The 288358-nt window shown below is 29.0% G+C and overlaps 3 protein-coding genes and 1 non-coding gene across 5 annotated transcripts; 3 read left to right on the forward strand and 1 right to left on the reverse strand.

The window, feature by feature from the left end:
• Positions 1-57745: 57745 nt before the first annotated feature.
• On the forward strand, positions 57746-58342 carry LOC129959217 (uncharacterized). Its single transcript, XM_056072040.1, has one exon. The coding sequence runs from the start codon at positions 57746-57748 to the stop codon at positions 58340-58342; it is 597 nt and encodes a 198-aa protein (XP_055928015.1).
• Positions 58343-61531: 3189 nt separating this feature from the next.
• LOC129958937 (exportin-7-like) lies at positions 61532-143181 on the reverse strand. The gene is made up of 26 exons (XM_056071687.1): positions 143146-143181; positions 131730-131876; positions 128809-128902; positions 126900-127066; positions 125229-125303; positions 124824-124973; positions 122799-122999; positions 112225-112344; positions 107304-107450; positions 103306-103478; positions 101180-101237; positions 99545-99680; positions 93431-93536; positions 93059-93268; positions 92829-92973; positions 92591-92738; positions 92202-92272; positions 92002-92090; positions 83180-83370; positions 79073-79129; positions 75467-75624; positions 74090-74228; positions 71451-71617; positions 65672-65770; positions 63811-63938; positions 61532-63221 (listed from the first exon to the last, which is right to left on the reverse strand). The coding sequence occupies exons 1-26, from the start codon at positions 143167-143169 to the stop codon at positions 63128-63130; spliced, it is 3294 nt and encodes a 1097-aa protein (XP_055927662.1). The 5' UTR covers positions 143170-143181; the 3' UTR covers positions 61532-63127.
• A 15342-nt stretch (positions 143182-158523) lies between these two features.
• Positions 158524-158596, forward strand: Trnak-cuu (transfer RNA lysine (anticodon CUU)). The gene has a single exon. It is a non-coding gene; the product is annotated as a tRNA-Lys (tRNA).
• A 37156-nt stretch (positions 158597-195752) lies between these two features.
• LOC129958180 (uncharacterized) lies at positions 195753-241497 on the forward strand. Of its 2 annotated transcripts, XM_056070445.1 has the most exons (10): positions 195753-195982; positions 208351-208416; positions 211670-211718; positions 211902-213570; positions 225641-225692; positions 226464-226512; positions 229623-229886; positions 235392-235441; positions 235994-236218; positions 241211-241497. In XM_056070445.1, the coding sequence occupies exons 1-10, from the start codon at positions 195968-195970 to the stop codon at positions 241361-241363; spliced, it is 2592 nt and encodes an 863-aa protein (XP_055926420.1). In that variant the 5' UTR covers positions 195753-195967; the 3' UTR covers positions 241364-241497. The 2 variants fall into 2 exon arrangements, with proteins under 2 accessions (XP_055926420.1, XP_055926421.1); XM_056070446.1 differs by lacking the exon at positions 208351-208416.
• The last annotated feature ends 46861 nt before the right edge of the window (positions 241498-288358 follow it).

Below are 288358 nucleotides of genomic sequence, written 5' to 3' on the forward strand. Positions count from 1 at the left end.
TTTTGCGTATGCTTTTAGTTATCTCCTGCCTCTCATAGCCTAATTACAACAATTTTAACAGTCCTAAAGAGGATTTGCCTTATCACGCGAAATCAAGTTGCCATATCAAGTCTCAAAGCTGGGTCAGATCATTTTCAGGAAAAGTAGAAAAATTTGTAGAATAAAAATAGAACGAGTTTTAAAGATCTCTTCATAGCTTTGATATCAGTGCTGTAAGCACGCTTTGCAGGTTATTTGGCATAGTTCTACAAAATATAACAATTGTCGCTAAGGTGAAAATTTAGCGAAGTTCCCTGGCAGAAAATAAAGGAAAGTATAATGTGACTGATGATTCGCCTTTTCATTCAACATTCCATTTCTTCCTGCTATATTATTCAATAACTACACAAGAAATCAAAGCAACTACAAAAAACATTTGCATTCAACGCTCTCAAAACTGCACAAAAAATACAGAAAATTTATTAAACCAAACTTTGAAAAAATTATTTTGCTGCAATACTCATTATAAAAAATTAATTCAAGTTTTATGCCAAACAAATGGAACAAACTTAAAAGTTCCTTACACTTAATTTTTAATGTTATTCATTCTCAAACATTTAAACAACGCGGCGAAAAATTTAGCTAAATGTTCTCCAATTTTTTTTTATTTCATTAAATCATATATAAGCAAATGCAGAAAAGTTTCTGCAAAAATGCATTATTACCATTAAAGTTTTAAGAAAGAGAGAGAAAATTAATTGGGCATTATTATTTTGTTTAAAGAAAACCTAAAATGAAAAATCGTATCGAGAAAAACTCGATATTTAACACAACTGCAAAAATAATATTTACTTTTGCGAAACGGAAAAGACCGAGAACTTTATTTAGAAGTTTAAAGGGAAAAGTACATTTAAATCACTGAGGAAAATTGATCTCAATGTTGCTAACGGCGTTTCACTAAATAGGATCATTTGAAATGTGTAAGATCTTTTTTTCTTCATCTCTAAATGAGTAAAGTTTGGGTTAATAGCCCAGCGAGTTTAAACCTTGAAAAATACTCGGTTTTTATGAGTTCTAGCTACCATAAAGACTGCACACATGCAGATCGCTTGGAAGTTCTTGCTTTTTAGTGATTAGCTATTCTCCTAGGAAAAAAGAATCACGGGAAATAAGATTCCTGTTAACAGTGCAACAGATTGTCACATTAAATGGCGAAATCATAAGTTAAAAGGAGATTACGAAAGCGTCAGAGAGTCTAGTCTTTAATAAAGATTTTGATTTCTTTGCTGTTAATTTAGGTTCTTTTAATCCTTCTAGAAAATGCAATAAGAAGCTTCAAAACACTGAACGTTTATTTTTAAATATCTGTACATTTCCCCAAGAAATGTATTTCATGTTGTACCTTCAAGAAAATATATATTTGTAATCAATAATGATTATTAGGGAATAACAATGGATGAAACATAATTTTTGTTGTCATTTAAAATTCTCTAAATTTAAGGATTCATTTTCAATGTAATCTTGACACTGTACAATAGTGTAGTATTTCCATCAACCTCATTTTTGTATTAATTTTGAATAATTTAATAATTGATTGACAAAATTATTTACTAAATCTATTACAATTTTGACTTGATGAAAACATTTTAGTGAAGAATTATTAATTAAATTATTAGTAATTTTGATGCATCAATTGTATAATTAATTTCAAAATGATTTTAAAAATTTTTCCGGGATTGCCTAGAATCATTTATATAGATTTGCATGAATTTAGTTGAAAAATAAAAATTTCGCATTTTATAAGGATAAACATTTCGTATGGCTTTCAAGAACACATCGTCCTAATAAAACATTTGAAATTTAGCTGCAATACAACAAACAGATAAATATGGAAAGAAAAACTTTTATACATATACAGATGCAGTAATGTATTTCGGAGTCGAGTACCATTTTTTAGAATAATTTCCTTATTTTAAGCTGCACATGAGTGTTCAGTTCGGTTTTAAATAACAGATTAAATTCACAAATCATAAAAAACTAGCTACAATGCAATAATTATCTTTTGCACTCGTAAAAGTAATTCGATGAATAATTATTCATCTAATACAAAGATTTGTTTATGTTTATTGCTCTGAAAAATAAATATACATAGTTGTTTTAAGTCGAATTTCTTGGAAAAATTAATCTATATCTTTTTACTATTCTGTAGGTGTTGTTTTTTTTTCTTTTTCAAAATTGAAAAGTGAATAAATAAAACGTCAAAATGATGCACCGTCTTTAATGGTAAGTGAGAGACACCATCCGAATGCAAAGGGTTTATTTTGGATAAAAGCAACATTTGTATTTTTCTTCTAAAGCTTCACGAAAATATTTGTATCTCAAGATTTTATTAGAATTAGTCCCTAATTAAATAACAGACCGTATAGTATTTGCATTTTAGTATCTGGAATCATTTATTTTTGGTTTAAATTTGCTAAAAAATACATAGTACATTTTCTTTCTTTACATTCACATTAATATCACATTTGTTATCAAAACACCCTTAAACAAGAGTTTCATTCAAAAAAATTTTTGATATTAATTTAACAAAAAACAATTTTCCGAAATTGTATAAAATATTTATTTATACGTTAAATGAACTCCAACGAAACGGACGAAATCACCAATTAATACTGAAATATATATTGGCTCCTTCAACACGTTGATCAATTTAAGAAAATCACTTAAAAGAAATCATTTTTATCAATGACCAATATTACAAGCAATATATCAATTACTTGTGTTTATATATATAAATACATTAATTATAGTCTCATATTCGCATTGATCCTCAAACATCTCTACAAAGACTACACAATACCTCAATCTCTTTATGCATGTTAATCAATGATTCCGATATCCATGTATTTTCCAAAGCATATATGCTCTCTTTTTACACATTTAATGTATTTTTCTAAATAAAATTTTGTCTTGTCTTTATTTATAAATTGCATTTAATCGATGTTTTTAGAAAAAGGTTTCATTGCTATTTATTTAAATTAGCATTATCCTCGTAATTTATTCCACACTTTCGATGCTATTTGGCATCACTGAAATAATTTGCTTTTATATACATTTCTGCGTTTAATTTGGATTGGATGACAGCATGATCTAGAAACAAATGAATAATGAATGGATAATTTTAGTTAATAGAGGTACAATTTAATAATCTGGATGTAATTAACTAATCATGAATAAAAAATATTTTTAATCATGAGGTATATTTAAGTAGTTAGTGTTGTTTCTGCCTCTTATTTCTTTTTCTAACAAACAATAGCTTGAGTAAGAATAGTAAGAAAGGTATAGAATTTTAAATGCAAGGTACTTTAATGCGAGGTAATGCTTTTAAAAGCCACAACAAAATGAGATCAAGAATTCTGTTCACTTTACAGATTATACTAGAGTTATATAACGAAACCTTTTTTTTTTTCAATTTTATAGTATAGTTTATTGATTCTGATAAATGGAAATTTATTTTTAATAAAATATATAGCCAATGTATTTTCATAAAAGATATCTTCGTATATTGTTACTAATGTACAGTTTTCAAAAATGCATATCAAGATGGTATCATTTTATCAACATAAAAAATTCCTGATAATGTTATCCCATGATTAAATTGTTCCACTACTTTTTAAAAATGTATGCATATGGTGTAGTACGCATATTCTAAAAACTTGAGAATAGAAAAGCAGATTATTAATAGGTACTAGATGTCAAGCTTTATTTTAATTTAGATATTGTCCTTCTTACTGAAACCATTGTTGCTGAAAAAGGAAGAATGTTATTAGTTTATCCAAATTTCCCTAATAACGAATCAATGCTTTTTCTTTCATTGTACGACAGGGAAAAATTGGGGATCCTTAGAAACCATCTTACAATTGTCGACAGTTTACTTCATTACAACTAGTAAAATATTTATGTATGTGATAGTGGATTTGAGAATATGAATTCTAAAAGAGTGTTATACTTTCAGTGAGCAAATTAAAACTGCTCGTGGCCTAAACATCTTCATACAATAAGAATATAAAGCTAGAGGTGCTAATTCAAGCTTTATCATTAGTAGCTATGTATAAAAAAATTATTGCAATTGGTTATAAAATTCCCAATTAGAATTTATTCGACTTTTAAAAGGTACTTTATTCTTTCTTTATAATAATATTCAGCTATAAATTATTCTTATCGTTTATTGAACTTGTAGAATTCTAGAGATGAATTCTATTGATTCAACAAATTGCAGAAATAACAGAATTAAAGCACTGTGTCAGCATACAAGCTGTCAGACTATGAGTTGGCCAAGGAAAAGATATGAAGTAAATAGGTCTTATTGCTTGTTTCGGGAAGTTTCTGCCCAAGAAATTATATTATCTTCTCTACAGTCCTTTTACATATTGGACTAAAAAAGACAAGAAAAATTAAAAACATTATAAGGTAACAAATCATTTATGCATTAGATGAGGGGTAATTATAGATTAAATAGTCGGTTTTAGATGCAAGAAATTTGGAATATTTGATATCATGCATCTTTCAAGACATAGTTATTTTAATTTTCATTTATTGAGACCCATTATTATTAGTCTTAAAGATGATTATTAGAACAGACATCAATAAAATATCATGCAAATCGAGTGATGAATTAATTTTTAAAGTCAGCATTTTTTTATTCAAAATTCTTCATCATTAAGCAGCTAATTCCGTGTAATTTTTATCAAGATAATCTGAGAAATCTTGGTTTGTCATTTAAAAAAGTTATTTCTATAAAAATTTATCTTTTTATTACAATTATTATTTATTTTATGCTATTTTTTCAGTGTAGTATGAATTTCTTATATGCACTATTATTTCATAGATATTTTATTGAAGTTTTGGAATTAAAATGAACAGGGAAGAAAATAAGCTGATTATGTTTCTTAAAAAATGAATTACTCACATTTCATGTAATCGAGGAGAAAACATTTTTTTTTTTTTTTTTTTTTTTTTACGTTGTAAATCGTTGCTTATCTCACACAAATAAATTCAAATACGCTGACATTTAATTCTCCAAAAGTATTTTATCCTCTACTTTCAATCTTTTTCCTTTCATAAGACCGTCTGCAAGGAAAAAAGGAAATAAGAAATTCAAAATGAAAAAAAAAAGGGTCGCTAGATTCGCTATTAGCTACTAAAGCCCCAGGAAGTGCTAGAGTAATGGATCATTTTCCGCTTTCAAATTCCAACACGCAAGAATAGAAATAGGAACTCTAATACTCTCGCTTCCAAATATTGCTCAAATAGGATACGAATGCGAGAATGATGGCGGATCCGAGTGTTGTTTTCTGTCACGGAATTTTTCCAAAACATCTGCCAATTGTCGCTGCAAATACGAAAACTCTCACATAACCGAAGTATCGAAAGCACATAAATAAAGAGACATTTAATATCACTAATAGCGCTAGTCGCAAATGGTGAGTATTGAATCTGTCACATTGACCATTTTTCTTCCTCCATCTCCTTCGCAGGAAAACTGAGTGATTCGAAAACAATAGTAACTTGGGACTTGGGCAGATGGTTCAAAACGCATGGCAGATGGTTCAAAACGCATGTACATTTCGTGTTCACATTTTCATTCTCTATAAAAAAAAATGGAAGAAATAGAAAGGGGGGAAGAATGATTACTGCTGTGCACTGTCTGGGAAATGACACAATAAATCACCTGGAACAAAATTTCGAGCAAGGATAATCTTAGCGTTCTCTTGTGTTTTCGTGCACTGGTACTTATACGCTTATTTCCTGTCAAACGCTCAGAAAAAGGGGGGCCTCAACGCTTTTTTCTGTGCATTTTATTTTTCTATCGTTTTATTCTACGTCCCCTCATCGTGGGGGAACTTTAGCATCTGTTTGTCTCCGTTTTATATGCTACATTTTCTTGGTATCTATGGAAGAATGGCTTGAGGTTTCGGAAACACTTTACGAACGTAATTTGTATCCCTTGTATCTTGTCGGAAGTGGATGGGGGGAAGAGATATATATAAATGATAAAAAAGGAAGTAAAAAAAAATTTAGTGAAGAAGTATCGGCGGATTTTCCTGAAATGTATATAAAAAAAAAAGAGAGCCAGCACAACGGGAATTCCATTCTACGTATTGGAACTCTCCCATTTTGGGCGAAGAGAATATCGGGAAATGCCATTTCAGTTTTAATCAATTGTTCTGGCTTGTGAATTTGAAATGACATTTTTTCCCAGTAAACGTAAAATGCGATTAAATTATTCAATATCTTTGTGTTTCGCGAAGTGAATGCATTATTATATGCATTCTTTCTTTCCGTAATGGGACTGGGAAAACTATGCAGATTCTTTTGAGTGATTGTGAGAGGTTTGCTGCCGTCCCGATTCGCAAAAAAAATAAATAAACGCATATCGATGAAAATATATTTTATTTGTTTTCTAGTAAAGAATATGATGGACATCACTTATTCCGAGTAAGCGTGTTGTATTTGTTTGCTTTACTTCTAATATTTTTTTGTAGCCTCACCATTTTTTTTTTTTTTTTTAACTTTTGAAAGGCATGTTTGACTTCGGTTATTCTATCAAAAATACACGAATGGAACAACTGTTATTTTCCGGTTCCATTCGCATAATCAATTTAGTTTCGTCCCCCAGCCTCCCCCCCCCTTCAGAAAACCCTTCGGACTCGGTTAGGGGTGCGCGGGGAGGGGATGGACTAGAGTTCGATGAAAGAGTTGCGCTCGGAAAAGTCAAAGTAAACAAGGTTTCTGGGGAGATTTTTTAAGATAAATTATTCGTCTCATCCTAAATGGCTGCATGGTATCGAAGCGTACTTTAGATAAAGGTTTTCTTCTTGAGGATTTAATTTTTCACTCGATTCATTAATCGTAAACGGATGGGAAATATACATTTTTTTCCGAGCCCGTTCGTTATATACGTCAAAGCTAAACCAAAGTTCAATAAAACTCATAAACAGAAAGGATACGAGAAAAAACAACAGAGCGAATTATAAACAAATTATGAATTCGATCGATACGAAGCTGTGGGAAAGTTCTGCACCACCCTTTATTGAATTCATAAAAACAAGAAAAAACAACAATGCTTGATTGAAAAAAATTGGCATGCATAATTTCATCTCGCTTGGAACATCTTCAAACTTTCTAAAAAATAGACCCATTTTTGTTATAGTAAACATTAATTACAAAACACGTTACCTCTTTTTATTGCTGCATACTCTTCTTCTCATTCATTTTAAACATAAAAAATAAAGCAGAACAGAACCTTTGTTGAGTATAATTACTGCTAAGTTTCTTCTGAAATTCATTTTTAGTTCGCTCTTAGATGTGGGTGGAAGGTCGGTCCTTTTCAATTCAGCTTCTCAGTAAATTTCCACTAATTACATCTAATGTGCAAAGAACAAAAAAAATCAAGCAAAGAAGCACAATAGATAGGAATAACTCAGCATTTTTTTAGGATGGAGGCTTCAATAATTTGCATATAAGAAATATTTTCTTTGTCAAACTTTTCTTTAAAGCGAGATTAGAATTGATTATTTGTATAGTAGTTTTATAATTTAGTACTTATTATAAACGTGGTTTAATTTATTTAGACTATTATATAGCAAGACAAAAAGAGCTGCTATGGTAGACTCGTTTCTTTTTTATGTGCAATATATTCTATTATAATTTCTAATAAAATATTTTGTGGTTTCTATTAAATATTAAGCAAAAAAATAAATTACTCCCAGTTTGCAATTGTATTTTACAAAATAACGAATTTTATTTATTTTTTTTAAATATATATTGAAACTTTGGTACGACTCGAATACTCAACATCTAAAAAATAAGAAACTCCTATAGGAGTAAGAAGCTCCTTGAATTCCTCATAAAACTAAAGACTAATAACAAATTTTGCACATTCCAACTACTTTATACTTTACAACTACTACACATTACATCTACTTTTCCATTCTACTTTATAAAATATTTTATCAGCCATTAATGAGTTATAATCGATAAATAGAATGTAATGCAAGTTGTACAATAATTTCCTTTAACTATTCCTGCAATTATTCTTCCATACTCCAGGAATTTTAAAATTTTTACTTAGTTTTATGTATCTGATAAAACTACATTCTTCTTTCCTAAAATTTAAGCCATTCGATGAAAAAATTACTTGTAGATTGATTTAATCATTCTAGACTATATCTTTTATACTTAAGAAATTATATATGTGTAATAAATTTTTTAAGTTACAACTTTTCGGTCTGAAATAGTTTATGTTCATATTACGTTACAATGCATAATAAGAATAGAGTCTATATCATTTAGTCTTTTTCTGTGATAATTCAAGTTCAATTCCCATACTTCTAAAGTTTCTTTTTAATTGAAAATGCAATTTTAGAAATTTAACACGAATTAAGGCATCTGATAAAACAATGTGTCTTCTTTCTAATAGTCAGGCCTTTTGGCACCAACTTTTTCATATATTACAACTATCAGTTCTGCAGATGTCCATTGTAGTTTAGAGACGAGCTGCAAAATCAAGAAACAGCTTTAACTAAAAAGAAGTAATAATATGCTCCAAATCCATAATAAGAGGAATGATATATGAAATAGATATTTAAATATCCTATTTCCCAGAAGCACTGATAGGCAATTCAGACAAAGATATTATTTATTTCTCTATAAAAATGCATCGGCTGACTATTAGAAGATAAAACTGAAAAAATGCTGATATAAATATACAACTATTTGAGAGTGATTCATCACTAAAGTCGATTATACAAATTTATAGAAGATACTCACTTGATAATAAGAATTATAATACATGATGAAAGCGCAACTTCTTCTGTTATTTTTATAGGGGTCTTCTTCTGGGTATTTTATAGGGACCATTAGTGAAAAAGATCAAAAGCAAATATCTTCAAAGAAAATTTGTATAAGCTTTGTTTTAATTGACAAATCGAAGCCATTTTGTGTAAAAATGCATTTCGGAACAATTTCTACTAATTATTTTGTGCATAAAGTTAAATGAAAATAGTTTTTGTTTAACATTTCATTAGGGTAAAATAATATTGACTATGTATAATAGCATGAGTGTTTTATTACAAAATAGGAATTGGAAATCCTAAAACCTACAATCGAGATGGCTGGTACAGTATAGAAGGTAATATTTCAGCTGAATTGTAACTGATTTCGTTCAGAGTTCTCGTAATTAAATAAAATGAGGACAAATAGTGAACATTCTAAATTTAACAATAAAGGCAATGACAAAGAGGCTGCGGTGGTTTGGAATTATAATCTCGACTTCGGGACAGGAATATGAAGATTCGAACCCGATTCCCCAAAGATGATCCAGGAGTGATCCAAACCCGGGAGTGACGTAGGTTAAATCAAAACGCAGTGAAACATTCTGAAATTGAATGGTAGGGCCATCTCAAGTGTCTTCCCCTTTATCTGACTACCGTTCCTTTCTAAAATAGATGCCGTGTCTTCGAAACGAGACGCTAATAAATCTAAACTGAACCAAGTATTGAAAAAGTATCAAGACATAGTTTTTCTTTTGGTAAATGTAAGAAAGGAAAGGTTTTCTTTTGGTAAAAGAATGCTATTACAAATAAAAGAAATGTAAAATCCTTCCATTTCATTTTATCTATTGATTATTTTTATAAAAATGATGATTTTTACTTTTTGAATCATGAGTTTTTTTATTGGCGTAAGTTAGCGAATAAATAATTTTATAATTTATTCGTTAACTTAAACTAAGCTTAATTAATTAGCAAATTCTTAGTTTGAAAATTTAAGTGTTTCTTTTAATTTCTAAATAAATACTTTATTGTCAGCTCAACAGTTATTTTAAAAACATGCACTTACATTTAAGTAGCAAAATGCAAGCGCATGATTTATATCCTGATCTTATTCGCAATGCAGAAATAAGGGGAACCTGGACTGAAATTTTACGGTAGCCCCTTTTTTGTAACCCTTTATACTGTGCAGAAAGTCACCGTTTTTTTCTGTGCAAATAATTTACTTTAAATACATAGCTGATATTTTCAGAATTTCGTTCCAGACTATCTTTCTCTTCTTTCGTTCTAGAGCTCCACAAAAAAATGATCAGAGAAAAACCTCGGATATGAATCTAATAAAAAGAATGGGAAAAAAGCTTAGCCGAAAATACAAAAGAAATTTTTTGAAACTTCGAATGCTGACATTAACGAAAAAAATATATGTGCAAAAAATGGAAAGATTACATAAAAAAAGTAAGGATAAAAAAGTGTGTAAAGAAAATTTATACAAAAATAGAATTTTGTTTCGAAGTTTCTACACAAATATTTTGAAATCGCATTTTTTATAAAGTCCATTGCATATTATATGTTAAAAGCTGTGGATATAAACAATTTGCAGCAAGTTATACTGTATTTACTTGAAGCCTAGAACTCCATTCAAATGAATCATCACAACAATTAAATACTAACCTTTTCATTCTATGGTAATTGTTATTTATTTATTTATTATATGATTGAAATAGTGAAGTATTCTATGTTAAATTTTAAAATGAATGATAATAGTATATTCTCCTTTGAATAGTAAACTTTTATGACTTTTTTAGTCATACTGATACAATTATTTTAAAATTCTGTTGATAAATAAAATTGCTGACTATTTTTTTTTCTCAATATTGAAAGTAGCTAAAGCTTGGAAAATTGCAGATAAATGTAGAACAATGCCAGATTTTGTCTTTAAAACGATTTATTCCGTATTCAGGTATTTGAGTTCGCTAGTTAAAGATAAAACATTTCTTAAAGCAAAGTTGACACAATGTTAAATGTCAACTTAACAAAGTTCCTTTGTTAAGTTGACATTTTACAATTGCGATTCGATAAAAAAAAATTAAAAAAGGATTGAATTTATTTCACCCTTACGTAATACCATCAAATGTACTCAGTCAATTTCATTTTTGAATTTATTGAGCGTCTTGTAAGAGGTAAATTTATCTAACGTTACTGCGCATTGTAAAACATAATCATAGATGATATGATCAACTGCATTAATCATGTCATTGTGCCATCAAGTGAATAACTTCAATCGAGAAATCACATTATGTTCAATAATCCTGTTTTATGGTATTTATGAATAAAAATTCCCTGACACAGGAGAGCTATTTTTTTTAAATACTGCTTCAAGCTGAATTAAATGTCGTTATTTAAAATTAATTAAATTGTTTTTAATGAGCATTGTTGAAATACAAATAAAATCATTTTTTCATTCATCCGCTCATGGTAGTAATCCTTTTTTCTTTTGTTGTTGAATTCCCAAAACTTTCTCGTATTTTTACTACAAATGTTTCATATGTAAAAATTGAAAGTATTTGGCAAATGAAGAGAAAAACTGAAATTTCAAATGACTAAAAAATTCAGAATTTATCTGTGTGCGACATTATTTCTTATTTTCATTGAGTTTTTACCTAATAATTTGCAGTACTCCAATTACCTCATCATATACACGTAAATGTTTGTTTGATGTTCGTAAGCCAATTAATCCAGAAAAATGAGACATTTTTCTTGAGGACGACGCTGGTTCATATATCATCCTTGTCATCTGATTATGGCTCAAAATTATTACCAGACCCTATCCAAAATAGGCCCATGTAGCTTCATAAAAACGAGATATTTTGCTCAGTAATTCGTAAATATAATAATATTTTTTAACCTGCTTCCATTAATGAAAATAATATCTGTGATCAAATGCAATTTACATTATGGGGCTCTTTTCTTGGACATAGAACTTTTTTTCTGAGTCTTGGGTGATGCAAATTGTTAAATAGTATTTCTATTCAAATAAATCATCACAATAACTAAATATACGTATGTTTAATACATTTGACTTGAGGAATAAATTTATCAATAAAATTCAGTTTATCGATTACAATATCTTTCAGACTATGTACCCATGCTACAACAGCCAGATTTTATTGATACTCGTCGCTTGACAAGCAGTACTCTATCTGAATTTCCTAAATGTTATCAGAAAAAAACTGCATTTTTCTCATACAACGACGAATATTCATTTATTTATTAAATCTGGTATTAACGCGAAAGCAAATGCTCTTAGCTAATGCAAAAAATAAAACCCAAACATATTTATTACTGTTACGAAAATTCTATTTTTAGTTCCTTTTATAAAATTTGGTGGGGTTATTTGCTAAGCGACAAAATACGATATAACATTACTCAAACGCCGGAATTCAAATAAATTCGTCACTTATATTAAATATTAAAAGATTATTTTCAAGAATGAACAAAATAAAATAACAATTGGGAACTAGGTTACAGAGTATTCATCTCAATATGTGTTTTGAATTTTCTTTTTTACACAATGACTATCAAAAGAATCTTTAATTTAAAACAATACTTCATGGTCTTCGAAATTCCTCATTCATTACACAGCAATTAAATTAAACTGCTTTTTTAATATAGAAATAGTTTTTTTAATAATACATTTTCAAAAATATGCATGCGATGGCTTGATTTCAGAGTCTCCTCGGCGCAGATTAGACGTCGTCCTCAAACACAGATTAGAGACTCAAATTTACCAAATATCTGTCTTGCATGGGATTCTTGCGCACGTTAAATCTGTAATCCAGAATCAAATGCCATCATGTGAATATGGTAAATCTTAGGAAAGCGGGATGCCGACTCATTTATTGCCCTCATCATCAGATTACGGTTCAAAATTTCCAGGCCCTTCATAATATAGCGACTTAATGAAAAGCTGTTTTATGTAAACTAAACAGGAAATATCGAAGACTGTATTTGTCTGCTATCCAACTTTTACTTTCTTTTACCCGCTTGTATTAATTCGTTTTCATAAACAGTTTGTTTTAGATTTTGAATTATTTTCTATTTTCTGCTTCAATCGGATTCAGAGCACTTCTATTTCAGTCTGACCAGTATTCTTGTCATTTTTTAAAAAAAGAAAAATTAAAAAAAAAAAAAAAATTGATGCAAAAAATTGTAAGGAATGTAAAAATTAACAGAATCTATAGTTCATTACTACTTCCAGAAATGCAAAGGGCTTGATAGTCTTTTATTAAATGCATGAAAGAAGCTTAGATGCTCGTATATATTTTGCTTTTGCTTTCAAATCCCGTTATATATTTCAAAAATGGGAATCAATATCTCTTAAAAAATTGAAGCAATTTACATGAACTGTTTCTAAATAATTTTCCGAAGTAATTTATCTCCCAGTAACTCTATGTAATGAGCACGATAAAGAGTAAAGGTGAGGTATTTTAATTAAAGTAATATAAAATGAAGTGAAAATAGAAAAAGGTGTAGAAATTATTACACCCATATACTTCAATGTTGACAAAATACTGATGATGATAATCTACATTTATGTGTATAAATATAAAACCGGAGGAAATGTTTTCTTTGAAATTCTTGCACACCCTCTAATAAAAATGTTATGCCCATTCCCTTCCTCTCCAGAAAAAAATTTTGAAAATTTAAATAAGAGGTGTTGCTTGTTAAGCAACGACATACTCCGCCGTAGATCAACCATTATTATGGAAGGCCTATTCGAAACTTTATAAGGTAGGGCGCCGTCTCAATCCTCGTCATCTGATCGTGGTTGAAAATTATAAGATTCATTCCAAAATAGTCCTTGCGCAGCTTGAAAATGAAGTATTAATCTAGAAAATTGAATCAGGCAATGTTTGATTTGTTATTTATTATTCTATAAGATAAGTAAACATTTGCTACCCATCAACTTTTTTTAAAAAGTCTATAAAAAAGTATTTCAGTGACCGATATAGCTAATCATAAAGAAGAATTCTTCATCAGAAAATTCCAAAAAATTTGTCACATATTGCTAAGTTGACTAGACCACAGACATCCATTTTGTGTCACGAAGTTAACACCTCTGTTATCTCATTTTTGGAATCACGTACCTTTTCTAAGTACTGTATCTAAGAAACACTAAAAGGTCAATGGATTTAATTTATAGTATTGTCTTGAACCAAAATTGCAGATTTCCGAAATTCGTCCAAAGGAATTTTGCCTTGGCGGATGAAGTCAAAATAACTCAAAAACTCAACAACTTAGATGAAATTTGGCATTTGGTGGGAGTTTTTTTCTTGTTTGTTTTTGTTAAAATTTAAAATTATGTCGTTTTATATGAAATTTGGGACCAACTTTAATAAAGGATAGAATATGTTTGCCGATTCATTAATTTTTGAACATCATAACTCCTGTTAATAAGGAGGCTATAGGAGCGTTTTAGCGAACCATGTTTACCTTAATATTACTGATCTCCCAATTGTGAACCATATCCGTTAATGGATACTGTCCATATGTACATAAACTTAATAATTTCAAATCACGATCAGTAAAATAAACGAATTTTGTTATGTGATATTGATACCAAAACCATGATTTCTGTAACCAGAATACAAATAGTAAGAGACTCAAAATTCATAACTTATTCTCAAAACCATAGTATGAAGTTACGCACAAAACATGCCGTATTGTATAACCATTTGGAAGATAATTCCCTTTGTTTGGACAGGGCTACTGAGAGAGAACGCCCTTGGGAAATATCTTTTGTAGAACTACTGGATTTTGAGTTGATGAGTCACTATTGATTATGGGTTAAATCGCACGCTGGAACCATGAGGCGGAGGATGTTATAAACACTAAACACTAATATCTCTCGGCATAACTTAAATTTAGATGTTTCCAATTAAAATTAATAAAAAATAAGGAAATTTTTAATTTAATACTGTTAAGATTTTGTGAAAAAATAGCTGAATAAATTTTCATAAAAATTTAAATAATTTTATTAAAATTATATATTATTTATAATTTACATTGTTTATTATTACATAATTTGTATTATTTATGATTTTAATAATTTTAAATAACTTTAATAAAAATAGCTTAATGTATAACTAAACATTAAATAATATTTTTTTTAAAAAATAGAACTAAAAAATGCGTTCGATTATTTTTCTTGCATTCTTTATTCTCGTTTATTTACTCATCCGCAGCTGAAGGAGAAAACATACTTTAAAATTAAAATAATATATATACATATTGGGATATAATTTGTGTATTTATTAATGGAAAAATTTAATAAAATAATATTTTAATTTTTTGTTTATCAATAATATCATTCATTTTTATTCAAATTACATAGTACAATGAGCAGAATGGTGAAAGTCTTCTAAAATTGTTCAAAATTTGAAGTTCAAAATTATTTTGCTGAGAAAACCATTAAAACTATGTTATAAAAAAGATATAATTGACGTTTTCAGCGATCATTAATTCCGACGAACAACTGGTAGCCAAAGGGGGATAGTAAATAATAACAAAGGATTTGCTTAGTGTCATAAAAGAGCCTGAAATGAAATTTAAGAGAAGTTATGAAACATATCATCTTCCATCTTATACTCATTTATCATTTGCGAATAAATTTTAAAACAGAATTAAAAGCATTTTCTTTCCATGTATATATGTGTTGCCATCACTTGTGCGAGAAATGTACCACTACTAACTTATTTCCTTCAAATTTGAGATCATTTGGGTATGATTTGGAGTTCTTAGAGTACCAGCTTTCTTCCCTACAGCTGTCTGTATGCCAGATATTCTAAATAAGAATCTTTAAATTCCAACTATCTAGTACCTCAAAAATAAAATGAAATTAATTATGAAGATATTTCAGTTAGCACCCAGAATAGCAAGCGATGAGAGCTATAAATATTTATAAAAAACAGTGATAAATACTTAATCAAGATTATTTAAATTTATTGCATTTATTATCAATATATTTATCAGCGTATGTTTCAATCGACCATTTATATTATTTCCTTAATCAGTGCTTATGAATTGATGAATTTCCACGTTTGGAGGAGTCTATATTTTTTAGAAAGTAACGACGAACATTCATTAAATTTAATCATAGTAATTTTTTCTGGAAAATTCTGTCGCTACTTTCAGCTTACACCCTGCTGGAAAACTAGTGAAAGAACTTCGGATGCATATCAACCAACCTCAGCGCAGACACGTAGCGCCATCTGATTTTCATTCGAGTAAAAATATTCTGTTTTGAAACTGATAAACTGAACTTCAAAATTTCGTCAAATAATAATCGTCGTTTATTTATTCCGTGTTGTAATTCAATTTCTTTTACTATTTTTTTGTTAGCGCTATTGTTTTTCTGAATAATTTGATTTCTTTGTATTTTACAGAATTCCGATGTTAAATCTTATTTCTTCATTTCGAAATTTTTATTGTTTGGTGGTGCAAAGCTTATTTTTGATGAATATTTATTATATTTAATAGTGTTATACAATATTAATTTTATGGATTTTTTTCTTCTTTGATTATATTTATGTGCTTTTATTGTTAATGCTTTGTATTTATTGTAATGCTTTTAATACTTGCAGTTCGTAGATTTTTAACTTTCTTATTTACTCATTAAAGTTATTTAGAGTTTTATTCCGATTTTTAGTTTCTTACTACTTATATGTTCTATGCTGTATGATTTATGATTTTATATTGATAGAAAGTTCGATAAATTAACCTCTTTTGCTGTTAAAACTTTGTTGCTGGATATGATTGAAAAATATGAATATAATGAAAACTGAAAGTGAGAAAATTAATTCTAAATTATTAATTATTAAAATGATTTCTAAGCATGCTCCTAAAAAAGCATTTTATTATTAAATATATTCATATAGGCCAGACTGAATAGAAAAAAAAATGAAGATATCAAAGTTTCAAAACACCTACGTCATTATATACAAAAAATGAAAGAATGATATAAAGCTTTGAAAAAAATGAAATAACTGAAAACGGAAAAAAATTTTCTGAAAATACTATCCTGAAAAATGTTAAAATATCCTAAAAAAAGCTAAATATCAGAATTTTCTAATTAACGAATTTTGTAATGGGAATAATTTTCTTTCCTAATCAAAACATTGTTAAATTAAAATGAAACTATTTACGTGTAATTGGAAAGCAAATATCCATTGTTCCATTAAAAAAGTATCACTATGAGCCTGATGTGAGAAAATATTTCACCATACAATATATATGAAATGAAATAAAAATCTGTTCGTTTAATGAAGTTGAATTGAAAAATATTTTTAAAAAAATGCATAACATCCAAACAGAAGGAAAGTGAAAGCCTAATTTGGAGTTTAATACATCTAAGAAGTCTAACTCATTTAACCATAGCTTAATGATGCAGATAATAATGCAATGTAAAATTCACTTAAACAATGAATTTAATTTGAATATTGTTGCAACAATGAAAAGCAGTTTTAAATTTTTTAATTAAAAAAATGTTTGACAATTAAATTATTGACTTAATTGTTAAAAAAATTATTAAAAAATTGTTAAAATTATTAAAAATTGACTTTAAAAAATTTCATTTATTTCAAAATCCCATAAGAATCGGTTTTCGTACAATAACATTTGTATAAGTAAAGGCGTAAATGGCGAAAGTCATAATTTTTAAGACATTATAATTCTTGTTAAAATGTTTGAAAAAATTGGTCCGAGCTGCCCATTTCATCATCCAAATTATATTTGTGCCAAATTTGGCAGTTTCAGGTCCAAAGGTCTGCCATGTACAGTGCCACAGACAAATGAGCACATATTTGCTTTTATCAGTAATAGACTTCAGTGAGAACAAAATCAAATTGACTATTTCAACATTTAATATTAAAATTTTGTTACGTATTTACACGATGGTACAACTTTATAAAATATCAGAGCATCTACTACAAAAGCGAGCGAAACACTCAATTTTTTTTTATTAATGTATATTTTTCAGTTGTACTAATCAAAAATGAAAAAACTGTACATTTTGAAACTGATAATAAGCGTATTAAAATTTTCAAATTATAAAGATTCTTTGCCGTATCTTATTTTTATTTAAAGTTTCCTTTTCTAAAGCTATTCCTAATAGACTTGCAGTAAGAATTTTTAAATATGTTTGAGAAAAGAGCTAGCCCTTCACAGAGAAAAAAAATTGTTCATTTGAAAGGAATCTAAAATCTAATTAACAAAAATAAGAAATGCGATTAGCTTTACGTTAGGGATGTCTCTAAATTGCTTCACTAAATTGAAGTTTAGCATAAACAAGAAGTGAAATATAAAACATGCATACTGTTTTTGAATCAACTGGCTAATGTATGCATATTGAAGTATTTTCACTAAAAACAATTGCATTATTATCTCTAACAAGAATTAAGAAGATTTTTTCAGCTTCTTAATATGACAATGATAAGACATAATTGTCTGAAAAATATATCTGGTGAAAGTAAAGAACAAGAAGTACTCTTACATAATCTTAAGATTGTTGGCATGTTTTGTCCGATTTCTTTAGGGAAATCGAAACAAAGATATTATTCCTATAACTTCTGCTCTAGTTCTGTTTTAATTAAATTTGAAAAACAGCGAATCATTAACGAATCATCAAAACTGTATTTTAAGTTTGGTAATCTCTAAAAAGCTAAAGAAAATTTCAATGGATGTGAAAAGTTATTATCTTGTGCAAGTTCCTTTATTTATTCAGCTTTCTAACATCCCGCTGGGCGTAAAAAAAGTTATTGCAACAAAAGCATCAAATTATTAACAAAAAAGCAAGAAATCTTTAAAAGACTATTTTAGCGAAGTAAATCATCCAAAATATTGAAATCAACTGTCAAGAGAAAAATTATAATCAATAAAAAAAATATTATTACCAGGAGAGGAGCAATATCAAAATCAGCTATATAATTTAAATTTATACACATAAAACTGTAAGAAAATGATTTTCAGGTAAGGAAAATCCAAAATAATAGTTATATTATTTCTATATCCGTAGTTTCTGCAGTCACTAACTAAGCATACACTAGACTCTCAACTATCAAGCAGATATCAGAACAGAGTATTGTCCAATTAACGAAGGCATCGGATTAGTAAAGCTTCGTTTTAGAAAAACGAACTTTAATAGAAAAACTTAAGTTTATTGCTCATAATATTACCAAATACACCAAATTATACAGAAAACTATACTATAAATAATAAATATTATAAAATATGATTTAAATTCATATTGTTTTAGTCTCACTAAGGACACTAAAAGCCAAAAACAGTAAATCGTTTTCTCCTTTAGTGTTCCTCTTTCACTCTTCTGATATAGGAGCAGCCGGATTGTCTAGAGTCTTTTGCATTTCACTTCAGTTCATTAAAAAAGGCATTAAAGAATCACCCATGGCCTAAAATAGGGTATGAGAAATAAGCTTTTTGATCTCTCTAAACCCAAAAGGAAAGAGCCTGAAACTGGATAAACGAAATTATAGCACTGATAAACTAGAAAAAAAGCATATATAGATTGAATTGTTGGTTGAGTGAATCGACACACCCTCGCAGAATTAAACCCTCAGAATATCCAAAGTAAACAGATATCACAGAGATTGACTCAATTTTAATTTAAGTTTAACAAATAGCTGAAAATATAAAAAAGATTTATCACTGTAGAAAATTCATTTGGAATGCAGCCATCTTAAATTCTTTTATTGATTTTGAAATATTTCTTAATTGTTGAAAGATTTTAAAATAATCTTTAGGATGTATTTTAAATGCTTCCAAGCCATGCCCCTTCGTGCAGAGCAACGCATTTCATCTGGACGTGACAAAAGTAGCTAAAAAAGCTAGGGGAGGAGTATATTTTCGAAGCAGAATCCCCGGGGAAAAAATGCTTTGAGAGGATTTGAAAAAATAAAGTAGCGCTTGATTCATCAGTTAAAATAGAAGTGCTTTTATCTTTAAGTGCTGTGAAAAAAAATTATCACATATAGATGGGCAGAAATGCATGTCTTTTTTAAATGATATGTATCGTTTAAAATATTTCATTCCATTTCTTCACTGTTATGTATTTGATAAAGACCATGCGTATGTAATAATGCATTGAAAATTGTGAAAAGAGTTGGTGTGAATTCATGGATTTAAATGTTTTCAAAAACATATGTTATGCATTTGAATAAAAATAAATATAAAATAACCTGAAGCAAATGATAAATTAAACAAGAAAATCTGAAGGCAAACTTTTAAATCTTTAGCCTCTTGCGCCATTAATTTATTTAACATCTTAATTAGACGACAGATCCCATTTGGAACATTTATTGTTATTTCAATCCTCATAATAACCGAAAAAATACTTGAGGTATTGAAGTTTTTCTAAAGTTATATTTGCGTTTTAAATTTCACAATATTTTAATTGTAGATTTAAATAATAAATTTCAATAATACGATGCATGTCTCGAACCCACCATTTTAGCGCAAGCGATTAAGAGTCTTTTTGAAAGATTTCATGAAGCTATAATATATCAAAACAAATCTCGAAATCATGATCAAATAATCTAGCGTTTCAATCAAGATTTTCTTCCTTGAATTTCCGATTAAGAATTTAACAATAGTAAAAGTAGTTCAATTAAACTGTTGCATAATTTTGGAAAAATTTTTTGCTATTACTCAAGACACTTTACCAAAACTGGAAGAATTGGGCTAGTTAGTCATATCCATCTTTATTTAGTGAAGCTTCATCATTTTGGATATCTTTGATTTAAACTTCGTGCATCTTCAAAAAGGGATGCTATTTAACAAATTAAATTTTGGAACCGGGACATTAATCCATGTAATATGTTGACACATTGAATATGTCACTCAAACATCTGAGTGTCATTTCATGCTGTTGCCGCTAGACAATAATTTAAAACTCTTCAGATCTACATAGAAGTTTAGATTAATATGTAGCTTCAAATGGAAACACTAATTCAACAAATCAAATCCCGTAATAAATCATTTAACTATTTTTTCAGAATTTTTTAACTAATATATTTTGTAAACGTATCTATTTCTCTCCATTCAATTCTTTAGGAAATATTTTATGTTTCTAAGCGCTCAACAATAAGCATGACTAATGTCTCGCACATTTCTATTACTGTTTCGAACCTCACTGAAGGTAACCTCACTGAACAAATAAACCTCACTGAAGGTAACCTCGCTGAACAAATAAAATGTAAGTAAGAATACACAATTATGTTTTAAAAAGTTGATAAAAAGCTTTTTTATTCAATATTTCTTTAATAAAATATTTCATGAAATGAAAAAAAAAAAAAAGAAAGACAACTGCTTTCTTTTGAATGTTTAAAATTGGGCAAATTTCTGGTCAGACTAATAGCTCCTTCGCCATGCATTTGTATTTGGAAAATAATATCATTTTGCATAGATTATTTTATTAACAAGGCGTTTTGAATTTGAATCAGAAGTTGCATCATAGTTTATGAAGAATGGAAGTCACGGTTTTGTACCGAGTTCATATAACAAAGAGAATCCTTTAATGAAACTTCAAATGCAGATTACGTCTTTGAACTGAAACATGCCAAGAATCATTACAGCTTTCAAAAGGGTAGCGGTTGCCTAGTAACAGAATCATGGATTCGCCAATGGAGAATTGGGATTTTAAGACCCAAATCAAACTTGGACACGGATTAGAGCTGCCACGTTACATTCGCCGGGGTCAAATGTTTATTCACGGATGCGGTTTGGAGGTGTTGAAAGGGGGTCTCTCTCCTTCTTCGTGTGTGTGTGGGGGGGGGAGAGACCCTGTGTGAAAAATACGAGAACCCTTTCCAAAAGTGTACTGATTTATTTCATAAACGGGGCTCTACTCAAACAATCATAACGACTATTAAGGTCATGAAAATGCAGACTCATCAGAAATATGGCACTTATTATATGGCATGAATATTCTACTAACATATTAATTTCCATAATCAGAGCAAAAATTTCATTTTCATGCACCGATTTCAATATACAAATGGTCTTAAAATGAAGTGAGATGTTTGGAACTTAATTGCAAAAGTTTTTTTAAGTAATATAAGCACAATTAAGTATTATAAGTAAATATAAGCAAATTTAGGCTAATAATCGTAAATTTAATCCAGTTTCCGCCACTAACTGCAATATGACACTCTACACGCAGTTGATTTAATCAGTAAAAAATAAAGTTTGAAAATTACAATTTCTACTATTAACTTTATTTGTGACGTTCACATATGTGATTTAATGAATTTATATCTCAACTGTTCGAAAAAAAAAGAATTTTTGGGGGTTGCATGTTCTACCACAGAAAGAAACAATTCAACGTTGATCTGTCGGACTTGTAGTTATGCGATCTTAGAAAGCAGCCAGATCACCAGCGTTCTCTTTTTTTAATGCTACTTTTCAGATGACGCCGCAGCTAAAAGCCACAAGGAGCTAGCTATATGCAAATAACGTGGTAACCACTTTTAAGAAAATAAATGGTTAATTATCCTTCCATCTCTAATATGTTGGCTTAGAACTTACTGATCACACAGAAGAAAGTACTATACCTTGCACGAATAAGGTGGATTCTAGACGCATATATTTTATTGTTTCAAGTGCAAGCAGCATAAACTCATTAAACCACATATATCAACGATGCCAAAATTGTTTAAATCATGATATCTACTTTTTAAGATGGGCGGGGGTTACTGACTTGGCGAACGGTGTGCACAGCGCTATATTGCAGTTTTTGGTGGTTGCATAAATTGAAATTATATAGTCGGTATAGGAGGTTGACAGAAATCGGTTGCATTTGACTGATCGGCGTTTTATAATCGAAGTCCAAAAGCTTCAACCTTGTATAATGAGGTGGTGAAGGAATATAACATGACTCACTGTGAATCCGTTATTTTTGAAAAAAATCATAAATAAAACATAAGCATGCAGGGTTCATTTATTCTATTTAATTTTCAGAATAATCAATACATTTTACAAAAAATTATTAACATAGGCAACTCAATCTAATCATGTGTTAGACATTACTGTTTAAGTCAATATTTATAAAATATATGTCTGCTACGGAAGAATTAGCTTACCAAAGAATGTTTTTAATGCATTTCTGACACTTTATTTTATGATAATGAAATCATGCCTTTATAAAGCCTTTTGACCAATTATCTTTATCTCGAAATTTCTCTTACGACAATTTCCTGTAAGCTTTAAATGTAATTAATTACGCTTTCTAAAACGGAGAAAAATTTTAAAATTGCTGTTAATTAAATAGGTAATAACATTTTGCATTTTATGACACTCGGTGGCTAAAAGATATATTTTTCTCGATCCGAAAACTGAATGCAAGATAAAATAAAAGATGAGATCACATCCTTTCTGCATGATGGATTTGTGTCTGGTTGTTTACGAAATAAGATATCCAGGTCTCCCGATACTTATACCTGACCAAATCATTACTTTAAGATATTGTTTTACTCTCTTTACGACATAGTTTAGGCGATATTAGTCACTTGGGAGGTGTTAAATGGAACTGCTTTTACCAGTCGAAATTTTTAAGCATGGGCTCATCAGAAAACATATCACACTCAATAAAACTTCAATTATAAGTATGAATAGTAAGTTTTAAATAGCTGAAATAAAAAATGTTATGCACGGTCAATCGTATAGGAACACTCAAGTATATACTGTGATAGTAGGTACTTTTGATTATAATTCTGGAAAATCATTGTTTTCTCAGTCAAGAATGATAAAACAATAATTCTTAATTATATATTATCTTGGTTAATACTATTCATAACGTTACATAACCAAGTTCAAATTCAAAGTTATCATCCATTCTTCTCTTGTCAATCATGTACACTATCAGGTCGGCTCTATTGGTCAAATAAACAGTCCCCTTTCATTATTACTTGCTCTTATTCAATGCACGCTGTTTTTTCTAAGAAACTCGACTGTGAATATTATTTTTCTGTTGAATATTTCGCTTTCCAGCGCACGGTAGTAGTTCAGGATAGCCAGATGAGAGCTACTCGTTGATGGTAATATTACTCTGTAAGGTTGATAGCTGGGGAAGTCGTAATGTGTGATCCTCAAGTTTTAGATATGAAAATTTGGAGAATGGAGGGTAGGCATAAATATTGTCTTCCATCATGTAACAATGATTCAAAATAATTAAGCCTTTTGAAATAATTCGCGTGTAATTTCAAAATGGATTATAAATCTAACAACTCAAATCAGCCAAAGGGTCAAGTAATAATGGTTGAATCGTTGAAGATGGTTTTTCTTTCTCTTGTTCTTCAAGCCATAAAAAAATACCGTGTCTTGTAAAAAATGATACTCGGCCAAGTATTTCAACATTAATCTTTTCGAAAATAGATATTAATTTGATGACAAATGTGACCCTTTTTATAAAAAGGTATCTCTTGTTTTTCTGATTCAAACCACACATATATAGTATAATAATTTCACTACTATTTCCATTTCTCAGCGGAGAAAGTCAGAATTAAAACCTTCATATTTATCATAACCTTCATATCTTCATATTAATTTTGTTAACAAATGAATTGTTTTAACAAATTTCTCTAGCAACGACTAGTAGGAAAGAAAATTCTTGTTTACTCTATGCTAAAAGGCTACATTTTTTGGCAAAGAAAATTAATAAACAAAACATGCAACAAACAAAATAATTCCTTAAAATGTTTTTCCCCTTCACTGGAGCGACAGCAAAGGATGGGCCCTGGTCTTCCACAAAATTCCATTCCATGTCGTTTTGTTCTTCGCTGAAGTTTTTCAATTTCCTTTTAAAGCTGTCTCTAAAACTTATTACTAATCGAGAAAAACTGATATTCACATGAACATTTTATTATTTCCAATAAAACAGATATTAACCTCTTTTTAAAAATACCTACCAATTGCATTAACAAAAATATTTCATTATAATAAGAATGCACAGGTTACTCTAACAAAAAGCTTTCAGTTTTGCTCCATCATTTAAAACTGCTCAAACGACATTAATTTCTTAGCAATTGCGCCCATGGAATTTGTTACCCAACCCACAGACCTTTCTTCGTATGAATTTGAATGAAAATGTTCACTTCCCAAGATAGTTTAGTTTTTAAATCTCATTACACTGAAGCAATCTCCTGCAGATTGCAGTTTTGAATGTGAAGAAGAAACCTCAAATAGCCTAAACAGCATGGGCTGATGCAATTAAATCTTTTAGTCATGGCTAAAAGTTTCTTTATAAAATGAGTGAATCCATTTTTAATAAGTTGGGTCTTAGAAATGGATGCGTTAAGTTTCATAAAAATGTAAGAACTTAATAGTAGTCTTATAAGAGAGGACATTTTTTTTAAACACAAATGAGATTGCTTTCTAGAATAAACTAAAATCAGAAAAGGAAAAAAAACTTATTTCAGCGAAGAACAAATACGTTCATTTTAAATAAATTCGGAACAATCTTAGCAGTGTATTCTATCAGAATCCACAGAACATAAAATATTACTTCGTTTGAAAACATTATATCATATACTATATTGTTATCTATACAAGGCACATATTGCTGCTGTTCCATCTGGTTAAATAGAAAAGAAAAGAAAAACGGGCCATTCTAATATGTTTAAGTCCATGATGCCTGTGGGTAAACAATATTTTTTGTTGTTCCATTATCTGTGCAAATACAGAGGTTGTCTGGTTTGCAGACTCTAAAACATGAAACAAATAATTGTCCATGTGAGAAGCAATCCGTGTCTTGGTATAAACTGCACAATTCTGAAGACTGGCCCTGAGGTTTGTTGATGGCGAACAACGAATTAGGAATTGCAATATTTTAAACTGAAATGGCATATCTGCTGGAATCGTGGGAATGCCAGGAATAATATCTTCACATTTGAAAGGCCCTGTCAAGAATGTTGCTTCTACGATGCTGTTCGCTATTTTTTTTTTTTTTTTCTGCAAGCCGCGTGTCGTTGCAAATCTTTGGCTGGTTGATATTTCGCAACATGATTATTGACACGTCGATTTTCAATTGCAGGTAGAATGAATTCAAAAATTCTGTTGGCTAACTAACCGCTTCATCTGATTTCACAACATTGTTGACAGACTTGCATGCGACTACCTCGCTTTGAATGTTAGACTATTAATAATATTTTTAATTCGTAGACGTCTTTGTTCTTGACAACAAGAATTGTTCGTTCACTCAGCCAATCGTTATTGTTATAATTGGTTTGAATATTGGGAAATGATTTTTCAATTAATTTTTTCTTTTAACGACCCTAAATTGCAGAAGTTATAGCACATGAAATTTCCTACAAACACTATTAATGCGTTCCCAAATGTTCCGATGTTTCTACAGAAATTGCAGTCTATTTTAGGTCAATCACAAATCTACAAAACCTCCAGCAGTATTTTATGAGCCATTGTGCAGTCTTCCCAAACAATAAGTTTGCATTTCTAAACTAATTTTTCCACGTCAAAGCAATATCAAGTGGAATGAGAAGTTCTTCCACTTGGTAGCAATATCGTAGCTATTCCGTACGACATAAGAACTAGAACAATGCCATTTTGGAATCGAATTCCTGCCAGAATCAATTAAGAACGTTTTACCTGCTCCTCTTGGCACTTCTAAGAAGATTTCTCCAACCCCGCTATTAACAGTTTGCATCATTTGAGCATAAATCGATTCGGTGATGACTTTCCAAATTGATTGAGAACTTCGTTCGCGATTTCTAAACACAAACTTTAAATCATTATCAACATTCATTGTAGACTTTTGCTGCGAAGTCCATATTCATATTTGAATTTTCCTAATATATTCGAGGGAAAATATTTCAGCCATGTGTAATTTATATTTCTCCTATAACTCTGTTGGAGATGAAGGAGAGCAAGCGGTAAATGTTATTTCAAACAATGCACGAATTTGATTTGGATGTAACGTGTTGCATGCGTCGTTAATGCAATCATCCCAATGTCGGTCGTTTCCCAATACAGAACTTAATATGCATTTTGGTAAAAGGCATGTCTAACGCCGTTGAAAGTTCTCGGTTATTGGAAAGATGTTGAACAGAGCAAATTTTCCAAAAGTATGCGAAGAAAGCAGCATTCATCTGGATTGGGATATGCACGGAGGTACAGTTTGATTATCGTAGTTTCTTTGAATATGCCAGGTTGCCCGTCAATTCGCTTTTCTCATTTGCATCGTTCAAATGGTTTTCTACTCGCATTCTGTGTATAATACGCAAGCACTTTCGAATGCAACAATGCTTTGCGATGGTTTAAATCATGACGAACGTTTATATTTTTATTTATATTGATTTTATTATTGCATTACCACTGCTGTTTTTTTAAAACTTATTTGTTAAAATTTGATTAATTAACTCAACACACAGATCAATTCACATAGCTCAATTCTACCTTCAATGATACTGAAAAATAAGAAAAACGATTTTAAAAAAACGAGATAAAAACAATGGAAAAAAGAAGAAAATAAACTGTACTCAAATGAACGCTATGGTAAACGACATAGCTCAGTTCCAACGTAATGTCACACGAAATAATTAAATAAAAATGAAAATAAATCGAGATCTGTGTTCAGTTTAGTTCAGTTAGGACGACACCTGAGCTGGCATTCGCCTCTCCACACCACACCACACCAGCGGGAGGACGTTTGGCCCTGACGGATTTAACGAGCAAAAGAGCCCCTTACACGATGGTTCTTCTGTGGAATCGGGTCTCTAACCTGAAACCCTGAGACTAACGAGCCGAGACCTTACCACCAAGCCACCGTGGCCCCATCGAGATTTGTGAAAATTCAGTTCAATAACCAGAAACATTGAAATGGAATCGTAAATAGTATAGCGTGTGTTGCTTTTACGTCCAACAGATGGCGCTGTTTTTAAAAACAGCATGCTTTTACCTGCTACAGGCGTGCTATCTGTGTAATAAGTATATAAAAATACGCGTGTATTGGAATGCAATATTCGAAATTTGAAGAACTTTTGAAGATTTAAAATTTTGAACAAACGAACATTTATATTTTTATTATATTATACAGGCGTCCACTCGAATCACAGCACAACAGCTCATTTCTAAGCCCCTAGAGCTAAGTAGATACTTCCGCCTGGAAAAATTCTTGAACTGACGTAAATAATTTATTTTATGTTGTTAGGGTCAATAAATATACAGAGACGTTATAATTGAAACTCACCTATTCAGAAAACTTTAGAGGCAGTTCGATGGCTCCAAACGAAACAAAATTTCACTAGCAGGGAGCCGTAGAACCGGCTCTAAATAGAGTCTTCTAAATAGGCGAACTGTACTGCTGAGAATGTTAATAAAATTTTATATAGTTCCCTAAGCCTATTGGTCATATTTAATAAAGTATCTTTGACGTACAAATAGTTTAAACAAAAAAAAATATGCTTCTCTGTGACTATATGTAACTGATTCATAAAGTTTTAAATTTAGTTAATTTAAGCAAATCTATGATCTTGTCGAGCAATAGCTAGTTGCCTGTTGATTGGTGGATCTTATTCGGCGGAACTTCTTTGAAGCGGTCAGTGAAGAAATATATACCCTCTAAAACAATGTTATTCAAAGCTTGGTTAGTTTTAGTTATTTCTTAAAACCATTTTTATTTTTGAGTAAAAATTGGATTTATTTTTGTTCTGGAAAATGTTAAAGATTTTAATAGATTAATTTATTTGTATGTGAAGTAGCCAAACCGAAAGTAATGCCAAAGAATTTAAAGATTCCTGCTCATCTTAAACACCAAACATTAAAAATAGAAAGGATAGAATATACAAAAATATGGTCAAAAAGCATAAACTGATGGAGTCGATATGCATCAGTCTGTGAAAAAAGTATAAAACGACAGGATTTACTGAAAAAATTGCAAGGAAAGATTTTACGTGTGTAAAATTGGAGCAGAAAAGGAACGCATCCTCAAGAGGGCATGGAAGCCTTACAATGGAATGAATCAGCTCTAACAGTTCGTCCTCAGATCAGAAATTCAGATTGATCAGCTATATCCAATGAAAAAACAAACAGACATCTCAAATCGAAAGCAAAAATGCATCTTTCAAAAGATTCATAGCTCTAGGAACAAATATTTATGGTCAAACAAAAGCAAATACGAGTTTCTTGGAATAATAAAAAAAAATGTTAAAATGTGTGACCGCGATCAAGTGAGTTAAAATACATAGACGAAAAACACCTCTAAAAGTTGCTATTAAAAATGCAACAATCGACGATAAAAATACTGGAAGTATACAAGTTCAAATCCTATTTTATATGGATCATATTTTATGGATCGACAGTATATCTTTCATCAGGATAAGGACCCAAATCACACGCCAAGCATTTCTCAAGATTATAACTCAAAAAACAAGATTAAGATAATTAAGTGACCTTCTCAAAACCCAGATTTTAATCCCATCGAAAATTATGATCAATTTTGAATAGAAATTGCCTTCTGAAGATTGAAATAATAAAAAAGCTTTATGAGATGATCAAAAATGAATGGCTCATTTGGCTCAAAGATGAATGATTAGCTATTCATCGCTGAATGGTTGATGGATTACGCAGAAAGAACTAACAGCATAAATCTAAGGTTGAAAGCATTCATTGCGTCCAAAAGAAGTCCAACTAAATATTAAATATTCATATTTGATTTTTAAAAATTATTTTGCTTTTTCGATGTCATTTTTTTAATGTTCGAATTATTTTTGAACAATACATAAATTACAGTTACATAAAAATGTTCCTGTTCTGAAATATGCTGTGACAGTATTTCAGTTATGTACAGCTTTTTCTAATATATTAAGATAGGGTTAATAATAAAATTAATACACCCGAGATATAAATAAATTTATTTTCTATTGTAAAAAGTGTAAAATTTTCTTTGTCATTCTAATAATGTTAAACGACACTGTGATATATATATATATATATATAATATGCAAGATAATATTAAAAATACAGGGTGATCAAGAAATAACAGCATTTGTTCGGCACCATGTACCGTGTTATGTGCTGTACGAAATATAACAAAATTTGGCCATCATACACATTAAAGTATGCGATTTCGATTTATCAAGGAAAAAAATTAGTACCAAAAAACACCGATAGGGTAAATCCTGGCACTGTGATCGAAATCTTTATTATGTCTATTGCTTATAAGGGTACTTTGCGACATGACATCGAAGATAAAAGGAAGAATTGCGGGAATTTAAGTCATTCTGCAAGAATTCGCCCGTCGATTGCGCTGCCACTACGTGAACGCGTCTTATTAGTCAATCTGTTTTATCAGCGGGATGAAAATGCCGTGCTGGTCTTCGTGAATACTGGCGGTTAAAACAGTTACGTAGAGGACTGATGACCATAACTGACTTATGAAGAATGGTTGAAAGATTTTAAACAACAGGAATTCTTGGTGTGCAACCAAGCCGAGGACGTAAAGTTATCAAGTAGGCACAATTTGAAGAAGCTGCAACTACCGTTATGGATCAGGCGATAGCTAATAAGCAGGTTATCGGCAGTGCACGTTCAATATCACGAAAAACAGATACCCCGTTCTCGACGATGCAGAAGATATTGCGTGAGATCCTGAAATTAATTTTATCCGTATAAGATAACACCCATTAACTGATGACTCTGATCTGAATCGTGGCAATTTCTGGTTGGTTCACTTGAAAGGCGTTGTGTATCAAGGACATGTTCTGGACATTCCTACTTTAAAATATCCAATAACGTTACATGTCAGACGAATAAATGCCGATATGCTGCAAGCCACCATCGAAAACCTCGTGCACCGCATATAATTCTTGGAACATCAAGTTGGTGGTCCCCTTGAGCCAAATTTGTAAGTTGCTATAATAAACATTTTTCATTGGCATTTGGTATGTTGCTATTTACTGTTTCCATTGACAGTTATGTATTCTTTTTCCACATATGCGTTTGCAGCTCCAGGATTTCCCCTATCGGCGTTTTTAATACTAATTTTTTTCCTTGATAAATCAAAACCGCATACTTTAATGTGCATGGTGGCCAAATTCTGTTATATTTCGACCAGTACATAACACGCTACAGGATTACGAACACCTCCTGTTATTTTTTGATCACCCTGTACATCTTATTTATATTTTATATATAATTGATTTCAAATGACGTAGCAGATATTTAAATAGCAGAAATCGCATTCAAAACTGTTTCCATAAATTAAAATATAATCTAAACAAAAGCATGAACGGCGATAAGGGGCTAACATATTTTATATTCCCCCCACGAACAAAAAAAAAATCTCTTCTCTTATTATCGTTTTTTGGGGGGTACTTAGAGTGCAAAATGACCGACAAACTCCCTCACCCATTTTTCGAAACATTGAGATGGAGAACTTCCCATAGAAAAAAAAACTGTAGTAGAAAAGAAATGTTAATATAAAATATGCAATTTCTGATTAGGGAATAACAATTTCGATTTTCCTGTAGTCCCACTTCACATAAACACAAGTATGTTTTTCTATTGCCCATAATATTAACATTGTAGACTTAGGTAGCCACCTTGAAGTAGAATTACCCCCCCCACACACACACACACGCTCGCGCGCGCGCGCGTTTTTCTGTCGTCCATAGAAATACCATTGTGATCTTCGGTAGCTATTTAGAACTAGAAATGTTTTTTTAAATATGCGTTCATGTTTTTTGTTTCCCTAGTTTAAAGGTTAAAGTGAAAATAAAAATCTGAGAGCATTTATTGAATATGTTTATCGGATTTCAAACAAACAAAAAATGAGCACAAATCAAAATTCCAAATGGAGAACACGAACGGCCTTTTCACATCTTGAGTGAAAAAGAACCTAAGAATGAGGTACCATGTCCTCTCTCCTCCAAGGACCAATAAAAACATTGAAGCAATTAAAACATGAACCGATTATAATATAGTAAAACTTCAGGTGGGTATGGAAGAAATACACAAAATCGATTTTATTGCTGATGATCGAAATTGTTCAGACTATTAGAGTAATTAATATATAAAAAAACATAAAACATAAACTTATGCAAATTGAAAATAAAAACTAAGAAGAATAGCTGACAGAGTTTGTCACAAGAATGCAGCGTACTGGATAGCGACAGATTAAAGTAAGCCATTAATATAGCTTATTTAAGGCTTTTGATTTATATAAAGTGTTCAAATATAATAAAAATAAGGTCTGCTATAAGACTACCAAAGAAGAATGATTCCGCATAGTAGTATATTTTAATTATTTTTCATCTGCTTCGTCATCCCTTCTCATCTAATTATTCAAATAGCTTATATGAGATTTTATTTCCTTAGTTTTTACTTTTCAGATAAATAATCAAAATTGTGAAGAGGGAAGGAATGGAGAAATCGAGTGGCTATGCTCTTTAACATTAAATAACAATAAAGAGTACTAAATAAGTTGTGATAAATAAATAGAAATGATTTTAATAGTCATTCCTTCTTTGACTGGTAAACCAAAAGTGATTTAGAAAGAGCAGATCCACACACACACACACCTTTTTTTTTTTTTTTTTCCTTTTGTCAGTCCCACGTTCCAATCAAAATTATCAAGCCCATTAAAAAAACAACCTTCAAAGTAAAAAAAATAAATAAATAAAAAAAATAGTATAGAAAGTGAAGACTGCGAAATCCATATTTTAAATAAAAAGTTAGTAAAAGCTCAAGCCTCCGCATTGTAGTATTCAGATAGAATTTCGAAAAACTTAAAAAATAAAATATCTGTGGAAAAAATTAAATCCAGTTAAATAAAATCAGTCAAAGTGATCATATAAAATATCTATTATAAATACAATTACATAAACTGTAAAGATCATACATAACCCCCACCCAAAAAATTAAAAAGATATTCACAGATCTAAAAGATCAGTGGGAGATAAATCAATAAAAGCTATGATAAATCAATATCTATAAACAACTTATGAAAGATGTAAAAATTTTAATTATATATCCCGAGAGGAGTCAGTTTTATAAGATGTAGCGTGTGGTTTGTATAAATCTTTAAGTTAAATAGCCTCGACTGTTTACTACAGGTTAACCATAGTCATAAAGTTTAAAGAGGTGATGCACGATAAAGTAAGAAAAAATTTAATAACATATAATCGAAATTAAAAATGATAACATAAATGAAGAAAAATAAAATGAAAGTTCTTAGTTTAAAACAAATTCTTTCAAAGAATATTCAGGTAAAAAAGTAGTAAAAAACTAAAATGTTATTTTTGGTTAAAAATTTAAAGAATTTGAAATTAAAAAATTATAAAATGCTTGGGCTTCTTAATCATAGAATTGAGCAATCAACATTTGGTTTTATTAATTGCCAACAACTTTTTAAACTTAATTTGTGTAATACTACTTACTTCTAATGTTAAGAAATTTCGCTTTTGGCGATTGTACGCTTTCATGTCATCCGTTTCTAAATTGTATTGTTTATTTCCTCATTTGTTTTAAATAACTGTAATATTATATATAAATCAATTCCTAATGAAGGAATCCATGTTTACAACTTGGAGGTCAAATGGTAGAGTATAAAATATAATTGTGATAAAAATGTCTTAAAAAGCTAGGTGGCCCCTTAATAGGTCAGAATGAATGAATTCTTGAATCATCCATTTTCTAGAATCCGAAAAACATGTTCAGGAATTAAAGCTGTGGTGTTTTCCGAGCCAGAAATAAAAGAAAACCATACTGAAAAATAGTTACAGTGTCAAAGTGAGATTCGTGGAGACCCTCTCTTACAAAAAGGAGAAATGTAACACATTGTAAAGTCTGGGAAGAATTATTTGGAGGATTCACAAATGTAATCTATTAGATTCATATTATGTACTTCTTCTTCTTGCGTACAGCCGACCACCCCGCCACCACTGAACGTAGCAGTATCGACAGGTCGTATTATGTACTGGATGGTTAGTCATAGACATTACTCGGAAATAATATGGAACAGAAAGATTTCCACCACAAATCCAGTTGATACAAATAAAAGACACTTTCAACTGGTGATATGCAGAAAGCTTTTCAACAGATTCACAGAACAATAATGGGTGGTATCTAATCCTCACAGAATATGGTATATATGTATAAATACAGCACTTCCGCAATCTACGTGATACAAGACATTGATAAAAAGGAATTTAGTCCTATTTGCTCTCCAAACCTTATTCGAGAAAACCTAAAATATATTTATATTCGGGCTGGATGTTTTATTCCAGAGATTTTAAGGAAGTGTTGGTTGTAAGAGGAAAGTAACCACTATTAAAGAAATCACATGCAACTGCAAACCTCACCAGGAATATGAAGGATGGAAAGAAAACTGAGATATAAAGATTGTGAAAGTTTCGGGTGGGGCAATGGAAATACGCTTTTTCCTAATTATTAAGCAGACAGACAGTTATTAAAAATAAGCTGCTCCGACAACTACGAGAATTCATGCTATCCTAACTCCAAAAAAATACTATGCTTATTGGAATCTGTAAGCAAGAGAAGATGCCGGAAGCTGATCTATGAGTTAATCGAGATTTTGTATATTGACTACATTATGTGGTGATAAATAAATAGAGCTAACTGTTGAAAGAGACTTAATACGAATTTTTATGACAGCCTCTAACGAAGTGCGTAAAGAAAGTGGTGAACTAGGATACAAATTAGACTACATGATACAGACACTTCCAGAACTAATTTTGTATTATTTACTAACACTGATATAGCATTTTAGTGGCCCATTTCACATTAAGGTTTCTTCAGGTGTAATGCAAATAGAAGGGAAAAAGTTGTAATAGATTTCAGGTCATCAAATTTTGACTTGTATCACTATAATTTCACTAAATGTAGGCATCCATTACGAGTGCAGGATTGTGTAATTATTATTGTCAGTAATGGAGACAATTTATGCTCACGTGACAGTAACCAAATGTCACGCATCATCCCAAATTCATGTCTTTGAGCATCCTCAAACGTCTTTTCATATCCATAAGAACACTGTTTTCTTGATTAGATTGTGAAGCAAACAAACTTCTTGCGTTAGATTCTGTTTAATATTCTGTTTCGGATTTTCAAATTAGTAAAATGGAAACTTGAGGACTGTTTTAGTTAAGATATATTGATTTCAACGATATATTGTGTAAATTTCTTTATGTATTATGTATTTAAGTTTTCTTTCTCAGTAACATCAAATTATACAATTATTTTCGTTCTTTTGTAATAAATTTCATTTAATTTATATCATATTAGCATTTTAAAAATTCATGATATATGAAAAATTAATGGCATTTGATGGGAAAAAAATTATGATACTTAAATTATAATTTTTTAAAGATTAGTTTCTTTTATTTTGTATTATTTATAAAATATTCTCGAATATATGCGCCAATGTTTTGAATAATATTTATTATCAGCTAATATTCTAATCATATCAGGAAAGGACTGGAAAAACATTGCATTTTTAATCCTAATAATACATTATTTAAAATAATTTCGCATATATGCAATTCTGCCTTGATGATATTGTAAGCAAAATTCCAAAATTCTTAAACCATAAATACTATCAAATGCAATGTTCAACCTAGAAATATTATTGTTGTTACAGTATGATATGGAAAACTTTATCAAAAAATTTTGTTATTTAGAATATTGTAAAACATTACTAATTTTTTTAAAAAAATCTTATTTAAATATATAAAAATTGTAAAGAAATAGTGTATAAAATTTTAGTAATCGATCAAATATATATTAAAATATTTTACTTTAAATAATTTTAGCTACTACTTCATGATATGTTCATATTTCATGATATGTAATATCTAAGACAGTCTCATTTCTTTAAGTCGTGCATTTTTCATTAACTCCTAGAATGACTTTTTTTTCACTAAACGCTTAGAAGAAGAGAGTGGGTGAAAGTATTCTTTGTTCAAGGAACAAGACTCATTTGTAAACAATGGTTAAAACAGATGATATAAATGACTTCATAAATCAACAGTTTTAATTAAATCTAAAATAATTTATACCTACATTATAAGTTTTAAAAATTTATATTAAAAAGAAAATATTAGTTAAAAAAATTTTTGAAGTATATTCTACTATTGTAATTTGGTCAACAGTTATAACAAATGTTTTATTTTTAATGCTTTTTATTTGATATGAAGGTAGAAATAATTTTTTCTATATCCATAAATGACTTATCTAGATATAATGTGACACAATGATAATTTAAATTGATCAGTTATTCTTAGATTATAATTTTACTTCTAGAAATTATTACAAAGAAAACAACATGTTGAAATTTATAATTTTTATTTATAATACTCAAACGTGGTGTACTAAAATTTATACAATTAATTCCAACTTATTATTAAATAAAATACATGTATAAATAAACATTTCTATACACCGCATTATCTTGGAAGTAGAAAAGTATTCTGAACATATGAAAAAAAGATTATTACACACCTACAGTATACTGTTATTTAAATTATCTTTATAAGTATCAAAAGAGTCTTATTTATCACTTTTTTAAATATTAGTCACTCATGTTCACTTTGTAAGTAATGCAAGTATCGAATGAATGATACCCAGTATATCGCAGAGTTGATTAAACAAACAAAAAAAAAATTATTCTTTGCTGAGCACTGAAAAATACAGGGCGATTACAAATGATAGACCCGATTTTAAAAAATCATATTTTCGAAACTTCTGCACATATTTCAATAAATGATACATGACTTTAAAGAGAAATATACAAAGTTTCTTTCAGTTACCAATGTTTGATGTGTGACCCTCTTGTTACACGGCATACGTCCAATCTGTAATCTAGTTCGTTCCAAACATTTTGTACTGTCTGTTATCTTTGACATGACCCCACAAAAAGAAATCATTGAGACAAGACATTGTTTATGTACCACCAATGCCGAAAACACTGCGAGAACTTAAAGAACGCATTTGAGCAGCATTCGGAACCATTGACAGAGTGATGTTACAAAATGTCAGGAACGAACTGGATTACAGATTGGACGATGTATGCTGTGTAACAAGAGGGTCACACATCGGGCATTTGTAACTGAAAAAAGACTTGGTATATTTCTCTTTAAATTCATGCATCATTTATTGTAATATGTGCAGTACCTTCGAAAATATGATTTTTTAAAATCCGGTCCATCAGTACTCACCCTGTACTATAGGTGTTGTGTATACAAACAGAAAATCGGACTTCGTTATTTACAGCTTAAACTAATAGTTTACAGAAAAAATGCCTATTAATTTATTTTATATTTAGAGAATTATCATTTAATGAAATTGAACTGTCTATAAATAGTGCCTTTAATTTGAAATATGGAAATTAAGGCATTATTATCGATGAACAATAATACAAGTAGAACCATATAATTCTCAGTCAAAACAAATGATAAAAAAAGGTATTAGGTAACCTTTTTAACGTATGTAATTTTGTTTCGAGTTTCCTCTGCGATCTTTCTCAAACTTCCAGGATAACCAAGAACCAAAGAATCTTTACAATAGACATGATTTCAGTAGAAATGTATTGCACGCTGTCATGACCTATTCCTACACAATGGACGCAGGTTAGTCTCACGACGATTAATTTACGAATGACGAAATCATTGGTATCCTGTACATCGCAGTGGATTGTATCGCATTTTATATACATTCTGCTTTAATAAGTTATAATATGGATTTATCAATCGTTAGAATAAGATGCTTGATAATAAGAGGTTGTCGAAAGGCATCTAATAGACATATCACATGCATGTGTTACTCTTTGAATTTTCTCAGCAGTTTTTTTTCACATTATCATTTAAAAATTCTTTTATGAATATTACTTCGTTACATCAGTAAATATTTTATAAATTTCCGCAATAATCAGTGTAGTTGTTGCAACTTTAAGATTTTCTTGTTCGACTTTTTAAAAGAGACTTCCTCAATTTACGACTTAGTTTAAGAATTGACTGTACTTCGCCAAAAATGCCAACTATGATCTTTTCAACTATGAAAGGAGTAACTTTTTCAAAAGATTTTTTATTAGAGGATACGCATTTCATGATATAAAATGCATCAAAATTATTAGAATTTGTGTTTCGATAACATGGTTCCTACTATAGGAAGCAGAGTTATTCGTGCTTCACTTAAAATTAGAAGTGATACAAACTAGACAACACCACCACCATGGAATCCAAAAAGAGATAGCAACCACAGACTGTGGACATTTCCAGCATCAGCACTTACCATGGTACTAGCTGGAATCCATACTCTGGATGTCAATTCCTTGGACGATGAACACATTTTACTTTAAGCCCAAGATAGCTTCATCTCTTGTTAAGCACTTAGATGTTTAATAACTAGACAATTTGATAAGTAGTGGACCACAACGACATTAGAAGTTTTAACTGATCATGTTACACTCCCGTTAACTTTCAAACTTAGCAGCAACGATCACCACTTGAATGGACATATTGAATTTTATTGTTTCTTAGCACAAAAACCAGCTTTGGCTATACTGGGTCATATCCTTTACCTGTACTGCTGTCAATATATGTATCAATATATATTATAAAATCGAAATATAAAATATATGCGAAGTCCAAAATGTGAAAATCATACTAAATGGTTTAACATTGAAATACGTTCTTCAGTGAAACATCGGAACAAACTCAGTTTATTTTCTTCACTGAATTGATACAAGTTCTCATTTGTTCCCTCTTTTGAAAAGACCTAATGTTTACTTCATCCAAAACAAATTTTAATAATATTTATACTTTGCATACTTACAGAAATACTTCTTTTATTCATTTTATTGTTTTAGTAAGTTTGAATTATTTTTAAACTTGTATTTGCACTTGGATTTTCCTTTTTATCTGCGTATTTCACATTAAGAAGTACTCCTCACATTACGCTATATTTTAGAGCTTTAATGATAGTTAATAATTTTATTGTAAGCTTTTTATTGTGGTTTTACAACTTTAAAGAATTCTATTGAATTTTATAATAAACTAATACATTTTATCACTATACCTTAATCTCCTTTGATGATCTTTAATCGCGAATTTAATTGCTCTTTATTCTATTTCATCATTTTTTATTACTCTGTTTATGAGCGTATACTTTTATTTGGAATTTCTTTGTGGTTTTACTTACTCATTAGATTTATCTGAGCTGAATCCTGTTCCCGTTTACTCATCCAGATTCAAAGTTATGCATTCATTTCAATTTTGTGTCTAATTTGAGCAATATTGCCTACATCTGAGATAATACATCCTCTTATCTATGTGTCTTTTCACATAATTTAAAGGCTGGAATTCTACGACTTACGAGAGCTGGTTACAATTAGCAAACAGTCATTGAAAATAAAGATAAAAGATCTGGAGAAAAATAATTTGACATTGGAAAATGCCATTCTAAATAATTTGGATGTGACAGATTATACAAGGCATATTTCAAGTTGTGATGAAAAATCAGAATTCACATCGCTAAAGTCGAGAATTAAACCAAAAGATCTTAGCAGAATGTCGCAAACAAAACATAAAAAATAACAGTGAAATAATTCCGGAGGAAATAAAGACTAACTCAGATGTTTGGTTTTTAAGAGATTATTTGAGAGCGGAATAGAAAGAGATCTGCCTGAAACACACTTTAAAGTTTCTTAAGAGCTAGATAGGGTCTTATCAATAAGGCAGAAGAGAAAAGAGAAAAACTTCAGAGGAAGGAGGCTTTAATAGTAGAGAAAAAATATCCAAATTTTTATCCAAGAACAACTCTTCTGTAAGTGTCAGGGCTTTAATTAATTGCAGGCTATAATTAAAGTCAGGAATACGATTATATGAGGCGTAATGGAGATCGTATCAGCTAAGGAAAGACAGTCTCAGGAACTGAAAGCAATCTGAATGGGGAAAGGAATAGCACAAGAGACTTTGGCGTATCTATGCCATCTAAAGAAAAACTTTAATTAATCCTATAATCTAATTGATAACAACTTAAGAGTAAGTGATCCAAGTGTAATTTTTAAAAATCTAAAATATTTACTATATAAGAATGTCCTCTTGTCGAGAGAGAATAATGAGCATCAATTTCAGATAAATTCTAAGATATTTGCAAAGGCTGATAAATATAATACATACACTGGATTCTCAACATCAACCCTTCAAAATGCACTGACGTTAGATGGAGATAAAAGGAGCACCTCGATTGGAGAATTAGAACAATTTAGTTTGTTGGGGTCTAGTAGTGTCCGGCCTGCATGGATTTCTGACATATTGTGAAAATTTGCAAATACGGTATAAAAGATGATGTGTAGTAAACTCAAAATAATGAAGGCACCAACATATGTATAAATTTGCGGCGCCACAATTGCTATTTCTCAAAATCTCGATTCAATATAAATAATGGAACACATCATTCATGCCACGACAAAAAATAGTTATTTACAGTAAAAAGTTCTAATAATTAAAAGAATCGAACACAATAGTTAATCTCAGAAGAGCTCAGATCAATTTGAACTACCGTGAGATGGCTTATTCTGATATTTTTAGAGCCACTGTTGAATATCAATTTCATCGGATTTTATAGCAGCCCAAGACTATACGATTAACTGGGGTTAAAATAGCCCCATCTAAAATTTTTTAAAAATATTATTATGCTTCTTACATTAAACACCCAACACAATTGTGACTGTAATCAATTTCAACGATTTAATTTGAAATATAAACAGTGTTTATCCCCCTCAAATAGTATAAAGATGCATGCTTGGAATATTAAAGAACGGCAGGAGAATTCCTCGTTCTTTGATACGAATTTTAATTTAATGCGACATTAACTGTAAATCTGAGATGTGAGGCTATGACTCCAATAATTGTGGAGGCCAAATCGTATTAAAAACTTTAGAGTTCTAGGCATACTATTCCTCAATTACCATAAATATGTTATCAATAATCGTTGACATACAAGTCCCAGAATAAAGCGCAACAAAGTTGGCATACAAATAGTCTGTTGTCCTCCCAGACAATAAACCATTTTAAAACCAAATATAGTCAGATGAAATTCTTATACAATTTAAAAAAAGTCATTTACATTCATTTCAATAAATTCTAAAGAAATCCTTAGTATGAAAAATATAAACATTTAATCAAACTAATTGAAGGCGGCAGGCACCAAAAGTGCTTTGAAATCTTTTTTAAAGGAAACAAAGAACTCGGAATAAGGAATAACAGGGATCGTAAAGTTTTCAACTTTCATGGGAAAAAAATCTTCCCTTAGCAAATGAGTCAGGTCATTAACAGCACAAAGAAAAGAAGGAGAAATAAACAATCACTTACCAAAGATGGAATAGACAACAATTCCAAATGGCCAACCAGTCAGTAGCTATGTTTTATCTTCTGAATCAATTGAAATAGATCAAAATTCATTTCTTTCACCAAATACATAGCCTTCGAGAAAATCAAAAACGAAACTCTAAATAAAAGTTGCAAATAATAGCACTTTTTATTTATCGAAATTATCAAATTTTTCGACATTAATTTGATCACATTAAAGACCTGGTCAACGATCTGGCTTGCGTTGTACTCCAAAGAATCAGATATACGATATTAGCTAAAATAAGGCGTTATTTTTCGATAAGAAAAAATAATAATACTTCCGCCAGAGTTTCGGGAGGTATCACTATACCTATTTCAGATGTCTATTCATCATCTATAATACCGCTACGTACTGATTCACACGGTGTGGCGATAAGACTTTAAACAAATTCTTTAGTAACCATCTGTAGCCTTCATTTCTTCCCAAATGTCTCCAAGAAAAAACTTGATACATTTACAAAAAAAATTACCATAGTTTTTTCACCATTTTAGGTGATTGTAATGATCACTGTCTTTTTTGCAGGAATAATTCTCTTGACATTCGCTGATAAAATATTCCTTATTAATCTGAATTCATTAATGGTTTCTTGCTCTCTCTGCTTCAAAAATATAGAAAGTGCATGGATTTTCAGAAAAAGTATATTTTCACTCAATAGATCTCGTAATCCATTCACCATCTTTACCACCACACCAGTCTTAAGCAGCGTTCACATGAGGCCAGCTATTGCGCGCAATGGAAGGTCAAGCCTACCTCAGGAATATCACGTGTCTCCAACAGGACAATGGCAATTAGTTGTCTCATCAGGACAACTATTTGCCATTGTCTCATTGCAGTCACATGATCTTCCTGAAATAGGCGTGACTTTCTATTGCGCGCAATAGTTGGCCTCATGTGAACCCTGCTTTAGAATGAGGAATTATTTCTTGAAAAGTGACTACTTTCCTATTTTCTTAGAATCCATTCATTTCTGTAGGTTTTTTCGCACCGGGACCTTCTTGCTATTTATTGTTAAAAGTCTATATTTTCTCGCTAGTCTATATTTTCTATTACACTTAATATTTTCGATCGCAAAAGAAATGATAAATTTAGAGAATATCGGTATTGTGATTGATTTTGTTACTATTACCCTGATAGATGCTGTCCTGGACTAAGTTATCTTCTTCACAGTATAGATTGAATAAAAGTGGACTCGTTTCAAATCTTGGTTCTGAGTGCCGATTACCTCTTTGAAACGAGCTGGTCGTGGACAGATCCTCACTACTGCTCATCTGATCTGTCCTTTTGTGATTTGAACCCACCTTTCCCTGGATTTTCTCATCAGTATCTATCACACTAAGCGGTCCAATACCGTGATTTTGAATCCGTTTTAGCTGTACATATATCATCAATGTTCGTTCTATCTATTCGTTGGATGATTTATTTATTTATTTATTTTTGAATCCGTATTGAAACTCTGGAGATTGTTTTGCTGTGTAATTTAATTTTGGACTTTGCATTTTTAGAGACTTTAAACTGTTTTAATTTTATATACGCTTTTATATATTTTATCTTGTATTTTATTACTTGTGGTTTACCTTGCTTATAATTGTGTATTTTTAATGACGTTTTTATTGAATGTTTGGTTTGGTGTATGGTCATTAAAAGAAAAAACAGGTGAATTAAATAAAACGAATATATTTTAATTAAGTTTGTGAGAAGATGATTTCTTCGACAACATCACAGAACAAGTAAAAGTTAAATTGATAGAAATTTATAGATATTGCAATAAGCTTGTTGAAGGTTGAAGCACCGCGGTAAAGTAGATGAAACCGCGGTATATTTTGAGTTTTCCATTCAGATAATTAAACTTGATAAACTAATACATTTTCAGATACCTGAAATATTGCCTTTAAAGTCTGCACTAAATAATCATTTGAATAGAACAATTTCATTTGTTTGAATAGAACAAATGAAATTGAATCCTGTTACATAATAAAAAATTCCAAATCTTTAGCCATTCCAATTAATAAATAACATGGCATTCTAATATATTTGGAATAATTAGAATAATTTATTAGTTTTATTCAATACAAAATTAGCTTTTCAGTTTTTGAAATACTCTGTTGAAATTGATGCTAAATAATAATGTTTAAAATTAGGCAACACTGATGCACAATGCGTCGAAGAAAAACTATTAGAAGTATTTTTAAACGAATTATAAATAAAATAAGAAACCAAAATAATTTTTTCTGGGATTTTTCTCTCGAAAACTCTTTAATTATTTTAGATATAAGAATGCTATTTAATTGTTCTTGTTTCACAGGCAGTAAAGTCATGCTATTTAATATGCCTCCTGACAGTGCATTTCTGCAAAAATATTTTACTCTTTTCAAGACAGAAAATTATCTTGAGATTCATTATGGGCAGAATTAACAAAATTTTCAAAATAATTAGAAATATTGATGATAATACTTTCGAGGTTTTATAATAAATTGCAATTAATAAATTTTTCTCTATTCGCCTTTTACAAGCAATAAGAACTGCTATAATTTATTACCAAATACTGTAGTATCTACATCACGTTGGTAAATAGATTTTGGTTTATCAAGACAAGTGTTCTTTACTTCTCAAAACGTATTAAAAAAATGTTTAAAATATTTTGAAATCATGCTCATAGTTTTTTGTTTGTTCTAAAAAGTTCTGCAATTAAATTGTCACAAATAACACAACGAATTTTCAATAAAAATTCTTTTTTATGTATGTCTTTGATGAATATGATTCTTGAAATATAATGTTCTTAGGGAATTGTTTTTTTTTTTTCCCTTCTAAATTTGAAAATTAATTTATCTAATATATAAAAATGAATTTTTGTTTGTTCGTATTTTATGCGCTGCCGTACTGTTCATCCGATGGTGATGAAACTTAGGTAACTCATTGCTTTGAACCTAGAAAATCCATGTTTTTCACATGGCCAATTGTATCTTAGATGTTCACGCGTCGGACAGCCACGGAATTTATTTGTTTTTGCTGAAGATGGAAAAACAAAAAAATATTATCTACCCTAAAGTATACTTGAATAATAAAGTTAAAAAAATAGAATAAATATTATTTATATTTCTCCTTTATCTATCTTTAAATTTCATTGAATGTATTCATTGTCGACAAGTATATAAATATCATTCCTTCTGCCATTCCTAATTAAACAATTAATTAGCTATTTCAAATTTCAAACGATATTTCCAAAATTATTTCTTCTGTGGCAGCAACGTCTAATACGAAGCTAGTGTCTAATAAAAGTTTCTGTTGACTTTAATAATGAGCCTCTTTGAAAATGAGTACTTTTAGCTGATTGCTTTTACTCATTGCAAAAAAAGTCTTCCAAATTATTGTCACGAATACCATTTCATACTTCAATATCTTTTAAAGTAAACCTATAGCTTCAGTTGTAGAGGGTTATTTTTTCAGATTCTGATGTTTTTATTTCTGATAAAACTTCTATTATTTTGTTGGAACCAACTTTTAAAGCAAGCACTGCATTAGCCGTCGTCGACCAACTTGTATTAGATAATTTCTTAAAAAGTAAATGAATTTTCACAATTCTCCAAACTTTTATTTAATATTTGCCGGCTATGAGTGGATGCAGACATAAATTATTGAACTGTTGTATTACAGCTGTCTACACTAAAGTTGCCAACTAAATTTAAAGAATGAGCAAGGCAAGAAATAAAAATTGCATTAGTGCTGTGTTTTTTTTTTAACTCGGACAATAACTTCTAAATATTGCCTTGCCATGTTTGATGCATTACCGTGATTTGGTTCCCTACAAAATCCCAGACTTAGGACTACTTCTTTTTTAAAAATATAAAATTTTGAAGAATATATTATATACTTCCAAATCTGATGATTCATGCTCTTGAATAAGAATCAAAAGAAATGTACTTCATAGATTTAGCACTTTATTTTTATTGCAATTATCAAACGATTTCCAATAAATGTATGGAAATCATTCAGCAATTTGATATAAACATTATTGCGAAGAAGAAAAAAACATTATGCATTTCTCTTTATCATAAACAATAAAGAAATTTTAGAGAATTTAAATGAATACAACGAAATTGTGTTTTTGGAATCTATTTAATAAAATAGTGAAAATTGTGCTAAATTTTTATATATAAATATATTTAGAATTTAACAAAATTTGTTCGTTTTTTCCCCTCCTTTTCTGGAGTTTAATGAGCATTGTATAAATACAGAAAAGTAATTCCATGAAATGTTTTCGATCAAATATTAACCAAATTTAGAATTTTGTATTAAATAAAACTTACCTTATTAATTCTATTCCGCAGTGGAAGAGAAATTTATTTTCAAACAATTATGTAAAATGCACCATACTTATGATCTTAGAATGATTGACATAAGTAACTGAAAGCCATTCAATGGATGCATGCTGCTCCTTGAAGTGGTACCAATATCATGTCGCATTATGCCACATCTCCAAGGAAGTTTTGTCAGTCAACAACCTCTTTAGAGAAACATTAGTAAAATTCTTCTCTGTCCCTAAATAAGTGCTTGTTGAAAGTCAAGGAGCAATATTTGTTTGCAAAAGACGTGTCGCAAAAGAGAGAAGCAAGCATATATATATTAAATACTGCTTTCTACATGATTTAATGAGCGGCAAAACCATAAGCTTTGAACATGTTCCATCTTGCAAAAATTTTGCAGCTTTATTGACAAAGCGTGTATTCAAGAAAGTGCTATGTGACTTATGGCTATGCCATACTCTAAGAATTAGACCTGATCAGAATTTGTGATTTTAAAATGAAGTCTCAAATTCAAACTGATGGATTGTTATACCTTTAGGAACTGTATCTGTGGATGTTAAAATATTATAATAAGTATATATTAATTGTTGTCTGAGAAATTGCCAGGATGATAAGTAAGGGGACATGTAAAATGGCTTGTCATTTCATTGAATATATTTTTATGATGTTATAAATGGAAACGCATTTTTCTCGCAGAATCTTATGTTATTGAATCTCGCAGTAAGTACAATTGCTATTTTTATCGCATCGGACGTTGAACTGCGACATAAGGTCCCATAAAGTGATTCCAAGCAGATTATACAGATGGCTAGCTATTATCCAACTGATGCATCAGGCTTTGAAGCCCGGCCAGCAAAAAATCGAGTTCCAATAAAAAATCTATTGAGATCTGACAAACTATCATGAAAAGTAGGTACAAGATTTTTTGAAATACCCTAGATCGCTGCGTACTAATAATATATAATAAACAATCATTGTCACCTCGAGTAATATCGGAGAGAGATTACACTGAAAGGAAAAAAATAATTAACCTTATCTTTAGAGAAAGTATTTTTCCAATTTATTTACTTACAAAATGTTTGTACAATTATCATTCATACCAATTAAAATTTGAATGGATCGAAAATGTTTCCTTTTTTCATCTTTTTCCTTTCATTTGGTTGGTGTTGGAAAAGCCAAAGCAATTTTTCTGTTATATGCAATGGCCTCAGGAAACAGCCTCAAAACCTATTGTCTCAGGGTTTTTATCCTAAAAAGCGCTTATGATTAAATCGAAATTTATTTATTTTGATTGTTTTGATCGTTTATTTACTTAATACGTAAACAATTTCTAAGATTGTGCATCAGAGTCATATAAATACATACACAAGTTGTACATTTGCCCTCTTAAATGAGATTGCTCACAGCGCCGCCTAAGATCCAAGAGATACAAGTACCTCAAAAACTGAAGGCGACAAAAGAAATTTGCTACTGAGGGTACAGCAGCAGGATCTAATACGAAAAGATTACATGCAAACACAACTTCAAAATATAAAACTAGCACAATATTCATTTGTTTATTCATGATTTCCAGAAAATTAAAAATAAGTAGTTGTCATTGTCGTGGCTGGTTCGCGAGTGCTTTGAATAAATAGGCTAATAGAAAACTTAACAAATTTATTGCAGATTCGTTCGAGTTACTCTGGTCAGTAACACCTTCTCCTCCAAGAGCAAACATTCGAATGACATCACTCTTTTAATTACACTCGAGCTAGTTGTCTAGCGCCATCTATGAACGTTTATTTCCTAACGCTTCAAAATCCAATCACTACAGTCATTAAATAAATTTCCCATAGGTAGTTAATTTGCTTTGTACCAGCTACAATAAGTTACTTGGATACCAAATTGAATTTTACTGTTGCAGTTTCAAGCAATAAACCAGCTATAGTGGTAGGGAAGAGTGACTTTCATGCTCACCCAACTGGACTTCATCCTGTGGAGCTATTTCAAAAAACACGAGCGCGAGATTTCTTTGACATCTTGCAAGACTTAAGATGCCGTAAATATGCTACAAAATGTAGAGCAAGATAAGTCTAGTATCCAGACAGATAGCAGGCTGGCATTAAAAATAAATGCGCCTTGTGAAAACAAGTTAGTCACTTCGGTTTATAAGTCTTAGAAATACTGTACAAGCCAGGACTGCACATGCTCTAGACTCTTAGCATTCGTTTGCACAAGATATAGTTTCATTTTAAATTGATGCTGTTCTATAAATTTATATATTGACAATTTCTCATATGTTGCAGTTTCCGACACTGACGGCGAACTTTGATTTAAGAAGATTTTGTTTTAATTGACGTTGGCATTTAGAAATGAAACTGCTCTTCAACATCAGTTCGGTAGAGGAACATGGGGGATGGAGAAAAAGGTAAGGAGAGGTGAATCCCTTAATTTTAGAAAATATAGATGCAATGGAAGAAAAAATTTATCTTAACTACATGAAGAGAAAACTGTTTACATGTATTATTGGAACATAATAAAGAAAATATTTTTTTTAAAACTTAAAAGAAATGGTATATACTTTAAACAATGAAACAACTAGTAAAAAATTACAGAAACGCACATTTATACAAAATTTATTTATTTATCTTCTTCCTAATGCTTATAAGTGACTGCAGTTTAAAACATACTGCTTCTTTTGTAAATATACAGTTTTTAAGAAAATTAATTATTATTATTTATATATGTTACGAAGTACTGTGTAAAAAAAGCCCAAAATTTGACACAAATTGTCTCATTCTGAGTATTCCTTCAAAACAACAGACATTCCTAACACAATTTATTCAATTCTCCATAGAATTATTGAAGTAAGCTTATGAATTCAAAGAACATGCTGACAATAAAATTTTATAAAACTACGGAAACAAGAGAATATTATACTTGATTAAACAACACATTAAAGACGCCAGGCAGAAAAATATTATATGGGTATATTTATATAAATATCTTTCTCAAAACAACTGCACAAACAATAAACAGTTTTGACATTTTTTATGAAAAATTGCATAGATAGATATTTATTGCTAGTATCATTCCACATAGAGTTTAGATTATCATTTATAAAAATTCATTGTTGTACATTATTCATTCATTGTTGTAAATTCATTGTCGTACCTAAAATTAAGAGATCTAATAATTGAAAAGCCTAAGCTATATAAAATAAAATTCAATAAAAACATAATGAATATAAATACAGGGTTATGCATAATTCTTTCGTACTATTAACATTTCAAGCTTTAATTACAGATTCAAACAAACAAATTTATTTACATGTTACACTAATTAATTTTCCTTTACAGACAAGGCAGAAATCTAGATGCTACTGCATTTTTAGATCCAATATGGGCTTGTTATGGATATTTAATGGTATATTATCATCAAGTATTCATTAGAAGACAGTTAAAAATAAGATTATGCTTCTTTTTTTGTTTGTTTGTTTATTGTTATTATTAACAGTGAGGCAAAGAATAATTATGCACTTCTAGCTTTATTTTTGGAACAAATGATAGCTTACTGCTATTTTACAGCTGTAAGATCGCACAGCAATAAAAAATTATGGTAAAGATTTACATAAAATTAAATGAAGCATCATTTAAGTGACTGCTGTATCTGTAAAGGATATAGGATTTTATAATGTGATGAGAAGAGGATAAAACTCAACTTCCTTTTACATCAATAATACATATTAATGGAAATTAATCAATATATTTTGTGGAATTGAAGACAACCCTGCATATATACATCGTGATTGCTGCAAGTTTTTAACATTGTACAAGACTAGTGCAAAAAGTGATTTAAAAACATTTACACTGCACATAACAGCTCATCTGCACAAACAAATTAATTTTTTTTGGTCAAAACTAATATTTAATTATTAATAATATTTCATTGAAGAATTTAAAAAATATTATTCATAACTCATAGAATAAAATTTAATTCTCAGAGAAAACAAATTTTGTTGCTCCTCTTGGGCTCATTTTTGGGGATTGGAAAGGATATATTTTTCCAAAAGTGAACACTTTTGAAAAAAAATTACACAACTTTTTTTTATGTTCTTCAGCCAGGTGAGCATTTCCGAAAATTAATACAAAAATTTTAAGATGCAATTTATTAGAACATTATCACTAGGGATTGCAATATCGGACCAAAATTTCAATACCGGTATTCGGTATTTTTTAGATCTTAAGACCGGGATACCGGTTTTAATATCGGTATTAGAAATTTTAGAAAAAGAAAGAAAACACAGGTGTTTCTTCGTTTTATTTGCCAGTTTTTATAGAGAGTGTAATTATCACAAAAAAATAATGTGTAACCCATAAATTATAACAGTATATAAAGAATCATAAAAAAGTAAAGGGACATCTTATTTATTTAAATCACAAAAAAGTGTAAATATCACTATTCAGTTTCACTCCATGTTTTGCTAATTTAGATTTAAGTAATTAATTAAGCCATTTATTAGCTAATTAATTTCACCCGTTAGGGAGACAAAAACAAAAGCGAATACTATTTTGCTATGTTGGACATCCCTGAACATATAGTGGAGACAATTTTTAAAATTTCTAGTAAATACCGAAAAATCGGTATTTAAACTTGTGAATACCGGTATTACAAAATTGTACAAATAGCTCAAAATACCGGTATTCGGTATCCCAGTATACCGGTATTGCAATCCCTAATTATCACAATTAGTCTTGATAAATGTCTACAATATTGACTAACAACAGAAGTGTTCTTATTGCAACAATTTAAATACAAGAAAAATGTTTTTTTTTCTCATTATTATTGGAAAAGCTATTTATTACATATATACAAAAAGGAAACACGACTAATACTACATGTATTTATCACAGCATGTCATTTGCATATGCACATTGAAAGTACTAAAATTGAAAACACTGTTCCATAAGAAAATTAATAAATTGCATAAATATTTATTATAGGAAAATTGAAACATGTCCTTAAGTCTACCATAGTTACATAATTCATACAAACAAAGAGATCAGAATAGTTTATATAACACAATAGTAATAAAAACCAAGTTAATAGGAAAAAATCAAAATTAAACCAAATAAAAAAAAAAGAATCCGGCCTGAAGACTTTCTCAAGGGTCACCCTCAGACAGGATTCAAAAAAGGGGATTTTTTTTCTGTGAAGAAATGCAAACTAAACAGTCTAATATCGATTTTTCGTGACAAGAAAATCCCCTGAAATTAGGCCTAAGAGATATACCATTTTAACAGAAAAGAAAAACACAAAACAATAAATTAGAATAATACATCCACTAAATAATTTTTAGTTGCGATTCCGAAATTATTTAGTTTTGTTTCCAAAATGTTTCTAATTTTAGATATGGTTATATATATACAGACTCTTACAAAACACAAGACAATTTCCTTTTTAAATTCAAAGCTGATTAAAAAAATGCAATTTAGAAGATTTGATGTTAACATTTTGCGCATACTTGTCATAAAATTCAGAAAATATATACCCCCCCCCCACACACACACATAAAAAACACCTGAACTACCTTAAAATCTGAGAAGCTGTTATTTACGAAATATATATTTAAAAAAATATATGTATGAAAGCATATTAATGCAGATAAACATAATCAGCTGATAAATAATATTTTTTTTAAGTCTTTTTATTTCCTCATGCACAAAATAAATAAAGAGAAAATATAGTCCTTTACAATTCGATTTTGAGTAATCTCTAAGTTTCAGAAATAATAATATAAAAATTTCAGTTGAATCAAAATTCAGAACTAGTTAGAATAACGTTAAGCCTTGCAGTATTAAAATTTAAAAAATAATGACTCACACCGTGTCTTTCATTTATGCAAACTTAAGCAATTCCTTTAAAAAAACAACGAAGATATAACCAAATTCTTAGCATTCCAATATTTCTTGGAATACAAATCCAACTATCAGAATCAGAGGCAAGCTTAAAATTTTCTTAAGTACTTACACATGAGACATAATTTGTGGGGGACAGTGTAGTTTCCTAAGGACAATTATACCTTAAACCACTTCAGAATGAGCTAGAAACTGGAGACAAAATTTGGAAAGGTATACTCAGTACAAAAATAATCCACTAACTGCTGTTTGAAAAAAAAAAAAAAATGCCCACTGTACAGAATAAAAGTATTTATCTGATTTCACCACTGAAAAGTAAATATTACAAAAATTACTTTTTATCCCATAATTTCTTTTGATACTATTATTAAGAAATTTTATTAGTATGTGCATATTGCAGATACGCTAATAATCTTATTTTGTGCAAATTATAGTTTTTCTATTCCTAACCAAAAATGAATTACAGAAATTCAAATGTGGAGCTGTTCTATGTTATATCTGTGACCACTGTGATGTGTTGTTCCTTTGACCGGATATAAAATATACTGCTTCTCATTTAAAGAAAACTAAGGATATTTTATCCAAAATAATTTTTTTTCAAATTATGAGGCAGTTGAAAATTTGTGAATGCCATCTCAATTTGAACTTTGATCATAGGGCCTAGTGCTAGGGATTTTTATTCCAATTTGGAAATCCATTGAAATAGTGAATAGGTAAATGTGTTTGGGCAGCCTGATGTAAATTTTCCTCTTTTCATTGCTGTGTGGATTAGGAATTTACTCTTGAAGGAATAATGAAATAAAGCATTTCTGAGTTTTAAGTGGACTTTAATCTATAATTTGATACAAAAAATTATGCGATATCTTAATTGTGAATGATTTAATTAATAGATTATTTTTTTTAAAAGTCAAGGACAAGTCACTCTATCAAAAAACATGATAAAACAAGTATTGATATAAGTAGGTAGATTTTGATATTTAATGCTACAGCTTGAACAATGCGTTTGGTTTATGATTTTGCTGTTGCCAATAAAAAATAATAGTAGGAATGGTGTTCCCGAAACGTTTCGCATACTCTATAATTAAAGTGCCACATTTCCATCCTCTCATACTAGAACTGTGAGCATTGGACAAGGCTGTAATTATCACAATGTAGAGATTTTTATTTTCAGTCTCCCATAGGAGCGTTTCGTGCTTTGTAGAATAACGAAGAAATCCAAGCTTACATTTAAGTCGTTTTCTTTGTCAACTGAAGGAAACCAAAATGCTACACAGTACTACAGTTTTAGCAACAAATTCAAATTTAATTCAACTAAGTCGTTGCGTTTTATCAAAATCGCGTTATATGTATGCGAATGTACAAACCGACAAATGATCAATCCCTTCATAGATTATTTGATTTAAAATTTAATATGGATCGATACTTTAGATGATGCTGAAAATGTGTACCAAATATAGCTTTTAATATTTTGAATTTATCTTGTTCATTCGAATTCGGAAAGAAAAAAACTTCATGTGAAAGAATTTTGCATACAATTTGATAGGAATTTACAAATTTTTTTTGCAAGGATCATGTAAGCGTCATACCAGTTGCAACTCAACTGCAGACCAGTGTAATTCCGATTTCGTTTTCTTGATGTAAATATGCATTCGAAACTTTCTATGTAAATAATCACAAATAAAGTGTTCTCTCATATCACATCCATAGTAATTATTGAAGATATTTTACAAATTGGCGTCCGTGACAGGACTATGGATTGTCTAAAACGGGAGAGAACACAACTCAGGCGATTATTTACCAAATCGTTGAAAGAAGTTGAAAATGCTGTGAAAACGGAACCGGTAAGTAAAATTGAATTGATACCGGTATTTAATATTTTATGTGATAAAGCTGAAAGGTTATTTGAATTAGATGAAAAAATTAGAGTAAAATGGTCCAAAATGGAAAATATTGAAGAATTTTCTAATGACCTTGACATAGCGGAAAATTATCGCGATCAGTGGATTGCTATGAAAACGAAAGTTAATTTTGTTTTGGCTACGAAAGAAAAAAATAGCGATATTTCCGGTGTATTAAATGAAACAAAACGAACTTTTTGTCTTCCCAAGTTGGAATTAAAACGTTTTGACGGCGGTATAAAGAACTGGCTCGGATTCTGGGGAAAATTTAAAAAAATTGAGGATGATGATAGTATTGATTCGCATGATAAATTTAAATATCTTTTGCAGGCGACGGAAATTGGTTCATCGGCAAGAGATTTAGTCGAAAGTTTTCCGCCGTCGGGTGAGAATTATAATAAAGCTATTGAACAATTGAAATTGCGTTTCGCTAAAGATGAGTTGTTGATCCAAGTTTATGTTCGTGAACTTTTGAATCTTGTTTTAATGCAAGCAAAGAATGGAGAAAATTTCACTTTACGTGCTCTTTATGATAAATTAGAAACCCAATTAAGAGCATTAGAGACATTAGGAGTGACATCTGAAAAGTACGAATCAATGCTGTATCCATTCGTAGAGTCAGCTCTTCCAGAAGATCTTATAAAAGAGTGGGAACGAACATGTAGCAGAGTTGAAAATAAAGTCAAGCCGAATATTTTGGGAAACTTGTTAGAATTTCTTCGATCTGAAGTCGAAAATGATGAGAGATTACAACTTGCTTGATCCGGTTTTGCGAAGGATCAAGAGTTGCAAAGAATTAAACCGAAAGATAAAATTCCTACGGCAGCTTGTAGTGTATCTAGTGAAAAGAAAAGAGCTGATAAAAATGACAAGCAATGCATATTTTGTAATAAGTCATTTCATAATACAACAGAATGCTTTACAGCTCCTGATATGTCACTGGAAGAGAAAAGAGAAATATTAAAGAAGAAAGGAGTGTGCTTTATTTGTTTGAAACCAGGTCATAATTCGAAGATTTGTAGGATCTATTTGGAGTGCATTATATGCAAGAAAAAACATCATAGCATTATGTGTCCGAATATAAATCAAACAAAACAGAATCCATCACCTGAATTAGATGCCAATATTCTCTGGTCACCAAAGAATTCATCTACATCATTGTTAAAGGTATTGGTGAAAATCATCAATAAAGATAGATCTTTAATTATCCGAGGATTATTCGATACCAGTGCTCAAAGATCTTTCATAAAAAAGGATATTGTGGATAAACTAGGATTGGAACCAGTAGATCAAGAAATGTTAAGTCATGGACTTTTGGGGGGCAGTGAAACTAAACAAAAGTCCCATAATGTGTATAATATTACATTGCAAAGCTTGTGTTCAAATTGCAGGCACAACATTTCCGTTTTAGATGAAAAGAAAATATGTGGTGCTATTCTTCGCGTAAGTAATCCTGAAATTTTCCCCATTTTGAAGAGAAAAAAATATAGAATTAAGTGATACAGGGGAAGACACTCCTGAAATAGATTTATTAATAGAAGCAGATTACCTTGGTGTATTGCTGACGGGATCAATTGAACACATTGATAAAAGTTTAGTAGCCATAAAAACAAAACTCGGATGGACACTTCAAGGTAAACAAACGAAACAGTCAAAATCTTTAGAGAATATTATTTATGTTGCCAATTTAGATTTGACGGAATTATGGAGTCTAGATGCCATCGGTATACGAGATCCTGTAGAAATTAAATCAAGGCAGGTAGCCGATGAAGAAATAGTTGAATTTTTCCGTAAAAATATTAAGAGAAATGAAGACAAGAGATGTGAAGTATGTTTGCCGTGGGAAAGTGGATATCCAGAGTTAGAAAGCAACAAAGAATTAGCCACTAAGCGCTTGATGTCAATTACAAAAAATCTTATTTGATTAGAACATTTAAGCGAATATGATGATGTGTTTAATGAGTGGATTCGAGAGGGAATTATCGAAACTGTAGCTGAAGATAAGAATAAAGGACACTATTTATCTCATCATCCTGTAATACAGACTGGAGATACAATTACAAAGATTCGCTTAGTTTTCAATGCTTCAGCAAAAGACTCTAAAGGAAATCGCTTGAATAATTGCTTAGAAAAAGGTTCAAATTTATTAGAATTAGTACCAAAATTGATAATGGAATTTCGCAAAAATGCTGTTGGAATAACATCAGAAGTTAAAAAGGCCTTTTTTGCAAATCAGCCTGAACCCAAAGGATAGAGACTAGTTTAAGTTTTTATGGTGGAAAGAGTTTTCAAGAAGAGAGAAATTGATCACCCTGAGACATTGTCGAGTGGTATTTGGTGCTTCTCCTAGTCCATTTTTACTTGAGGCAACGATAGCTCATCATCTAGAGAATGCTCCAGATGGAAGGAAGGAAACAGCTCGTCAACTTCAAAAATCCTTTTATGTAGATAACTGCATAACTAGTTTAGAAACTAGGGAAGAGGCGGCCAGATTTATTTATAAAGCTAAAAAACTTATGTCTGCAGCCAAATTTGATTTACGAGGTTGGATTACTTCTGAAAAATTGTAGAAGAAACAAAAAAGAGATATATTCCAAAACTAGGACTTTCCTGCGATACTGAAAACGATTAACTTTCTTGTAACAGTGCTATTAAAAATTCAGAAGAAAATATAACTATACGAGCATTATTATCTATTGCTCAACGAATTTACGACCCAATAGGATTTACGAGTCCAACTACTCTAATTCCAAACATCATTCTACAAAAAAAACACGGAAAAGAAAAATTAATTGCGATGATGTGCTTCCACCATATTATATATATATATATATATATATATATATATATATATATATATATATATATATATATATATATATATATATATATATATATATAATGAATTTATAGCCTGGTACAAACATGTAAATCTGCTAAAAGATTGCAAAATTCCATGAAGACTCATTTCAAATCCTTTTAAAGATGGTCAGATAAGTCTTCATTGTTTCAGTGACGCCAGTGAAGTCTCTTATGCCGCATGTATTTTTTTACGTGCTGAATATAATGGGAAAGTTTCAGTTCAATTAGTAGCAAGTAAATCAAGAGTGTCACCAACAAAGGAAATTACAATTCCTCGATTAGAACTGTTGGGAGCTCTTATATTATCCCGATTATATTGCCAAGTGACAGATGGACTTGAGGTAAAATTTAATAAAGTATACTTTTGGACAGACTCGACTGTTGTCTTGACTTGGATTAAACGGGATAGTTCTTGGAATACATTTGTAAGAAATAGGATAACTGAAATAAGAAAATATACCAATTCTGATAACTGGCATTTCGTGCAGGTCATATGAATCCAGCAGACCTTCCTTCAAGAGGTTGTGATGCAAAGATTTTATTGAAAAGCAAGTGGTGGGAAGGTCCAGAATGGTTATCAAAGTCACAAGAATTCTGGCCTTTGCATGAAAAACAAATTATTGATGAAAATTTAGTTGAATCATAGAAAAGGAAAATAATAGTAATGTGGAGCATGAATCAGTTAACTTTACTGACAATTTACTTTATTTCTCGAAATATACAAAGATTTTAAGAATGCTGGCTTGGATACTACGTTTTATTAAAAACTTAAAGAAAAATGTAAGGAAATGTGTAAGAAAAATGTTTTCCTTAAAGAAAAATGTAAGGAAACCGAACTAACCTATGAAGAAGTCCAATCAGCTGAAAACTGTTTGCAAAAGTTAATTCAAAAGGAAAGTTTTGCAGGAAGCAAGATGAAAGCATTGAAAAATGTGCAAACTTTCAAAGACGATTCCGACATTCTTAAAGTTAGAACTAAGCTCATACTGGGAGATGAAGAGAATTTTAAGTGCCCAATATTGATGCCGGGTAACCATGAAATAATTCGTCGATTGATACACCAGAAACATTGCGAGTTGCAGCATGCCGGACTTCGAACTCTCATTTCCAATTTGAGGAAAAATTACTTGATTATTTCTGTCAATAAAATAGTAAAATGAGTAAGCTCTCATTGTATTACTTGCTAAAGATTTAAAGCCAAACCTACGGAGCCACTTTTAGCCTCTTCCTAAAAATAGAATAAAAGTTGCTGCAGCATTTGAAGTCACAGGGATTGATTTGGCAGGCCCATTGTTTTTGCGTTCTGGAGAAAAGACATGGATTGTCCTTTTTACACCTGTGCTATTTATAGGGCTGTTCATCTTGAGTTAGTCAATTCCTTGTCTACGGAAGCCTTTAAGAATGGCTTTAAGAAGATTTTTTGCTAGGAGAGGCCGAGTTAACATAATCTACTCTGTTAACGGCACCAACTTCGTTGGTTTAAGTCAAGTAATGCCTTGAAAAATCTAGATTGGGAGAAGATCATGTCGTTTTCCACTATCAAGAAAATTAAATGGAATTTCAACCCTCCAACTGCTGCATGGTGGGAGCGGATGATTCGCATGCTAAAAGAAATGCTAAGGAAAATTTTGGGCCGAAAAAGTATGGATTATGAAGAATTGGAAATTCTTATATGTGACTGTGAAGCTACAATAAATCCCAGGCCTCTCACATATATTGAAGATAATTCAGAAGGTCGAAGGCCATTGACACCTGATTGTTTCTTGCAAGGCATTCCTAGTAGTGATAAAACTGATTTATACGAAATCGACAGTAAAAGCCTAAATAAAAGATTACGTTTTATTCAAAAACTACGGCATGATTTAAGAACGAGATTTCGCAACGTATGCTTAGCAATGTTAGTGCATAAAGGTCGTCACACCCGAAATGAATCTTTGAATGTTGGAGATATAATTCTCCTCGAAACTGATGGAAAACGCCTTCACTGGCCCTTAGGAATTGTAACTGAAGTCCTCCCTGGAGCAAATGGACATTCAAGAGTCGCCAGAATAAGAACAGCTCAAGGGAAAAAAATTAAGACCATTCCAGAGACTTTATTCCTTGGAAATCGGAAGTTCTGAAAAATTACCATTCATGGCTCAGCAAAAGGATAAAGACACAAACACTCAACTTCCTGCAACTCCAGTTGTTTCAGATCAAGATTCCAGTGAAAATGATGATTATATAACCAAAGTAGCTCCTGATGTTGTCACTAAAGCTGGCCGGCATATTAAAATTCCCAATCGACTCAATTTATAACCTTTGTTGCAATTTCAGGTACTCCAAAAAATTGCAAGGTGGGAGATTATGTAAGCGTCATACCAGTTGCAACTCCACTCCAGTGCAATTAATTCAGATTTCGTGTTCTCGATGTAAATATGCTTTCGAAACTTTCTATGTAAATAATCGCAAATAAAGTATTCTCTCATATCACATCCATAGTAATTGTTGAAGATATTTTACAGATCATGTGGGATCAATGAATTTTTGTGTTGACAGACAGACAATTCCAAAAATGTTCGAAATGTTCAAGTTCGAAAAATTGACGAATACATGAATTTTCTTCGTATAAGAAACTGTAAAGGTAGATTCATTATGAATTACCAATGCAAATTCACGGACACAATAGCTACGAGTTTGCTGCTGGCTTCATGGGCAAAAAATTTTTGAAACTGATGATGGATTCTGCCCAACTATGAGCTTGATTAAAAATTTTCTTCGTTCATTGAACATCAAAATAATTAATATATTTTAAAATTAACAAAGCTAATAAGAAACGAACTATATAATTATTGCTTTATACGATTAAAAACCATTTTCTTATTAGTTTGCTTAAATAAGTCAAACTCAAAGTTACACCTCTGGGTAAAGTAATGCTATACCATTAATCACCATTTAAGATTGTTAAAAAAATAATTAAAAATGTAAAAAATAAACATTTTGGTTTTTCAAAATTAGAAATAAATACAAAATTGAAAAGAACTAAGATTAACATTCGGAACATAATAGGAAAATTATAAATGAGGGCACCAAAATATTAATCATGAAAATCGGTCAAAGGTACAACACTCTCAACTGAAAAAATCCAAAATTTTCACTTCACAACAACAAACCAATTCTTGCATTGTTTCATTCAAAATTACTTATTATTATGCAAACATTTAATTTTTCTTAAATTTCCAAACATTAGTCATTAAATATTTCAATTTTATCAGTCAGTTAACTTTAATACTGTACTAAAAAATGACTCAAGATTTGAATTCAGGAAAATAATAAAATAATTTTACCCTTCTTATAAATAAAAATAGTGTAGCTCATGTAAACAAAATTTTAACAAAAAAACTTTCTTAATAATATAACAAATATGACATTCAGTAATATAAGCAAAGATTTCATTAACATTCTAAATAAAATAGATCTCTTTGTTTAGTACAAACACTCTCATATTCACATTCATACACCTATTAAATATAAAGACACACAAACAATCATATTTCAAAGACACTTTAAAGAATATCATTATATAAATTCAAAATGTAACTAAGTTTTGAAAATTTGCTCTTTATTAAAAACTTCCAGTTAAACGATCAATGATTTTCAAGGACTTATGAAGACAAAAAGTTTTACTATGATTAAAAATTTCACGAAAGACATATATGGAAGAATACTTTATTAAAATACTATTTTTCTTAACAACTGCACCACTATATAATTTAAGGTAAAATGAGTAATGAGCTAACATTAATATATAAACAGCTAGTCTCAAAACAAAAGGATAATCAATACATCAACAATAAAATAATTTTTATTAATCGTTCGGAGGTCGTTGACAATGTTGCACGCTGAGTTCTTGAATAAGGCAAAATAATTAAAATACTTTATAGCATTTGTTTTATATTCCATTTCTGGTATTTGTAACACCTTTTAACCCTATTAAATATCAATAAAAAGACAAAGGGAAGGCACGGAGGAGTTACTTCAACAGAAGTATGAATATAAAGCACTATCGGAACACTATCGTTCAGTAAGGCTATGAATATAAAGCACTATCGGAACACTATCGTTCAACAAGGCAATGAATGTAATGCACTATCGGAACACTATCGTTCAACAAGGCAATGAATATAATGCACTATCGGAACACTATTTAAACAGGACTTATTTTAATAGAAATATGAAATCCTGCATTATCGAAAGGCAATATTAACAGAAGTTACTTCACAAAAAAAAAAAAAAAAAAAAAAAAAAACTATAAATATAAAATACTAATGGAATACTATAAATATTTTAGCATAAGTTTGAGGCAACGTTATTAGAAAGAATAAAATTAGCCAATGGTTCAACCTATCTATTCTTATATTTTATTTTAAAGTTAACTTTTGTCAAAAGAAAAAGAAATTCCCAAATCCTTAATTCATAATTTAAAACTACATTTAAATGAAGTTTTGAAACGTCAATTTTTCAGCAAGGAAAAAGTTTATAAAGAAACTTTTCTTAGCAATTTTCAATTGCAAGAATAATCAAACCTTAAGATCGTTTTTATAAAAAAATTATTACTTTTTAATACGATACTCATAAAGTCGTATCCAGACTTTAAGATTTCAGAGACAAAGAGATATCATGCAATTCCTTCGCGCAAGAGAAAGATAAAACTTCTGAAATGAATTATAAACCATTTCAAATGACAAAAAAGATTAGTTTACCACTGACATTTTGAAACATGAACCATCTTATAAAACGCACATATTTTGTGCTTTGTCGAAATTAATCTGAAATACAATTCATATATAGTCAAATCACGGGGAAGTAAAAATCACACAAAAAAGAGATGCCGTTACTCGGTAGTCTTTAATTTTATATACAAAAATTATTAAATTAGTCAGAAAATTAAATTTATAAAGCAAAATCTACAAGTTTGCTTTAGCATGCATCTCAATAACTTCAAAAATAGAAGTACAATATTATTCAAGAAGAATAAAATATGACCTATGATAAATTATCCATATTAACAAAATTTACGAAATCACAGTCTCCAACATTTTAAAAATATTTAATAGCTTTAATCCCTTATTAGATCACCACAATTTTTAACATAAAGGTTTGCATAGTTTCCATGATCAACAAACATTCCATCACAGTAGTTTCTACGTTCAAAATTAAAGCTCTAAATACAATAAAACACACAACAGAGCTCAAAACCCACCATGTAACAAAATGAAAAACTTAATGAAACATGATCAAATAAATAAATGACACTCATGTACATAGATTTAAAAAAAAAAAAAAAAGAATTTCAAAAACGACACTTATTATAAAATACTCCTAAAAAAGAAGTTTAAAAATCCATAAATAAAAGGTGTTTAAAAACAGCCTATCTTTTCAAAAAGTATATTCAATTTTCTAAAAAAGTGTTTACAAAATTAAATCTACTGACGGGTCATATAGAAGGCAAAATAATTTTAATACACACAAAACAGGAACCGATAAATCATTGGGGAAAAGTAATTGCATCCAGGCATGACACACGATGGAAACAATAAAAAACTGAACTTCAAAAAATAATGAATTGTACAATTTGAAACACAAAATAAAATAAGCATGATTAACTGCACAATAAAATGGATAAATTTATGCAAAAAGTGCTTCAGATATTAAAGATATTGCAGAACTATTACATGAATAGCAACGATCTGAAGAATGATAAAAACAGATTCCAAAATCCGAGTTTCCATGTATGAAATGTGTCATGCCTGAATATCGTTTTAGAAATTCTTTTCTAATAAAGTTAAAATAAATCATCTGAAAATCTTTTCTTATTCAAACTTAATTAACTCATTAAGAAAATAAATTGTCATGATTTAACTGTTACAAACAAGACATTCACATGCAAATATTTAAAGACACTAAAAGACGTAGACAACTTCATTAAACAAGACTGTGATTGAATTTCATATCACTAATTAGTATATAATAAATGGCTAGTATTTAGTCATTCAAAAATTATTGCTTATTTTATTTTATACCTAAACAACAATAATAAAAAGTAGGACTTCAAAATACACACTATAGGCATGAAAATTTACACTTTGGGAAAGATTACTAACAAATATTCACTTCATAATTACAGTAACTTGGTAAAGAACTGCCGTGCAATTTGTTAAAGATTAACAAAAATTCATTTAAGCTCACAATATATACAAGACTAAAAATAAGAAAGGATTCATAAACAGTAACACAGAAGTAACAACAGATTGTTTTTTTTAATTTTTGCACGTCACACTTTTCATTTCTTTCATTCACAATGTTGAGCAATAAGTATAAAAATATATTATATTTTTCTTTGCATAGAAATAGAGATGCAACTATTATGAAACTCTTGGAACGATCCAAATCTTGGAATAATGATACAGTTTCATTTGCATAATAGAAGTTAATGTGATTGAATTCATATGTGACAGTGATTGATGGTATTCACAATGCCTTGATGAATGAAATTGGTAAGATTTTAACGCATATTTAGCAATAAAATATGTATGGCTCACACACATAATTCACAATCCTGATTTATCTGCATCAAAAAACGCATATAAACAAAACTTTCTTAAAAGTTGAAATCATTTTAATAATTCTGCTTCTTTGCAATGAAAAATAATTTTAAAACCTTACTTATTAAAACAGATGCATTAGCGATAAAACAGATCCGGATTAACAATTAAATTGCGCCAAATGTTTAAAGAAGTACATAACTTGCTATCATTTATCAAAACCAGAAATATTTTGGCATGGCAAACAATGTGAATTCACAAAACTAGTGAATGAACCATATACATATTTAAATATTCTTATGATGGGATTATAAATAAAGTTCAATTTACATCATAAATGGAGGAATTCAAAATGTTTGGACCTTTAAGCGAATCATTCACATCTCTACGAAAAACTGACAAATTTTGAGTGAACCTAAAAATAAAAAGCACACTTTAAATTAATGTGACAGATAAAGATAGAAGCGAAATTTATTTTATTAAAAATCACTTTTTGCTTAATTATGTGAAATAAAGATTAATGTAAGGAAATAGAAAATTTTATGTTTTAAGATTTATTTTAAAGTATTAAAAATTGTAAACACAAAAGAATTTTCTAGTTGATTCCTTTACTCATATTTGAAAGAGATATTAAAGTTAAATGCATAATTTTTAACCAAACTATTTTATCCACTTGTGAAAATAATGAAAACAAATAATAATTCAAACTTAATATTATTTCAAATGGTCAGTAGATTTTGCTCCATTAAGAACAATTTGTGTCCACAATGCTGTATTCCTTTAAAAATATATTTCAATTGAAAATATTTCTGTGAGCAGAATTAAAAGCTTAGTATTAGCTAATAATTTTGATTTCAATTTTTAAACAAGTAACATGGCAAGAAGATAAAAAAAAGATACTGGAGAAAATTAATTTGGCATCACTCATTTTACTTAATAATCAGAAAAACGAGCAAATTTCAGAAGTAAATGCTCAGAAATACAGAAGTAAAAAAAGCATATACCTTTCTCTATTTTTTGTTTGTAAATTTCTTTCAATTCCATCCATTAAACTATCAAACCATTGTGCCATTATAACTTGTTTCTCAGGAAGTTGATTATTAATTATACTTTGTCTAAGTTGATTGAAATACTAAAAAATAAATATCAATATAAGAAACGCATACAATAGATATATTTAAAAAAATCAATATACTGATTAATTAGAGAAATAAAATAACCTAATAATAAGTTTAAATAATTGTCTAAAAGATGTTTCAGAATGTGTGTGTGTGTGTGTGTGTGTGTGTGTGTGTGGTGTGTGTGTATGTGTGTGGTGTGTGTGTGTGTGGTGTGTGTGTGTGGTGTGTGTGTTTTAAACTCTAATTTAAATCCAAATTAATTCCCAAAGTTTTATCTTAATTTAGCCCATGGTAACTTCATTCTAAAACTTTCTCTTTTTTCCTGATCGCATTCCACTTTTTCTATTTAATTAATTCAAAAGAAGCTTTGTAAATTGCTTTGTCAGCGGTTCCCATGCTGCGCGAGAAGGATAGAAAAATGTCCAGTAAGCACATTCCTTTTTTAAGATCCCTGTGTTTCCCTTACTTGTGATTGACATGCGTCAGAAATCCCTGTCAGAATCTTAATAATATATTAGCGCTATGAAAAAATATTTTCCCTATCAATATCTCATGTTATATAAGACGAGGGATAATTTGTTTCTCTCTTCCCCACTTCTGCTTTTGTGCTGCACTGTGGCGGAAGTGCCTTGTCCGCGCCTTCTTGTAAATAAATTATCGGGGGAGAAAATAAAGCGAACTTTAAAACTTCAATGAGTCTTTCTGTCTTCGAAACTGCATTCTGCTTCAAACAAATAATGCCTATATTATATATATTCCATTTAGAGAAACGGGGAAGGAGCGCGGTGATAAGGTCCTAGTCTACAAGGTTCCACATTCAAAACCCAATTCCATTTAAGATCGGGTATATATAAGATGCTGGTGCATGTTAAATCTGATTTCGAGGTTCAAATATACTCCTTCAGATGTGGCATGAAATTCTTATAATGGTTTGCTGGCAAGCTTTCTTTCCTATCATCTACTCAAAGTTTAAAATATAACACAAGACAATATAACAAGAGAAATATAACACAATCCATTAAATGATTAAGTAATATTCCAATTCATTATAAAAAAAAATAATCATAATTTACTTTATGATTACATTTGTTTATTGTAGACACATATAAACGTATTTCATTAAATTTTATTTTTAAAAAAATCAGTTATCTAGCAAGTAATTAAATTTTTTCATTGAAAACCAGACTAAATGCTCCCTCATCGGAAATTCGTCATTATCTGTCTCATCAGTGCTTATACCAATAATTGCTATAAGTGAAAATCATGTGTCCAAAAAGATAAAAATGATCAGTTGCTTATTATATTCTGATAAATTTCTCATTTCCTAGAAAAAATAAATCCCCATTCAATACCCTCCAAATGCTACAGAGGAATTTTATTTACTTTTCAAGATTATTAACATGTCAATAATTTTATGGATTTGTCTTCCCACACTTTCCCATTAAAATGCAACACATCTATTGTTTCTATACATTTTTCGGTAAAATAAGAAACCTTGAAAAGAACTTTCAATAGAAAAGTTTGTTCAGTTTTTTCATAAAATTACTGTTTTAATTTTCTTTAATAGTTGTTTAACAATTTAATTCCTTGTTCTACTATAGAAACAATTTTATTTTATTGGTCATTCAAAAATACGCATGTTTGCTAGTATTACAAGTTAATAGTATAAAAAAAATGATACTCATTGCAAGTTATTTTATCATCAAAAAACACACAAAAGACACATAAAAAGTTAGAAACTTACCTCTTCATTTAATAAAATTAAGCCCAGCAATGGTCTTGACATAGACCATTGATTCCTACATTCTTCAAATATCACAATATTTAAATTCGTACTCAGCATCTATAGATTCAAGATATTTCACAAAATTAATAGTAAAAATACTTTGAAGAAGTAGTAAGAAAAATAGTTTTTTTTAAAAAAAATAATTAATCGTATTTATGCCACTAAATCTATATCTCAATGAACAAACTCTTAAATGAAAAATACATGAACATTCATCAAATTTTTATAACCAGCTGCTGCATTCGGGGCTCCACTCGTATTTCTTTGCTCTATTATGTATACAAGAAAAAACAAAATACAAATACTTTACACTGTACAGTTTTCAACTTGTTAATTTGTTAAGGGGTGCGGAATTCTATGAGGATCAAGCAAATAAACGATTTTATAGATATATTATTACAACAAATTAAATCATATATAAACGGTGATTGCAGACACGTAAATTAATGTTGGAAGGAGAGTGGAAATGTAAAAATTCTGAAACGATAATATTCGAAATTAAATTTGACTATTACACTAATAGTGAATTAAAAACTAAATGCATGAACAAATTGAACATGAGATTTAACAGCATAAAATATATTACCACGTTACCCCGGAAAGTCGAACTGAAGTATAATATAATCATACTTACTAAATAAAAAGCATGTAAATTTATAACACAGATGAATAAAAATTTATTTACCAAAGCAAATTAAGGCACAATTATAATATTAGCTTTTAAAAGAAATGTATTATATAACAAACAAAAAATATTTTCAAAAATTAAGGAATGGTAGCATTTTTTAATCATAATATTAATGATGAATGTTCTTAATATAAATAAAATTTAAAAACTGCAAAGTAAAGGCATCCGGCTCGTAATTTTATGATAAATGTAATTTAATTTTTTTCAGAGGATAAATTTAACATTAGAATAAAATATGCCAGTAAAGAAAATTTAAAAATGTCACTGCAATTATGACCTCCAAGCCCAAGAGTGTGCCATATTCTGATCATAATACCAAAAATTGCTTATTTTCTTATCTTGTTGTTTGATAAGTAGATGTTTTGTTTGAAACGATGTTTTGGTCACTAATGTGTGCATGGTTGAGTAAACAATGGTTAAGGTCTATAGAATAAGTAAGCAAACCATTCCATTATTAAAGTGTTTTTATATTATTTATCTAATATATTCATTGCAAGTAAAAAAAAATTCCATAATCCTATTCCAAAAGCAACATCTTACGAATTCCTATTAAAAAAATAAATAAAAAAAAAAAAAAAAAAAAACAAGGAGGAGCTAGATGAGCCATTTATCAAAGATATCGTGAAACTAAGTTATGAAACAGTATTTTTACATAACTCATAACCATAACATCTATTTCAAGCTTTACAAATAGTTAAATTGGCTTATGTTCATATTATATATGTAGAGATTTAATTAGTGGCCATTACCATTCCAGAGTTATACTGAACGCATCCAATTCAAATTAGTTTTATTTTATTGTAATAGATGGCACCATGGGTTCTACTAATCCAAAGTGCTAAGTCACATAACCATAAATTTTAATAAAAAAGCGAGCTGTTGGCATTCGCTCGAGAGAAGAAAAAGAGAGAGGGTTCTTCTTTTCGGTGATAACGATGAGTATTTAATACGTAACGGCATCATATAGTTTTGCTATGGGCAGACATCGTATTAGGCTTCGTCCTTGAAGCCATCTAAATATTTTACTTCTAACTTTAATGTAAATAACCTTTCCCGTCCTAAATGTTAATGTTCTTTTAATTTTGTTTACTGTAAATAAATTATCTGTTTTTCTTTAAACGTTACTCCTTTTTTAAATCAGTATCCTAGACACTAATCCAAATGGGATTGAATGGGCATTTTGTCCCACCCAGTCCTACATATACTTAGAAATGATGAAAAAATCGCTTTTGTGTAATACTTATTTCAGAATATATGAGTGAAAAATTTCGAGAAATATATGAAAATTATACTTAATTTACAAATAATCGAAATCTTCATTAAAATTTAGAGGCAAAAAAGTGAGGAAAACAGCTCCAAGGTAAGCTCCTCTCAGCTAAGAAAACAGTTGTTTTGTGAAGTACTTATTTCACAAGAATATCCAAAATATACTTGTGTCTAGAATTGGCAGTTTTAGATACGAAGACACGACTACAAAGAATTAAAAGAAACATTCATTGGTATGATTATTCGAGAGCAGATTTAAGATTAATGGACGAAGAATTTTTAGGGACTAGTTGCATTATAAATTATGGAGTTAAAAAATTATATATAGAGAGAGCGCTAACATACATGGTACAGAAGACACTATTATTACTTATTGTTGACAGGCAATAGTCAAATGTAAACAAACTATTGTAGAAATTTGACTATTTCATTGAATATATTTACAACTGCATTTGAATTGAGCGCTTCGCTTAGTTAACTGATGGAACTACAAAACATTATTAAATGTTTTGGGCATGATTCACCATATCAACAAAATAGTTTATTTAGTCAGAGGAAAGCCAAGAAATAAGCGAGCACAAAAAATGGCTTAACCACCACCAGATGGGTAGTCGCCGACTTGCCTCAGAAAATTGATGTTCATATTTTTTGAAACAGTTATCTTACAAAAATTGACTTGGTATTATATTCAGATTCAAAAAATTACGGAAATGAAACCTATTTCATTAAATAGGAATAATTTTTATCTCCTACTTTTAATAATACTGTTTAATCAATTTGATATACAATGTTTTAAAATGTTATACTGGAATTCAAATTCATCCACCAAAACATTCAACCGCGTGCGTTTGCCAATCATTAACTCCGTAAGAGGATTTTCACTTCCGCATTAATTTTATAACATATACGCTTTTTAATTAGCAGTAAATTTACTCAATTGAATTCATGTTTTTCAATTCGTAATATAACAAAGTGGATTTTAAAAAATACATTCTACATTAATCATTTACGGCCTAAAAAGTCAATAATCCAGGCAAGTAAATTGATGGCCAAAGGTGGCTGGCTAGTTTATGAATAAATAAATAGTAAACATACAATATCGAATTTACATCGCACAGAGCATTTAAACTATACTGTATTATTATCATTATAAATATGTCATTTAAAAATAATGCTTAAAATCAAGGCCAACATAATGAACTTTTAAGTTAGATATTCTAATATTATCTACAAACTATTTAGTTACATAGAAATTAGCAAAGGTGAAATGCAATACCTTAATTCATATTAAACCAACAGCTTCACTAAACAGCGAGCTTTCCTAAAATCATTTTTTATAATAAAGTATTTTTGAAGTATTTTGAAGTTCATTATAAAAATAGAACTTTAATTTCATTGTCCCTTATTAAAGTCACAATATTTTCTTAGCTAAGATTAGTATTTACAACCTCCATCACATTAATAGAAAAGAAAATATAGAGAAGGTATAGAATATCGATGTATGCCTGAAGAATCACAGCCAATTAAGATATATATATATATATATAATGAAATATGTTAAATAATGTAAATTTAACCAAGATACAAGAAAAATATGTTCTGTGATATTAAATGTCAATATACTACTATAATAAAATTCTATTATAATGTTTTAAAGAGCACAGTTTTAAAGAAAATTTACTTTTTAATTTAATATCAATTAATTAAAATTGTATACTGGGAAAACCATTTGGAAAGCCCAGCAGTTCTCATCTTCATGGCAAACAGCTCTTTTAGCTCTTTGAAATTGCATTTCTAGATTTCAGTTAAAGCTCTTTGACTTAAGAGAGTAATGACACCTACATAAAAAGAAAGAATCTTTAAAATAGTCTTCAAAAGAGAAACGAAATGATTATCAGATGCAGCCTCTGGTCTACAATAAGAGTCAAGTGTCACTAACTTAACTAATGACAAGCCAATACTCATGATTCTTGCAGGCAATAGTTATTTTTTTTAAAAAACTTGGATTGAAATAGTCGAAATATTTAAAAGATAAAAAATTTATAACATTCATTAAGGATCCAAAAAAATCAAAATTAAAATCGCCATTTTTCATTTAGTTTAAATTTTTAAACAATGTTTCTTTTCAGGATAAATTCTGAAATAATTACAAACTATTTTTATTTCAATTCTTGAAAGTAATTAATAAGGAAGCATAATAAAGATTTGAATGCAAAATACAAGCATTTTGCTGCTTTTCATTATAAAATTCTTAATGCATAGAGTTTACTTTAACAAAAATCTCATTTTAATTCATGACGTAAAAATAAGATAAACTAAACTAAAATAAATGTCATTAAAATAATTGCTAATAACCATAAAAATAAAAATAGAAAGGTAAATTCTGATATAATACAATTGTTTAACACATTTTGTATAGCATATTGATTTCATTTTCATGGTTCAATTATATTCATTCATGTGATAATTGTCATAAAATAGATGACAGAAGGGCTTAACTGAATTTTAATTCCAAGTACAAATGGAATGTGTTTTATAAGTAAACAGCATTTTCTAATTAATATTCCACTAAATTTTTAAGATTAATGAAAATTTTATAACAAAATGGGAAATAATGGATATAGCAGTTTCAGATGTTATATATTTTATTATAAATTTTTATACTAAGCACACAAACCATAATATCAGCTTTCAATATAACGTTTTGGGAGAAATAAAAGAAGGTCTGACTGAATTGGTATCGCATTCCCTATATTTGAAATAATTAGATGAATACAGGCATTATCTAAGCAAAACTGCTGAAGCAGCATTTATCATCAAAATATCCCCTCCCCCCTTCTCCCCGTAGATAAAATGTTTCGCTCCAATTGTCACGATATCTTTATTAAGCCGTGAATCTCCAAATATTTGGTCATGAAAAATAGATAAAGTCTGTATTAAGTCTTAATTTATACTAGTCTTCAACATATTTTTTTCTTTCTTTCATTTGAAATTAACCTTCGTAATATGCAAACATTAACCTTCGTAATGCCAATAATCAGTAGGAATTAGCAAGTTTAATTTAGAACAAACAACACAACAGTGAGGAAAATAGGCAATATCCCCGAGTGTGAAAAGAAATATTTATGTTTGCCAATACAATCTATCTCTTCCTCAAAAAAAAAAGTATGATTTGACTGGCAGTGAAGTTATTATAAAAGTTACTCTTGTTTTGAGATTGCCAGATTGGACAATTGATATCTCTGCCTTTGATGTTACTCATCATTAAAGATGTCATAATAAGTTTTTCATTCATGTGTATGTCTCTGCGATTTTGCTTACTAAAACACCTTTTCAAGAAGTAAAAATTCTTCAAAAGTTGGTAGTATATCAGCCTTTGCCAGCTATAATAACATTTCCAATAATATAACTTTTATTTGGTTATTATAATGCCTATTCATACAGAAATGCTATAAGTAAATCTAACTAAATGCAAGAGGTAAAAATTCTATAAATGGTATTCTTATTAATATTTGAAGTTTTTCTTTTAAAAAAAGAAAAAAAAAACCATATTAGCCATTTTTAAAAATCCCAATTTCGTTTTTTTTTTTTTTTTCATGTTATATATTTATTTATGAGAACTAATCCCCTGTAATTATTTTAATTGATGGCAGGATGAATGGAATTTCTTTATATTCTAGTTTTCAGCAAGCAGCAAGTACAAGCTGTATTTTTGTACACATGATAGCATTTATTTTGAATATAAATTTCTCTAACCTGTTGAAGTAAATTTTTTTCACTAACCTGTTGAAGTATTTCAGGATGCTGTTTCAAAACACGAAGACACGTTTCTTCTTCGGGCTGTTCTGTGCCACTAGTCCTTCTTTTCCTACCCGCTTTTGAAACTTTTTTGAATATGTAAGTAACTAAGTGATCCAATGCAGCACAACAGCCTGCACATACCATTGTATCTAAAATAACACGATAATGAAGAATTACAATCTATTAAATTCAACGAAAATTATTAATTATTTCTCCGAAAAATAATATTGCAGCTTAAAACGCTTTTAAAACTCCACTTTTAAAAGATTAATTCAAGCCCTCCTTACAGGAAATTTTTGGCAGAATCCATAATTAGCACCAATTACCCATATGTCCCGTCTTAAATTAATCCTGGAAAATGTTTTAGCATTGTAGCACCGGCCTCTCTAAATTATAGTAAAATGTATGATTTTCAAACATTTTATTCCTCTTCAAAGAAATGTCATCTTCATAATTCACCTTCACTTTTACAGCTATCTGGTTTCGATTGAGTTTATTTTCTAAATCTTTTAAAATTCTAACAAAAGCTCTATAAAACAAAGCAATATTCTTCATAGCAGTTTACTAACGTTTCCAATCTTACCCATATGATCTTAAAATTTCTAATCAATTACAAACTTCCCGGAATTTTAAATTTTCTGTATTTGTTAACTTGTAGAAATTTCAGAGAATAATACATTACTTAAATTTACAGGGGTGTTTGTGGGACCCCAAAAAATCCCCTGAAACTTTTACGGACTTACTACCGGCATTTTGGAATTTCGAGAAGGGGGGGGGGAGAGAAATGAAAAATTACAATTATGAAGTATTGAATGACCTAATTATAAAAGTTCAATGAATTACTTTTTTTGCAAAATTAATAACCATAAATTTTCAAACATATAAACTACTACATTTTATGCAAATATTTTAAATTACCTGAATTAATTCTTTTAAAAAAAATATCTAATTTCTGCTGCTTTTTTTTATTTTTTGATGTTTGTGGGCTTGTCTTTCTTTTGTGGTGAACTTCATAATTGCAGGAAGGTTGACTTTTATTTTCCTCATTTACAGTTGAAGAAATTTCCTCGAGAACTGCACATGCAGAGGTAGAAGCAGTTTGCTTTTCTGCTAATGTAGAAGGTTTTTCAGAGACTTTTATAGGTGACTCATCTGAAATACATGTTTCTAAGTCCTCTTGATATGTTTTCCAACTTCTGTTCATATTCAGTAAGAGATCTTTGTGAGTTGGATCAGTCATTGGATTTTTTTAGCCATATTTTTCACATGAGGTTTCTTTAGAAGCCATTAAATCATATTTAATAGTCTGCACTGCATCTAGGGAATCAATCTTAAGAGAGGTTCTATAGTCAGTGACAAGTGTATCCATTAAGTTGAATGCACTTTCCACTAATGGGCCATGGAAGCAGCTAAGGCAGGCTTTGACCAATTTAGCCAATGTAGGATACTTATAATCATTTGTGAAATCATCTTTTAAATTAAAAACTTTAGACCAATATTTATCAATTGTACACTTGACTTGATTTCCACTTTCATCAGATGTGTAGAGCATTTCTTTGGTGATATCAATATCACTCTGGTATAACCTTATTTCAGCTTCTACTTTTGACTTCTTATTATCACTAAAAATATGGGACATAAAAGATAATTTTTCAAAAGCTAATATTGTACTGGTTTTACCTCTTAGCTCTGGATCTAATGCTGTAAAACTAATTAGATATGAATTTTTAAGGGGTAATTTCTGTTTCATATGCTGAAATTTCAAAGTGAAATTCTCTTGCGTACATAAATAAAAAAAATATTTCAATAAGCGAAACGAAAAATTTACACGTGCATCAATAAATGAAACGAAAATTTTACACAGCGGAGAAAAAAAAGTTGCGAAGCGATCAATGACAAATAGGTAATACGGCGAAAAATCCCCCTTCTCTACTTATTGGCGCCACGCCAGGAGAGATAAGACCTTTGAACCCAGAGTCACGTTATCGCACATCTGGTCGAACGAAGTCTCTCCCTTTTTTTTCTGCCGCGCCCACTTGCCGAAAAGAATCCAGAAGAGAATGTCCGAGAACCGGGGGAATGAGTCATAACTCGCAATAAGGAAAGAAAAAAAAAGAAGTTTTTTCCCCCTTTTCACGCATTATCACTGCCTTTGGAGAAAGAAAGGAAAAGTTTTCACCACACACACTGACCTTGCGTTTTCTGCTTTCAAAGCAAACAAAATTACCCAGATCAAAATAAATAATTCATTATTATTCCTACTTCCTTTTGAACGACGATCCCCGGAATTTCCGGGTAGCGAAGTTCAAAATCCCCGGAATTCCGGGGTTTCCCCGGAGCACAAACACCCCTGAATTTATTTCACAGAAGTCAAGTAATAGAATAAGCGACTAACAATGTATTCTTTCTGAAAATTTAATGATAAAAAGTGAACAAGCATTATTGGATTATGTTAGTTATTTACAACTACGTAGATTTGCAACATAAAACACTTCAATTCTGACTTCAATTTCTGCTTCAAAAAGAAATAACTTACCCTTCAACCCCTTTTTCAATTCACCCTTGTTTTAAGTAATGAACCATAAGCTTAAGATAATTAAAATACAATTTTTTAAATTTACCTGAAGATGATAGGCCTTCAGAAATGGATGATAAAATATACAAAAAAAGGTGTGGTTCTAAACTGCTTAAAAAATTCATATGATCTTGTGCAAGACATTCCAGTAATACATAATAAGTTTGGCTTAACTTTGGATAATGCTGAAAAGAAGGAAATGTATATTAAGTTTAACAAGAAAAATAAAATAAAATAAATTTTAGACACTGCAAAAATAAAATAAATTAATAAACAAATGAAATATAGAGAAATTGTTTTTTACCACATAGGAAAAAAATTTTAATTTCAGGAATTCTCATTAAAAAAACTCGCATTATTACCATTTAAAATTTACTTTTTTTATTAAATATTTTTGTGTTGAATAGATTTTTTTTTTTTTTTTTTTTTCATACAGCAAAGCAAATTGCTATCAAAGCGTTTCCTTTCAACAAATATTAATCCTCTAATTAAAATTGTAAAAATGACAAATCACTGAAATAAAAAAAAAAAAGTGTTGTATGTCCCAATGACTCATTAAAGTGTATAATGCTTGCATTTAAACATACAAATAGAAACAATTTATACAAATGCAAATCGGAATCCGCCGATTTTATGAATGAAAGAAAGAAAAACAAAACACAGTCTGGCCAAAAAAAATTCTAAAAACATTTTATTTAATCAAGAAGAGATGTCTGATTTTACTGAACAATTAAATTGCTCTTAAAAAGCATTTTAAAAATATTTCAACAGATCAGAGATGAAAGAAATCAAAAATTAGTGTTGTCAATTTCAAATTAAAGTAAACTGATTTAGTTATTGAACAAGCATGAGATAATAATGCACCTAAAACATCTCTATGCTGCAGAAGGATTTGCCAATAAGCTACATTTGTTATTTCACAAGCAAGAACCGAATTTCAGTTTTACATTAGATCTACATGAGTCAAGAGAAAAATTAAGAATGAGATTGCACATAAGGAAGGAATGTGCAATGAGTATCAAAGTTAAATTGAAATAAATCTTGATACAATGCATAAGGGAAAATAATCAATTTTATAAATGAATAATATGCCACTGCTAGCTTCCTTTTCCAAAAAGTAAAACAGATTTTAATAAGTAGTAAGACAGCACATTTTATAAAAATATTTAATACAAAATATAATCACACAACTCAGTGGTATCTGAAATTAAGCATTAAATTTTTATTCAAATTGAAAATTGATTTTAAAAGTTATATTAGAAGCCCAAAATAGTGCTAAATAAAAGGTGTCTACAAATATGGTAATTAAGTAAATAAGGAAAGAAATTTCTTATAAGCAGAAACAAAACATAAGAAGAAAAGCATGTCAATTTATCATTAAAAGAAACTGCATGAATTTCAAAAATATAAAAATTACACTTACCAACATATCAGACTGGGGAACTGACAGTAACATCTTTACAAAAGTATTTAGAGCATCATCTAATGCAACATCACCATACCATCGAAAGACGCCAAAATTTACATATCCGCCACAAAGGGCAGATTTCAGCATTGAGAAGCAAATGGAAATCCCTTTTAATGTAATTATGTTAAGGAATAACCCTTCATAGAACACATAAATATAAAAAAGATATAACACGAAAGTCCAGGCAATAAAGGCAGTCAAATATTTGTGACAGAACTTGATAGTTAACATAATGCATTTTATTTTTAGTAATTACAATAAGTGAATAATATTTTTTAGAACAGCTGACTTTTTTTAAAAATTCCACATAAAGCTTTTCCAATAAATACTTATGATATTCAGTCACGTAGGTTTAAAAATAAGGAAACAATAAATCGTCTATGAACGAGTGGCATTTATTACTAAAGATTAAAAACGGATAAAAATCCCTTAAAGCAGAATTTAAAAGTCATTTAACAAAACATATCATTTTAGCGATTTGCTAACATTTATAAAAATAATTTAATGATTAGAAATCATAAAGCATATCATAATTACAAGAAAGAAATCATTAAAAGAAAGAATCCACCATAAGCCGATGAAATTTAGCGAATCAGGCAATATATCCGATTTGAAGCCACGCAAATTTTATTGGAAAGGAGGGGAAGTATTGCTATATTGATATGATTCAAACATTTAAAACCAAAATATAAATACTGAAAAGGAACAGTGTATTATTTACTTTTATCTCGGTGGTTAAGAATTTTCCTATCATCTTCATCTGTTTTCATAGAATCATGTTTCTTCCTCCAAAATTATCCGATTTTTAAACTATACTAATGCTAACGTACTTGCGACTTAATTTTTCTATTAATTATATTATTAACTTTGCACTCTGAACTGACATTAAATGCCATAAATATCAAGCTTTGTAAACATTTCTATAAAAAAGTTTCTATGAATTACTAATGAAATAAACATCCGAAATACGACATTCTCTCCCAAAAATGTATATTTCTTGAAAAATATACAGGGTGTTGCCGAATTCAACCGACAAATTCAGAAAGGTGATAGGAGGCATCAGGAGGATAAAGAATTACCATACAACATGAGGTCCCAAAGGACGTTTAGGGGGTAATAATCGCAAAACTATGAGGAGTCGGCAAACTTTTGGAAATTGTAAAAAATTAATAAAAGAATAACAAAAGGTGTTTCAACTATGAATTTTTTTAAAGTGAAAGCACACTCTTAAAGACTATTTTTCATGTAAGTAACATGCCGATTTGATGAACCAGGGGGGGTCGAAAACGGAAAAGTAGTTTAGAACCCTTATCTGCAAATATATTAAAACTTTAAGAAAAATAAAAGCTTGCAAATATAAGGAATTTTATACTCTTTAATTTGATATAAGTCTGTAGTGTGAAAATTGAGGAGATTTTAAGACATTCAAGAAAAACTAAAATGTTTGCCAGGAAACATCACTGCAACATCGGTACCGATGTTTACAGAGGGTGTTGCCAAATTCGAAAGGTAAATTTAGAGAAGTGATAGTAGGCATTAAGGAGATAAAAAATTTTCATAAAACATAGGGTCGCAGGAGACGTTTATTCTGTGAAAATCGCAAAAACAGACATCGAAGAGACAATTAGCCTGGCGAAGAGAAAGGCCCTAAGAATGCAAGGATTTGGAACAAGGTAGTCGAGAAGAAGCAACTTTCTCGTATCTAAATTTTCCATGCGTTCGAGGAATATAAAAGCAGCGAGCATTGTAGAATTGATGGTTCGAGGAATATAAAAACAGCTTGTATTCATTAAAGACCAGTGCAGAATTGATTGTCGATAAGTTTCATTCGCAAACAACATGTCAGATTTCACGAATAACGAATATGCGGATATGCATTTAATTTACGACCGAGCGGATGGTAATGGACGGCTAGCACAAAAAATATATTAATAGCAATATCCAGGTAGGCGTTGTCCACACCACAGCACCTTTGCAAATATTAATAGACGGTTGCTGGAGACAGGATCCTTCAAAATAACGAGGCCAAATGCAGGGCTCGAACGCCTCAGTGGCGCAAAGTACCTTGTTTTCTTGAGCACGTTCTTCCAGATTTACTGCAGGGAATACCGGCCATTGCACGCCAGAACATGTGGTTAATGCATGCTGGTGCACCAGCACATTTTTTGAATTCTATGCGTAACTACCTAGATGGTACATATCCTGGGACGTTGATAGAACGTGACGGACCTGTTGATTGGCCTCCACGTTCCCCGCACCGCAATCCCTTGGATTTCTTCTTCAGGGGCCATATGAAATCTCTTGTTTATCAGACACCTTTGAATACATTGAAAGATGTCGTAGCTGCTGGAGAATTCGCAAGCACATCTGGTATGTTTGAGCGCGTCCGGTGGTCTTTTAAACGTCGGTGTCGGTTGTGTAATGACCTTCGCGGCCGCAACACTGAGCAATTTTTATAAAAGTTTCTCATCGTCTCCTTTCTTATGTTAAAATGTCTGTGCTGTAAATGTATGCTGTATTTGTATTCCAGAAAATAAATTTCACCGTCGTTTGCGACTTTATATTTCTTTGAAAATTCCTATCTCCTTGATGCCTACTGTTACTCCTCAGAATTTTTCGATAGAATTTTGCAATACCTTCTGTAAACATTGGTGCCGATGTTGCAGCGATTTTTCCCGACAAACATTTTAGTTTTTCTTGAATATCTTAAAACCTCCCCAGTTTTCACACTGCAGACTTACATAAAATTAAAGAGTATAAAATTCCTTATATTTTCAAGCTTTTATTTTTCTTAAAGTTTTAATATTTTTGCAGATATGGGTTCTAAACTACTTTTTCGTTTTCAATAATTTACGACCCCCTGGTTCACCAAATCAGCATTTAATTATATGAAAAATTGCCTTTAAGAATGTGCTTTCACTTTAAAAAAAATTCATTGTTGAAACACCTTTTGTTATTTTTTTATTAATTTTTTTAGTTTCCAAACGTTTGCCGACTCCCTATATTTTTGCGATTTTCACCCACTAAACGACGTTTGGGACCCCATGTTGTATGGTGATTCTTATTCTTTATCCTATTGATGCCTACTATCACCCCTGTGAATTTGTCGGTCGAATTCGGCGCACCCTGTATTCTTCGTCCATTTCTCCAGAAAATATATATTTCTTGTTAAGATCATTAAATAATCTCAATAGTTCCAAAAAAATTATACAAATCGCTAAACACAATGGGGGGTTCGAATTTTTTTCTTTGCAATAAAAACTTGCATCGCCCCTTTAATTCCACTTTGTCCTTTACCATTTTTTGCAAAATTTAGCTTTCCTATAGAATTTGAAATTAATCGCATAAAATAAAAGGCATTTGGCCACAAAACAAAGCATATCTTTACAAAAATTTTCAAGTAGTTTCTCATCCCCCCCCCAAAAAAAAACCCCACGCGGGCAGAAAAGAGAGTCAGAAAAATTTTAATCTATTATTTCAAAACACCGTGATATTAAAAATTAAAATTCGGTAAAAAAAACAATAATGCAAGAGAAAAGGTTACAAAACAGAAAAAAGGATATTTCATCTTGTACATCTGATCCTTCGGTATACTGTTCATTGTCAGTAACCGTGTACCTGAAATTAATAAATGAATAATTACTTACTCTAAAATGACAATAATATGGCAATAATATAAAATGGTTATTATCATATAACCATTTTATATTTTTTCATAAAGTAAGGTAATTACAAAAAAGTCATTAGATTTCAACTCACTATATTTCAAAAGATATTGCAACTATGAAAATAAACAATACGTCATAATGAATAGGCGCATTTTATTTCTTAATGGCCATAAATATTTTCGTCCAAGATATAACAAAACTATACCATACTCAAGGATCTTCATTTGTAGTATTAACTGCAATGAATAGAATTCAGATATTATCCGAAGTTTAAATTTCACAATTTCTTTTTATCGGAAAATATGCAATTTTAGAGAAAAATAAGAACCAACATGAATGCGATAGTTTTTTTGACAGAACTATATGTTAGGATGAAATTCTGGTCACGAAAGTATTCAATTCCATATTATATAAACATAAAACATCATCAGTAATTGATGAGGGGAAAAAAAAAAATTCTTTTTCAAAACATCGAAGCAAAATTATTTAAAATATTTTTTCTAGAAATTTCTTATGAAAATTCTACTAAGACATTCGCATTGCAAACATAAAATTGTTTTATTATACTACAGTTATCTGCATTATAAAAAAAAATATTATACCGCTACTTTATTAACTATTTATTCAGTTTGCCATCTTCATCTTAACTGTCATTAATTTATCTCTATTTCTTTCTAACTTACATTTATTTAAATTTTATTTTGTTATGGCTATTTAAGATTTATTTTATTGATAAAAATAAATCCAGACCTTTGAAGTCAGTTCAATCTGAAACAAAAGCATTAGTTTTTTTTTTTTATCTGAATTGATTACAACCAAATAAAGAAGGTGTCAATTATAGCCCTTTATCATTCCTTTAATTTCTGAATGCTGACAGCTATAACAGCAAAAGTAGTTTCTGATAGATATGAAAATTAATTAGTAAGTCACTGAAACAAAATCTAATTGGTTCTTTTTCTCGGCTGCAAGTACAGCAAGTAGTATTGCAATTGGTTGTCATATCATATTTGTGAGCTTGATTTTGGCTTTGCTATCTGCAGGCTGGCTGCAAGGAATGTAGCACATTAATAAATAAGTTTTTTTTAAAAACATGATTAACAAAGTATTTCATATTTTAACTGTCTGGTGTTTAAATTACACTAGATGAAACTCATAGTATATACCAACAGTTTTTAGGTTCTCCCTCTACCACTGGATTTATTTTCATGGATTACACAGGATTTATTTTCATGCACCACAACAAATCATCTAGCTATTGTAGGACTCTTAACCTAAATGCTCTCAAATGTCAATAAATTTCTTCTAAAGGTGAGAGGGGGGAGGGGCTCTCAAAGAGCAAATATGTTATAATAAATTAATTATCCTGTTTTCTACAACTTCACACTTTCAACGCTGTAAATAATAATGGATATTTTGATTGTAGAAAGGACAAAAATCAGATGTTTCTGCCTTATACTCTGATATGAACAGCAATTACATATATTGAAACGTTTTCACAAAGAAAGTTCTCTGATTTAAGGAGATTTCTTCCAGCTAGTGAATGATTTCGAAAAATTAAACACTAGTATGCAAAAGCTATGAAAGCTATTATTTAATAGCTTAAGATATTAAACAATTTTTCATTGTACAGTTATGAAATTGTAGAAAAGTTTGGTTTGAAATCATTACATTGAAAAATCAACTCAACAGATAGGTGATGCATAAACAAATATCAGGATAAAGAGGTTATAGATAACGAGGGGGAAGGCGCAAATCGTGTAGCATCAGCGCGCACAATGTGAAGCAATTTACAAAAAAAAAGGAAAGTCGCCTTTCCAAACATTCGTTGAAAATGTTATCGTGCGTTCAAAAGGGCAACAAAAAACTATTAGAGTACTTTTCCATCGCGTAGAATGACCTAAAAAAACTGAAGGAACCATGTTGTTTAAATGTTGCTGAAGAGTTTTGAACTCATAAATATTCTTTCACACGCAAAGAAAGCGTTCGAAAGTACAGGTGCAGTTGTAAAAAAGGTTGATGATGAATGGTCAAAGAAAACTATGATAACAGATAGACAATATATCACTATGTTGGCATAGAGCTAGACAGAGAGCAAACTCGGCATTTGCATATGGCAAACACACAATCGGTTTTTCCGTTTACTGTGGATAGATGACAGCATAAAAGTGGCCTGTTTGCCTAGATGCGAAACATTTAAAACGGTGTAACGAACAAAATGATCGGACATATTTTTAGTGGAATAGTGTCCTCTTAAGCGATGAGAATCATTTTAGTACCACAGACTCTTCTCGACACCAGCTGACATGAAATATAGGTGGGATTGCATTTACATATCACTAACATTAGGGAAAGAAATTGTTGGAGCAGTATTGGTATGTTTGTATGGAGAGGCGTAACGATAAACAGAAAAACGGAGCTCCAATTATCGATAGAGTTTCAGTGACTGGGAAATCGTAACCGTGATGAAGTTAGTTTTCTTGTGTGTGTCTGTTACAGATTCCATAGATCCAGATTTTGGGGATTAAGTTTTAATCACAAAAGTGAAGATACCCGTCGAATTGATTGGTCAGCGTTTTCTTTTAATTTAAATCCGATTGAATATGTTTGGGATGTTTCAGACAGATGGTTTCATCCTCTGTGGACCAAACAGACAACAGGTACAGACGCTCATTTAGGAATGAACATTCTTTTCATCCGGAGACTGTTCAGTATTATCGCTATTTTATCAATAGTCTTTTTCTGTCTTTGTTCCCTGATATATCCGTTCTATTCAGCTTTTCCCGCATAAAACTTTTTTCGTCTTTTAAGTAATGTATCGTGCATCTGTAGTGCGAATTACATTTTTTTCCCAATTTACTTTTTGTAGAAATTCAATAAAATCAGAAAAGTTGATTAAATTTTGCATACCAGTGTATGTTAACATACTAGTAAAAACTCTGCATGAGATGATTCAACTAAATGCCGATTTGATCTAAATAATTAATTAGTCATATCCATGTTTAAATTATTAAAATATAACATGCCATTTGGCATAGATATCAAAACAACAAACAGTCAAAAACAGATGAGCAAGCTATTTTTGGAAGACTACTATAATTTCTCATATATTTCATTTGTTTGGAAAGGGTTCATTTTCATTTTCGACTCGTATCAAACTATCACAGTAGACTCTCCGAATGTCGAACTGTAGTCAGCAGGCTCATGCTATTAAAACTCCTCTGACAAGGGAACATTTTCACTAATTAAAATGAACTATACAGCATAATAGTAAACAATGTTAATACAATAATATAACACTCTACATTAATGAGGAGCGTCAAAGTCAACGCTTGCTGCAAACTTTCGTTAATTTTAAATAGTTGCGATGCATACAGAAATTATATACAATAAATGATTACATGAAAAATTATATCATGATTTTACTGATTTTCTAACCAAATAAAAAAAATGGCTCGCTTCATTATTTTAGGCAACAGAAATCTATACAAGCTTTAAATCTATGTACAGCATAAAAAATTTAGAAAACACAAACTATTTGAAATAAATTTTGATACTCCTTAAAAACACGGTTAAAAAAATCTATAAGAATTTATTTACTTACAGCTTTCTTATTTACTTACAATTTTATAGTTAAACAGTTCGGAATGTGATGAAAAACTTTTTTCACAAACTTTTAACCAAAACAAAAATTCCTTTACTCTTAAAATCGGAAAATGATGGTAAAGATTTTAAGTACTAATTATTTTAACATATTAATTTAAGTTAATTTTTAAGAAAATTGGACCAATGATCCACAATTCTTTATTTAAAAAAAGAATAAATAACCTCAAAAATGTAAAAAAAATGAAACTGAAGGTATACAGAATTACAGTTCGGTAAAATTATTTCACAACAGTCATAAACTAACAGAACTCAATTTATTACTATGCTGATTTAAAATACAAGTTATTCTTATAATTGCTAAAAAGTTAATAAAATATACTCCTGTAAATAAACATACCATAACTAACTATTACTTTACTCGCTTCTCGAAAAAGCAGGACACCATTTGGTGAAGATACATCAAATTGCAATCTTTGAGATCTATTAACCACCAATTCTGCAAAAAGCTTTAATACTGGAGTAGTCACAGTAGGATCATGATACCATAGTTCTATCGCTCGGTGAAGTATAGGTGTATAAGCTGGATAGCTAATAATTTGTTAAGGCATTTATATTAAGTTAAAGAAACACTACACAACTGTTTAAATGTCATTAATATTGTCTGTAAATCTCAAAATGTAAACATTTACATTTGAATTTATTTGTTGAAAACATTATAATACAAATACATATATAAAAAAAATTCATTTGTGCTATTGATATCATTTAAAAGGATTAACAATAGCAGATAATCCAAAATAAGATTTTGTTAAAAATCTTATTGTAAACTGAGATAATATTAGAAATATTTTTGGTTATCTAATTCATGACTGATTTTGAATAAAATGCAGAAAGCAAAATTCACTGGTAAAGTTTTTAAAGTGGAAAGAGGCAGTTGGCATTATGGTTTAGATTAGTTTTTATTAGTTGAGAAGGAAGGGAGTTCCCTTCATTGAAATAAAAGACTTGCTTGATCAATGGTTTTATTGAAACTCTCAATATGACATATCTAAGGATTAACTGAAAAGTCTATCTAAACAATTTAAAAGCTACAAATGTTAAGATTTTTAGATGCATGGATTAAAAAAAAATTATTTTTAAAGATATAGATAAATTGATTTTATACATAGCAGCAACCATGACTTAATTTCTAAGCTTGTATACAGCATTGCTAATATATGACAATATTTAACTTTGCAAAGGCAATTATATTTTGTTCATTAATTTTTCATAGCAATAATCATTATTATAATATTTGCTTGAGTTTTTTTCAATAGAATTAGATTATTTAAAATATACATATATCCACATGTTTTAAGCCTTTCAGTTAACAAAATAATAAAATTTGTATTCTTGACAGAGTCATAAACTGATGTTTTAATCCTTTCAGTAAAAATAACTTTACTTGTTTCATGAACTTGTTTTGAAACAATGCCTTCACATATTCCAAGTCATAAATTTACTGTACACAGTCTCACTAAATACTACTGCACTTTGTACACACCATTTACCTTGTTGCCTTAAGATTTCTAAAATGTTTCGAGAAAATTCTTTGGTGAACAAATCAACTTATTTGAATTAAAACAAAGTAGCAGACAATATTGTGTTATGATTCCATCTATTGCTAATATTAAATACATTTTAACTTTCTTGCATAAGACATTCACACCGACGTAGCTTTCAACAGTTGTTTAATAAGTCATAACTTTAATCCTTAAAAATTAATATTTTTTGTTATAAGTACTCCAAATTTTGCTCACAAATACTGAAGCATAAAATATGTTTCACTGAAGCTTTTGTGAAAATTACTTTAAAATTTTAATTTTTCCACAGAAAAGGAATGAAAATAATTTCATTCTTCTTCGGCACTACCGAGTATATCAACTAGTATAAAAGAAAACTGTATCCATAAATAATGTATAAATTATCAATTAAAATCTACAGATACTTCATCTATAGGATTTTCCATGTTGGCATTGGCAATGCTACAATTAGTTATGGGTCTTACATAACTGAAATTATTAGACCCATTATTGAGCACTTTTTTGGTGTTTTAATTGTAAACAGCCTTCACATTCCAATATATAGAAGATTCTATTTCCATATATTTTCCTTTATTCTTCCTTAGTTCACTTTTAGTTTTTTTTTATTATACTGAAGTCTTTTTCTAACATGTTATGCTAAGCAATTTTTTAAGTTATTGATTAATATTTTGATTTAAAAAAACATGTTAAAACGATCCAAATAAATATTCCTCTCTGTGGAGGTATTTATTACTTTAAACGACAATTTATTCACTGATTATGTAATTTCTATTTTTTATTCTAATTTCAGTTAATATATTCTCTTCTGCAATAATTCAGTTAATTTATTCTTTTGGCCCATTTCTTGTACAATTTCCATTTTATTCTTAAGGTGAAGCGCTTTTTTGTATTTATTTATTATTTTTTCATGCCTTATTTTCTGTTTACCAACTACAATGAGATTCGTGAATCTTTTCAAACTGCTAATCAGCAATTTCTTGTTTACTGATTTTTAACTAAGAGCTTCCCTCATTTCAACGATATAAAATATTTGTCTACTAATTTGAAATGATCTTTCTACAAATATATTAAAATGCAGCACACACAATTTTAAATGCAACATTCTTGAAATGGTAAGCTTGGAATCACCTAAAAGTTGAGTTAAAAATATTAATCTGATAGTCAAAATAATTGTTTATCTCTTTAATCAACCATCAACATATAAGAATTGAATATTGCATTTAACACACTAAAATGCATTACAAAATCATACAAAGCAAAATAATATATATATAGTTTCCGATTATAATACAAGATGATTAATTTAATTTTTGTATAAATATATACTTCTACCCAATGCAGCAAAATTTGTAGTGCTTTCATTCAAAAATTATATCATGTTTTGCTTTCAAAAATAAATTCGCTTGGTTAAAATACAAAAGAAAAATCTTATAAAAAAAGTAATGAGAGAAAATATCTTTTAATTTGCTTCACTATAAATGTCTAACAAAATATTTTTATTTTTTTGGAAAGGACAAGAAAGTTTTTGTTTTAAATTGAACTAAAAATAAGAACATCTGATAGCAGAATGTGTAATGAGAAATGGATCCAAAAATTACATTTTTAAGCATCTTACCGAGGAGGGGGAAAAAAAAAAGGACATTTGTATATGTAAGGTTACATAAACCCATGTATTTCCTAAGCACAAGATTTTTTGTTTTAAAATAAATTATAGTTTTTATAGAGAATTTTTTTAAAAAAATTCTTACTTTTAAAAATGCATATATTTTAATTTTTAACTTCAGCAACAACAAAAAAAAATCATATTTTAATCGAAATATTCTAATATATGATGAATTCTAAAAATAGTTATAACTTTGTTTATAGACTGAATCAGCCTTATCACTTTAGATTGGCAACATTATCTTTAAATAATAACTAATATTTAAAAAATTCTTTGAGTTATGAGCAAATTGAATAGAATTAATATAAGTCTCAAATACTGGAGATTTAAATAATGGATAAATTGGGTGAAAATAAGTTTAAAAATTATTTGCACAAGACATTGGGGAAGATGACTTCCACTATTCCCTAAAACAAACGTTTATGCTAATTGCACTAAACAACCGTAATCAATCAGTTAGCAATTACGTATTAGTTAAGAAGATTTATCAATACATATAATGATGACAGATTCTTATCACAATATTTTTAAATTTAGAATAAAAACAAAACCACAGAAAAATGTAATTAAATAAATTTAATGCCTTAGTAATTTTTATGTTCTACGTATACAATTTTTTTAAAAATTACACATAAAAAAGTGACTATCCCTTCCTCCAAATTTTAAAAATCCTCAATTCAAGTTTTAAAATTAAAATGACAAAAACCGAACCGCATTATCTGGTATTGATAAATCTAATTGAATGAACGAATACATATAGCTTATATTTTGCCTTTAATTTTAATAAACTAGATTATATAAATATTAAGCATGAAGTAAAATGAAGTGATGCACCAGAGTCAGTTAAGTGTTCGAGTTATAGTTTCAAAGCCAATTTCCCTCGAGTAGCTGTTTGGACTTTCAGCTTCAATTCACTCATCTCCTCTCTGGTTCAGCCTCAAGAAATTACGACAGTTACAGTTCCCGTGGTTTCTAAGGCCAACTTTTATTGCTGCATTTGTTAACTCCATTTTGTTTAACTTATCTTTTTTTAAATATTTTTTTTAAGGAGTTAATTATTTATCCTGCTGTTTTTATGCACAATATTTTTAGTGAAGTTTGGGTACTGGAGTTAGATACAGACATGATTCTCCAAGACGGCTTTCACATTGTGAGGGCTAGCCTACTCGCATTGTAGTATTACAAGTGGCATCTTGAAAACCAGTGAATCCCGCCGAAAAGAGTTGACTGGTTTTATCGCGACTGAGCAGTGGATTGCATCGTTTTCCTACCCGCCGATGGATCTTAGTCTTTTGCAGACAATAGGCTATTCAGAATTATTTATCTCTTGTAGTCTGACATGGGTCTTATAAGTTGGCTTTAACCTTTTTTCAAATATTATTATTATTCTGTAAATTTTCAAAGGTTTTTTTTTTTTTTTTTTTTTTTTTGCTTGTGGCATAATGATTGAAAAGGAAGTAGCCAGGAATAGCATTAAGCTACATTCATTATGAAGGGATAATATTAAAGTTTGGTTGGCGAATTTGGGATCTCAATTTGTGGTAACCGGTGTGAAGGCCTTCCAAAATATCGTTGCATCATTGAAAGAATTAGAAGCCATCGCAATTGTAGCACAAAATGATGCAATTGGCGCCTAATAAAATTTTTGATAATGTTTTGCTACTTTTGAGGTTACAAAGGTTGCCATTGCCAACTCAACAGATATTATATCTTCAGGTTTTCAGAATTTGAAAGATTTAGCCAATACTGTTGAGAAAATTTCGGAGGTTACTGGGGCAATGCCTTCTGTTGCTAAGGCAAATATTAATTCAGATGATAGAATTGGCGGACTTAAAGCTCGTATTGAGGAATTGTCGCAAACTGTCCGTAGGTTTTTATTTTCTGGCAAACAGAATCTTCGTCGACACATAAATCGAAGAAAATTTCCTTTTTCTCAAATCGAAGCAAAACGCATTTTCCCTCAAATCGAAATCCATCTCTTTTGTTGAAGAGAAAATCGTCGATGTGCCGGTAACATTTCAGATTTGGCGATGAAGCCTTGAAATAAAAGAAACCACGTGCTTTCAAGGAAAACTATGCAGCTTGCAGAACAAGTGCAACATTGTCTATAAGCGATGAATATGGTTGCTTATTTGTTGACGGTTTACATTTCAGATATAAATTCTGGGTCGATAGTGGTGCAACACTATCGATCCAGTATATTCGGTATTCCCAATTATTAGGAACGTGCGTGACAATATAGATAAAGAAACGGTGTTATTTACAGCGAAAGGATCCTACAATCACACTTAAAGGAAAACGGGAATTACTGCTTAACCTTGGTTTTCAGAAAACATTTCGCTAGACATTATAATTGCTGATGTGACGTAGCCCACTTTGGATACACAATTTTTTTTTATTTCCCCTGGAAATAGATATGAAGAATTGCAAATTAATTTATCTTGCAAATGAAAAGAGTATAAAAGGATTTCGCATATTCCAACTCAGTGCCGGAATTACTTCTGTGTCTAGAGGAAATGAGTATCACCCGTTATTGTCTGGGTTGCCTAGTCTTGTAACTCCTTTATATAAAATTAGGGACCCAAATCCTAGTATGTAGTCCCACTGTATAATGACCAAAGGACCTGCTGTTTTTTCACATGCAAGGCGACTATCGCCAAAAAAGTTAGTCGTAGTAAAACAGGAGTTTAAAAAAATGGTAGAAGAGGAAATCTGTATGTGGAGTATCATTTGATGCCAAAGCGACTTAATGAATGGCGCATTTGTGGCGATTAGCGAGGCTTAAACACAGTAACAGAGCATAACAAATATCTTTTGCCACACATACATGATTTTTCTGCAGGACTTCATGATAAAGTCATATTTAACAAGATTGAAATAAAACGTGCGGATTATCAAATTACTGTTGAGCAACGCGACATTCCAAAAACGGCAGTGATTGCTCCAATAGGGTTGTTTGATTATTTGTATATGCCTTTTGATTTGAGAAACGCAAGTCAGACGATTCCAAAGATTTATTGATGAGACACAGTGAGGGAAACTATGCTTTGCTTATTTGAATGATATTCTGAATGCCTCCTCTGAAGAACGGTCGCATTTTTTCGATTCGGAATTGATTTTTCAACATCTCAGTCAAAAAGGTCTTATTCTGAAAAGAACATCTTTGAAGTTTAATCGTTTATAATCGTTTAATCGCGAGTTATCGTTTATAGGTTGCTTAATAACCAATGAAGAGATCAAACCGGATCCAACTAAAGTTTCAGCACTAATGGCAAATTAGTTTCATTTGCTGTAGGTATTGGTGTGGTTCTGAAGCAGCAGTTTGCAAAGATATAAGGCTCTTACATTTTTTTTCTCGCAATTTAATGCCTACTGAAGCTAATACCTACGATATAGAACTGTTTATAGCGCTATAAAACATTCTGCATATACAATAGAGGTAGAGTATTCATGGTTTCCATGGATCATAAATCTTTGACATTTATTACATAAAAAACACTATAAAATATTTCCCTACCAACAAACGCATCATGATTTTATTAATCAACACTATAAAATATCTCCCTACCAACAAACGCATCATGATTTCATTAATCAATTCACAACAGATATTCGGTTTATCTCTGGAATAGATAATTTTGTCGATGTTGCTTTGACACATATTAGCGAAATTCAAATTCCTAGTAATATTGATTACGCTGCCATGGCGGAGGCACAGAAAACGGATAAAGAAACTTGATAAGCTAAGGGAAAGTCCTAATCTTTTTTTCAAGTCAACAGAGGTGCCTAACAATGACTCGCCCTTATATTATGATGTTTCAACAGGACAAGTTTGTCGGTAAGTTCCACACAAATTTCGTCTTGTAATATTTCATAGTATACATGCTCTAGCGCATCTTGGTCGTAAATGAACAATTGACGCAGTGAGGTGAAAATGTATTTGGAAGCCCTTACACGGAGATTGTGCTTATAGGTTTAAGTCTTACAATAAATAACTGTTATAAATTGTGCCCCAAATTAATTTTAAAAAATTATTAAAACTAGGAAAAAACCTTTGATTTAAACAAAACTGGTCTTATTAAAAAGCTTTTTTAAAAAACTTTTAAGATGGTGTAAAAATAATTTTAGATTCTATATTCTAAAGTAAAAATAATTTAGATTCGTTAAAATTATATTTTTATTTTTTAATTAAATTTTTAATTAAAATTTTCAAAAATCCGTTTTTAGTTCATTACTAAGAACTTTCCGCTAAATTCCACGTTCCTAACTTCAATGGTTTAGGCTGTATATCACTTTGTCAATCAGGCAAAACATTACATAGAGAGAAAGAGATTTCACTAGGAAACCCCACAAAAAATCATATAATAGTTACAAAAAGAGAAAAAAAAATTAAAAGCGATAAAGATAAAAAGTTTTTTTTTTTTTTTTTTAAATTTACATCTTTTAAATTTTAAACGTCAGACCCATGAGAATGTTTTTTAAATAAAAGCTAATATTTGGCTAGATTAGTTCAACAAACGATAATTTTCAAAGGAATGGGGGCATTTAAAAAGTACACTACAAATAAAATCGCTATTATTGAAAATTTACGGCTTCAATTAAAATTTCACCACAACGGAGTTAATGCAATCGATTAGCGTAATTACGAAGAGCAATAATTACCAATTTAACATCGTGCATAAAAATCCCTTAAGTAGGTTCAACAGATCGCCCCAAATCAACATAATGATGAGAAAGATAATCGAATGTGTAAAGTGTTAAAGATGTTTCCTGGTAATAAGATCAAAAAAGGTTAAATATCATATATATTTTTCATTATGCTTTTAGTCATAAAGTCAGCAAGCATAATAAAAATAAATTCTTCGCTATCTAGAACACTAAAGATGAAAACAAGTTCGAACGTTTTTCGAGTTGCAAAAAGTTTACTACATTTCGCATTTCGTCCCTTCGGAATAACCATTCCAATATAGGATGATGTCTATTGTTGAAAAAAGAGGGAGCGGAGAAAAGTTCATTAAGCGTTATCTTAACAAGTGTTGAAACTTTTGGATCAGTTCCCTGAATTCTTCCTTTTCGTCGGTTTTCTTTCCGGTAAACACACATTTATGACTATGCATTCGATTTACTGTATTCAACGTCAGCGGGTACAAAAAAAGAATACTTTCTTTAAACTTCTGAGAAAATTATGCATTCCAAAGGATTTTTTTAAAAAAAAGCACTTTTAAGATACTTAAAAATCATTCTATTATGCACCCGAATAAGAAAATACGAAGGAATAACTCTTTCAGGAGTAAATTTACTTACTGGAACTTCCTTAATGTATCAAATTTCTTTTCCAATTATATAAATATTACATTTCCCTCATCATTTTCATGAGAATGACTTTAATTCACCAGATTTAGGAAATAAGACTATTTTAATATATAATTTCGAATGTAGATATTTTCAATATTGCAATTCCATTTTATGAATGCTGTAATGGAGGACTAAGTATTAAGATAAGCAAACAGTGTTAAGGGTTAATAAGCCTATTATATGATGCATCTATAAGTATTTCAGCCAACTAGCTGACAATCCCAGTGAAATTCCAAATACATACTCGATTAAATGAAATTATATAATTATTAAATCATAACTCCAAATCAGTCAAGGGTAACATCTTGACTGAAAATATTACAGCAAAAAATAAACAGAGCCAAATGTGTGATTATTTGTAATAGAACTGAGGTTTGCAAATCGATTATATACACATAAAGTATATAAATACTTAACTCGGGTGTAGATTGATTCTTATTGAGAATCCACACATTTATAAAAAAAGAATCGAAATACACTGCAAATCTATAAAATCAGAAAAATTTAACACAGCAATAAGCATTATAAGAAAATAAATCACAATTTCAAAATTTAAGTAGAATAATAGCAATTAATACTCAATGATATAATTTTTCTCAGGGACAAAGAAAAGGATACATCCATTCAAACAGCATCATGTAGCTAATTTTTGTGTTGAAAGCAAAAGCCAATCCTCGCAAATCTCTTGCAAGACCTATTAATTGTTTCTGGAAAGAGATAAGCAAATTATTTTATCACATATATAGCAAGCACACAAACAGTACAAAACTACCTTTTTAATAAATAAACTTTAAAAAAAAAAAAAAAAGAGCCCTTACTTTTGTTTCATTTTCATTAAAAACCCCAGAATCTGCATTTGACAGAGCATTTCCGACTGCTTCAAAAGTAGCTGAAATTTTGAGATATCATTGCTATCATTAATTCAAACGATAATTACAGAATAAAACAAATACATATTGCAAGTAAAAACTGTATTTATACGCTGATTTCAGCAACTGACATTCCAAAATTGAGTGAGAATAACTACTAATTAATAAAGGCAGAGATTTTTTTTAATATTCATGTACAACCGAACAGAAATTTAACAAAATGCTGGAAACTTTTAAAAGAAATATAATTCACATAAAAAAATTTACTGAAAAAAAAACTTTAATATGAATACATAATTATCATTCTGAAAAGGGAAATAATTATATAAAAAACTTGCCTGTCAAAGGTAGCATAAATTGTTCAAATTTTTCTTCATCTTCTCCAAGATTAATGAGCAATAATCTTCCCAGAGCAGTATAAAACACAGATCGGCATCTCATGTCAGATACCTGCATAGCACTCCCCAAAAAAGGAAAATGCTCACTCTACCAAAAAAAAAAAAAAAAAAAAAAAAACCCTCAGTATTTTGCATCATTCCTCAATATCTTAAATTAACTAAACATCTAAAAACTTACAGTGTGATTATTAAGCATAAACTGAACTTCATCAAGTTTAACTAATTTTCTGACACTTGTATATCCTACAGATAAATCACTCAACAGCTGCAATGTCCTGTTTATGATTTGTTCACTTCTACTCCAGTATTTTAAATTAGTAAGTCTAGGGAATAAATAAAAATAAGTCCTAATGTTATAAATAAATTCATACAGAGAATTTTACATTTTAGAAAATACAAGTTACATACATTTTTCTCACAAACACACTCAAAACCATTGCTTCATCAGATACGCCCAAAACTTCAGACAAACGCTTGTAAACTTTAGAAGTTCTCTGAATTTGATCACCAACATAGATCTTTCTGAATTGCTGAAAAAAATATATCATAGCCAATTCCAATTTTTCACAGCCACCTTGTGATATGCGATTATCTGTCAAATTCATTAACTGAAGCACCCTGTAAAAAATGTATGTAATTAAAAAGTGAATCATATATTAAAAAAATCTAGACAGTTTTATGTGTATTATGATTCCATATATGGAAAATAATGAACTTTAGATTTATCTTGCTATAAATTAAATAGAAATAATGACTGCAAAACAGAAAAGGATGCCTTACCTGCAAATGAGTTCACCATCCATTGCATCATATTCATCTGCAGTATTAAAGGACACTCTACCTCCAATAGCAGCAGCAATTATATAAACAAGCCATGTTAGCTGCCCTGTAAAAAAGATAAGGAATATAAAATCTATAAATAATAAAAAAGAAATATATGCTAATCTCTTAAAAACTGATTAAGTATGAAATGTAATTTTCAAAAGAAGATTAAATAAAAGGAAAATACACAATAGTTCTGACGAAATTATAAAAAAATTGACAAATAAATAAAGTGAAGAGAAAAAAAGTTTATGCAATAGTGAAAAATAACTATCATCATAAATAAAAGCTAATAAGCCATTCTTTTTTTAAAGAAATTTAGCTGCTTAAAATAAACAAGAAATGTTAAAGAAGGTTCGACTATGCCAAATACAGAAAACTTTCAATAGGAAAAAAGATGCTTACATCTAAAACATTTGTTGTAGAAAAACTATAATGAAAATAATATAAAAATATCTTTTTCATCAAAAAGGAAAGCATTTTCTTCCACAAATGTATGTCAACTATTTTAAGAATACAATAAAATTATTATTTATTAAAATATAATTAATGCGTAAGACATAACATTCGTACGACATCAAAGACTGCACATATCTTCTGAAGCTTCATGAGGAATTACATTAAGGATTGGTTTGTCACTAATATATTACATAGATTGTATTGTTTACTTTTCTTTCATGGCTTGGGGTTATACAATTTCTTTTGCAGCAGATTGTTAAATTATTATACATTTATGAATATACCTCAACAACATTTTGTTCTATTTTTGTACATATTAAATATATATATTTGTATTTTCTGAGGTAAAAAGAATTTCTCTTGCTGAAGCAATTTGTTTATAATAACATGCTTGCGATTTTACTTCCCAGCAGGATTACATCATGAAAGTCTTTTTATTTATCCGAGATAATTATTTTAAATTTGAAAGTTTGATTTATTCTGGAGCTGACTTATGTTTAAAATAGTATAAATTAGCATTACATATATGGGATAGTATGGATCTATTAAAGATATTAATATTTTGGTAAATCCTCTAAATTTAAACATTCTTTGAGGGTATTAAATAGAAATTAAAATACAAGTTTTTATTTACGATTTGAAAATATTTTGAAAACATTACATTTAATGTTTTTATTTCTATAGTTATCAATATTTATTTAATTCGTAATTATTTGGTTACGATTTTAGCAAAGCAGTAGAATCAGTTACCAAGTTTCTTGTCAAGGTAGAAAAAAATTCTAAATAAACTTATTAAATTTTTAAAAAAAATTAACACATTTGGTAACTTATTGTCTTTAAAAAAGACGGAATTATGCCATTCTCCGCCTTGTACCTAATATTCCTGTATGGGCAAAATTTTAACTGAAAAGACTAATTCAATTAAAATCTTAACCAAACAAATAAGCTAAGTAAAATTGTTTCATTTGTAAACATGCACCTTGATTATTTTCAAAAAACCATTTTTTGATTCAGAATAGTATGGCTTTATGTTTAGAAAACATTTTAAACTTATATTCAACAAACAAAACATGGTTTGTTTAACAATAAATTAAGATCACATGAAAAAGCTTCATTGTATTAATGTGTTTTACAGCACATTATACTGTTTATATATACCATAAGTGTAAAAAGACAAGTATGCTTTAGAAATTATTTCAGTTTGAAAGCACCAAAATAGCACATGATTACATTCTCTACATATGATTTCATGAAAGAAACACCTGCTACTCTTTTGAATAAGGGATCATACTGAAATCACTAATTTTAAAGTATATAGTTATTTGTGTTTTATTATCTAGTTTTCAATGTAATCAAATTTGCCTTTAACATAAAATATACAGAAATAAAGTAATGAGCAATTAAATTTTAATTCTTAATCATAAATTAGTACATTTTGCAATGTTTTAAAATTCCAATTCCTGATCCAAATACCAATTTTCATTTAATTATTTCTAATACACGCTCTAAAAAATTCATAATGCAACTTGATTGCTTATGCCTATGGCATAAAGTCAAAGATGCCCAAGATTGCCTTTCCTAAGTTGACAAGAGTAAAAAAAATTCCTAAAAGAGTCTCATAGTAAAGTCATTGAAGGGAAAAATTTCTGTCACTTTAATCTTGTGTTCTAGTGTGAGCGCCTTTCGCCCTCTTGTACAATTACGGCTCCTGTCAGGCATAATATACAACTTAGGGTTCCAAATGACGTTTAGGAGGTGAAAATCGCAAAAATATAGGGAATCCAAGAACTGTTGGAAACTGCAAAAAATTAATAAAAAAATAACAAATGGTGTTTCAACTATGAGTTTTTTAAAAGTGAAAGCACATTCGTAATTTTTTTTTTTTTTTTTTTTTTCATTCTTGTAACATGCGCATTTGATGATCTAGGGGGTCGTACATTACTGAAAACGAAAAAGCAGTTTAGTACCCATATTTGCAAAAATATTAAAACTTGAAAAAAATTAAAAGCTTGAAAATGTATGGAATTTTATATTCTATAATTTTATACAAGCGTGTAGTGTGAGAACTGGGGAGTTTTAAAGATATTCAAGAAAAACTAAAATGAGAACCAGAAAACAAAGCAGCAACATCAGTACCGAAAATATGGGTTTTAAACTGCTTTTTCGTTTTCGGCAATTTATGACCCCCTAGATAATCAAATTCGCATATTACCAGCATGAAAAAAACGTTTAAGAATGTTCTTTCACTTTTAAAAAAATTCATAGCTGAAACAGCATTTGTTATTTTTTTAAATTAATTTTTTGGTTTCCAATAGTTCTCCGACCATCTATATTTTTGTGAATTAGGTGAAAATCTCTGAATTTGTCGGTCGAATTTGGAAAAACCATATTATATATATAAGCATTATATTTTTTGAATAAGAAAGCAAGGTCGACAAGCAGTGAAGAGACTTTTCACTTTTAAATTAGCTTTAATCCAACCAGGGAAGGCATAATATATTTACAAGAAGGCGCGGACAAAGCACGTCCGCTCAGAGCAACAGATTAGGCAAGTGGCGTAAAAAGAGGGAGAAACAAATTATCCCCGTCTTATATACTTTGATGTTTTAATAGGGATTTTCATGACATGTTTATCAAATAGCAAGGGGAACACAGGGATCTTTTAGAAGAATTTGTCAAGTCAGCGGTATTTTGTCCCTTCACTCGGAGTGTGGGAACGTTTAGGCTTTTAGCCGATTCAGCAATTTTATAAAGCTTCTCTTGAATTAATTAAGTAGAGAAAGTGGAATTGGATAAAGAAATAAGAGAATGAAATTACTATGGGCTAAATTAAGATAAAGCTTTGGAAATTAATTTGGATAAAACTAAGAGTTTAAAATATCATTACATATGTATATGTAAACATAACTTCTTAAGCAGAGTCCGGAGAGAGAGAAGAATCTTTGAATTTTTAACTTCGTTTTATTGCATCCCGGGAGGCATAATTTATGTATAAACAGCACGGACAAAACACGTCCGCTCACAGCGTGGCACAAGAGCAGAAGACACGAAAAAGGGGCAAGAAAGCGAAAATATATTTTCGAGTGCTTATATACTGTGAGATTTTGGTAGGGATTTCCTACACGTGTCGAATTTAGGGAAGATAATTATAGGGTTCTTTTAAAAGAATTTGTTTAGGTCAGAAATTTTTTATCCCTTCACTCGGAACATGGGAACCGCTGACGACAGCATTTTTACAAAGCTTTTTGTTGCATTAATTAAATAGAAAAAGTGGAATGGGAAATAAGAGAATATTTTGATAATGAAGTTAATATGGGCTACATTAAGACAAAACTTTGGAAATTAATTAGAATTGAAATTAGATTTTAAAATATCATTACATATATATATATATATATATATATAATTTTACAGTATGACTGTAAAGAAAACACCTTTGAAAAAAGCATCAATTTAATTTTCCATAGAAGACCATGATTCATACATGAAGAGAAGCGATAAGACGACGCGTCAATTTTCATCGCTACACAAGAGGAAAAGGAGAGATTTTCCCGTGGTGATTTTCATAAGAGATTAGATTCTTTTACGGATTTCTTTGACATGTGTAGATTTAGGAAATGGTATCTTTGAAGTTATGCCCTAGGTGTAAAGGATTTTTATTCCTTAGCTCGAAGCGTGAGGCACAAGAGCGTCAACATTTTTGTAGAGCGGGTATTAGATACAATGAAATAAAAAGTAGATTTGAATCATGAAATAACAGAACATTTTAGAATAAACCAACAAGGGTTAATTTAAGGAAATCAAAATTAAAATTAGATTACGAAATATTAATGTTTAAGATTCTTTTCAGTCAACGTGAAAATTTCACGTATAGTGTAAAAATATATAATGAGAGTTTTCACCAGCTGTAACAGTAGTTGTGGGCACTGGAATTTCACGTAAATAAAACTATAGCTATAAATTCATAAATATTTAGTATTCTGATTACTATGTACAAAAACAACATTCAATAACAGTTGAAATGCTGATTTAGGACTTTTCTGAATGCTGACTCTAGCATTTTGAGAAAGTATTATTTAGACTGAGACAAAGGAGCCTTCAAATTTTCTGATTGAAATAAGGTCATTTATCCCTTACTTTCTTTATCATGTAGAAAAATAAAAAACGATTAATCCTCAAAATAGCCCGTATTTGTTTAAATAAGTATCATTTAAATTATGAAAAACACTTTTTTTCAATATTTATGGCAAAATGCTAGCAAATTGTATGGCATTAAAAAATTAAATTGCATTATAAGTATTGCATTAAGAAATATTATTTACATGATTGAAATTAACTAAATTTTAATATTCAAAAATGTTCTCCGGTATTTAATTGTCATATTTCTATTTGAAAGCCCTATTAATAAATATACAAGCCCCTTTAATAAATATACAATTAAACAATAGGTAATTTTATTAAGAAATTTGAATTTTTTCTTTTCTTTTCAAAAAAACCCTTTTCTTTCCTTTCCATTTTTGCAATGCACAAGACACTTTTTAATGCTAAAATGGCATTTTTTTTTAAAGTAAAGATAATTTCAGCAACATGCTACAGGTATCAAATATAACTTTTCTTAAGATGCAAAATATTTTTTTAACCCTAAGATGTTTTTCTCACTGTCATCTTCAAATTATATTTAATTTTTTAAAATATCATAAAAGGCAATATTTTAGATTCTTTTTTCATTCAATTGTATCAATAATTCATTTTTAACAAATAAAAAAATGTCTTAACCAATTACGTTTTTGCTCAGTTAATCCAAGTCTACTATCTGTTGGTTTTTTTTTTTTTTTTTTTTTTTTTTAATGTAGCCACCAAATTATAAAAGTTTTCTTTTTTTAATTTCAAGGTGACAGTTATTTAGTATGATGCAAAAGCATAGGTTGATGAGAGGAATTGTAAATCAAACAAATTATATCGTTCCCCTTAGAACATACACTGTACAATACGTCACACCAATTATGCTCTTATATCGCCTTCGTGACCGGTAAATCATAACGCAGCTTATCTTACGAAATGATAATCGTGAATTGCGAATAACGGTTGTGAGCTGGTTGTTTGGTAACTGTCAAGTGAGCGTGAACTGACCCCATTATTTTTATAAACTGATCTGATTACAAATCATACTTATAATTTTTTTAATCACACACTTACTATTATTTCTTTATGCGACCTCAAAAAATAATAGTAAATTTAAATATTCTTGCCAAAAATCAACAATCTCCAACACTTTTGGGAATGGATATGAGCCTTGTTTTGGAAATTACCCTAAAGATGGACACACTTAAAATTTATATCAAAATTTATTTTAAACATATAGCTAATTAAAAATTTTCATTTCACAATAAATATCCAACAATCATCACAAATACATGACATTAAAATAGAAACATGTGATTACATTTAAATACATAAATCCATAAGATAAATTTTAATTTCAATTTCTACCATTCATATATGAAAATACTCACTCTTATAATTCGCTTTTAACTCTTTCAAAATAATGTAATGCAATTGATATTAAAGATATTAAAAGCAATAAACTCAAAATTTTGATAGTTGAATAGTTACCTTCTTGAATAGCAATATCAACTTGAGATGGAGGAACAATGTTAATTAGCTCCTGGTATCGCTGTGCACTCTGGTCAAATAACTGCACTAATAGAGCACATGTCTTTTCATACTCACATCTACCAATTATTGACATCTGCAAAGAGCATTTTGATTTTATTTCTTTAAAATGAAATATTTTTATTTTTTAATAAATGCAAAAGATTTGTTAAATAATTTAAGTTGAAAGTGCACTTTTATAGAAAGAATCTATTAATATGCTTAAATGTCTGAAATAATATTTTAAAGAGTTATTAATAAATTCGTAAAATAAAAAGAAAACTACATGCAACAACAATAACAGCATTAAACTTCAGGATATATTTTGTAATATGGTAATAATTATGGTGTAAAAAAATAAATGGATGGATAAATGGATCAAGAAGTGGATGATCAAACAAAACGAGCTACACATTACAATTATATCTATCTATTTTAGCAATGCATATATTTTTAAGAAAATATTATAGCAGATGGATTAAAATTGCAATTGAATTTGTAATTAAGTACTTTCTAATCAGAATTTTTTTTTTGAATACTGAAAACTAATATATAGATTTTTAAAAGCAAATTCTACATTATCCATTTACTAACTTACGTGATTGCAACATTTTTACAGCTGACATGCTTATGAAAAGTTCATGTGCCAAAGATAAATAAACATCTATTCCCTTAAAAATTAACAAATAATAAACACATCATATATTTTGGTTGTAGAAAACTTTCGTAAGAAGCAATAAACAATAAATACCATACGACACACTTCTGTTAATATATAATAAGTGGAGCTGTATTTTTTAAGCTTTACATTTTATTAATTCCAAGTCTACTTCTCAATATAACTTTAAGGTAATAAATGAATAACTTTATTACAGATATGACACAGCCCGATTCAGAAATAGCTTGGACTCCACACAACGCTGGCACTCCGCCGTTGCTTCGCTATTCTCTCGAAGACTCGTTACTTGTCTATGACTCCAACTCCGACTCCATTCCGGTTCCGATCTGGTTCATTGCAGCTTGAGACTGCCGCCCTTTTATACTTCTCGGGAGGCGGGCCGAGAACCTTCTGGGCCAATCAGGGCATATCTGAATTCCTATTGAACGGATCGTTAAAATTCTCAAAGTTTCCAGCATTATCTATTTTGTCGCCAAGCTCCGAGATTATTGGCTCGGTACCCGATCAGCATCCAATACAAATGATTGTAAATCGGTCTTTCCGGTGATAGAACTAACCATGCTCGGAAGCAGCATTACAGGTTTATAACAATATATTGAATCAAATTTGTTATGTACTAAAAACATTCCTATATCTATATCTTCCTATTCCTATAATAAAGGTAAAGTCACATCTTTACTTAGGAACAAAATCATAACTTTGGAAAATATTAATTTTAAAAATTATTCAATTTCTAAAATATTACTGATAAGAATTTACAAATGATCCCCCAAATAAGGAAGTTACCTATATACAGAAAATATTATCAGTTGCTAAGACAAAATTTCATGTGAAAAATTTTCTTGATTTTAGGAGATAAAGCATTTCAGCTCACACATGAATTACACAAGCATACTTTTAAAATACTGTGGAAGTACCTGATCTAATTGTTGCTGAACCATTCCTAAATCTTCTAATGGGTCTTCTAAGCAATCCCTGCACACAAAAATTATTTATTAAACAGATAATTTCATAATTTTCACAAGAATAATAATTATTAAATATATGAAAAATTAGCAATTATAGTGCATCCCATTAAACATGCTTCATAAATAGAAAAAGATTTGTAAATGAAAGAAAAATACCTGCAAAAATAACTAAGAAAGCGAGTAGGCTTAATTTTATTTATAAAACAAATCTGGTGAGCTTACAATACTTTCTTATTTTAAAAATACTAATATTTTAGGATTGTTCTAATCTCCTTTAATGCAATTAATAATCAATACTCAAACTTTGTATTTAAGAAGTCAAAATATCTTATTCAATAGTTTATCCAATCTAGTTAGAAATACAGATAATGTTTTTTTTTTGGGGGGGGGGGGAGGATGCTACAACTGACTACCATAGTTTCCCCTATAGAATACAGGAAAACTAATGCAAATTCAATACCCTAACAAAAGTTAACAACAGCATTTTATAAGAATTTTTCTTTTGCATGATTTATTGTCCAGATTACTGAAAGGTAACTGCAGCATAAAAATACAATCCAATCACTGATCCTTAACCAAGCTCACTTTCATAAACTAATAAATACCATGTGATCCTGATTGTTTCCATCCTGAAACTATGCAATGATTAAATTAGAAGATAAATTAAATCAGTTGAAATTTTACTAATCATTCAAATATAAATAACATTTTTTAACACAAACTATAATGCAAGAATTCTACAATTTAAAACAAACAGAAAGTTTAAATTTAATAGTTCATATATTTATATTGTAGCCATTGTCGAAAGATTACAAAAGCATGCTTGAATGAATTACAAGGAGGTATAAAAAAAGCTTTGAAAACAGTTTTATTATTAAAAAAAAATTATCTACATAGGTACATTGTCATCTTCAAAGTAGATTCCTTTTTTCACATTAGCATTTTCCTAATGTTCTTGCCATTCCTGGAATGACGTTTGAAGATCACTAAGATTTGAAAAGTTTTGCTATTCATGCTGAATCTGAAAGAAGAATCCCTAGTCACATTTCAACGATGTTATTCCACTATAAGACCGATTTGTCATTCAAATCACCTAGCATGAATCATGGCAACGTCGCTGTAAACTTGCTGTATTATGTGCAATATCTCAACGGCAGATTTATCGAGCTTCATACAAAATTCTATGTTTGCTCTTTGCTCATATTAGGAATACAGAGGTGGAAAGTTTTCCTGTTGAGATAAAAGTTGCACAACTGCCGATACAAATAGTATAATACCTTTTAGCACACTAATTTATAAATTTTAATAATCCATGTGACTTTTTGTGCATCTTTGTCTTGCTATTTGTTGATGTGTTGCACAACTAGTCTTGAAACCTTTCGATGCCATCTCATATATTTTTAAAAATTTAAATATCAGAATAACAATCAGAAAATCTTCAGTTCAAAATTGTTCTTCAGAAAACCTTCAGAAAGTTCATTTCAAATTAAGGCATTTAATTAAAATATCAGCTTTTACTCATTAAAACTCCAATTCATCTCATATCTTGTTATGCTTTAATTCAATAGTGAATCATAATATGTCCTGTACAGAGATTTAAATTTTTTAAATAAATGCTGTAGATCAACAATACGTTCTTAAATTTATTTATCTAATTAGAATAATGATCTGACAAAAGAATGCCTCATAAGTGGTTATTAAGAGTGTGCCATAACAGATAATGACAAAAAAAATTGGTGGATTTTGACATATGGCTATTCCTAAATCTCACTGAAAATACTAACTGATAATTTAAATAAATCTCCAAAATACATATAATACATTTACTGTTTCAATAATATGACACAAAAATATTCCTTTTAATTAACAGCATACAGGGATTCACTACATTTGTTTTAAAGTTAAGACAAGAAATTATTAATTTAAAAAATGTAGAATAGCAAGTTATAGCTAATCACAATTTGAAACAGTCTTCAAAACACAATTTGTAATGATTATACAACTGAGTTACACTTATGAAAATAATTTCGGTACTGTAACTTTTAAATATGCTATAGAAGAACGTTTTAGAGTACCTGAGTACAACTGCTACAGATTCTAATCTAGATGTTACAAATGCTTGAGTGACTTCAGGAGTATAAGTTTCTAATAGATGAGGTTCAGATGCTTTTACATATGGTACTGATGCCACCATTCGCTGCCATAAACTTAGGAGATAGTGAATACTATTGGGTGCAAATTGCCACATCTGTAAAAATGAATACAAAATATAAGAATTCCAAAACAAGCATAAGAAAGGAATTCATTATTTCTAAATTTTATCACTGTTCACGTTGTCTTTAAAATTTAAGAAACTAGTTAATAGAAACAAGTAACAATGCATTAACATTCATTGTCTTTCACACTGTAATAAAAAAAGTTACATTATAAATTAAAGAAAATTATACAATTTTGGCATACAAATGTCCAGCTGAGTCACATACAAATTCTTACTTAATCATTTTTAAATAACTTAACCTCATTCTGTAATGAATGTGAAAGAAAAATAAGATTTAATTTTTATAAGTTGACACCATTTTAGATATTACATTATTTTAACACTGTTTGATTTCAATATTATAATAATAAAACATGAAGGATTTTTCAACAATAAAAACATACTCATATAAATATAACAAAATTACAAGAAGATGCTCCTTAATTTTTTGAGAAAAAAATTAACCTGTATATTTGTGCTTTTCACATTATAAAGTTCGTAATCATGTGAATAATTATGCATCTAATTCCGAGTCATAATTATTTTCAAAATGCAAAAGATTAATCAAGGTTGGCACTCAAATCTGGAAAAAAAAAATTCAATGTGCTTTCCATGTACACATATGCAAAATAAGAGTAAATGCGCGAACAGCACTCATGTGCTAGTTATAACAGAATAACAATACATAATTTTAAAGAGTGGGAAAAGCAAGGTTCTTCAATAAATGTAAATTTAAACATGATGCAGTTTTTAAAACAATAAATTTTTGGACATGTGTTCAAATATTTTTTTATAGTATTCTTCACAAATATAAAACACTTTTCAAAAAAGCCTCTTTCTTTTCGGTTTCAATAGCTCCATTTATAATCAAATAACTTGAAATCATTATTCCAATATTGATACCTTTTCTAAGCCTTAGATTTTTAGAATAATCAAACTCTATCAAAAATAAGTGCCTAATGTTTTTGCTTCGGTTATGCTTCTTTTAACAATGTTTTTCAGAAACAGAAATGAAAAAAATTTACTGTAAGAAATGTACCATCGGTTCAGATGTCTACATTCTTTTAAGAAATATCTGAGGAATATTAACAAGATAAGAGAAGCTAATTTTAGTCAGAATGAATTTACCCTGACAAGCATTTATAATATTATCACTCGTAGAAGGTCCAGGAAACGTTATTATTATAACTGAAATGTATTTATTTCTTTATGTTGTCAAAAACTTTTGCAAACACTGATATTTTCCATCCAATGAAAAGAACAAAATGTCACTAAAAATGCAAAAGAACCAGTAATTTCCAAGTAACTTGAACGTCTCGCTGGACTATCTTTAAACATTCTATTCACTGCTCTTAGAGTAACATCGACTTTCCTTTCAGAAGATTTATGTTCATACTGAAAAGCTGAATGAATTATGTGTAGTCTGCAAATACCTAGATCTAAAATTTTAGTCATTTTCACACTGAAGTTCTTTTTTCACGTCTTAAAATTTTTTAATTTACATTTGGTCCATCCATACTAATTAGTAAAAGCAATTGTATTTTCAAGATTGATTTAACTTCGTTAAAATTCTCAGTCAATTCTTGTGCAGTAGTAACCTTAAAAATATTGAATTCGAATATCTTGTGAAGACTATTGGTTGATTCACACCAATATCTTAACAGTAAGATCCATTTGGTATTTTTGTGAAATGCGGTTCAAGGCTTCGTCGAAGCATATTACAAATCTTTTATTGTTTAAAGATTTCTTAAGATATTACTGAAAAAACGAAGCTTATCTGTAACAAATAATGCACGACTTTTCCATACGATTATTTCATTATCAGTGAACATATGTAAATATATTTTAGATATATCACTGAATGCATTAAAAGGCGAATGTGATGCGACAAGTTTTACTGCCCCCCCCCCAAAAGTTCAGCTTTAAATTATTGTTCTTGAACTAAAAAATTCAAGCTCGTATTGATATCTGATGTTAGCAGAAAAGTCATCTTTTCCTATATCCCTTTTAGTCCACTATCAATGATGGCCTTTTTGAGCTGGCATGTATTTTTGTATATGATTCATATTTTGACACTAATAAGTGCATTTTTTCCCATATTACTTTAATTTATTATTTTCTTACAAAGCGAGCATTAAGCAGCAAACGGATTTTGTGGAACTTTTCTAACCCATTCAGGAAAGTCAGGTTCAAATCCCCCCCCCCCCGTCCAATCTGTATTAAATACAGATCTTGAGGAACTCATTATTTAAAAAAAATCTCTAATCTACTCTGAATCTCACAATTTATCAAATAATAAACGAACAATTAAAAAAACTCACGTGCGAGTGACTAAATAACATCGCGATGATTCCGCAGATTGAATGTTGCAATCCACACCAAAGAAATTTATTCTATTCTCTTACATAGTTCTAGTTGTCTCGCGCATCCTAATTAGTTGTAATCTGGAAAGAGGACAAATGTCTCTAAAATCGAAGTTAGGTTGATCTATACAGAAAAACAGGGGCGAGTTTCCGTGATAAGTTGTTTCGTTTTTACTGCTATGGCTACAATCTTTTATTCTAGCAATGCTCAAATATCAGCATTTTTTAGATGGAAAAATGGGAATTAAAACTTAAAATCCCCTCTATTTTTCCGGCTTTTAAGATAATTTTCAAATTTCCCTGTTTCAACAGATGATTTTCAATTTCCTTGTTTTTATAGATGATTTTCAATTTTCCTGTATTTTTAGATGATTTTCAATTTCCTTGTATATCCCTGGTCCCCATGGCAAGCCTGATTAATATACAAAGAAGCGTACATTCATATAATCGATTGGTTATCTTAAGCTTATGAGTAATCAGATATCCTGCGTATACTACATACATATTAACTATGATAGGAAAAGTCTTTTAAATTCAAAATGGCGTCTTATATAACCAGGGAAGTAACATGTACCTATTCTAAAGTGATTATGCTGAATTTATTGAGAGGTTACACCGCCCCTAACGACGAAGTAAAAAAGTTACAAAAATAAGGGAGATCGACTAAAAAGTCCAATGATTAGGGTTCATTCTAAAAATGAATAATGCATCCACAGATACCCCCCCCCCCACACACACACACACTCACTTTTAAGAGCGGTTTTTTTTTTTTTTTTTTACTTTCTCCATTGCTTATATTTTGCTTCGCCGGCGCTTAACTCGGAAAAATTGTATAATAATATTCGAAAATATATCTTTCAACTTTATAACGAACCTTTTTTCAAATCAAGGTAAAATCACAGTGCTAACGCAAATATCTCCGCCAATTTTACAGATAACTAAATGAAACTTTTCGCTGTTTTTTTATTACAGTATAGCGTTCATATTTCTAATTGGAATTTTTGGCTGATCTTCTTAACTTTTTGCTATTTTTATAAGTTTTATATTTCACCGCTAGGGGCACTGTAACCTGTCTCAATAAAATCAGTATAGTCTCTTTACTATAGGTACACCTTACTGCTCTGGCTATATGAGACGCCATTTTGAATTTGATTAGGGCTTAAAAGGGCTGTATCACCATGAATATATATCATAATAAAAATACATAAAATATATCAGTCTAAAATTTTTCATAGTAACATGTAATTATAATCTAAAGATTTGTAATTGCAAAATAACATATACAAATAATAAAATTACATAATCCAAAATTCTTTAAAATGTTGCATCCCCAAAATAAACTGAAAAATATCTTAATTTAAGCATTTTATACAGAAAGTGCAAAATCATATGATATATATAATTATAGCAAACATAAACACATAAGATGAATCATTTTCTCTTTTTTACTTACCTGGAGACTCGTCACAGTAAATTTTGCAATGAGTCGAATAGTATCTGGATAGCTATCAACTCTAACCAATTCACCTAACTGATAATTTGTCTTCAATCTTGCAAGCAAACGACAAAATTCGTGATAATTATTGGTATCTGATAGTTTCTGTAAAACATTCATAGAACAATTAAATATAATTAAGAGAGAAAATATATTAATCATCAAAATGGCAAAAGTATGCAAATTTCAAAAGTTTATCAGTAATTTAGGTATTAGAAAATTGGCAAAGAATTATAAATACCAATCATATTTTATCAACTTTAAAATACAGCAAGAAGAAAAATTAAGCAAGATAATAACGTTTTCATTTCATGGATAAAAGATAATATCTGTGAATTAAAATTTAGAATGTTAAGATGAGAAGAAGGGGTAAAAAAAATTCCGAAAGGGTTTTCATGATGGGCAATAAATGATTTCAGAAAAAAGTCAGGAAACTGATACTCTAGAAAACCAATAATTAGATATTCTCATTATGGCCAATCATTCTAGAAAACCAATAGCAATGAAATGCATTTTTTTAAAGTACAGTATTAGAACATAATATTGAATAAGCTAAAAATAAACATTAAGAAATAAAATAAGTTTGATCAGTTGCACAATAAAGTAACATGCAACATGCAAGATTTAAAAAAAAAAAAAAAAAAAAAAAAAAAACGAATAATTATCTATGTTTTCCAAACAGCTTATGAGTAAGCAGCTGTTTAGAGTTAAACATGCACACATATTTCTTTAAAGGAGGTAAAGCTACAACATACAAATTCAGATTCGTGAGTTTTTCTCCTACAGTAAAACAACTTATGGATTATTCTATCTTTTCTCTGCTTTCCAACTGCAGTTATATTTTCTGATGATAGCTTCTTCAGTATATCGCTCATTCAGGAAATATCTTTTGAATCAACATCATGAATACAGCATACTTTAGAATGCAGAATTTTGTCACTGGTACAGAAGAACCAATAATACAATAGAGTCTGAGCCTCATTAGGTGTAATATGCTCATTGCAACATCGTAACAGGTTTGCAACGATGGGAAATGACATTTACTGGAATTTCAAATTTAATATGGAACATATTTCAATTTTGTAATGCTAGTTGATCATAAAAAATATCGCTTATTAAGTTTTAAACCAGTAGTGAGAAAACAAACAAAATGTTTCGCTGAGATAATGAACATGATGGCATGAATTACGCTCAAAATCCAATAAATGAGGTACTTTTTCTTTGCCGATTCTTGTTCCAAAGACACTCTTTATTTCTCTCATGGCTCCGTAAGGCTCTATTAAAAGAGACAAGATTTTTGCAGGGAATTCTGTTACTTTTCTATTTTTGAAATTTCTTTTAAAAGTTCCCCGAACTTACTTTTACAACATTTAAAGAACACTCCATTTACAGAAGAGGAAGAAAACATACCAATACTAAAAGCACTCCTGTATTATTATTGGATGAAGCTTCATCTAAAACCAATGAAAATTTTATACTTTTATAAATTTCTCAAAGCTTCTAATTTTTATAACACCAAACTTCACTTTGTAAGATGCACAATTTCTACTAAATGACAAATGATTTCAATCTTTTTTTAAAAAAATTTAACCTAAGACTTTAGATCCAATAAAACAGTAACTATTGAAAATAGCAAATTATCTTATGTAATACCGAAATTAGGGATTCAGGGTTTGAAATACTATCGCAGTGTGTCACATTAATTGGCATAGGGGTAAAACTTGTTGCTATTGCTGAAGATGGTGATAGGCGGGGGAAAAAATTGCTAGCTAAAAAATAGTTCGCAATCTTTAAAAAAAACCCTTTCCATGTGGTTCTTTATTTTTATATGGTCAACAATTGCATCAAATCCTCTTTTACTATAATAAGTAAAGTCATTCCAAAGGGTGCACAGCATCTTTCCAACACATTAGTTTTCCCCCTCATATGTTAATTTTTTTTAAATAGCTAATCCCACTAAATTTTTTACCCTTTCATTTTTTATCAAAATCTCGAAATTTTGAACCACCGGAAACGATAATCGCCATTTTCATATAAGGAAATAAAAATTAACAAAAGTAAAAACGGAATAAGTAACAAAAAATAAAGGGATGTTAAAAAGATTGCGAAAATAAAATAACTATCTTCACGATGAGTTGAAAATCTTTTTCTGTTACTCTCAATTTTGCGACTAGTTGTTTCCCTTCGTTCCAGATATTTCCCGATTGGGTGGGAGGCGAGAAAGGATTAAATCTTCAAGCATTCTCTCTGAATTTTGATCCCAAAACTTCACTAAACCCAAAACGGCTCTGAAAGGGTATTTTGCAGGAATGCGTAATATCTTAGGAATTCGAAATTCTCTCATCTCAAGGCCTTGCTTAAATCTGTTTTTGTTAACGCGCATCTCGAATCTTTTGCCTGTGCAGCCTCTCCCCCCCCCCCACCACCACCACCACCTTCCAACACATTAACAAAATTTTTAATCAGATTCGCATTGAACCTAAAAATAATAAAATTAAAATTCCGAAAACAAGGAAATTCAAGTTTAAGCGGAAAGGTGTTACGTTTCTAAGTAAATAAATGAAATACATACAAGAAAAGCTCTTGACAGAAAATAATTATGCAAATTAAATCAATAAATAAAAATGTTTATGGGTCGAGTAATTATTTCATAATTTGTTAAGCTTTTAAAGCATTTTTATCGTTGTGATATCATTATTGTTAACATGACTTTAGTCTTTAGTCAGCATCTAACTACATATATACATATACACCACACAAACACATATTATATATCTTAAAATTTCCAAAAAAATCGCAATCGATAGCTTAAAATTTCCTTGCCTGCTGCTGGTATGTCCTTTCCTTTTTGTTTTTTCTTTAGTGGTTTAAGTGTTTTAGTGTTTATTGTTATTGCATTTTTACTTATTAGTGGTTATTTTCTTCTAAAGTGTTGTTTCGTATTGTCGTTTCTGTTAAAATGGTACATCTCTTAGGCCTAATTTCAGGGGATTTTCGGGTCACGAGGAATCATTATTAGACTTTCTTGTCTGCATTTCCTCACAAAAAAAAATCCCTTCTTTGAATCCCTGCCTGAGGTTGACCCTTGAAAAAGTCTTCAAGCCGAATTCTTTTTTTATTTGGTTTATTTGATTTTCCTATTAACTTGATTTTAATACTTTTGTCTCAATTCATCTGTGTTTTAGAAGTAGCTGCATTTGCGCTCTCTAAATACTATGAAGTTTTTCCTGTTCCTTTATTGGTTTTATTTTGAATAAGAAATAATTTTTAGTTGCGATTTCGAAACTATTTCGTTTCGTTTTCATTTTAGTTTCGTTTTCAAAATATTTCTTACTTTAGATTGATTATATATATATATATATATATATATATATATATATTAATTTAAATCCTAATTAATTTCCTAATTTTAATCGTAATTTAGCCTTCATTCTAAAATGTTGTCTTATTACCAGATACAATTCGTACTTTTCCATTTAATTATTTCTATCACACGCTAAACAGAATTGCTGACTCCATGGTTCCACACCAGGAAAGAACGGATAAAAATCCTTAACACCTACATATCTTTTTAAAAAGATACCCAAGATTCCCTTGCCTAAATCGATTCGTGGCAAATGAATCCCTACGAGATTGTCTTAGTAAAATTGCTAAAGGGAAAAATTTGTAATTTTGCTCTTATATCGCGATGTAAACGGACGTCCTTTTATTATCGCTTCTTCTTCTATACAAAGTACTCCATGTAAAATAATTTCAAAATTTTCTGCTTTTCGGCCGGCATCTGCATGAATCGTTGTCACGCCACACTTTTCAGGATGTGACTTATCTTTTTTTTTATTATTATTATTATTATTTCAAATTCACCATATTTTACATCCCTTTTTTTTTTCATATAAAATAGTCGGTAATGACATAATTTGCTATGTCATTGCGTATTTATCATGACTAATAATTTTCAGTGTAAAGCACAAACAATTGTACACTATACAGAATTTATTATTTCCACGTTTTTTTAATTTTTAAAGTCGGAAATGAACACTGCTTCTATTCAACTCCATTTTATATTAAAACATGTTTTATTTTTCATAAATTCAATTAACAAATTATAATTAAAATAGCATTTATCATGGACTTAAATTCAACTGAGCTAATTCAAAAGAGCTAATGAATGATAATTGTATGAAACTTCTAACTACAAGATTCAAAACAACAACTTGATTCAAACTTGTAACACATTTGATTCATTACATATATTTTGCCAGAATTAATAGAAGGAAAGTATAAAGTATCGTCTTTCTTTTTAAAAATAGCCACAAAAGCAAGAATTTATTATCAATAATATATCACAAGTAAATAACGATAAATAAAATGCAACTTAACATCTAATTAATCAAAAACTTTAATTGCAATTATTTTAATTGTATTTTAGAAAAAAAATTTACTTTTTTAAAATTTGATAAAAGGTTTCTTACAAAAGTAAACGAATATTGGAAAAAGAAATGCAAAGGTGATCATGGGGGGGGGACATCAATTGCTCTGGGGCAGAAGCTGTGAGGCTCAGTCGGCACTAAGTTCAAGGGGTGTCTTTGTATCTTTTGATGTGCCACTTAGCTATGCAGTGAGCAAAATTTGATGTCTTATAATGTTAATCGATGTACAAATTTGTCATCTTTGTTTTTACTAAAGTATTATTTTTCTCTTCATTTTCATTGATTATCAAACATACAATATAAATGAGTAACCAAATATGATAAAGTTTTAAAAATATTTTCCGTTGAGTACTGCAACTCTGCATCCCTGATGAATGAGTCATTACATATTAGAAATATTTCAATTTGATGAGATGATTGAAATCTAATTGTGGCAGCAAAATACTTACCTGGGGATTTTCAAGAATTGACTTTATGCCATTTACAAGTTGGGATAAATATTTTCCACGTTCTTCATTGTTGAAAAGTGTTCTCCTAACAGATGCTACTTGAACTATGCAAAGTAGAGCCTGTTAAGGAAAAAAAAAAGAAAGGAAGTGGGTATTATTAGACAATTATTCTAATCAATACTGATACAGCAACAATTTGGCAAATTGTTTTCCAGACTACAAGCAAAATAAATCGACTTTATTCTTGATTCTATAAAAGCATTAAACACAAGAGCAGAAAAACAAAATACGCCAAGTTGCAAGAGGGAAAAAGTCAACTATTTTTTCAATAATTTGGGCTGTAATGCTAAAAAAAAACTTCAAAATTTGCAGTAAAATTCAAATTGTGATTCAAAACTATATTAAACTTATTTTTAAAAAAGAATATAATGCTTGCAAATGTCAATCACTGGATCATAAAAAAATTAATTTAAACTCCCTCATACTTCTCAACAATTTTTTAGCATACTGAGTGCAAAAGTCTTTAAATTTGCTGCTTTCTACAGAAAATTTGCTTCAAAATAAGGCATTTAAAATTATACATGCTGAAATATTCACTAATAAATATTATTAATTTAAATAAAATCTGAAACATGACAAAAATAATTTGAGATTGAGATTTTGTTAAGATGTAAAGTTTTATTTAGTAAAGTTTAAGGCATGTTAAAATTAACCTTAAACCTAAAAACATTATGTTTATTTTAATAGTCTTAAGAGGAAGATAATTTCCAGAAAAGAATTACTCAGGTTTGAAATTCTGAAGCAAATACTTGTTAAACTTAAAAAAAAAAAAAAAAAAAAAAAAAAACTCTTTACACAATTTCATGATTAATAGATAACTAGCATTTCTAGTAATTATAGCAATTGAATGGGGTTGATTATTCACAATCTGGAGCAAAAAAAAAAAAACTCTTTACACAATTTCATGATTAATAGATAACTAGCATTTCTAGTAATTATAGCAATTGAATGGGGTTGATTATTCACAATCTGGAGCAGTATTAACAAGGTAATGAGCTGATTTAGAAACTCTAGCTATTTCCTAAATCATGATTAGCACAGCAGGATTATCACTGAATGCATGGAAACTCTACATGGAAATAAAAATACATGGAAACTCTAATTAGTGCGACCTGAAAGAATTGGCCTTCCCTAAAAACATCTTTAACAGGGTTCACGAAGAGAAATTACTGTAAAATTAAGCAGTTTTTAAGAACCTTAGCCTAAAATATTAAGTATCTTTATATAGGCATACCTATGTAGATCCACATATTTTCAAAGAATACATAGGATGTTTTCTGTTTCATAATATTACATGGTCATAATTGAAAAAAATTTTAATTGCTTTTTAATTTTAAATATGTATTTTTTAGTTTTAATATTTCTGTATTCAGTTATAAATAAAGGATATTTTTTTTTATTTGACAAAAAATAGAAATGTGTAAATTATTATTAACAAAAACCTAAGTAAACTTTTATAAAAGTAACAACAAAAATGAGACTTTTTCTGACATTTCTTAAACTTAACAAATTACCATTTAAAATGGATGGACATATGATTTCTGAAAATGCTAATATCAATGTGGAAGCATAGCATGATCAAAACATTTTAGAAGGGGACAACAAAACTTTTTCATCAAGTTTATATCAAAATTGAAATAAAAATTAGAGAATGCAATAAAAAAAATAATACTTTGTCCAGTATAAAAAATACGTCAAGTAATTTAGTAATTTTTAAAACAATTTCATTATTATTATAATTTTTAAAAAAATTTCAATAAATGCAGCATATGGAAACTAATGGGTTCAAATCAAATGATCAAGGAAATAATCTTTGAAAATAAAATTTTAAACAAAAAAAATCATATTTTCATCACAATATTTTAATATGATATGGTGAATTCTAAAATTCATTATAATTTTCTTTAGAAGTTAATCAAGCCTGCTGAGAATATCTATGTTATTTTTGTGTAAGAGTTCATGTAAAAATTAAAAATTCCCAAAATCTTCCTTATGGTTTATTGATTATAATCCCATTCCCATAGGTATTTTACAAATATTTGAGATTTATAAAATCAATAAAATGGAAAAAAATCTTTAATAAAAATGGATTAAAAAATAATTCTTCAAGATGGCGAGGGCGGGGTACCATTTTTTGACAAACGCAATTATGTAAATTATATAAGTAAATTACAAACAATCATTTACCAATTATGCATTAGTTCAGAAAACTTAATTTATCCATACCAGGTAATGTTGACAGATTTTTATCACTATAATTTTACAATTTGAATTTAAAATTAAACAGAAAAAAAAATAAACTCATTTTTGAAAATTTTTACAAATAATGCTTAAAAAAAGTAACTGGCTATTTTTTTTTTTTCCTCCTATTTTTTAATCCTTGACTCAAATTAAAAAATATCAAAAGTCTTTGTGATGCATTTGTTATTTTTCTTTATGGCTAGAGAGTAATCAAGTGGTGAAAATTAACCACAGAATAGGAAGTTTACTGCACAAGGACAGATACTCTGACTTCAGGTTCATGCAAATCCCATTTAAATTGTAATCCTGATTTTGTAAATACATATTTTAGAACTATTATTTCATTCAGGACTCCGATTGTAACCAAGCTTAAATGATGGCGCTATTCTGTTAAGGATTTGATGAAATTTGCTTGGAACCCCATTAACAGAGCAGCATCATTTTAGTATTTAGAATAAGGACTTTAAAAATTATTTTTTTGTCCTAACTAAAAATTAACATGCATTGAAATCATTTGAATTAGAAGTGTGACGGTATCAATGGAATTCTCAGTATGGAAGCAGTGGTATATACATACGATTCCATAATTAATCCATTTAAGAATCAAGAATTTCTATTTTCTCAAATTAGCACTCTCCTAAAGCAATTATGTTTATATGGCGATGATTAAAATTAGGTATTTGAATAAGTCAACACAGAGTGTATATTTTAGAGCCACTATTTAAAACCCCAATCGTGGCTAAGTTTAAGTGTTGGCGCTACTCTATTAGAGAATTTTTGCTAGATTTGACAAACTTTGTTTGGGACCCCATTAACAGAAAAACATCATTTTAGTATTTAGAAAAAGGATTCTAAAAATTATTTTTTAGTAACCATCCTCCGCCGAATATATAACTGCTTACCAAACTTGAAATTCATACACATCATCATTGGAAGATTTCGTAATGAGCCAGTAAATGATTTGTATTTGACTTTTATATAGGCAGCAACAAGTAAGATTCGACATAGCCGGATGGAAAGTAAATTTTCTCCTGCACCAATTCACTGTATCCAAATATTTAGAAAATTTTATTACCAACCTTAAAAAGCTAAAGCATTCCTAGACGGCAGCCATCATAGGATTTGGTAAATCTACCACGAAATTGTCAACAGAATGAAGCTGTTCTGTCTAACAGAATTTTTCAGATAAAAATTTTTAATAGAAAAATTATTAGCATTAAAAAACGATCAGGCTACGAAAAAATTCGTTATTTCGGAAGATAAAAAGTGAGGTGTTTTATTCAGCACCTGACACCTCCAAATTTTACTAAAAATCTGGTTTTAAACCCATAACAAAAATTAAAATAAAAAATTTTCATTCTACAGCTTTTTTCAGAAAAATGTCATTGAATAATTTAGCAAGAAAAAATAAAAAAAATAAAATTAACAATTCTTGGTTTTAATAAATCATACAAACCAAATGATGAAGTTAAAAAAATGCCAAAGAAAAAAAAAAAAAAAAAAAGGAGATGCAAATAGAAAATAAAAAATGTCGATAGCTACATTTTTAGAAAATAAAGGGTGTCCCAAAATTAACGTAAGATTTCAATTTGCCATCATTCGCGCTGTAAAGAGTTGGCAACTCTATTAAAAACATTTGACAGCTGCTAATTTAGAGTTAGTAAAAATGGAGAGTTACATGATAGAACAACGTGTTAAAGTAGAGAGTTGAATTGAATAAAAAAGATGTCCCCCCCCTTTTAAATTGCTATATTTTTATTGAATCGTAAAGCGCACAGGATAGGGTTATGTATGGAATAACATATAGGGCAAATGGCCTCCGCGGCTTTGCTGGCACCTACACATTCTTTCGAAATTTTCCATGACCATTTTGCATACATGTGACTGAATTTCATTGATGCAGAATGAATTCTTCCTTCAATGCACACATGGTTGCGGGCATAGACCTTTGACTTCAAATAACCCCATAAAAAGAAATCCAATGGTGTTAAATCACACGATCTATGGGGCCATTTCACAAATTTTCCAATTGTGGCCGCCCCTTTCATTATTTTTGAAATACTGTTCAACAATGCAAATACGTTGTTCTATAGTGTAACTCTCCATTTTTACTAACCCTAAACTATCAGCTGCCAACACTTTACTGCACGAATGGTGGCAAATTCAAATCTTCCGTTAATTTTGGGACACCCTTTATTTTTGTAAGTCAGGGCGAAACAACAAACCGCCTTGCCTCAACACTTATCAAGTGAAAAATCTTACCCAATGAGCTGCTTTAAAATTCATAAGTTCAAAGAAAGTATTCTTTTAATTCAACATTAACAATGGTAAACTCATGTGATTCAAAGGTTTTATGAAGTAATGACATTGTTTTGAATTTCATGACAATAAAAATCTTTGTTACAAATTGTGCCCAAAACTAATTAAAAAACTATTAAAACCAAAGAAAAAAATGCTTTCAAACAAAATTGACCTCAATGAAAAACTCCCCCCTCCCCCTTTATGACGACTGCCAACGTTGAAAATGGCATTTTTCTTCTGTATACATCCTTTTTCTTTTTTTTTTAATCTTTTAATTTAAACATTTTTTTTTTTCTAAAACCGTTTTACTTTTCATTTTATTTCATTTAGAAACCGAGATACGCTAATATAAAAAACTAATCCAAAAAAAGTTTACAAGCAGCAGTATTTAGAAAGTAGAAATTGTGGATGAGAATACTGTTACCCAGAGTATAGACAGATGACGCTAGTTGTCTTAGACCGGTCGTTCGAGCAGATAGTGTTCATACTGAAACCTGAAACAGCAACAGTAATGGAAAGATGTCTAGAGAAGTGGTCCCGCACAGAGGTGCGAGCCGTGATACGATTTCTATGGGCAAAGAATGTGTCCCCATCGGACATTCACAGAGAAATCGCTGAAGTGTACGGGGGCGAAGCAATTTGTAGACAACAGATGGCGAAATAATGTTCTTTTGAAGCGGGTGAGAGCAAGTGGGAAACCGCAATATGGAAGAGAGCGGATGCCCAACTTCTGAAACACCCGAACTGAACACGGCACGTTTTGAAGAAATGATCCCTGGGGGTCGACGAGTAACCGAGAGTGAGATCGCCGTACAACATGGAATGAGCTATGGTACCGTTCAGCGTATCGTTACGGATGTGTTGTGGTATTCAAAGGTTTGTGCCCGTTGGGTTCCACGTGCGTTATCTGAGGAGCATAAAGTCACTCGATGTACAGCCTCACATTTCTTCAGCGATATCACGCACACGGCCAACAATTCCTTGATCACATCGTTACTGGGGAAGAAACATGGTTGCATCATTTCACCCCCACATCCAAAACAGCCACAATGGAGTAGAAGCACGCTAGATCACCGACGAGGAAGAAGTTTAAGGTGACACCCTCTGCTGGCAAAGTTATAGCAACCTTTTTCTGAGATACGAGTAGTGTTATCCTAGTCCGAGTGTGGCCATACCATTAATGCCAACCATTATTGTGGCAAAAATAATAAAATTGCGTTAAGCGATCGGATGCACACGCCCTAGATTGCTGACGGAAGGTGTCATTCTCCTGCATGATAATGTCCGGCCCCATACAGCTCGCCAGACTCAGCGATTGCTGGAAACGTTTAGGTGGGAGGTCTGGAACCATTCCCCATACAGTCCAGATTTGGCTCCCAGTGACTATGTCCTTTTCCCGACATTGAAGAAACACTTATCCGAAACAAGGTTCATATCAGACAGTAATGTTAGAAAAGGTGCCGAGAACTAGCTCAATAGCCAGGGACCTGATTATTACCAAGACAGGTTAAACAAATTGGTCCAGCGGTGTGATAAATGCCTCAACAGGTTTGGTCACTAAGTAGAGAAGTAACCGTCACTTATGTCTCTTGATTACCATTTGTATTCTGTGTCTATTGTTAAAAAAGCATTTTTCCTTAGACTTGTTAACTTTTTTTTGGATAACTCCTCGCATTATCGGATTCCAATTCGTAGCAATCATGATAATTTTAAAAGTATGCAATCAAGAGTCATTACAACCTTTTGCCATTAAGCATCAAATATTTTATGAAGGGCAATGTCCAGCAATAGACAAAAGCTAAAGCAACAATCAACATGCAAAGGTATAGAGGAAAACATTTCTTGGATAATCCTTTGGAATTTTCTCAAAATGTCATAAATATTATAAAGGTAACAGATTAATGATCCCAAATTCCTAAAATATCCCCTAATGGAAAGACGCAAGATGACAAGTGTTTAATTAGCATGACTTTTATAGCAATATTAGAGCTATTTCGATGGATATTCTGAACTGCGGTGTGATGACAAGGTTGATACTTGAGCAGGTACTCAACCTCTCAAACTGTTGAAACACATAGGCGGGAGGAATTTTGGCCCCAATGGATTAGGCGTGCATCAGACCTGCTTACAGAGCAGTTCTTCGGTGGAATTGGGTCTCGAATCTCGAACCCATCAATTATGCCGTGACCTTACCAATTCAATAATGCCATGACTCTACTAACAGCCTATCGCAACGTGCAAAATGTCGCTGAAATCTTAAGATTTTTGCTCTAAAATATGTCCCGAAACAACATTTCATTGAGCTATTTTTAAGATAATGAAGATGGGAATAGTATATTGAGTGTACTAAATAAATTGCAAATGAAAATTTTCAAATTTTCGATACTGCTCAAACGTTTGTACCGTCGAAGAATAAGTTCGATAATATCTTTCGACTGGATTCGGACACATCGCTTTGAAAGTACTCTGGGAAAGATTATTATGTTCATGGATTGATAGATTTTTATTATTTGGATGTTAATGAGATATTAATGATGTTACGTAAAAGCAATATTAATGAGAACAGGTAGTGGTAGAATGATAAATGTTTTTTCTTAGATTGATTTCAAATTATAAGACTGAATAATATGTTATATGTCTTTTACACATTTTCACAATTAAATATTTTTTTTTTCTCTTCAAATATTCAGTCTTTTGAGTTGTCTAAAAACTGTTCCCCCATTAAATAAATTAAGATATTTTCTTTTAAAATTATTTAAACCCCCATTCAATATATAATATATTTTACAATATTTTATTTTAACTTTGTAATAAAAATTATCTTAAGTGGTAGTTTTTCAATCCTAAATTGTCTTTTGTAGAACTCTATTTATAATTCTAATTTTCAATTTTATAACTCAACTTTTACGTTATGCTTAAATGTTGATAGTATAACTCGAAATGCTATTAACATTCATAAACTTAAGCATTTTATTTAGATGTGGCTATGATTTCGATGAGTTTATGTGAATGGTGTATATGGGATTTTTTTAAAATTTATCCTAATTACCTAAGAATTGAAAGTCTGATCTAAAACTTTTAACGCATTGCAATATTTTTTTCTAAATTCGCTTATATTCCTTGATATTTTATATTCATAAAATTAGGAATTACCATTTTAATTTCTGAAATTCTAAGTTATGTTCCTGTTCCTTTAGTTGCATCCCTTTTATCAACAAACTGAGTTAAAATTCTAGCTGCATAATTAAATTAAATCTGCCACTAGTACTTTTTAAATAAAAACTTATGTTATTCATACACAGAATTAATTTTAAATGACATGAGACTTTCGATTTCGATTCATCAAAATTATTCAATTTAGTGTTTGAGACAAAAAAAATTTATGTGTATTTGAAGAATGAAAAGGACTGCAAATTTCTAAATTGGTATTAAAGAAGGTAAGATTTAAAAATTACTTCATTATTTTAAAAATAGAATATTATGATATATTGGGAAATTTAGACAAAGTCAAAATGACATGTTACTGCCACACTCTCCATTGAAATGATTTCAGTATAATTATATTTTAATGAGAAAGAAAGAACGAAAATATTTTGAACATATAAAAGAAAATTAGCCAATTAATTGTAAATTCTTTTTGCGACAGTACTGTTAAGTCAATATATGTGTTAATAGAGGCTATTTATTATTCATTTTTGCATTAAATAAATTATAAAATCACGATATATCGATTTTTCTTGGACGATATATAGCGATGATAAAGTTCGGTCATCGTCTAGCTCTACCAATTAATTAGAAAATACCAAACGAAACTTAAAAAATAGCTTTTTCCAAAAAGGCCTCGAACGTAGGCAGTCACCCAAAGACGAGCGAAAATAGTGTTTGTACGATAATATGCTTTCATTTTATTGCAACAAGCCTGTTAAAATTTAGTTTACTTCTCAGTTAAAATTCTAATTAATATTTTGCACAATCCATTCTTAATGAGCCTCAAATACACAAAAAGCAACCTCCCACCAAATTTCCTCTTCTTAAATTTAGTGGATTAGTCTATGGATGGATCTGTCAGTCAGAACAAACAATTAGATATATACAAATAAAGAGAGTGTGTGTGAGATCTCACTGCGAAACAAAAAAAAATTGCGTAATTACAAAAAGAACGAAAGCAAAAACCGTTAAGAAATGATGAAATATCTGAACCTTGAAGAATATGTTTTATAAAACAATTTTTTTTTCTTTTAAAATTTAAATACCAGATCTAGCAGATTTTTAAACATAAAAACTTACATTTGGCAAGACTGGTTCCGCGGAAATGCGTCATGACTGTTTTTAATAACCTACAAAGGATTAAATATACACTTACCAGGTATAACTAACAAATTCTTAGCCATCAAAAACACTAAAAATTAATTAAAGATGTTCGAATGTTTTTAAATTAATTAAAGACGTTCAGACGCAAAAAGTTTGACATCGCACGTATTTCGCATTCCCTCTTCACGATTACCATTCCAGCATTTCAATAAATGGCCGCAAGCGTTGCGGCAATTTTAACAAGTGTTAACACTCATGGATCTATCGTACCTCGAATTACTTTTCCGAATTCTTCCTTGCATCAACTTTCTTGCATAGTACATTCTTTAAACAACAGATTATGACTATGAATTCAATTTATTGTGTTCAACGACGGAGGAGGGGATGGTTCTGTTTGCAGTTCTTGAGGAAAATTAAGGACGTTTTCTCCAAAATTGAACACTTTTAAAGTGCTTAAATAAGGTTTTCAAGTTTAAGCATATTCTAAACACTTCCATGACGTTACAAATTCTGCTAAAAATTATGAAAACTGTAGCATCTTGGATTCGGTGAAATTCTAACAGAATGTAGTAAATAATGGTAATAACTGTCGGATACAAATTTCGTTATTAGCACACTAAAGATATTTAATAACGTTTATATTAAAAACGAAAATATCAACAAAAAAGGTATAGTTGGCAATATTTGATTTCTGGTATTGACAAATACTTTAAGTATGCTTTTTCATATGATTTTGAAGATATTTAAAATATATAAGCTGAATATTTTTATTACATATTCTTCGACATACAGAACAGTTTTATTTAATGTCTATGGTTTCCTCCAGAAGAATGTGTATTTGTGAGTTCCAATTGTTTGCAATATTCTCAACCCTTATTTAAAAATATAGAATTTTCTATTTATTAACGCATTTGCACATAAAATAAAATTCAAACATCTCATAGTTACAACTGAAGGAATATTCTCAGCAGATATTAAGTCCAACATACATTTAAGGAATCAATAATCAAACTGAAAAACATAGTTAATCTGAAAACTGAAACTGAAAAATACATTAAAATGAAAAAAAAGTACTTTTGAAACAATATCAGAACTTCTAAACAAATAATCTATGTATATGTGTTTAAAAGATATCAGTAACACTAAAAAGAAAAACTTGTTCTAAAATATTGAAAGATTTTACTTAAAAATTTCCAAGTATAACATTTTCTTTAGTTCAATATCATTAATTCAGAGATAATTCCCAACAGAGAGGAGGAAGAAACTTAACGTTTGCAGTTTGTTTATTGACAACTTTATTGGGAAAATATTAGTTGCACAAGTTAAATATAAAGTTTTCAAAACACAACTATTTTTTCTGCTATTAGATCCTTATATTCATGAGAAATAAAGTAATAAACATCATGCATGATTTGACAATTTAAAAATGTGGGCTAATACAACAGTAAAATTAATAACAATATTTCAAATAGAGAATAGAATATGATACTGGTAATTATACATCAATAAAATAAGCAGCGCATAATTTACATCAACAAAATAAGCAGCAAAAGCAAAAATACGTACTTTTATATGCATAATAAAAGCTATAATTTTTAATACAATAAAATTATCAAAGCACAATATTGATAAAAAATAAAATAAGAAAAAAAAGTTCTTACCATTGAGGAAAGTCCTGGAGGTAAACTGTGATATAAATCAAAAAAAAGTTGAAGTGAATTGAAATCTAAAAATGCAGGTCTCCAACTTGTAGGTATTTGTACAGTAAATAAATCATCCGACGATTCATCTGGCGATGTTCCAATGAAGTCAAAGGATATACAATTGTAAGCCAGTCGAAGCAAACTGTTCATTAGATTATGCTAAAAAAATTTGCATAATTATATTCCAGCAAAAGTAATCAATTGTAATAACTAAACTGGGTCATACAGCCAAAGGTATAGTTGCAATAATGTAAAATTTTTATAGTTGCAATAATGCAAAGAATTATACATAAAAAAATATTTAAATATTTAATTAACAATCATCAACATAACACAAGAAAATTTCTACTCCTGTTTACAATGAATAGAAGTATTCATAAATTAAAGTAATACCCACAAAAATACATATAACAAAAAGGTTTACAAATTCGTTTTATTGAAACTGAAACAAAAAGACAAAGTGTAATAATGAAAGAAAACTAATTATCAACATTTTCTTTTTTCAAATTTGTGCATGTATAAAACTTGATAAATTGGATGAGCCAGTTTGATACAGAAAACATCTCTATCTGACAATATGGAACATGGGATGCATTAGATTAGCATTTCTCACACAACTATTCTATAAGTGCCTAAGACCTAAGTAAAAGTAGAAATAATCTCTTAAAATAGTAACATTCTAGCATACTGGGAGGGAATCAGAGTTGGAGATCAATTTTGCCATATGGTGCCCTGCATTATGAGAAACTGCAAATAATCTTTTATGATATCAAGCACTCCAGCATTTAGTCAAGAAGACGAAGATGAATTAAGCCTATAAAGGCCTTTCAGCAATAAAAGTTCCCTCCCAACTTCCAAATCTAGATATTTTTATTGATTTAGATATAATATAATAATTTATGATTTAAAACAAGTAGGTTTAAGCAACAATAAAAAGTATTACAATAAACTGAAATGCCAAAAGATTTCATTGTGTGGGACATCTTGAAAAGGATTGATTTCAATACCTTACATAAAAAAAAAGTTAAATTTATAAATTTTAAATGAAATGAAAAAAAAAATTGCAATATTTTTAACACAATTTAAATGCTCAAATACGAAGTTTGCCAGAGTTCTTGAACTTCCAAGTCAACCAAACAACTGTAAAACAATCTGAACCTCTTATTTTCATGCAAATTTGAAAGCACGAAAAATATTTCCATGAATGAAATTCTGAAATTTGAATTACATGAACTTGATTTTAATTTGAATAAGTTGAGTACATGTTATAAGTAAAATGAAGCAAAAAACTTAATTATCCTGAAAATATCACATAAAATTCACAATGCTTCTTGCTCTAAAGTTGCTGCAATATTAGAGCAAGAAGAACTTACTTTGGAAAGTGGACAAAATATATAAAAACCATTCACTTAAGAGCCAATTAATTAGAATAAAAAAGGATTAGATACTGATCTATAATCAAATATAATTCAAAGCATGAAACAAATCCTAAGAATAAAGTTCTGAAATTTGATTTTAATAATTAGACTAAGGCTATCATGTCAAGAAATATTTTACTGGCAATTCACATATTAGAAATTGCACAATTTTGCTCTGTGGCCTACAGTTGAAAATGCCTAATGTAGTGGTTAATCAGAAGTATTATTAGAACACTGTTAAGTTGCAAATTTATATAGAAAATCAATTTAATAACAAAAATGTGTAAAACTTTTAATTAAAATTCCAATGAACTTAACAACAGCATATAGAAATCGAGAGTTTTTTCATCTTGTTTAGTGGAAAAGAATAAGAATTCTTTCATTTAAAAATATTTCATACTGTTTTTAAGTATTTTTATTTCTATATATTGTTAATTTTACAAGTATCGTTCAAACAGCACCAGGAAAAAAAAATAACTTTTAGATATAAACAAGCATCTTCGAATCAATACCAGATTACAGAATGACTTCAAAAGAAAAATTCAGTTATTTAAAAAATATTTACCTCTGCTTCATCTTTAAAGGATGGTGTTTTCCAATTCTCTAATGCTCTTCTTAGCATATCACAAGCTAATTGGAATATTTCATACAGTTCTGTATCGCGGAAAGAGGTTGCTGTTTTGCGTTGTTTAGTTAATGATTTGTTGGCTTCAGCCTACAACCCAAATTTTATTAAAATAATGATTATTTTGGTAGAAACATTCAATTTAATTTATGATTAAACATTTTTATCATATTAATAAACAATTTAAGAAATAATTTTTAAAAACTGTAACAAAGGTGAATTTGAATCATAACTAATAATATTAACGTAACTCCACATATCAAATCTGAAGACTTCAATGTCTCAAAAAGTGCTACTTTCAAAATAAAATTCCTTGCCTAAATATAATGAAAAGTGTATAATTACTTCGCTGATTTGGTTGATTTCACAAGTAACTTGAGACAGTAATTGAACACCTATCACACAATACTCAACAGGACCCTATTATGAAAGGAAATGGCAAATTAAGTAATGCAAAAGCATAAAGAAACACAACTTCTTTCCAAACATGATATTTAATGATAAAAAAAAATCGGAATTATTTTTTTAACAACTTTACTTATCAGTATGCTAATATCACCTTTAAAAACTTCTAAGTAGCAAATTTGAGAACCATAGAGAATTATTTGAATTCAGCTTTGTTCATTTAAGTCAAAAGGAATAGAGATATTAAAGACAAAACAAAATAAGATAGCAAAAAGGTTTTACCAATTAAACCCCAAAAATGTTTTGAGATATGTGCATTAGCTATTTTCCTTTTTTTATAACATAAAAGAAATAAAAGTGACTTATTTGATACATTAAGATATTTTATATATATATATATATATATATATATATATATATATATATATATATATATATATATATATATATATATATATATATATATATATATTCAACGTTTACATTAAAATTTCAATTGTTACATGTTTTTAAACATTTTTGTTAATTCCATGACAAAAGAATAGTACACTTGGAATAGGACTGCAGAAAGAAGGAAAAAGCACATTCAGAGCTTATATAACTTCAAAAGGAATTTTTTCTTAATTTAGATGAGATAGCATTCATTTTAAAAGCGCAAGCAGACTCGGGTGCGTGGAAACCGAAAACGCTTGTAACTTAACTTTATATTCCGAACATCAGAAAATAATGAAATTATTTAAGAGGAAAAAATTAAACACTCTATAGTTGTTTGATTATCAAATGCATAATATTTAGTAAACCATTAGTCAATTAGCAAGAAATAACAACTATTTTATGTATCAATTTTAATAATCATTGCAGTACATATGAATTAAGGCCACTAGCTAATTATTAACATTCATCACCTAATTTGAAAATAAAATAAATCTTCAATTCTAAATCTTAGTTTCAACATATTTATATTCCATAAACTTTAATAGTGCTAATTACTATTATATTAAATGAAATATTAAGAAATATGGTGATGATTTGGTTCATTTTATTTTCTTCCAATTTTACAAAGATTCTTTCAAAAGTTTTCTAACTGCTGAAATTTTCCTACTCTTCCTAGTTACAATTTTTAAATTAAACACTTAACGGTTTTCAGCTAAGTTTGAAAATGTAAAAAAAATGGCAAAAATTTAGTCAGGTAATAATAAAAAACTAGAAATTTTTTTAAAAAATATTAATCAATAAATAAATTAAATCAGTATTAAAAAAAGCATATAAATTATAAAAAATCTCCTAAACACCAATTTCTGGTAATAACATACAAAGAGTATAAAAAAACATGCAAACTTTATGATAATTACTTTAATAACACATATAAAACAACTGCCATTGGGATTAATCCAATCACACAATTTAATGGTAATGAATTGATTTACAAAATTGTTACCATCTCAAAGTTTTTCATAATACATAGACCCACAAGAAATTTTTGCATATTGTGTGCATATGTGAGAATAGAATTTCTTTAAAGCATACACAAACTATGGCATAGTTTCAGAATAAAATTTATGTGAAAATAAAAACTTTTTTAGACTAGTTATTCAAATAAATCATACAAACCTGCAAAAACCCAGTCAGCTGGGTAATTATATTTCGAAATACGTGCTCTTTTTTGTAGGTTTCAAACCATCCAACTTTAGTAAGTCTGGCAAACAGTTGAACTAATGCTTGGGTAACAAATGTAGCTAGTTTAGGACAATTAGCGAGATATGAGAGTACATAATTTTCTGAAATTAAAAATTAATTAAATTCATTCAAAATTTCTTCAATGACAAACTCAAAACATCATATACATTAAGCTTAAAAAACATCAGCACAATAGGGTAACTTATCATAAAACTATTGTAATTATATAAAATAATGACATAAAACAATTAGAAACTGATTTATGGATTAACATAAAAACATTACATATTTATCAGAATAATATATGAAATAATATTTATTTATAAGCTGATAATGGAAAAAATAATCTATAAATAAAAATCTAGTTTCAAATGATAACACAATTAATATTTTTCATTCATGCATCATAGATACCCCACTGTTATCAATATTTTTCACTGCTTAACTTTTCTATATATTTTATGGAATGGATTAAAAACAATTAACCTCCCACTCTTAAGAATGATTAACACAAGTCTACATAATAATAACCTTAGTGACTACAGTAAATTCTAGTATGATCCTTAAATACACTCATACAAAAAAAGTTTTAAAAAATGAATATTTACAACCCAATTCTCCCCCAGTCGAAAACAATCAAATACTCTTAATATTTTATTTTATAGCTTTATTGTTCATATATCAAACGGTTATAAGGCATTAAATTCACTAATAGTTCCACTGTCACAAAATGATAATTCATACGATTTAAAACAGTAATGATTTTAGGTAAAATTAAACAATTAATAAAAATTATAGCAATCGTAATTAAAAAAGAATACAATATAAGCATAAATTAATGTTAAACAAAGAACAAGCTAGTGGTGGTTACCGTATGAGTTATGTAATAATACATTTCAAAAGAATTCCACCGTTCGTTTTTGCTTTTGGGTAATTTATTTGCAAAAAATTTAACTTAAATTATATATTATTACTTGATTTACATAAAAGTGTTGATTTAATTTCGAGTCAATCTACACAATCCTTTTGTTGTTGTAGTACACACAAGAGGCATAAATAAGATAAATTGAAAACATAGTATGATGTAATCTCAAAATTCTAATTCCAGCGCCAATCATAAACTTGAACTTACTCATGGTTTTAAAATAAAATGAAGCACGATTAAAACATTTATTTTGGTACATGTTCAGTTTTTATTTTTGTAAAATAAAGAATTATTTCAAACATCAATGCTAATTATTGATAAATGAATTTTAGTCCTTACAAAATTACAATATATTTTTCGGCGAAAAATTTTTGATATGTGCAGTGGCAATAAGACCAAAACACTCAAATCCTTTTAAAATTATAAATAAACTTCTTTTTGATATAAAAATTATAATCAATTGAATAACTTAAGAGCAAAATAAAGAACAAAGTCTCCTCTATAATAGAAAGGAAAAATTAGACTAATATAAAATAACATTAAAACCTGCAATTATAGTAAATTCATCATTTGTAGGCAGAGATGGCCAATAGAAAACTTCATAATCGACATTACTTTGAATATTGTTACAGAATATTCAAATCTGAAAATCAGGATCCAGTACAGTGGATGCAAGGTTAAAAATCCCAACAAACTCAATAACAAAACTTTATATTACGCAAAAAATCGAATATGCAGACAAAACATAGCCAAACAATACATAAGAAAAGCATTTACAGTAAACAGCTGCAGATATTTGTATTGAATATTTCCATATGCTAAATAATAGGGATAAAAATACTTTTATCAAAAAAAAAAATTAAGCAAAATAATAATAATAAAAAATAATGAATTTTATTGCTATAAGTATATGCTTACTTATTTCTATTCTTTGTTGCAATGTAAGAGTTTGAGGATTTCTAGAGACCAATTTTGTTAGCGTAGTTGCAGCTAACAGTTGAGCATAGGAAGACTATAATGCAATAAAAAATTTTATAATACAAGAAACTAAATTTCCACAAAAGTTAATAAACCCTAATGGCCACCTGTATCATTAGAACTTCATATTCAGAATTCAACAGGTGCTATTAAATTCAGAAAAGATCTCATGCATAACATAACACAAATATTTAAACTCTTTTTAATAATACATAAAATCTGTAGAAATTTTAAATACAAAAGTAAAAAAACTTATAAATATCACTTAAATTTCTGTGACCAAACAAACTTTAAACCAAATCTCAGTTATTTAAGCCACTCTTAGATCACAGATTATTACTGTTGAAATGAAATAATGAAATAAATTTTATTGTTATATAAAGGTGGTTATTAATAAAATAATTTTAAAATTTTAAATTATCAAATTCAATTGTTGTTGTTTTTCTCCATTCAGAGGAACAAATTTAATACTTAATCACCAAAATTACTCCAATTAAAACTTTCAAAAGATTATTTTTTACCAAAGACAAATAAAAAAAAGTTTTCTAGCTTAAAATTATTTAATTACAATAAGAAAAGTAATTAATCTTAACAGATGACAAAAAACAGACATAAGAGTAACAAATATTTCTTACACCATCAAGTTCCTTTCAGCAATACTAACAGTTTCTGTACTTTTATTCTTCAAATGTGAGCAATGAAATGCAGACAAAATAATTAAATGAGCAAACAGATTCTATTAAATTAAAAACATAAAAATTTATCTGTTTTCAAATTTAAAAATCATACACTTTTCAAAAGATTATTCTGAAAGTGACAGTTTATGATGGCATGCAATTGTATTTAGACATTCATAACTCAATGAAAAAATTTTTAGAGTTGAGTAAATTACAAGTAAAAAAAAGAAATTTAATAAAACATTAAAAAAACCTGAAAATTTTTAAGAAATGCAAAATATAATTACAGAAAATACATTGGATTGCACAAATATGTACAATAAAAACAAATTATATCGATCAGACGTCATAATCATAAAATTTGGCTATTATTTTGGTTTCCATTTTGGCAGTTTCATATTGTATTTATACTATAATACTGATATAGCACATATCACTCTACAACATGTTTTCTGAATTTATAGAAATTACAATGTATATTGCATAATTGTTCCATACCTTTTTAAAATAATAAAAATATTTATTATATAATATTATAAGCATTGAATTATAAACCATTAACTAAATTCCAAATTTGCAGTCTGAGTTTAAAGATACCAAAACTTAATATTTTTTTATATTATTGCTCTATGAATATATTAAATTTCTTTTCTGGAAGCAAAAGAATAAAAAGTAGATATTTCTTTACAATTTAATGCAAAATTAGATTCTAGATTTAGTAATCACGCATATGTTTCAGAATTTATAAATGAGATAATAACTAAAAGCACATATGCACAACTTAATACATTAAATTAGATAAAATAGAGAACAGGAACAAATTTTTATTGGCAGGTTTTGTATTTTCACTGTCTGGAAAAAATTGCTATTAAATGCTCAGATGTTTTCATACAGGTTGATATTGTATTTTTCAACAGTAAATTTCTTAAGGATTAAAAATAAAAATATACAAATATGGGAGAAAAAATATTAAAGACTGACACTAACTGAAAATTTTTCAATAACAATAATTTTCAGTTTCAAAATAATAAATAAATAGAGAACATGTCTGTAACATTACAATACATTGACACATAAATTCAAGAATAAAAACTGCTTACGGTATCTTAAACAATCAATGAATAAAATAAGAGAAATTAATCACCCTCTTTTTAACTTAATAAATCTGAAACTATTTTTATTATGGAAAAATTAAAAATTTGAAACAAATATTATTTAAACTCTGATTCCTAACATAGTAGTTCAGTACCTGTCCCTGCTAGGCTACAGTTATGCAATAATTTCAACAACAGGGAGAAGAATTTAAAACATTAGCGGGTAGACCAATATTATTTATTGTCACACAATTGAATAACTTAATTTAGAAAAAGCACATTATAGGTAACCTTGATTTCTGCTTTTTAAAAAATTAAGGATTCATTTAATGGTGAATTATACTTTGTTTATAGGCACAAGTCATTCTTGGTTATACTAACAATCCAATTTTGCACTTCTTTATGTACTAAAATGCAACCAATATACTTTATGAATGAGAAAGAACAGGCAAACATGAATTCTTTCAATAAAACAAATTTCAATATTTCATGCATACAGTACCTCTGTACTTTTAAACATACAAATATGCAAACAGTACCTCTGTACTTTTATAAACATACAAATATGAAAAAAACTACAGAATTTAAATAATATGTGATTACTCATTACAAATGTGGAGAGGGGGACAGCCAACAATTAAAACAGTAAATGTTAGTAAAAAAAAACTAGTGAAAATTTATCATAAATGAATATTTTAGCAAATGATATGTCAATAGTAAATGCAATGAAATTTAACGAAAAGCCTAACTTTAAGCCAGGCTAATTAAAAGCAAATGTCCTAAATGAGAAACAGATCATCTAGCAAAATACCATTAAATACAAATTATTGGTATTATTTAATTTTTATTATTAATTTCCATTTTTATTACCATTAATAAATACAAAACAAACTTCAAGAATAAAGTGTAGACAGTACAAGAAGTTATAATTCAATGGTTTTAACATAATTACAGATTACATTTCCTCAGCAAAACACAGTAACAGTAAATAACATCTTCATTTGCAAGTGCTTTTTTAGTGCTTATGAATAATCACATTCAAGGAATTTTTTTTAAGAGTTAGAATGTAAAAAAAGGGTTAAACACTTACATCTCCTCTTTCAAGTAGGAGGCGACATGTAGGTAAACAATCTGGCACATGAACAAAATTGACTAGAGCTTTCTCAGCAGTAGCTCGTTCTTCAGGATTGTTTGAATCGTAAAATTGCTTACAAAGAACTTCTAACTGAGCCAAATCCTAAAATCAACAGAAATAAATTATAGACATTGTAATATGAAATGCAAGTTAAATAATTCTTTTCTGCTGAAATAAACAATAAATAAGGAAAGGCACATTACTTTTATTAAAGACACTTCAACACTAATTATACATTAAGTAGTGCTATTAATTTTTAAAAAATGTGACACTTTCACTAGCATGAAAATATATAAACTTTTAACAATACAGGCAGAAGAGTAAATAAATCCCTAATTAAATGGAGAATAACAAAATAAAAATTGAAAGTTGCAGTATAAAAAACAAATTCTTTGAAATAAACTATAGCAGATATCAAGAAACTTTTTAAAATTTATTTCTAAATATTTGAAATACTTTACTAATAATAATTAAAAAACAATTTTGTAGCTAAAAAAAAAAAATCAGAAAAAACTTCGAAATTATTTAATTTGAATTTAAATAATTCTCAGTACAATCCTTCCCTGTCTTTGCCAATAAGACATTAAAAATACTTCTCACATAACATCTGGCCATTTTTCAAATGATCCTATGTTATATGAGATATACGATATTCACGGTATCAGTCATAAATGAGCACTACTGACACTGCAATAAACAAAAACAAGTATCAAAACCTGCAGCGATTTCATTTCCAGGTAATTTATATGCTAATTTCCATTTTCAATTTTATGAATTTGTCGCTATTTAATGTCAACATCTTATAATTAATACAAAGGAATTATGCTAATTTGAATTTTATTATTATAATTGAGGGATAGTTCTGAAATTTTTATCTGGTTCCTTGAATTGCCCATATAACATCTCAAAGCAATCCAGTTTTTGTTTAATTTGAAATTTAAAATAATTCTAATTTTAATTTGGTGCTATGAGTTTTATGTCCTGTTAACATAAGAGCAGCTAGTCACTTTTTCTCTGGTTAAATTACATTTTATGATACAACAGCCATAACTGACTAAGCTGCATCAAACACAGCTTGAATTGTAGATCTTATGGCTGCGATTGCTAAAATAATCATTCTTTATACAAAGAAGAACATTATAACAATGTTACTATAATTACATTTTAAAATAAATTTTATATCAATTTGCATGTATAGACTACAGATACATAGACTCCACCACAAAATATTGTTGCCTTCCCCATTACTACTAATAAATTTCTTGAATAACCCAAATAAAAAAAAATGATTAAGTTCCATATATGATTAGTGCTGTGCTTAGCAGTGAAAAAGCCAGATATGACTATATGATATGCCAAACAAAAAATAAATTCTACAAAATATTAAAATGTAACTCAGTGACAATAAAAATATACAAAGATTATAGCATTCCTATTTATTAGCACAACAAATTAATATAACACTAATAAAAAAAAATTCAAACTGGCAAAATCAATATATGAAACTTATGATTTCCTCTGACAATAATTCAATTTAATTTTTAATTTTTTAACTTAATTTTCTTTAATTTCATTTTTTCTCCTTAATATATGATACTGCAATGGAAAAAAGTCTGAATTCTGAAATAGACAAGTAAGCTATTTTAGAGAGTATATAGTTTTTAAAAAATTTATGGTATCAAATTACTTCTGAAGATACACAATTAAAGACATTTAAAAGATTCATTTCTTGATCAGTACAACAGTCAGAAGAGAACTAAATATATAGATTCTGGCCCACAATTTACAGAAGGTGGTTTTCATTTTTTTCGTGTTAACGAATTGTCTGTAGGGTAAGGTACATAGGAGTAATATTTAGTGGAAAGTAGTTAAAAATATCAAATACAACATTTTATTTCTTCAATTTTGTTTCAGTATTTTAAAATTTTGTTATCAGTTAAAGTGCTTAGAATATTTACTAATGGTTTTTTTTAAAAAATGATTCACTTGTTTCAGTTGTTCAATTTGAACTATTTCACAGTTTTATATTTGTTAGCAATGTGAAACTAGCTGAGAAGCTACAAGACAAGAAATACTTTTTCTTAGTTTTAAATCATTGAATCTTTTTCATTTTAATAGTATGGACAATATTTGGTCTGATGGATATAATAGTCTGCCATTTAAGGGAAGATTTTCATTAAGACATTCAACAGATGAATAGCAAAAAATAGATAGCTAGAATAAGTTAGTTATTGAAGCAGCTAATTCTCTGGCTGAAAGCTATGCAACATGCTGCATATTTGGTATATAAAACCTAACACTACAGCACAAAACATTTTAAGACAATATTAATTTTCCTTTCTCTATTATGACTTATTTAATATATGAGGCATCTTGATCCATAAGACTTTAAAATATATAGTTTGAAATATTTTAGCTGTTTCTCATATAATTTCAGGGAAAATATTTAATCTGTTATGAAGAGTTTAATAGAAATTTTACTTAAGCTCTGAGCAAGAAGAAATTATTTTGTTTGAGTTGTTGCTATAGTTTCAATAAGAAAATCATCCAATATCTATTTCTTCAGAGATTATAGATTGTCATTTATTCCAATAATGATTTTTTAACTTGCAAATGAGGATATATTTCATAAATGAGGGTATCAGCACTGGATTCAAATAAAAATTGGCAATATGAAGAAAGTAGCCATTTTTTTTTAAACTTTTTTTTTGTCAGATTACACCTGAAGATTTTAGGATTAACAACACCCTCAAACACACAAAAAAAAAAAAAAGTTATTGCAAGCAACTGTAAAAGTACTAACCTGAACCTATACAATCAGTGCCACTTTCAGGTACAGAGATAAGCCTCTGTAGTAAACAAAGGAAATTTATCTAATTACATGATTCATAAAAGATTGATAATTCATGTGACCAACCAACAAGACACAGGGAACCATAGTAGCTCCACTCATCGACTAGAAGAATAATCTAAAGATGTACAGTCACAGAAAAATAAAGGAGCCACCCAAATTTATTTTGTAATCGATCGTCTGATGTGAAAACTAATGGTACCATTTAAAAAGTAGTAATGAATACTAAAAGATGCTGTGCCTAAAATTTCCAAAGGAGGTTGTCTATATATTTAAAATTCTACAAACGTTGAAATTTGCTTTGGTAGCATCCTATTTTGACATCATGAATAGATTTCCCAAAGAAAAAATACCCTAAGTCAACTTTTGGTTAACATGCCATGATTACAAGCAGAGATATTTGACACTTTCTGTTAAGGGGTTGTTTTATATTTAGATGTGCAAGATTGAAATAATCTCTGTTATGTCGATAACAGCATTTTTTTATTTTTATGCACTTTAAAGACATCTGTAAAATTATAATCTATACGTTAAAATCAACTGTTATTCCATTCATGACAAAGTATTCATAGAGAACATTTTGGAAGAATTGTGATTATTTTCTGCAAAGAAATATTCAAGAGCACAGAAAGTTTTTTAAAAGTTACATCTGAGCCTGATTCTCCAAGATGCTGAAAGCACCAAAATAGAAAGTTTTGTTATAAGAGTAAAAGATATAAAATTAAATATATTTTTTATTATTCACAAGAAATGTCAATTTTAGTGTTAAAATTAATATCTTACCAATTTAGAGGGGAAAAATAACTTATTCTTATTCTGTTGTGTTTTATTTCCGCATTTCTTTATCAGTACATATTATTATAACATACTACTCACAGATGCACCATGAAATGATGCACTGCTTTATTTTAAAAGCATACAAAAAAAGGTGTGCATCTCATTCACTGATAAATGTAAATCCCCCTTTCTTCCTGGATTTATGGGCAATTTGGTGTTCTATGAAAATGCTTTCTGTTTGTCAATGATTCATAGCATGAAGTCATGTATACAGGATATACATGTTACAAATGTGAAAAGCAATTCGCAGAATATCATTCTAAATGTTCATTCATATCTTTAATTTCCATTACTGTAGCACTTTTTTAAGCTATAATTCATCACACATCTTTCTGCTTCTTATATGAATAGATATTTCAATGGCAGTAGTTACAAGAATAATTATATAGAATTATAAGTTAATAAGAATTATTACATATAAGAATAATTATTATACATAAATCATTATATAAATAATTATTCCTTTAGATGTCTTTAAGAAATAACCAGTTTAATAATCAAAAATTTATATTAGAACGTATTTGCTTAAACAGAACAAAGTTAATTAAATTAAACTGGCATTGAAAAATTCAGTATTTATCAATCAACTGTATTAAATGGATTAATATTTGTTATCTATAAATTACTAAGAGAAATAATTTTTCAAAATGTATGTAAAATTAAATAGTTATATTCTACAAAATATTTAATAAGAAGAAAAAAAAATTCCATTTTCTGATTTTTGTTATATTCTGTAACAGACATTATATGAACTGACAAATGAAAATTTTAGCTTATTACAATCCTCCACATTCAAAATTAGTGACTATTTTTAAAATTTTAAAGCAATGGAATATTTTTTTTCTTTTTTTTACGCTGATGAATTTTTTTTATACATATTTTGCAGTGCAGAAAACAATATTTGTTTAAAGGAATGCATGATCAGCAGCATTTCAATGTCAAATAAAAAACTGTCGATATTTTGAAATTGATGCATGTAGCCTTAAATGCATTGTTTTAGGAAAAATACAGGAAACTTAATGCAATGGAAAAACTACAAGTAGGAATGAGCTGGAAATTTTTATGTCCCCATAAAATGGCCGTCTTTTGATTTATAACAAAATTTAAGCATATTGCAAAAAAATTTTTAACTCTAATTTTGTAATTTTTTTCACATATTAAAAGTTACTTTTTCGTGTTAAATATGTATGCAAAATGTGTAGAATACTTTATATTTTCATAATAAAAAGAGTTTAGGTCAATTAAGTTTTTAAGATATCAATAAATGTTCAAAATTTATTTTTAACATTAGAAAGTCAAAATTTTGTTACCTCTTAATTTTGAAACAAATAGACGCAAATTGATAAAACTTGGTTTTCGGGAATAACTTCTGATTTAGTTTTAAAATTTGATGAGAAAAATGGGTGTTGCCATTGGAAATTTTGCTCTTATTTCAATATATAGACAGCCCCTCACAGAATGTTTTAATTCAAACTAATGCCGGAATAAAGCTGGGTGACTCCTCCCCCCTCCCCACTCTGTCTTTACGACCGTACATGGTTATCATGCATGTCTATATGTAAAGGAATGAATGCATCTATTTCAGAGAAAATAGAAAAATTACATATCAGTAATATCTAAAAGACCTTCTAGCAATAAAGGAAAAAAGTAGACAGAGAAAAGTCAAATGTATGAATGCCAAAATTCATTGTCACTGGTAATTACATTTAAGATATGAACAAATCAAAACATTGCAAGTCATTAATTGATAAGCAATACATATTTTTCTAGCTGGTTTTATATACAGCCATGTACAGTAAGCATATTAGAGGTGAGTCATCAACTCAGAAATGAAAGATTTGCAAAAATATTTCAAAAACTATTTTCTATTTACACAAAAAATTTTATATTCAATGTCAAATTCTAGAATTTTCAGCAATTTAACATTATTAAATAAGAAACTTTTTAACTACTTATACCCAGTTAACACTGGAACTTTGCTTCAAATATGCATTTCAAAAATATGTTTATTTTCAACTAAAGAACAATTTATTTTATTTAAATAATTAATTTATAACATTAGAAATAAAATATTTAAATAACACACAGTACGAAATAAGTTGCATGAGTAGTAAAAATGCAATTTTTAAAAAGTCATTTAGAAAGAGGAAAATAAGAAAGAAGAGAAATGAAAAGAAACAGATTAAAAGATTGCCAATTTTATCATCCTGACAGCTTTAAGTGTTAGTCGTTGGTTGCTGAGAAGGTTAAACTTGCTTAGATACCCCCCCCCCTCTTGTTGTAACCATGGATATCCTCCATTGACCTTTATTTATGAATTCAATAACTGCTTCATAATACCTTTCCTTATAGATGGCCAAAATACTTTACTAGTAAACAACTTGGAATTCACTTGCCTTGTGTACCTAATCAGTCTCAGCTCTAATTATTTAATTGTTTACTCTACTCTCTTGTTCTATTCACTCATTGCATGTGTAAGGGGCAGTTAGATAACTAAAGAGAGAAAGAAGAAAAGGTATCAATCAAGATAAATCTAACATATTAAATTTTTAACTACTTGCGAATAAAAGTAAAAATTGCTTTGTGTTTATGTTAAAATCCCTACCATATGAGTTTTTTTTTTTTTTTAATTCTCTTCTAGCTCATTATCTAAAGATTAATAGAAAAAGTTAATAAGAAGGACAAAGTGATATCATCCAATCTTTAAAAGAAGCAATCAATATTGTAATCAATCTTTAAATCAAATAAAGGGATTTTTAACCTTCTTACTAAAATAAACCGCATAAAGAAAAAAGTATTCAAAGAATAAAAGACATCCACCCTTTCTTTTTTCCACCAATTTCTTCGATATTTTTATTATATTGTTGTCTTCCTAATGAACAACTTTTGGAAACTTTTGAGATATTTTTTTAACATTTTGTTAAATATAGTAAACTGCCAATAAACTAAAGAACTGGGTACTGCAACAACTGAGAATTCTCTAATTAGTCCAAAAGTTACCACTTATTAAAATAATTAGAAGATATGCCAGTCTAGATGGGCCATTATCCTATTAACAATATCTCAGATGTGATTGCCAACTGATTAACTAAAAAAAGTTCCAGTAGGAAATCTTATGCACATTGGATTGTCAAAAATTAATTAACTCATGTATATCTGGAAATTGCATGAACATTGGCAGAGTGTTCAAGAAATTAAAAACAAAATTATTATTTGTAGTACATTTTAGATGTAAATATGTAGTAGTATTAAAAACTTTGTTTCCTAATAGCGGAATCTTCTTTAACCATAATGTTTATAAATACTCAAATCATATATAATTACTAAAATCAATTTGGAACAAAAAAGAATTTGAACTTGATAAAATAATGAATTCTGCAAAATATAAACATCAAGAAGTAAAATAACTATTAAATGAACAATAAAATGGATAAATTCACATAAAAAGTATTAGATATATTAAAAATATCATAGAGTTATTAATAAGATTAATAAAAATAAAATTAATTGAAATTAAAATTAATAAATTTCAAGAATGATAAAATTTGATTCTGAAAATGTTGAAATCTGCAGAAATGCATTGTCACATACAAAATAAGAAAAGAAAGATTTCAGTGTTACATCAATGCAATTCATAAACACTTTTGAATTCTGCTTGGGATAAAATGCCAGCTTACATACTAAAACCTAATTATTATTCACATTAGCATTCAAGATTTGCACATATAAAAAAATAAACATCCAATGCCAAAAGAATTTAACTTTCCAATAAAAAAAAACTACACCACATTAAAGGAATAACTTTGGGGGGGGGGGAATGTACGCCTCATTTTTAAGATATCACTATACAATGATAGTCTTATTCTATAGTGATGAAAACATAACAAAAATATATTGATGCATTTCTGAGCTTCACTACAATATCTGAAAACAATACACTACAATACCTCATTATTCTGAAATCATAATCAATCCTTTAAGAATATGAATAGAAAAATAGCTTTAAAAACAAACACACAAAAAAAAAATACTCATATGCAAACTTCTGTTCATCAGCCAAGAACCTGTTTATAAATGGAACAAGTTTGACTTGTACAATTAAAATATTCCAAATCCAAATATAACATTTTAATTAGTGTTATAAAATGTAGTTAATTTTATTTTGAGCTAACAAAAATGAATATGTTTTGATTCTATTTTTTTAAACAAGCATTTAAAATTAGCTTCTATTATCTGAAGTACAAAGGTTTATTTCAGAAAACAAAATAGTTCCAAAATTCTATTTCCTTGGTTTGAATGCTGTAAGTTTATTCAAGCTCCCCTTCCCTTCAAAAAGAAATGTGTAAATTCTAAATATTGACAAAGAAAAAAAAAAACCCATCAATTTGTGAAAATGTGACAAAAATATTTTCATTCTAATACATGCATACACATTTTATATCATTTGTATGCTATGCATAACATGATATTCACAAAAAAAATGTAGAGATTTTAAAATAGCACATTTACTGCATTAAATGAACACCTCTCATTATTCATTTAGCATCCCTAAAGATCCCAATCTCTCCTGAAAAATACTTTCAAAACTGCTTATTCAGAAAAAAAGTCTACTTTATTTACAAGTCCCATTTTCTGCCAACTTGAATAGTAATAAAATAGTCATGACTCAATGTTAGAATGAATATAAATAAGTTGCTACTTATTTTTTTTTTCTCTTCTTTTAGAAAAAACATAGCTATTTTTTTTATTTCATAAATGATTATTTTGCAAAAGGATCTTATGTTGAGATGGTTTATCCCAATGGCAATGATATTTCCAATAAGATACTGCACCCTGCCAAGGTGCAGTATAGTGCAGAACTAGTTTCAATAACATGAAGGAGACTAAACTCTACTTAAGGTGGTCGCCGTAACTTATTCCTATTAAATATCTGTGGAATGAATTTGAAGGAATCGCAAAACATCTAAATTCACAACCACACAATTTCATTCAATTGGAAAATGTCATAATCAATCAAGTGAGATCCCAGATTTCACAAACTATTAACATCTCATAAATGTCAAGAAAAATTAATGTTGTATAAAAGACAATGTGGCCCAACACCACACTGATAAAATGATCATGGTAAAAAAGCCACTCAGTGTAAGATATATGAATCTATTTCTTTATCTTACACTTTCATCAACTACAAATGCTCTTCAAAACTGCAAATATCCATGACCAATGATTATCAATGAGCAAAAGCACACTCTATCATGAAACATTATCAAAAGTATTTTAATATCAGAAAAAGTCTGTATGCTTTTCAATCAAAGTACAATACAAATATTGCTGTCAAGCATCAGGTTAAATGTTTTTGAATGGTTAGCAACCATTTGGCATTTTTTATATGCAAATAAATAAAAGAAACTTCTGCACAGCCTATAATTTAAAATACTTTCAATTAATAATGTCTAAATTATTTTCAATTTGATATTTTATATAAGAATATGCATTTATACCTGCCTGTCAAATACCTAATACTTATAACATCAATAAAACTTAGTTTAGATAAATCAGTATAGATATTTATATTTAGAGAAAAACTTAGTCATTATGTCAATTACCGAGATTATCAACTTATTCTAATAAGATAAATATTCCAATATTCATTCTGTTACCTAAACATTTTTTTTTCTGTCACTTTATTACTGAGATTAATTATTTATTTTGTAACCTAAACATTTTTCTAACACTTTGTTAATCAAAATTAAATAAAAATTTTCAAACATGTAGTATGGTTTTACATTTTAGGTATAAAATATCCTCTCTCATTAGTTTTTTTTAATGTTAAAATTAATATAAAATCCTAATACTCATAACTGAAATTTTTTTATTAAAATTAAAGAATCAAGTAATGAAAAAAATAATTTGAAACATTCAATTAAAAAATAGTAATACATTATTTCAATCTATTTGAAAAATATAAAAATTATGGTTCAAAAATAAATATATGTCAATTATTTTTAAATTGAATGAATTCATTATGAGGTTTGTCTTTGATGTACAGAATTTCATTTATTACTAATGAAATCAAATTCTGTTTACTTCAAGTACATACATTCAACTTATTTTGCGAATAAATTTGAGGACTAAAATATACAGTAAAGTAAAATAAAACAACAGAAAGTAGATTTTATAAAATTAATAAGAATAAATTTAAACTTGTATCCTATTTACAATTTTAAAATAATGGTTTCAGAATCAAATCAAATAAATTTTAGACTTGTTTGACCTGCAGATGTTTACAATATCCATTTCATACTAATTTTAAAAAACTGATCCAACAGAAAATATATTATATACTTGAACTTACTATTGCAACAGTGTCTTGATTTTATTTTCAAAATAATAATTATGATAAAAATATGATATAATAACAAAAGCAAAAAAAGATGCTATTATAATGTCTTAAAATAATTAGCAGCTCACATTTTATCACTTTTCTACAACTATTTTCTATATACCTCATATCAGAGAAGCAGGCAAGAAACAAATAATATAGCTCTTTAAATTAAAGATTTAAAATATCTAGCTATAAATATAAGGAACAACACTAAAATAAAAAAGTTCAGAATCTCAAAACAACACCTTTGAAAATGATCAACAAAAATATTTTATTACTTTTACTGATTATTTCATTTACAAGATATATTTGATTCAGAAAATTTATTTAATCCTTTTTTTAAAAAAATATATATATTAAAACAGCTTCTGTTCATAAAACTTAGGAAAAATAAAACCTCAGGGTATTTTTATTGCAAACTAAAACTTATTTTCTCTTATTCTGTTTAAAGTTGATTATTTACTATTCTTTCAGAATGATTCATTTACTGAAATAATAGCTTTGAATTCAGTATGACTCATAAACTGGCAATGCCGTTTTTTAAGACTGAATGAAAAATGAATTTGAATCAATCAGTAAAAAAAATCATTTATTTCAAATGAGAGGCTGAACTCTAAAAGAATCTCTTTATTATTTTTAGATACATATTCTTAAAAATTAATTTATTGAACGTGACTTCGAAGAACCATATCAATCAGATAATTCGAAAAGTTTAACGATTTGCTGAGCTGGATGTTTTTCTTGTCATGGCATGCAGGAACAAGTTGAAGGCTGGGTAAAATTATATTGAAATTTAAAAGAAAAATGCCTAAGACACCTGACACTGTGATTACATTAATTGAAATGCAAAAGAACAAAATAACTGCAGCGAAAATTCCGATTTAAAAAATAAACAACGGAGTTGTACATACGTAAACAAACACGATTCTCTTTAAATTCAATGAAAACTTTTCAGTAGAAAATAAATGCAATTCGAAAGATCAATAAGCCTGCAAACTACAAAAAAATCGGTCAAAGAATAGTTAATATCCGTTCTCCAAATTAAGATCAAACAGTTTCGGCGCCCTGCATTGGATGCGTTTTTACGGTTAATATAAGCACATGCCGGATTGTTTACTATCATCTCCGTACTAGGAAAAACGTAATTAGAAAATTTAAAATAATTCGATTATTGCGACACAAAAGACATTGCATATGAAATTTTTGCAAATTATCGTGGGCGACTTTTTTTTAATTTTATAAGCTGCGAATTTTTTTATTTTTTTTTACGATGAAATATAATTCGAAATTCAACTGACCTGCTCATCCGCCATGATCGTCATCTAGCTACAACAAACAAGTTGAGTTGAGATTTATTAAGAACAAAAATTTGTTCTGTTCTGAACAAAAACAAAAAGGATGACATAATTTGTTTCATTTATATCGGCGTCTCTTTATCAGAATAAATTTGAATTGCATCATTTCTGATGGTTCGTTTAAGAAGTAAATAGAGATTTTGTAGATTTTTTGTGTTAGAAGTCTTAAATATATCATTTTATTGATTCTTTTCAAAAAATCGTATTTTCAAACTGTGACATGAGAAATAATTCAAAGCTAACTTATTGAAGTAGAATAAGTGAAGATAATTTTTTAGAACTTTTGTTTCAATTGTCGTAAATTGTTTTCGTTATAAAATTGGATTGAATTCTTAACGATTTATCAATAATTATTAACCAGCATCGGTTTGGGGCAAGCTAGAAATTTGTTCTCCTTATATTCGTATTTATCTAATTGCACTATCAGATTTGTTCTTCAGTCTGAAAGTTACGAAAAATATCACCTAGCATAATTTGAATACTTTATTCATAAACATGATATCATGTTCTTATCTATATTTTTCAAACGTAGTGATATTTCAATAGAAATGGTTTGAACTGATGCTCATCATTTTTCTTCGGTCTGTCTGAACTTGCAACTGTTCATTTGTTTTTGTATAATTTCCTCTTCACGTTTTAAATTAGTTAATGAAAAAAAAATCTATCAAAGGCTTGTAGGTGAAAATAGCATTTTTTGCATCAAGAACATCAAGAATCAACAAAAAAAAAAAAAAAAAAATCTTTCAAAAATCAAAACATTGAAAAGTATTTTAATTTCGAAGCCTGGATAGTTGTTATAATCTCAAATCCTAATTCATAGATAGAAATAGAAAAATATCCCTTTCTCTTTATGAAGAGGGAATTTTGTAACATATCTATTAAAGGGAATCTAGGTTAGGCGCCAAAGTCAATTCGCGAACCAAGTTTTTGTAATAAACGTCATGACGGGACATTTATTACCTGAGAGCCATTAATAGCTTGGTCCAAAATTGAGAAGGCAGATTTATGTAAGAGAAAAGTATGTTTTAAAATTCTTATTCTGCAGATTCCTAAAAGTTAAAATGCTTCCAGTCAAATATTGAAAAACTTTTTTTTTATATATATTTTAAGATTTTTTATAATTGTTTTTAGTTAAAATAAAACAGGATATAAGGTTATACAATCTTTTGATAAAATTATATACATGATGAAGATATAAGCACAGCGTCTGCTGCTATAATTCCTAGTGTTTCCACAATACAAGAAAAAACTTAAAAATATTTACATACATTAGATCATTCCCTTCAGTTACAAATTAAGTTTGTCTGGTAGCCATACTATTGGTGCACTTATTGTAATATAAAATCTGTTAGGCGACCTTGCTGTATCAGCTGTTGGAAACGGCATTATTTTTTGCATAAGAGGTGAATTTTGGGAGTGATTTGGAGATCTTAGCATCTCTTTTGGAAGTAAGACAGATGTTGAGTTTTTTGGTAGATATGGTAGTTCTCTCGTTGTATCCAGTGGCAAATTTCCGCACAGGCATTGGAGGCGGTCGCCTCGAGACACGGGGGGGGGGGGGCTCAAAACCTATATCATAGTGATAAATCAGCAGCAACTTTTTTCATTGCGAATTTACTCAGAAATTTTTTTTCTCTTTTACTCAAAAAAAAAAATAGTAGAGATATTCAAGAAGTTACTAAGATATAAAAAATTATAATATCTTGAAGAAAAAAAGGAATATTAAAACCATTTGTTCCAAATAAATTGCAATATGAATAGCAAAATCATATGATTTGAATATTCTTATTCAATGAGGGAGATATGGCATACCGGGACAAGAGACGATCTAAATGCTTTCTTTTTCTTTTTTTTTTCGGGAAAAAATGAGCAACTTGTTTTATTTATTTGATTTACAAGGATAGTGTATTCAAGAGCATTATAAATTAAATGAACTTTCTGTCAAATTTCATAATATATCTCTCATGATGTATTTCAAATTTGTTTGCAGATCCGTGAGATCCATTTTTCCTTTTGCTGACTAACCGACTCAAAAATCAACAATTCTCAGCTCATAAAATAATAATAATAATGATAAAAAGCCCCCTTTAACAAAAAATGTCAGTCCCATTCCCTGCACCACCAAAAGGATGTGATATTGATCTGACTTTTGACCTTAGACGGAAGGAATGACATTGTTTCGTAGAAACTTCAGAGTATTTTCGTTTCCTGTCGTTTATATTTCCATTTAAAGTATTTTATTCTCACGAGATTTACTTTTTGCTGAATTTTTGAAGATGGCCACCTTCTATACACATTTTTCAAGTATCGAGACAAACAAATGCCGTTTTTTGTTTGTTTGTTTGTTTTTTAGAATTAAAACTTGACATGTATTTAAATCTAGTGAATTACATATTCATTCTGGAAATTTTGAAGTATTAGTCTCTTCAAATGTGTTACAATCAAATGTATGTTGTGTATAACAAGTTTGTGTTATGTATAACGCGTTAATATTTACAATATTCAAATCGTAGATTGTTTCAGGAAATTTAAGAACTGTCAGTCTTATGATTTAACGCGAACATTTCATTTCTCAAAAAAAAAAAAAAAAAACCTTGGGATTTTTTAAATCTTTTTTTATGCCTTTGAAAATATACTTTTTATTTCTATCATATATATATATATATATATATATATATATATATATATATATATATATATATATATATATATATATATATATATATATATATATATATATATCATTATTCTGTAGCAAAATTTTATGCTTTATTTTAATTAATTTCTTAGTTTTAATTCAATGCTATATAACGCTTTTTTGCGAGAATAAAATATTTTTAATAGTGGTCAGAAGCATTGACAGTAAACGAAGCTGATTCAACTTGATCATTCCTTCTTTTTACACAGGGGCACATTTACGAGCTGGAAGGGTCTTGTAATTTGATGAGGCCTCCACATCTGTGTAAAAGGGGGTTAAAGTAGGCTGGCCCTCCTAAATTTATGTCCGAGGGAAATGAGGTGTCTTTATATCATTCTGCCTCTTCCACTCTCATTGGACAAATAAACCGTTGCCAACGGTTCAAGACAGGGATAAGAACAAAGATTTAGGAACAAAGATTAAGAGCAAAAATTTAAAAATACGAACAAAGATTAAGAACAAAATTTAAAAATACGAACAAAGATTTAGGAACAAATGTTAAGAACAAATATTTAAAGAATAAGAACAAAAGCGATGAGAATGCTTGACAAATAGCTAGAAATGAAACTGCTTTGAAAAAGGCAAGAAGTCTAATTATTTTACATAGATTTGTAGTATTAATTATTTTCTTATAAAAACATAATTTTTTAAACCATTTCTAGGACAAATCTGCAAATATAAATTAATAATAAATGTTAATGATAAAATAGAAAAGTGCATTTAATGTATTTGAACATCGTGAAAATTTTAATTATGAATATCAATTCGATTTGAATTGGATATCGATGTAGTTATAAATATATATTTGACGTGATGATTTCTTGTCTAATATAACAACTTTAACTGTCGGAAATAACAAAATTTTACACTTTCTCGCACGGTCATTAAAACAATTACTTCGATGTTGGTATAAATCGGAGAAATATTTATTCATTAATCGTACATTTGATACATATTAAAATTACATGTTATTATATCTTTTTAATAAGTTAAATTCCATGAATCTTTTAAAACGATAATTTTAAGTTTAATAACCAGAGAAGAACAGATTGTTATTATGACAATGAAGAATTCACATTGGCATGAGATGTTGTGCTTTACAATTATCTCATTTTAAATTTTATAAGTGAAAGCTTTATTAGGTTATCTTAAATTTTAAGCCTTGAAATGTTTCCAATTTGTTACATTTATAACTATAACTTACAAATTTTTCGGTGTTAAATATATCACCAAAATAACATATTAATGCTTTTTATTAGTTTTCCTCTGGTAATTATAGCGGTAGTTTATTTTTAACACCTATTTTATTTTTAATCTTCTTGAATTGAGAGCTGTATGATTTTACATAACCATGTAACAGATTAATCAAATTTTAAAGTAATAATTTCAATATTTCTATATTGCTCCACACGTGGATCTTAGAGAAGACGCTTAATATAGAACTAATCGGAATATTAGAATAATATCATTTGTACTTCATTTTTAGCCCAGTTAAAATTATTTCTTACATCCGCACAAGTGAAGTCCATGGATTCGCTACCCTATCAATATTGGTGAAGCTTGTGAAATGCCATGAGTTACAAATACACATTGCGTAGGAATTTTCAGGATAAAAAGGTTCTTTTTAGTACTTTGAGTACTCTTAGAAGAATTAAATTCATGACTCTTCTTCAGTCAGTATCATGAAAGCGTAAATCGCCCGCACTGGCGGCTAAGGCATGTATAAGAATAAAGAATTATCACGATCTTGGAGCCGCAATCTCTTGCGAATGATTTTATGCCAAGGAAACAAAATCTGTTGTAAAAATGCATCCTTACGAATATCAAATGGTTTTGATATACCGAGCACATGAAAGCTTATATTAAGAAACGAACTCTGCTCTACCTCCCTCCACTTCCAAAGTGGAAAAGCTGAAAAAGTTTTCCCTCTGTCTTGTTCAATATTTTCTTTTTCTTTTGAAAATCTTTTTCGTCTAATGTTGTTAAATGACACCTTCTCATATATTTAAATAGTATTTTCTCTTATTTCCTATGTCGATGCCATTGGAAAGGTATAATATCGTCAATGTTCGTCTGTGAGAAATCGTATTCCTCAAACAGCTCGTTAGAGTAATGTAATTCGTCCTGTTTTCAATGAACTAAACCTTCTTCTTTATTTTGTTTAGTAGGAATTCACCACGCATTTGCTATGTAGCTACAAACACCATTGACCTTCAGGCAACGAGAACAGTAGTTCACAGAGCTATGACTTTAAAACAAATATGTTAAACTCATGAACCAAATAAACAAGGTCTTTGCGTGCATAAGCTAACATAGATCAAATAAACAAGATCTACATGGATATGCCGCAAAAAGAAAATTTAATCTTTCTTTATGAAAAAAAGTTTAAAGGTATAGTATAAAAAACAGAAACAACAATAAAATTAGTTTTTTTTTTTTTTTTCCTCCTGACATTCTTTGGTATCTTTTCCGTTATCGTCTTTCTTACTTAAGGAAATAATATTTCTAGACATGGATATAATTTGATAGACAAATTTTCGACTGTCTGAAAACTTGGCAACAAACATTTTCACAATTCAGCCACCACACTTTCACTAAACTTTGCCTTTAAGCCATTTGCACACAATGTCTCATTTCAAGTACCATTTTAGACTATGCATCATTTTAATATTTATTCCGATAGTTAAAAAATACCTATCAAATACCTATTGTAATATACAGAATAATCATTCGGAAAAAATGAACTTTTGAAATTATATATTTTTTTCTTTTCGTAAGAATAAATTGAGCTCTTGTTTTCAATGAATAATTATTCATGTAATTATTTTCCGGAATTTAAAGAGTTGAATCTTGACATCGCAATTATTTTTTCTTCATAACAAGTTTATAATGGGAAAATAATTTAATTTATTATCCATGATAATGGAATTTTTAAAAATTACGCATGAACGAAATTTTTAATATATAAGTTGCAGAATATATATATATATATATATATATATATTCTGCACACACACACATATGTGTGTGTGTGTACGTAATAATTTCATTTTGACCACGTTCATAAAAATATTTTCTACCAAAACTCTAACAAAATACTTTAACTTCTCAAATGCGCGGGTTTCTCATGTCTTTTGGGATGCCATAACTGCAACTTAAACTGCTTTAATCTGCTTCCCTAACAATTCTTTAGTTTCGGTTCCAGCATTTCTCCCGAAAACGGGAAACATAGATGGTAGATAGTGAACCCAAGTGTAGTCTATAAAAAAATACGTAAGATGCGGGATTTTTTTTTTTTTTTGTAAAATGGTATTGGTAAAAAAATAGTGAAAATGTAAAGGTAAAAAAAAATCGACCTCGAAATTAGCATCTACACATTTTAATTTTCCCCGAGTCGAAAGTAATCATTTTTGAAATTATGCCTGTTTGTTGTAAACATAATATTCAAAAATGTGAGGTCAAGAATAATGAATTTTGGTATGCTGTTTTAACACGAGACCTTTAGATATAAATTTTGGGCAAAATCTCTCTGTGGGTGCTTTGATTGTCAATTCGTCCGTATGCACATAAATACGATAATTCAAAAATGCAAGAAAATGGATAAGTAAAATGTTTTATGTGTTCTTGTCACTAAAACTGTAAATCTCTATAAAATTTTGAACCGATTCAGTTAAAGGAAATAGGTGTAACGTACTTATTTGTTTCTCTTAATCACAGAACGAAGTCAAACACAAATGTGTCATATTATGGGGAATGTGTGAAAGTTGAGGAAGAAAAAAAACTCTACTTGAATTTAACAATACTTTAAGATAAAAGTAGCCGAGAAAAGATTTCATTACTACATAACTACAACTAATTGAATTTCTTCATAATTATGATTCACAATTCTTACTTTTTTATTTTTCAATTTAGGAGTCACATCAAAAATTTTCTGCCAAAAATGGAATTGCGATTGAAAAAGTTGGAAAGGTGTCATTTAGTTTAACAACTGAGTATGAAAATTATTTATTAGATAATTATCGTCATGCGTGTATTGAGAAATATTCAACTAAATATTGGTTTAAATTAAACTTCTCCAACTTAAAAGGCTGTGGAGGGCAATTTATTCGTCAAAATGGTACGAAAATTGAATACCATTTCATATGATATGATCACTATTCATTAAATGAAAACGAAATAATACAATTCGGAAAATAAATAAAATAAATGCAAAAAATAAAGAGAGAAAAGGAGAATTTTCACATTAATGAGATATTTTAAGAAGCTCCATTACAAGAAATCATATGGCGGGAGATCAGGTTAACGAGGAGGCCAAGCTGTTGCGAAATAACAATTGATCATCCTGCATCCTGTTCATGTCTGCAAGTATATAATGCTAAGTATCGATCAACTCGAGATGCATTATTTTGCATACATGTTTTGTACCCAAATGCATTGATATAAAATCATATATGATTTCATTCAGAATATATATTTCATGATACTTGATTTCATGAATAACGAAATCATATATTCATTTTTCTGACATCACAAAAACCGTCAACAAACTCATTATCATGATTCAGAAATTGTTTAAATAAGAATTTCTTTATCTCTTTAAAAATCAAGGTCCTATGGTTTTTTAAAGCTTTCGAATAATTTAATATCTCTAGAGTAATTTAATTCCTTTGTAATTTAACTAAATTAGCAATGATCTTATTAAATTTTTTTTTCAAATTTTAATATTATTATTATTTTTTTTTAAATTTAGTAAATGGTGAGAGCCTCATCTGAAATACATGTTGTTAAAATTTCGTATCATTTGAACTTATAGAACCTCCATAGCCCATTGAGTTCGTGAAGTTTAAATTCAATAGCCAATTTCAAGTCAAAAAGCCAGAAATTCTGTTGTTTTAAATTATTTATTATTATTTTTTCACCCAAATTTTCGACGTAAAATCAGCCACCAAATTTCTTAATTAATCCTTTTAATTTCTTTTAATATATCCAAGTCTTTTATTGAAATTTCATGTTGCCGAGCCACTTTTTTTTTTTTTTTTTTTTTTTTTTTTACAGCATTGCCCAGAGTTTGTATATTTGAGTTTGCGCCGCGCCTTGTTAAAATCATGGAACGTCATCAACTAATAATCTTTCAATCTAATCAATCCACATTTATATACATTTTTTTTCCAGACAAGATTTTTTTTTTTTTTTTTTTTTTGCAACCAAAAAATAGGATGATAGTCTCCCTATTGATCTGAAAAAAATATTATCATAGACACACTAGAAATATTTTCTTCGATCTCATCTATTTTCTGTACATTACAATGTTCGAACGGATTTTAGACACCACGGCCTTTTTTCGGTCCAACTGTTATCTATGAAGCGTGTAATACATACTCTACACGAGGGGCAATTCAAATTCTTTTTCTGCTGCTTCACTTTTTCTTTTAAAACAAAATAAATATTTACTATTTAATCATTTACTGATTTTGAAGAAATGGATTCCGATTTGATGCTATAAAATCTACATAAATTGTGAAAATTTATAAATAGCTCTCTTCTATAAAAAGAACATAATAGATTTTCTACAAACTTTGCCCACAAATACTACGAAGGATAAAATATATTTTAGTAAAGAATTCATAAAAATTAATTAAGTAATTAATTGTTTTAGTTAAATACTATGTTATAGAAAAGATTATTTAATTTTGAGTGTTGCCATACATATTGAATGGATACATTATAGATAGTTATTATAAATTATTTACTTGTCACATTCTGAGTTACCATTCAAAATGCTTAATTAAAGTTCGTACTTTTTCCAGAAAAAATTAATAACTAGTGAAGAAATCCAGAAGAATCGGCAGATTTTAAAAGTTTGCAATTTTTCGGGAAATTATGAGATTTAAAAATTGTTTAATGCAACTGATATTCTCATTCTAATTAAATGTAAAGTTGTAGATGAGAACAGGATTTTATGTTTTCATATATAAAGCTAGCATAAATGAATAATTGAATTCTAAAAACTTTTATTTTCAAAACTGTTATACATGATACGAATAGTAATGGATGAAAATAAAGAAAAATCTCCAAAATTTTGTTTTTAACATCGCTCAACAGGTGGCAATTATCTGACAGCTTAGAAAATGTAGTTATTTCCACAATAATAGTAGAATAGTATGAAATTTATCTTTCAACAAGAGGGAGTCCCATTCCATTGGAGCTTTGATGTCCGTAGCTTATTTAAATGAGGAACGTCCAAAGCACTGGATTGAACGTGCAGGTAACACGGATTTTCCTTCGTCACATGGCCCCAAGATTCCTGAATCTTACCTATTGTGATTTCATTTTATGGGTTACACCAAAGATCTTGTTTATAAGCCCACATTGACTGAAACAGTCAACGAACTTAAAAGACATATCAATGCTGCATTAGCACATAGCGTGCGGCGGTTAAGTGGGTAATACTTCCTATGGGGCTACAAAATATTTTTTTTTGTAATTTGCATTTATTTGAGATCATCAGGTGTGTTGTATGATATATGATGTGGTTAAATTGTTTCCGTTTTACAGCTTTTAGTATAAAAGCGATGTGGCGCTCTTGTATTTTATAATTTTGCATCTGTGAAGACTACGCTTAAAATATGTTTCCCTACAGGCCACAATATTGGATACCCATATAAAATATATAGTAGCGCCTCTCAGTACAATTCAACGTGGTTATGAATATGAAAATGTCCATTGTACGAATGCCTATTACATAAACTTCTAGGAAATGTTGTCGTCGACATGTTAGGCACCATTGACAGTGCAAAACCTCAAAATGTAAGGAAAGAACTTAATTATAGATCATCAGATATTTGTCATACTGAGAAAGTTTGTCACATCAAACGCTTGTAACTGGAAAAAAAAAGGAATATATATATATTTTTATTTTCACATATTGTCACATATAATTTCCTGTCATTTTTTTATACTAACGCTATATACTATAAGTAGAGAGTGCTTCATGATTAATGACACTAACTTTAACTCTATGAGCCCGGTTAAGGTGAGAATTCCAGAGTCTCGAAGTCCTGAGCCGTTTTTCAAGGGCGAAAACAGAATGGAATCGTCTTTTCCGTGAGAGAGATAACAGGAGGGGGACACCTACTGAGCTATAATTGAAGTGCGTGGTCAGTTTCTACCCCTATGGGGTTGTCGTTTGCGTTTGAAGGAAGGATTTGGTTAATTGGAGGTTGTGGAATTTACACTGACGCTTGTTTCAACGGTTTTAGGTGCATCTTTTTTTTTTTTTTTTTTTGGCATTTTATCGTTGCTTAAAATTAAGAGTAAATTTAAAAAATAAAATAAGGATAAATTAATTAGACATACCACTTTTAAGTTTATATTTTAGAATTAGTGTTTTTTAAATTATTTTTTAAACCTTTAAAAAGCATATGAAAATTATCATGAAGTCTTCAAAGAATGGGAAACAATTTTAGCAACAAAAATCTTGAAAATTCAAGCTTTTTTTAATTTTATAATTATTAACAAAATAATTTAAATATATTTATTAAAGTAAAATTAGGCATGCTTTTATTTGCTTTTTAACTTGCTCAAAATATTTTTACAAACTTTGTAGATATAGTGTAATATTAAATAAGGTGTTGGTGACTCGAAAAACTGAAAGAAATCTAATGAAAAGGTTAAAAAAAAAAAAAAATGCATCTTTTAAAATTTCTTATTTTGTCAGTATAAAATTTAAAGCATCTCTAAATACTTTAGCATAAAAATTCTAAAAAATAGCATAAAAATTCTAGTACATGTAGAATTTTTATAGCAATTCAAATTAGACTCTGAATTAAAATTAATATTTTTTTATTTAATTTCATAATTAAAACATAATAAATTTCCTTCCAGCAAGATTTTTGTATTTGTATAAAATTGAGAAGTTTTGACAAATAAGGTAATAAATATGTTAAGATTATTTGTACTTTTCACACGCATGTAGACATTTATCAATCGATCACCTGCGCGAAGGTTGTAGGTATAGTACAATTATCATATCTAATATATAAAAATGAATTTTTGTTTGTGCGTATCTTATGGCTACCGTACTGTTTATCCGATTACGATAAAACTTGTTACTTGCACTTACGCGATGATTATAGGCATAGTACAATTATCTAATGTAATATATATAAAAAAAATTATTTTCGGATCTTTTAACCGCATCTATTAACCAAGAATTAATCTACAAATAACTCGCCGAGGAGACATAATAGATTCAATAGAAATGCTAAATTCAAGTTAGAGGTTAATATTTCGTAGCTATTGTACGCAAATGCCATGCAAGTCGTTCTTTGAGGTAACAGCTTTATTAGAGAATATGCTAGAAAGTTTTGAGAGACTAATTCTGAGGGTTTGAAATTTTAATTAAAATTTTATAAAATTGTAGCGTTTTTCTCAGTACCTTCTGAAAATATTATAGTACAAAAAATTTTGCATCAGCTTAATTTTCAAAAAAATTATCTTTTCGACTATATCAACGATTTTATGGTATAAATATATTTTCTATGTTTAATCAATTTTAAAAGAAAGTATTTCAATCACATTTTCTAACATTGAGAATTTTGAACGAATATTAAACGAATCACGAAAGATAAAAAAGAAAAAAAAAAGTTTCTTTTATTACAATTCTGAAAGAACACTAAGCATTACAATTCTAAAAGAATGCACAAATCTAATATATAAAAAATGAATGATTGTTTGCTCGTATTTTATGCATTTCCGTACCGTTCATCCGATTGCGATAAAACATTGCCAAATTATTGATTGCACTTGCATGAAAGTTATAGGCATTGTTCAATTATTACATTCAGAGTTTATCTCTCACATTCAATATAGAATTATTATTATCGATGGCGAATAAGTTATTAAATATAACTTTGCAAACCGTAATTTTTCTATTTATTCAATGAATCGTCAAACGATATTTTGGTTATACAGGCGTATATCGTGTTAATTGCTTCGTCAAAAAAAAAAAAAAAAAAAGCCCAAACGATTGTTACTTAATAGATCTACAAGCGCAGCATATAGAAATAAGTGAATTCGAGCTTCTCAAACAAGGGAGGAACGACAAGCGAGCAATGAAGCAGATCGTTTACGAATTGCAAATTCACGTGCTTCAGAATCTCAAGATCAATGTTTACGTGCTATCCTATCACGAGCATCAGAATCAAAAGACCAACATGCGGCTAGAATCAAAGCAACTATTCTTAACAGAAAGTCGAATGGAGAAGATGTGTTCATTCCACGCATTCTCATTATTCCCACTGACTGACATGGCGTTTGATTTCAAACGACTGCAATTCCCCATTCGACTTGTATTCTCGATGGCCATCAACAAGGCGCAAGGTCAATCACTTCAAGTGTGCGGATTGAATCTAGAAAATCCATGTTTTTTACATGGCCAGTTGTATGTTGGATGCTCATAAGTCGGACAGCCAAGACATTTATTTGTTTTTGCTGAAGTTGGAAAAATAAGAAGTATTGTCTACCCTAAAGCACTTGAAAAATAGTCAAGAAAATAGAATAAATACTATTTATACTTCTCCTTTATATATTATTCAATTTCAGTGAATGTATTCATTGTCAATATGAAAATAAATATCATTTCTTTTTATCATTCTTATTTAAACAAGATAGCTATTTCAAATGATATTTCCTAAATTATTTCTTCTGCTGCAGCAACGCGCCAGGTACCAGCTAGTAAAATATTTATGATGCATAATATTTCGTGCTTCTGACTTATTTCAGATACTTTAATATTTCTATGTAAACTGTAATTTCTATGTATGATTTTAAGGAAAATCACGCTGATTTTAAATATTTAACTGAAACTCATTGAATAATTACTTTAAACTGAATTTCTTTTAATCTATCATTCATAAATGATTAATTTTTACTTTCTCGTAAATGAAATATACAGAGAAAAAATACTGTACTTGCCAAAATATTTTACCTTGAGATTTTTGCCTTTCTCAATTCCCCCCCCCCCAAATAAAAAATCAGATTTCATCTTTTGAAATTTAAAGATTAATGAATTTTCATTCAAAATCAATGTAGAGTCAACTTTAAATAGCATAAAAATATCAGATCATAGAAACGATTTTCGACTGCATACATGTACTGGAAATATTTCCATTTTGATAGCACATCTGGTGCAAAATTATTTATGAAGAGCAACAGAAAGTAAGTTTCTAAACAGAAGAAAAATTTACGTAATAAAAAATGTTGTGTTAAGATAAATCAGCTAAAATCACAGAAACTTAGCATACTTAGAATAATAATTTTTAGAATATTTTGTTAAAATGAAAAATAAGGATCATTATTTACATTTCAACTTAGTCTGAACAGTAAATAAGTTTTTCCCATATTCCTTTATACTTTAATTTTGGTTCTTTAATTTCCTCAAAAGATCCAGAAACAATAATAACTATATAAAAGAAATACATCGGATAGCAAATTTATTTAATATCATAGGCTCAAAGGAATATCTATCTATATATATTGAGCTTGTGGTGAGAATTAATGCGATGCAGAATGAGTTTTTCCAAATCTAATTATAAATATAAATATTCTTTGTGTTTTCACCCAATTTTATTTTTGTTGAATTTGCTAATTAAATCTAAAATGCACTATAATTCTATTTAAAAAAACCAGCGTCTAAAATTAACTATAATTCTATTAAAAAAACCAGAGAGAGTGATCTCCCCGTAACTTTCTCGTATACTTTGTAATAAATATATTTCTGTATTATTAACCGTATTTCATTGGCAAATAATACTTACAGAAAAGCCTATTAGAGTGCGATCTTTGGTAATTAATCGCTGGGATGCGGCTAATACAAAAGTACTAGAAAATTGAATGTGTAATTTGGACGCTTCTTTTCCGATCGATTGAAATCAAAATTTGACGTTTTGAATATCTACATTTTAGATGTTAAATGTGTGTACCAAATTTTATTCATCTGACTCTTTTCATTTTGTAGTTATCTTATTAACTCATGTTCAGACCAGCCTCCGAATGGATTTTGCTTAAAATTTGAGAGAAATCTAAAATTTAGGTGGAGAGACTGTATACCAAATTTCACCGATCTAGTTCAAAACTGTTTTGAGTCATTGTATTCACAGATAGAGAGACATAATTAAAAAAAATGAGTGAGAATACCATAACTTAGCAATGGAATAAGCTAGACGATGACATTTGGTATGTGGTCTTTATGTCAGAACTGTAAGTCAATATCAAATTTTGGATGAGATCCGTAAATGTGAAGTCTGTTTGACTGTTCGACCAAATGCATGTGAATGAAATAATTGGAAAAAAAAGTAACAAGTTGGTAAAAGTAAAAGTAAAAGTAAAGTAACTAAGCCGAAGTAAAACTTGACATATATCTTTACCAACAAAACTAGAACAGTATCAAACACTGAACTAAATCCGACAAATGATTGGCTATTTGTCTGTTCATATAAATATGAACATGACAAGTGGAAAATCTCAACGAGATAGCATGGATGAATTCTAATATTTAATAATATAATCCTTACACCAAAACTCTAGATATGAATTTAATTTTGAACTCTACTTCTTAAATGTAGACTGTCTGTTCATCTGAATGTGAACATTTTAACTCATAACTAATTACATGATAGCTCATGCAATTATAAAAGAAGGAATTCGTTATGTGTCCTCGATACGTAATTGTATCAAATTTTGGACCTAGTCAGGCAACACTGAAAGACTGGATTAAATTGAAACCAAGATAAAGACTAGATTCTCTTCACTACACGACGAAGTTAAACACAAAAAGCGCCATACTGTATATACAAATAAGCCCAAGAAAGAAAAATCTCGCCTTTTCCTCCCTCTGAATTTTCAGCTATTACAAATCTTACACAATGCATCTTTTTACAATGCAGGATCTAAACAACAACAACAAAAAAGCTTTCTTCTTAATACGCTTATTTCGTTATTTTCTCGTAACTTAACAAACAACTGAATAGTGGTTTAATTATGGAGTCAATGAACTTGTTGTCAGCTTTGCAGTTCTCGAAAGTACTATTAATATAGAATTTCCTTCTTTCCTTTCGTTCAAATAACACGCCTAGCTATTTTGACCAATCAGGGTGATATATCAATCATTTCCTGTGTCGAAAGCAGATTTTTAAAAAAATAAAATAAGCTTTCTAATTTTATGAATCTTGATACAGACGAAATTCTGTGAAGTACAAATTCAATTCCTTAAAAAAAAAAAAAAAAAAATCTTCACCTTAAGAATTACATTAATTGTAAAAACTAAAAAAAAAAAAAAAAGTATAAGCATTCCTTCTCCCCGTCACAAACTTTCACTATGTTATATCAAAATGTGTTCGTATACGTACGAAAAACTATTGAAACAAAAATTAAATCAGATTCCAACATTAATATGTAGCGGCATATTTATGATACGTGTAGAAAAATTTAAAGTCTGTACGATCTAATAGCGATACTTGGAAGATAATCTGGAATTGTCTTCGATCCCTCTTAGCAATATATCTAGATATATTAAAGAATCCGAAATATGCCTTATCAAAATAACAAATGTCTTACTGTATGAAGCCCGGCTAGCTCAGTCGGTAGAGCACGAGACTCTTAATCTCGGGGTCGTGGGTTCGAGCCCCACGTTGGGCGGTTTTTTTTTATTTTCATTGTTGCATCAATAAATAAATTCCATAAATAATAAACATCTAATGCCAATGAATAACTAAGCCGAACAAAAAAGGAAAGAATATAAATGAATTTTGGACGAGGAATGACTTTAAAACATATATAATAATGTATTATATTATTATATAATTTATATTAAACAGCAAAAATATTTGGAGAAAAGATTAATGTGAATTAAGTACTAAACTATATTTGATGCTGAATTTGGAATTCAAATCTAGGTAAGAAAAGTATGAGAGCGATCGCACTTTAAATTCACTTTCTTAATTCTCCTCACTCCTTTCCCTTATTGTCAAGAAATGATATCGCCATAGTACATGAAAAACTATTGTAAAATTTTCTGATTATATCTTAACTAATAGCTTTTCGAATGATAGTGATTGAAATTTCATTTGTTTCTATAGATTTTGAATTTTAATCAGAAATTAATTTTTCATTTCTTACTAAAATATAAATAAATGTATTGTATCAAAGATTTTTTTTTCTACATCAATGAGCAGAAACTGGTGCTGCCATCTATTGTTGAATGAAATATATGGACTACATTGCGACACAGGAGAAATAATCTAAATAGTTTTTAAAAAAATCTCAAAAAAATAGTTTTAATAATAGTTAAATAATTTAGTTATAAAAATAATATATAATAGTTTTAATAATAGTTAAATAGTTTAGTTGTAAAATAATATATAATATTTTTAATAATAGTTAAATAGTTTAGTTATAAAATAATATATAATAGTTATAAATAGTTAAATAGTTTTCAAATAAAAACGTATTTTTAAAAACATAAACTATTTTTAAAAAGTTTTCCTAGTTTTCTTAAAATGAAAAAAATTAAGTTAGAAACACAAAACATTGCAAGTAGGCTTTGCCAAACAAGTTTTGAATTTCACGGTTGTATTAAACAAACACCATATCTGAGGTTATAGAAAGAGATAAAATAAATGGGAAAAATACACGGGAAGGCAAAAATTGAAAAATAAAAAAAAATAAAAAAAATTAAATCAATAAAATTGTAAAGTAATTTAAAAATATATAAAATATGCATTTAATAAATATCGATGGTGTGTTAAAAATATCAAAATATATCCACAAAAAATAAATCTGAAATGATTTGGAATGAGCGGCAATTAATAGTAATAATAAATATAATTTATTAAATGCACATCGAAACGGAATTTTTAGCAATTATTTTCATACTTATGAGAGTTCCTTTCAGTCAGCCTTCAAAAAATATTTCTAAGTACTTTTTATAATAAAATTGGTTACGACATATAAATTATTTTCGAAAGGTCCGCAAACATGTTAACTTAATGCGATTTTTCACATGTAGCTGAATAAAAAGTATAAAATTAAAATAAAATTAATATCATGAAGTCTTTATTTCTGGTCTAGTACATGTCATCAATATCTGATTAGAAGTATAATTTATATAACTTTAGTGATTTCTAGAGCATTTTCAAATATGAAAATGAAATAAAAATAACGTAAACTTACAAAAAATACTAAAATGGAACAAATAAAAATAAAAAATAAGAAGTTATGTGGTATAGGATTTGTTCATACTCACGTGATATCTGTAGAAAGCATTGCAAACGTTCAATTGTTGAATCCATTGCACGTATTGCATTTGCGGTCATATATAATATAAGGTTATTGCGTAATGTAAGGCAAATTGCAGATTAATTCTAAGTCACCAAGAACACGATAAAATTTATGGAATACTTTTTGATTCTGAAAACTTTGCACCTACTCAGAATAATTAAAGTGGATTTAACTTTAATTTTGCATTTAAGGCTAGGCAAGTTTAATTTTTGTAAAAAAAATAAAAATAAAATAAAATAAACATTTCCTCGCAAAGAGAGCTTTGATAAAATTAAAATGGCTTAGAAAATCCTGGTAACTGCAAGGATTTGAATTAAATAGCTGTTAAAATAAAACGGTTTTAATAGCTGTTAAAATTGAAATAATTGAAGATTTGCATTAAAAAAATCAGGGCCAAGATACCAAAAAGAGAATTATTTTGGGCAGAATAAAAAAAATCAAAGCATATAAATAAATTCAAATCGCAAGTTTACTAAATGAATGTGCATCAACAATGCAACACGGTGTAATAAAATCAAGAAACAAATTGAACACCAGACATGGTGGTAGACAGCATACGTATCACGTGATTGAAATGGAACTCGAAATGAACTCATTTCCATGAGAAAATTTCATTATTATTTCTATTAAAAGTTGCATTTGGGACTTTAGTTTACTTGTTTTTCCTGTTTCTTTCATTTTGTCTTTCTCTTTATAATTTGCCTTTTTTTTTGTTCGTATGATGATTTCTCGCGTATCATTTTCACATTTCCGATCCAGTTTCATTTTGTTTTTAAGAATTTCAAAAATGATTCCGAAGATTTTAACCTGTGAACAAATACCTATATTGTCTCCCCAAGATTCAGTTTTGTTTTGTGTTTAGGAAAACGCAAATGTATTGTCTTCTTTATCCTTTAAAAGGGAATTTTTTTCTCCCAATGATATATTAAAACAATTTTAGAAATGAGATGGAATTAAAAAAAGAAATCCATTTAATTTATTAGATAAAATTGATTTCATTTGTTAATTATTTATATAAATTAATACTATATTATCTAATCAGATCACATCATTGAGATAAGACACTGAAATTATGGTTTTTGTTTTAGTGACAAATTTGGAGAGAACTTACACCAACTCTCCTTTCAGCATTAGGTGTTAAGAAAGTTAACACGTCAAAGATTATTATCTCAAAATATTAATAATAATAATACTCATAAATAGATAGCTCATTTGATTGTTAAATCCACATATTATGCCAAAAGACTAACTAATATTTTTTTTTCAACTTCTAAAGTTAGCTAGAGAAGCAGCTATAATCAGAGGTAGTAAAATAATTCAGCATGAACTCTTAAATTTGGTGAATCAGATGATAAATGCATTTTCCTATCGTCTATGGGAAAAAATCGTTGGTGACATGTACCATCGGTATCCTGCTATAGACAGAAAGAGTACCACTCACCTTTTAGAACCAGATTGCTTCATTAACTGCTCCATTTAGATAATAATTATGATCTTTAGTGAAAAATAGGGAAGAGACACTGACTATAAACTATTAGAAAATGAAGGTTTAAATTTAAATGTATGAAATCTTACTTTAAAAAGTGGGATAGTTATAAAAATTATACTTGACCTTGATAGCATACCATAGGCATGTGGCGCTCGAGAAGTTTTTACATTCTCTTATACGAAGTTGGCAAAGAGAAAATATTTTAATCATCATTATCATCATAAAAAAAAATTTAACTTGATATTTGAAAAACACATTTTTAGAAGTATGTCTCTCCTTCTGTGAACATGAGAACTGAAAAACGCTTCGAGCTAGACGGATGAAATTTGTTATGTTGTTTTTACACAAAATTTTTACATTTCTATTAAATTTATTCAGAAGAAATTTGTCTGTCCAGCTGTTCGAATGTAAATTAATACGATAACTGCAAAGCGAGAAGAACCAGTTGGATAAATTTTGCACACACTTTTTTGTACTTAAAAATACAAAGATTTAAATATATGAAATTTAAAACGTAATTCTGTGACTACAATTGTAATTTGTGTCAAATTTTGGTTTCAACCAGTAGGAAAAAAGGCGCACAAACTACGCATTCAATTTTATAGTACTTGCATTAATCGCATTTCTGTGATTAATCGTAAATGATCATATATTGATAGGATATTTCGTAACTACTGCCCGTCAATGCCATGCTGTTAATAATACACATATTTATTAGAGAGCATGCGAGAAAGTTTCAAGGAGCTCACTTCCACTGGCTTTTTTATCTTCCTTCTTGTCACCATATATCAGTGTTTCCCAAAGTGTGGTACGCGTACCCCCAGGGGTACAATGAGAGTTTGATGGGGATACAATTGAGGAGAAAGTCAATCCCCGGAAAATCACGTGACTCTGTCCAAAATGAAAGAAGGCCCAATCATCTGTGGACCACTGTCCCTACCCACGTGACCGAAATCGGAGAAACCTTTGATTGAAGAGAGTTGGAAGTGGAGAAGTAGACTCGTTTCCCTCTCTTCATGAGTTTATAACAAGTTCGACTACTAAAATTGATGCTGAGTTTGCAAGTGGGCTTGAAAAACTATTTCCCTGATTTAAATAAAAACATTGAATGGATAAGAGATCCGTTTAACATTGACACAACATCCATGCCAGAAGATTTGACGCATGCAGAAGAAGAGCAATTGTTGGAATTGGCTTCAGACGGATTTTTGAAAATTAAGACAAATAAAGAAAATTAGATTAAGACGAAAAAAAGGAACAGACTATTGGACGTGGAACCGCATCTGAGATTAAAATTAACAAACAGGGAACCAAATTATGACGATTTGTCATCTCAGCCACGATCTTCGTAATACAAGGCCTCACAACTCCGAACGCTTTCAGCCCGTGACGACATGAGGTTGGATGAATTCTGTAGAAAACGGTAGTCACGGTAGTCGTTATGAAGAACGGGAAATGTGTTATTGGCTTTGTTTGAAAGTTTTCTGATCTTTTTGCATATTAATTTTAATTTATCGTAATGAAGATGTCTAGTGCGTGCTGTGTTCCGAAGTGTAAAAGTAATTACACAAAAAATAGCTCCAATGTTTCTGTATTTTCGTTCCCAAGCGATGAAAACACTAGAAGAGCATGGATCGCTTCAATAAAGCGGGACAATTTCGTACCATCTAAATATAGTAAGGTAAGTTTGATTTTTTAAAACAATTTTTAGTTAATTAATTCTTTTGAAATGCGAAACATTTAAAATTATGTATAACTTCCATTTATCTTCTGTCATTTTTGTTTGCTCTACATTTAGTTGCTTATGCTTCCAATTACTTTGGTATTGTTTGCTTGAGCTAAATAAAAAACTTCTTTGTTTTATTGTTACTTCTCATAGTCTTTTGTTTTTTTGTTCCTAATATTTAAAATGTTTTGTTTCTGTATCTTTTTATTTATACTTCATACATATTTTTTAAAATCTGCTTTAGGCCTACTATTTGTTGCTAACATTTAGGTCTGTGCTAAACATTTTCAAGAAAATCAGTTTTTAACTCTTAGAGAAGCGTTTAATACCAGTACAGGAGAACTTATTCAAGTACCACTAGAATGTAAAAGGCAATTTTTTTTTTAGAAATTTTTAATAATTATCACCAAAATCTTACAAAGTACTTAAATGATTTATTGTTATTATGCTCTAATAAAAAAAGTTTAAAATCATCTAATGAATAATAAAACTTAATTTTTAATTATATGTATCATGACTATAGATTGTAGCAGATTAAACTTATATTTTATTCTAAAATATTATGTAAAAAAGTTAGATATAGTTGTAAAAACAATATGAATGATATTTGTAAGTAGTAAGATATAATAAGTAAGTAGTAAGATATAGTTGTAATAAAATATGAATTGCATGCTCATATAGGTTTAGAAAATGTAGTTTTTATTTGTTTATCTATAAATCTTCAGATTATATTTAAAACAATTAATATTTATTATTATTTTTAAATATCATTAGTTATACACAATCTTTCATTATAAATAAATGCAACTTTTACAAAATATCTCAAACTTTTATTAAAAAAAGTAATGAAAAGTTACTTTTTTGAATCAATTTTTCATACCATGTAAAATTAATTGATTAATTCATGTAGAATATTGTATTACTTGAATGGTAGTATAAATAATTACTATAGATATTCCAACATAATATTGCACTAGGTATTTATTTTGGATGAATGAATGTTTCTGTTGATCTTAAATTTTATTATTTAATACTCAATATGATTTTATTTAACACTGTCCAACATGTGTTAGCTTTTATTTTATGTATTAAGAAAATATCTATTCTGTTTTTGATTTTAAGTTTTAATAAATTACTAATTTTTTTTTTATCTAAAGAATTCCACTTTTTCTTCTTTTTTTCTAGGCTTAAACCTGATGCTGTACCTTCAATTTTCCTTAATTTACCCTCATGCTTTTCCGTAGAATCAAAAGCAAGAAGAGAAACTCCAATGGATAGGGCAACACATAAAAAAATGGGAAAACTTAAAAGCAGCTTTAAATAGCAGTCTCCAGGACATAGCAAAATGAGAGGAGATAGAAAAAATCAACACTTTTTCTGATTTAATTTAAAAACTTTAAATAAAATGCATGAAGTATAATTCAAAAAGCAAACAAAAGAATTTTTATTTGTCTAGGCACTTCTCAAGCTCCCAAGGTAAGTCATTCTTTATTAATTTCTTCCAAATTAGAAGTAATTTGTAAGTTTGTATTTTAACTTTATTTAATATTAAAATTATTTTCATTTGTCTGTGTAAAATTTATAATAAAGTTGGAAAACAAAATGTATTTTGTTATTGTCTCTCTGTAAATAAAATGTTATAATTCAAATAGTGTGTGAATTTTTTATTTGTGTTTTCTTTTACTGTTTCTACAGATTGAATTGAAATATAAAATCAGATATAATAAAAGCTAGTTTATTAAATTGTATGAATTACTAATATATTAAATGAAAACAACTCTTAATGTGAAAAAACAAGCTGTGAAAGTAACACTTTTTTATCAACAGAATTAGTTGGTGTAAAATTTAAATTTTATATTAAATACATTAATATTTTATTTGAAAGTTCATAAGTAATTTGAGAAGTAAACAATTTTATGTTAACTTATAAAATACATGTATTACCTGTCACTACAATAAAAAAAATCATCAAAAGCTTTAAAAAGTATTAAAATAATTTAATTTTAAGCTTTAAAAAATATTTCCAGGTAAAAAACAAAACGATTTTTAATAAAATTTAAAAAAATCTCCATTAAAACAAGAAAAACTAACAATAATACCCCAATGTATATATCTAATGAATTTACATTGTGATTTAAATTTTTTATTAAATGGTCAATAAGCTATAGAGGACCTTAAGATTTTCTACCATGCCGTTTCTTTTATTCACACAGGAAAAAAATAAATAATTTTGAATTTTATGCAAGGTAAATGTCTTAATATTAATAATAAGTTATTTTAAAGTGGATTTAAAATATACCTAAACATCAAGGAAGAAAGCGGGATTCTGCTCAGGGCAGCCAATCAGCCTACCCGTGTGACGTCACAAATAAGTTGTGAGGTCTTGTTTTACGAAGGTCGTGTCTCAGAATAAACAATTTCATCCTTCTCATTGATCCAAATAAATGTTACTTACAATATACTTTTATTTATATTTTATTATGAATAATTTTATTTCTCTTTTCTTATTATTTTGTGTATGTCACAAAAAAAGAAAAAATAAATATATTTTTTATTGTTATTAAAATACGTCCATTTTTTTTTTTTTTTTTTTTTTTTTTGACAAGGGGTACTCAGCGTTACGAAAATTATAAAAGGGGTACACATATGTCAAAATTTTGGGAAACACTGCCATATATTGTTATTAAGTAAAATAAATGTACCTTTTTGTCTTCATAATGGACCCTAAGACTGGCAGCGAGGGTGATTTTAATCCCCTCTTTCCCATTCGTCCCTTTTCTGTCCTTGCATGTACTTTATTTTTGAAGGCCGAAATATTTCTGATTTGATAATAAAGGCATAAGTTTGACATATTAATATTTAATGTCGCCTCATTTGAGGAAGAATACATACACACAAAAGAAAGAAAGAAAAGAAAAAGAAAAAATTTCATGCAATTTAACTTTAATAATATCTCGTGATCTTAATTTTTAGCCCAGCATGTTTAAAAACAATGACGGCTATTTCATACGCTTCAGTCTGAAGGCACGTGGTATTAAGATCTTAAAGATATCTGATCCACATATTTCTATAAAAAAAGAAATTCGAATAGGTTCTGCTATTCTTTAAAGAAATGTTGATATTTTTATAAGGTTTTTATGATATGAGAATATTTATATTTAATAACAGAGCAAACAGATATAGTCTGAAATTTTGACTAATATACATCTGGATGAAAAAAAGTATAATAATAATATTTCATACAGTGGAACACAGTGAAATTCACAGCTGATTGTCACTTAAGTCAAACTATCAACAATATTATTCATGAATTTGGTATATCATCACCAATATAAAATGAGTTAAATTAGGAATTTAACGATAATATTACTTAAAAGCTATATATATCGGATATTTTAATAAGAAATTTTAAGGCGAACATAATTTTTTAAAGAAATACAGAATTGTGTTTTAAATGAAATATTGTATCTCTTGATATACAGAGCTTTGTTTTGATTCGCTTGAAACTAACAAGAAACATAAACTTTTCATATGTTTCAAAGCTACTTTGTAATTTAAAAGCTTATCGCTAACGCTTCAAAAGCTTAAAAGCTAATGAAATTGCTCAAGCATTGAAATATATAATTTTCTTTGGCGTTATCTTTGATCAATGTCAAATGACTTTTCAGAAAAAGTTATTCAAGTTTTAAATATTCTTTGGAATAAAAATAATATTGTACTCTGTTTAGGTGAAAACTAAATTAAAACTTGCTAAATATATAAATTTATGACATTCTCTGAAGTCATCTCGTTGTGACAGCGTAAAAAAACGTTTTTTATTCTTTATTGCATCAACAAAATATCAAATGTGAGTGTAATAACATGATCTCAAGGCACTTAAATATGCTGAAGTTGTTAAACAGTGTTAACCCACCATTAAATTATTTCCTTTCATGAAAACTGATATTATTAATAAAGAAAGTGGCACAAAAATAATTTCAATGTGCTATTGAGGAGTTTAAGCCATATATGAAGATGAAACACGAGAGATTCTGATACATGCAGAAATACGAACATCTTTGAATATTTAAAACTTACAATAATATAAAAAGTGAATAAAAAAATACAACAAACCTTGAAATTGAAATAAACTTCGAATCCATCACCTCGAAAAAAAGTGACTCCTCCAATGGAGAACATTTTCCGCTGCTCCACGAAATTTCGGCAAAGACAAGGTAATATTGGTTTTTCTCAAAAGCTCAGTTAGTAATACAATGATGGATAACTAAATTATTCTTGATTAATAAGTATAGAAGACGATGGAAATAGATAAAGATTACCGTAAAAAAGCTAAACGGGAACACTAAACTTCGTTTCCTTTGTTCTAAAATGGTCTTATATATGTTTGGCAACGCTGTTTATTAAATTAAGAATCAGATGGTAAATAACAACCAATCAAAGAGCAGAAGGAGTGAAATTTATTGTAACGGAAATTTCGAGAACGCTTCGGGGGTGAGTGGGGGGGGGGAGACCGGACGCGAAAGAAAAGGACAAACAATGGCGGAAAACAAAAATGTTATTTTTTTACGAATTTTCTTACCAAAATCCAAAAAATGCAATAAATTAAAATGTATTCAGATGTTTCAACCTATCAGATTTTCATGAGAAATTTGTAAGAGAATAATTAGCCTGGTGAAATAACTGAAATAAGCCTTTTTTTAATAACTGCGAGATTAATTTTTTGTTTTTATTATTATTTCTTGTCTTGATGCATTAATCCTACATTGATATCTATCTATCTATCTATATATATATAATTTTAAACAAAAGTTGCATAAATCTTTTTTTTTTAAATATATATCAGGAATGAAGGAAATTATTTTTAATTTCAATTTCTTTTTAATTAAAATTGCTTTATTAAAAACGTTGATTGCTTATCTAAAATTTCTTGATTCAAAATTACTTCTTGAAGTAAGAAAGTGGAATAATTAAACGATTCCATTTATTAGTTACTAAATTATTCAAAAATAATCGAAAAAGGACAAAAGTGGTAATTATGATTTACGTGGTAATTATGATCAATTATTACATATACGAATCTCTTCGTAAGTCAAGGCTAATTCAGGTGAAAATAAATCTAATAATTATTTTAATAATAAGCAATATTTAATTTGTTAAGTAATAATTGAAAAATCGGAATACGTACTTAGCCATTCGGTTCGATATGAAAAACTGAGGCTCTTAATTGAAAAAATAAAGGGGAGTATTAATTAATAGGTTGGTATTGTTAACATTTGATTCTCATATTACAGTTACAAATCCTTTCAAATTTTTTTTTTTTTGTAAGCCAAAACGTTTTGTTTAAATATATAGTTTGTTGCTTGTATTTATTTTATTTGAAGCAAATATTATTTTTCAGAAGGGGCAATAGTTCTGCCAAGGTTAGACATTTTTTTTGAAATTTCAACTTCATTTTAATTAAAATTGGTAGACTGAAAACATTGATTGTTTATTTAAAATTACTTCATTGGAAATTATTTTTTGAAGTAAAAAATGGAATAATTAAACGATTCTATTTATTAATTATTAAACTTTTTAAAAATAATCGAAAAAGCGCAAAAGTGGTAATGTGCATATACGAACCTCTTCGGTGGTCAAGGCTAATTCAGGGAAAGTAAATCTAATAATAATTTTAATAATAAACAATATTTGATTGGTTAAGTATTAATTAAAAAATCGGAATATGTACTTAGGCATTTGGTTCGATATGAAAATCTGAGACTCTTGATTAAAAAGATAACAGGGTAGTATTAATTGATTGATTGGTATTGTTAACATGCGCTTTTCGTGTTACATTTACAAATCCTTTCGGTTTTTTTTTTTTTTTTTTTTTGGTAAGCCAAAATGTTTTGTTTGAATTAATATAATTTGTTTCTTGTATTTATTTTATTTGAAGCAAATATTTTTCAGAAAAGGAATAGTTCTTCCAAGGTCAGATTTCGAAGTAAGCAGACGTCTAAGGTTGCTGAGAAGAAGGAGGCAGCAGGCAGGCCGATTGAAAGAATGCCATTAGTCTAAGTGAAAATAAATAATTAAATTTAATTTTAATTTATTAAATTATAAAATAGAAGAATGATATTAACCCTTTGCCAAGTATAATTGGTCAGATTCTTATCCATTTTATTACGTTCACTTAGAATTATAATATATATAAACATTGAGAGTTTATTTAAATAATAGTGTGAATAAACATGGATTTTGCATAACCACTAATCAAAATAAACAAATAAAACATATTGATTTCCTCACAATTATTAATGTAAAAAATTCAATCTAGAATAAATCATTAGCATGTTGATAAACTAAAAATATGAAATTAATTTTACTAGTTAATTAATTTTAACTAGGGAAATTAATTTTAATAAGTGAAATTAATTTAACTAGTTAATTGGACCAAAGAGGAGGATCATAGCATGGGCTGCCTAGAACCTCGAAATTCCCAAATTCGCCAATGTATTCGAACCTGCCGTATTTCATTCGCCAAGTATTTTATATGAAATAATAACTTTTATTATGCTAATACTTCTATAAATGAAGTAAATAAATAACAAAAAATGCAAGATTTTCTTCTTTCAGTCAGATAAATTTCCTCTCAAACTGTGTCGCTACAAAGCAATGTTTCCAAAATTTGAATCTCCATTCCCATATAGAGAAATAAAAATTTTCACGGTGTGTTTTCTTTTAATCCTTCTGGCAAAGAATTTTTTTTAAAAAATCATTTATTTAAAACAGTTTATTAAATCAAATTTTACGTAATTGTTTTAAATCAAATTTCGCTTAATTATCAGTAGATAAATTGTTCTTATTTATCTTCGTTTTGGCTTTTGAGATCGCAAAAACTAGTTGAGACTAAAAGGAAACCAATTGTTAAAAAAAAAAGTCAAGTTTTTTTTTTTTTTTAAGTAGTAACAACAACAACTAGACATCGTAGAAATACATAAAGACATTTTAACTCTGTGCACAATTGATTACTAATGTGAAAACGAATCTTCATTTTAATAATTTTTAAATTTAAGTTTAAAGTCTGAGATTTAATTAAAAAAATGTAGATATTATTTTGATGTTTTATTTTAATGAAACAACATGATGCAAACTCGAAAACAGACATTAACATGTTGAAAGTCCTACATTTTCAAATAATTATTTTCGATCCAGATTAAAAGGTGTAAATAAACAAAAAAATGATGAATATTCTCTCAAAATAAGAACTTATAACGTTGATCTAACAGTAGCGGATGGTTTTAATACTTTTTAAATTAGCATAAAATTCGGAAACATTATTGACGTATTGTATGCATTATTTTGATCTCTAACCATAATGAAATAAAATGATATAAACACGAAAAACATTAATTTTTTACTAGATAATTTACAATTAAGTTGAATTAATATCTTAACATTTCTATGTTTTCGGATATTTATTTTCGAATACAAAATAAATAGCAAAAATTACAAAATAAATAATAAAAAAAAAAAAAAAAAAAAAACGAGTTTCTTACGATAAAGAAACTAGTTGCGAAAATCTAAAAACAATTGAAAAGATTAATTTTTCTTCAAAAATTAAGGAGGAAAAACTTACAAAATTCTAAAATAGAGTAAATAATAATAATAAAAAATCAGAAATTCAATTACTGGGAAGTCAACATTTCTGAAATACTCATGTTGTTCTTTTTGGCGAAATAAAAGAAATTATCAATTCGTTGAACATATAAACAAAAGAGCAATTTATCAAAGAAGTTCATTGTGATTAGTTGTAGCAATAACTTACATACACTTAAACGGCGATTTAATAAACCTAATTGAAGTGAAAGAATGCAAATAAATTTTTTAAAAATTTGAATTGTATTGCAAAAACCGGTAATTTTTTAATTGTATTATGAACCATTTAAGCTAGGTAAATACACCAGAAATTTTATTGAGTAAGTAAATATAAAACATATAATTTACAAGCCAAATTAATAAAAACAGCTCGATTGAGGATTTGAAGGATGAAAAAAGTCCGAGGAATTTTAAAAGGACGGAGGAAAAAAGGTATTAAAAAGAGATTTGGTGAATATAAGGCACATTTTATGCTCTCAACTCGAAATTCATTAAATCCGCTACCTACAGTCATTTAAATGATTTTTCAAAGGAAATATAACTAATAATAAATTATTTAAAATTAAGTTAAATTAAATAAACTTTTGAAATAAGAAGATTGCTATCATTTAATGCGGAGAGAATCAACCTCTTCTAATGCAGCAGTGGCGCCATTTATGGGACAATTATATATTTTTTCTAATTTGTAAAATGAATAAATAAATCAATTATAATGATGTGACAAGGATAAACAATGCCCGAAGCTTAGTATGATCTTTCAGATCTCTCTTCATATTTAGTTTTACAAAGTATAAAACGCTGTCTTTGCAGCTTGTCCCAAAGACGAGCATACCGTCACAAGATGCCGGCACGAGCATCTGAACCCCCTCCTCATCCCCCTTGTTTATCCTAGTTCACAAACATCATAATAAACTTAAATGATCTTACCGATAAAAAATAATAGCATTGCCATTAACTCAAAATTTCATTTTTTTTTAAGAGCAATATGGAAACTTACGTCAGGAACTTTATCTTTCCAGATTTAATAAATAGCCTCCCGATGGTGTTATGGACTGTATAATAAGATGAATCACTGGAAGTTACCTAAAAAAAAACACATTTGTTTTTCTTTAAGGATATCCTTTCTAAGGATAACGGGATAGCAAGCCCAGGCTGTTGCGGATTCAACAGTTGCTCCTTAATGATACATCGCACTTTCTCTAACCAAAACAGAGACTATTTCCAGCTAAATTTTCTTCTTTTGTTCCAATGTTTCTGACTTGTGCTGCCCTCTCACGGTTAACCTGTTACTTATTTTACGCCATCTTGTGTGGTATCTTACAGTAAATTATTCCTGTATCCTTATTATTTGAGAAAATAGACATTGAGGGGAATTGACAATAAGAGCGAATTATAGTAATGATAAATGAATATATAATGAAAATAAAAGCTTTACATGTTTCATAAACGTTCTTTCAATATCTTTGGTCACTTTTGCAGTGATATAAATGTATTTATATTGTATTCCTACTGCTAACCATGAAAAATGGTTCCGAATTGAGTGGGCAGAGGCGTAGAGACGGGATGTGTGTGGGGCGGGTGTAAGTGGATAAGAGTGGGTGGTAGAGTGGCTGTGAATACCACCCACTCTTAGGTATCGCAGGGGGAAGCTAAGAGGAGAGCATGGATACCTCTACGGTTTTGAGTATCGCAGCAAGAATGAAATAAAACTTAATGAAATTTTATTATTTAAGGCCAAAATGGGTTTTGCCTTTCGGGGTGTTGCAGCTTATTCTACACCGAGCAGTGATACCTTTGGCATAATTGGAAACTTGCCTTTTCTAATTAACGAATAATTTGCCTTTTCTAATTAATTGAATAATTTAATTATTAATTAATAAAAATTATAAAAAGATTTTTGATTTGATGTAAGAAATTGAACTAAGCTCTACTAATTTTTAATTAATTTTAATTAAAAATCAGATTTTAAAATAAATACGTTTCCTTTGGGCTTATTTCGTTTCTTATTCTCATTTATAAAAATTATTCAAATACGATTGAATGAAAAAAAAAAAAAAAGAAGATGAAACTGTAAGATTAAAAATATGAAAACAAATCCAAATGCAGAAATGTTACTTTCGTATTAATGCACGAGAAAATTTACTTGAACAATAACTGCTATTCAATTTTTATTTATCAGTCATTGTTTTTCCATTTTTATGTTATTCAAATTTTAGACTCAGGAAAAACAATTTCTGCGAATTTCAACTTCTAACGAGCCTGGAAGAGAAGAAGATACTGCATTCCCGACAATACATTTTTTTCTCAAATTGAAAAAATGGTATTAGTTACTATGTGAGCGCAGCTGCAGAAATTTGTACTGTTTGGAAGTTTTTTCTTTAAGAAGATAGGCATACTATTTTTTGCGGCGTCTGGCCAGGATATTGAAAATAGTTGATTAGATCGGTGCAATACCACTGAAAATTGATAATAAGTGATCAGCATTTAAGAGCCCAAATTTAGAAGAATACCGAGGAAAATATTTTATAATCAGATTGAAAAGACGTTATCTGAACTAGTATTATTAATTATATGCTGTAAACAGGGCCAAGTGATGGCCCTGTTTAATGCTGGTAAAATGAGAGGAAGACGATGAATATAAGTTTTGAAAAGACAGAAGATTAGCCTTTGTCACATTAAAATTTACAACTTGCTAATACAATATATGACAAATATAAAATAAAACTGCAACAATTACATTCAATATTTGCATTCTTTTTTTAAAAGAATTTTACACTTTCAAGATGTTTGAAAAATTAAAACTTGAGTCTTGGACCGAACTATCCAAAGTTACATAAACAGAATCATTCATTCATAATTGTAAAATTAACCCTTTGGGCCCCACAGGGATATGTATGTCCCGCTGATATTTTCAAATCATCCAAAGGGATGTAAGTGGGGAATTTATTAAAGTGCATGCCCCAATGGTTTTCTGTGATTACATTCATATGTTAGTGTAATTTTTTACTACATCTTAGTAATAAAGAAACCCGAACGAAAACTGCATGTGCCATGAGTAAAGTTGCACTCTGCAAAAATTGTTTTGCAATGTACCATATAGAGAAATGTCATGTAATGTTGGATATGTAATTGATAAGAATTTTCTTGCAATAAAATTGTTTTAAAATATTATAAAAACCAGAGACTCAACTTTTCACTGTATTTTATATGGTCACCTCAACCCCAATGAGACACATATGACCCACCTCAAAAATTGCACCTATAGTTTTTTTTCTTATTTTAGCAAAAAATGTATATTTATACTTTATTTGACCCATTAAAGTCTTAAATTATCTTAATTTTGGAAACGAAAAAACTGGTATTGAAAGGGTTAACTAGGTTTCTGAAAATCTGAAGTTTGACATGGTATGTGGTAGAGCAAATAAAGGTTGAAATCATACAAAAAAAATAGCAAGTTCTTTAGCCAAAACTTTTCAATGTAAAAGAGGAAATAAATCATTAAAACAGCATGACATTCCTACCTGTATATATCTCATAAAAGCTTAATCGTTTTTTTTAAATATTAGAATAATGCTCCTGCATGCGTTCTTAATTAATATTAGAACCCCCAGATACACAAATTTCAGTTAGATTCAGGAGAAAATTAAGCTCGTTCAAAGACCCTGGCACTGAAATTCTTGGGAGGCTTTGAAAGCATCACACAACCATTGCATTTCGAAATAAGGCACAATTTTGAATAATCTAAAAAACTGTAACTATGTTTATATCAATAAAAAATACATTCTAAATTTACTAAATAGTTTATTTTTTGTAATGAATTAATATTTGTTGATAATAAATATGATTTGAATTCAATAATTTTAATTTATATCTAAAATGAGCGTTCATAAACATTTGAATAAATATGTTGCAGAATAAAAGAAAATTGGTATTTTCTTAGCAAAACTATTTTGACTCTTATTATTGAATAAGTAATTATTATTTTCATCATTAATAATGATAATTACTTAATAATGATAATTACTTAATAATGATAATTACTTAATAATGATAATTATTAAGTAATTATCATTTATTTCTTATGTTCTTGTATGCATTTGATTATACATTAGCTCTAAATATAGAAATTATAGCTTTCTGAGAAAACGTTTTCTTTATGGAACCGGATTTCTTCCTCATACTCATGAACGTCAAATTCCGATTATCTAGAAATGAATGCCCACCGCTTCATATGAACTAAGCTTTCATATCCGATTAGCAGGAAATAAATTTTAGAGCTTGCAAAAATAAATGAACTTGAGGCCATCTTTTACCCTGTGCACAGAGTGCATCTTGCTTCAGGATAAAATAGCATTTGCGAAAATGTTTCGTCTGAGAATGAAATTTCGTCTGAATACAGAAACGTTACGACAGAGGAAGTGATGCTTCGACAATGTGAATGTAAATGTTCTGAGAGCTGGCTTTGGGGTAGAGTCTGTTATGCAAACGTACTATTACGAATTTCATTTTATTCCTTAAAGGTAAATATGAAAGCGAGGGTGAAAAGTCATGAATCCTTACTTAGTTTGGTCAGATTAACGTTTCGATTTGAGTTACATGAAAGCTATTTTAGAACAGACGTAATAAATTGGGAACCATAATCAGATGATCAGGACGATACCTGAGACAGCGATCTGCACCATAGCGGGAGGTCATTCGATAAAGGTGGATTTAACATGCACCAGAGCTGCATACTAGGTGAAATGTCTTTGGAATTAGGTCTCGAAACCTTGATCTCCCGATGTCGAGACTTTGTAATGAGGCCTCCATGTCTCTATTATGGAAAAAGTTTATTGGAAAAATTAGGGTAATTTCTAAGAAGGACGCAGATGGGATTACCGCATTATTACGGCATAATAAACAGTAGTGTCGGAATGCTGTTTATTATGCATGTGATTTTGAATAACAAGATAAAAAGGAAAACATGGAAATTATCGTAATAGTACGTTTGCATAACAGCCAGCTCTCAGAACATTTACATTTGCAATATTCTTATAGCAAACAACATTTGACTAAAATTATTGAAATTAAAAAAAATCATTAAAAGAGTGTGCTTCAATTACATGTCTTCCTATATTAGTAAACAAAAATAATTAAGGAAAACATCCTGTTATTGAATTACAGCTCTAAGTTTTATTACGATTGCAAAAATCTAGAAATTTTTGCACTTAAAATGATATGATACAAAAACATTTCAGGAGTTGTATCCTATAATAGTAGGATACAATTAGGAGGGATAAGCATAAGTAAACTTTTAAATATAAGTTATCATATGAATCGAAACTAGCTAGATGGAAGAATTTTGCGCATGGTTTATGTTGCACGTATGCCTTATCAAAATTTGAGCTAAAATCGTTAATTGATAATTAAGTCTTAAAATACTAACTCTTTGGGTATATTTGACGTATCAGAACGTTCCGTATTTGTTTGAATTTATGTTTTCATTTTTTTTGTTATTCTAATTAGCTTAAGTCATCACAATACCATATAGCAGTATATATTCTGCATAATAAGAAATAAATGAATTCTTACGTAAAAGCTATTGCCTTCACATGTTCAAAAAATTAAATGCACTTCAAATTCAAAAATCGTTTTAAATAAATGTGTAGTCAAAGGTTTAAAATGTTGTACTGTATCCGGGAGAATGCAAATATTCAAGATTTCAGAATATCAGGAAGTAAGTGAAAAGTAGATTACAAAATTCCATTTTTGCAAACATTTAGCAAGTTAATTAAAATCAGATAAAAATGGGCAGCAGAAGTTTGAAACTCATGATGGGAACAAACGTGAAATTTGTAGAATCTTGAATGCAAATTTTTTAGAAACAGGAACCAGTAGCGTAGCGATTAGTCGAGGGTACAGAGGGGTATAGATGCCCTATGTACCAGTCTTAAAGGACAAAGAAAAAGTGCGTCTATGTCACTTTTTGAAAAATATGGCGAGAGACGGAAAAATATTCTACATGGATGCCATCAATTTTCGTTAAGCCACTGATGGAGACAGGTAATGGGTTAATCCTTTTATACTTTTATTTACCTCTGTTTATATCTCCTTAAAGTCATAACCAGAAGTTTCTAATGAAAGCATTGCAAAGCTTCCAGAATAAATGGCCAACCCAAATCTTGAACCCAAGTACCCTGTTTCACTATTATTAGTTTTTGAATATTCCTATATTTTCCACAGAATATTGATGTCTTGGAAAGCTTGCGCAGAAAAATTATTTAAAATATACTACCAAAAATAACCAGAAACTACACAGGAAAACAGACCAAATTATATCAAAACCAGCACCATTTCAAAATGCAGTTTTCTCAAGGTCAGTCTTTATTAATGTTTAAATCACTTTCAGAATGTTTATTATTAATCAAGGAACAAATATATTCATCATTTATTACACAATTATAACTTGATATTTTGAAAATCCTACGTAGAAAAAATCTTTAAAATATCCCATCAAAAATAATCAGAAACTACAGAGGAAAATAGATCAGACTTTAGAAAAAATAGCACCATTTCAAAATGCAGACTTTTTATTTTCTCTCGTGCTTTATTAATGTTTAATTTTTCTAAATCATTTCTAGAATGTTCACTGTAAATTAATTAGCATACATATTCAACATTTACAATAAAAGAAGATATTTACGATTTTTTTAAAAAAGGATTTTTATAGTCAGTGCTTTGTTTTCTCCATACTTTCTTCACCTTCTTGCTTTCTCTTAGATTCTAAAATATTCTTATCCTCATTGCATTTCGATGTTTTTTTTTTTTTTTTTTTTTTGAAAAATGTGCTAATTTTATAGAGATTTTCTAGCGTTATTTCGCAATATTTATTAGATTATTTACATACATTTATCATTTATTTTATTTTACGCTATTTGACTTTGCAAAAAATTCTGCCATAAATAAAACAATTCATTGTCTATACTAAAAGGAATTCATTTTTTAACTCTTGATAGTATGCTGTTATTACAAAAAAGTTTTTTTTATGCCTTATGTTTTTATGCCTTTTTTTATTTTTAAGCTTTATGTACATCTAATAGTTTTTATTTTATGATCTGATAATTTTCACAGAATTCTTGCAATTTCAGTTTATTATTTTTGTTGGGTATATATTATTATATATATTTACTGCCGCCTTTTTCAAAGACAGACTGCCGCATATTTATCACTTTCCCATGACCATTACATCTGTTTCAATGAAAACAGCTTTTGTTGCTATATTTAAACAATTGTAATTTATACGTATTATATAAATGGGAGAAACAAAAGGTCTACGTACATATCACAATTTTCAAAATAATGTGTTATTTTAGCAAATGATACCTTTTCGGCACCAAAGAAGCGCTCATGCGTATAATGCAAACATTCGGGTGCAATTCAACAATTATTTTGCAATTAGGACTACGGAAACGAAGTTTTTATGCTTCACAAAGAATCAGTGGTACAGTTGATTACAAGAAGAATAGAGAATGAAAACATATAATTACCTCCACACAGATTATTATTTATTTTTTTAATTTGCTTATATTCTCAGACACTGGACTAGCTACTTCTAAACACAGCCCGCGCAGAATGAAAAAGATTACTTTTGTGACTGAAATTATCCATTGCAAGTCACTTGAATATTGAGATCAATTTAAAACAGAGTTTTTTATACAATGGCTATATGTACATGGTAAAATTCAGGTTTAAGGGTTTTTGTGACTGTAAAACTTCAAAAAAAAAAACTTATATATATCTCACTTTTTTTTCACTTTTCTGAAGGATGTAATAAAGAATTGTCCTTCTTTATTACATCCTTCTTATCTATCCTTCTGGGGATAGAATGATCTTACGCTTCTGCGCCATAACTTAGGAACAATTTTTGCAAAAAAAAAAAAAAAAAAAAAAAAAAAAAATTCTTATAGCATCTTAAAATTTAATAAACCTAGTTTTTCATTGACATAAATTTCATTTTTGTAAGACTATTTTTCATATTTTAATCAATTTTTTATCTTATACAATACCTTATTTATACATTGAAATATTTATATATGTGTACCAAACGGTGAGACAAGAATGTCATTTATTGGAAATCGTTGATATTAATTAATTATTATTCTAATTAAGGGTCAGGATTATGAAACATTTTAAGAGGTTTAATATGAAAATTCGAAGATTGCCTCTGGCGTAAAGTTACATGTATTTCGTTTTTGCCTATAATTAGTTAACGCAGGCGCAGTCATGGGTACAGCGGCAAATATTTACAAATTATTTATATATTTCTGTGTACAAACGGAATATAAGCACTAATTCAAATACACGCATAATTTTCAAAATATAAAATTCAAAAACAACTCTTGCTCCAAAGGAAACAACTTTTTCGAAAAACTAGTAATAAAAAATGTGAGATAAATAATATGTCTAAAGCCTAAATTATCGAAAAATTAAATTGAATTAAAACAGAAGCCAAGAATAAATTCCAGTTTTACTTGCTCTCACTTTTTCCGTCCAAAGTAATTTTAATGAGGCACAACATTTCTTTTTTTGAACTTATAAAACAATTGCGTTGACATCTGATATATTATACTTTAATGTAGTTATAATGAAAAGGCATATTCGTCAACAAAATTAATGGGTACCTCTGTAATTTGGTTATTTATTATCTCATCTTCACAAAATTGATGTCGGAAGAAATTATTCAGGAAGAATAGTTTACTTACATTGAAAAACTTATTAACTAGGTTAATTAACATAGTTAATTAATTAGTATTTTGAAATTTTTCTATAACGAAAATCGACTTTTTTTTTCAATAATTTGATTCGACATATCTTTTTATATATGTAAAACAAATTTCGTTGGAAAATTCTTTGTAGTTGAGTTATAATTAATTTTGTTTGCTTAAAACTCTGCCTGAAAAGAACCAATCCTTTAGGACCATATATTAAATAAATATCGGATTGCTAAAAGTAAAAAATGTGTTTCTTCCACTTTATTTCACTGAGATTCCAAAAAATTTACCACACGTTACTCAGACTGATCTTTAGCAAGAATTTTCAGATTCCAATTAATATATGATATTTTTATTGGAAATTTAAGCAATTCATTGCCTTTTAAAATATTTTCAAAACTGTCTTTATGGTTGATCCGGCCCTAAATATTTCAATATAGCCCAGAAATTTTTACTGTTAATGAAATGCACTGATTCCAATATTTTTACGTGAAATTTTATTTCATTGGTAAAAAGCGGATTCGCGTAATGGCAATTTAAGAAATAAAGGTATCACCCTTTATATAAAAGAGATTTTATTTTCAAGATTTTCCGATTATTCAATAGCGGCATTGATGGACACATGTTCTGGTATCTGTACGCTAAATTTTCAAAATGAAGTTATCTCACAGATATGATTGAGTCAAAAGCATAGGCTCTTATTGCCGATAGAAAAAGTGAAGACAAATTTTATTTACTTTAATATTTGTGATAATTGGTTGATCATTATTTAACATAGATTCCATGATTTAACTTCTTTGATCTACATTATCTTAATTTGCATATTTCAAGAAAAATAGAAAATCTTGCTCAAAGCACAGATAAGATACTGCAACCAATAGCATATCTTAAATAAATATAAGATATCATTCGTTTAAATTTCCCAATAAAAAATGTTTTTCAATATAAAACAGAAATTTGTAAATATATTTGATAGCTATTTATAAATTGCCTTTAATTAATCAAACAATTTTATTGCTCTTATTTGAAATCCTTATATTCAACGAAATGTAAAGAATTTAAACTATAGGAATGGTGCTTAAATATTACTTAAAAATTCATAAATAAGCATTGCTTACAATTTTAATTATTGATCGTTAAGACAATAAAATATAAATCATTCATTAAAAATCGCAATCCAGCAATATAATTATTCTTTCTCCCAATGAAATTTTATATAATATTCTACTTTTTTTATATCGATTGATTAAATATATTTTTAATAAGAAAGAAAATCTCGTTTTATATAAAAATCATCTCATATGCAAATTATCCAATAGTATTTTATAAGAGTAGTTAAAAGTTCTGATGAGTAAAGTGATAGAAATAATTGTAAAAAATGCACAGTCCTTCAACATGTAGAAGGCGCTTCTAATCGATGGGAGAAATTTTGCAGGATTTTTTGGAAATATTTCGAAAACTATTACAGATATGCAAGTAATTTTTAGGAGTCCGATATTTTAGTATCCCAGCTTTGCTGTCATATAAAATATTTATTATTTTACTATTTACTTTTTATCACAGCCGTGTTTAAAAAATTGTAGAAAAATACTAATTTTTTTTTAATTAAAAATGTATTTCATCCATTTATGCAGCAAAATTATGCTCCTTAAATGAATAAAAAATTTGACAAATATAATATAGTTTCCGAGATATTACCAAACGTTTTTATGATTCATTTAACATTGGTAGGACCATTTTTCAAAATTTTATAATTCTTGAAATTTTTATCAGAAGTTTAGAAAAAAATGACGAAATTAAGCGAAAAAAAATTGATGTATGTAGTAGGAAAATTCAAGACACTAATTAACTATGTTAATTACAATAATTAATCAATTTATCTATCTAAAGAAACCCGTCCTCTAGATTTCTTTCCATCGACACCACTTTCGTAAAGCTAAGATAATAAGTAGGAATGTTACAGAGGTGTCTCATTATTTTTGTTGACGACTGTATCATCTTCTATTTATTTTGCATTATTAAATTACAGAAAATTCAACATATAATAATTTTGGTTTATTGAAATTTAAACGGCGCTTGTTTTCCTAGGTAAATATATGTCAACATATTCATATTGTTGTATATATTTGTATATTCATTATGTATATCATCATTATGTATATCAACTCTACCCATTAAATTGGCTTAGCGTTAGCTGCATGGAGTCAAAATTAGGCTTCCAAAACTTATTATTGCTGTAATAATACATATTATCGATTGTAAATTTGACAAATTTTCGAAGATAGACGGAATCAACTTGCTGCTGATATTTGTTGATAAGCATTGTTACTTCTCCATGGAGCTGATTATTTTAAATATTAGATACTGATATCTGAAGTGTTTGGAAGTAAGATATCGAAATCATACAAATTAACAGATATAAAGATATTTTGATTGATAAATCTGTAGTTCACTAGCTATTAAGACATGCTTTCTGAGAAACAGCAGCATTTAGAAGGAGTCGGTATACCAATTATTTGAATTTTTAGTTCCGTTGCTTGTTTCAGAACAGTTTAAACATCAGATATGTGGCTTTTGATTTTTCCTTTTTTTTCCCGCACTTATTTTATTTATACACGACCTTTACTTTTATACGATATTATACCTTTTTCATACCGAAATATACAAAAGAAGTATTGTGATCATCATAAAAAAAAAATGTATTCGAGATTTTGACGAATCTCCACGTTTCTTTCAGACCTTCCCAAGTTTGAAAAACACATTTTTGGAGTTATGTCTGTTTGTCTGTGAACACAATAGTTAAAAAACGATTCGAGGTTGACGGAGGAAATGGTGAATATTTCCACTAAGTTTTGAGCGAAATCCATTCACAGGAAGTCGGTTATACTGTCCAACTACAAGGGAACACAATATTACAAAAGGCAAAGAATTAGATACAGGAAATTTAGTACTCAGTCTTAGCATCAACAGTTCAACTCCTTATCAAATTTTGGATCAAATGCTTTAGGAGTTGATATTTTCGCACACACATAAACGAAATAAATCAAGACGATTTAAATAAATGAAATTTTTTTCTATGTAATTTTGTGTTACATTTTGGTTTCAATCAGTTGAAAAAAGGGCATCCTAAACGCATATTCGGTTTTCTTTACTATATTAGGAACTCTCATGTGTAGAAATTTGAAAATAATAGCTTGAGCACTAATAGCGGCCACTACCTTGCCTAAGATTTACAAATTTATACGGAGGGGAGAAGGAAGATGGCAACTTTATTAGAGAGTATGCGAGAAAGTTTCAGAGAACCCACTCCCATAGGTTTGGGTCAGAAAAGATAAATAAATATACAGCGCCACTGACAAGGTGACAACACCACTTTGGTGACAAAGCTTCTTCCCACCCTTACCTCTACTCCAACCCTTCTCCTCCCAGGCATTTTTTTCCTGTCTCTGATTCTTTTCTCCTGTTTTCAGATAGTTACTTTTAGAGAACAAATGATTGTTTCAGATGGCAAAAGAAAGTGAAAAAAATTGTTACGAGTGGCAGCAGAAAGTGACACCAGATAAAAATGAAGAAAACTAGAAGAATAATTACGAGTGGCAGCAGAAAGTGACACCAGATAAAAATGAAGAAAACTAGAAGAATAATTATGACTATATTGAATAAAGTGGTAATAGGTATTTACTGGTGCATATATTCGAGTTCTGACAGTTCAGTCGATACTGATATATGCGCTTGAGACCTTGCTGTCCGTGTAAAGACCCGCAATAACACACAATGAAGAGTTTTCCGAAATCTAACACGTTTGAGAAGTGACGCTGTTTTATTGAACCATTTAAAAAAGGGTATTTTAGGAAAGCAGTCTTGGCCTTTTTTGTGTGTGTTCTACTATAAAAACTACGCATTTTTTCAAACACATTTTGTTGAATTTTCAAAATTTTATGTATTTTTGTAATTTTTAAGCTTACTGAAAAAACTGCTTTAAATTCTGTAACGCAAAACATATCTCTGTTTCAGTAGTAAATTTGGAACTAATTGTTTAATCTTTATACTAAGTTATTGATCTGATTCCTTGTCATAGGACAAAAGTCTGTATACTTTCTAAAGATTCGGTCAAAAGTGGATAATCTTTATACATATTATTTCATGCTGATGAGTAATCAAGGTCGACTTCTACAGTATATCCTTCGTCGTAATCATCTGGGACTTCAGTTTGAAATAACCTGAGATGCAATGCCCCCATTCATTGAAAACCTTGAGTAATTAATGGCTGGGTTATAGCCTATTCATATAAATTACTAGTATCCAAAAATAAAATATAGTTTGAAAGCTTTGCTTCGCCATAATATCACAAATTAATATTATTTGTTTCACTGCGTCGATGATTGATCATTGAGATGTTCTTATTTCAAGTTCTATAAATAAGTATATGTCAGGATTTGAAAATAATTCCAATTTGATTCTCAACTTGCTCAAACTCGCCTCCCATGCTAAACTAGAGGCAGTATAAAAATAACAAAGGTTTAGCCTATAAAAGCTCGAAGAAAATTGACGAAAATTTTCAAACACATCTGGTAGTAAAATGACATCACTTAAAATATATAGATATTCACGTATCTTCTTTTTATGATCATAATCCTTGTTTTAGAAAGGCACATTGTTTAGATGGATAGAAGATTCTGAAGGAGGTGGAAATGTTTCTTCAGCAAATTTCTAGAAACTATTTATATATTCATATGCATCCTTTGAAAACCCTAATATAAGTATTCTTTTGTAAACTTCAGTTGGTTTTCATTCAAATTTATAACCATTTTTAGAACAGAAGTGCTTAAAAATTTATAAGAATCTAAAAATTGTGGACGACTTATGGTAAAGAATACAAATTGCTCCCTGTTATTGGGTATGCATTGATTTTTCATGTTTTATTTTCCTAAATCCAGTATGTTAAAATGAAAATTGTACCCTATTAGATTAAGCATAATGATAGGAATATTCTTAGCACATTTAAACTTTAAATTGTAAGTTTTAGCTATAACCAAAATAATTGTCCAGAATACGATCATGATTTTTAACTTTATCAACTTTGAACGGTTTCTCACAACTTGACAATTCATAGCTTTTTAAAATTATTTCTTGTCATTTGGAGCGAAATACATGGGCTGTATAGTAACAAGAATTCCTGATAAAGTCTTGGCTTCTTTTAATAAATTTGATAAAAAGGGCTTCAAGGCATTTTTTCCTCAGTACAATATCAGTTAAGTTTAATTCATCAGCATAAGATAGATAACATGAAAGTCTATAGGAAATTAAAGGTTGATATTTTGTCAATTTAATTTCTACATAAACAATTTCATTCAAAATCCAACCTGTTCCCTGAACATCAAATCCAATGAAAGAACTGTATTTTAAAAGATTTTAAATTTAAAAAAATTGAGTTTGTCATAGAATAAAGCTGTTTATGTGCTAATATCTAGAGAGCTAGAAATAAATAGTATATATTACTTAATAAATAAAAAGACTGAAACGATAATAAAAACATCTGCATTTTATTGATGCATCCATCATTGCTGACAGATTCTCCTTGGAGTAAAGTGGATGTATCAGAACAAAAATGTAGTTCGCAACTTTCACCTTCATTGATTTTTCCGAGTGAAGCGAACCAATACATTTATATATAATTAGATATCTTTTTATTGTTTTATATAGTTGAAAAGTATTAGAAGGAAGTTGCCTTTGAAACTGATAAAAAATAGGCTTTTTTTTAAATCTTTGGAACAAATGAATTCAGTTGCAAATATTTTTAATTTTAATGACTCAAGTCGTTTTGGCACTCTTAAATTGAAAATATCTGTCTTGAAAAAACAATTACTTTCCGTAGAAGATAAGAAGTTGATAACTTCTTCCCTTGATGGGGAACTCTTCAACTACTCCCGGGACAATAATTTCCTCTTAGAATCTTTATCCATTGTAAAAAGTTTTCTCAAATGTTTTTCCAAAGTAGAGATCCTATATCAAAGAAAACACATGCTGTGACTCCTTTTCTTTTAGGTAGAGATGGAAAGACATTTTTTTCTCTTCTCTGACTTCGCAAGAATTGAAGATAGCTCAGTCATGATAGCCGAAAATATATGATGCAATTTGTGAATTCTTATACACTTTTGTAAATTAACTTTCCTTCTATAAACTCTATAAAACAAACAGTATTCATATTTCACTGAAAAATGAAACTTTTGCATATGATCAAACTTGATCGACTAGAAAAGGATTTGTTGTGTAATTTACATTAAAACTTCCTTTTTTGGTTATGAAGAAAAATCATCATTGTCCAATACGACATCACCAAAGTCTAATGGGGCAAAAGGATCGTCGGTTAGTGGTAAATCGAATTTTTCACACTCTTCAGTCATTCTACATTTCTCTTGGCTGTTTGGAATTGAATAAAAGCGAGAACTTGCTCTTCTTTTATATAGACTGCAGAACCTCTTTCTAGATTTTTGGACAACCGGAACAATTGAGATTTTTTTTTTGTATCACCAAGTGCAAGCTTTTCTTTGTACCACCTACTCATCAAGTGCAAGTTCAGGTTCTCTCTTATTTCATTATCCCTTTATCCTAGACCCCCCTAAGGTGCACCTCGAAATGAGGATGAGATGTTTCCGGCATGGTGGTTGGATCTCGCCTCCCTGGAGGGTACACGAAAAGGTGGAGGTCTGGCTCCTCCCATCGATGACGGGACGTATTTCCTTAGGGAAGGGATGTACCGTGGCCGGTGATGGCCCTTAGGATTCAAACGCAGTTTCTCCCAGTGTAGCTGTTGCAGCGGTCCGGTCATTCAGGATTTATTATCCGTGTGCCTTCGGGCGGGTTGGAGAGTCAGTGATATGACTATCCCTTTTTATTTGTTATAGGAGTTAAAGATAAAATGATCATACCTTTTGCGTTGCTTTGTTGGAGGGCTCAAATAAGACCAAATAAGGCCGATTTGCCAAATGACCGCTCGCTGATCACACATCCTTTTCGATGATTATTTACAGCTATCAAATACAAAAGACGTCATATAATAAATCGACTGAACTTTCATTGCTTGACTATTGCGTATTTCTTTTCCCATTTTAATAATTGATAGTTTCATCTGCCATTTATTTTGAATGAAGTTATTGCATTGATATCCGATACATTTTCGAGATAGGCAATTTTACGATTCTTTTTTCGAATCTGCCAAATATTTTTTAGTTATTCATAATTATCAAACTATAAAAAATAATGCTTGAAAGATAATATAGCGTTCTGAAGAAAATGCTTTAGAAAGTCCCAGAAAAAATAAATTTTTATTCTATTGCTTATTGTGCATTTCCCCCCCTTTTTAGTGAATAATAATAGTTTATTTTAAAGAGTATGAATTAGGGATTGATGAATAAAAAACAATCAAGAAAATCTTTTTTGAATCATTAAAGAAATTTCTAGGATTTGCATTTATCGATTAGAAGAATGAAAAAATACTGAAATATAGAAATCTTTTTGAAATTGACATAAAAAATTCTACTTTGTGAATTTTCTTGAAAAAAATACTGTATCTTATTGGAAAAACTTTTCGCATAAAATTAATATTACCTGAAAAATCCAAAATATTATTTTAAAATTATATTTACTCATTCCCAATTAAATTTAAAAAGTATATTTTAAATAATTTATTTCCAAACATATCTTCAGACAATTTTTTTCAGCGAACTGGATTTAAAATTATTGAATGCATTTTAATTGCTATTAATGAATACTTTTTGGGGTGCAAGAACAGCAGAAAGGAAGCCAAGCACAAAGCTGTTTTTTTATATATAACATATTCGTATTCGTACAGAACCACTAGCTACATCCATTTCTTTGACATTTTTAATCAGATTTAAATATTTAGACTTACAAGATTAAGTATTTAGATAAATGCGCCATTTACATAATTCATGATATCACTCTTTTTTTGTACAATATCTCTTACAGATTGTCTAAAGTTGATGTTGAAAAATGTCAAATTATTTTTAAACGTTCCAGAATTATTCATAATTATATGTTACATAATCGTAGACTAATTGATTTCCTTCTAAAAATTCGCAGCCATAGGCAGTACTGTTCTTGAACTAGTCGGATATTTTGTTCGAGGTTAAGTCCTAAAAAATTCCAGCAATAAAGTAATTAGTACTATTTAAATATCGCTACATTCCACTGTGGCTCAGACATTCGGAGCTTTACTACTTATTTGTTTTCGTGGAAGATTTAGAAATATTTTGCTAAATAAAAGACGAGTAGCAATTGAAGCGATTTATTTCCGAATTTAGCTGAGACATGCCTGCTGCTACTCACTCAACAGGTAGACAGACTGTGGAAATTGGTGATATAAATCTTTCTTTACACAAAATCGCCAAAGGATTCTTCGTTGACCCACGTCGTAAAAATCTCGAGGCTCTTATCAATGACATTAATATCCTCATTGTTTTTGGCATATTTAAAAAATTCGTTTTGTTGGATAATGATTGCCACAGGCATGGATTGAGGATGATTTTTGTTCCATTTATTATTTTTGTGTTAAAGACACGGTCCGATTCATCCAGATTTGAACTCTCGGATATGTATATGTATGGCTTCGACAATGCACTTAAACAAATAGATGGCTAGTGACACATGAATTTAAAATCAGACACAACAACAAACATCGGCAAAAGCAGACAATGACATATTTGAAATTTCCGAGATGAAGACGATTTTCAAAAATAGCGTCTGAAGAAAAAGCACAGTTCTTCAGTTTTCGAGCATTCTATGTTTCGGCAGAAAGTTTCTTTTCTTTTTTTTTTTTCTTTCCTTGCTTCTCCCTCTCTCTCTCTCTCTCTCTCTTTTTGAATCTGGGCATTTACACTGAGAGCTAGATCTCAAAACGAAACTGGAACTAGACGGGACTGGAATATATACCAAAGTATGAATCTGTTGCCACTCTATAAAAAAAGAATAAACCTGTTGTTATTCTGCTTACGTCTCCAGTTTTCGTAATTTTTTTATAGCTCTCTTCGTTGTCATCTCAAACAAATCTCGTCATTTCTTGTTGCTATCTAAAAAAATCTTATTGTCATCCAACTCATCTATATATTTTCTTTCGTCTTTTCCTTTTTACCCTTTCCTTTCCACATTATCTTTCCCCAAAAAGACAATCTTGAAGTGGTAGAAGAGAAAGAAAAGGGAAGCAGGAAGAGTGTCACGAAGCAATAGAGGGGAGGAAGGAGTTTTGCCGCTTTTGTTGGTGGAGTAGTACCCGCATTTACTACATACTTAAGCCCTTTCACTAAAGGTAAACATTTAAAATGAGATCTTAGTCCTAAAACCTATTATCTCTTTTTCATTGCGTTTACTTTTAAATGTAGAATAATGGCATTAGTTTTCACACAAGGTGTGGTGAAATATAGGGTGATAGTTACTGAAACATTAACTTAAAATAAATAATAAAGAAAAGAATGAATTTTTAAACATTTTATGGTTGCATTTATAAAACGAAATATATATATATATTTAAATATATATATATATATATATATATGCTTAATTTCTGTTAACAAAATTTACCCAACAAAATTGCCTAAATTCACTTTTATATGTTTAGTTGTCAGTTTATAATGTCTAATTTTCTTATTAAATTATCGGTTTTTAACGCAATTTAAAAATAGGAAAAAAAGACTGATTTCTATTATAAAGATCAGTAACTGAAATGTACAATTAATCAAAACAAAAATGAAGCAATGAAGCATCCATTAGATATATCAGAGTATTTATTCTTCCTCCATTTAAAAAATGGCAAAAACATGCGCAATAATGTATTCGCATAAAATTTATTAGCAGAAAGGAAATTTATAATTTTATGTAAATAAAAGTAACATTTTCGAAAAATAGAATCCCAACTTATGAAAATTTACTTTATAAACCTTTAATGCAGGATCTTTTAAAACTTAATTACAATAAAGTTATAATTTCGATTATCATCTGATCTATTGATACTGTAAAGGTAACTTAGTATTTCCAGGATATTATTTAAGATTAAAAAATTAATTAAAATAGTTGCAGAATTCGTATTCAAAAATAATTGAGCTAACAAAAATTAAACAAAGTTAACGGTGCATATCTCTTCATTACTGGCGCAAATGCACACTGCAATAGAAATAATTCGGTGATCGAAAAAAAAAATATATTAAATGTATCAGATAAGCGCAATGAATTTGCATTTGTTGAAGTTCCCATTACAGATAATGCAAGTCTTGAGGGAATTTCTTCAAAAATAATTCTTCATAGAGATAATGGTAAACCAGAGGGATGTTCCTTTTATCTTATATAGAAATTAAAGGAAGCTATTTCTAAAGCAAAATAATACATAAAATCTGAATATTTTTTTATCATATTTATTCAATAAAACACAACATTATTTCTGTGCAAAAGAGCAGGTCAATACAAAACTAGATTACGATCTTTGAGTTTATTTAAATAATATGTTTACAAATTAGTGAATCATCTCTATATTATATTTTTACCAGAATGGTATCTAGATATGCGATTGGGAACGGTATCGACCTTAGTAGAATTCAAAGTTCAAATTATGATAACGCTTCACTGTTCCGAAGGAATAGATAAGCCGTTTTCAAGTCATCAACAATGAGAAGACTAGAAATCATTTCCCCACAAACAAAATATAATGTGTACATGCAGTATAAAAACTTAGTTAAGTTGGTGATTAAATTAAGATTTTAAAGAGACATTTTGAAATTGTCTTCCGAAATGTACAAGAATAAAGAATGTGTTATTTAATATTCTATTTTTATAATTATTGCTCCTTACTTTTATTGCGGAATTGTTGTTTTTCGAAACATTTAGTAGGATGGTGATTTAAAATAAAAATAATGTATCATTTAAAATTTCACTGCCAATTAAAAAAAAATCAGAGAAAATTGTGTTATATAAATGATTATAACGAATGCAGGAAATATAATTAAAAAAAATCAATTTGGAGCAATTGAGAACATTAATCGTATAATCAAAATTTCCTTACTTATTCGTTTATCTAGTTGAAAAAACAGACAATTTTTTTAAAAAATTGGAAAAATGGTACAGATGAAAATACGAATTACTGTAGAGAGTAGGAGTAATTTTCAAACCGAAGGAGAAAAGAAAAAAAACACACTTTAAGTGCAGATTATTGCAATAAATAAAATAATATTAATATGATTTGCTATTCCAAGCTGTCATCTTTTTCGACTGGAAAAAGGGTTAGGCTCAGAAAATGCCGCACTAAAAAAAAAACCCTATTAAATTAATTTTAAGGTATTAAGAATAAAAAAAAGTTTAGAAAAAGGCTAAGATTAATGTTTTTAAAAGTAGAAATTTTTTTAAAAATTAAAATATTGTATTGCTATTGGGAACCCACCTCTATACAGACACCTCTAGTACATCAAGAAACGAATGAGAACTCAATTGTAAATATTTCTTCTTTTTTAATGCTAAATATAAGCGTAAAAAAGAAAGGATGTACGGAATATAGCAAAGGCTCTCAAATGGAATCAGAAACCTTGCTAATACATATTTCTCTTACATATAAATTAATTATACACCACTACACTTCTTCCCATTCGCCAGATATGTAGATGTTGCTTATCTGTCAAACATATTCTTGTTGAATGTCTCATTATGAATCGAGACAGAAGTAGCATTTCCAGTCTCATTTAGTCAACCTAATTAACCTTATGTAGAGGATTTCCAAGTTTAGATTTTTGAATTTATCCAGTGTATCGGATTTTATATGAAGATAGAGACATTTTAATGACTTTTAACTCTTTTCATTCTTTCAACATTTAAATTAAACTTTTAAATAAATCTTTATCTACAATAGTACGTTTGATACAATATTTCCCAAGATAGTCCAGTTTTTATAAGTTGACGATATCACCTGATTCTAGTTTCAAATATAGAATACTTCATACTACTGTGTTGAAAGAATCCTACTTTCTGTATTTACTTTATTTTCTAGCATTGAACTTATTCGACATTTTCAGATGTCATACTTTTATACGTGTTTGAAAGCGAATAAGCTTTGAAAACGATAGACTATAATTTCTTATTTGTTAGAAACATGAATAGTAACTGGATGTATTTATTACAAGTTCCCAAGAGTGGAAAATCGCCCCGTTTATGACATGTTAAAGATTGTTTGATGACTTTCACACAATGGATACCAGAAACTCAACCTCCCAAGGGAAAGGGGGAGAGTTTGGTCCTGTTTCTCACTGTACTTCTATATTTCTACAAATATGACTTACTAAAAAACAAAATGTGTTATTGAAAAATAAGTTTAATTGCTTGTTAACTCAAAACATCCATAATTCTAATAAGTTAACTATACAGATGAGTCAAATTATTATGACCACCTATCTAATAGCGGAATAGCCAACTCTTCAGCCAAAAGCAGCAGTTAAGCGGTGGGGTAAGGATTCAATGTGTGCTTGGAAAGTAGTGACAGGCAACTATGACCATGAGAACAGCAGTAAACGAAACTCCTGAAGATTCCGAGGTGAAATCTATTTCTGTTTGATGTGTCGATAGAGATGTTCCCACAGATTTTCACAGGGATAAAGATCTGGGGAATTTAGAGGCTAAGGTTGAAATCGGAACTCTTTCTCATGCTTCTCGAACCATGAACTGTTTATCCGACTATGTGCATGCGAACATGATAATTCAAAAGAAGTTATATAGAAGAAACATGGTATAAAAGTTTATAAAAATACTTAAAGATCTGTATGAAATTTTGAGTCAATTTCGGCAAACCGTTCACTGTCTGTTAATCTGTCGATTCCTGAGTATTGGAACTAGATTTCTCAGAGATGCAACAAGCTAGATATATGAAATTTGATATGAAGCCTTAATACTCAAACTGACGTCATGTGCCAAATATTTGATTCAATCAGCTAATCTAAAAAAGAGGTGTTTTTATTATAATAAAATAACTAAAACATCAATTGCATTTCTGAATATTTTCAGTAATTGATGTTACTATTGCTCATCACACATAATAATTGCTATTACTGATCATACAAACTAACATAAAAGAATAAAGGGCAGTTTTTAAGCAATATAAAAAAAAATTCCAAAGATTCCAAAAGAAAGATGATTTACTTAGCCTTAGAAGGGATATAAAAATGAGTACATTTCAAAGGGAAGAAGTCCACACTCCCGTCACAAGAACATAAAATTATCTTAAATACAGATATTCAATATCAGCTTTGATGGATACCACTTCTGGTATCTGTATTCCAAATTTCTAAAATGCAGCTATCTATCAAAGTGCAAGCTCTTATTGCTGAGGCAGAAGAAAAGATAAATTTTTTTAAATTTAATCTTCAAGGTAATTGACTGATTACTATTTAGCTTAATTTCAGTGATTTATTTCCTTTGACTTATCATATTTTAGGAAAATTGTGAAATCGTATTTGAAGCACGGATAAGATAATAATTCTAACAAGTATAATATCTTAAATAAATGAGATAGCATTCGTTTTAATTCGTCGATAAAAAATACTTTTCAGTAAGAAAGACCAAAATTTTTTACTATATTTGATTGTCGTTTATAAATAGGACAATTTTTCATGGCCTTATTTGAAATCCCTATTTCCAACGAAATCTAAATTATTTAAACTATATAACTAATGCTTAAATTTTCTTTAAAAATTCATAAATATGCAATTACTTGCATATCTAGCCATCGATCGTTAAACCTTAGAAAGACAATGAAATAAAAATGATTCTTTGAACAAAGCAATCCAGTAACATAAGTATTCTTTCTTTTAATAAGAAATTCTTCTTAATATTCTACATCTTTTATATCAACTGATTAAATATACTTATTTTTGATAAGAAAGGAAATCTCACTTTATGTAAAAATCATCTGATCTACAAATTGTCTAATGGCATTTTACAACAGTAGTTGAAACAGACGTAACATGACGATTAGATCGATAGAAACAATTAAAAATAATATACAGTCTTTCAACAAATAGATGTGTCAAGGCATTTCCAAATCGACAGAAGAAATTTTGCAGTTTTTTCGAAATGATAATGATGCTGTTTTATAATAGTAAGCAAGAAATTTCAAAAGCGAGAGATCCAGAGATATCATTATATATACTACTAAAAATATAAAATATATATAGCCATTTCTAAAATACAATAGCTATTTATTTAACTTTCGCCTAATCAGATATGACAACTAGTATACGAGATTAGAATGGTTTACGTTGATGTGAAGTCTTGCATCTGCAGACATGGCTCCATTCATTTAAGTTTGTAGTTCATTCGAAATATTCCATCCAAAAATAGATGATTTTGTTGAGAGCAATGCAAATGAGTTAAGAAGACTGATAAAGAAAACTGCGAAGTATATCACCAGTGAATAATGACAAAAAGTACTTCGTCAGTCACCGCGGACTGACGAGATACGAAGGGAAAGTTCAGTGACTGTCACCGGTGACTGACATCTGCGCTTAATCTGTTAATTTTCATTTTAATGCTATTATGAAATTAAGTAAGCTATTGGAGATTGGCCTTATAATTTTGAGCAGTATCGACGAGAAAAACATTTGAGCAAGTATTCAGCTAACTATTTAAACATCTGCATTCGAGGCCACCAAGTGCTGAATTGGGTTCTTGGGTAAATATTTGCATGCGCTTCTCTCACACACCCAACATTTACCCCTTCTTTATGCAGAGTCATTGTTCTTTCTCCCCCCCCCCCTGTCGGGAAATCTCTGAATATAGATATTTTAACTATCTTAATATTAACCTTCTGCAATTCAACCCACTAATAATCAGGTTTTATTCCATTGCCTTACAAATTTATCTCAAATAGGATTAATTAGTAATCCTATTTGAGATGTTTATTGTTATTTCAATCAGTATAAAAAAGTAAAGAATACTTAAAGTACTTATGCGTATCAAAGTGCTTTTTGTAGTAAATTGATACTTTGACTTAATTACGGATTTAAATATAAAAAAACCTGTAATTCGATGCGCAAGTCATACATATCGTAAATACGAAGGTGTTAAAAAGTCAGATTAATATAAATCCGTACCATTAAGGAATTTTTTTCACTGATTTGATGTAAAAGTTTAGAAGGGAGTTACCATTTAATTATGGATCATCCTCTTCCCGTTAGAATGGAGTAGAAGTTTGGAGGAAGGGTCGGGTCCGAGGTCATTTACATTATTTGACCACTGTTGAAATTTAGAGGTCAGTTCCAAATAGTCCCAAGATAGCTTCAAAACGAGATACTAATAAAATCAATCAATCAATCAACCAAGTTGATTTGCTGCCTCTGAAAATTTCCAGTTTCGAAATTTGCTACAATTGACAAAAAGATGCATTTTTATACATGTTAGTCAGATGTATCGTATATGTGCAATAAGTTAAAATAATCCAGGTGTAACCAGGGAATACCGAACTTCCAAGGTAAAAACAAATCTTTTAAAGAGTGTCAAGTTTCACTTTCACTTTTATATTGTTTGATAAGAATTTAAGCAGAACAATGATCATTATTCAGTATTAAATGAGTTAAACCCCCCTTATGAGACATATGGATTTTAAAAATATTTGAGCTATAATGAGGTTATCGTAGAGTATTTTAATATAGTTTTCAACTTGTAGGATTCCAACATAGTACATTTATCTTCAACAATGTTACACATATCGATTTGAAAGCTAAAATAGAAAATAAAAAAAAGTTTGTAGTGAAATGACAGATATAAAAAAGCCAATGATTTCCTTTCCTGTACACCAAGTCTAGGAAATGATAATTTTTTATCAGCGAAACTGATAAGGTTATTGCTATCCGAAGGATAATACTTTTCTCCTGTCCCCGTACAATGTCATCAAATATTTAGAACTTCACCGAGTTTATACGTCCCAGCTTTGTTAAAAAAATACCATAAAAATAATGTTTGTTCTTTGAAAACACGCGAACTTGATGGCCCAACTTTCGAATCGGAGTAAGATAATATGTAAATCGGAAATCAGAGTTTGGATAAAGCATAACTAAAAAAGTTCTGTCAAGTTTTTGATAAAAATGGCACAGTTTGCGGTAAGTACGATTTAGTTTCATATCCATAATGTAGTTTTTGTAATTTGAAAAAGCGATCGAATTTTATTTCTAGGATGAATGTGATAATAATTGCTCCCTGCATTATAAAATTAAAAAATTATTTTTCAAAAAATAAACTGTGTTCAATATGGAAAAAATGTGGAATTTTAATTTTTTTATTAATGAAAGACCTTGGGGCATTTATTTCTTTAAAAAATTTCTTTGGTTTAAATAATTCTCCGCCGAATTTAGGACTGATTAACTTTAACAAAAATAAAGTAATAGAAAACAACTTTTTATTCTATGTCTTTACAAAATTTTTTTGACATAATGATATTTGTTATGTCAACCATTGGTGTGTTTATATAGTGACTTGATAAGTAGTTGACACATGACTCAAATGATAAGAAAAGGCACACTATTCCAATAATTGAGTCAGTAAAGTTATAACCAAGTTAATGGTCAGAAGAAAACAAACCTGAAATATATTCTCATTTTAAATAATTCGTAATCTAAAACCAATTAAAAGTGCGTTTTATTTATGATTTACTATACTACACCTAATTTACTCTACTTAAGAAGTTTAATTTAACAAATATCTATTGCTTCATATCAAAAATATTTGATCAACTCATTTTGAATTGCAACCTTTTAATGTTCCATTTTTAAAAAGGTCAACTATTAATGCAAATAATTGGATGCAATTTAGTTCTGATAGCTAATTACTTATAACTGCATTTAGCAAGTAATTTTTAATTGCATTTAGTAAATTATTTTTGATTGCATTGAAATAATTTAGATGTTCCAGGAATATGCCTATTTTAATATAAAAAAGGTGTTCATAGAAAAAGTTTTTTTTCAATCAAAATTTGAAGCAAAAGAATAAATTAAACTTTGGTATTAAATTTTAAATTATCATTTATCATTACAGGTATATCCAACCTATTTTTTCTTCGTTAAGAATATAGTTTAAAAAAAATGTTGGAGAAAAAGTTTATTGAAAAAATGAATATTTGCGATAATCTAAGAATCCAGTTTTTGTTGTAATATATTTGTATTTTAAATATTTATACTTTCCAAAATTCTTCATTTCAATGATAAATGATGTTATATTTCATATTTTTCTACTGTATAAAAACTTTTCAAAATTCTTCATTTAAATGATAAATGATGTTATATTTCATATTTTCCTACTGTATATAAAATGCATTACACATATTTTGACTAAATTAAAAGCAATAAGTTCATGAAAAACATGGCAGATTTAAAAAACAAAGGAACCAATAATGTCCATTTTTATCAGCGTATTTAAAAACATTCCATTAAATATACTATCGAAAGGATTATATAATTCTAAAACATACTGGTTTTTTAATCAGTATTTAAACGGGAAGTTCATAATGCGATTTTGTTTGTAAAAATAAAATTATCTCATTCTATTAAAAATTAAGTTTTACCTTTTGTCAGTGAGAAACCATGTTTTATATACCACTTCATTATATCATCAATTCTGCACGATTAACAATTTATAGCTGCGTTATTTATGATCAGTTCTGACTGAAAATTCATCTATTGAATTTCGCACCTCGCGATTTTCACGAGATAGTGAAATACAATAGTAATACAATATTACAGCATTACCTATAAATAATCCCAGGTTGTGCTGCAAAAGTATTTGATCATTGAAAATCGTTATATTTAAAGGTTAATCTATTATTTCTTTTATGTGTAAGCAAAAATAGGATTTGATAACATTTGTAACATTAGGGTTATGCTATTTTTTCTCATACGTCCGTGGAAATAGCACTTATTAATAAAGAAATCTTTAGAAAGTAAACATGATTTTTCATAGGGGGTCTGTATAATTAGATTATTGTATTAATTTTGAATTTTGTACTTATTTATATAATCAAAAATTTCCAAAATACTTCGTTTTGCACAGTGTGGTTATTAAAATAAAAAAAAAAGTATTTTTTGTTTGTATTAAGAAGTTTATATTTCTTTTGCACTATTTTGTTTTCAATTCACTTCTGAAGTAGGCATGCTATTCCTCTCTTACCCGGCAATATTGTGATCTCGCCAATGCTGGATCTGAAATTTCTCTGTATAATTTAAGATATACTTCTAGAACTTAGCCTTTTATAATTAATAATGTGATCTATAAAAATAGCAGCTTGCGAGGTCCATTAATTATGTTTTTCGATCAACTGACTGCAATAAATAAATAATAGATCACTTGCATATCACTTGCATATAATTGTACATTTTAGAGAGGAAATTAAAGATATTATAAAATTACCATATTATCACATGATATTTAAGCCTTTTTTAATGTGATGGCATCCGTATAATTTCGTATGATCCCCTGCTTACAAGATCGTCGCCAACGTTTTGAAATTTTGCTGTGCATACAGCGTGATCTTCATGACATCTGTGTGAAATAAATGAATAATAAACGACAAATTATATGAAAATTTACAATCCTTCGTCTAAATTTCTTAATCTGCGAGTCGGCTCCAATTTCATCTTCTACATTCTCCTCCTAATTATCTTTTTCCTTTCCTAATACATTGTCAATTATTCTATTGTTATTAAGAGAAAGCGAGTAATAGAAACAAAACTGGGTACATCCATTCTCAAGCTTGCAATTTCTCTCACTCTGATAGTAGCTAAATGGCTCATTTCCAAATTATTAGAAATTATCATATATATTAACTATCGTTCATCAATAATTGTAACTTTCTTATAATCTGTTCAGTGTAGCTGCACCAACTAACATTAAATCCCAATGATTTTCTTTTCCCATTAAAATAATTTTCTCCCAGAAGGATATAATGATTGGATTCTATCATATATGTATACAAGGCACCCACTTTAATCATGATTCAACAGCTAAATTCCATACCAGTGCAGATGGGTATATATTTCAAAACAGAAAAATGCTCTAAAAGGAGTAAACATATTTTGTTGGAGTCAATAAATATACTGCTAAAGAAATTAAGAAGTCTTTTTCTTATGCAATTTACCTATTTTATTAGTCGTATTTACTAAAATATTAACATATTAAGGTTTTAAACAAAAAGAGCTCTATTCCTCTGCGACTAAAATTGATCGAGTTACGAAGACTGGAATATCATTATTTTAGATTATTTCAATGGCTGTCTCAAGGAAGAACTGCTAATCAATCATTCTTCAATCAATCCACAGAGCTTGCTTGAGATGTCCGTTGATTTGATTGAAATAACTAAATTTTATGCTTTTACAACTCCATAAGTTTTAATCGCAGAAATGGATTTTTCGTGTAAAATCTTATTGCCAGGAATATTTATTAAGTATCAATAAAAGGAAAAGGTTATTTAAAAATTGTGATTTTTTTTTCAGAAATACTTTTACTGTTTCAAATAACATAAAATGTAAATCTTTAGGTATTTTAAAATCTCTTCCTAAATGGAAGTATATATAAAATCGGAAGTATAATGGTTTATCAATTATAACACTAGTTTATAAAGAGTCAAACAATTAGAATAGATATCCTGTGTATATTTTTTTTATCTCACACATAATTAAATTTTTTATTGTCGGTTCATTGGCTGCAGGATATAAGAGATTTTACTATGTTTTACTTCTGTAATTTTGAAATACCAAAATGATCTAATGGATTCTTCAGGTGAAGTTAACGAAATTTGTTTTTCATTGATTTTTAGTTATTTCATTCACCAATTAAACTCAGAAAATTGTAGTTATCATCTTTTCTGCTTTTTTCAATCCTCCTTTGTTTGCCTAAGCTTACTTCGGTGCTCACACTTTCGCTCTGCTAATGTAAATGTAGATATTAAATTAAGATGCTTGAAAATCTAAATTTTTTTCTCTTCTGAGATCTCAGTGTCGAAAAGCCGATTTATTTTTGGCATTATTTTTATCATTTCTTTTGTGGGATATTTCTACTGACTTATTTTCCATCTTCTCAGAATATCATATTTTTAAAGAAATTTCTAATGCCATAATAATTTCGCAATTTCAATTCCCTTTTCACCTTGATGAAGATTTCGAAATGGTATAAATCATAATATATGTTAAAAAACAAATTATTGACTTGAACAAAACTTTTCTAGGAAAACATTTTTTTCCCCTTTTTTGAACAAGAGAGATTATTTGATGGGGAAATATTAACCACAGATTAAAGTCATTCAATTTTGATTTTCATATTATTTAACATTTGGAAATAATTTAGTTCAGTTTAACTGTTAATGTCTTGTTTTGAAGCTTTTGAATTTTTCTCAGATGACGACATATCAGAATCTCTTACTTTCCACATCGAACTATCCCGAGACGTTTTGATTCGTGGCAAAATTACCACGTATCAGAATTATATATATGGTATCCACTAAAAGCTTTCTACCTCACCACTAATTTGAGAATGGCGACAGGTATTGCCACAAACCTAATGCCTAGGTATAGTAAAGAGATCATGCGCTATACGGTAAGATCGGTTATAGCACCACCTAGCGGTATACAAAGGATTTACCGTTCCTATCTCGAAAACGCTAAGATACGAGAAAAACATCAGTTACAAAATTGTAGGTCTTCGATTTAGTACGAAAAGGTACCTTTAGCGCGATAATGCTAAGAACAAAATGTGCAGAAAGAATACGTGCATTTGTTTTGTCGCGAGTTGAAATTGCGATGTTATAAAACATACCTAAAAGACAATGAAAAGCCAAATAGTTATCTCAAACCTTTATTTTCGGTGTTTAAAATGCTTATCGATGTCTGCACTGCAGATTTCGGCTCTTGTTTGAGTTTCACTACTCACACTTGTTATTATATTGGCTTGTGCGCTGCACAAACAACACTAATACATTATAGAAAGCCCTACAGTTTTGGCGGAAACCTGCTGTTTAAGTTATTCCCAGATGAAAAAGTATATTGGGGTCATTTTTTTGTTCTTGTCTTGTGATATCAAAATTTCGAAAAATGTGAACAAATATGGATTTCAAGCGTTCTGTTCTTAGTCAGAAACGGTAGCAGATGTTTACTGCCAAGGGACCAAGCACAATTTCTTTAATTTAGCTTCAAAATATTTCATAATACATAATTTTACATTGAATCAAAACCAATTACATATTAATTAGTCCTATTAAATTATTTACTTTGTTGATTTGCTTTTTTGTTCAGATGCTGACCCTAATTTTCTCTCATTGTTAAAAATTTGGTAGAATATTTGTAAAAAAAAAAAAAAAACTGTTGTCATTTTTTTTATTGACTATCAAAGAATTATCAACATTTGAATACATTTTTTATGAGAATCTTGAGATTTAATTGCTCTGAGATCTAATTCTAGAAAAACTCTTGTTATATTTCATTCTAAATTTTAGTACGTAGATCGATACAGGTTGCAGCAATAAACCTCAAGAATTTGTTGTAGCACAATCATGGAAATATTTAATCGGACTCATCGAAATTTAAGCATTTTTAAATACTTTAAATTTGATTCGAATTTGACAAAGTTCTTAAACTTCTGGATTTTTTAATAGTTATAAAATATTTCAATAGCCACAAAAATGAATTAATCGAAACAAGACTATAGTAATTAATAAATGCCTAATATTAGAAAATAATATCATATACAAAATAATACTTAATAGAATGAAATAACTAAATCTAAAAATTCATAAAAAGTTGATTGACAAGTTAATTTTCTTGAACGTCGACAATGTTTCTTTAATATATAATTGTACAAAAAGAATTAAGGCAAAAGACACAATCCATGCAAGAGAAAACATGAAAAAAAATTGCTTGTTTATTCATGTAAACCGCTTCCAATTCAAAAAGAAAGGGAAAAAAATTATCTTTGAAAGTTGTATCCTAAAGAATATTAAAGCTTCTGTCGTTTCAAGCACAGAACTTTTGATGAAATAATTTCCCATGTATTCTTCCTTTTCTTCACTCTCACTTCTAAGACCGAATTTAACAGATTTTATTGTTCAGGATGTCAATTCAGGGTGCTTCACACTCATGTGTCTTTCATTGTAATCAATGTCAATGCCTTCTTGACAAAGAATGCATTCAACTTTGTATCGATTGCGTCTGGATGACATAACATGCTAAATGAATAAATATATGCTCTTATAATGGAGGTTATATGAAATGAATGTAGAAAATAAATTCAAACGGTTTTTATATAAAAAAAACTTTCCAATATATATATTCAGCAGGAATTCAGATGCATTTCGAGTCCGAGACGAATAAGGTCGCTGCAAAAATAAAAATTTACTATCTATCGAACATGAACAATATAAATTTCAGAAAAGATATGATATTGTTTTTTAAAAAAGCCAAAGAAAATATTTTGTAAATATATGTACAAACTTATTCTTTTATGTCCTGTTTTGTAAAATATGAAAAAGGAAACACTTAAAGACTAAAATCCCCTTGTACTTATTTAAATGTATATATTTAACTTAAAACTTAGACTTAAAGAGACTTAAAAACCAATGCAGTATATTAAAAAATAATTAGATCCCAACTTCCTACCTTCATTTTTAGGCGCTTGTTCTAATCGTCAAATACTTGTTTCCCTCAGAGATATTGTAATCTGATATTACCAAAAAATGTTTTTTCTCTATTGCATGCATTAATTTTTCTTAATGTTTTATATATAAATAATCTATGAATAAATATTTTAATTATCGTTTTATTAAAACACCTTTATCCAAAGTCAAACAAAAATTTAGATGCCCTTGGGATTATTTAGTTTTTATTTTGTCGTAGAAAGTAATTTAAAGAAAAATCAAAGAAAAAAAAAGGGAAAAATGGAAAAACAATGGAATTAAAGAAAAAAAGAATTTGAATCTCGAGACACAAGTCGTTGATCAGCTGATATTCTTTATTTGAAACAATATTTGGGCCACGGTGGCCAAGTCTCGGTTTCGGAACTGGAGGGTTTCGGGTTCGAGGCCCGATTCCACCGAAGAACCATTGTGTAAGTGGGTTTGGAGAGGGATCGTGCCAGTTCAGGTGTCGTCCTCGTCATCTGACCGCGGTTCAAAATTACTAGGTCCGTCCCAAAATAGCCCTAGTGTTGGTTTAAAAAGGGATGTTAATTTATCTAAACTAAATTAAAACTTGAAACAATATTTAGAAAAGCGATACTCAGCTCTTGTCCGATCTTCCGTCAAGAGATGCGAAAAACATGAAAAATTCAAAAAATAATTGTCCAAACAAAATTAAGAGAATAGAAAAGCTGCATGCGGTTAATGTAAAACAAATTTTCTACCTTAAAAGAATGTAGATATTTTTCATATTTATTTTTCTTTATTTTATTGAACACTAATGAAGAACTCACTGGTAATATTTTCGTCATCACAAAATTCCCCTGCGCCAGTGGCTTAGGAAGATTAAGTGGTTCCAGTTGCAAACAAAGTATTGCTCTTTTTTTTCTTTCTCAAATACTGATATATCTGCACATCTTACCCACTCTCGCGCTACAGCATTGACAGCTGATTAACAGATTTAATGTAAGGAAAAACAGTAAAATTATTGAACTTATATATATATTTTTCTGATATAATTAATAATTGCATGTGAATCATAGAGTTTTTGGCTGGAAGGCTATTCATTGAACTACTTTCAGGCTAGCAACTTATTAAGAATAAATAGCACCTTTTGCACAAGTACTTATTCTTCTTCAGACATATTCGATTTAAAAATTAAATAAGTATACTAGCATTTTGTCTATACTTATACTAACAATGATTATAATTAATAATAACTATTATTAATTATATATAATTAATATTATAATTAATGCTAATATTAATTATTTTAACAATTAATAATATATAATTATGCTAACATTTTGTCTATGTGGTCTCCCCCCCCCCAAGAGTGAAGTCTGGCCTTCCTCCAGAGTATCTACGCCACTGCTACGAATGACACTCCTTGATGTACGGACTCATGCATTGAAAATCTTTGTATCAAATTGATGTTCTGCTAACAGGGAGAAAGGTTTTAAACACGTTGTCATAGTGACAAGAGTGTTTCCTCTGTTATTTACCAAAGAAAACTTATCACCCACTACAATCTGTTATCTGAAGATTAGAAATATGATGACATTCATTGAAAACGAATGTGTCAAAACAAAATCAATTTCAAAAAAAGAAAAAAAAATCTGAACTAAAATATATAGTTATGAATGAATAGGTTTTTTGATTAACCACCTTTTTATAATATAACAGATTGGTGTCCCAAGTTTAAGTTCCATATGTATATGCTTATTCATGTTAAATCTGATATGAACTTGAACAATGTCTTCGCGTTAGTATGGTGTGAATGTTTGGAGTTACGTTCGACTCGGGTATTATTTTTCTGTGAATCAAGACTAAGAGTCTCCGCTCTAAATAGCTCTGTTGTAGTATTAATGTGTGTAACATCAGCATTTCGAATGAAAAGTTGAAATTTCAAATAATTTCATAAAATCAGAATTTCAACTGTAATTGATGGTAATGACATGTCAAAAAAAGTGTTAATAATGAAAATATTTAAAAACATATTTCTGTTATGCAGAATCCGAATGCTCTTTGATTGTTAAATGCTTTTTGATACATTACAAATAATTATTTTTCCATACAGAAAGTAATGTATAACTTTTTTCTAATGTAACACTTTTCATAAATATTAATTTTAATAATTTTATATATTTTACTCCTTCATTTTTCTTACTTATTTCCTATACTAATATTTAAAAGTTCAGTTTCCTCTTTAAAAGTTAATAAACAAATTTTTTTTTCGCTAAATGTATACAGCACATGCGCTTTAAAAGATTTCATTTCATAATATCTGCTTAAGTCAAAGTTCCTCTATCTGTAGATCAGCAGACAAGTTTAACTTTGTATCAGTAATAATCAGATATGCATTAAAAATAATTCTTCGATATTAAGTCACCTGTTTAAATAAGAAATTGTGAGTAAAAAACTAAAGCTAAATGTCATCAAATGCTGGAAGTTATTAGTTATTTATAGGTGGAAAACAGTTTTAATTCTGTAGAAAACTGATAAATCAACAAAATTTCGAATAAACGTTTTTTTTTTTTTTTTTGCCGAATAATTTTTAGGAATGTAAATTTTGGAATTTGGTTGATAGAATTAAAGCAAAAAAAGGTAGATTTAAAATTAGCAGTAAAATCTTCTATAACATATCTAATATTATAGAAATATTTTCAAATAAGATAAGCATAATTATCTTAAATAATTATAAATATAATTAAAAGTTTTCTTAAAACTTGTTTTCATTAGTTTTCTAAAAGGTAGAAGTTTTTTTTCTTTTTAAATCATAATTCCATTTTTCAAAACAAGAATCGCAAAATGTGAAGCTCTGATAGAAATATTCTAAATTATTATTCACTTTTTTACTTTAATCACTTATTTTATCCTTGCTATGTCATGCAGCTTTCATCAGAGAACTAATTCGTTTTATTTTAATGCCGTTCATGATAACATTTTAAAATTCATTTTAAGTAATTTGTTGTGTATTAAACCGATAACACCCAATTTGATTTAAAGAATAGGTTTCGGCAAGTTTCTTTTAAATTATGTCGGAAACATCAAGGTTAAGATTACTATAAATTAAAATTCCCCAAAAAAGGTTTTCATTCTCTTAATAAGTTTTAGAATTGTCGAAAAATATCATTAAAATTTTTTTTTGTATATATATATATATATATATATAATATAATATGTATGTAACAGATATTGCGAAAACGTTATTAAATATCAAAGAATAAGGCCTACTTTCGATTTCCTTGCATTACATAGAAAAAATGAAGCCAAAATAAATTAAATAAAGCAAATAAAAATGATGACACTTTGACTTCAAATTCTGGCTTAAAAAATGATAACTATCAAATTATTTAGAAATTTGGAAAAAATATATTAGTTTCTTAAACTATGCAAAAAAGAAGCAATAAAATGCGTTCAATTTAATCACGGAAGGTAAATGTAATTGTCCTATAAATAAGACTGGGAATAAAGGTTTAGTAACGTTATTGCACAAAAGTCAATACATAATTTATAAGCAAAAAAAAAAAAAAACCTTTTTAAATGATAATCTAGCCAAAAATTGGTGCTTAAATCATTAAATAAATTTTGATCATATTTTTAAATACAATAGAATTTGATTATCTAGGCTCCTGTCAAACAAATACTTCGTTAACAGAACCGGTATTAGAAAATCGAACTCTGTGCTTTTCATTTTTTATTTAAATCGCCAAATTTTTCAGAAAAAGCTGTCAAAGTTGACCTTAGAACCAATTTTCATGACAGAAGGTCATTAATAAGACGTGATCTTTTCTAATTTAAGAAATTATTTAGAGATAAGTCATAACACTGACTCTCCGACCCACCCGAAGGCACACGGATAATAAATATTTAATGACCGGACCGCTGCAACAGCAACATTGGCGGGAACTATGGTTGAGTCCTAAGGGCAATCACCGGCCACGGTATAACCCTTCGCTAAGGAAGTACGTCCCGTCATCGATGGGAGGAGCCAGATCCCCACGTTTTCGTGTATCCTCCAGGGCGGTGAAATTCAACCACCATGCCTGAAGCATCTCCTGTACATTTTGAGGTGCCCCCGGGGTATATTTTAGAGATAAAAATAGTAATACAATTTCATTTCTAACACTTCAACATTGATGTGAAAAAAATTTCTTGATTTCATTTTCATAAAAAATTGACATTACAAATGTGTTGGGAAAATTTTGAATTTTGAGGACAATAATGAATGGAAAAATATAAAAGTGAAGTATCAATCGCAAATCTTTTTAAAAAAATTACTTAAAAAAAATCCATGTAAAAAGTTTGATAGATAATAAAAATACTTGCTAAAATGTAAAGTTCGAATAAATAATTTTAGTAAATCTTGTAAAAGGAAAAGAAGCAATGACTTATAATTTAGTCTCTATTAACTACGTTTTCGTTTATCTAAGGTAATCGGAGACCTAATCAGCTAGAATAACTAAAGCTCTAAAGCAAGATTGCATATTTTATTTTTTGTGCGAAAGTACCAGGAAAAATATTCCTTTACAGAAAGAAAGGAAATCCATTGCATATCCGATGATTATGATTGATAAACTAAGCACAATAAAAAAGCTAATTCATCAAAATTGAATCGGTTTAAACGGATATATAAAATTGTATATTTTAAAATCATACAAGCAAAAATATAATTTCATTAATACAAAGTGAGCAAAAAGTAATTTCATGAATTCAGTGCTAAACTCAGTTTCAATATGGTGAAAAACGAAAGGTAGATTAACATATAATAACAGGCTATTCAGCAGATCATATTAGAAAATTCTTTACATATCTGATGATTATGACCGATAAAAGTAAGCGCGTTGAAAATGCAAATTCATTAAAATTGAATCAATATATGGCAAATACATATTTTAAAATCATAAAGGTTACATTATTTTTAATAAATACAAAATGAGCAAAAAATGATAAACATAAAGCTAAACTTGTTTTAAAATATGTTGAAACAAGGAAGATACATAAATTATATGAAACGGTTAACGGCTTTGCGCAATTTTATATATGAAATGCAAATAATATTCTGAAATATACATTTTTAAATCTCACAGTGAATTGTATGGTTTGCAAAATATTATGGTATTTATTAAAATGCATTATATGTAATACAAAACTTTTTAATCTAGGAAATACAGATATTAATAGTATCTCAAAATAGAATTTATATCTCACGTGACATATCATTAGTTGCAAATATAAATCAGAGAAATCATGATATTTAAAGTACGTATAATATCAACACAATTGAGCCTACAGACAGACGAACTCAATACAAGAATCTAAAAATAAGCGCTTTTCCCTTATTCAATATATATATATATATATATATATATATATATATATATATATATATATATATATATATATATATATATATATATCGAATGATTATATAAAAAAACTATCTCAATATACGAGACCGTAACTATCATACCGTTCACAGGAGAAGAATAAGATTTTGGTTCGAGGTATTTTGAAGTATGCGCTCTAGAATAGTATGGGAAAAAAAACCCACCCACCAGTTTAACAATTAGGGTTACAGTGACAAATTTCAAACTTTTCAGATAGCAGCATCAACTTTTTTTTAATTGGAATGTGTTCTCCATCCCAAAAAACAATAAATAACGTTGGAATGGTACCAGTAGCACGAAAATTATCAGCGGTAGACTGACTGAGAAGAAAAGATAATTTATTTTATAATTATCCGGTATATATATGAAGATAATGTTAAAGGCATATTTAAATTATATATATATTTATTTTCATACGTGTCAGAACACATTTGCAAGTCATGCACCAGGAGACGATGACGAAGACTGGGGACCAGATTTTGAAGGAGAGGTGAGCCATTTTTTGTGTTAAATATTCGTACTTCTAACAATTCAAAAAAAAAATATTCTCTTTTATTTCCATGTCATCTTTTCAATCGATTCATAACGTGCCCCCTTCTGGGGAAAATTATTATTTACTTTAATATTTATCCACAGAAAAAATTAATATCCCCCCCTCCCCCCCCAAATCATTCCTTGCATGAAAACATCGTCATCAGAACTATTTTAAAAAATGAAGATAATAGTTTAAATGATCGAATACTTTTAACGTTATCAGTACCTAGCATATTTATTACAAAAATTTTTTATATGTCCGTTGAAAATTTTTTCCAAACATTCATTCGATAAATCTTTTGTATTCTTGATTTCTTTTTTGATGTATATTCTTCACTTTTGGCTTACCATGTCCCTGATTCAAAAATTATTTGTTAAAAATTAAATAAACATTTCTGAGCAGGTTTCATCATATTAAAGACTATCATGTATTATTTCACATGAAATTATTAAAATCGTAGCCAGCTGATATAATCATTTTTTTAGAATGAAGACAATTATACAGACATTGGTTTCAAATAATATAAGCAGGAAAGGCATTCGTAATTGGGGGCTTGCAAGTTCGGGATCTCCTCGATTTGAATACAAATATTATTTTAGTCCTTCTTTCTGTCATAAATGTTACAGCTTTATCGGGAATAGCTTGATTTGCAAGATTTGGATACGTGTGATAGTCTCCAATCTTCTTCAAATCAGCACCTTCAAGTGAGCAGAAAACAATTTTGTTTGCCTATTTTACGATTCATTTAATGCAAAATTTAATAGAACTAATATGGTACAATCTCTCTTAATCGGCAACAAAATGACTTGGATGACTACGTATAAGGTATTGTGATGAATAATAAAACATACATAAAGAAATGAACTGTTGTGCATTTTTGAAGCATGAATTGCAGTTTTTCAACAGCATCTTTTCTAAATGTATAGACGTGGTTTGTAAAATCCACAGTGTGAGAACTTAATCAATTGCACTTGAAGGTTTTAAGACTTAAGTCCAATCGAATTGTAATTTTAACATAAAAAAATATCTTACAGCAATTTTATTCGCTTTTGTTAGTGAACTTTCTATCTAAAATCGGCCTCTAAGTTTGTAACCAGATATGTTAACGGATACAGGGGCGAGGGTGGAGGGAGCTTTAATACTGATTTTTCGCTAATTAAGTAAGAGGTGATTAACCTAAGAAGAAAAGTTAAATTAGAAAGTTGTACGTAATAAAAATACTTATAAAATGAGGTATAGAAGGTAATAATAGTTTTAACAAGAGTACATTTTTAAAAAGTGCAAATATGAAATAATATCTTTTATTTAAAAAAAAATTGAATTTTATGGAATACCACTTAAGGTGCGTACTATATATAAAGAAATAATTGGTGAAATCTTCAATGCAATATCTGTATTTTTTTTTTTTTTTTTTTTTTTTGAAAATTGACTTTTTTTTTTTTAACAGAGTCGATGAAAAAATGCTTACAAATACTTTTCTATCGGTCGAAATTCGTGAACAGAATTTTTGTTTTTTATTTTAAAAGTGTTATTCTACGACTTCAAATGGCATCATAGGGGTTGATTTTTTTAAAAAAAGGGTTCAAAATTAAATTTGAAAAGAAAAAAAAACTACCCTTATTTTGTCAGTGGCGATTGATTCTCGAGAAAAAATAAAAATAGCGTTCACGAGCGTAACGGTAATTTTAAAATGAATTCAGACTTAAAAATAGAAGCAAAATGTTTTTAAATTGAATTCTTACCACTTTTTTTTTTTTTCAAAATCGACCATTATGATATTACGTGAAATTCAGGAATGACACTTTTAGAATAAAATGCTGGGTTTTTTGTTGTTTTTTTAATGCAAATTTTGACTGATAGACAAATATTTGTAGGCTTTTTTCAAGAACCTTTTTGTTTCTTTCTTTCTGATAAAGTCGAATTTTTCAAAATAGTTTTGTAGATATTGATATGAAAATTCTACTGCTTGTTGCGTCCTTTATAATGCGCATTTCAGGGGAATTCCAAAACTTTCTCTCAAATAAATACATAAAAAAAATAAGAAGTTTTCAAAATTTGCATTTTTTTTCTATATTTTATTTTGTTCTGATTAAGTTGTAATTACGTTTCATACTTCATTTTAAAAATATTATAAATGCCTACAAATTCCTATTTAAAAATTTCCTCTATAGAAAATGGTTTATTTATTTATATTCGAAAAAATGCGACAAATATAAATATTGACTGCATCTCAAAAAAATCTAATCCCTCGTTATTTTTCAATTTAAAGTTTTCATTGTCCTGCAAATTGCTTACGGCTCAGATACAAAAAAAAGCAAAAAGGATATCTTCAGATGCTGTTGAACAAGGGTATCCGCTTTAACTGTGTCCCAGCAGCTGTTTTCTTTGTTATTAAATATAGTTATTTGCTTTACATGAAATAATATTTTGTGTTGTTTGAGCCAATAATTGCATTGTTGAAAAAATTAAGTATTTGACCATTTTATAGAATTTCTATTAGTCATAATTAGTAAAATATTCTTAGTACACTAATATTCCAAACAAAAAATAGTTCCAAAAATAGCAATAGAGTTATGAAGCATTGAATTTCATTATTTTAGATTTGTCATCCACTGCCTCGGGTAATTGCCGTCAGTTGATTAACGGATTTTTCCCTCGAAAATATCAATGAAGTGATAAAAAATAGTGATATTCAAAGTTTTAAAACGCGGTCAGTTTAAGTCCTTGAAAAATGGAATTTTTTAGATATTTGTATGGCAAAAACTTTTTATTTAATGTTACTAGTAAGAATGACGAGCAAAAAAAAAAAAAAAAATTAAAATCGTACTATTTTCAGCAGCAATTTATTGATTCAAGTTTCATAAAATGTCATTTTTTACGCATTTAAACCATTTTTCCAATAGGAAGTGTATAATATCTTTGAAGGTTTAGAAATTATGCACTGAATTACGATAAGAGATCTATCTCAAATTCGAATTTAAATCTTTAAAAAATTTAAGTGTTGTTCAGATATTACATACTCCTTACGATAGTTTATACATGATTCCTACGAATTTTTATTCAAACAATAGCCAATTATTTATTAATAATCATAAGAATAAATAAATATTTTAAATCATCTCAAATTTCTATGAAAAGCAAATTGTGAAAAGAGATAATAACTCTAAAATATTATCAATTCAACATTGTTAAAGTAATTCTTTTTCAGTTATGCTCACAAGAGATAGAAGATAACAAGATAAATGAGATTCGGGAGGGTAAGTAAAAAATATTTGTTAAATATTATTGACAGTTTATACATCAGAAAAAAAAACCCTCTTCTTTTAGCATGATTTTACACTTTTTTGTTAAATTTATAATCAAACCTTCTACATCATTTTCAGCATTTATTTCTATCATAGTATGTTTAAATCTATAGCAGTTATGGAATATATTTTCAGCAAATCTACTCAGAAATTCAACAAATGATGGTAATGTCTTGAGTGAAGATAATACTCAGACTGTTCAGACATTTACTGGAAACCATATTGTAAATGCTAGGAAAACTGGAGCCATTCCGAAATCCGGTTTCTCATACCTCAGTAACACAAATGATAATAAAGCTTTCCTGGCCATTGGGATACAATCCGGAAATAACATTCAGCCACAAAGGCAAGCTTCACAACCAGCAGCACAATCAGGGAATGCATCCATGAATTCAGAAAATTCTCAAATACAATCACCAACTCGAACAACTTCGGATAATAACACGGTGACGAAAAAAACTCCAAGAAAACTTAAACCGGAAGCGTTTTCTTTTTTGAACAAGTTGCCACAGAGAAATGTTTCCGAAAATGGCAGTGGCGTTAGTAAAGAAAGGAAAACTTTGACTCCAACAGCCTTTTCTCATGCTGAGAAATTGAGCTTTTCTAGATCACAAGGAAATAGCATCATGGCACTTAATGATACCCCAGAAGCATCTGCCAACGAAATTCCATCGGCACCACCTTTAGAAAATACACCAAGCAATTATGAAACCATTACCGAAGATTCTTTTTCTGAATTTGATTTGACGTCCATTGGTAATACAACAAATAAAGAAGATGAGAAGCCACCACTTCCGGCAAGGCCGCCACCAGTTTTCAAATATCCCCCAGAAACATTTTCATCACCAAGACCAATATCTATTGAGTCTACTTGCACTCCCGCCGTTTCTCAACCTCTTTCACAGTCTGCTCCAGTTTACCCAAAACTTAACAGTTCTATTTCTCCACCAGATTCTGCTATTTCCCATCCACCTTTACAATCTGCACCAGTTTACCCAAAACTTAACAGCTCTATTTCTCCACCAGATTCTGCTATTTCCCATCCACCTTTACAATCTGTACCAGTTTACCCAAAACCTAACAGTTCTATTTCTCCACCAGATTCCACTATTTCCCATCCACCTTTACAATCTGCACCAGTTTACCCAAAACTTAACAGTTCTATTTCCCCACCAGATTCCACTATTTCCCATCCACCTTTACAATCTGCACCAGCTTATCCAAAACTTGGACATTCTATCTCTTCACCAGATTCTGGTTTAAAATATAATAATGCGACTCCACAAGACAGAATATTAAACAAGATGAATAACAGAAAGAGCCTTCCAGCCATTCCAGTCTGTCCTGCCGTCCCAAAGCGACCTCTACCTCCTTTACCCATGTCAAATACCAATAATGTTAGCAAAGTAAAATCCCAAAATGATACAATTAGGCTTGAAAGCTCTGATTCTATGAATGAAGAAAAATGGCTTGAAGAAGCACCCACAATCCATGGCACGATATTCAATCACCAAGTGAATGAGCTTCCGATATTTGAAGAATCTGTTCAGCGTACAGCTTTTAAGGAGCCAGTATTGCAAGAACAGTTGATCCCAAGTCCTCAACAGCGGTTAGCTCAAATTCTTACAAATCAAACCAGTGTTGATAGCACGATATTGCGATCACAACAGAAAATAGCTTCAGCTATAGCTTCAAGAGTTACTGGATCTCAAAGCAGTTCCATTTCAAGGCTTCAAACAACTGAAGAATCCGATTTTCATAATGGTGGAAGACCCAAAGAACTTATTAGAACGATGCCAGGAAGGTAAGGTATTTTTGATTAATATTTACATTAATTTTAATTTTATGTAACATATATTAATGTAGTAAAATGCTACTTAAAATTATAGACTATCTGTGAAATAATAAATATGTTTGCCGAATATAAAATAATCGAAAATGCAGTTTAAATAGCACAGATAGATAATTATGGATATCTGGGTCTTTTAGATTTTAATCTATAAATTCATTAATCAAAAAAGAATAATAATTAATCTTCAGATCAAATGTTGATTGTCTACTCTAGAGTCAAATCTAGAATTTCAATGCTGTACAAAGCACAAGGAAAACAAAGCACAAATAAATAACGAAATATAAAAAAAATATTACAACAATGCATCATAATTGTATTAGAGAAAACAATTCATTATTTCAAAGTTTATTCCCAAGCTATCTTTTGGTATAGCAAAATTTAAAAAATACAGTCAATCTTAAACTTTGTAATTAGTCAAAAAAAAAAAATATGTAGAATTTTTTATAACGGAAAATAATTCAGATAAATATATTTGTAAAACAAAGGAAGTATTTAAAACATAATTAAAAATTTCTAAAAGATTTTATACTTTATTATCATGAGATTTTATTCTTCATGGCTAATAATTTAATAATTAAAAATTTAACTAAATGTTATTTAGAATGGTACTGAACACAGCCGTTGGCCATGATAACTTGAGAATACTTTATTTCTCATTTCTTAGAAACTTTATCATAAAGCTTTCCATCAGGTGTCAAAAAAAAAAAAAATCTACCCCAAATTTTTTAAAATTCTATTTATGTGGATATGAAATTTAATTAAGTCTGTTTTCAATGTAATTCTTTAATAAATGGCTCTCAAAAATTTACTACGACAAAAAATTACATAGAAATTCTCAATGTGCAAAAAATATTATGACAACAGTTATATCGAGAAGAAATTATAGGCTCGAAGCTCAGAACATGGTTCAAAATAATAATGTTCATCTCAATTACTGTTCAGCTTCAAGACAAGATTATGAACTAAACAGATCAAAATGTAGGTATAGAAATTAAAAATACTAAGTGGATATAAGCTTCATCCACCTTTATGGTAACTTAACAATAATTTTCAAAAATCCAATGAAACAGGACAACCTGTAAAATAATATTTATTTTAGAACGTAATCTAGCTATCTGCACATTCATACATAACTATATTCTTGGACACTCCTTCTTTGCACCAACATTACATATTGGTTGAAATTTTATATTAACTATCCCCTAAGAAACTACATCATTAGATATCGACAACTGTATGATCAAGTAAATGCCACCCAAAATCGCATTTAATTTGGAATTGCCCTTCTACTATATATACTTCAGCCCCTTGCAAACTTTGTCTTTCAAGAAAACGAGAAATTCTATATTTTCGGCTACATTCCTTGAAATTCGACAGAGTTACTGTGAAGAGTTATTATTACTGTGAAGGAATTTAAAGACCCAACCAACTCAAACATCGATGTACCATAATACAAACTGTTTAACCATTATTTGAAATTATTTTTAATAAGTTTCTGTATGATTAAAAAATATATTGAACACCAATTCGTGTTCTTTACCGATCACCCTGCATGTGTATATAACATGTACCTACATTAAAGTGATTATGCTGAATTTATTGAGACAGGTTATAGCTCCCCTAGTGGTGAAATAAGGAAGTTATAAAAATAAATAATAAAATTAGCCATAAGTCCGATCAGAAAAATGTGTGCTAAGCCATAATAAAAACATATATGAGAAGTTTTCATGGAGTTATCTATTAAACTGGTAGAGATATGTGCGATTAAAATTATGAACATTCTGTGACTTGATAAAAGGTTCTCCCTAAAACTGCAAAATGTATCTTCCGTTAATATCATAGTTTTTCAAAGTGAAGCAACGACGAAGTGAAATTTAAATATCGAAAAAAGTAAATAAAAATAACAAATCTGAGAAATGCACTTGGCAGGTGGGGGGGGGGAATACCGAAGAATACATTTTTCAATTTTGGGCATTCAGCATAGTCACTTTACTGTAGGTACATGTTACTTCCCTGGTTATACGAAAACGCCGTTTTGGATTGAAAGGGTTTTATCGATCACCCTGTTTTGTCATAAAACTAACCAAAGGTTTTTGAAGGTAATATTTTTCATTTGAAGAAAAATGTTTAGTTTCCTTTACAAATTTAATACTCTACTAATGCGTATTTTCATCCTATATGACAATGCATGAAAAAATATCCATTAATCACTGCATTTTTCTTTCGTTGTCTTTTATGGATGAAACAACAAAGTCAAAAGACGAATGAAAGATATGGTTTTAAGTTTCAGTTTTGCCCGCAAAACCATTCATTGTGTTAATTCCTCACGATAGCTACAGAAAGTTCCATTTTTTATTTGTAAAAAAGAATTTTGCGCCTTTGCTTTATCTATACGAAATTTAAAACTATTCATAATAATCAGAGATTTGATGTCAGCAGTTAATCTTTTGAAAACAGTTATTTTGTTTCTTATTCATGAACCACATTATATATAAAGGGATGAGGGAGTGAACGAACTTTCACGTCAGATAGTAGCTGCAATGAAGAAAGATCAGTCGCTTCTTTCTTTGACGACAGATTCAACATTCAAGGTAAAGGCATTACGGAAAGAAATAGATTCAAAAACGATTCATTTATAGGCACTGTGGTATTGCAGCATTCTCTGTTCAGTGAATTAATTGAATTACTAATTTAACTTTCAAGGAAAACCATACTAACCTTACTTATCCAGGAGGGCGTAAGGCTGCATCTAGGACCATGAGAAAGAATTTAACTTTGCATATAATGTTTAAATACATCAAAAATTTAACACCAGTTTCCTTTTGGTGATACAATTTTCAGGTGGAATATAGGGAAAACGCTTTTTCCTCCCCTTAGAGTTAGAAGCATTTTGAAGGATTGCAATTTCGTCTAGTCCCGATTTCTGTCTGCTGCACATTCGCAGGAGGGAAAGTGCGTTTTTTTTTTATCACGGGATTTGAAAGCATAAGGAAGGTAAAGTAGAAAAGTGCAGTTCAAGACATGTTATAAATGGGATTTTAACCGTTTTACTCCTAAAATTCAAGAAAAATCTCGAAGTAAAAAAGTCATTCGCGTTAGAACAATTGGCGGAAGTTAACAACTTATCATAACATCTAAATAAAACTCAAGAGCAGCTAAAATCAGAAAAATAAAGGGAGATGAAGATTAGTTTCAATCGTCAAAATTGAAAAGAAACACTAGACTGCAAAAATTATTCAAAATTAAGAAATTCAAATTTCACAATTAATTCCCTTCTTCCCAGTTCGGGATTTAACCATTTTCCGCCCCTAGACAGTGTTCTTTATGGGACCTTTCTTTTAAGAAACTGATTAAATCAGTTTCATATTTCAACACATTTTTAATTTAATCAATACGTTAAAGATTCATATTACGTTAATTTTTTAAGAACTTAGTGGAAATGTATTTGTTTTATTTATTTATTATGACTCATTGACTGCACAGCAATATTTTTGTACATAATTACATTCAAGCAGCCACTTGTTTGTTTATAAATATATTAGAAATTTAGGATAGTAATATTTTCTCAAGTGACAATCTTGAGATCTATTTGGCTTTAGAGGCTTTAGGAAACACCCCCACATTCTTTGTTTAAAATTCACTACCGTCTCGCTTTCTTGGCTCAACGAAAATGAACGTGAAAACATCATTAATTTATTTCAACACGAATTCTTAGTGTAATATGCAGTCAATCGAAGGGATTCAAGAGTATAAGATGAAAAATATATATCACAGCTAAAATGAGAAATACAAACGATTAGACAGAATATTATTATTTTTTTTCATATTGATTCATATTTCCCATTCAAACCTTAACTCAAAGAAAATGACAACTAAAAAAATCGCAACAATTATTAAAAAAAAAAAAGGGAGTAAGTAAATTGAGGAAGTAACGAAGGGATACAAGTTCACAATATGATCATCCACGAAACGAAGATTTCAAAATTCCTTTTCAAGTTTGTGAAAATAATGAATGAGTAACTATCACAATAATTCTCCATAAAATACTCTATACTGACCCCTTACACAAAAAATGCCAATAAATCGACCATTCGTTGAATTACTAAACTTTAAGGACATAAGAGAGCTAACTTTACACCTTGAACCTTTTACCGATACAACTCCTCCTATGAATTCGAAAAAAAGTAATTCAGGAAATGAATGAGAAACAGCTGTCAGAAATCAGTGAAAGAACCCCCAACTTTCTCCTATTTTTCAACTACTCGAAGATAAGAAATCGACGGCGAGAGAAGTCTTGTGTAATATTGCATTCTTGCCTTCTCTTCTCAACAGCAATCTTCAACATACACGTTTATTCTTTCGTTACCATTGTGATAATCAAAGAAAAATTTTCTAGAGAATTATTCAAGACTACAAAAATTAACGTCGCGAGGAAGCAATACCATTCGACTGGTTTCAGCTACACTTCTACACGACAATAGGGATCTCTTGCGAGTTCAAAAATTAGAACTCAAATAACTTATTATGAGATTTCAATCATCAATTTATCTGGGACCCAATTAAATTAAGCATTCTCTGTTCAACTTTCTCAAATAATTCGAGGATAAAACTTCTTTCTTTCCATCAACACCATATGTAATTATAGTGTAGATACCCAATGTAATTATCCTTCCATTCCCTTTTCAGCTACAATATTCGCCACATATGATATCCTCGCTAAGTTAACGAAATTATGAACAAAAATTATCCGGATGATGGTTCAAAATTAGCAATGCGACGAAGTAATAGCATTACTGAGCAGTACTAGAACTAAACAATCCATACGACACATCCAAAAATAGTACTCAAAGATCCAATTGTCATATTTCAGTCACCTATTCATCTGAGACCCATGAATACAAAGCACTCACTGTCCGACCTAGCATCTAAATTTTTCGACGGTAGAATTTTTCATCGCTTTCATTCCATATGTAATTAATCCCTCGTGTAATTATATGTTCGTTCCTTTATCCACTCATGATGAAGAGAAAGTAATACTAATCAACAGGATTCAGCAGCACAACTAGGAACTCTGTCATTAACCAAACAAATAAACCTGAACTTCTTAAATAAACTTGTCTCAGCGAAAATACACGAATATTCAATAAAAATGCTCAACAATATTGGTCATTCCATTGTCGTTGTGATAGAGAGGGAAGGGAAAAGTATTTCTTTTTCTGCTACTTCGAAATTTTAATAATACTTTATTTACGTCTTAAAGACGTATATTAACTATACGTCTTTAGCAAATAGGTAGTTTGCTGTGCTGATTAGTAGCTAAAAATTGAAATTAAATATTTTGCTTAAATATATTCTAATGGCTTCTAAAGGAAATATTTTTAAACTTCAAATTTTCAGAAACATATTTCAGAACATTTTAAACTTTTACACTATTTAGTTCATTTTGCAATGAATGTCTAATTTTTTAGCTATATCTCTATACATTCAATTATATCATATGAAAGAGCGGCACCTTTTAAAAATTTTAAACCGACTCTCACAGTCGCTTGATTCTGGAGCTATGTCTCAAATATATGTACAATAAAATTTCAAAAAATTTATTTACAGCATGAATTATACTGAAACATACTCAAAATGGAATAATAAACCGAATCATTGTATCTTGATTATCAACAATGAAAAAAACCCAGGATTAAATCTTAGAAACAAAACTGAAAAAAAAATATGCTTTTCATTTCAACAATGAAATATATATTGTTGTAAAATACGCAAAAAATGAAATTAAAAATTTTTGAGAAGTTTCATGTAATATGAAATTCTTACCTTCCCTTTTTAGCTACAATTTTCCTCACACACACACACACACACACACACATGTGATTATCGATTAGTTGACGGAAGAATTTTAGAAAATTTCTATAGAAGATGATTCAAGACTACGAAGACTAGCATCGCGACGAAGCGATACCAGTCAACAGAAATCAGTAACACTACCTCACGATTATATGATTCTCCAATGAATTAGAGAAATCGTACTCAAAGAACTGATTGCGAGATTTCAATTGCCACAACGAGTGAATAAGACTCGGAATAATCTTTTATTTTTTATTTGATTAAAAGTTGCTGCTACAAGTCTCGCTTTATATTTTGTTTCACCAGTTATTTTGTTTTAAAGAATATACCCATTTGCTTTTTATTAATTTTGTTTTTGCAGGATTATTTACGATTTCCCAAACTTCGTGTTTATTTAACGAATGCAATTCATTTTTCATCGCTCTTTCCCAGTTCTTCCAATCAGCTCTATTTCTTTGCCTCTAAGTATGTATTTGGAATGTTATAAACTACATTAACTGACATTTGTTTACATTTGAGCCTTTCCGAACGTCTGACTGGAATCTGATTTACGATATTATTACTACTTGATTCAACATTTGGTGTTGCGTTTTCATCCCCCATAGCAGCGTCTGTCTGACGCGAAGTTCTACTATGGTATAGAATAGATAAATCACTATTCTCAACCTCTGCCTATTCCTCAGGAATTTCTAAACTAGATATTTCACTTTTTGTTTTTTATTTTTCTTACATGCCGTTGGAGAAGTTTCAAGCAGTGGATTAATATACCAAGCTTCTGCTTTCGTTTTCTCCAAATAAGTATTACCTTTTAAATATTCATTGAATTTAACTGATCTCTCTTCTATTATTTTTCAGCTTTTAATGTCATAAATTCGATAACCCTTTCTTTCTCTATCGTAACCTAGCATTATACCACGTTTTCCTGGAACTTCAAATTTATTTCTCATTACTTTCAGAACGTGAAAATAGGCCATACAGCCGAATTTTTTAAGATAATTTAATTTCGGTTTTCTACCTGTTCTAATTTCAAGGGGTATTTTTTCTTTTCCTTTACGTGGGGTTACATTAGACACTTGGGTGAATGGCTTCGGCCCAAAATTTTAATGGAAGTTCATTTTCATATAATAAAGATCTAGCTCTTTCTAAAAGAATGCAGTTCGCTCTTTCATCTTTACCGTTACTTTCACTATTGTATGGAATAGTTTTTTCACGAAATATTCCTGAATTAGCAAGATAAGTATCAAGTTGTTCATTTACAAATTCTTAGCCATTGTCAGTTCTTAATTTTTTAATTCTTTTATAGGTTAAATGTTCATATTTGGCTTTAAATTGCGAAAATATATTAAACACTTCATTTTTATTTTTTAAGAAATAAGTAAAATACATGGCAGAAAAATCATCCACCAATATCATGAAATATTTTGCGCCACCAAATGATTCAGGTTGAATAGGACCACACAGATCAGCATGAATCAACTCAAGAATTTCAGAACTTTGATTTACGTCAATATTAGAATGAGTTTTTCTGGTTATCTTACTTATATCACAAGTTTCACATCTAAAATCATTAATATCAATATAATCTTTCATTTTAAGCATATACTTAGGATTTAAATGACATAATCTGTAATGCCAAATCTCATAATTACGAGAGGATTGCTTAGAAAAATATTCTGAATTATACAATGGTTCCAAATATAATTCTAATTTATTGTTATTTTTAAATGCTTTAGTAACTAAATTATTATCTTTATCAAAAATCAACATACAATTATTATTCGATTTAATTTTACAACCCTTATCTATCAAACAAATTACTGACAATAAATTATATCTTAGTTCAGGAACATTGCTAACATTAGTAATTGTTAAATTTGTAGGATTATTACTCACAGTTTTTGTTTTAACTGTTCCGACTCCCTCACACAAAATTTTAGAGTCTTTACCTGCTAAATAAATATCCCTTGTTTCAGGGATTATTTTTTCAAACCACATACCGTCTTTGGCCATATGACAAGAAGCTCCACTGTCCAACAACCATACTTTATCACTTAGGCTTTCTTCTTGATGAGAAGTAGTAAATACATTATCACTAACACTGCGTCATTTTGTTGATTGGTTGCACGGTGTTGTGTATTTCGCTTTTGATTATTATCATTACATGGAGCACTTCGACGAGTATTTTTATTCCTGTAAAAACAGTCCTTGGCGATATGATTTGGACGTCTGCAGATGTAACAGTCTTACACCAAAACTTTTGTTTTTTCTAGAATAAAACACTTCCGCATTGATTCCTTCAGCGCGAGTACTCGTCGGCGAATAACAGGTATTTACTTCTTCCTGTAAAGTTTCTAATATTTCGCCCATTGACTTATCACGTTGGGTTTTGAGAATTTTTCATACTTTAGAGAATTTTTCTTTCAGTCCATGCACTGTATAGTAAATGGGCTCCCTAGATGTGACATCCAGTCCTAAAGAATGACGCTTCGTAGCAATTCCTCTTACTCTGGCAACATAATCGTTTGCCGATTCATTACTTTTTATTTGAAGATTTTTCAATTCATTGCCGGCATCTATTTTGCAGTCTTCTGCTTGACAGCACATTTATCAGAAATAGAAAACGAAAAGAAAAGAAAGCACAGGTATTGACAATTACGCACATAGCATCATGTAAAGCAGTTCGCAGGAGGAATGGCGTCGGAACAAAAAAGCGTAATCACACAGATATTCCTACGCGAGAAAAATAGTCCGCTCGCTTCATCCCAAGAAATATCAATGGTGATAGGATATTGTTAGATAATGGGATTCAAGCTGACTGAAAATTATTGTGCAAAATATTTGACTTGACTTGATGGAGCGTAATGAGATTTGAAAAGAATTTTAGATTATACTGCCCCAAACCTGTAGTGAAAGCTACGGTCTACTTTTAAAAGGTGTCTCAAAAATTATTTCGTCATATTTCATAATTGACAGCTTGTGTAATTTTCTAAAAAAAAAAAAAAAATCCCACAGTAAAAATACAAACTGAAAATAAATAAAACTTCATAAAAACTTTAAGAGTGATATAAAGAGATTGAAATCATCAAATGGTTTTATTACAGAAATGCGGGAATTTATTACAATGCATCTGACTCACAATGGGCACTTGTGAACTGTACCAAAAGGAATGTCTTTTGAGAAGGATTAAGGTAGTAGATGATTAAGATCCACAAAAAATGAGCATCCGAGAAGAAAATTAATATAGAAAGGGGCAGAAAGAGACATTTTTATACTGAAATTTCATTTCCCTGTAACCACGAAAGATTTAGTCTTAATGGAATAATTATTTCTTTGGGAAATCAGTACAAAAGAATCATTACGGTACAGAAAAGTTTGAGAAGGTTGCAAGACTTAAGACACGATGACTTCTTTAGATAAAATTTTCTGTAGAGAAAAAATAACAGAAAAGTGTCCGCTCTGAAAATACAACTGGTTGGCATACCTAAATTTAGGAGTCGTCCTTTGTGAGGGAACCTTCTCCTTTAAAACTTAGTTTTTCTAGTGGTGGTGGGGGAGGGGGGTAAATTTTCTCTGACGGAGCTAACCAACGAAAAAATAACACTTTGAGAAGAGTGGTTGCTAAATTACCTGTGGAATCGGGAGTGGTGGACTTTTGAGAAAATTATTTGTGAGAAGAGAATTAAGAAAAAGAAAAAATATAGGGCACCTCAAAAAAAAATCCCTTACCTCCCTTTCCGAGAGAAAAGTGAGAAGGAGAGTCTGAGACAAGTTATTAACAAGCATTTTACTCAGAGGTTTTAAAATTTTTAAATCAGAATATTTAATAAATACGATTCTTAATGCATACCCTTGTACATAAATATAGTTGGTACCCAATCAAAGCGTATAGTGAGAGGTTGTGAACATGTGCTCCGTTTTAGCTAAATAATGGGAAAAAAATATTTCATAAAATTTGATTCCAAATAAGTTATTCGTATTTAGAAAAATATTTTTATTCATTTATTTTGCCAGTACGCTAAATTCTAAAAAACTGTCTTAATTTTTTTCTGATAGCAATATTTTTTTATTAATCAACAAAAATGTCCGGAATTATGGGATGAGGCAAGTTGTAACACTTTACAAACGGTGAGATTTATCTTATTTTGTGTTTGATTCATGTATTTTGATTTTCTGTTTAAATATGCGTGATAATTTTTGGCATTCATCCGCAAAGATCAGATCCATCCCTAAGGATTCATTTCACACAGTGTCTGAAAAAAAGTTCATTCATAAAAAAAAAAAAAAATCTCCCTTCCCAATTATCCTACCTGAAAAAGAATCAATGAAAAAAAACACAGTGATATAATTAAAAGAGATATAAACAGAAAAAAAAGGACAAAGGAAGGTTTATGAAAAAAACCAAAAAGAGAAAATGAAGGAAAATTGGGGCGAAAAAGATGATTTTGAATTAATATATAAATTCTGAAATAGAAAAATGGTTTTGCCCTAGCTTACGGAGATAAGTGCAGCAACTTTGACGATATATTGCTATATAATATTTTATACTAGCATTTCATTTTGAAGAATCGTTAGGGTTATTTTGTGACAGAACATATAATTTTCAATAGTTTTCATATGACCAGGATCGTGTCTGAGCTCGTCCCCAATTTTTAAGCTTCCGCGATACATCAGCGGGAATACTTTTGGTCCCGACTGATTTACCCTGTTCTAAACAAGCTTAAACAGGCAGTTCGTTGGTGAAATCGGGTCTCGAATCAGGGACACTGAGGCACCGGGACATTAAATTCAGGTCATAGCGATTCCCTATTCTCATGAAGAAAAATAGGTTCCATGGTTAGTTAAAAAAAAATTGGAACAATACTTAGGGAGCTGTGTATAATTTGCTTGCATTAACTGCAATTTTGAAGCAGGCTGATTTTTTTGTTGTTGTTGAATCGTTAAATAATTTTTTTTCTATATTGTGCTGTAAATCATTTAATAACAATTATTATAACTATGATAGGTGGCAATGCACATATAGCACAGTTGGGTAATTAAAATGTCCAAATGCCTGGTTTATATTAAAAACAATTTTAAATATTTTTTTTTTTAACTTGTCACAAACCTGGGGCAAGTTGTAACACCCAACAAGTTTTGAAAAAATATTCCTGGTGCTAAAATCAACAAATTGTTGAATGTTTTTTATTAATAAAATGAATGAATAGTTGGGCTATAAAACAGTAGTTATAATCAAGCATTCGAAAATATATAAAAAAAATTATAAGTTTTTCCAAATGTATGACCACCCCGGGTGTTCCCTACTTAACAGGAACGTACTTTTTTCTAAAAGTAAGAGAATATGAGTTACAGAGAAATAAAACTTAATCTAGAGTCTAGTTTTTGTAAGCCGTGAGTTAAAAAATATATTTAAAGCTCTACTTTTGCTAATAACTTGGAATTAAAACTGATGGATGTTGACTTCACAAGACCATCTCCTGGAAATTGCCTTTAACAATAGTAGACTTATTTAGCCACCTTGTTCAACAGATTTCTGAATATTAATATGAAATATTCTTTTATAGACGGTCAACTTATCAAAAAAGTTATTCCAAAACGAGATAGAGCCAACAATATTACAGACGCGAGATCGCTTTTAAAGCTATTATTACGGCAATGCTGATGAAACATCAGAAACGATATAATCTGCTTTTGTTACGCTGCTAATAAACTGCTTAACATGCGATTATCTTACATTTACATAATCATATATTATGCTTTGTTATTGATTCCTATCGCAGCAGTTTTTCAAATGCATTGTTTATATTAAAATGATAAATTAGATTTTGTACAGTATAAATAAACTTTTGAACTTATAATTATTTATATTCTTCTGTTGTCTTTGAATATGAATATTCTTTTGTTATCATTCAAAATTTTGAATTATCATAATTAATATTAAAAAGAATTTGGAAAAAGGAAGGGGAAAGCCGGAAAAAATTGTGTACTATCTAACCTTAATTACTCCTGATGGAAGTTTTATAAGGGGGAAAAAAACCACATTTTTATATTTTAATATTAAAAAACTATTGGGATAAAATAATTTTGATTTAACTTTTACAATAATAGTATATTTCTAGACCATTTCAGGTACTTAAGAATATTTTTTGAATAACAAGATTATTTATTTTAGATCATTAGAAAATGATCCAGAGCAAGTGATTGAAGATGCGTCAGAAAGACAGGTGAGTATATATTTTGAAAATATCATCAGAATTGTCGAAACGAAATCACTTTAAAACTGCGCTATTTTACTGTCAAGACAAACATGTTTAAAGTGGATAAAAAAATCAATATTCAGAAGTAAAACTTATTAAATGTTTCAAATTATGTATCAACGTTTTTTCGATTTTCATTGTATTCTCAGTACGACACGACTCATTGTATGGTAAAAAAAAAAGTCAAGTAAATTAAGACATCTTAAAAATTTTCCACTTACGCTCACTTTGGACAAAAAAAAATTGAGACTTAAGAATGCATTTATTTTAAGACCCGAAAATAAAGGGACTTCAAAACTGTAAAATAAGGCTTCTTAAAACAGTTTCGCTTATGTTCCCATTTTTGGACAAAAAACTTTTTTGCGGATTAAGTGTACATTTGTTTTAGAATTCAAAAATAAAGCATTCGTTATTTATACATGAAACCATATAAATAAATATAACAGAGTTTTTAATAACTTTGAATGATATATACTCATCAAAGAGACTTTCTCATTATTCATTGTATCACTGAAGAAATAGAAAATACTATTGAAAGAGCTATCCAAATATTTTCTTGCCTTCAAAAACACTACTTACGAATTAAATCGGGTTGAAACACAAAATAAATGAAAAACTCTGATCTAGAAAAATGTACTATCTTTCTGATAAAAAAAATACATTAAATCTAATTGTCTTTATAGACAAAACGTTTAAGGAATGTTATTTTTAAAACTGCAATCTGAAACTTTCTTTCAGCCTTCTTATCTTGAAGCAAAAGAAGCTACAAATCCACGTCGATTTACTGGTAAGTTAACAAAAAAAGTTTTTGAACATGCATTAAAAATTATAGAACTTTTTTTAGCAATTTCATTTTAGCAATGAATTATTATACAAACATTTTTGAGCTTTGAATTATTATAAATAGTAAATATTAATGATAAAAATTCTAATAAACTGATGATAAACTCATTTGAATTGTATTATAATGGAGTAAGGACATTTGAATAATTAGAGATATGTTAGCTAAGTCGCATTTTAAAAACATTTGCTTATACACTCGCAAACAAAAGTTAAGAGGCAGAATGTATCAGAGAGTAAAAATCATTAGGAATCGACACCCACCTTAAGGTTAATATGCCGAAATAAATAAATAATTGAAAAGTAATACTAAATTAAATTTAATTTTAATTAATCGAAAGGAAAACCTTAAATTTTACAAATTCCTTAAGACAGTAAAATCCATAAAGGAAGATAATTTTTTTCATTAATATAATGAAATCATCGGGCTAACTGACTAGTTTCTTTATTTTTTAGATTTCTTTAATATTGCGCCTCAACAGTCAGTTGGTCCAAGCAGAGCTAAAAGTTAATGTAAATAAGTCCTTTTGGCTTATATTTGTATGTCCCACATCTCCTCCTAGGCGACCGTTCCTAATTACATTACATTTTGCACACTTATTGTATGAAATAAAAGAAAGAATGCAATCAACTTCAAAATCGTTGTTACCAAGTTAATTTTTAACAGTCAGTTGATTTAAGCAGAGTTAAAATTCATTATTTATACGTGTAGATCAATTCCGAGTGTGTAATTTTCATAAAATGGAGGGGAAAAAATCCCACAAAAGGCAGGAATTACTCAAAGGATTTTCAAATTATGTCACTTTCTCCTCTCATCTATTTGAGGCATTAATTAAGGATTCAGCTTTACTATCATTTGCATGAATATTTAAAAGTTACTTTTTGAATTGTTGAACATATTCTGCTCACTGAAATATTTTGGATCAGCATGAAATGTCCTATAGCATATTTATCACTTTCTCTTATGGTACCTATCAAATCAAGCTTCAAAGGAGTTATGAAAGACAGACTAGAGATGTAATTGTGTTCTTAGATCAGACACAATTATCTCTTGGTACTTATGAGAAACTTGGAGTATCGCAGTATCAGAATTCGTTTATATCTCCCCGCTTTTTTTAAAAAATCATGCATCAAAAAGTTGGATCTTTTCCTCCATATATTTTTTTAAGGGCTGGATGTAGAAAATTAAGTTTTATGAAATTTATTTTCTACAATGATACCCTTGAACATTTATCTCTTTTATGTTACATTGAAATAAATATGGGCATAACAATAAGTCTGAATTTCTAGAGGAATAACCTAAAAGAGAAATAAAAATTGTGTTTTAAATGAAAGAGGATGATGCATTTGAAGAATTGACAACAATCTTATGTGAATGCGAAAAGTAGTTAATTCTCGTCCATTGACTTATCAATCAGAGGATTTGCAGGATCTTACATCAATCACTCTAGCTATGTTTTTATGCGATAACCCTACATCTAAAACAACAGAATTAGATGTGCTGGATGGTAATCATCTTCGTAAAAGATTGAGATTTAGAGCAAAAATGATCCAAGTGCTGAGAGAGCGCTTTAGAAAAGAATATCTTGGCCAGTTAGTTCAGCGCCATCGACAACATCCACAGTCTTCTAAAATATATATAGGAGATATTGTATTAATTTTGGTGATGATGTGAAAAAGCGTCTCTATGACCCTGGCCTTTAGCCAGGGTCATAGAGTTGATACCTGAAAAAGATGGACATGTGAGGACAGTAAGAGTAAAAACTCAACATTGTACATTAGTTCGTCCCATATAACGAATATTCCCTCTTGAGGTGAGTGGTAGGGATTTCAAAAACAGCTAGGTTCATCTGCTGACTCATCTATGGAGACTTTTGTCAACGATGTGAACTTGCCTCAAGTGTCGAGATTCGGCCGTGAAGTAAAGAGACCTAATAGACTTAATTTTAGTGACTCTTAAACTTAGTTTTTGAGCAGTTATCCAGCTTCTCAAAAAGGGGGGAGGATGTTGCGAAAGGCTTGCTAAATGCGTCTTTCCTTCTCCTCCAATCAGAAGAGCAGTAGTAAATGGCGTAACTGCTGACTGTTTTTTTCTATGTCTCTTCTATTCTCTCTAGCTTATGTGATCGTACAGTGTTGTATTGCTTTTGTGCTCGTGGTTAATAAATGTGCTTTTATGTGTCACAGGCCTCCTTTTTTGGTATATAATTAATTGGCAATCACACGACATCGGGTAGATGTCAACCCACTGATATTTTGAAGCAAATTTCTATTAGGTTTCGTTTCAGCTGGGTTCATATTTCCTCATAAGTAAGATTCTAAAACTAAAAATATACCTAATAATTTGTTTTCAGATTTATACAAACATTGTTTGTAAAAATAAAGTTTATCACGATGTTTAAGCAAAACCACATTTGTCAGAAGAACGAAGATTCTGATACCTACAAGCAATTTCTTAAATACGATAATCTAGTTAGTTGTAATCTAAAACCAAATTTGCTTTTAGATTAGATCTAAGAGAACTCATGGACGAATGGTTGGTTTTGGTTTTATCTTCATATTAGTGGAGAAACAGGAAAGGGCTTTTTGTAACCCTAGAGGTATAAGATCTGTTGTCCTTAAAACTGCCAATGGTCTTACCTATACTTATGCTCTGTAATTAGCAATAAGTATCTCTTATAAGTATGCTATGATAAAATAAGCAAGTGAATAGCATTTTTTTACGGTGTGGTTAGAAACCAGTAATACTAGAGTAAAGAAGAGAGCAAATTTAATGGTTTAGTTGCATAGCACGTGTACAACCCCAAACTAGAGGTAAAAAAAATAGCAGAATAGTGAGTATTAATGGTAACCAGTCGTATGGGTAGAGCAGCAACACAAATGTTAGGGATAGATTAGCTTCTAAATTAACGGAACAGCATTATGAGTTATGAAATTTCTTCTTCACATATATCTACATTCGCTCTCAGGTGACACATGTATTCACTAGATAGTTTAAGGGTAATCATCATAGTCTGGAAAAATGCTTTTTAATAATACTCTGATTATTTCCAACAGACCATGAGACGCTTATCAATGCCATGAATCGCCCTGCACTACCTCAGAAAGCAGCTCCTATCCAAAGATCTGTGTCCTGCAACAGTTTGGTGCAAAGTATTAAGGACCTGAGTTTTTCGGTATGGAGTAAGTCAGAGAAAAAAAGAAATTCCGATGGAATAAACGTATCCAAGAAAAATTCGAGAAGCATATCAGTAACAAGCTCATCAAAGATTTCAACACCATTAGCTGTCACATTAATTTCAACAGACACACCAAGCGAAGGTATCAGTCATTACCTTTTTGAAATTATATTGTGTTTGATACATATTGGCGATTAGTCAGAGGCAGTAGTAGTAGTATACAAACCAAAATGAATGTAGAAGGAGAAAAGCGCTTTTCATTATATTAACCTAGAAGGAGAATTTTGCTTTCAAAACCTTTTCCTAAAAGGGAAGTTGCCTTTTTCCAAAGATCCAATGAATTTTATGGTACTAAAAAAATTTTACCGAAAAAACTTCATATATGCAATTATAGTTTATTCAAGTGTATTACGATGGAAAATCAAAAACAAACTGGCTCTAGATAGTTTCTATCTGAACTGAACGCCAGTTTTAGAGAAAAAAAAATCTTCTTTCTAATAGTAAAATTACATGAATTTATCAAGAAAAATGCTAAATATTTCTTTTTAATGTGGATAATCTCTGAAAATTACAGTTTTGAAAATTTTCTAACAGAACATCGTAAATATTCCTACATTTTACAATTTTTTATTATTTACAAAATTCAGAATGATAAAAAACATGCTAGAATTTTTTTTTTCGGGAGATTGAATCATCAGCAGTGGCGTAACTAGAGTGCAGCAGGCAAGGCACAATCCCTATGCACAGTCTCCACGGATCGCAAAGTCAAGATAACAATTCGTTGCTTTTAAAAGAGAATTAAATCTCTAATAAGATTTTATTCCCAAGAATTGTAAAAATTTAAACAGTTTCAGTAAAGTGAGAAAATTAAAAGCTTTCAAAGGCAATAGGCTTTTATAATTAGAAACAAGGGCTTACAAGAAATTTATGGTTATTTGCTCCCGGCTTAGAGATTATGGCTATTTTAAGAGCTAAACAGAATAAATTATTACAAAACTCGAATAATTTCGTTTTTCATTTCATTAAAAGTAAGGAGTAGAGATATAAAATCTTTCGGATTTATGTGAAAAAATAGCTTAACCAGAGATTGTATAAATTTCAGAATGTTTCAAAAAGAATGTCATACGTGTTTAAAATCGAATCATGAAGTATATTTATGATTGATGTAACCGAGACATATGGCTCAAGATAAAATAATGAATGAAAAATACTCATAGCAAAACTAATTTTCCCGACTTTTCTAATTCGAAGTGTCAATAGAAAATGAGGGAAAAACCATGGAACAAATCTAGATGTAAATAAACCCGAAAGATCAATTTTATTTTCGTTCATTAAAACTTTATTAATCAGAAAAGATAACGCTATTCTGAACGACTGATCTTTCGAATTCTGGACTAATGCTTTTGAATGCGAAAAAAAAAATGATTTTCATTAAATATAAAAGGACCCATTATGGAAATTATAAGCAACAAAAATCTATACTATGATTTAAGATAGCGTAGATATAATAAAAACCATCAATCGGATATTTTTACCACACATACACGTTCGGAAATTTATTTCATTGCTTATAAATTATGTGAAGCAGCTCTGTTGATACTTTTGACGAGAGCAACATCAAGTGCAGGATGCAAAAGACCTTTCAGCTAGCTAAAGCTTATATTTTCATATATCCAAGTGACAGTGCGACAACAAAAAGACATTTCGCGTCTATAAAAGCGAGGAAAGTGTATTTATCACATTTGCGACACCTTTAAACTCTTCAAAATTTTCGAAAGTCATGTATACATTTATATATAAAATATTTAGTAAAATTGTAACAGAGTGTAATTTTACATGTAAATTGAATTAATTTAAATTCATCTTTGAATCATATATTTTAATTTCTGTGCAATTGCATGGTTTTATATTTCATGCAATTCGTTTTAAACTTTGTCCCAGAGTGCTATATACACTATTAAACGTAATTAATTGCAAATTTTGTTAGTTAAAATTAACAGCGTGTGCGAAATAATTCTGCATATGATTATAGCTATTAACTCAGTTAACCTAGACTTTTAAATAATTTTTTTGACAAAGCCTTTATTTCAATGTTAGTTTCCCTAAGATGCCTAAGGGCAAGAAAATAATATAACTTTTTCTTTATTGTTCATATATATATATATTCTTTATCAATGGATTAAGAGATTTGCACATGTTTTATTTTTTCTTAAAATATGATATAAATAGAAATCATTTTTGATTTGTATTTCACTAATTTATTAAAAGTTTCCATACTAAGAACTATTCATTTGAGCATTATATTAAATACTAAAATCAGAATGGAGAAAAATCATTGTGTAAGTTTAGAATAAAACTTTCGAAATGATTTCATAAAATTGGCTTCCAAATTATTTTTTGAAATATCCTTATGACATTTATGTTCTTATTATTTTTAATATTATAGGGCTATTTATACGTAACGATCATTGCGAAGTTATTTGTAACGTTTAAATCATATCAATTTCAAAATACTTTATACATTATTAACTAAGTTTAATTTCATTTTCAATATTTGCAATTCTAAGCCTTTAATCACCAGGCCGATAACATTTTAAAATAACATATAATTGATGGTTATAAATTGTCGAGGCGCGATTTTCTTTTCCAAGTTAAGATGTACTATAAAAAAAACAAGGAAATAAGGGACAAAATTATTTTATTATCAAAAGTTATGCCCAAATATGTTTACCTTTAAACGTAATCGTCATTAAAATTTTAGACATATATCTCATTAGTAAACTAGGTTCACAGCCACCAGTCTGGTTATGCTAAGTTACTTACCCATTCTTCGAAGAACTTTATGACCAGTGATTTGAGATAAGCCTTAAAATTCTGTTGAAACATCTCATGAGTCTGGATGCTTTAGCTTCTCAGGCAGAATACTTTGAATCAGGGAAGACGTTTATGCTATGTTTTCTGTGAAAAAAAGTGAAGGACAAAAGTCTGTGGCAACAGAAGACAAGGTTCAACGAGCTTATCACGTGGTTTGAAAAGCAAGGGGCCAGCAAAGGGAGGCAAAATACAATCAACAGAGAGGCAAGCACAAGTATCTCTAATTTAGCTTCAAAATAACGCATAATAATTAATTTTAAAATAATTCTAGCCAATGAAGTATTAATTAGCTCATTAAAATTTTCCACCCTCTTAATTTTCTTTTTGATACAAATATTCACCCTAATTTTTCTCTCGTTGTAAAAATTTGCTAGGATATTTGTAAAAAATTGTGTTCAGTTTCTTTTACTGACCATCAAAAGGTGGTTAATATTTGAGTCGATTTTTAATGAGACTCTTGAGATTTAATTGTACCGAGTTTTAATTCTAGAAAAAAATATGATTATATTCCATTCTAGATTTTAGTATGTAGATCGAAATACATGTTGTAACTCTAAATCTCCTTGACTTTTTGTAGCATAATCATGGAAATATTTAATCGGACTTAAACGACGAATACGTTTTTAGCTACTTTTAATTTGGTTCGAATTTAACGAAATACATAATCTTCTGGATTTTTTTTAATAGTCATAGAATATTTCAATTACAAAAAAAATTAATTAATCGAGCTGTAAGAATTACAGGGCTATAGTAATTTATAAATGCATACTATTTGATAATGATAATGCATTTTTATAAATAATATCTTAGCCGAAAGACAAAGAAAAATAAAAAAAATTGTAATCTTATTCACTTGCCATTTTGTCGGTTATTCTACCAAAAGTAATGCAAATTATAAACCGAATGAAGGATATTGGAAACAGATGCCTGAAAATTTGCAGACTTAATGTCGTCGACATCAGTCGCATTGAATTTTAGTTGGCCGACCAAAAATAGTTGGCAAAATTTTTTTTTCGCCTATCACCTTGTCGGTTATATTGACAAAAGTAGTGCAATTGATAAGCTGAATGAACGACATTTGAATAACGGGAACTCTGCAGAATATCGTCGGTGTCTGTCGCTTTGATTTCTTAAACGAGTGACTAAAATGAATCGGTAAAAAACGACATCTTATTGATTTACGATATATTATCTATTTCGCCAAACGTAGTCATTCTGCCAACTTAAGCCTTTACTTGCATATTTCGATTTTTTATAATATATTAACTTTAATATGGTTTTTAAATTATCATATATGTTAATACCCAATTCTCCGAGATCATTCCGAAGCGGTGAAGATTTTTGCAGATGGAACTCTCATTTTCTCGCTTATGGGCGGGGTAAGCGGTTACTAACAGGGGAGTGCGATTGCCTTCCCCCTCTAACACCGCCTATATATATATATATAAACGGGGAATACTGTAATTACAGGCAAAATGTTGGTCTACTAACATGCTAAAATTATGACTTTGAAGTGTGAATGTTGAACCATACATCCATTTTTTTCCTTAAAAAAAAATCACTGCAATTCCAGACTAATGAAGAGCTTTCAAAGGAGCATTAAGGCCCATCTCATATTCACTCACATCTTCTTCGAAGAGAGGATAGAAAATCTGGTCCACCGATATGACAAATTCCTGAATTTTCATGAGGATTTGCATACATTTTCTGTAATAAGTTCATTTCGCTCTCTACTCTTGTCTTTTTTTATAACCCATCAAACCAAGGGAACATAAATTACCTTCGTATAATTTCATTTTTTTATCATCAATTAAATATTTTTAGTGAAAGTGGCACAATTAATGTCAGTAACAGGCAGCTGTTTTGCAAGTTTAATTCCATGATTGATTTTTCAATAAATACGCGATATCTCCAATCAAGTATATATGAGATATTTAGCATTTCATTTTGATATCAATCTAAGTGATATAAAAAAATTAATTCTAAGAACAAGAAAAGGGTTTTTAATAGCCATTCATCGCACAAAATGAAATTAAAAAATGAAACTAAGTCATTTCACTATTATTCAAAAACGGAATATTTGAAATCTGCTCTGATTATCAGATTTCAAATATCAGATCAAAATTTAATGTCATAAAAAGTGTTTATCAAAAAAAAAATAATTAAAAACTAAAAAAGTAATCCTTAAGAGAGAAGAATAAAAAGAAATTTCCTCTAAACAAGAAATTCTGCTTTTCTATAAAATAAGTGGTATTTTGACGCGCTAATTATAAGGTAAGGTAGAATAAAATAATATGAAATATCTATGGAATTAAAAGGCCCTTCATCAAGTCACTAAAAAATTTAATATATGGTAGAAGAAAGTCTCCTAGCATTTTTTCTTATTTATTTGATGGATCTTTGTGTGATAACACATTTTTTTTTCTAAATTCAAAGAATCAGTTTTTTTGGACAGACACTATGCTTTCAGTGGAAACAATGCTGCTGATGGCATTTTGCTGTTTCGAATATATTTTACATTGGCTTGAAGTGTGTATCGTGGCTGCACACGAAGAAAATAGAATTTCGTATATATATTGCATCGTGATGCTTTTAATAATTTGACATTTTTTAAAGGTTTAATTTCAATTCTTGAACAATAAAATTTATGCTATTTATAATACTTGTTTATATTTATATAATTTGACTGCAGTGAACGTTTATATATAATATTTTATATTTTTGAGAATTGACTTTTCATAATCATATTATTTTCATTTTTTTTTCTATACAGTTACCAATCTCACTCATGGGAATAATGATGCATCTATTTTAGACGAAGAGGTAAGTAACATTCAAAAATATATAGCTGTTTTAAGGAAAAAAAATTGTTTTTAGCCAATTAAGTTCTTTAAACATGGTATGTTTCAATGAATATAATATTTTAAAACAGAAACGACTTTGAGCAATAAAGAAGAAAATTTCATTTAAGCAATAAATTGAGAATCGAAATAAGATAATAAGAAATAGATAAATCGAATAATTTGCAAAGTTAGAATGCTTTTATTTATTCTGGAGAAAATAATTCTTTCTAACATTATTTCGACTTTGTAGCAGAAAATTATAAAAAAGAATGCTTTGTAAGCCAAAAAAACATGAAGTTGGTAATCTGATAGCATATTAAATTATAGTAAAAATTTTCGTGAAAATGATGGAAAACTGTATTACTGGAATATATTAGGAAATCTTTAATTAAGCTTTTTTGTTGCATGCAAAGATTGCTTACTTTAAAGTTCACTTTGTGCGAAGTTTCGTCATGTTTATTTGCATATTCTATTTCACAGAAAGGAATTTATATGTATAGTGAGAAAGTGAAAATGCTTTTTAATGTTTCAGAGTACATTACAGGAGTATGCTTGGTTTCATGATGTGGAAGCTAAAGAAGGTCAACTTCGCTTACTAAGTGTTGGTCAAGATGGCACTTTCCTCATAAGACCTAGCAGTAGACCTACTGAAGACATTCAAAACACAATGTGTATTTTATACAATGGAAAGGTCCGTAATTTGCATATACGTAGAAGAGATGATGGTCGATATGTTCTTGGAACAAAAGCTAATAAAGTAAGAATCCCTTTTAATTACGCCATTTTAGAATTTATTTAATACGTCACTAGTAGATTTACAAACATAGAAAGCACATAAATGAATATCGGATTTCTATTTATTAAAATACCTCTTTAAGTGAAGTATACAGTATTCATACATTGCCAGAATGAAAGAAAACAATATGGCATATCAGTGGGTAGCACGAGTAATTGATTTCCGAGACACACTGATTTTTAATTCCTTATCTATTGCAGTGGAAAGATAAAATATATCACCAAAACATATCCTAATCGTAAGAGTGCAAAGAGTGCGATGGTAAATTGTGTCCTATGCGTGATATTATTTTTCACCTTCTTGTAAAACTGAACTTGCAAAAGGGGCTTTGTAAGACTTTCTAACATTAGACCCCGGGAGACTTTAACATCTTTGCCAGCTCGTCGTAACGTTATAATAGACTATTTAGCTTTCTCCGTGTACTCTTATCGTTTCATTATCTTTTCCGACTGACAGTGAGAAAAGAAATTAAGTTGAAATAATAACAAAATTTTATTTTCTCGCAGTTTTTTTAAATTCTGAAACAGTAGTAACAGTTCAATATGTTTTTGTTTAATATGTGCCTAGTCTTGAAACATAGCATAATCTTGAAACCACCCGATGCCAGTGTACGAAAAAGAGTCTAGTTTATTAAGAAGATTTCAGTAAAACTGACTTTCAATGCATGAAACGATTAAACATTTGAACCTTTTTGCGTTTTAATGATAAATGTCAAAATGAAAAAGTATGAAATACATCTGATGGAAGAAAAAGAGTTCTGCTTCAAAAAACATGAAAGAAATTATAGTTCGTGGTGAAATAAATCAAGATGGTAATGACATGCTTACCGAAGAGATTTGCGTTTCTGTTATTTGTTGTATGTGTTTAAAGGAATTCAGTGATGCACAAGCATGCATAAAGTATTGTAAAATAATTCAGACCTTCGATATCCATGCTAATAAAGATGATGGAAACGATATTTCGTGCATTCTGTTACTAAACTAGTAACCTCTTTGAATGATAGCATTCTCATGACCTTTATATGTGTTAGGGAAACTTCTAAGAACATCTATTGAAGTTTAATAATATGTTTGTGGTTATTATCTTGGTAGCCCAAGACTTCTTTACTGCTTCTGTAGCTATGGGCATGATGAAAGGAACGTCAGCTGAATATGTGTTAAGTGAAAAAAAAAATCGCGTTGCAAATTTATGAAAAAACTGCTCATAGATTTCCCCTTCATTAATTTCTTGCGTATGAACACTACAAAGCAAAAATATTAACAACAAATCTCCAGAATTGTTGTTAATAAAATTTGTGGTCAAGTTCAAACTTCTCCGAGTTCGAAAGAGTCACTTTTTAGAATTACGCCTGTATTTCCGTGGTCTTAAATAATAATAACCAATAATTAAATAGACAAAGACAGAGATATAGACACATGAAATCTGCATGTATTCTTCACAAGAAAATTGTACATGTATCAAATTCTGAACGAAACGCGTAATCTGTTTCTTCCTCCATCCGTATGCAGATGTGAACGATTATTCAAAATCACAAGCCAGATAGATGACATTTAGGATTTAGTTTTATTAGCAGAATTATAGACATGAATTCAAAATTTGAACCAAATTCTTCAGTGGGGTTATGTTACCGGTAATGTATGAATCGCTGGAGTTCTGTAGAATACATAGGCATTTTATAGAAGAGCAAATGCTTTTTGAGCCTAAATATGAAAAGGGCCATGAAAACGGGTTCGCTATTATTCTAAGAATCTAAGAGATATTTAGTTTGGCAATATAATGCATGAAATATCATTTTCGTCATCTTTAATAGCATGACTACAGAAAGTAGGGATTATTTTACGGCAGTTTGAGCATGCATGTTCATTGGATGCATACTTCATCGGATTTTTTTAAACACACACAACAGGTAGCGGAAACACAAATTTCTTAGTTAAGTATGTCATCACCATATGGATTTTATCACCATCGACTATAATGTTATTCATGTTTTTCGAAACAGAATCTTTTTCTTGCGTTGGAAATGCATTTCATACTTTTCTGGCTTGACATTTGCCATTAGAATGCTCAAGAAAATGTGTCAAATGTTTTATCATTTCATACAATGAAGAACAGTTTTCGGCATTCTATAAAATTTCGAGATATTTTGTAGAATTTCGTCTTTCATTCATTGATGATAACATGTATATGAACATCATAACCCCCAAACGCAACAAGCAACAAAATTGGAATTTATTATGCGATTTTGACATCACAATCAGGGGGAAAATTTCGCGTCCAATCGATCAGTGGAGAGATATCTAAAATTCAAACTTAATTTTTTTTCACTGTTCTATGAAGCTAAATGCAAAATGCGGTATATTATTCAATTATATGAGAAAATAGAGGGGAAAACTGCCACTAGTATTATGTGTGATTCATTACTGTTGTGCCCACATATAGAAACATTAAAGAATTTTTCAATTCCAATATTCTTTTATATACACTCTATACAATACATTCGACAGATTTCACGTCTATTTTTTGTAATGCAATAAATTTCTTTATTTTGATTCGCCTGTATTTAAAAAAATTAATCAGAAAACAGAGATGCGATTGACCAAAAGGCAATGAACAGAATCAAAAAATGCTACTCGAAACAACGCGATGAAAAAAACCATGCAAAATTATGAATTAATAGTCAATGTACAGAAAAAATTATAATAATTATAGCCCAATTAGCTTTTATATTCATTTGAAAATATTTATAAAATTAAGAAATCAATAACGTATGATTTTCTCAAAAACTCTAATAAATATATTATTAGAATACATTTAAGTGTGCAAGTAAGAAATAAATTTGTCACTTCAGAGGGCTCTAGAATGCTTTCTATTGGTCCAAATGAGATAAAATGTGAAGTTCAGATTATTCACATAATGTACTTCACATTCATACATTAAATAAAATTTTCAGATCGAAATTCACCAATAGATTGTGCTATAGAATAAATGGTATTTATTGTATGTATTGAAAATTTGAAACACCATTTGCATTGCAGAGCATGCCTATTAGCGCTGTTCTTTGGATTAAAAGGAAAGCGGATTATACAGGAGCATTAGTTAAATCTCTGAACAACATGCCTAAGATGCAAGAAAACGTACTACTGGTGAAATTATTCAACCAGAACCAGCCGAACTCCGTTGTTGCTGTAAAAGAAAATACTGTTTTAAGAAGCTGATACAAAGAGGGGCAATGTCCACGCGACCTATTCACGATTAAACAGATGTTTGAAATAACTGGGCAACCTTGCGTTCTACCAGGTAGAGGACGAAAGCAAATCCTATTTTCTAGGGTCGAAAATGTGGCTACTGCAGTCGTTGAAGCCAGCAACCAGTCGCCGCATGATAGTGTTAACGTGCCAGTTGTCTTCCGTGTATTGGATATGTTACAGTTCACTGTAAGAAAAATTTTCCGACGGATTTGCATTTTTATTTTAAGAAAATCAAGCTTGTGAACTTATTGCAGGACGGGGACTCGGACTTTTTACTCGGGCTACAACGTTTGCATTTCAGTTCCTTCATAGAATGGTGATCGATGTCAGTTGGCCCTGAAACATTCTGTAAAATGATGGAACCCATTTTGTCTCAATGAGTGAATTAACACTCATAATTATCGAGTTTCGGCAGCGCTTTTTAGGAATAAAAGTTACAGTATCGCGTGATTTTACAGCTATCTTTATCATGTAATCTTATTTTTTAAAGCCATAACTATAAATGGATCTGTTACACCACAGGAGAATGGTATCGTGATGTGCGGAAGGATTTTCTAATCCCATAATTTCAACATCATGGATGCCTTGAGGGCATCATTTTCTTGCAGGAAGGCTCAACTCTTCGCATTGATCGTCTTATAAAGCAATTGCTAACGCATAATTTTTTACAGATGCGCGGGTGATCATCGGTCATTTTCGAATAGCACGGCCACCTCGTTCACCGGATGTGACCCTCAGCGACTTTTCGTTGTTGAGCGTCCTGAAGGACAGTATCTACCATGGAAGGCCAGATCAGAAGGACAGCATTTGGCTCCATGTTCTTGTTATTCCGACAAACTTACTCCGGTCATCTGTAGAAAATATGGTTTTGCGAGTATGGTATTAGAGAACATTGTTGACGATGAAGGGGAGGACATACTGATCAATTTTAAGGCTACATTTTTAAAAAGTATATTAAATGTTTCAATGTATATTACATTGCCATCGATGAGCGGATATTTGTACCAAATAAATGTTGAGTGCATCATTTGGATCATCTGAGTTCAAATTTGTTTTCGTTTGGACCATTAAAACACATTCTAGAATCCTCTGAGGGAGGAAAACTTATTTCTTGCTAACCCTGTATATAGGATAACAAATATGAGAGGAAAGCCAACATTTTATTGTAAATATACTTCACTAGCATATTTTAGTAAATATTTCTTTAATGGTTAATGGACCTTTGCGGCATATCTCGGACACATTACTGGCCTTTTGTTTTTTTTACAGGTCTTTTATTGGCATGATTCGATTGATGTTTCGTAGTTTTCTTTTGACCATTAGTCACATTAGTACAACGCGCAATTCCATTTTTAGATTTTGGTTCAGATTTGGAAGAAGTTTTAGAGACCATAGACCTCATTTTTTTTATGAATATTTCTCTGCAATTTGGCAGCTTGGTCAGAGATAGGGTGTGGAGGAACATGCAGGAAGCGAAGACGTTCTATTTTCTCTCTCTATCATTTTATAAACTGCAGATTTTTTTAAAACTTTTGTTACTAAAAATGCGAAAATCCATGGATGAATTAAACCCCTGAATAAAAGCTTTACTAAATCAAATACAGATTAAGAAATATTTAATTATAAGCCTTTTGGTTATGATTAAACGAAGTAATTGATTGACTTCTATAATCTTTTAAATATAATACCTCTACTTATTTTTCAGAGTTTCTCATCTATAGCAGAAATGATAAGACATCATCAGGAGATACCCGTTGAAATTTTGCCACACGGATCAACTCTATCGAAACCTCAGATGTATAGAATATTTTTGAAAGAAACTCCTCCAAAACTTCAGAAACTATTTGCAGTAGTTTAAATAAAATTGTATTTTACAGTTAAGAGAATTTAATATCCGATTGTGATTAGTAATTTGTGTTAATATAAGTACGCAGAAAGATTTTAAACAAGTTGAAATTCAGTCAAGTATTCTGCTTTACAGTGACTGAAATGCTCAAATTTTTTACCTAGGTTTCAAATTTTTCTTTTAAAAAACGACAACTGTTTGTTTATCTATTATAAATTTCATAAAGGATTTTTAAAAAAATCTTTTGATTTTTAAAAACATTAAGAACTAGTAATTAAATAAAAAGTGTTATAAGAATTTAATGAGGATTGTTGTTTCCAATTTGGTATTTAGAATATATAATATGTACTGCGTACATCAAGGAATTTTTTTGTATTATATTAGATTGTAAAAAAGTGAACAAACCTTTTACTGGTTTAATTTTTATATTAAACTTTTATAAAAATTGGACTATATTTTTACAATTTTTTTTACCACAATTCATTATAACATGTTTCATATTATTCTAACTAGAACCATACACATGATTTTCTGATATAATATTTGTTACAACACAACAAATCAATCCCTTCAACAATTCTATTTTTTAAAGAAAATTTGGGTGCAACGATTGCTCACTGACAGTTTCAATTTTTACTTTTTATGAACAGTTAAGTTAATCGCACCAAATTACATTAAAATCTAATAATTTCTTTTTTCCATTCAGATAACTATCATCCAGCTAGATATTATGATTGGGCTCTGTCATAAATATATAAAAGATATTTACTTTAATCGCATCTAAATTCTAAAATGGTATGATAGTTGATAAGGTAAACTGGTAGAGTTAGGATATGACACCATATATGATTTATAACATTTTAAATTGCTTTAAATGTTGTAAAGAATCATGCTTTAAGCAGTTTGAATAAATAAATGTACAACTTAAGATTATTATACCTCCCTCTGGTACTATAAGTCATATTTAATAAAATGGTATGCAAAAATTCAGAAAAAAAATCACTGAGTGAGAGTAGAAAAAAACATTTGTTTCTAAATGTAAAATTGACTAAATAAAGATAGTAAAAACAGATTTTAAAAGCAAAATCTTATTAATGTATTAAAAAGTAGAACTTTTTATTTACAAAGAAACATAATTATATTAAAGTTTAATTTACAATTCATTACTATAAATACCATGGGATCTAGAAATCACTAATTAAAATACCCTACCAGGTGGAGCTACTGTAAAGAAAAAAAATTAATTGATCAATTCATTAATTAGATTTCTAAAAGAATTAAAATATTCTATTGACAGCGAAACCGCACGTATGTACAAAATTTCTAAATTCTAGCACATCAGGAATTAATGTTTAAAATTCGATGAAAAAATTTCATCTTTGAAAACATAAAAGATTCAAGCTAAATGAAAAAAAGAAAGTAAACATCAAACATAAAAAGCTCATTTATCTAGAAAATATTTAAATTGCAAGAAATTGAAAACCGAATACGAAACGATAACTTACTCCGATTCCATTGTTGCTTCCGTAGAGAACTGAATGCCCATCACCATCAAGACAACACTGTGGTGGAACTGTTAAATCCTGATAGCCATTAGCGGCCATGGCAAAGCCTCTCCCGAAGGAGGTATACTCTATCATCGATATGGAGGTAGCCAACCCCATACAATTGTTTTAACCACTGGGGAAGCGAGAACCAAAAGTCATACTGAAAGCTTCTCATGCCTAATTTTTGAATGCCCCTGGGAGGAAGGAAAACAAAATGAAAACATGTATTCTTTTTAAGAAACGGGAAATGCTTAAAGATGACTTTAAATACTTCCAAAATCCTTTTGGCTCAAAGTTAAAACGCTACAATGGGATGTGACAAGTTTAGAAATTCAAAATTTAAAAGACTGTCGAATACAATTAAATAAAAATCGCAATTACAATTTCTGGGGATTAATTAAAAAAAAGATGTTTTTCGGTATCCTACTGAGATACCGAATAACTTGAAAGTTCATATTTATTAGGAATCGGAATAACATTATATAGTATACCTATTTATTACTGTAACCTGGTAAATGTATTTGCAATCAACGTATAAAAAAATCCTTGAATATTGATATCATCTATTTGAATCTTGCATTACAAGAGCATAAGAGAAAACAACAAGCTAAAATAAAAAAAATACAGATAATATATTTTTCATTTGAAATGCGAATTAAAATATGACTGAAAGGCGATAAAAAAACACGAATATTTTCCAGGAAATAAAATTGAATTTTTCGATTTCTTCCGGAACCATCCCGCTTATCTACGTGCTTAAGATGCTATATTATAAAAAAAAACATAAATATAATGATAAAAAAATTTCGATTTCCATAGAGACCTTGCCTATAAAAATGATGGCCAAGGCACAAGCTTAACCCAGCCCCTAAAAAAACTATAATGTTCACTCCGAAAATTAAACGCGAGGAAATCTAGAATTCAATTTTTTTAAACTTAAATAATATAGCATAATTTTTTTATAAAACTTAAATAACAATACATAAAACATTTTGCGACTTCTATAATTTACATTTCACAAACCAGTGCTAATATCTTAATGTCATCCAACTTTAATTTAGTTAGTGAACTTATGTAATTTCTGGTATTACGGAAACATCAATTGCTGAAAACAATTTAAATATACATAAAAAAAAGGTACTTTCCACAAAAACTGTATCATGAATAGAATTTTGATAACTATTTAATATTGGAACAACATTTTTGCGATTTGAACTAACGGTTTGACGCATGAATAAAATTAAAATGTACAGTATGTTTTGTAGCAAATTAACTTAATGATTTAGGATATTAAACAGTGATAGAAGTTTAGTAGCGTGACTTTTTCTATTAGTATGACAAATAATTAAAATTCTATGTAATTTCGGTCAAGAATGAATTAAAATTACAATTTCACACTGCATAGCTAATTATAATATACATTACTTACATTCACATTTAAATAACATATTAATACTTCCATCCTGAAACTAAACAAGATTCAATCTTCACGAAAGACGCAGTTACATACACCTCGAAAATAAAAAATAAAAATTCCTATCTGCCACATAAATCATTCATTTATGTAATAAAATATATCACATGCCAAATATGATTTGAAAATATAAACCATTTGCTCATAGTAATACACAGATGAAAAATTAGCATGCATAAGTATAAATGAAATTTTATAAAATGTAACCTTTAAATTAAAAAGTATTAAATTAATTTATAAAAAATTATTTATATCTTATTTATGTCTTTTAACATCCAAGCACTTTTCAAGCGGCACTCCCTTTAACATCCAGACTTTCTTAGCGTGTCTCTGGAAGACATGGACTCTTCCAAGCTGAGGGACAGTTACGCCCCCCCCCCTCCGCATTCCGAAGTAATAAATCTGTCGACGCTCAATCTTGAATAATTGCCTTGCGGTTTTCGACAACGAGATTAATTTTCTATCAGCTTAAGAGTTTTATTCTAATGTATTTATATTTTTTAGTGTGAAGCGTTTCGCTCATCGTCTTTGTGGGGTATTTTTTTAACAAAAAATTTGAAATTTATTCGATAATTTAGAAAATGGGGGGGGGGTTAGGCTTCCAAACCATTTAAATAAAAACTGGCTTTACTAGCAATTTCAAAAACATCTTTATGTTTCATCTAATTTCAAAGGGTTTTACATTTTCAATAGGCTTTTACATTTTTTTTTTTTTTTTTTTTTGCCAAAATTAAATAATATGTCACATATTATACCATGTAAAAATTTTTTACATAGTAATGTAGAACATACATTGTGCATATATCAATGCAATTAGTAATTTTTTTTTTTACATAGTATAGATGTCAATGCAATTCAGTGATAGACGAGATAATATTTTAAATCTTCATTTAATACCAAAATAAAAACATTCGTTGAATAAAAAAAATGTTATTGCACTTTTTGAAAGACGTTTCGAAAATAATACGTTCTTTCAACACTCGCTAAGATTTTTTTATTGCCTTTAGCATTCTTTTTTTTAGTATAAACGGTTATCTTCATTGAATTTTTGAATATAAAATATTATTTAGCATTTTCGATAGTGATACCAGGAAAAAAATTTTAGAACTTTAATTAAATTTTTAAAGAAGTTTTCACATTTTGTTACCAAAACCTTACGCATTCTTGCTTTTACATTAATTAATCGAAAAAGAATGCGGGGTAAATATACATTCAAAAATATCTTCATTTTGCCACTCATTTTTACTAATCTTTTAAAATATAACTTTTAAAATTTTTGTCTAACGAAGAGAATATATTACGTCAAACGTTATATATCTCATCTATCGAAACAATTCGATAGATGAGAACATATTTTTAAAACTTTATATAATACTGAAATACAAAAATTTATGAAATAAAATTCGGGGAAAAATTACTCAGCGGAATGCATTTCGAAAATACATTCTTTCAGTTTTCAGCCTGAACATTTTACTAAAACATTCATCACTATTACATTCTTCATAAGCTAAATATGAAACATTCATCATAAATATTACTCTTTTAGTAAAAACTGTCATGGTGAAATTCTGATTTTAAAATATTATGTGAAGTTTTCTATAGTATTGTTAAGACAAGATAAATTTTTGAACGAAAGTTTCATATTGTTACAAACCTGTAATTTTGCTTCCCAGCACGACTAGTGTCATAGTAAGAAAGACCGTTGTACGATCTATCCGGTGCGTACTGAGCGGGTGCTGCGTCAATGACCTCAGAGCGTGGCGACAAACTTAGCGATAATTTGGCGACTTGGCGATGGATTTGGCGACAAAATGGATAATGCTGGAAAGTTTGAGAACTTTTACGATCCATCCACTAAGAACCGATATACGCCCTGATTGGTCTGGAAGATTCTAGCCCCGCTTCCCGGAACTATAAAAGACAGGCACTCTCGAGCTATGAAAAAGTCGTGTGTTGAGTAGTCGGAGTCGCCAACAAGTAACAAGTCTTGGAGAGGATAGAGAAGCAACGGCGGGTTGCCAGCGTTGTGTGGGGCGAGTACTGAAGTGCTGTGTGCCAAATCCTGTCGTCTATTGTGTTCGTCTCTGCTGTACATATTTGTCGTCTGTGTGATGTCCTGTCTTCGTGTAAATAAATGTCGTTGTTTTTCTACTGCTGATTGAGAGTTCTCCACACCATATCCCTACCACTATCGAAACGAACCCGAAAATTCGTAACATTTGGTGTCAGAAGTGGGACTGCCGGGACGTCAGTCTTTGAAGAGGGGAACAATGTTACAAACCTGTAATTTTTCTTCCCAGCATGACTAGTGTCATCGTAAGAAAGACCGTCAATCCAACAGCTGGCGTAGGCTTCCGAATGATGTGATGATGTGAGTTTGGCGACAAAACAAACGATGATGAAAGGTTCGATAACTTTCCAGCATCGTCCATCTTGTCGCCAAATTCATAGCCAAGTCGCCGAATCATCGCTAAGTTTGTCGCCAAGCTCTGAGGTCATTGAAGCAACACCCGCTCAGCACGCACAGGACAGATCGTACAACGGTCTTTCTTACGATGACACTAGTCGTGCTGGGAAGCAAAATTACAGGTTTGTAACAATATTAAATTTCCACAAATTTACACATAAGGGAATCATTTGCAAATTTTGGATAATAAGTAAATTATATAACATTTTTTGACTCTTCATCTCTATCTCTCTCGTTCATCTAATCCTCGTTAGTTTCATCTCCTGCTTCTTTGCTTAAAATAAACGAGAGATCAGTTAAAGTATCATTATTTGGCCAACCATCATCTTCGCTGACAGATCACTGACACTTTCATCAGAAGCAAGTAAAATTGCTTTAATTTCTTCTTCAGTGTGTTCATGATTTCTTTTTACTCATAATAAAGAAATAATAAGCGTTTCAATACAAAAATTACCCAGATAATCCAAAAACTCGATTCACAGTATGTAAATTAAAAAGTAGAAATTCACAAATGAAGAGATGATGAATGGCATTCGAAAAAGGAACTCAGTATTTATGTAACTTATCTCACACTGTGAAGGGGGCGATAAAGAATACTCCCAATATTTTTTTGGTCTTTTCATGCTATTTTGAAAACGGTAGTTTGTACTCGGCCTCAGAAATTCCGACAGTCTTTTCATGACAGAATAAGACGCTTGGAGTGTAAAACGACTTCCATCTACAGTAAAAAGAGTCGCTACACATTTTGTGAGAAAACTGCGATGTGAATAGGCCTCGGTGACAATGCAATAGTTTGTCTTTATATCATTACAATAGTCTTAATACTGAAAAGAGCGTCTGATGCTTATCCGAAAAATAAACAAGCCGGTATCCTTTTATATCATTCATCGTTAACCGAGCACTTCAGTGGAAATTTTTTTATAAATGGCTATAAAATCTTTCCAATTTTGAGCTAACAGCACATGATAATAGAAACTAAAACCCTTTCAAAATACAAAATATACGCCAACTTATTTAGTGAATCCCTCCTTTCCCCTACCGCCCTAAGGCACAGGGGAAATTACTGTGAAAAAGCCGCAATCGTCGATGATAACGAGGACCTCCTGGAGCGTTTAGTAGAGTAGCCTCCTTTAATACCCATCTCCCCTAAAACGGCTAGCAGCCGCCCGAAACCGACCCACTTGGAAGTTATAGGGCAAATTCTCAAACCGCCCCAACCACCCGGCTGGAATTGAGAGGGTTATATATAAAAAAGTTTTAGACATCGTAATAACGCATGATTCTAGAGATAAGAACAATAATTGCATTTATTAGGTGATTAAGAATCACACATTTTATCTAATTATATCGCATTTAGGAAAAACAAATTAATAGCTACAGATATCTTTAAAATAAGAATTGATATTTTCTTGTGAAATGCATTGCTAAAAATTTCTATCTCTTAGAGTTATCTAAATGTCATAAAAATATTTTAAGCATATACACTTAAAATATTTTGCATGAAACATCTAATTCTGAAAGCGATGTTGCCTGTGGTTTAAAATGTTACAAAGATAGAAAATTTAAAATTCTTAAGCTGTAAAACCAGTAATTAAATTTTCATAGATTGAAAATAAGGTAAAATTCTTGATTAAAAATATTTTCTGATCTTCTTTAATGAAAAAATACGAACAATTTAAAGACTTGATGAAACAATGAAGTTCGAGTTAAATTTCAAAAACTATTGTCAAGCATAGTATCTTAAAATTTATTAAAATTACAAAAAACTGCACAATAAATAAAGTTATATCAATAAAAATATAATTTTTAAATTTTTATGATACTGTAAAAATTATTTTTATGGGTTAATAATTTCAGAAGTCATCATCAACAACAACAAAAATACATTGATATTTCGCTTGCCTTCTAAATATTTAAAATACTATTTAAAGTTTTGAAAAAATAGCTTCTAGGTAGTAATTTCCATTCTCCGCATTATATTTGAGCTAAGTTATCAAATTCAGCGAACATGAAATTGATTGATTAATTGAAATGAATAAGATGAGAAACACATTGTATGATTTCCCAAAATGAGATGAATTGTAATCAAATACATTGCATTTTATAATGTGACTTTATTGCTTCACAATATTTTCGTGGAGCTTATGTATCGGATAACATTTCAATTTTGACGGGGAAATCTGTTATTGCTGTGAATACAGACAAGTCATCTAAACCTGGTTCCTTATGGTTAGTCGTTTACTTTGAAAACAGCAGCATCGTGTTTTTCGGACCCCCCCCCCTGAATTTTATGGTGAATTCTTTCACAGTTTCATTTCATATTCTTCCATAGCCTAGAACTCAATCCCATTACAAGTCTTACTTCCAATGAATGTTGTCCTTATAGTATTTATTTTATATTGGAACATCGTTAAGGATTTTATGAAGCACATCGTAAGTAATTTAGTCAATGTCAGAAAAGGGATTTCTTAATGTACCAGTTTGTAAAAAATCCATATAGCTAAAGATGGATTTCTAAACAATGACTTATTTTTAAATTATTTTTGTGTTTTTCTGTAAAAAAAGATGAGTAAAAAAGATTTTCATTGCATGGATAGTACAAATATGATCACTAAAGGAATTTATTTTCAGTCACGCATTATGAATTCACTAAACTGGAGCACGCGCCCTGGCCTAGAGGTAGCGTGTACTCCCTGTGATTTGGGCGTCCCGGGTTCGAGTCCTGGTTCGGGCATGGTTGTTCTTACCCCCCCCCCGTGTTCTATCTGTGAGGTGTGTGAAAGAGCCCCCCTGTAAAAAGAAGTTGTGCAAACGATTGTGTGAGTGTCATCGTCATCTGAGCCAGAAGTCAGACTTCTGCCCTCGGGTGCTCAGGGGTCTTTACCCTCAGAAGCTACTGCACCTCTCTTTCCCCAATCTCTTGGACTTGGTTTGAATTGGTGTTCAATCCAAGGGGGATAAGCAACAACACCTCCACTGGAACACCGTGCACTGCTTTTGTATGCAGTGCAACAGTTTGTGGAAAGATACAAGGTTAATGGATTTCAAAATGGTACATCCTTTTCCTCTGAATGTGATCTGTTGTTACAGAGCTGATAAGGAACTTTGCTAAGAAATGAAAAATGTGAAGTTTTACAAACGATTGCTGCTTAATATCCTTAATATTTCAAATTAGATGATCTGATGTTTGAACTTTCAAATGATAATAATATAAGCAAACTATTTACGAAAAGAAGTAACCACAGAAATTTGAGCATCATTTTCATTGTTCAATAAGACAAAGAAATGGGAGACTTTTCATTAAATGCCCATCACATATTTTTGAAATTTAAAAATCCGCGAGACCGATTCTAGATCATGCATTTGGGTAGTCAACTTCGACTAAGCAAAAACTAAATTTTTTCATAAAGTGTATGAGTATGCAGCTTCAAAAGCGTATTATTATTTAGAGTATTTAATGGGCTTTGATTCTAAAAGACAACAAATTCTTCGTGAAGATGATTTACGAGAGAGTGAAAAAGCAAATCTCAATCTACAAATATTTTCAAAGTATATTAAAAATCAGGTATCATGAATAAAATGACCCAGAAAAAGGAATTTTAGAACCTGAAACTGTTTTCCACAAGATTCAGAAAAAGAAGAAGTTACTATCGTACACATTTTGAAAACCTCCCCAGTTTGATGCCAAGACAAAGTAAAAAAAAAAATAAATATATAAATAAGTAAAGTAAAATGGATTTTTTGAAAGCAAATAATTTATTGCTAACTTGGACAGAAAAAAGAAAAGTTGTATACAAAGGGCAACGTCTGCTTCGAACAAATATTGTTCATTTTATACCAGAGAGCAGACTTAGGAACAGAAAAAATTCTCCAAAAGGGTTTAAGAAATTCCAAGAAATCTTTAACAAAATGAAGATCCCACAAAGTTAGATTATCATTGAAAAAGAACAAAGTTATATAAAAACAAAAGATTCCAAAACGATTGTATGCTAAAAGAAAATATTCGATTTCTATTAAATATTTTTTATCTAAAAAATTATTTATCATATATTTATTGTTACTTATACTCTTAACATAACATGCAATAAAAAAGAAACTCAATTATGAGTTTATGAAACTCAATTTCAAGTTTAAATAATAAAATAAAAATTATAATACAAGTTGCATACTCATTTTTTTCCTTAGATTTAATGTCATAAGCATTATTCTCAAATTTTTTATGAATAAAAAATATTTACATTAATATTCTAAGAAAATAGACTAATTTTTTTTCAAACAAGGAAAAGGTTCAATTTTTAACATGGAATATTATTTATTTGTTCCTTCTCTTTTATAAAAATACATGGTATTCATTTTTCATACACTTAAAGAACATTTTTATAAATATCGTGCGTTTACAGTCTTTTTCTTATTCATTGAATTAACAGTGAGTTTTGTTCTTTCTGTTTCTTTCACGGCATTCAATCAATTTTTTTGGCAACATGAAAAAAAAATTGTATAAAGCTTCTGTTGAAATTCTAATGAGAGATATTAGTCTTTGCAATAATATAAAATCTATTATAAGTCAAAAGAAAATATAGTATTTTATTGCCACAAAAATGCTATCCTAATACATCATTTACACATTATTACACCATTTGACACATTATCATTTCGTACTTTTCAAATAAGATCTGTATTTATAAGTACGTTTCTTCGTTCTGTAGGCATGAGTTTTTGGGCTACCTGAAATAAATAAATATGCATATAAAAGCATGTGTAGAAATTCTAATGAGAGGTATTAGTCTTTGAAATAGTAAAAAATCTATTATAAATCAAAGAAAAGATAGGATAGCATTTTTGTGACAATAAAATATTAATACGTCAATTACACATTATTACGTCATTGGATACAATATCATTATAATAATAGTATACGAAAATCTAGTTGTTTTTAAAGTTCAACATAAATAATCGGATCTTGCAAATACTTGAAACTGGATTCGTTCTGTAAGCATAAGTTTTTGGGTCACCTGAAAGAAAAAAATATATATAAAGCATGTATAGAAATTCTAATGAGAGGTATTAGTTTTTTTAATAATCTAAAATCTATTATAAATCAGAAGAAAAGGTAGGATAGCATTTTTGTGGCAATAAAAGCTAATATGTCAATTACACATTATTACGTCATTGGACACATTATCATTATAATAATAGTAGTTCCCATTTTCATATGAAGAACTTAGACAAATATGTCAAATCGAGAAGAAATTCTGGTTCTCAATATAGTGGCAAAGTTTGCAACATTCTTTGCAATAATAGTTTGATCCATAGACTCCTTTTGGTGATGTAACGACGTCTAATGACTGTTGCTTAACCAAATGTCCTGTCCTATCCTTTTTAGGCCAAAATAGGAATTTTACTTGATTAATTCAGTTTATTTGTCTATTTTAATTACGTCTGTTTTTAATGTAACTCTTAAATCAATAGCTCTCAAAAATTTACCATGACAAAAAAAAAAAAAAAACCTACATAGAAAAAATTAATTTACAGAAATAATTTTAAAACAACTTGTGACGAAACTATAGATAAGAAATCAAGACCATGGTCCAAAACGTAGATGTAAAAATTAAAAATAAGAAATGGATATGAGCTCCATGGACCCTTCCTTTCACTTATCAATAGATTTTAAAAAATCCAGTGGAACATGACAAGATAAATAAATAACATTATAGAAGATAACCTAGTTATTTGCACATTTATATATAACAATACTCTTAAAAACTCCCCTTCTGTACCAAAGTTACATTTTGTTTGAAATTTTATATTAATTATTCTTTTGGAAGCTGTATTATAGGATAACTAAAGCTCCCTTGGGTGATCAAGTAAATGACACACAAAATCGCATTTAATTAGGTAATTCTTTACCACATCAGTATACTTCAGTTTCGAGCAAATTTAATGTCTTTTACAAAATCGAGCTTTGTTTTTTATTTATTATATTGCTGGAAATCCAGTAGAAAGCTACTAATACTATGAAGAAATTTAAAACCCCCCATCAAGTTAAAATATCGATGTGTTGTAACACAAATGAGTTTTTTCATTTCTTGAAATTATTTTTAGAGAGTTTCAATTCAACAATAATCTTTGCCTTTGAAATATATATACAGGGTGATTATAATTAAAGTTTCATTTTCAAAATGCCGTAAAAAAAAAGAATTACTGGCCAAAAGAACTTCAAATTTGAAGTAAATATATTTGAATAGGGAGGAAACGGTAAGGCATAAGGAAAAAAAGTTATAAAGTGCGCAAGTCTAGCGATAATAAACAGCCGTTTTTATTGTTGCCTTTTATGCAGTTTTTGGTCCAAAGAAAGCTAAAAACCGTATCATTGTGTGCTATTTATGTAGTTATTAGCCTAAAGATAATTAAAACTCGATTTTTCTCATCAGTGGTACGACCTTATCGTGGTTGAATGACTTGGAAGTTATTTTTCCATCAAAAAATCTGAAGCACTCATTCACACAGTAGAATTGATTTAATGTGCAGCTCATGTCAAAGCCTCATATTTCGATTCAAAATGCCACTTGTTACAGAATCTACTTTCCTTATGCCGCTTACAGCGTTATCTCTTGATACTTTTGCAATTTTTTTTATGTCATACCATTTCCGTCTTCTTCAAATATATTCATTTCAAATTTGAAGTCATTCTGACCAGTTATTCTTTGTTTACAGAATTTTGGAATTGGAACTATAATTATAATCAGCCTGTATTTGGTATTATATATATATATGGTCCCTTACATTGGAGACTCTGGATGTTAAACCCAGAATTCGAAAGATCATAAATTCGAGACTGTTTCACTGAAGATTCATTAGCATATAACCTTGATACTTGTTAAATATGTAATTTTAAATTACATGACCTCATACTGATTAGGTGCCAAAGTTGAAAATTTTAAAGTGCTTTCTTTATTTGCACTCATTGTTTTGGAGCTGATATGGATTTGACAAATAAAAATTTCCAAAGCAAACAAGATGAATGAGAAATCGGAGAAGATTTTTTTTAAAGTTATGAAACGAAGATCACCGGTGACTCTGTATATAATAAAGGTGACTGAAGCAATAGCTTTTTTAAATTACAGTTGCTTTCGTATTCTTTTTTGTCATGAAAAAAAAAGTTTTATGTGGATTTTTTTAATATTAATTTTATCAAAATATTGTTAAAATATTGCGCGCTAATAGAATTTTTAAAACTTTTCTTGTGGACAGGACAAAATAATATTCTTACATATAACAGATAATTTTTCTTGTAGAAAGAGAGATCGTGCAATGCATTAAAAACTCCTTACGCTATGGAGAATGTAGAAAAATGATCCAGATTTAATATTTCTTAAAGTTTACCTTTTTGATGTTTTCTAAAAAAAATAAAGAAATTCGCATTCATATTTTTATACTAAAATTAAGTGGACTAGATGATCCATTGCACTGATGTCCAACCAGTGGTCTTGATTACAAAGTTTGTAGAAAATCTTGTTCCTGACAACATCTTCTTTCCTGGGAAAAAATATAATCACCAGAGCCAAAATCAGACTTATATGGGAAATTAGAAGAACCATCGTAAGGCTTTAGTATATAAAGTTTATAATTTATATCGATGGTTGTAATGGTCTGAGCAATTTCTGCTACTATCTTTAAATACTCCGTGCCAAGGGAAACAATTTAAAACTCTATGCCAAACTGAATCTTATCTAATGTATTTACATAAAGACAGCCTACATACTCTGCACAGTACAACGCAGCTGGGTTCGAGGATATTGTGTCGCACGACATTTTTGATCACACTTTTGAATACAAACTCGGTGTCAACAGATCTTGGGAAAATAGCTTTAGTACACCAAAATGTCAGATAATATCTTCAGTTTTTGTTATAAGATGGGTTGATTCGATTCTCTATCTGATCAGGCCCGTCGATTGACACTTAAGCGAAATATATTCTTTCACATTTCTTTACTTGGAATTCTATTAGTGAGTAGTTAACAAAGATTCTATGATCGAAAAGAGTACAAAAGTGTTTGTGCAAACTTTGCACTCTTTGTTCATAGAGACATTATTAACTAGTTTCAAGTTCAGACTGGAATAAACCTTAGAAGATAAACAGCTTTACCACAAAAAGTAATTTGTCTCCGAAAATCTAAGTTTAAAGCATAAGAAATCTGCACGACGAAATCTTTATTTGAGATACTTCATTCTTAAACAAACAGTTTACTCTGCTCTATAAACATAAACATATTTTGCACTCGACTCTTTCTGTAAAAACTAGCTCTTATACTGTTCTTTTCAGTACCTTCAGACGACCACTTTTCAACGATTCTATCTCATTAAGGGGTGAGACGCGGTAGGATGAGCGCATTTCCGGAATTTACTTTATTGTTAGATGTAAACATCTTCTTCTTTCCTCGTTCCTCTGACCCCTATTTTGCCGAAATAAACCCCTCTTAACGCATGCACAAAAGTGCGGAGGGTTTTAGAATCCGTTGGAAAACAATACTAATATTTACCACTTTTTGCTTTTGAGGATGGAATTTATATTATATACTAGCCGCCTTTGGCGACCAGCCGGTTCGCCAATCTTAATGGTCGTTAAAATTTTAATAATTAAATATTTTATGCAATTCCAACTTTAATAGATCCTTCAGCAAAATATTTTAAAACTTCAAATTTTGATAGTCATATAATTCACTCATAATATTATAAAGGCCTTCAGTCATAACGTGATATGTATCTCTCTCATTTTCTGTTACCCCTCGTAGAATTTATACTTTAAATTAAAGTGTAAAGGATTAATCTGCAATTAATATAATAATATTTTTTACTGAAACAAAGCATTTTTTTTAATAATATGATTACTGATAATAGAGTCACTGAGCGTTTAAACTTTATGGGCACTAAAGAATATCTTTCTTAATTTATATAATATCTCAAGAATTTTCAACAAAATTTTCTCAGATTCATCATGAACGGATCGATTCATTAACAATGTTTCATTTTAAATGCATCAAACACTAAGAAAATAAAATGAATCGTTTAAAATAATCGGTCGAAAACAGGTTTAAAAAAACTACTTAAAAAACGATGTACTTAAAACTATAAGCATATATCAAAAAATATATAACTAACATAAATACAATTTAATTACAAAAGCATGCAATTAGCCTAAAAATAATTTAAATCATTGAAAACAGGCTAAAAAAAACTACTTAAGAAACGATGTACTTAAAACTATAAGCATATACAAAAAATATATATAACTAACATAAATACAATTTACTTACAAAAGCATACAACTAACCTAAAAGTAATTTAAATCGTCCGTTGTTAATGGTTGCCATGCCAACAATCAGAACACAGTGCGCATGCGTGAATTTTCTTCGCCTTTTACGGGAACGCAAATGCGTGAATTTTTCTACGCCAGTTGGGGTAACGCTATGCAGATTATACATTTTTAATTTCCTTTATTCTGTGTTATTTTAATTCAAAAGTACTTCAGAATTAATCTGAAACATGGATTAATTAACAATGTTTAATTTTAAATGCATAAAACATTAAGAAAATAAACAGAATCGTTTGAAATAATCCGCCGAAAAATCTTAACCCTAGCCTAAATCATTTGGCGTTGGGGAAAATGGAAGATTATTTTGGCGGAAAAGTTGGCGGTGGGGAAAATGGAAGATTTTTTTGGCGGGAAAGTTAGTTTTTAATTAATAATTAAAATTCTAATTAAAATTTCAAAAAAAGGGACCCCAGGTGCACATTCCCGACCTCTAAGGTATACATGTACCAAATTTGGTAACTGTATGTCAAATGACCTGGCCTGTAGAGCGCCAACACACACACACACACACATTGAGCTTTATTATAAGTATAGATATATATATACACACACACACAGCAGATAGCAAAACCATTCAATCAATTCAATATTTAATAATTATGCACCCTGTTCTGGTGTTCATTGCTCTGTTCATAAATGAACTTATTTTTATAAGAATATTTAAACGTTAAAAAATAATTATATTTGAACATTAAATTATTTTTTACTTCTTATGTTTAAGGTAACAAAAGAGCTCTTAGAATTTAAAATAGCAATGCACTAGCATTACATGCATGTCATTCTTCGAAAATGAAAACAAGTTAGTAAAAGAATTTTCGTAAGGGTTTTCAAGTGGTTACATTTGATACCAGAGAGAAAAGAAATGGAATAATCGATATAATATATTTGAAATTTTAGTCGCATACAATCAGATAAAGAAAATACATTAGATATCTGCACTGATGGGACAAGACTGAAGCTTTAAGCGTTGACTTTAACTTCTGTCACCTCGTGTACGACGAAGGGAAGTCGTTTTATAAACAATTGGGTTCACGGTTCCGAGATGATACGTTATCTAGAGGACTCCTTAACGGTTAGAAATGTAGTATATTCATTGATTGACTAAAAATATTTTAAATTAATGACGTCACAAATGCCTACAATTATTATTTTAATATCTCCAAATTGTTTGTTATAAAGCTTCGTTAAGAAAAGCGTGTGTTACCGTATTTGAACTTTTTATTTATCTGTGAATTTCTTTAAAAAATGTTGCTACCAATATGAAATTAACAGGTCATAGCAGAGTATACTATGAAAGAAAATTAATTTCGGCAGAGAGACATTTTTAAAATTTCATAGAAACTAAGAAAAAAATTCGTTTCTTAAAAATGAAATTAGTTGTGAAATATTAGCTATTGTAGATTTTAAATAGAAATTGTTAAACAAACGGTTTTCGGGATCTGCTTTAATTCATATAATTCAAAGTTTGAATGAGAAAATGTAAAGAAGTTATCAGACAATTTTTATGCGTGCCTTTAAACGAAAAGTTTAAGGAGAAAATAAAATAAAAAGTAAGAAAGTAGTAATAAAAGTGTAATAAGAAATTTCTTTTATAAATGTTTTTGCTTAATTACTATGTATTTACGAGAACTACATTCGAGTATGATGTAAATTAAATTTCTTACAAATTTTCTGTCTCATCCATTTTTATCCGGTTTAGCCAAAGCAGTCGAAACATTTTCATATCATTATGTATAATTTCAATTTCAAATGCATTGTTCTATAGAATATTGATATATTATCCACCATTTGCTTCAGTCAGCCATCTCACTGTATATTCTGCAATTACACTGCGCATTTACTTCGCATTTGAATCGTTATTTATAAAAATCAAAACAAGTTTAAATGTTCATAATTTATTTAAGGGTTGTCTTTTTTTTATTTATATGATTGAAGTAGATCTCTTGGTCATCAACAAAATTTTTTTTCAATGCAGCTTTAATGTACATGAAACAACTATTAATTCATTTTTCATACACTTGAACCTTTTCTACATGTAAGGATTCTTTCGCAACATGATTTTGCTTTTAGAGCCGCTTCGGTGTTTAAATGCTCTGTTGTTAACAAGAAGGAAGTGAATTTTTATCAGATAGGTTTATCATAAAAGTAAATTATCTTTTAAAAAAATTTTTTTGTGAGTAAGTATACATTCTAGTATTGATTACTCTTATTATTGTCATGATACTGGTATGAGTGAATTAAATGAAGGCTGTTAAATTTAGAGATACTGACAAACTCGCTTTTTTCAATTAATGATTAGCAAATGTAATAAACTATCACAATGGCTTTGGTATTTTAATTTTTGTTTAAAAGAACAAGACAATTTTATCAACAACTCATTTACTTCAGCTTACTTTATTATGAGTGTTTGTCTCTGTATTCTCATTACACAATTCTTATAATGACTGCAATAAGATTTTACATGATATCCATAAAGATTATTTTTTCATTATATTCATGCCGTGATACATATTATTGTCACTTACAATTCTTTTTTTCAGAATAAATATTACGATAATTAAATAATAAAATTGTTTCCTTATGACATTCCTGACTTAGAGATTGAAAAGTTTTTAATATAGAAATCTTCATTAAATCACCGTAGTTATTTATTGTTATTTTGGTTAATTAATTTTAGTCAAAACTTTTAGTTCAAAATTAATTTTTAAAATTATTTTTCCAATTTTCTTTTGCGATACTAATGTTTTACATGAATTCGCATAAATGTGTTTAAATTATTGAAAAACAAGTTACGTAATGCTATAATAAAAGAAATCGACTTGCTCTCTGAACACAGTAGTTTTCGTATTCGATTTGCGCAACACTTACTTTTCTAAAGAAATCCGATAAATGGGTGTGATTCTAAATATCTGAATCTTTATCTATGAAAAATTAAAATTTTTATTCATTATCTTTAAAAAAATTGAAAATATTAATTACAAATATTACTTAACAATGATTAGAAGAAAACGTATTTGACATTCACTAATCAAAATAAGAAGAAATAGGAGGAATAAAGTTTTTGAAGTAAACATGATGAAATCGTATACATAAGAGTCTAAAAATCAGAAAGAATTTGTAAAATAAAATATATTTTAAACTTAAAAATTATCGCATAACGAGCTAATGATGAATTAATTATAATTAATTTATAAGCGAAAAACACTACATAAATGAAACTTGCCTAAATGTTTTATTATAAGAACTTAGTCTTTTTTTATTTGAAGGGGAAAAGCAAAATATGATAACTGAAATTTAACAAAGAGAGTATATAATTCAGAACAAGGCATCTTAAATTATGGAGCTACCAATATTTGTCACTGTGGTATTCTAATAGATTCTTCAATATTTGTAAGTAAAAATACTTAAGAAATTCATCTCGATGAAATATCTCATAAAGATTTTCTGAATAATAAATTTATATTTAATTTATTTTTACTAATACAGATGAAAATGGTTTCATAAACGTAATGAACAAAAATAACAGTTTGAACGTTCTGTTCGAAAAACGATTGAAAGATTAATTAGCTTAGGAGTAGTTATATTAACGTCCCGGTTTTTTAAAACAACACTAGGGCTATTTTGGGACGGACCTCGTAATTTCAAACAGCAGTCAGATGACGAGGATGACATCTGAGCTGGTACCTCCCTCTCCAAACTTCCACACCACACCAGCGGGAAGACGTTTCACTCCGACGGATTTAACGTGCCCCAGACCCGCTTACACGACGGTTTTTCAGTAGAATCGGGTTTCGCACCTGAAACCCTCCTGTTCCAAAGCTGAAACCTGGCCATCGCGGCCGTAATTAACTTAAGAAACACAGTTACACAGCTTCTGTTTTATTCCAAAGCAATATTACCTATTTTTTCAAACGCCTAAAAGCAATCTCGTCTCATTTGGGAGTACTCATTCGATAATTATCCATCAGTTAAGAGAAACTATGCCGACACTTAAAAGTAAATCTGAACAACCTATTTACTTTGTCTACATCATTTCCACCATGTGACCATTTGCTTAGTTTCCAATCATTAGAAATTATGCATTGATCACTTTCTCATCTAAAGAAAGTTTTCTGTACGACTCAGATTCTTTTTCTTTCACTAACTTTAAACATTTACCTTTTACGTTTAATCAGAAAATCTTTTCTTTCGGACAAAATATCTCTTTAGGAAAAAGTGGCCCTCACTGCAAAATTTAAATTGCTTTTGTTCTCTCTTCTAAGTAAAACTGAAAGTTATATAGAAATTCATTTAATTTGATATGGTTTTGAACGAATTAACAGAACATTATAGATCTGACTGCATTGCCCAAGAAGATATTAGAAGTCAGTGAAAAGATGGAAATTCGAAAAAAAGTACAATTATTGCATTTAGCAAATACTCGCCATCACAGGAGCACGAAGATGGAGAAAACTCAAAAGTGAATAAAGGAATAAAGATAATTTGAGATAATCACTCTCAGTGACGAATTTCAGATTTGACGAACTCAGCAGCTGACTATAACCGTTAGGCCGACAACTTTCGCAAAAAAAAAAAACTTTCTTTTTTAGTTGCCAAGAAAATAAATTTATAAAAATACAAATTCTATAAATTATAAAATATTGAGATAATATTAACCATTTTATCGAGTATAATTGGTCATGTTCTTCCAAATATCATTGCATTCACTTAATTATTAGAATATTTATCAACACTAAACATCTGCTGCAATAATATATGCAGAATATTTATCCATACTAAACATCTGCTGCAATAATATATGCAGAATATTTATCAATACTAAACATCTGCTCAATAATATATGCAGAAACGTGGATGCTGGGCAGTCTGAATGTTTTTTGATTTAAAAGAATATTTAAAAGAATATAGTGCTATATAGTTGATTTAAAAGAATATAATGTAAAGAATATTTTACTTAATATGATTCATAGAACCGAAAAAACTGTATAAAATTTAGACTTCAAAATTTTATTAGGAAGTACATTTATTGATTGAAAGAAAACAAAATATTAATTACGCCATTTAAATCTTTTTCAAAGTAAAACTGGAAACTGAATTTTATACTGAATCAGAATTTTTTGTTTAACAATCCTCTGAGATACTGCATAATTTATATTAAAAAATGTTCGATGATGGCCCGTATAGAACTGTAATTCTGCATATTTCTGTTTTCTATATTCATATTTTTTTTTAAAAAAATTTGGGGGTTGAGCAGAAATGTTTTTGTGCTAGTTGAAGTTCAATAATTTCCGCTTGAAATTAAAGTTCAAATTTTAGGGAAGATGATAGAAAATTAGAGATATGCATAATATAATAAACAGTACGATATAAGATTTATAAATTAGTAAAAGTTAAGTGATTTTCAAAATTTAAAAATAATTTACTGAAAAGGACATTTAGACTAAGTTATATAAACTGTTTAATTGAAAATTTTAGCTAGCATTAAACCCGGCAGGCCAGCTGATTGTCAAAGGTGATTAGTAGATAAATAAAAAGTAACGTATTTCACGAAGTTAATAAAATAAAGATTAATTTAAAATAAATCTGTAACATAGAAAATGAGTTGAAATTTAAAACTAAAATGATTAATTTATTAAAAGAAGGGTCTCATAAGGAGCACAGCCAAGGAAGGCAAGATACCTAAACCAGCCAGTGAGGTCTCAGAAAACTGAAGTCATCAACTGAAACTGAAGGAGGCTTCTGAAAAGAAGATTACGACTCTTCTATTTACATTCAGCTTATAGCCTAAATTTAAGGTCTGTTGCAATCAGATAAAACCAAAATTCTGATAAAGAATTAATGTAAGAACAAAATATTCGAGTACTGATTATAACATAATGCTCAATTTTGTAAGATAATTATCCTTTACGTAGTAATTCTCATACCCTAACATTTAGCGCCAAATCAAAGAATGCCATCATTTTTCGAAGAATTTAATAGGAAGCGAAGAACAATGACGATAAGAACAAAAATTCACACACAAAATTTTTAATTTTGAAGACAGAAATTTATTTTTATCTGGCGTAATGGCTGTATTACGCCATTATTATTCTGGCGTAATGGCCGGGTTTAATGCTAGCAATGTGATTTTCCTTTCTCTGTAGGATGAAAGATTTTTTTAAGCAAACACGGAAATTAGATATTGTTCAATGGAAGTCTATGTAAGCACACATTTATGCTTTAATAAAGCAATTTGCATTGGAATTCCGAAACAATAGATGGGGAAATATCCAATTGTCAGAAAACAGTATATAGACACTCATTGCGTAAATTTTGAGGTTAATGAATAAACATATAGCATATTCTAATATTTGCTTAGGCGAAAAATAATATTTCGTAAAGGTAATATTTTTCGAATGAAAATATTCACAAAGAATTCCTTATATTTGAAATAATTAAGCAAATAATTAAATTTTTTAAGCATAAATCCCTCAAACAGTTGTTAGTAGCTATACCTTGTAATCGATGCACATCCTCTATTATATTTTAATGAAGCAATTTATGAAGAAATTTAAAAGCAATGAATGAAGAAACATCCAATTTTTAGAAAATAACATGCAGTCGCTCAATGAATTTTGAAGTTAATGAGCAAACATATAGCATTTGCTAATATTTAATTAAAGGAAAAATTTTATAAAAATAATACTTTTAGGGTGTATATATTTATATAGTTCTTTGTATTTGAAATAATTATAGCAAATAATCAACTTTTTAAGCATAAATCAATAAAATAATAGTGAAAAGCTATAATTTGTAAACAATATATTGTAATCAATACACACACCCGTTTATGTTTTAATGAAGGTTTATGTGTGAATTAGGAAACGATAGATAAAGAAATATCCAGATTTTATAAAATAGCTCGTAGACAATCCCAAATGTGAATTTTGAAAATAAAGAACAAAGATATAGCATTTTCCAATGTTTAATTAGGCGAATAATAATTTTTCATAAGAGTTACGTTTTTTGATCTAAATATTGTCACGAGTATTAAAGAAATAAAGAAAAGAAAGAAAGAAACTAATTGGGTTGCAGACAATTCTTCTCTTGTCCCATGACTCCTCAGTAATTCTAAAAGCTGATATTCATTTTTATGTATCATTATTCGCTATTTTATCTCTCTCTTGAGCTAGTATTACTTAATTTTCTAAAATAATAACTATTTATAAACCACCTTCCAACCTATTCCCACTGGACACTATTCGCATAAAATAAAATTCTTTGCGTTTGAAATAATTATAGCTACTAATTAGTTATTTGAGTATAAATCAACCAAAGAGTTGTAAGAAGTTATATCTTAAGAGCAATTAAAAATATTTATTAAAGCAAAAATAATGAAATATTCTAGTGAAGGTCATTAAACATCTATTTCTTCTAAAAATATGTTAAAAACAATATTTACTTCAACTTTTATTAACTTAATTCAACTATGATTTGAAATATAATGCATTTACTGAGGTATTCAATAATTCAGATTTTAAATAATATATATAATAAAATCTGAAGAAATTTGATGGAATATTATATAATTGAAAAATTATAAAATGTACGGATATTTTCCCATCTCATATTTATTACTGAAGATAATAATACTTTAAATTTATTCTGCAGATTTATAGTCAGAAATTTCGAATCCAAAGCTATTTATTTATACCAAAAAAAAAGTCTTTATCATTTATTTGAAAGTCATTCCATTTTTCATTCAACATAGCACATCACGGTGTAATTTTGTTTTTAAATAATAAAAGCAGAAGAAAAAATATCTATTTTAGGACTATATTTAAATGAATAAAATAAAACTTATTTTTAAAGGACTATTGTGATAAATATCGTAGGATAAATTTTTGCAAGAGCACAGAAGCATTTAGAAGAACACAGACATCTTTTCTTTAAAATTCTGAAGGAAGTAAAAAAATGAGCTTTATATCTGAAGGAAAAAGAACAAGTTCTTACAAAAATTTCTTGCAGAAAATATTACTGAGACATTTCTTCATTCGGAAGTATTTAACATTTCAAAATATTATTGCTTATTTGTGACTGTTATTAAAACAGAAGTTTAGTTCTCTTAAAGATAAGAATGCCATACATTTTAATTCCTTTTGATCCGAATGGTTTAAACAATTAAGATTCTTGTACAAAAAAAATGTTACGAAATAGTATGCAAAAATCACATTTTTTTTTTTTTTTTTTGAAAAATTCTTTTTGCAGTTTTTTTAAAATACCCTAATGTCTGAAACTGGTGTTAGGTTTTCGCTGTTGCCTTATTATACCTTCTGAACCAGGAGTGGCGTTATAATCTGTCTGATGGGAGGGAGGCGGGGGAGGGGGGAGGTGTAATGATCACCCTCACGAATTATCGACAGATCTTTATTTATCTTCTAGCTAAATAGATTATTACATGAACCATCAAAGAAAAACTGTAGAGAGATTTTTTTTTAAATCTATATCTGTAAAGAATTTTTTTTTAATGCAGATTATTATTCTGGTTCTACACACTTCAAAAGAATGTAATTACTCCCAAATTCACTTTAAATCATGTAACTCTAATAACTTCATTAATTAGGGTTATTTTAAATTTAACTGAAGCTCAAACATAGCATTAAAACATGATCCGATGGTCAAATTATAAATCTTTCACGTCAATAATATGCATTATTTGTGCATCATAAAATGTTATCGAACAGTCACTCTCCAGGATTTTTTAGAGAGGGAGGATATTCAAAACTACAAATGGTCAACACGTTATCCAGTACTAAGTCCTTTTGAAAATAATTGGAATACTTTTTGGAAGAGTTTTGCTGACAGACAATGTGCGTACGTATGATTCCCAACGAAGGGAAGCAAGTGGTGCGCAAGTCACCCTTGTTCTGAATGTCAAGAAATATTAAGTTTATATAAAGATGTTTCCTCTTCTCATTTTCATAGGAAAATTCTGGCATTTTTATAATTTGTTTCAGGTTTTTATGCCAAAAAATAAAACAAATTGGTTCATGAAAAGGATTTGGAAAGTAATTAAATTTCTATAGAATTTTTCTTAATGAGGTGAATTCATGTGACATAAGAGTCACATGATACCAACTACATGTCTTTTGAAGTTCCATTTGAATCGCTAGGTTGAGCCTGTCATTAGAATCTTCTGTCATAATTTTTGCTTATTTTCTTGTCCTCTCTCTCATCTTCCATTCTTTTTATTACATAAATGTTGTTTCATATTTTTTTAATTACAGTAATTATATTCCAGTTTCACTATATAATTTCAAATTTGTGGTTATTGCATATTATTATAAAGGGAGATTAATTTGAATATCTTCCTTGTTAAGTAGCTGATATTTTATTTTTTGCTACATAATTTTATCTCATATTAAAAACAATGATATATTTATTTTGATTAGTATTTTCTGTGTACGGTTACTCCTTTTTTTACTAGTCATTAAATGTTTTTGTGTTATTTTTTCATGAATGGATTTAACTTGTTATTTCAGTGTCATAAATTTTTTCAGAAGTTAAATTTACTTTTCCTAATATTTCTTTTCTCATATAAGAATTGGTTCTTTTTAGAATAACATTGATTGTTTACTTAGTGCCAAATATTTATGTATCTTATTTTAAGCAGAGTAAAAAACATAATTTGTAATATAGAAGGTGCCAGTTTTAGTTTCTACTATAAAACACTTAAAAAATGTTTAATAATTTGAAATAAAGTAAATTTAAAATAATGTTTATAATGAAAAAATTTACAAAATTTGCACTTATCTTATACTTTTGTTTGTTTTTATTCATACGTCTTTAATGCTAATAATGTGAATCAATGGTAATATCTTAATTACCATATTTCTATTTGGAAGCTCCATTTATAAATCGATTCATTTCTCTAAATAATATTCCTCTAAATATACAATAAAATAATTGATGATTTTGAATAGTATTAGTTTAAACTAAAGAATACTTTTGTTTTTCTGTTCGAAGTATATGCGATACACGCAGTATGACATTTTTCACTATCAAACAAAGCATTTTTTTTTTTTTTTCGTTTTATCAATATCAATTTCTTAATAGTGTTTGATTACGTTGAAATGTTGATTAATTATGATTTTGATATGCATAATACAAATTCAGTCTAATAAACTGAATTATAATTTTTTAGTTTAATGAAGATTTAATCTTTATACCTTGCTGTTTAACTTTATTTCTTTATTTAACCTCATGAAACAAAATGAACAGAAATCTGAGTAATAAGTTCAAATTTAAATGGATATGAATAATTAGTTCTTTCACTTTTTATCAAAATCCTTTAACAGTTCATCCTTCATCTAGTATGTGATTCATACCCAGTAAATATTACAATAGAAACATTTGCATGAGTTGAACATATGAAAGTTTGTTAAGCAAACGTATGAAAGCAGAGTATACTACATTAATGAATAACTGAAACAATATGGTTGGTTATTAAATTCCTGAAATGATTGGTGGTCAACATGATATTGCTGATTTATATTTAAAGATAAATCTAATAACACAAATATATTTCCCTTTCTGTTACTTTAATGAATTAAAGTACTAATCTGTCAGTTATGATTATCTAAATTGCGTTGAAAATTTTTAAAAGGCCATCCATTTCCCAGTTATAAATATTAAAAAAATTGCAAACAATAAGTAAAAATCTGATTTATTTACAATTCTTGAAAAATAAATTAATACAATTTTTGCAAAATAACAATCAACACAAGTTCATAAATTTTGTAGGTTCCAAAACTATATAAGCTAAGAGCTCTCATGCAAATCTGTCTCAAATGTTTTCAGCATTATTTTTTTTATAATTGCTACAAATTGTATCAGGAATTTTAAAAGCATATATGACTTTTAATTATTTAAATATATTGACATTTTAATTTATTCGAATAAATAATTAAGAAAGAATTCTTTAAGAAAAAAATTAAACTAGGGGATACTTTATATTTCAATTTAAAATATTTCCTTTCTTGATAAACAAAAATAAATCCGGTGATTACATTGTCAAAGGATATACTATGCATCTTCTCGTTTTTCCAGGATCACGGTGCATTATGCACATTATTTTTTCTTGTAGTTTTTTAAAGTACGTTCTTAAAAATCATTCAGTAGTGATAAGTGATTGAATTTTATGACAGATTTTAAGAAACATGACATTTATGAATTTTATGACAGATTTCAAATTTTTAGAATAATGGCATGTTTCATTTATATATTTCACAAGCTAATTAAAGTGAGTAGTGAGAAATTGCTGCAAAAATTAAGCACTTTTAAGCACACTTTAAGCACCTTAGCCAAAAAAATTAAGCACCTTTGTACATGTACATATATGTAAACCTGCGTATTTTCTAAGCATATGATATTTTCTGTTTTATAATAATACATGGATTTTATTCAAATTTTTAAAAATTAATTTTAAATTTAATTAATTTAAATTTAAATTAATTTTAAAATTAAATTTTTACATTTATTTCTGTATTTACATTTTTTAAAGTTTAAATAAGTTTAAAGAAAGCATTTTTTTATTATGACTTTAACAACGGTTAAATAACGCGACGTTACGATCCGAAGAAGCAATGACATTGTTTTGAATTTCATCATAATAAAAATCATTATTATAAATTGTTCAAAAACTAATTTTTCAAAAATTACTAAAACAAAAGAGAAATGTATTTATTCAATAAAAAAAATGCTTTTATTTTTAGCATTGAAAAGCCATTTTTTAAACCTTTAAAACGGCGTTAAAATAATTTTTGTGCGATAATAAGCTTTGATGACATGGTGAAAATGCGTTAAAATTCTGTTTTTATTTTTTTAAAAATTTGAATTGAAATTTTGGAAAATCATCGTTTAGTTGGCCTCTAATAGCCCCTCTAATAAAATAACTTCCCATATTTCATGCATCTATGGTTTATCTTGCGCATTTCTCTGTCAATCAGGACAAAACTTACATATAGAGAGAGATTTTATTGGGAACAAAATTTCCATAAGAGTTATAAAAAGAAAAGAAAAAAAAAGTAATAATCGTTATAGAATCTTAAATCCGGAAGTTCAAAAATAAAAGTTTTGAATATAAAAATTGAATAAAATTATTCAATGAACTGCTTGAAAATTTTAATTAAGTTTAAATTAAAGCAAAGAAAGCTTTTTTTTTTATCACGATTTTAACAGCGGCAAAATAACGTGATACAATGATTCAAATAAGCATTGGTATTATTTTGAATTTCATTATAATAAAAATCATTATCATAATTGTGTCCAAAACTAATTTTCCAAAAATTGCTAAAGCTGAAAGAGAAAAAATATACTCATTCAAACAAAATTGATATAATAGAAAAGCATTTTTTAAAAATTCTTTAAATGATTTAAAAATATTTTTCGCGAAAATGATTTGATGTTACGACGCCAAAGCGTTAAACTTCTGTTATTATTTAAAAAAAAAATAAACTTCTAAAATTTTGAAATATCCGTTCTTAGTGGATTTCTAATACCCAAGAAGTAACTGTCTGAATTTCATGTTCCTAACTTTAATTGTTTATTCTGCGCATAGCTCTCTCAATAAGGCCAAACCTTTATATGTAAAGGAAGATTTCATTGGGAGGGGGGGGGGGGATTCTATGAGTTAGAAAAAGAATGAAAGAAAAAAAATGAAAAAAACGTTATTAAATTATAGTATCTAAATCCTGAAGAAGAAAAAATTTGAAAAAACTTTTTTTTATTTGTTAAAAAATGTTATTTAAGTTTATGCATGTTTTTTCTCTTGGCAATAACTAAAATTTGGTGAGATTGGTCCAATAAATAAAAATTTTCAAATGAATGAGATCATTTTAAAAAAATACTTCATGAAAGAAATATCAATCATTAAAAACTTATGACTTCAAGTTAAAATCTCATCATACTAGATTTTACGTGATCGCAACGCAGTTAATTACACTACACAGTTAATTACATTTCAGTATAGTGCATTAAAATCAATCTAATAAATTGTTCAATGGATTGCTCCAAAACAACATATTAAAGAGAATGATGATCGAATGTGTAATATGCTAAAAAGGCTACACTGCAAGTGTTTAACAGCAGCTTCTACTATGTTCGACATTTCTCTTCGGCACAACAAATTCATCCTGTTATAATTTTATTTTCTGCTGATTGGACCAATTTGAGTATTCTTCTTTAACAATACATAAAAGGTTAAATATAGACTTACTAGACATAAATTTAATTCCTCAACATTTCAAACATTTTAAAAAATTTTAGTGATTGAGAAATTTTTAAAAAAGTTTGTAGTGTTTGAGAAATAAAAAAAAGAAAGAAATGTTTTCCGAACGTTTTTTGAGTCGCAACAAGTATGGCACCATACATATTTCGTACTGGCTCTTCTGGATAATTATTCCAGTATTTCAATAAAAAGCAATGCACATTGTCGGAAAAAAAAGTCTCATGAGCGTTAAAGAAATGATACCCAATCATAAAAAATAAAATTTTAATCCAAACTTTATGCGCTAATATGAATTTGAAAATTAAAGAATGTTTTACTTTATTGAGTTCAAAGAAATTGGTTTAATAATCTATGTTACACATAAGACACATAATTTGAATCTATGTTATACATAATTTGAATAATCTATGTTATATTCTATTTTAAAGAATATTTCTCAAAAAATTTATTCAATATTTCAAGATAAATAAACTGTAAAAAATTCTACTGCTACTTATTATTATTATATTTATTATTTTTTGAAATATATTTGAAAATTATATTTTGAAAAAAATATTTGAGTTTATTTTGCCATTTAATGGTACTTATTTAAAATGTCAAAATGCATGACATTCTACGTAATTGAGGTGCTGGCTTTCAGTATTTTTTTTTGTTTGTTTTTGAAATAACGGAAGAAAAATAATTTTGAATAATTTAAAAATAAAATTTGGCAGAACTCCATGTTAAAAATAATCCACCTATACACAATTATTTTTAAAATTTTCTTTAATTCTTTGAGCATTTTTTCATAAAATATAAATTATGTATCTGAGGCAATAAGATATTTCTAGGTATAATAGATATATTGATTATGTAAAAAAAATTCAAAAATTCAAAAGATAAAAAATATTTTTTTAAATATTTATCATTAAGTGTGTTGAAATAAATTGTTCCGTGTGTGCATATGTCTGAGTAATGCATTGCGTACAAACTGCAGAAGAATCTTCAAAATCTTTTATTTAGCTACTACAATATATATATATATATAACGTCAATTATACACGATTCTTCATAATATAAGGATTTATATACTGAAAAATATTTGTACTTATTTAAATATCTAATTATTTGACATTCTACATAATTAAGGCTCTGAATGGCATTTTTTAAAATTTTGAATTAAAGAAAAATATAATTTTTAATGATTTAAAAGGGATATTTAGTAGAAACCCGAGTTCAAAGTTACCCACATACGCACATTTTTTAAAAATTTAATTTCTTTTGTATTATTAGTCTGGTTAAATTAAATGGTCGAAAAATTTTATTCCTCCTAAAAATGGTGCATTTAAAGTTATTGAGATTAACATTTTTTTATATTTATTTAATTATAACAAATATTATAGATGTTCGCTATTTTGAAATTTGATATGTTTTCAGTTTTTAGCATTTATTTTTTAAAGATAATTTCAAATTCTCTTTGAGACTACATTTCAGTTAGGAAAGGAAATAAATGATATGTTTTCAATATATAGTATAAATTATTTCATTGCAAGGCATTTATCCTGACAGTAGAATTATAGTTATATTTTCATCGTCAAATCATTCATCAATTATACTAAAACTTTAAACTCAAATGTTGATGAAAATAAATTAATAAAAAATCTAAGTGAAAGAGTATTTGCATCAAAAAGAAAATCTATTTTCTTATATAATGATTAATTGAAAAAAAAAATTGCAAATAAGGCAGTGGAAGCATTCAAATTAACATTTTGCATTTAACGCACTTTTGAAATATTGAATATCATATATTTGTAATACTTGAATGTTAAAAGAGAAAACAAATTAACCATTTTTATTTATAAAAAGTAATTTCCATTAAAAAAACGTGCATTTAAAATAGATATCCAACAAATGATAGAAGAGTTAAATAATTTTATGTTATTTCAGTACACAAATAACCGTCTCATAGTTTTTTTTTCTGCATGTAAATATTTCATTACTTGTATAAATTCTCATTTTGCATTAAATATGCGATTTAAAATTTTATATTTTTGAAATATTAAATTAGAAGCGTAATACATTTAGCGAGGTTAATCTAAATTGACAACAAATATTTTATTTTATTTGTTAAAAATTCCATCTAATGATGACAATTGAACATTCCTCGTCTTGAATTTAAACATATAAAAAAGGCAGTTCCATTTTCCCGTTGAATTTAATATTTCTAAATTATAAAAATTACTATACAGTTATTTAATTTACATTACGATCTCTATATTGAAAGCATTTACTTCAATTGATAATTTATGTTTTACGAAAAAAAATCTCAAACTTAACTTAATTGGTCAAATTAATTGGACCAATTAATCAAATTTAATTGGCCGGGAAATAGAATGATTAGCGCATTCCATACAATTATCGTTCGATAAGTTTTCGTTTCCTTCCCTATTCAATTAGTTATCTTAAGAAGAAAAATTGTTTATTGTTGCTTGGTTTAAAACAGCAGAAATAAGGAAAGTCTATTGTATTTAAATCACCTTAGCATTTGTTTTAATGAAAAGTAACAGAAAACAAATTCAATAAAATAAAAGTAGATTTATTTGTAGTTTGTTTTTAAAATGGAATAAACCATCTGAAAAATATTTTTTAACGTAAAATAAAGAATAGCCTATTAAAATTCTATCATCAACACTTTTAAAGAAAATGGTTCCTCAAATTACTTCAACAATTTCTTTAAGCTCAGAAATGAAAAACATTGTTTGACTTTCAATTTCAAGTCAGCATATAAATTCCGAATCCAAATTTGAAATTTTATGAACTGTGTCCTTTTTTTTTTTTCGTTTGCTCCTCACAATACAAAAACAAGGAGTTTTTGTTCTGTTTGAATCAACATTTTGATTTCTTTAATATCCCTTTATTTTTATTTATTTATTGCTTTAGCTTGTTCCAACGGTAATTATTCTTGCTAAATTTGCTTGACGAACGATAATTATTACAACTGGTTTCTCGACAATATAATAGTCCCCTTGATTTCATTGTATAATTTGATGAACTTTTGAATAAAATTTAAAAAAAACTCACCTAACCATATAATCAAAGGATGTGAATAAAATTAATATAATAAAATGTAATCAGAAAATTTCCTCATTGAGGATATAACATGTTTTGATACTTGCTTTCAAGCTGCGTAGTGACTGTCCTTCATTTGTTAAAACATACGAATAATAATATATAAACACCTATTCCAAAATGCAACCACATAGCTTTTCCTCGAAGAAATAATTTCAAAGACCATGTTTGTATAACTGTGAAATAAGTCTTATTTTACAGACTAAATATTTAATACAACCGAGATTATGACAAACGTCCAATCTAATCGAATCTATATTTTCGAGAAGAAATTGAGAAAAGAAAAAGAGAGGATATAGTGTAAAGTAATTTTAAAGTTATATGCTTTTTCTAATTTGAATGGGCATAAATTTAAAAAATTGAAAACTAGTATGAAATCATTGGAAATTTTTTTAAGAACATAGGCAATAATTTGTTAGCACTTTACCTGAGAATAAAACTTCAGTTTCTGATAGTGTAAGTCAGAATTAATCTTTTAATGTAGCATACGCAGCAGCTGCATTTACATGCTGATTGCATGTACATGGGATGATGTGTTTAAATATGACAGTAAACAAACCAGCATCAAATAAAATGTAAGCTTGAAAGTTTTTCTTGCTTAGAATGAAATGAAATAATATATATTTCAGATTGAAAAAATTACCTGATCTCTAACATTTCTTTATCGAAAATATGTTTTTTCTCTCCTGAGAGTTAAACAGCATTCATTTTTAAAAATACTAACATTTATTTATCTTAACCTCAGAGCGCTTATTTTTTTGCAATAATATTGAAATTAGTTTACCTTGTTTCAATAACTTCAACGTAAAAAGTATTCATTAGCATATTTCAAATATTAGCTTATTAGAAAACGATAAGTTGCTCATTACAACCTTCGACAATGTAAGGCTAATCAAGAAAGAAAATATTTTAAGTTGAAATCTAAAGAATCCTCTGGTTTAATTTTTGCTTCAAAGTAAATTCTTTTTTAATTACTCATTCTAATAAATTTAAATATCAAAACATTTAAATTACTAAAAAGTATGCATGTTATTAAAATTTTTGGAACTATTTGAAGAAATTTAAAAGAACAAAATTGGAAACGTTTGGACACTTCTGCATGAGAGCTCCTAGCTTATATAGTTTTCTATTCTCCAAAATTTGAAGCTTTGATTTTGCAAGAATTGTATTATTGATTTTGCAAGAACTATATTATTGATTTTGAAAGAATTGTATTATTGATTTTGCAAGAATTGCATTATTGATTTTACAAGAATTGTACTATTAGTTTGCAAGAATTGTAGTGATTTTAATATTTTAAAATAGCTGCAAATGAATCCGATTTTTTTTTATTGTTTGCAATTTTTTAAACATTGATAACTAAATTTTCAACACAATTTAGATAATGATAAATTAGTACTTTCAATTCCAGTCTTTCGATTTATTAAAATGACAGGAAGGGAAATAAGACACCTATAACATTTAAATTATACTTAAATGTAAATATTCAAAATCGTGTTGACGTCTAATCATTTCAAGATGTAATAACCTACCATATTGTTTCAGTTATACATTAATATAGTATCTCCTGCAGTGATGGAATAAAACATTCTTTCATATGTTTAATAGCTTAAAAATTAATGAAATTTTTTTCACCGTCTTTTAATAGGTATGAAACAAGTACTAGAAGTAAGTTGTACTATTAAATAATTTCGAGAAAAAGTGAAAGAACTAAACATTATTGATATCCATTTAAATTTGAATTTAAAATACTTTTTGTGTATTTTATTTCATTATATTAAATAAATAAAGTTAAGCAACAAAGTATAAGGAGCAAATCTTCACTGTATAAAGTAACAAAGTATAAGGAGCAAATCTTCACTGTATAAAGAAACAAAGTATAAGGAGCAATCTTGAACTGAAAATTATACTTCAGTTTATTAGAATGAATTTGCATTATGTACATCAAAACCATAATTTTATTAATTCTTCTGGATATCAAAATCACAAATGTGTTCCTTTTTAATAAATTTTTGAAGCAAATTTCTCTGGATTTATTTTTTATTTTCAACACTTTTCTGAAACGTAGTATGAATCGCTCGTTTCAAACGAATAATATTTAGGAGCAACCATTTTAATGCTTGACAGCATATAAAAGGAGTTTATGAGTAAGCACAAAAGTGATTCAGCACATCTGACACACAACCATATGGTCAATAGTGAGGAGAAATTTGCTTTATTTATCAATAGTTTTTCCTTTTTCAGAAGAATATAATTTTTGTTCCTAATTTTTATTTTTCACAGACAATTCATATTTAAGAGATTTTTAATTTAAATTTACTCTTTCATTCAAAAAAAATTCTTATACTTTAAAATAAATTTTAAATGTAAATACCTGTTTGCCAGTTTTCCTCAAAGAGTTTTCTGTATTTTTTAAAAAATTGGATTTGTAAATCTGTATATTTAACTTGTTAGCCTTTGCATTTCCTGATCGGAGAAATGAAGTGATTATTTCATCGTTTTTTCTCTAACATATTCAGAAATGAAATTTTAATAACTTTTAAAATAAAATAAAATTCTTAAAGTTATGAAAATTTACACACACATATATATATATAGATATATTGCATTTCATTTAGAAGAAAACATTTTTATTTAAAGTGGCTGCATAATAATGTCATAAAAATACAACAGAGAATAATGTTATTTTATAAACTATACACAATTTTTTAATTAAAATTAAATTCATCATATTTTATTTTATTTCGAAATTACATTCACAATTGATTTTAATTGTGTTCTACAATCACTATATTATATTATATATAATATGAGATACAGGATTTCGGAAAAAAAATCTAAATAATTAGAGTCAATAAAAATAAGCAAATAAAGAGGAATGAAAGCTCCTTAAAAAAATTTTTTTAAAGAAATTAGAAATTTTTTATCATTTGTATAAAAATATTTAAAAAGACCCGACTTGTAGTAATCGTAATAAAATGTATAAGATAATTGCATGCATAAGAAAATTAAAAAATTCAAAAATGAGTTTTTATATTTAGAGTTTTCTTTTACTGATACTTTACTTTCATGCCCGTCCCTTCTGCTCTTGGTTACGGTAGAGCGACATAAAAAAAACTGTGCAGCAGTCACTGTCAGTTGCATCGGCACCACATAGAGAACATAATCGTGGGTGGTCGCTACTTCCATTCACCTCAGAATTTGGGAATAGTGGCACTCGCCCTCACCCGCATTTGCGCTCACTTATTAACTAGTCCCATTTGCGCTCACAATGGAGGTTTAGTGGAGCTTAGTCACCTTTGGCAGGAAAACTTTGTGATCAATTAAAGGGACTAAAGAGAATGGATTTTTTCTCGTTTTGATATTCGTAAGAGATGAGAGATGGTTGAGAGTTCGTTTTCATGGAATAATCTACTTTTTCCTAAGGTAAAACTAATCTTTTAAGAACATGAGAAACCTCTTAAAAATTTTATCTCTTTGTTTCATGTTCAGTGCATCTATCCCCACACAACCCCCTCTTCTTTGTTTTGACCCAATTTTAAATATGAACAACACTATTGAAATTTTTGAAAAATTAAAAGTAAAGCCATCATCCCTGTATAATAGATATTAATATCAACAATATTGTACTAAATTTAAGAATGCAGTTACATTCCACTGCGTTAACGAAAAATTCCAAACAATTAAAGAATGTTTGAAAGAAAATTGCAATAGTGCTTGCTCACTTCAAAATTACTCATTCTTGTAAGCCAGATAAACGTCAAGAAATATGTGGCAAAATTAATAAAGAGTTTAGAGACTCATGAATGCTTCTCAAAAAATAAACCGCAAGGACATGTCTCCTCATTTTCAAAATGAATATGAAATTTTGTAAATTATAAATGTAAACAAAATTTATGTTTTTAAAAATCTCTTGTATGACAGTCAATAAATATTTCGATTGCCTAAAATACTTTCAATGTAGATACCAAAATGTAAACTGAATAATTATTCAACAATGTTTATAATTTGGAAAATAAGTAACTTTTTACATGACTCTAAATGCCAAACAGGTAACGTTCAATTATCACCAATATTCTGAATTTTGAAAAATCAAAACAAAATGATTGTCAAGTCAGATTTGCTGCATTAAATGTATTACAGTACAAGAAAGAAATCACTTAATCCTTCAAATTTATAATTCAAAATCCCATATTTCATACAAATTAAGAATTATTTAAATAATTAAAAATTTACAAAAAATAAAAAGACGAAGTTGTGGTTATTTTTCGACAGAAATAACATATGAACTTATTTAACTCTCCTTTCGGTTAGTAGATATATATTTTAAATGAACGTTCTGTTTTACAAGAAATTATTTCGTATAAATAAAAATTATTAATTTATTTTTTCTTTTAACATTCAAGTACTACAATCATATGATAGATAATATTTCAAAAATATATTAAAGGCGAACTTTTAGCGTGAATGCTTCGACACCCCTATTTATAAATGCATTAAACTTTTTTTTTGAATTCGCAATTATATAAGAAAATAGACTTTTCTTTTCAAGTAAATAGACATTTTATCAAAGTATTTTCATCATCATTTGAGTTCACTTTAAAATTTTGATATAATTAAAGCTTTGATGACAAAAACATAACTTTTCCTTCAATACTACTTGGTCTGCCAGGATATATGATTCTCAAGTCCGATTTGCACCATTAAATGTATTGCAATACAAGGAAGAAATCACTTAATCTTTCAAGTACATGATTTAAAACCCCATACTTTATGCAAATTAAGAATTATGTAAATAATTAAAAATTTACAAACAAAGAAAACGACGAATTTGTGGTTATTTTTCTACAGAAATAATATGTAAACTTTTTTAACTCTCCTATCGGTTAGTAGATATATATTTTAAATAGACGCTCTGTTTTACAGGAAGTTATTTCTTATAAACAAAAATGCTTCCTTTCCCTTATTTATAAATACATCAAACTTTTTTTTGAATTCATCATTATATAAGAAAATAGATTTTCCTTTTGAAGAAATACTCTTTTACTTAGATTTTTTAGCAATTTATTTGAATCACTATAAAATTTTGATATAATTAATGCTTTGATGAAAAAAAACATAGCTTTTCATTCAGTAATACTTGGTCTGTCAAGATATATGCAAATATGTATTCTACATTAAATATAGAAAAAAATCATTTAATTCCTTAATTAAAAGAAATGTAGTCAAAGAGATTAGAAATAATTTTGAAAGGTAAACACAAAAACTATATATACCACATTTTGGAATAGCGAACATCTGTAATAATTGTTATAATTAAAAAAACATTAATCTGAATAACTTTATATACATCAATTTAGTGAGAGTAATATTGTACTAATATTAAATTAAACCTTACTACAAACTTAAAAAGAATCGAATTTAAAAAAGTTGTGTACAGGTAGATTACTTCGAACATTGGAATTTGACAAATTATTATTTTGAAAAATAATTATTGAAATATAATTAACTGAAAAATAATTATTTTTTATTATTTAAAAAAATTTGCAGAAAGCCTGCACCTCAATCGTTTAAAAAACATACCTTTTTACATTTAAATAAGTAGCATAAGGAGGCAAAATAAAATATTTTTTTCTAAATATAATTCCTTACGTTATGAAGAATCGTGTATATATATATATATATATATAGCAGCTAAAGCGAAATAATACATTTTTTTAGGATTCTTCTGCACTTTTTATGCAATGTATTACTTACACAAAAACGTTTTTTACTTCAATACATCTTTATGATAAATACTTTTTTAAATATATTTTAAATCTTATGAATTCTATTCACAAATCAAACCTGCTGTTATACCAATAAATGTATTATTATCTCTAATGTCTATATTATAAAAAAAATCCCAAAGAATTAAAGAAAATAAATGTTCCAAAAGAGTACATTTTCACCTGAGAAATTTGGAGATTATGTGTTAGTTAAAATACTGAATTTTTGCGGTATGACAGGATGAAGGCTGTGGTTTTAAATCCTAATTTGTTGATAAAACCATATAAATAAAAAAATATTTAATTGGTAGATAAATATAATGATTTAAGCATTCCACACAATTATCATTCGATATGGCTTCGTTCCTTTCGCAATTCTGTTGGATTCCTTAAAAAGAAAAATAGTTTGTTGTTCTAGAAATGCGCACTTTTAAAACAGCAGAAATAAAAGAAATGTGTCGTATTTAAGTCACCTAAGCATTTTTGAATGAATTTGAGTGAAAATGTGTAATGAAGTAGAGCACTAATAATCACATTAGTATTAAAGTAGCAATAGAATTTTTTATAGTTTATTTATCTCGAAAAATTAAATCAAGTTTCTGAGAAATATTCTTTAAAATAGAATAAAACATAGGTTATTAAAATTATGTGATCGATTCAATCAGAGAAATAGTTTTTTAAATTACATGATAAATTTCTTTAAACTCCATAAAGCAAAATATTCTTTGTTTTTCAAATTCACATCAGTACATAAATCTTGAATTAAAGTTTGTCATTTTATGGATGGTATTATTTCTTTATTTTCTTTTTTGCCAGGAAAGAATTTGTTGAGTCCCTTAGAGAAGGCATATGTTTCCCAGATCGCTAAAGTTTGGCCTGAGCGTGTAATCACTGTTCCAATTATTCTCACTGTCCCTATATGGTAAGATGAAATTATATGCTTAAGAACAAGATTTGCAAATGTGCTTTGATTACTTTTTTTCTCTATCTGTGCACTCCCTTTGTTCAGAAAGCATGAGAAAATTAACTTCAATTTCCAAGATTCTAAGAATAAGATTCCAAGAAACTGAGACATATAACTGAGTTTTATAATTTATAATTAAATTATAAATTTTAATTAAAATTTCTCGATTTTTTAAATTATTAACAAGCGCATTCGTTATACAATTCAATAAAATGTCGATTTAAATTTTGTAAAATTTTCATTTACAAACTAATGACTAAAATACTTTAATTCGTTATTCATTAATTTATCAAAACGCTTTCAAAGGGAATAAAATAATAATTTAGAAAAAAAAAATACTTTTAATGCTTCTATAAAGTGATAATTAATATAAGTATATAACATTAAAACAAATAATTCAGAAATTTCAAGTCAAATAACAAACTTCTAATTCAGTTAAAATTTCAGATAATTGCTCTTTCATCCACAGGACTTAAACAGAGATCGAATTAATAGTCATAAAAGTTCATGAAAACCTTATAGCAGAGGTAGTAACTATTAATAATATAAATCAGTAACATAAAAAAAATCTAGCTCATAATTTGCAAAAATCAAACAAACAGTTATGAGGAACTTACATTACGTATGCTTTAAGATTGAATTCAATTTATATAAGCAGACTTACCTCTCACATTATGTTCAAAGAGATGAAACTTTAAAATTAAGTTGAGGTCAGCTTCCAAAATGTCAGCCTATCTAAGGCACAATCTTTGGCAAAAAACAGAGAGTGCAAGCAAATTTGGTGGGCACAGGAATGAGAGTACGTGTCGTTAACTGTGATCGACTATGGCTTGCTCCCAGATCATGAATCAAGTGAATTGGGGGGACTTCGAAGCGCATTTTATCTTTATGTTGTAAGGCGGGATCTACCTTGCCTCACCCCTAAGTGATTTCGCCAATAACAAAACAGATCTCCACACTCCTCATAGGTCACTCCATTTTTGATGTTAAAATTTCCCCTCTCTCTCCTTCTGATTTGTTCCCCTTCTTTTCCCCCTTTCATTCTTAGGGACTGCGGATTAACCCCCCCCCCAAAAAAAAAAATCCAGTGATGGGTCTGGTAGAAAATGGTACTAATTACGGTAATGGGGTCTGGTAGAAAATTCCAACGACGTTGTTACGTTACGAAATTACTGCAGTTTTTGGAAAAAATTTGGAAACTCATTAGTAGTAATTAATGTCACTTCAAAGGAAATGGTAACTGTAAAAACAGAAATGAAATTTAGAGCTCATCTTAGCCATCTTTTTCCACTATTGAGAATCTTTTTTCAACAAACACAAAATAAGGAAATATTTCATAAAATACATGAAATTTTAGAAAAAATTGTGATTATGAAAACGAATGCCATCATATTTTTAGATAATACAATTAATGTAGTATCAATAATACAATGTCCGATACATTTTTACTCAATTTTTACATTAAATGAAATAGTTTCATTATTTTTAAACCCAAATTACTTTATTACTTAAATAATAATGTTTTATGTAAGGGAAATTTCATATTTCATTTTGATCTTTAGATTAGTTGACATTTGAAACAGCAATGGATTACCATAGGTCTGAACTATTATTGCATTTATAAATAAAATAAAAAACACTTTTTATCAATGATCTTATATATAATTTCAGCAGCTTACAGAATTATTTTCTTACTGGTTTTTAAGAGATTTTACAGTGTATTTTTATTCACTGAAAACTTTTTTCAGTGAATAAAAATTTATGAAATTTGTTGTTAGTTGTTGTATGAAATTTGTTGAAATTGTTAGAATTTATTTTATTATAGATAACATAAAAGACAAAAAACATCTTTTTGTCAAATATAGTTACTAAATTTTTTATGTTCCAATTTTTATGTGCAGCGCTGAATTTCAAACATTTTCAGTCTGATTTTTGAAACAAATATGTAGTATGAATTATCTGCAAAGTGATTAACGGAAGAGAAACAGATTACTTTTAGTCTCTCAATGGCTACTCACAAATAACTGATAGAAATCTCAAACATTTTCGAAGGAAAAATAACGATTTAATTTGAAAATTAATATGTTAAATTAAATTTCTGCTTTGAAGCTATACGAAAGCTATTTAGAAGGGATTTAATGATTGTGAATCTTTGGCCGGGACACCATTCTCTTTATCGATGCGCTTACTTTATTATCCAACACCAGGTCAGATTTTTTAGAGCATAGTGATTTATTCCCTGAAACACTTGTATCATGTATCATACCAAAGAGAATGAATGTTTATAAACCATTTAATGCCGAAAGAATACTTTCAATTTACCTTTAAAATTAAATTTATTTATTAAGTTTTAAAAATATATTCTCATCATTAGGTTGTTTAAAAACTGAACCACCATACATTAAGTACTTTGATATAAATGATTTAGGAAATAAATCACCATTCTTGAAAGAGTTAACAAACAATAGACTTAATGGAGGATTTGGTCATCTTGCGGCACTAAGCAATTAACACTATAAGATCCCTCTTTTAATAAATTTGTAAATTGATCAGCATGTTTCAAAATATTTTTAAATGATTAATATGGAAATTAAATTATTTCAGGTTAATTTTTTTTATTTTAGAAACTCTATGATAATATATGGCTTTATTTTATTTATTTATAACTCAAGAACACGTGCTGACCAAGTTTGTTCATAATTATATTTAAGCGGACATTTGTTGTCTACAAATACTGTAATAATTAAGTGAACGAAAAAAAAAAGCCTAGACTGTTATAGTTGACGCAAAGTTATCCTAATATTTTATCATTCGTACAATTAGAATTGTTTATATATTTGTTTATTTAGCAATTAGGCTATAGCATTTTTAATTGATCTAGTTGTGGCCTTCTGCTTTCAGCTCATCTACCCAATTTGCCTAATTAATCCTCATTAATGGACATTCCGAATCCGAATTTCCGAACCATTGTTGTCATGAAAAGCAAACAACATTTAAAACATTTTTTTTATGAAAGAATTAATAAAATTCTATAGTCCTTGAAATCAATTACAAGTATTTCTTTCCTATTTTTTTTATCCTTTAGACATTTCTTTGTTTCCTGCACTTAAAATGATATCACGCATTTATTTTACCTGTTTTTGTACACCAGCTGCTTACATAATATAAAAACAAATTACTTTAAAATACGTTCTCACGATTCTTTATTAAATAAGATGCTTCATTAATCTGAAGTATATTCTAGAATCTCTGTATATTATTCTCCCTCCCTTTACGGAATACAGTATGGATTACGTAATAACCTTAGTAAATGAATTTAATGCAACCATTTTTATTGAAAATAAGACTTCCATAAATAATTAACAATATTTTTCTTCTTTTAGCTAAATTTCAAATTTCTTTGAGAAAGTTATATTATTTGTAGAAGATAAAGAAAGATAAAATTTTCATTGTATTCAGAATATTTCAGACGCCGATGATAAAATTATGAGTGATAAAGGCTTTTTAAACGTGCCAAATTTGAACTAGTGCTTCATGACAAACTTAAAATTAGAAGTACAATTTAATCAGAAGACAAATAACGTAGCAAGAAAAGTGAAGAGTCTTCGAGTCCAATTTTGGAGTATGGTTGCAGGGTAGTGCCACAAAAAACAAAGTAGTAGTGCGTTTATTTTATTTTATTAAGTCAAATATATATAAAAAAGAATATTATGAATGGTTTGAAAAGAATATTACGCAAAAGGCTCCATTCAGCCTTGCTATTTTTGCTAAGTCTCAGCAAAAGTTATGCTGACAAAATTCATTTTTTAGGATTCCTTATCTAAGCAAATGTGCAAGTATTGCTAAAAACCGTGCTTATTTTGATTGAAATTAGTTGTAATTTTAATTTCTGAGAAACTAATTGAGATGAAATTGCTTATAAATTATCTAGTATTTCTTATGAAATTGAAAAGAATTAAATATAATCTGCCATTGCGATTGTGGAAATATTTTACACGGCAAACGATAGCAAAAAATATTTCTACGACACCAAAAAATATTTTTAAAATAAAAAGAGGAAACGATTTTAGAAAAATTTTACTAGATATATTTCAAAGTTTGCATGCATGCATTTTGTGTAATTTTAAAGATATCAGTGTGTGCATCATTCAGCTCTCAATAGAATTATTCAAATATTGCATAAAGACAAGTTTATGAACAAAAACACAAATCACAGTCTAGTTTGTCTACTGGAAACCGGAAATTCTACAGTTTATTTAAAATAATTCTATTTTCTTATAACTTTAATGAAACGATTTAACTTATTAATTCTCTTGTATTCCTCATGAAACCGAAAACGACTTAAATATGATAGACTGCGGTGATTTTAGAAATCTTTTTTGAAAAAAAAAAAAAAAAAAACTATCACAGTCAGTGATAGTATAAAAAAATGCCACTATGACAACGAAAAGATTTTTTTAAAACAAGGAATACGTTTTTTTGAGGCATTTTACAAAATACTTTTCCAACTCGCACGCGTGCGCACACAAATTTGCTTTGAAGATATTACTTTGTTTACTCTTCTTACTTACTTACCCTTCAGTTTTAAATAAAATATTACAGAAAAATAAGTTTAGAATCAAAGATACATTTATATTTCTCCACTGAAACCCACAATTTCGTAATTTCTTTCTTTTACAAGGAATATAGTAATTTGGCATTTTAAATGTCATTTCATTCATTTCTTTTCTTTTCATTATAGTGGAAGCACTTGACGCCGTAAAAACTTTTACGAAAATTAAAAAAATAAATAAATAAGAAGCTGTGATGGAAATCTTTTTAAGGATTCATTTTGGTTTTAAAAAGAATTCATGCTTCCCACTATTAAATGTACAATCCAACTAACCAAGTAATACTCAAATTAACATAAGCCGAACATTATTCACATTTTCTTCAAAAGTCGTGACACAAAATAGTGAAGTTTTATCTCATTGCACCTCTTTTCTAATATAATATATATATGCGAAGTTGCTAATTCTATATAAAATATATATGCGAAGTTAGTTATAATATCGTACACTCCTTGTGCAGGTGTTGCATAAAAAAAGTGAGTATCTATTTAATAGCTGTTTTGCTCTGTTGTCAAATAAAAGCAGAGACTGGAACAAATTACATTTCATTTTAAGATAGGTCCTTTCTCTTCCAATTCAATACAATCATTCATGAAGAAGATGCAGACAGAGCGAAAAGGAGGGGTGATTCAAAACTACCTTTGTCCCTCTTCCCAGATGCGGTTGTTTATTTGAGTGGAAGTTATATGATAATAGACTCACCGGAGTATATTGTTCAGAAACCCGCAGTGGTTCCCCTTTCATAAACCCTATTCCAAACATAAAGCTAACCTGGGGAAGTTCTGCAGGACAACAGGAAATCCAAAATGCGTGAATAATAAGTTCGGCTTTTAGGCTTCCGAAATCTGCAGAGCCGAATTACAAAAGAGGAAAGTAAGCAGCTATTTAGGGATCTCGATTTTGAAGGTCTATTCAATCTCGATTTTGAAGGTGACTCACAACTAAATGTTTTTTATTTTTTATTTTTTTTATTTTTTTATTTCGATGAGTTTTTATAATTGTTACTTAAAAACTGCTTAGATATAAATTAAACTATAACCAGTTTTAAAATTTTTCTGATTTTGAAAGTTGAGGAGGCGAAGGATGGCTTCTAAACTGCATTGCCGAAAACCTTTACATGGCTTAATCCAATCCTGGAAATATACCGAGGCTTTCAACATAACAGTAATGAAGATTACTGTTATGTTGATATGATTTTCCGCTACTTACGCAATTTATTCCATTAACAAGACTCAAAACAAAAATATATTTATAATAATTCTTTTCAATTTTAGGTAAAACCACTATCTTCAATTTGCAAGTATACTAATATAAGTTTTTGTTGTTTTGTTTTTTGAAAACATCAGAATAAACAACGGTTTTCTAACAAACAGGGATGAAATTATTTTTTCCCCAGAAATTATTATTATGCATTTTTTTAACCTCGTGTCCAAAAATAATTAATTGTTTATGCAACTGAATACATACATAACGTAAGATGAGAGGGCGGAAGCGAATACTGAAAATGACGTCGTTAAATTTTCGAGAAACAAATGAAAATTATTTTTAAAACCTTACGGTAAGTTATTAGTTACTTATAATTAGATAATTTCTTAATTCAGGAAAAGTTTACTTGAGAAAAAATTTTTAATGAGTTCCGCAAATCATAAATATGAGTAAGAGTTTGATAATTGTACCCCAAAATTTATTTTACAAGAAGAACTAAACTTTTTACGAAAAAAAAAAATATATCAGTTTGATTTCTTCATGTTAAAGAAACTTCATTTTTGTTCCGCATTTTGCAGAAATTACGATTTTTGTCCAAAAGTAGCTTTCGGGAAGGAAAACGTGTCACTAATCTAATTAAATTAATGAAAGCATTTGTGAACAATTATGTGAAACAATCCACATTATTCTTCAAATTCAATAACTAAAATAAATTTACTGATTTTTGAAGTAATAAATTTCTTTGCTCTAATGCGATAATGAACCATCCACTGGGTAATCTAAAAACAGTCTTCGGTAATTTTTAGAAGAAAAAAAAAATATTTGTTAGCGATTATAATAAAGTGCTTGCAAAATTCTTGATGCAAGACAGTTATTTTCTATTCACTAACGAAGCTGAACGGTAATGTTAGATTTTCTGATTTTCTGAGGCAATTTCTGTGACTAAATGCTTTTTTCAATAATTTCTCTAATATTATCAATATACACTATCTTTTCAAGATAATGCGTAAAAATAAAAGAAGGCGTTGAAAACACAAAAGGGGTTGGGAAAAGAAATATAAATCTTTACAAGAAAAAAACAAGGAAGGTTCCAGAATACATATTGCTAGTGAAAAAAAAATGACATTTTTTTAAAAAAAAGTTCGTAAGTACAATTAAGAAACGTAAAAATTATTTTGATATGAATTGAAATAAATTCGTCGGAAAAGGGAAAGGCGATTAACACTGATGTGCAAAAAGGGTTGAGAATCACTGATGAAATTTCAAAGAAAATTATCAACATTTTTGCATAAAGACCTAAAGCCCCCCCCCTAATTTTTTTTGAATTGAATAACTAAATTTATGCCTTCGATAAATATTTTCCAAAAAAAAAAAATAGTGTCTTATCCATCTACAAGATTTATTGAAAAGCAACATTATACAAACTTTGTAGTTGTATTTTGTCATAATAATTGTAGTGTTGACCATTTTTGTTTGGTTTTCTTTCTTTTTTTTAACTTTTTCACTTCTAATTGGACATACATGCCCTATTCCCATTTTAAAATTACAACTTGAATAATAAACATATTTTTTGGAGCTCATTGTATGATATTGTAAATATATCAATGAGTTCTCATAATACTCAAATTTAATACATAGAAAAAGGGATTTTTTTTTTGTTTATGGGACAATTATATACCAAACCAAAGATTCTTCGGCTGTGGATTTCAGGCTCTGAATTAAAAACCACAGGAGAAAAAAAAAAGTTTTGAAAGAATTAATTGGAACCTATTTATCGTCTTCATTCTCAGAAAAAAATGGAGTACACAATAACCCTAAGAAATATCGACAGTCAAAGGGTTAAATCAGTAAGCATTAAAGTCTATCTCAAAATATGATGATATATATGCACAAATGTCTATGCATATGATGATTAAAATATAATAATCAGTAACTTTCCTAATGCAATTAGTTTTCAGTATTATTAAATGCACTTATAACATAGTTGAAATAGAAAAAGCATTTTCGATTCAAAAACTAAATTCCGTTTTGCATATAAATTTTTCAGGTAAGAAAAGTCAGTATTTTTTACGTTTAGCTTCACAGCTCATTGGTTTGGCATCCATTAACTAACATTGCAAACTATTACATTACGTAGTGATTTTAATTTTATCTGCAATATTAAATTCTGTAAAGTATCATCTCTTTTGATTTCTATGAATATTCGCTCTAACTAGGGATTGCAATACCGGACCAAAATATCAATACCGGTATTCGGTATTTTTTAAATCTTAATACCGGGATACGGGTTTTAATACCGGTATTAGAAATTATAGAAAAAGAAAGAAAACACAGGTGTTTCTTTGTTTTATTTGCCAGTTTTGTTATAGAGTGTAAATGTCACAAAAAATAATTTGTAACATAAATTATAACAGTATATAATCACAAAAAAGTAAAGAAACATCTTATTTATTTAAATCACAAAAAAAGTGTAAATATCACTATTCAGTCTGTGGTACTATTACAAAGTTTTGAAATGTGATCTTAAAAAACATAATGCATCAATTGTACTGTCATTAAGCCTGAAAAGTAATTTTATGTAAAAATTACCAGATGTCGAAAACGCTCTTTCGGCATCTACGCTAGTTGGTGGTACTGTTAGCAATGCGCGATATACTTTTTCCAAGTATTTATCTCTAAATACTTTATCTTCAAATAAAATAAATCGATTTCTCGTCGGATGATTTTGGATATAGCTGATTTCTGTATTGCATTTTGGTTCGTTTAAATTTTTTTTACTTATCGCTAATTCTAATTTTTGTTCAAGAGACAATTCCTTTACAATATTTTCTTTCAGGGATAATCCATGTTTCGCTAATTTAGATTTAAGCAATTAATTAAGCCATTAATTAGATAATTAATTTCGCCCATTAGGGAGACATAAAAACAAAAACGTATACTATTTTGCTATGTTTCGCGATACCTGAACATATAGAGGAGACAATTTTAAAAATTTCTAGTAAATACCGAAAAACCGGTATTTAAACTTGTGAATACCGGTATTACGAAATTGTACAAATGGCGCGAAATACCGGTATTCGGTATCCCGGTATACCGGTATTGCAATCCCTAGCTCTAACCTTTTTTGAAATGCGCATGGTGAAACTCAATTTATACTGATATTTAAAACTAATTTAAACTACATGAATAAATAATGGTGGATTTCCGATTAGGTAGATGCCTA

Source organism: Argiope bruennichi, chromosome X1 (assembly GCF_947563725.1).
Source record: "Argiope bruennichi chromosome X1, qqArgBrue1.1, whole genome shotgun sequence".
Taxonomy (NCBI): Eukaryota; Metazoa; Arthropoda; class Arachnida; order Araneae; family Araneidae; genus Argiope; species Argiope bruennichi.

Excerpts from the sequence above, each read along its gene's own strand:
- LOC129958937 (XM_056071687.1), bottom strand. The coding sequence starts at position 143,169 with ATGACGATCATGGCGGATGAGCAG. Across the intron at positions 124,974-125,228 it reads AAATCAACCAAATCAGCGAA|GCTGAAGCCAACAAATCATT; the intron begins GTAATTATACAC and ends TTTGGGTTGTAG. Across the intron at positions 63,939-65,671 it reads TAATTTTATTAAATGAAGAG|TATTTCAATCAACTTAGACA; the intron begins GTAAGTTTCTAA and ends TTTATTTTTTAG.
- LOC129959217 (XM_056072040.1), top strand. The coding sequence starts at position 57,746 with ATGTCGTTTTCCACTATCAAGAAAATTAAATGGAATTTCAACCCTCCA.
- LOC129958180 (XM_056070445.1), top strand. Across the intron at positions 213,571-225,640 it reads ATTAGAACGATGCCAGGAAG|ATCATTAGAAAATGATCCAG; the intron begins GTAAGGTATTTT and ends TATTTATTTTAG. Across the intron at positions 236,219-241,210 it reads TTGGAACAAAAGCTAATAAA|AGTTTCTCATCTATAGCAGA; the intron begins GTAAGAATCCCT and ends CTTATTTTTCAG.